Below are 248,842 nucleotides of genomic sequence, written 5' to 3' on the forward strand. Positions count from 1 at the left end.
AGCGCCATGCAGAAGAATGAAACTGGACCACTTTCTTATACCATACACAAAGATAAATTCAAAATGTATGAAAGACCTAAATGTAAGACAGGAAACCATCAAAATCATAGAGGAGAAAACAGGTAGCAACCTCTTTGACCTTGGCCACAGCAACTTCTTACTAAACACATCTCCAGAGGCAAGGGAAACAAAAGCAAAAGTGAACTGTTGGGACCTCATCAAGATAAAATCTTCTGCACAGCAAAGGAAACAACAAAACCCAAAAGGCAACCCATGGAATGGAAGAAGATATTTGCAAAGGACATATTGGATAAAGGGTTAGTATCCTAAATCTATAAAGAACTTACCAAACTCAACACCTAAAAAACAAATAATCCAGTTAAGAAATGGGCAGAAGACATGAATAGACACTTTTCCAAAGAAGATAGCCAGATGGCTAACAGACACATGAAAAGATACTCAACGTCACTCATCATCAGGGAAATATAAATCAAAACCACAATTAGATACCACCTCAAGCCTGTCAGAATGGCTAAAATTAACAACTGAGGAAACAAAAGGTGTTGGTGAGGCTGTGAAGAAAGAGGAAACCTTGTGCATTGTCGGTGGGAGTGCAAACTGGTGCAGTCACTCTGGAAAGTAGTATGGCGGTTCCTCAAAAAGTTAAAAATAGAGCTACCCTATGACCCAGCAATTGCACTACTAGGTATTTATTCAAAGGATACAAAATACAAAAATGCTGATTCAGAGGGGCACGTGCACCCCAATGTTCATAGCATTATCAACAATTGCCAAATTGTGGAAAGAGCCCAAATGTCTATCAACTGATAAACAGATAAAAAGATGTGTGTGTGTATGATTTTATATATATATATGCATATATACATATATATGTGTGTGTGTATATACACACACACAGAATATTACTGTGATCAAAAAATGAAATCTTCACATTTGCAACAACGTGGATGGAACTAGAATGTGTTATGCTAAGCAAAATAAGAGAAAGACAAAAATCATGATTTCACTCAGGTGAAATTTGAAGAAACAAAACAGATGAACAAAGGAGAAGGGAAGGAAAAGTAAAATAAGATAAAAACGGGGAGACAAACCATAAGAGACTGAACTATAGAGAACAAACAGGGTTGCTGGAGGGGAGGTAGGTGGGGAATGGGCTACATGGGTGATGGGCATTAAGGAGGGCACTTGGGATGAGCACTGGGTTTGTATGTGGTGATGAATCACTGGATTCTGCTCCTGAAACCAGTGCTGCACTGTATGTTAACTAACGTGAATTTAAATTAAAAAAAAAAATTATTTAAAAATCCCTGCTGTGAAAGGGATTAGAGAGGCCAGAGACATGAAAGGTCACATATTGTATGGTTCCATTCACATGAAACATCCCGAAAAGGTAAATCTGCAGAGACAAAAAGCAAACTTATGGTGCCAGGGGCTGAGGAGGGTGGCCAGCAAGTGGGGAGTAATTGCTTAATGGGTAAAGGGTTTCCTTTATCGGGAAGATAAAAATGTTTTGGAACTAGAGGTAGTGGGTGTGAGTGTATTGTGAACGTACTGAATTGTTGACTTTTTTTTTTTTTAAGATTTTATTTATTAGAGAGAGAGAGCACAAGCACGGAGAGTAGCAGAGGGAGAGGGAGAAGCAAGTTCTCCGCTGAGCAGGGAGCCCGACACCAGGCTCAATCCCAGGACCCTGGGATCATGACCTGAGCCGAAGGCAGACGCTTAACCAACTGAGCCACCCAGGCGCCCCTGAATTGTTCACTTCTAAATGGCTATGTTATGTGAGTTTCACCTCAATTTTTTTAAATTTAAAAAGTGTATTAGAGTGGTGCCTACCTGGCTCAGTCTGTAGAGGGTGCAACTCTTGATCTCGGGATCATGAGTTTGAGCCCCATATGGAATGTAGAGATTACTTTCAAAAAAAGTAGATTAGAAATTTTAGTAGTTTTGATTTCTGATCTCAGTTTTGCCATTGCTATAATAAAATAGAGTTCTAAATATCACTGATTCTTTCCCTGGCTTTACTGAGGTATAATTGTATAATATAAAAAATAAAATAAAAATTGTATATATTTAACATGATTCGATACATATTATAAAATGATTACCACAGTTCAGTTAATTAACACATCTGTCATCTCATATAGTTACCTTTTGTGTGTGTGTACGTGGTGAGCACATTTAGGATCTACTCTTAGCAAATTCTAGGCATATAGTATAATTAACTATAGTCACTACGGTGTACATTAGATCCCCAGAACTTCGTCATCTTATTCATTGGGATCTTGAATACAAAAAGAAGGAGTTTGAAAAATAACTCCTTGAGCCGTGCTGAGATCTGTATGATATTACAGTCTGGGTAAAAACTAGAAGCCTAAAACCTTCTGTTAGGAAAAGGAGGATCCCATACTTCCCTGTTTCTAGTGCTCCTAGAATTAGTGGAAAGAGGTACCTGAGTGGCTCAGTCAGTTGAGTGTCCAACTCTTGATTTCAGCTCAGGTCATGATCTCAGGGTCGTGAGATCCTGCACTCAGCAGGGAGTCTGCTTGAGACTCTCCCCCTCTCCCTCTGATCCTACCCCGTCAAATAAATGGATAAATCCTTGGGAGAAAAAAAAAAAAAACTAGTGGAAAGAATTCCTGTCCTCACAAGGCAGGTGTGAAAACCTCTGTGTGGGGCTGGCCCCTTTAAGGCACAGAGACTGAAGCAATCTGGTAGCTAAGGAGTCATAATGACAACTTTCTTGGGTAATTCTCCCTGGAAATATAGTTCTTACTCTCCAGGACCAGAAATACTGAGGAGTGGTGCCACCTTCTCCTCACTTTGGTTGGTGAAAGATATATGTAAATGGGCTTATATATCTCTGGCTTCATTTTCTAAAATCCAGATGTCCTTGCCCTAGGCAGGAGACCATGTTATTTAGTTTGGGCTCTTTCCTATCCTTTGGGGAACACAGAGTTTAGTGAAAAAAATTCCCCTGAAGTGTGGTGTACATGGCCAGTTCTATTTCTAGAGGCTAGGAGGGAATGGAAGGGAGAAGGTCCTGGCCCACGAGCATCTGCAAAACCCACGGCTAATGTAAATGCATCTGTCGAAAAGAGTGCATGTAGCCTACGTGGAGGAACATTACTTTGGATTTTTGTTCAGGTTTTTTGTGAATCCTCCAGGACTCGCACTGCAAGTACAAAATGTGGGAGGAGAGAGGTGCTGAAGCCCACCATCACGAGAGCCTGTGACTTGGGCACACACCCTCCTGCATAGACTCCCTCGTCTTCCAAGACAGGGAGCCAAACTGCTATCTGTCACTGCAGGAGATGGTGGCTTGGAAATGGACATGCTGGGGGACCTTGAGTCCCTGCAGTTTGAGTATGGGATTCAAGAGGAAGATCGCAGCTGGCTGTATTTGCAGGGCCGTTCTCGAGGGCTGATGATCAAGGCCTGTGCCCATGCAACCTTCTTCTGCAAGCTACTCTGTAATTTGAGGTAAGCTAGGTCTCCAAGGTCAGGCAGATGGAGAAGAATATCCCTGTGGAGAATCCAAATGACTTAACTTTCTATATTGGAGGATACCTTTGGCAGGGGGAGTGTCTTCCTAACTTTTCCAACCCATAGTCAATCACTCCTGGTCCGAAGACACTGGGAAATGCATACCAGAGTCTCGGCTGTGGTTACATACCAAAGCATAGCTTGTGGTGGTTTCCTTTTGGTGGGTGGATTGATTAAATGATCATTCATTCACCCATTCATTCACTTACTGGGACCACAGCTACCAATGACTAGCTATCCTGTGGCTGTTGGCCGAAAATGAGGTTGGTTCTTCCTTTCAGGGCTAAGCTAATAGTGGAATTCTCCCTAACAGGAAAGCCACCTGAAACTTTGGGGGTCCTTTTGGTCAAGGGATTTTCATGAAACCCAGGGATACTGATTTGCAAAGAAGCTCAGTCTAGTCCTGACCTCTGGTGTCTTTGTACAACATGGCTTCGGACATTTAAACAGAAAGTATACCTAAGCCCAGACTCCTGAATTCTATAAGCTACTCCTGGAACATTGGTAGCGCCCCCCGCCCCAACTACTTTTTTCTGAAATTAGATCAACTCCTGGATGGTGGGACCAGATCTGAATTGAACATGTTACAGATAATAGCAGATACACAAAGAGGCAGGCTGCTTAATGAGTCTGCTGATTGGTTGACTGATACGAATACATAAACCTGGTTGCATCGCAGATGAGTGGTGAGAGACCAAAATGTGAATTTTCTGGGAAGCATTTTATATTTGGCACAGAGAATACGCTTAAATAGAATGCCTTAAATAGAAAGTGGCTTGTGATGTTTATATGGAAACTCCAGAGCTTAAGACTAATTTTAATAGAAATAGAGAACAAATAGAAGATTGTCATATAACAACAGTAAACAATGCCTTATGTATTCAGACATCAGACTTTGTTCACCTTAGGCCAAGGAAACATATCCAGAACCAACAGTAAGTGAGCCTCTGGAAAGAGTGACCTCAAACCTTTGATCCTCAATTTCTCAGCTTTGTTTTCCCCTATATACCACTTACTTTTATATAAAAAATCATATGCTTGAAAAAAGCTGTTACCTGGTTACCCAGATGTATGCAAAACTAAAATAGTAAACCAGAAAGAGTAGGTGTATGGTAGGAGGGGGCTATGCTTCTCATGGCAATGAAAACTGACAGCTGTCTGCTCAGGAAGCAATGAAGGAGCTGGCCCCCAGTGTTCCAGGATGCTGCAGAAACAGTTGGCTGTTCACAAGGATCGTTCTGAGTCAAACAGTTAAATATTCAGACCTTGTGTTTATGAAGGCAGGGAAATGCATGGTACATGTAACAACAGCAAAGTATGTTCACTTAAAAATGTTTTAAACAAGTTTTGGTCCCTGAAGGGGTGTGCTTTACTTTGTGGAAAATTCACTCAGGGGGAACATTTCTTTCCCCAGTAATGCTGGATAAGTAGCACCTATTTGGAATGCCTTATCTCTGGACTACTGAAGGTGCCACCAGGCTGCCACATGAGGAAGTTAAAGCAGAGAACATCGGAGGGTGACAGTTAAGAGCTCCAGGGTGTACGTGTATTTACTTATGTGTCTGTGTGTTCATTCTCCAGGGAATCATTCCATGAGAAGCAAACTTCCAGCCGTCTCTTGACTGGATTGCTTACTGGCATTCGTGATGATGATGAGTTAAAGGTGGGCATCATTGGAGGTGGCCACCTTGGGAAGCAGCTGGCTCGTGTACTGCTTCAGCTTGTCCCCATCCCTGCTGAGAACCTGAGGATATCCACTCGGAGGCCAGAGGCCCTGGGTGAGGAGCAGCGTGTGGCAGAGAGGGACTCGGGTATTGATGAGGCCGTTTTGAAAGGGTCCCTTGAAAAAGGAATCCCTGCACGCAGCATTCTGAGTTGTCTGCTTGCTAGCCCTGAAAAAAGAAAGGTGTGTGTGTGTGTGTGTGTGTGTGTGTGTGTGTTTAAAGATTTATTTATTTATTTATTTATTTTATTTATTTATTAGAGAGATCATGTGTGTGCGAGTGGGGGGAGGGGCAGAGGGCGAGGCGGTAGAGAGAGAATCTCAAGCAGACTTCCTACCGAGCATGGAGCCTGAAGCAGGGCTCAGTCTCATAATCCTGAGATCATGACCTGAGCCAGAATCAAGAGTCAGACACTCAACCGACTGAGCCATCCAGGCGCCCCAAGTGTGTGGTTTTTTAAAAAGATTTTACTTTTTAAGTAATCTCTGCACCCAATGTGAGGCTCAAACCCACAACCCTGAGATCCAGAGTTGCAAGCTCCACCGACTGAACCAGTCAGGCGCCCACAGAAATATGGTATTTAACGTTCGTTAGAACAACTTTCTTATGCTCCTGTTTCTCTTCAGATCAAATAAAACTTTATCTTTTTACTAAAAAAAGAGAAAAAGGAAAAAGGAAAACTTTCTTCTCCATGTAAATGTTTGCTATTCATCTCTCCTCCCTGTGCCCTTGGCGGTAAGATAGCTTTCTGGGTCTTTGATACAGAGAAGCTTTCCAAAGAGAGTTCAAATCTTCTAACTGGACCAGTTAGACTCTGGTGAGTATTAACGAGTTCCAAATATTTGACCTTGTGTTTTTAAAAATAGCAATTAGTGGGGCGCCTGGGTGACTCAGTCAGTTGAGCACCAAGTCTTGGTTTTGGCTCAGGTCATGATCTTGGGGTTGTGGGATGGAGCCTCGTGTCAGGCTCTGCACTGGGCATTGAGTCTACTTGAGATTCTCTCTCCCTTTCCCTCTGCGCCTCCCCTGCTCATGCTCTCTAATTAACTTATTGAAATCTTTAAAAAAATAAATAACAATTACTAAGTTAAAAAAATGTTTTATAATGATTCCACTTCCTAGTCTATGGTGATAGAAATCAGAACGGTGGTGGCTGCTGGGGAGACTGACTGGGGGGTGGGAAGGGAACTTTCTAAGGAGATGAAAGCGTTTTATATCTTGAGAGAGGTATGAGTTACATGGGTGTATGCATTTGTCAAAAATGATCAGACTAGATACTTCAGATCTATACATTGCCCTGTATATAAATTATACTCTAATAATAAAAATGTAAAATAATAGTATGCATATTATAGAAAATTACCTCTATAAGGAAGTAAATAATAACTATCTGTGATATCTTACCAGGGTTATCATTTCCTTCCTGTATTTTTCTGATTATATCAAATTTGATCAATAATTGGTACTGTGACAAAGTTGTCTGTAGTCTGTATTTTTCACTGAGTATCGTGAGCATATTCTATTATTTAACATTCTTCAAAATCATGATTTTAGGGTTACCTAGTCTGACTCTCAACCAACTGAGCTACCCAGGTGCCCCTTAATCACCGTTTTAATAGGCTTTTTAAATTTTTCTTATTTTAATATATTCTTCATTGATCACTAGAAGAACTGAATATGTTTTATAGCTTTATTACTATTTCATTTTTTTGAGTTCTTTTTGTCCAGTTTTTCTGTTGGAATGCCTAAATTTTTCTTATTAATTTGCAAACATTCTTTCTATATTAAACTTAAAAAAAATCTTACCATGTAAGACAAATTTCTCAAATTTTATAGGACTAGTATATATGTTTAAATAAGGTGCATATATTCTTTGGAAAGCACTATATTTATTAATAATAAAATTACAGTTTTAGAACATCCCTGCATGTTGTGTACGGAAGAAAGAATTCAAAATGCTTAGCATCAATTTCGTTTTTCTTTTTCTTTTTAAGATTTTATTTATTTATTTGACAGAAGAGAGCATGAGCTGGGGTGGGGGAGGGAGAGGGAGAAGCAGATTGCCCACCCAGCAGGGACCACCCTAAGGATCATGATCTAAGCCAAAGGCAGATGTTTAACCGACTGAGCCACCCAGCACCCCTCAGCATCAGATTCTATACACTTTTGAGAACAACCTTTGAAAGAAGAATGGATGGGAATGTTTTCTAAACTTCCTCTTTGTCCCGTTCATCTTCCAGGTTTACGAGGGCCCAGATAACATCAGCATCAAATGTATCATGTACTCTTGGTGGTTAAAATAAGAACTCAACTTCTTCAATGTCTGTAACATTCTGTTTTCCAATAACCCTTAAAACACACTACCTTATGTGAGTTTACACTTTTACTTTTGATATTCCTATCGAATAAGTACAAATGATTAACTGCCAGGGACTGAATGCATATACATGAGTCATCACATTTCTCTCAACTTTTAAAACTATCTTATTCACAGTAAGTTGCATATACTTTACTGAAGCTAAGTATATCTTTCCAAACTCCTCCCAGCCTTTGCCCTATATTCTTCCACCTCTTAGCCTTTCCCATCAGCTCAAGCCCCATGATTTCTCAAAACCTCAGTTTCCTCATCTATATTATAGGAATAATACTAATCTCAGAAGGTCCTTGTGAGGATTGACTTCGATAATGTACATAAAGTACTTTGCACACTACCTGGCACGTGATAAACCGTCAGTAAATTAGAGCAAGAAGGCTTCTTCCAGATTTTTTTCTTCCTAAAAAACAGACAAACCTACCTAAAAAATTCTAGCGTTTAGTGTAAAAATAGGATAAGGATGAATTATAATCTCAAGCCCGGCTGCAGTGACACTGGCTGCTTTGATAATGGGGTTAGGGCACAGCCCGTGTCTCTTAGAAGATGTGAGGAGGGGGTCTCTTTGATTTATGTGGAGACAGGACTTGAGAAAGAGTCATAGTGATCTTCTCCCCACAGCTGAGGTTTAGGTCAAACTCCTTTGTATTCTAATCTTTCTTTCTTCCTTTATCCCCCCCCCCCCCAGATGAGTTCCAGAAACTGGGAATCCAGTGTTTTTACCACAACCCTTATTTGGTGGACTGGGCCAATGTGATATTCCTCTGCTGCCTGCCATCTCAGCTGTCTAACATCTGCCTAGAAATTCAAACCCGCCTTGAAAAAGGCTGCATCGTGTACAGCTTCGTAGCTGCCGTCCCAATAGCCAGGTATCCTGTTAGGGTGAACCTGGAGCTGGCAGAACTGCTCCGTCCCCTCATATCTGGCTCCTTACACACACACACACACACACACACACACACACACACACACACACACACACACACACACACACCCCGCCTTGGAGTTGATCATTCCCAGTAATAAGGTGGAAGCTGCTTCACCTGCAACACCCAGCCAGCGTTTCTAATTGTGTCTTCCCCACTTCTCCATAAACAGCCCTTGTGGGTGGACTGTTTTCTTTGATGCGCAAATGTTTAGAACTGCAATGGAGCATTGCTTCCCACCGCTGGAAGCTAACTGGTGTGTTCCCCTTGTGCATCAGTGGGAGGGGAAACCAGCAGTCCACAACATGAAAAGTGATAGACAGCATGTGTCAAATATTATTTTTGCACCCCTGCTGTCTAGCCTAGTGCCTGGCACGAGACAACATTCACTAAATGTCAGGTAGACTGCTGAAGGATCCAACTGATAAGGAGTGCCCTCAGTGCTGCCTCTGAGCGGTGCTGTGCGGGGCAGGAAGTGGTTGGGGTTGGATGCGATCCAACGCAGATTATGGAATGGCTTATGGGAGTCCTGGCTCTGCACCTCCTGTCTTGGGGGCTTTCCTTTTAGGTTGAAACTCCTACTGAACCACACCAATATCTTGCGGCCTCAGTATCATTGTGTTGAAGATTTTGTCAACATCTGGGGGGCCCATAAGGACATCACGGCTGCTCTCCGAGATCCTGTGATTCTTCAGGCTACCTGCCCCTACAGTCCTGCTGGTAATGGCTTGCTTCGTTTTGGGCACTCTTTTGAAAGTTACTTTCCTCTTGGCCTGGTGCTATTTTATAATCCCTGTGTGTGTGTGTGTGTGTGTGTGTGTGTGTGTCTTGGGTGTGTGTGTAGGGGGATACAGGCTGGACACTTTCTGAGCTCTTTAGTTTTTTGTTTTGTTTTGTTTCGTTTTTTTAAAGATTTTATTTATATATTTGACAGAGAGAGTAAGAGAGAGAGCATAAGCGGGGGGAGAAGCAGAGGGAGAAGCAGAGGGAGAAGCAGGCTCCCCACCGAGCAGGGAGCCCAGCAAGAGGCTTGATCCCAGAACCCCAGGATCATGACCTGAGCCAAAGGCAGATGCTCACCCAACTGAGCCACCCAGGCACCCCCAGCTATTTAGGTTTTGAATGGGAACAGTTTTGGTGGCAAAAAGCCAGCCTTCTTTTGGGAAAGCAGAAGTCTGAGCCTTCAGACCTGTTAAGGCTGAACCAGAAACAGCCACACATGAAGAGCCTATTGAAACAGGAGAATGTGATGTCTGGCACTCAGCAGCTTTTCCCTGCTCTAGTCTTGTATTTTTCCCAAGTCTCTTCTCCTCATTGGAAGGATCATTCTAGAGATTTCTAGGATGCTTTTGCCATTAGCAATGTCTACATTAGTCATACCTGTCCTCCTATGGTAGGGTTGACACACAATTTGTTATAAAGGGCACAATTAGGGCTCTTGGCTTACAAAGAGGAGTGTTTGCTTATCTTCAGGTGCATATGACCGACCTATCTTGTCCTACATTCTAGGCAAACCCTTTCGGTGGTGCTAACTGGTATTTCCCTCCCCATTAATGTGTAGGGGGAATAATCCTCAATATCAAGTGGTTGGAAGGAGTGTTGTACGTGGTCCTAAACATCTGCACCGCAAGGGACATGCCTCACTTACAAGTGCTACAGCTTCTGAATGAACTGTTACTCTCTGTGCACGTTGAAGCCTGTGAGAAAGATGGAGCATCTTGCCCCATATTTCAGTTACATGATATTGTCAGCCAAGTCTATAGCAAGAACCTATCTCAGCGAAGGTAAGGCATCAGACAGCTGGCTATTCTAATTTCTCCCACACTGTTTTCTTAGCAGGTGCTTTTTTTTCTCTTTTTTGCCTTTCATGTAGTCTTTAAAATAATACATTCTTGGGGTTTTTAAAAAAATATTTATTTGAGGGAGAAAGAGAGAGAGGGAAGGAGAGAGAGAGAGTGCACGCGCATGAGCAGGGGGGAGGGGCAGAGGGAGAGGGAGAAGCAGACTCCCCGCTGAGCAGGGAGCCCAACACAGGGCTCAATCCCACAACCCCAAGACTACGATCCAAGCTAAAACCAAGAGTCAGACAGCCAACTGACTGAGCCACCCAGGGGCCCCTATTTTGGATATTTTCTTTTTTTTTTTTTTTTTAAGATTTTATTTATTTATTTGAGAGCAAAAGTGAGAGAAGTCACAGAGGAAGAGGGAGAAGCTGACCTGCTGCTGAGTAGAGAGCCCAGTGCAGGGCTCGACCCCAGGACCCTGAGATCATGACTTGAGATGAAGGCAGACGCTTCGGCATTTAACTGACAGAGCCACCGAGAGGCCCCTATTTTGAATATTTTCAAAGATTTTTTAAAAAGTCTCCAAATACTCCTTTTCTATGTAGCATACTGTTGTCATTTCACTATGCAATACCATCTCTTATCCCTTTAAGATTGTAAATGAAAGAATTTTTTTCTTCTGTGAGGAGTCTGTTTCTTTCAGGTTGTTTTCTGATCATTTGTTTTGATCTCTATCACTCATTTGAGCAGCTTTATTCAGTATATGGAGAACTTTGTCTGCTTATATTTAAGATCCCAGTACTAGAAAGTTGCTTGGAAACTCTGCAGTCAAATGTTCTACCCCTGAGCTGACCCCCTTTTGGAAACTCTGTGCTACTGTGGTCTTTATTACAGAGTGATTTGATCAGCTGTTTCCTTGGAAACCTTGAATATTGGTATCTTTAAGTCTTTGGTACCCAACTTGGGGAAAGAAAGCTGTGTAAGAGGAGGGGTGGTCTTATCACTAGATTTTTTCTTCTTTTTTTTACTTTTCCCTCCTCTATTCAACAAATTCTTTCCTTCAACAGTACCTATTGTCTCCCTGTCCAGAGACCCTCTATTTAACCCTTCCAGAGAATACATCTTCTGTTGGGGAGGAGGAGGGACAGTCTTCTGACTATACAGTTGGTAGGGTGCTGTGAGGGTCTCTCTCCCTTTTAAGATTTTCAACCCATCATCCTATTTTTAGTCCCATCTCAGTTCCACTTCCTGATGTACTTCCTGAGTCTTTTGTGGGTTCTATGATGTAAATGGACTGTGTCTTGGTTTTCCCTATTGTTGACTTCAGGTTCAGCTCAGTGTTATCATTTGTCCATATTTTTTCCAGCTTCCAACTTGTTGCTCTTGTGTTCTCTCTCATTCTCATTTTATATTGTTTGTCTATTTTTCTTTTGGATTGTTTGCTTTTATTTATTGTTTTATAAAAGGTTTTTAGTAGGAATATGTTATGTATTTTGGAAATAATTTTCATATTTTTCTTACTTTTTGGTAACTTTTGCTGTTCAAGGATTCTAATTTTTGTAGTCAAAATTGTCAAATTACTTCTTTATGACTTTAGGGTTTCAAGTCATACTTATTAAGAACCTCTTCATCCTAAGATATTCTATCTTTTCTTCTAGTAATTTATTTTTTAAATATTTAAATCTTGGATCAGTTTGGGATTTTTAATATCTTCTATTCATTTTGGAAAGCCAATTGTCCTAACATTATTTATAGAATAGTTGTTTCTTTTCCTACCAGTTTGAAATAAGATTTTCATCATTGGCTAAACTGCAAGATATTTGTGGGTATATTTTTAGACTGTATTCTGAACTGTGGACCTATTTTTCTATTCCCATGTTATGATTAATTACTATAATGTGTATCTATATTTTGGTATCTGGTAGGCCAAGTCCTCTTTAACATTATTTTCCAAAATCTTAATCCTTCTTACACATTTATTCTCTGTGTGCATTTTTTTTTTTTAAAGATTTTATTTATTTATTCGACAGAGATAGAGACAGCCAGCGAGAGAGGGAACACAAGCAGGGGGAGGGAGAGGAAGAAGCAGGCTCATAGCGGAGGAGCCTGATGTGGGGCTCGATCCCATGACGCCGGGATCACGCCCTGAGCCGAAGGCAGACGCTTAACCGCTGTGCCACCCAGGCGCCCCCTCTGTGTGCATTTTTAAAAAATATTTTATTTATTTATGTGAGAGAGAAACAAAGCAGGGGGCGAAGGGCAGAAGGAGAGGGAGAGGGACAAGCAGACTCCCCACTGAGCATGGAACCTGACTTGGGGCTGGATCCCAGGACCTGAAGATCATGACCTGAGCCAAAATCAGACACTTAACCAACTGAATCACCCAGCCGCCCCCTTCATGTGAATTTTTAAAAAATGACCTGAAAAATTAGAAAAATAACAAATGTTTGTGGTAAATAGGGTATCAACTAAAATGTACCAAACAGAAAGTGAAAGTACCTCCCTCAAATCCCATTTTCCAGAGGTAACTACTATTAACATATGCTTTGACAAATGAACTTGAAAAATAGGCTGTTTTTAATGTTAAGTCACTGAGTGGGACGTTTGCTCTTGGCTTCTGGCACTACTTATCAAGTTGAAAATGAAGAAGGAGTGATGGAATATCATCTTTTTGCAACCTTTAATGAAATAATGAATCTAGGCAACATTAGGTGAAAAGTTGACGGGGGAACTTCATAATGAATAGATCAGACTGAATCTGTTAATCAGCCTTAACACTGCAGAAGGAGAGACAATGTGTTTCTGGATAAAAATAGACACAAATGAAAAAAAAAATAGACACAGATGAGATATTCTTATCAAAAAAAGTTAAACCTGAATTTGATCAAGTCTATAGATACAAATTCAAGAGACAGTAAAGTGTTAAATGACCATGAGATATAATCAGCAAAATCCAGAATATGGGAAACTTTAGAGGATAAACAACCCAATTTCTTCAACAAATAAACTGCAAGAGGAAAAAAAAAAGAGGAAGGGGAACTTACAGATTAAAAAAAAAAAAAAGACTTAAAAGTTACATTAACCAGGCGCCTGGTTGGCTCAGTTGGTTAAGCAGCTGCCTTTGGCTCAGGTCATCATGGTCTCGGGGTCCTTGGATCTAGTCCCACATTGGGCTTCCTGCTTAGCAGGGAGTCTGCTTCTCCCTCTGCCTCTCCCCCCGACCCCTCTGCTTGTGCACACATGCTCTCTCTCTCTCAAATAAATAAATAAAATCTTTAAAAAAGAAAAGTCACATTGACCAAAATGTATGTGTAGACTGGGTTTCCTATCTCTCCCTTCCTTTAATTAATGTTGTAAACAACATAAATAGATTTCCTAATATTAAGCTTTCATTGCATTCTTAAACTCTACTTAATAACACGCTTCCAGATCTGTTTTGCTTGTATTTTGTTTAAGACATTTTCATCATACTGAAAAATAAAATTGGTCTGTAGTTTTCAAATTTGGTATCAACACTGTGTTAACCTCATAGAATTAGGAAGCCTTTATTTTCTGGAACAGAACAGAGGAATTTAGAGGTTTCTTGAAGATTTGACAGAACTTTACTGCAGATCTCTCCGGTCCAAATATCTGGCAGGGAAAGTTGCAATTCGACAGTCTTTTCAGTTTTTCCAATTTATGATCTGTTCAGGTTTACTACTTCCTGAGTCAACTTTGGTAATTGGTATTTTTCTAGCAAAAATATTTCATTTTTATCTGGATTTCAAATTTGATGGCCTATAATTGTACTTGTATTTTTAAAATCTCATTAGATTATATCTTATTTTGCATTTCTAAGATTGTATATGTGTTTTAAAATTTTTCTTGGTTAAATTTGCTAACAGCTTGTCTATTTTATTGATCTTTTAAAATAATCAGTTTATAGTTTTATTTATTAATTCTACTGGTCAACTTTTTAATTCAAGTATTTCTACTTTTATCTTTAATAATTAGTTCCTTCCTCTTTTCTTTCGCGTTATTTTGTGGCTTTTTTTCTTAGCTTCTTGAATTGAATATTTATGTCTCATTTAATTTCAATCACATTATTATTATAAAAATAGTAAGAGCTAAGAAGGCTCATCTAGCCTCTTTGGCTATGTGCTATTGGTCTTTAAAATAACGATGACCTTGTTGGGCACAAAGTTCCTGTGTTATTCAAATCCACTATATCCTTGTTACTCAGACGAGCTGGGATCCACGCCATCATCTGGAAATTTGTTTAGAAACAGAGAATCTGGGGCCCCACCCTAGTTATATGGAATCAGAATCTGCATTTTTACAAAATCCCAAGTGATAACCACATTAAAGTTGAAAAAGTGCTGTTCTATATTTTCATCAGATGATTTGTTAGACATGACATATTAGTATTTCTAATTAGTATTTCTAATTAGTATTCCACTCTGTAGTTTCTCACATGCTCTTCATATTTCTGATAATCTTTGTAAAGTTTGAAGCCATATCATCTGATGAATAAAAGTTCATAACATTAATGGCTTCTTGGTGAATTGTACTTTTTTTTCAACACTTGTTTAACGTTTTTTAAAGACTTAATTTTTTTAAAGATTGTATCCATTTATTTTTGTGAGAGAGCATGAGCGGGGGGCGGGGCAGAGGGAGAAGCAGACTCCCCACTGAGCAGAGAGCCCGATTTGGGACTCAATCACAGGACCCTGGGATCATGACCTGAGCCAAAGGCAGACACTTAACCAACTGAGCCACCCAGGTGCCCCTGAATTGTACTTTTTAATTCCATCCCCACTCTTTTTAAATTTTTTATTTAAAAAAATATTTGAGAGAGAGCAAAAGCAAGAAGGATCACAGAGGGAAAAGGAGAGGGAGAAGCAGACTCCCAGCTAAGTGGAGAGCCCAACGTGTGGTTCAATCCCAGGACCCCGGGATCATGACCTGAGCCGAAGGCAGATGCTTATCTGACAGAGCCACCCAAGTGCCCCATCCCCACTCTTTTAAAAAAACAACTTTTAAAAAAATACTTATTTATTGGGGTGCCTGGGTAGCTCATTCACATGCAAAAAAATCATTCACATGAAAAATAATACAAACAAATTCCATGTACCCATTTATCTACTTTCCCCCAATGGTACAAATTTTAGTACAAATATCTCTACATGGATATGATAAAACTATAATAGAATACTACAACCAGGATAATGCTACTGATATAGTCAAGATCTAGAACAGGTCTATATCACTGAGTGATCCTTCATATTGGCCATCTCCTCCTCAACTTGGCAATTGTTAATCTGTTTTCCATTTCTGTATTTTGTCATTTCCAGAATGTTACATAAATGGAATCAGAGAGTATGTAACCTTTTGGGATTGGCCTTTTTCATTCAGCATAATTCTCTGGAGATTCATCCAAGTTGCTGGGTATATTAATAGTTTATTCCTTCTTATTGCTGAGTAGTATTTGTAGCATGGATGTACCGTACTTTACTCATTCATCTGTGGAAGGACTCCTGAGTGGTGTCCAGTTTAGCTGTTTTGTTTTTGTTTTTTCTTTCAGTTTTTGGCTATTATGAATAAAGTTGCTATGAACATTCATGTACAGGTTTTTTGTGAACATGAATTTTCATTTATCTGGAACAAATGCTCATGATTACAATTCCTAGGTCAGTTGGTAGTTGTATGCTTTTTGTTTTGTTTTGTTTTTTGTTTGTTTTTAAGACACTGCCAAACTGTTTTTCAGAGTGGTTGTATTGTTTTACATTATCGCTAGCAATGTATGTTCCAGTTTCACTGCATCCTCACCAGCATTTGGTGTTGTCATTAATTTTTATTTTACCATTACATCTGTAGATCAATTTGTGGAGAATTGACATATTTATTATGTTGAGTTTTCCCATCCATGAACACAGTATGTCTCTCCTTTTATTTAGCTCTTCTTTATTTCGTCAGCATTTTGTAGTTTTTAGTATGCAAGTCTTTTTTTTTTTTTTTTTTGTAAAGGTTTATTTATTTATTTGAGAGAGAAAGCACGAGCATGAGCGGGAGGGACAACGGGGAGGAAGAGAGAATCTCAAGCAGACTCTGTCCTGAGCACAGAGCTGGACACCAGGCTCAATCTCATGACCCCGAGATCATGACCTGAGCCAAACCAAGAATTGGCCACTTAACCAACCGTGCCACCCAGGTGCCCCAGTATGCAAGTCTTATACATGTTTTGTTAGATTTACATCCAAGGTTTCCTTTTGTGTGTGTGTGAATGGAATTGCATTTTTAATTTTAGTGCCCAAGAGTTCATTGCTAATATATCTATAAATAGAATTGGTTTTTGTATTGCTTGTTTCCTGTGACTTTGCTGAACTCATTTATTAGTTCTGGGAATTCTTTTTGTGGATTCTTTGGGATTTTCTACATAAATAATCATGTCATCTATAAGTAGGGACAGATTCATTTTGTCTTTGCAATCTGTATGCTTTTTTGCCCTTTTCTTGCCTTATTACATTGTCTACAACTTCTAGTACTCTGTTAAATAAGGAGGGTGAGAGCAGATATCCTTGCTTTTCCTCTGATCTTTTTAACACTGTAACAACCCTATGTCTTAATACTTTTTAACTTGAATTGACTTAACTTGAGTAATACTTAACGTTGCTCTGCTTTTATTTGCATATTAACTTCTACTTCTTTCCCTATACAATTGAAGAGGATATCTTATAAGAAATGAGATTTTTTTTCTATTTTTAAAAAAAATTATTTATTTATTTGAGAGAGAGAGGGTGTGCACTGGGGGAGGGGCAGAGGAGAGGGAGAGAACAAGCAGACTCCGCACTGGGTGTGGAGCCTGATGTAGGGCTCAATCTCATGACTCTGAGATCACAACCTGAGCAGAAATGAAAAGTTAGACACTTAACTGACTGCACCACTCAGGCACTCCAGATCTTTTCTATTCCTAATGTCCATGATCCTCTTATGTATCCTTCCTTCCTTCCTCCCTCCCTCCCTCCCTCCCTCCCTCCCTCCCTCCCTTCCTTCCTTCCTTTTGAGAGAGAGAGAGTGAGCACATAAGCAGGGGGGAAGGGCAGAGGGAGAGAGAGAGAGAATCTTAATCAGGCTCCATACTCAACACAATGCCTGACGTGGGGCTTGATCTCATGACCCTGAGATCATGATCTGAGCCAAAATCAAGAGTCCAATGCTTAACCCACTGAGCCATCCAGGCGCCCCTTATGTATTCTATTTCTAAATTCAAGGAAAATATACTGAAAAGGATATCAATGTCATTATTATAATCATTCTTTAATTATGAATTCCCTCCCAGATGCACTTAGAAAAATGTACATATATGCAAAATGCATCATGAGTACAATTAAATCCACATAGTGAATAGTTGTAGCTGAATGTTTATGAACTTTAATTAGCTTGATATAGAAAATACAGAACCTTATTTCCAAGTGTTGGGAAACTTTCTTTAAAAGAAATGTTTAACAGCCAAATCAGATGTATTAAACAGACATGAAAAACTAACAGTATTTTTTTTTTCCACCCCAGGCCTTTCCCCTGGTTTGATCTGACTGCTGTGCAACTCAAGGAAACTCCCTTTAGTCAGCATCTCTCAGCCAGTACTGCTCTCCAGGACCACCTTACCTATCGATACTGTGATTCATTTGGTATCTCCCTACCCAAAGAACAGCAGCCAGGGGTTTCCACAGGCTCTGCCTCTCAATAAGAGAAGAGATCTCAGGAATCAGGATTTTTTTCCCTCCACAATGCTTGTACCCTGATTATCACAATTGACATTGGAAGTCATGTGAGTGCCTTGTGTTTGCCACATGTTTGTGCATTAAGGAATTAGAAAAGCATACTAATTGTTCTTTAACATATAGAATAAAACAAGAGGTTTTTTACATCAGTATATTTGGGTATATCTGGCTTTTGGAAGCAACCAAATGAAACTGTATAACCTGACACACTTAAGAAAGCTGCTTCCCCAGGAAAGCCATGTTAATATAAAATATCTTTCTTCTAAAAGCTAAATTCAAGAAGTTATGTCATTATTAGACCGTACAGACTGCAGCTTGTTTTCCTATAGCAGTGTGTAGCTGACAAATGATACAGCTTGATTTTCCTACCATTTTGGATAAAGAAGTAAAATGTGGTAAACAATCTTAATTGAATTATGACTCATTTCATGCTTATTTCAGCTATATAGGACTGTCCTGGAACTATCTTGTTTAAAGCTGCTCCCATTTAAACCACTTTATTTTTATTTTAAATAGGTAAGAAAGTATTTATTGACAAAGAAAAAAATAGCTCATCTTAAATTATTGGACACTTGGAGAGTTAGGACCCTTTCTTCTGAGATCTCTTTAGGCGATTTACATAGAAATTCTTCCTGATGGTACCCTAGCTGCCCCTCACTGACTCATTTAAACCATTTTAAACCATAAAACCATTTTTATAAATAGCTGGCATTTATATTAAATGGCTAAAAATAATTTTGCAAAATATAGATCTTATTCCTACACTGCAAAGTTATTTCCTTAATGTTCTGCAAATACTTTATGTCAGTGATATTGAGTAGAAAACAGTAGAAGTGAAGTGACCATCAGGCTGAGGAGGAGAACTATGCTGTGCCATTGAACAGAACCACTGCTTGCTAAATGTGAAAGTGCTTTTGAACAAAATCATTCACTATACATGTAAACCAGCATGGTGTTAGGTTAATCATTTACATTTTTCTTTTTTGCATAATTGTAAGCCAGGCAAACTCAATGGCATGGTGTAGGATGGTCTGAGATAAAATTTCATTGGTCCTATTTGGGAAAAAAGTAGGTTCATCATCAGATATTAATGTTTGGTATGAATGCTAATTTGAGGTATTGTTCCTTTTCTCAGAAAAGAAAAAAAAGAATTGGGATTCCTTTGACTATTCATTCAGGTGTAGGGAACTGGACAGGGCACATCATTGTCCTTCTGGATTATGGTAGTCCTTTAGTGGCTTTTAGGGTTAAGAAGTGAGGCTGGGAAGAGAAAGAGCAGTTAAGTCTATAAAACTAGACAGGAACTGGAGTCATTCAAGCAAGAAGTATTTTGTCATTTCTTTTGAACCGTCCAGTCATGGGTAGACTCTAGCCTGAATTCATTCCTTCCTTCCTTCCTTCCTTCCTTCCTTCCTTCCTTCCTTCCTTCCTCCCTCCCTCCCTCCCTCCCTCCCTCCCTCCCTCCCTCCCTTCCCTTGTAAACCCTACCCCCAATGTGGGGCTCAAACTTAAAACCCCAAGATCAAGAGTACATTCTCTACCAACTGAGCCAGCCAGGTGCCCCCTGAATTTCATTTTATAAAGGTCTGGAAGGTATCACATAAAAGAGTCTTGTAAACAAACCCCAGTCCCTATTCCATAGTCAGTGGTACTTCTATAAGCCAAGTTGTTTGTAAGGATGAATATAAAATTTAAAAAATACTAAAAGCTTTTTTTCTCTGATGCAAAAAAGAACTCCCCTCCTCCCTTTTCTTAAAACATTTGCTTTAGAAAACATGTAATTTAAATCCTTTTTCTGTTTTTGAGATGTATGTAAATCCTCTAACAAGCTGAAGGAGTCACCTGCCAGTTTTACATTCCAAGACTGTTGGGGAGGCTTTGGAGCCATCTCTTTGAAATGGGAGCACTGGGGAGGATGGCACCTTATCTCCCTGGCCTAAGTGACTGGCTCCACATAGTAACTTCCTGTTTGTCACATAGATATTAGAAGTTTTATTTTTCCTTTGGATACAGACAGTTAACATGTAAGTAATGGGTTGTATCTGCCTGGCTATCTAAAAGGGTGGGATTTCCTTGAGTTCGTAATCTTTTTTAGCAGCTTGCTTGTGATGTCCATCACTGTCTGATTTAGTGCTGATTCAATAATAGAACTGTTTCTTTTTCTGCATTTATGGAGAACCTTATTTGGGTTGGCAGGAGATTTTACTTTTAATTCCATTTCCCTAACATGTTCCTACTACCAGGTGCATTACTAGAATTTATCAGGAATCCTTACAATACCCAGAAGGAGAAATACTGCTATCTTTGTTTAAACACGGGGCTAACTTGAAACACAAATAAAGGGAAGGTGCTGAGAGGTGGTGATAGAACGAGGAGTGGAGCCAGCAGTTCTAACTCCAGTCCTTAATGAAGAGGAGAACAAGAGAACCCAAAAGAACACACTTCTTCCCCCAAGTAGTTTAGTTTGATCTTTCAAGGTAAGTGAAATTGCTTTTCCCTACGGTTCAGTGTAATGCAATGCTTCATTCTCTTCGGGGGTGGTTATTTTTGGAGCATAATCCTGTAATCCTGCTGCTTGCACAAATTCAGAGAAGGTCAAGGAATCAGATTTTACCCCAGTATGACCTTTTCGCTCTAAAAATAAGCCGATGTTGTCCCTGTAGGGCAGGGTGATGGTGCGACTGAACAATGGCTCTTCAATTCCCAGGAGCACCCGTGTATGCCGAGAAATTGCCTACAATACAAGGATAATTTTTTAATGAAAAATTAACTGAAAATATAACTAAATCAAAGAAGTTTTACTAATTTTCTTAGGTCTCTTGAATGCTAACCTCTTATATCTATGGGAAAATAAAATAATGAAATAACACATGGAAAGCCTTAGTAGCCAAGTTCTTATTAAAATAAAGTTCTTAAGAAAAACATCAAGTAATTTATCATCTTTTTCTAAGTTCCATTTGTTTCTAGGCCCCTGCATCAGCTTGCCATGGATGGGTTCATTTCTTTCTTTGGGCTGAGCAATCTGATCAACCATATAAGCAGATAATATGTTTAGATTAAGAGCCATGACTATCTCTGGGAAGGTTAATAAATAACAACTTGTCTATAAGGGGCTCAGTTAACTTGCAATTAAGAAAAAAAGTCATCACTCAAATAGTTATGCAATTTGTTTGACTAAAAACAAATCTCAAACACTAAAAAACAGATATTAAAGTTCAGGCTGTATTGGGGAAGGCGCAGGTAAAAAAGTTCCAGGTGTTTTATTAGTACCTATACTTGTGTATTTTTTTACAATATCCTTTGCCACAATTTTCAGTGTCTCTAAAACATATTTTGTATTCATTGAGCACCATGCCACTTGATATCCTAGATTAAACTGTCACTGCATTTTCAAATTCTAGCTTTAATCATAGGTCTGCTGTAACACTCCTATCTGAATTCATATTCTGCATCTGGATGAGAATGTAGCCCATGAAATTTCTGCTAGAACACAGCCAAAGGGGTGAGCGGGTTTTTTCTTTTTTCTTTTCTTTTAGTTTAGTTTAAAACTACTGGCCATGTTACAAGGTTGTAAAATGCATTTATGTTACAATTCTTAACCTAATGCAAAATTGTCCATTAGTAATGCATTTTAGATAGATAAGATACAGGGCACCTGGGTGGCTTAGTTGGTTAAGTGTCCAACTCTTGGTTTTGGCTTGGGTCATGATCTTGAAGTAGTGAGATTGAGCCCTTTGTTGGGCTCCGTGCTGAGTGTGGAGCCTTCTTAAGATTTAAGATTCTCTCTCTCCCTTTCCCTCTGCCTCCTCCCTGCTCATGCATGCATGTGTTCTCTCTTTAAAAAAATAAAAACCCAAAACTATTTAAAAAAATAAATAGACAAGGGACACCTAGGTGGCTCAGCCGGTTAAGCGGCTGCCTTCAGTTCAGGTCATGATCCTAAAGTCCTGGGATCAAGTCCCAAATTGGGCTCCTTACTCAGTGGGGATCCTGCTTCTCCCTCTGCCTGCCTCCTGCTTCTCTCCCTGCCTCCCACTCTCCCTGCTTGTGCTCTCTCTCTCTCTGATTAAAACAAACAAACAAATAAACAAATGTAGGTAGACAAGATACCTTTTTCTCAAATCTTGCTTGAATTGGTTTTGTTTAGACTCTAGAGATGATTTGTGGGTAAGAGAGTCTACACAGTTGCCTTGTATTCCCAGTGGGAAAATAATGGAGGTCTGTAGCAATTGGGGTTTCTAAAAGTTTAGATCCAAATTACTACCCCTTAAGAATTCTCATTTGTAATTGATGTAATTGATGCTGCCTGCACTGAGTACCTTGTTTGGTCTGCACCTCACCCTGAATGCCCCTTACCAGAGCAGATTATTTCACAAATTCACTGAGGTTTACAGATGGTGCCCTGGAGGGACCCTGTAGTCATAAACAAATTGATTCACTATTAACCAGAAGAGCTATGTGCCTACTGTAGGCTGAGAAAGTCCAGTACTATTTAATATTCTAATGCAGAAATTAAAAGTGTTAACAAAACTACTGGTTACACGTGGAATCAGGAAATATAATCTAATCATCTTTCTTCTGCAAAGAACTAAGAGGGTCCTTTGATGGGCTATAAATTAATCTAAAGCTGTGAGTTCTTTCTTTAGTTCTGATGAATAACAAGCAACAAATTTTATTTTTGCCTGAGACTTAGAGCAATTTGTTAGTAACTTAATTGAGTTAGTAAGGATTATTAAATATTGGTATTCATGAAGACTATCAGGGTTTTCTAAGGATTCTTAATTCCACATTCTAGGATGGTGGCCCACGCTCAATGCTTGGCATCACTGCAGGGCACCCACTTCACATGGTCTCAAGCAGATATTTTAATGCCTATAGTTTTCAAGAGGATTCAAATATTACTATATCATCACTGTATTCTGTGTTGATTAGGGTTTTTAAAGGCTGCTATTCTTCTTTTTTTTTTTTTTAAGTAGGCTCCACACCCAGTGTGAAGCCCAGTGTGGGGCTTGAACTCACGGCCCTGAGATCAAGACCTGAGCTGAAATCAAGAATTGGATGCTTAGGGGCGCCTGGGTGGCTCAGTCGTTAAGTGTCTGCCTTCGGCTCAGGTCATGATCCCAGCGTTCTGGGATTGGGCTCCCTGCTCAGCGGGAAGCCTGCTTCTCCCTCTCCCACTCCCCCTGCTTGTGTTCCCTCTCTCGCTGCCTCTCTCTCTCTGAAAAATAAATAATAAAATAAAAAATCTTAAAAAAAAAAAAAAAAAAGAAAAGAACTGGATGCTTAACTGAGTGAGCAAACCAAGTGCACCCAAAGACTGCTTTTCTCTTATTTATAAGCTACTGATGGTTTTGCTTTGTCATTACCAATTTAGTTACACTGTTTGGTTACCTTATAGTATGTAACTATGCACATCTGCATAATTGGAAGCTATAATTTAATTAGACCTGAAGACATCTTGTTATGATTGAAATATAAATCATCTACACCACCATTATTAAAGCAGATGTATAGTCTCCTTAAAATCTGCCTGTCAATTCATATAACAATGTGGATTAATCTTAAATGCATTTTTCTAAGGGAAAGAAGCCAGACTCAAAGGCTACATATTATTTGATTCCATTTATGTGACATTCTGGAAAAGGCAAAACTATAGGGACAAAAAAACAGATTAGTGGTTCCCAGGGCTTGGGGTAGCACTGTGATAGGCTGACTACCAAGGGGACACAAGGGGAATTTTAGGGTGACAAAATTGTTCTGTATGGTTCTGTGTGGTGGATACATAACCCTATGCATTTGTCAAAACCCACAGGACTGTCCACTGCAAAGAGTGACTTTACTGTATGCAAAATTTTAAAAAGCCAGGATGTCTCAGGAACCCATGATAGAATATAGGCTGTGGACAATGAATCTAATTGTATTACAAAGTAAGACATAATCTCACTGAAGCGGGTAGGGAAGAATGGAGCTGACCTAAATAACTTTAACTTTGAAAAACAGTGCTTTGTCTAGGTAGTGTAAGGCTAAAGACAAAAAGAACTGTAGACAAACACTGTACTCTTGGTAAATTTGTTTCTCATAGGCATACATATTTATAGATAAGGAGAGACAGGTTTCTCCTCTCAGAGAAGGAAGTTATAAAGAAGCAAAGTGAGGTAGGGAATAGGAAGGATGGGAAGGCTAGAATGAAGCCAGTGCTGGGCTAGAGCTGGAGATAACAGTATGAACTCATGCTTACAGAAAGAAGACAGAAATCTGTATATACATGGGATTTGTATATATGCATATATTTCCTACATCTTTCTGCTCAGAGTGCCTAGAAGCCATGACACCCCCACAGCAACAAATACAAGTAGTGCCACATCTTGGTTTCTAAATACCATTCACTGACAAAAGCAACCAGGGCTCCTTGGGGACGGTCTGAAGTAACATGTAATGCTCTGGCTAGAGTACTAGTACTAGAAAAAAAGAAGGGGAGCATGTCAGGAGGACACAGGGGCCAAACTGAAAGTGTTCCCAAATGGCGGAGAAGGGACAATTAAACATAGAAGTCCTTACAAAGGGTTCCAATTAAACATGGAAGAGATGAGGAAAAGAGAAAATCACCATTAGAACACCACAGTAATGACTGCTGCAGGCAAGATCCACTGATGGATGCTAAAATCAGTAGGCCAGATTTTAAGGAGAAACTGGATATTTGCATAGCCTCAAACTACTTTCTCCAATGTATTTATTACTGTGGTAGTTTTACTATATGTTCATAAACTCTGGTACTCCTCCCTCCAGGAGGTGGATCTTAATTCCCTCTCTCTGAGTGCGGGCTGGACCTACTAACTCACTTCTAATAACTAGAATATGAAAAGAGAACACAGTAACTTTATAGTGAAGAAACCTGGCAGACACCACCTTAACCAGGTGATCAAGATTCACATCTCCAGTAATAAATCACATTGATATCATGTACTCCCTAATGAGATGAGACCTCTGTGATAGTCTCCCTGAAAATGTGTATCTTCATGGGAAACATGAGATAAACTAAAATTGAGGGAAATCTTCAAAAAACTTGACTACTGCTTTTCCAAGTGTCAAAGTCATGAAAGACAAAGATCAGGAAACTGTCACATATTGGAGGAGACCAAGGAACAATGACAGCTAAAGGCAAAGCAGTATCCCTGATTGGATTCTGGAACAAAAAAAAGGACATGAGTGGAAAAAAATGCAGAAATCTGAATAAAGTCTGTAATTTGTTTAATAGTATTGTACCAGTGTTATTATTATTTTTTTAAGAGCAGGAGAGAAGGGTGGGGGGCAGAGGGAGAGGGAGAGAAAGAATCTTTTTTTTTTTTTTTCCAAAGATTTTATTTATTTATGTGACAGAGAGACAGCCAGCGAGAGAGGGAACACAGCAGGGGAGTGAGAGAGGAAGAAGCAGGCTCCCAGCAGAGGAGCCTGATGCGGGGCTTGATCCCAGGACCCTGGGATCAGGCCCTGAGCTGAAGGCAGACGCTTAATGACTGAGCCACCTAGGTGCCCCTTGAGAACTCTTTTCTAAGAGACAAAGATCACGCCCTGAGCCGAAGGCAGACGCTTTAACGACTGCGCTACCCAGGCGCCCCGGGAGAGAAAGAATCTTAATCAGACCATGCCCAGTGCAGAGCCTGAGGTGGTGCTCGATCTCACGACCCTGAGATCAAGACCTGAGCCGAAATCAAGAGTCAGATGCTTAATTAACTGAGCCACTCAGGCACTCCAATTTCTTTGTTTTGATAAATGTACCATGGTTACGTAAGATGTTAATATTAGGGGATGCTAAGTTAAGAGTGTATAGGAGCTTGGTACTATCTTTACAACTCTTCTGTAAAACTAAAATTATTTGAAAATTGAAGGTTGAAAAAAGAAAAATATTTTTGTCTAGTTATAATTTGCTCACATGTTATGAATCTGTGCTATTCAAATAGTTTGCATCAAGGCAAGTGTAGTAAAATTTGCTGGCATATAAAGCTTATGAGGCTATATTTTGTAATATAAAATCAGGCATACCAAAGGAATAAGCAATTCACCTATATTCTTCTTCAAATATTTATCACAGAGTTCTTCTGTTCACTTGATGGAGTTAACAGTTAAAAATATTTTGAGAACTCTTTTTTTTTTTTAAAGATTTTATTTATTTATTTGACAGAGAGAGAGATAGCCAGTGAGAGAGGGAACACAAGCAGGGGGAGTGGGAGAGGAAGAAGCAGGCTCCCAGCAGAGGAGCCTGATGCGGGGCTTGATCCCAGGACCCTGGGATCAGGCCCTGAGCTGAAGGCAGACGCTTAATGACTGAGCCACCTAGGTGCCCCTTGAGAACTCTTTTCTAAGAGACAAAGCTGGAGCAAGTATAATGCTATCTTGTCTAGCTTTTCCCTAGAATAAATAAGATTGATTTCTCCCCTTTTTACCAAGCTAATGTATCACTACTAATTGGAAAAACAAGGTAGTGGCTTCAAGAGCTCCCTTGGCCAGGTTCAAAGAATTAGTGTTTCTTTCCTTCTGTACTCCCCATCAGTCTCACCCACCCAGTGAGCTCTTCTCTTGTCTTCTCAGTATGGTGGAGGAAGGGCAAAGGGAGCAGTTAAGCTCTTCCAGCAGGGTAAGCATGAATAATTGCAAAATTAAGGAAGTAAAAGGAAGTTGAAGAGAACAGAAACTGGCCATACATTAATTGCAAGACTTGTCAATGGGATGCACAGTTCAAATGTGGTTCAGTTTCTCAGCAGCATGCCCAGAATTCTGCACTCTCAAGCCACCTGCTCTTTCCCCAGTCCTGCCACTCTGCCAAAGCCCATGAATGATGATGTGGGAGAGGGTTTGTTTGTTTGTTGTTGTTGTTTTAAGATTTATTTATTTATTTATTTGAGAGAGAGAGAGGGAGCAAGCAAGTGAGGGGAGGGGCAGAGAGAGAGAATCTTCAAGCAGACTCCCTGCTGAGCATGGAACCGGTTGTGGGACTTGATCTCATGACCCATGAGATCATGACCCATGAGATCACGACCTGAGCCGAAACCAAGAATTGGACACAACTGACTGAGGCCCCCAGGCGCCCCAGATGATGCGGGACAGTTAGCATGAAAAAGAGTACTACACTGTTTAAGTGTTGTTATGGGATAAATTGTGGATATACTTGGTGCTGTAATGACAATGGTGGGATTAATAATGCTTATATATCAGTAAGAAAGGTAACTACAGCATACTCAACTGTTGGGGAATGTGATAAAAAAGATGTGACTGCCGACTGACCGGTGAGCTGGACCCAGGCACTCAGAGGTTCCTCACCCCTTCCCCTGTCCTTGGAATGTGGGTTCCACTTGCCTTTCCCATTCCCAGAGGCTTCTTCAAAGACATGGCCTTCAGAGCATGACGTGGTGTTGAAAACACTTGCACAGTATATGTTACTGAACCCAGTTAGGGCCTCTTTGTAAACTTTTGAGATTTAGAGGCCAGGCATGGAGATCCATGCATCTTGCTGCGGCCCAAGACAAATCTCACGTGTAAATTTCCTTTGTTATTACTAAAACTGCCACCTACCAACCAGGAGTGGCCTGCCTCTTTCTTCAGTCTCTCCCTGCCCTCTGAGTACAGGAGCCTGTTTCAGATTACACAAGGAAAGAAGGAAAGCTCCCAAGAGGATTGAGAACCAACATTAAGCTCATGTATGATCTCTAAAAAGTTACCTCCATCATAGTGTATAATTAGCTTTCTTATGTGGACCTAAGTGTCAGACAAAGCTTCTCTAAGTTACCTTTAAATGTCTTGATCTTTATCACTCTACTGACTTCAAGGAGAGGCCACATTTGTCTGGTGACTTTGATAAGTATTCTCAAGTTTGCTTATTCAAAGTTCTTGGGGTATAAGGATAGATCACTGGATACATCATTTATTCATAAGGATTTCAGAAGATTTTTAAGACCTCTTATTTCTTGCAAGGCCAGAAAAAGCATAATTAGAATTTTTCTTATTGCGTCGTTGATACTGTATTTTTAGAATCAGAATGTCAAAGAAGCAAAATGAATTGGCAGACTCTGAAAAATGCTTTCTCATAAGAAGCTGAAATTCTTGGTACTTAAACACTTCAGGAATTTGTATTACAAGTTACTATTTTGCTAATTCTATTCCTTATTTTTATTTAGAAAATCCAAAACACTATAAACATAAGTAGAAATTGGAGCTCATAAACACAGTCGTATCATCTTTGAACATAAAGAGAGTTAAGATATTTTATCTAGTGGTACTTGGTAGCTATGTGAAAGTATGGCTGGAAATACCAATTTGTAATGAGTGGTCCTCATCTACATTACGTATGTAGTGGTTCATGGTTACAAAATTGTTCATTTAGAGAGGCAATATAGGATAGTGGTTTAAATAGAGCATGGAAGTCACACAGAATGGATCTGAATTCTGGCTCTTAAACTTACTACCTGAATAATCTTGTGTAAGTGGCTTCATCTTTCTGGGCCTCAGTTTTCTCTTCCATAAAATGGGGATTAAGTGAAATAATATATGTATGTGCCCAACACATGGCAAGCACTCAGAAGATAGCTATTAGTAGAGTTCAAAAGATTAAATGTTCACCTAGGACCACATTTAATAATTTAGAGGATTTCTTTATATCTTGTTGCCAGGAGAAGGGCTCAGGTATTAACAAGTATAATTTTTAAAATTTTCTAACTCATATGACTTATGGAATTACATGGTTTTAATGCCTGATCAAGAGTCATGTAGGGAACAAATTCCAGGGCCTACGCCAGACCTAATGAATCATAATCTCTGGAGCATGGAGCCTAGGAATTAAAAAAAAAAACTGATCTGATTCTGAAGACTATTCAAGTTTGAGAACCACTGAGGCAGAGCTGATGTGTAAGAGTGTACTGAATGAACGTTGGTATGTCGGAGTGGGGGGTACTAAAGGTAGGGTTATAAATATGATTAAGTGTGCGAAGCTTCGTGAACTATAAAACACTATAAATGGAGGGTAGTGTTATACAAAGAAGCATGATCATAGACTGCTGGTGCTGGAGAGATCTTAGGAAATTGAGGTCCAGTGAGGTTAATGTAACTTGTTGCAAAGTTAGGCAGCAAAGCAGCCAAACACATACGGTGTTATACAAGTGCCAAATGGGTGGTAGAGACATACAATGTGTGAGAGCTTGGGGGGAGAGGTTATTGGGGTTGGGGAGGTCAGGAAAGATTTCATGGGGAGATGAGAACTGAGCTGGGTCCTGACGGATGAATAAGGTTCATATTGGTCATACAGGGGGAGGGGGACTGAGCAGAGATGCAGAAGGAGGAATGCCCAGGGCAGGAATTCAAGGGTGTGAATCAGACCCCGTGAGGCTGAACAGGAGACTCCTGTAGAGGTAGGGGAAAAGAGCAGTGGCTGGAGAAAACTTGTGGAGTGCCTCAAATCCTAAGCTAAGGAACTGAGACTTTCTTGCAAGCACAGGGGATCCAAAGAAGGTTTCTGAGTGTCTGAATAGTTGGAGGGTGACAGTCTAATACCAAGGGCATTGAATCCAAAGGGTGTGTGGACAGAGACTAAAAGCAGGAGGCTACTGGAATATTCTAGGAATGAGGCAAGAGAGGTCTGAACAAGTGAGAATGGAGAAAACCAGATGCTATACAGGGAACTGACAGTTCTTGGGATCTTTGTGGGGATCAAAGGAGACAGAGGAAGAAACCACTGTGTGTGGGAGGGTGGGGGTAGGGGGGATGGGACTGGGTTTATGATCATATCACTGACAGAAATAGGAGGCCAGGTTGGAAGAAAAGGAGATTGGTCTGAGATAGTGCTCTATAGGGAAACATTAAACACAACTCACCTTCATGTCCTCAAAATCTGTTATCCCCATCTGAGGGAGGTTTGAGCAGTTTACGTGAATGAGCTTTCGACCACAGATGAAGTTTGTGGTAAAACACTCCTGTTAGTACAAGAAGAACATCACTCAAATGATTATGGTAAATAGAAGGAAGAAAAGAAAGAAAAGAAAGGAAGAAAGAAAGGAGGGAGGGATGGAGGGAAAGAGAAGAAAGTGTTAGGGCAAGAGAAGGGAGGGAGGGAGAAATCAGGTTTGTTTCCGGTTCTGTATAGGGAAAATTTTTTAATTTAGTTTTAAATTAAATTCAAATTTAAAATAATCCTAATAATCCCACATATTTTCCATCTAAGCTCTCCATTAAATTTCATACTGTTCCTTAATATTTTGTTTGGCATGATACACCTAATGCTTCTTTCATGCCTCAATGACATTTTTAAGTAGTACAAAAGATTTCAGACCTTGTGGTTTTTTGTGGTACCTAAGAACATAGTTGGCATCAATGAAATAAGAGGATTCATCCTATCTTTTTTTTTCCCAGTTTCCTCTGTTTTTTTTTTAAATTTTTATTATATTTTTTATTGACATATAGTTGACTATATTTATTGACTATATCTTTTTAATAAAACTACTCTTGGTGAATTGGCTATTTATTTTTTTTTTTAAAGATTTTTATTTATTTATTTGACAGAGATAGAGACAGCCAGTGAGAGAGGGAACACAAGCAGGGGGAGTGGGAGAGGAAGAAGCAGGCTCATAGCGGAGGAGCCTGATGTGGGGCTCGATCCCATAACGCCAGGATCACACCCTGAGCCGAAGGCAGACGCTTAACTGCTGTGCCACCCAGGCGCCCCTGAATTGGCTATTTAAATTAATAGTTAGGTGCTCATGATATACATGACATATTTGGGGCAGACAGTTAAGATTAATAGTACAAATTAAGGGAGCTGCCACTAAAACAACTGAAAAAGTACCAAAAAGTCTACCTTGGACAAAATCTGTTTAAAAAAAATAAAGTTTTCTGTGAGAAGAGGCCTATATAAATTTCTTAGTCTTTATTCAAGAATTGCAGAGAAGTATACTCATTGTGATAAATAGGGAAAACAAACAAATGTGACCCTCCCTTCCTCTATCAAAATACAAAATATATCAGTGGAAAGGACAAACTTTAAATCCAAGTTACCTCTACCATAGTCCAGGGCTTTTCTGTGCTCTTTCTAGTGAAGAAGAGGCAAGAGCTCAGGTAAGGGTAAGAGGAATAAGAGATAGAAGGATGACAGAATGTGATTTTTAAAAATGTTATTTTTGTATACCTTGTATTGAGGGAAGCCTAGCTCACTAATCCACTCTGCAACTTTCTCTGGGCTCCACTTAAGATACTCAAATTGTAGCTCAGTACTTTCTTTTGGCTGGGTTTCTTCATCTTTGTGTACTTGTTTCAACTCTGGGGACAAATCTACAACTTTTTCACTAAAAGACTCTTTCAAATCCCTCTGAGTGTCTGAGATGTAAGAGTATAAATCATCATTGATATCGGTAACCTCAAACAGTCCTTTAAAATCCTTAGAAATCTCATAACTTACACTCACTGTGTCTACTTCACTTACTGTGAGAGACCCGAACATAGACTCTCTTTTAGCTTTCTTGGTTTCATTTACTGACCACTTTGTTTGATTGTCAGAGTGTTCTTGCTCATCCTTGTCTAGAGAATACTTAAATTTGACTGGTTTTGGCCTATCTTCCTTGAAAAATTCTGTATGTGACACTATTCTTAGTGGTAGTTGGGCTTTATCTGGTAACTCTAGATTTTTCTCTTCAGTTTCCTCTGTTTTTATCTTCTCTTGAACCTCTGGTTTGGTCTTCGGTGGTGGTATTTGACCTGTCTCCTCAGTTGATTTTCTCTGCTTATCTTTGTGATCTGATGGTTGAGTGTCCTCTTGTGGTTCTAAAACTTTCTTCACAGTTGACTCTTTCAGTGTCTCCTCTTCAACTTCTGGTTTGGTCTTTCCTGATGGCTCTAGACCTGTTTCCTTAATTGATTTTCTTGATTTTTCCTCAGGAAATTCTGATTTGATCTCTTTGAGTGGCTCTGGAACTTTCTCCTCAGTTGACTTTCTTCCTGTCTCTTCACTAGACGTAGTTGGTTTCTGGTCTGGAAACTCTGATTTGGTCTGCTGAGGTGGCTCTGTCTCTTTCTTCTCAGTTGATTTTCTTTGGTCCTCCTCTGGATTCTCTGGTTTAGTCTCTTTTGGTGGCTCTACACCTTCCTCCTCGGTAGACTTACTTCGTTTCTCCTTTGGAAACTCTGATTTAGTCTGTTCAGGTGGCTCTGTCTCTTTCTCCTCGGTTGATTTTCTTTGTATCTCCTGTGGAACCTCTGGTTTAGTTTCTTCTGGAGGTTCTAGACCTGCCTCTTCAGTTTCTCTTTGTTTCCCTTCTGGAAACTCTGGTTTGGCCTGCTCAGATGGCTCTGTCCCTTTCTCCTCAGGTGACTTTCTTTGTGTTTCCTTTGGGATGGTCATCTTTGGCGGCTGTAGATCTGCCTCTTCAATTGATTTTCTTGGTTTCTCGCTTGGAAATTCAGGTTTGGTCTGCTCCGGAGGTTCTGGACCTGTTTCTTCATATTGCTCTTTAAGTGAATCCTCCAGAACCTCCAGTATGGTCTGTTCTAGCAACTCTAATCTTGTCCCACTGAGTGAGTCTGAAACATCAGGCCCTGTCTCCTTTGGTAGCTCCAGATCTGTTTCCTCAGCTGACTCGATAAGTACATCCTCTGTAACTTCTAATTTGGCCTCCTCCGGTGACTCTAAATCTGGCTCCTCTTTATCATCCATAAGGACCTCCAGCTCCTTGAAAAGCTCTCCTTCCATCTCTCTCAGTATCTCTGACTTTGCCTCCTGCGGCATCCCTGGATCAGTCTCGCTAGGGAGATCTCTCTCAGACTCCTTGGGCAGCTCCTCGTTGGACGTGCTGGTTGGTTTTACGTGTAGGTGTACATTCTCTGGTGCCCCCACTTCGAGATCTTTTTCCTCCGTCTCTGGCTGGGGTTCCTCGTCAATCTCTACAGGTAGCTCCGGGCCTACCTCTGTCATGGTGTCAGCTTCGGCATCTTGAGCCATTTTAAGAGACGCAGGCAGTTCGAGTACCTCATACTCCAGATCTTCTCCTTCAACCGAGCCGGAATCGTAATACTCTGGGTCTTCAGCCATGACGCACATTAGCCGACGCGCCCAGGCCTCCTAGCAACGCCAACTTCCGACAGCGTCTCTATGGATACCATGATTTCCGGCCGAGTCTTCCTGAATCTTCCCCAGGTTTTGTTTGTTCTGTCAAACCCTGACTAAAAACCTGCGATCAAAAGCACGCAGTCACGCTCCCCGCGTCCGCGTCGCCAGCCTCGGCTGCCCAAAGTCGCTGGGGCCGTCCGGGGGCTGGCGCACTGCCTCTTCCGGCCCGCGGGCCCCCCTCGGCTCCTCCCGGCGCGCTGCCGCCGCCGCCGCCGCACTCGCTCGGCCTTCGGCTGTTTCCGGAGCCACTCGCGGCCGGCGGCGGAGGCGCTCGCGGAGCCGGCTGCAGATGTCGGAGCGGCAGGCGGCTGGGGGGCCGGCGGGCCGCGGCGGGGACGGCCCGGGAGTGGAGGGGAGCCAGGCGGCCGCCTCAGGTACGCAAGCCGGGGACCGGCGGATGGGTCCGCCCGGCCTCGGGGCGCCGCTTGTCGCGCGAGGCTCGGCCGCGCCCTGTCCCGCTCTGCCCCGCGCCCCTCGTCGGAGCGGACCCGCCCGGGCATCCCCTTCGCGCGCAGAGCCCCCGCCTTCGCTCCCCCAGGCCGCGCCCCGGCCGCCTTCTCCCGGCCCGGGACTGCGCTCGAGCTTGCTCGCTAGTCCTGTTTCGAAATGCCGTGGTTCCTGCCCCGCTTCCTTTCTCCGATCGGCCCAGATGGCGGTGGCGGGGCTGCTCTGCCCCCGGCGCCTCTTGAGCTTCAGCTCGCCCGCGGTTCCCTCCTTGGCCGCGGACTCCAGCCCCGCCGGCCTCGCTGCCCCCTGCTCTTGGCTCCGCACCCCGCTGCGCACCTCTGTCCCGGCCCAGCCTTTCCGCGCGCTCTCTGCCCGGGTCCGGCGGGGCAGCCTCGCCTGCCGCCGGCCTGAGCCCGGCTTGGCCCTGGCTCCGCAGCCCACAGGCCCCCGCGCCTCGCCACGGCCCCGGTCGCTGAGTGCGGGAGACGAGCAGCAGAGTGGGAGCCGGGAGGTTCTGGGGTCTTCTGAGTGAGCGTCGTGGCCAGAGCAACGGCAGGACCTAGGCTGAAATAGGGACTTCGGCGACCTCCCTCATTCGCCGGCGGCACCCTCGTCTTCTGGTTCAGAAGACCGGCTCCGTTTCTACCCACGCGAGTTCCTGCGCGGGGGTTACTTCAGCAGTCAGAGGCGAAGGGTGCATCCATTGCACTTTGACCTCTCGGGCCTCCTTATGCTCACCACACAGGGAGGTTCAGAGGGTAGGGGCAGAGAATTGGTTTCACTAAGTGGCAAGTGGAAATTAATTTTCCAAGTCTGAAATGAAAATAGACACCATCTACTATAGTAGAGGTGGTGCGGGGCGCCTGGGTTGGAGTCTAAATCTTCAGTGTACTGATTAAGTGACCTTGGGCCAGTCACTTCTCCTTGTCTCAGTTTCCTCGCCTGTAAAATGTGGGTACTAATAGTACCCGCCTAATAAGATTGCCGGGAGAGTTACATGAGCCACGGTGGGTGAGGCACCGTGCCTAGCCCCCGGGACACACTGTAACTGGTGTTATTCATTGTCCTGAGAATAAGATCTGTTTTTGCTCACCTCAACTCTGTGTGCTGTCAGAAGTGTTCCCGCATGTGTCTTCTTGCATGGTGATTCTTCTCATCTTTTACTTCCATCTCAAATATCTCCCATCCTCTAATGCTACTTCAGACACACACACACACACACACACACACACTTTTGAATCACCCAGCTTTCCCCCATGACTTTATGTTCTCTTACTTTAAAACATCTAACAATTTTTGTGTTTTTTTCCTTTGTATGAACTTTTATGCTTTGTAGTATATTCAAAATTGATGGCTTGTATTTAACATTATAGCCATAGAAATTTTAAGCATTATTTCTAAAAGATTCAGCAGACAGAGTCTCATAAACATCTGTCCCTTGCGTATGTCAATATTTATAAGTTGAGGGTTGGGTGCTTTTTTTTTTTTTTTTTTTTTTACTTCCCCTTAAGCTCCTTGTGTGTGTTTATGGCAAACAAATCCAAACATTTTAAATAGCAAAGTCTTAAGAATAGTCAAATATATTGGAGGATGGTGGGTTTGTTTCTGAGTGTGTCTTAACTCCCCCCGCACCCTTTTTAATTGGGTCCTGCATTCACTTTTTTCCCCCAGGACATTGATAGAAATGCTTCTGGTTACTTTCTTCCTCTTGCCCTTAGCAGGGTGAGTGTTGGTTTCTTTTTATGTCATGTAGGGACTTGTTACTGTAGCCCAGAGCACACGCTTCCTCTTGAGGTAAGATTTGTTGCTAATAAAATAATAGTAATGATAACTTACATTAACTGAATGCTTCTTTGTGCCAGAAAGTGGACAAAGATTTACTTGTATTATCTGACTTAATCCCATCAAAAGTCATTTTTTCCCATTTTATTTTATTTTTAAAGATTTTATTTATTTGAGAGAGAGCAGGAACAGTTGGGAGGGGGGCAGAGGGAGTGGGAGAAGCAGACTCCCCACTGAGCCCGACATGAGGCAGAGCTGGAGCCCAGGACCGGGAGATCACAACCTGAGTCGAAGGCATACGCTCAACCAACTCAGCACCCAGGTGCCCCTTTCTCCCCATTTTATAGAAGAACAGACTACAGCTGAGAGAGGTTAACCTATCTGCCCAAGTTAGTGTGGCGATTTTACTGTCTGTATGAAATGTCACCTTGTTGTGAGGAAGCTTACAATCCTTTGTTTTTATTGGCTGTTGATCCAGTATTGGTATTCCAGGGCAGGTTATGGTCTTTGCCCTCAAGGTGTTTTTAGTTTGGTGAGATAAGAGTACCCCAGGAACAGACATCAGCAACTCAAAACGTTATATAATTGGGTGTCTGTTATTACAGTTCTTTATGTACTTACCCCCAAGAAATCTGCTTGAGGGGAGGGACAGAATCTGTCTCCTCTGTTTATCTCCTAGAGCCCTTGATGTTGGGTCCTAGAGGTTCTATAAATATTTGCTGGATTATGAGACAAAGTCTCAACACAGAGATTTGGAGGAGCACCAAATGCATATGAAGAATTAGGTTGAGATAATTAAGAATGTTCCTTGGGTTAAAGCAGTGGTTCTTAAGCAGGAGCGATTTTGCCTGGGGATGCTTGGGGGATGTTTTTGGTTGTCACTGCTGGGGCTGGGGAGGAGGGGGAGGGCTGTCAGTGATATCTAGTGGGTAGAGGTCAGGGATGTCGCTCAAAACCCTGCAGTGCGCAGGGCAGCCCCCACAATGAAGAATTATCTGGCCCCAAATGTCAGCAGTGCTGCTGTTGAGAAATGTTGAGTTAGCGTGAAGCTGGAGTTCCAAAGCAGTGTGGAAATCATGCATCTGGCTTGGCTCAGAGTTGTATAATTTGGGGAATAAACTTAAAAAACTACTTCAAATTAGGAGTTTGATTGGATCCTTCTGCCACCTTCCTCTAGAAAATGATCCAGTTAGTAAACAGTAGAGGGCTGAAATAGAATGAAATTGAAGGAGGTTTCTGCCGTCTTCTCTTAGAGGGAAAACAGCAATAAGAAATGAGTTTGGACATTCTGTTGTTATTGAGTTAAAGGTTTTGATTTTTTTTAAAGATTTTGTTTATTTATTTGACAGGGAGAGAGAGCACAAGGAGGGGGAACAGCAGGCAGAGGGAGAGGGAGAAGAAGGCTCTCTCACTGAGCAAGGAGCCCAATGCGGGGCTCGATCCCAGGACCCTGGGATCATGACCCGAGCTGAAGGCAGCCGCTTAACCATCTGAGCCACCCACGTGCCCCTAAAGGTTTTGAATTAAAAAAAAAAAAGTAAAGGTTTTGATTTTTCAGTGTATCTTATTCCTTCAAAGCAGGAATTTATAATTACCCAGAATAATCATAACTTGTTTTTTAACAGTATTCTCTGCAAAGAGTACCTTTTGAGTGTCTTCATGTTTGTTAGCTGAAGTTTTAGTGATGGAGTAAGAAAACTTCTTTATGTTCTTCTCAGCTAAGCTTTACGGTGACCACAGTGCTCTTATTGTTTTGTAAACTCTAATTGTTTCTAATAATCTCTTATTTGGGGCACCTGGGTCCTTCCGTCCCCAAGAGGAAGGAGGTATCACTCTATAGTGAAACTCTCTGAGGCATGTGTGTTGCATCACTTAAGAACACTTTTTTTTTTTTTTTTAAGTTTAGGGAACTTCGTGGAAAATAAAGGATGAAGTCCGTTATGACCTTGAAGTCAGCATTAGAAATTAGTTTGGTTGGGGCGCCTGGGTGGCACAGCGGTTGGGCGTCTGCCTTCGGCTCAGGGCACGATCCCGGCGTTATGGGATCGAGCCCCACATCAGGCTCCTCCACCAAGAGCCTGCTTCTTCCTCTCCCACTCCCCCTGCTTGTGTTCCCTCTCTCGCTGGCTGTCTCTATCTCTGTCGAATAAATAAAATCTTTAAAAAAAAAAAAAAGAAAAAACAAAAAAAGAAATTAGTTTGGTGTATATGACCCTGAGAGCTATCAAGGCACTTAGATGCTAAGGACCAAAAACGGGTCGGGTGAATTTGTCATGATTCTTATGGAGGTCCTAGAGCAGTACAATAAGTCTTTCTGCAGTGATGGAAATGTTGCATATTATGGCTATTTCAATTTAAATTGAAACTTAAAAATTGGTGGCTATCATAGTGGATGGAACAAAAAAGTGGACATTTATGCCAAAGAGCCCTTATGGTTTTTTGGTTTTCTATTGTAGTTTTATATCAAAATGGTATAAATTTGTCTGCCTGTGGTAATTTTTTTTTTCTGATAATGGTTCTGCTTTTGTGGTGTTGAGATAGCCAGTTAGCCCTGTCATCATTCGTTCCATGACAGTATAAACCAAGGTTTGTAATCTGAATGACCACTGAGGAGCTGGTTTCACTCATAAGGACTGGTGAGAAATTGGATCACGTGATCTCGGGATTTGGTTGGAATATAAACTCAGCCAGTTTCTTTTTGTTTAAGCCTCTTGAGTCTATAACCACATAACCTGCTTTTGGTTCCTCTGCCCTTGAATCTAAAAGGCCAGGCTAATTATCTCTTTGCAGCCTGTTTAGTGAAGGGGAAGTCCTATGAGACCTGTTCTAAAGAACTCTGACCTGATATTCAAATGCTTTAGAAAAAAACTGTTTTTTGCTTCTCTTTGTAGAGAAAGTATGAAGTACACAATAAATTTAAATCTGTAGCACGATCAGAATGTCTGAGACCGTATTCTGGTAACATAGAAAGAAAACTAGTATTTTAAGTACTGTCAAATATAAATCATTATAGGAAAGTTTCTTTTCTTTCCTCTTCACCTTGCTTGAGAGGCTGTCATCTATAAAATTTAGTTATTCCTGAGCTTCCATTTTCCTTTCTCCGTTCATTGTTTCTAAGATTTGGCCATGTGGGTACCACGTCTTGGTGTTTGCCATGTTAGAGAATATATTCCAAAATTACTTGGTTACCATTTTTCTTTAAATTGACATTTAAAATTTTGTTTCATTCTAAATGATATTTGTGCTATTACTATTTTGATGTAACAGCTTTTCCTAATACGTGTTAAAATAAATACATACCCATTAAAATTTTAAAAACCCCACATTTTCCCATATACCATCTAAAGCTGCAAAACTTGTCCTGGTTTCTCTGGTCTCTTCTTGGAATACTGGTAGAATTGGCCTATATTTGGCTGACATAGTAAAAGCTCTCTATAGAAAAATGGGCTTTTTCTTCTTCATAGTGGTCTAAATGTCACTAAATAAATTTAGGAACCCCAACAAGCTGTTTGTGATGGTTTTCTCTCTCTACAACAGGACTGCATCTTCCACACTTGATACTGCTGGAAATAAACTTAAGTATTTCTTTCTTCTTTTCTTCCTGCCTCTCTGAATCAAGTTACAAGTTGTTTTACCAGTAGTTCTTACATAATTTAGCATATACCTTTAACCTTAAAAATCAAGAGCACTCTCTCTTTTCACTCTTTTCCCCCTACATTTAGCTGTTAAGGTGCTAGGAGAAGTGGCTGCTAGCAGATGAAGAATGCTTAACCTAATTTTTGTTAAGGGACGTGGAAGTGATACATACACTGGGCAGTTTGGTGTCTCACTCTGCTGGTAGGGGTGTGCAGGAACAAGCACTTTCATGCATTGCTGTTAGCAGTGTAAATTAATACAAATGCTGTGGAGGGCAATTTGTCAATATCCATGAAAATTACAGTATATGCTCTCATTGATCTATTCCTTCCAGGAATTTATCCTCTAGATTTATTCTTGAGCCTATTTAGTGACACAGACACGAAGTTATTATAGCATGGTTTATAATGGTAAAAGAAAGGACAGAAATATCTATCCATCAATACGGAACTGGTTAAATAAATTACGGAATATCCAGCCAATGAAATATTAATCAGCTGTAGAAAAAATGAGAAAACTTTTTACGTATAGTTATGGAAAGATCTCTGAGATATAAATGGGAAAAAAAGTATGTTTAATATACTCATTTGTATAAAAAAGAATATATATGCATACACACACTTAATGTGCATAAAGTAATTCTGGGAAACTATACAAAACCTAATAATATTGGTCGCTTTTGGTGGTGGGGACTGAGAAGGGTGGAAGTTTTCACTGTATACTTTTATGCTTTTTGAATTTTGAATAACGCGGATATATTATCTATTCAGAAAAAAACACAAATGTGTCATGAGATTCTTCACTATGCTTATTTGTAAGAGACATTCTGTACATCTCTTTTGCCTTTCTGCTCATCAGGAACTAACCCTTTCTGGACTTTTTTCTCTCAGATGAATTTTTTATGAAATATAGGTTGTAAATCTCTCTAGGGATCAATTTTATGTTATTCTTTAACTCCACTACTGTTTTTCATTATTTTTGTGCTAATTTCATTTCTGCCTAAGGATAAATCAAAGGGGGATAGAACCACCACTTAGATGAGCTGATACTGTCAGCCAATGACAGAAAGAAGGCAGACTTAAAATTTCTGTTTTGTCTCCATTTTATTCAGTAAGGTATTTTCAGACTGAAAAAGGTAAAGAGGCAATGTTGGTTTCTGTTTTGAGTAATGGCAGACTAGGTAATTAGATCAGTTCTCCCACTGGGGACAATTAGAAAATAATTGTCAGCATATGAATATTTGCTTGAAGATCCTGGAGAGCTAGCCAGATAATGAATTACCAGGCTATAATCAATGTGAGAGCAGAAATATTAAGATAGAAGTCTAACAATGAGAGTCCATTTTGAGGGCTCCTTTCTTCTCTGATGGCATATGCTGGATTCTTGAGTGAGGAAGCTTGTCAAGGCTGCGAATGCGCCTCTCTGGACTAAAGGAACAAGGATTAATGTTCAGAACCAATCAGGTAGGGGGAACACCGGTGAACCCCCTTTTCTCTAGGTTGGGACTATGAAAGGCCATGTTCTGGAAGTAAGGGGAAATTAGAAATAGGCCATTGCAGGGACTGCAGCTCAGTTTCAGAAAAATCTAAGTTCATGAAATTGGGTTAAGGTGCCCCCCAGGCTGCTAGTGTCCCCAGGTATGTGGAAGTAGCAAAGGCAAACCTCTGGAGGCTTATTTAGATTAGGCTTCAGATTGTTTCTACAAACAATTTTGTGAGAACAGTTTCTGGTACATTTCATAAATGACCAGATTCCTGGAAGAGAACAAAAATCAAAAGAAACAATAGTATGAATCAATCCAAAGGGGCAACAGACTGAAACATAATTATATTTATTATATTCAAGATAAAAGACAAGTTTGAGAACTTTGGCAAAGAATTAAAATTTATAAAAATAGAACCAAATAGAAATTCTATAATTAAAACATACAGATGAAGATGTAGAACTCAGTTGATAGGTTTAGCAAAAAGTTACTATGTCTGAAGACAGAATAGTGAACTGGTCAGAAGAAAAGTCAGAAGGAAATATGTAAAAATATCCATGCAACAATGGGAAATTCAGGAAAGAGGTAAGAGACCTAGAAGATATGGTGAGAAGGTCTAACCTTTATATAACTGGAGTCCTAGAACGTGAGGAGAGCAAGAATGGACAGAAGCAATGTTTGATGAGATAATAGCTGTGAATTTTCCAAAGCTAATGGAATGCACAGATTTAAGAAGCCCCATGTATCCCAAGCAGGATAAGTATGGTGAAATCTACAGTAGATACACGTTAAGTTAAAACTGCTATAAAACCTGGGTGCCTGGGTGGCCCAGTCAGTTAAGCGTCTGACTCGTGGTTTCAGTTCAGGTCACGATCTCATGGGTTGTGAGATGGAGCCCTGTCTGTGTCAGGCTCTGCTCTCAGCAGGCAGTCTGCTTGAGACTGTCTTCCTCTTCCTCTGCGCCTCCTCCAGCTCACACTCGTGCGCTCTCTCTCTCTTTAAAAAAAAAAAATCTTTAAAAAATTGCTATAAAAGCAAAGTCAAGAGAAAAGTAGCCAGAGAAAATTACAGTTTGCCTTTAATTGGACTGACAAGCTGACTTCTGCACAGGGCAGTAGAAGCTACATCATCTTTAGAATACTGAAGGAAATACCAGTATAGAATTTTTTTTTTCAGGAAAATAGTCTTTGAGAATGAAGGTGAAATAAAGACATTTTCAGGCAATCAAAAACAGGATTTATCATCTGCACACTGGCACTTAAGGAATAACTAAATTCTTCAGGCAGAATCACAATGACCTCAGATGAAAGGAAAATCACGTTTTCATCTCACTCATTAACATAGATGCAAAAAGTCATGAACAGAATATTAGCAGACTAAATCCAGGAATATATATGTGCAAGTGGGGTTTTTTCAGGAATGCAAGTTAGTTTTAACATTCTTTAAAAGTCAATGTAAATCACCATTTTAGTATATTAGTGGATAAAAATGATCAGTTTAATAGATGCAGAGAAAGTACTTGATAAAATTCAACCTCCATTTATGATTTAAAACTCTTAGCAAAGTAGGAATAAAAGAAAACTTCCTTAATTAGAAAAAACATATCTACAAAAAGCCTATAAGCAGCATCAAACTTAACTGTGAGATTTGAAAGGTTTCTTCTTGAGATTGGGAATAAGACAAGGGAGCCAACTCTTACTGCTTACTATTCATCATTTTATTGGATATTCTAGCTAATATAGTCAGGCAAGAAAAAGAATATATGAAAATTAGAAAAGAATCCTGTTAAATCTATTGTTTGCAAATGATGACTATATACATGGAAAATCCAGAAGAATCTACAGATCAATTATTAGAACTAAGTTTGGCCAGATTGCTGGGTACAGAGCCAATATGCAAAATTTCATTGTGCTTATATATACAAGCTTACCTCAGAGATATTGCAGGTTCAGTTCTAAACCACTGCAATAAAGCAAATATTGCAAAAAAGCAAGTGAAGTGAAATTTTTTGGTTTCTCAGTGCATATAAAAGTGATATTTACACTATGTTGTAGTCTATTAAATGTGCAAAAGCAGTATGTCCAAAAAAAAGTATAATACCTTAAAAATATTGCTAAAAAATGCTAACCATTATCTGGGCTTTCAGCAGAGGTGTATTCACTGATCATAGATCACTATAACAAATATAATTTAATGAAAAAGTTTGAAATATTGCAAGAATTATCAAAATGTGACACAGACATGAAGTGAGCAAATGCTGTTGGAAAAATGGTACTGATAGACTTGCCTGACACAGGGTTGCCACAAACCTTCAATTTGTCAAAAAGGCAATATTTGCAAAGTGCAACAGAGTGAAGCACAATAAAATGAAGTGTGCCTGTACCAGCAATGAAGTTAAAAAATATATAAAAATATTATTTACCATAGAGTAAAGAAGTTCAAATACCTAGGAATAAGTCTCACAAAATATATGCAAAGCCTTTGTGCAGAAGATTATAAAACATTATTATTATTTTTTTAAAAAACCAGAGCATTTATTGTGTGATGAATTGTTGAAATCTTTAAGAAGAACTGGGTGCTGCAACAGCTGCCCTCTTGGGTTTAGGTGATGTTCCTTCATGGAACCCAGGCCTGAATCTGGAGTATGCAATTTTTAGCTGCCTCATTCGACCAGCCCCAGTGGTATTTTGTCTTTTAGCCTTGGTACTCCAGTCATACTTTCTCTTCCTGTTGGCAGGATAGCTATATTTGCCACAGGTCGACTTCCAAAGGTGGTAGGCCTTAGAGCCATAGTGGTGGCACAATGTGCACGTCTTATTGTGACACTTTCCAAAGGATGATGTCCCCTTTGTCATCTTATTTCTGTGGCCAAGACCCTATAATTATTGAGAGAAATGAAAGAATAAGTAAATGGAAAGATGTATCATATTCTTAGGTTGAAAGACTCAATATTGTAAAGATGTCAGTTCTCTCCAACTTGTTATATAAATAAAATAATCCCAGTAAAAATCCCATCAGGGTTTTGGTGGGGTTTTTGCATGGAAATTTGACAAGCTAGTTCTCAAAAATATAGGGAGGAATGAAAAGCCATAAATAGCATATATAAAAATACTTGAGTGAATAAGAACAACAAGATGGAAAGATTTGCTCAATTAGGTATCACGATTTATTCTAAAGCTTTTATGGAATAGTCTAATAGGCCCTAGGAATAGAATAAAATCCTAGAAACAAAATCTTTGATTTGCAATTAAGTTTGTACTGTAGAGCAGTGAGGAAAGAATGGTAAATATTGCTGGGACTATTGAATATCCTAAGAGAAAGGAAAGGAGGGAAAGAAAAGAAACTTGATCCTTACTTCACACACCACATACATAAAAAATCAATTCTAGTTGGATTGGATACCACCCCGTGAAAGGCAATACAATAAGCTCCTAAAAGATAATATAGGAGAATATACTGACCTCAGTGTAGGGGAAGACATCTCAAACAGGACACACGAAGGGCTAAAAAGGAAAAGAGTGATAAATTTTGACTACATTAAAATGAAGAACTTTGCATCACCAGAGGACACCATTAAAAGAGTGAAAAGGTAAGTCACAGGGTAGAAGCAGTTATTTGTAACACATGTAATTAATGAAAGGTTTGTATTTAGAACTCCTATAAGTAATAAAAAGACAATCCAGCTTGCAGCTTTTGGCTTGGAGTTGGCCAAGGTGCAACTTTCTTTGGCTGCCCTTAACCCAGGTTCATCTGACACCAGCTGCCTGCACCTTGCTGCCTAAATTGAACCCCACTGAAATCAAAGTCATATACCTGAGGTGCACCAGTGGGGAAGTTGGTGCACTGTCTGCCCAGGCGCCCGAGATTGGCCACCTGAGTCTTTCTTCCAAAAAGTTTGATGATGACCTAGCCAAAGCAACTGGTAATTGGAAGGGCCTGAGGATTACAGTGAAAATAACCCTTCAGGACAGACAGGTCCAGATTGAGGTGGTACTTTCTGCCTCAGCCCTCATTATCAAAACCCTCAAGGAACTGCCAAGATATAGAAAGAAGCAGAAAAACATTAGGTATGATGAAAATATCAGTTTTGATGAGATTGTTGATGTTGCTGGACAGATGGGGCACCTATTTTTAGTTAGAGAACTCTCTGGAACCATTAAAGAGATCCTAGGGACTGCCAGACTGGGCTGTGATATTGAGGGCCGCCACCCTCATGACCTCACAGATGACATCAGCAGTGGTACAGTGGAATTCCCAGCTAGTTGAGAACTACAAAGGAAAATATTTCAGTAAACAATCGATTAAAAGACACTCCAACAGTAAAATAGGCAAGAGACTTAAACAGGCACTTTATAAAAGAGGGTTTCCAAATGGTCAAGAAACATGATAAGTCATCAGTGATATGCAAACTAAATGATCATACACCAATCAGAATGGGCCAAATTATTAATATGACTAAGTATCGGAGAGGGTACAGAGTGATAGGAGTGTTTCTCGGTACCAGCAGGAGTGCACATTTGGTACAACTCCTTTGGAAAATAATTTGGCATTTTCTACCAAGGTTTATTGTGCATATTTCTATGACTCAACCATTCCATTCCTAGGTTTATATACAAAATTAATGCATGTGCATGTGTACCAAGATACAGGAACAAAAATATTTATAGCATCATTCATAATAGTCAAAAACTAGAAAGAACCTAAATTCATCAATGGTATATTGATAAGTTATGGTATATTCATGGAATATTATATAGCCCTGAAAATGAATAAACTTACCTACAACAACATACTTGAGTCTTTCAAACATAATGCCAAGTGAAAGAAGCTAGTCTTGAAATGTTCTGCATTATTTCTCTTTAATAGAGTTCAGGCAGAATAAAGTAACACTATTTAGGAATGCATATTTAAATGGCCCAACTATAAAGAAAAACAAGGACAAAACTTGACCCTAAGTTAGGACGACGGTTATGGAGGAAAGGAGCAAGTAATGATTGGGAGGGTCATGAATGGGGCTTGTAAAGTGCTAGGAATGATCTGTGTCTCGGCCTAGGTAGTAGTTAATATAGGTGTTTGCTTTTGATAATTTATTGAGCTGCACATTTTTGTGTACTTTTCTGTAGGTGTGTTATATTTCACAATATAGATTTGAAAAGGAATCAGTGTATAATATAGTTATTAAGAGTGCTAGCTTTGAACTTGGACTGGCTGAACTCACATCACTTCTGTTCCTATTTGCTGGTCATCTTGGGCAAGTTACTTGGTTTTGCTGAGCCTCAATTTCTTGAATGATAAAAAGGAAGTAACTGTAGTATCAACTTCAATGGTTATGCAATTGAGTGAGATTCAGTGAGGAATCAAAAAGATGATGACTACAAAATGCTCAGAAAGTAACTGACATATAGTAAGGATCACTAAGGATAACTAGGTGTTGGCTATAATAATGAAGATGATCAGAATGAAGATAGGATATCTGACTACTTCAAGTTCAGATTTTTGGATCCAAGCAAATGCTATCTAGGTCTTAGAACTCTAATCAAGAGTTAGAACTCTCTAATCAAGAGTTCTTGATTACAAGCAATAGAAACTAATTTTGGCTGCTTTGAGCAGAAAATGGATGACTGGAAGAATATAGGAGGCTCACCACATTGTTGGAAGGCTGGGGAATAGGCTGGTCTAGAGGCTAAGCAGCAAGAACAATTTGGTGAGGGCTGTTTGGCTACCGCTAGATGAATTCTCTCCCTCCGTTGTGCCACTGCTATTTCCAGTTCTTTTTTTTTTTTTTAAAGATTTTATTTATTTATTTGACAGAGATAGCCAGCGAGAGATAGAACACAAGCAGGGGGAGTGGGAGAGGAAGAAGCAGGCTCCTAGCGGAGAAGCCTGATGTGGGGCTTGATCCCAGAACGCTGGGATCACACCCTGAGCCAAAGGCAGAAGCTTAACGACTGCGCCACCTAGGCGCCCCGCTATTTCCAGTTCTTGGTGGGAATATTTTAGGTCATGTGCCTGGTCCCTAACTTCCCGGGTTTAGAAAAAGAAGGATCTTCCATTCTGACTTCCATTGTGTACTGTTTACAAAGTCAGTCCCCTCCAGGAGAAGGTTGAGTATGTGAAAGCCTCAAGATCCACAGGTGACTGCTACATCCAGGGTCCTGAAAGAACCGGCAATTGTAATTGTGTGTAGCAAGTTCAGTGCTATCTTTGAGGACTGTCAGGGACTAGAAATGAACCTATGTATCAATTACCCAAAGAGGAAAAGAGATTAGAATCCAGAATCTGTAGACCATTAAACTTGATGCAGCTTCTCAGCAAAGTTCTAGAATATGTCACAGATGGTTTGTGACCATTTAGTAAGGAAATAAACACGGCCAGCACAGGCATCCTAAAAACAAACTTGACCACCTAATGATTTTCTTATTGAGTTCTCTCTACTCTGTCTCTGTTATCACTTACTAGATCCTCATTATTTCTCATGTGAACTTTGCCAAGGCCTCCTATCAGATCGGGTAAGATCCATCTTACCATCAGCTGCTATAGAATCCTACCAAAAAATACAAATTTGACCATGTCATTTCCTAGCTTAAATTTAAGCCGAAAATTCTTGGTCATCTGGGGGATAAAGGTCCTTCTCAGTCTTCCCTGCTAGACGAAAGCTTCATGAGGCCAGAACTCTGTCTGCTTTCGTGCATCATCTCCAGTATCTAGTGTGGGGCCAGGCGCTTGTTAGGAATTCGTTCGGTATTGAGTTAAATTGATGGGACATGTGTCTCTTGGCTCAGGTCTCTGCACACATTGAACTTGCTATACACACTGAACAGCCTTGGCGTTTTGTTTTACTAATGTTTATTTTTTTATTTCTGTGAAGTGTTTCTAAGTATTTCCTTTTATTTTTTTGTGTACAATACAGTATTGTTAATTATTGGCACAATATTATACAGGAGATCTCTAGAACGTATTCAGCCTATGTAATTTAGACTTTACACCCGATGATTAGCAACTCCCCATTTTCCTCTCCCCACAGGGCCTGACAAACATCATTGTACTCTCAGATTTTCGATACCTCCACAAGTGGAATTGTGCAACATCTGTCCTTCTGTGGCTGGCTTATTTCATTTAGAACATTTCATAATGTTCTCAAGGTTCATGCATGTTACCACATGTTGCAGGATTTCCTTCTCTTAAAAAATATTATAGTATTCCATTGTATGTATCTACCACTTTTTTTTTTTAATCCATTCATCTGTCATTGGACAGTTAGGTTGTTATCACATCTTGGCTATTGTGACTAGTGCTGCACTGAAGCATTGGAGTGCTAATATCTCTTTGAGATCCTGATTTAAATTCTTTTGGATAAATACCTGGAAATGGGATTGGTAGATGATATAATAATTCTATTTTTAATTTTTTGAGGAATCTTTATACTGTTTTCCATAGTGGCTATACCATTTCACATTCTCTTGTAAGTGCAAGGGTTCCAGTTTCTGCACATCCTCTGCAATACTTGTCTGTTGTTGTTGTTATTGTTTTGATAATAGCCATCCTACCAGTGTAAGATGATATCCCATTTTTGTGGTTTTGATTTGCATTTCCTGATGATTGGTAATGTTGAACATCTTTTCCTATTCTTGTTGGCCATTTGGATATCTTCTTTGGAGAAATGTATATTCCAGTGTTAAGCTCATTTTTATTTACTTTTTTAAAGATTTTAATGTATTTATTTGACAGAGAGAGAGAGCACACAAGCAGGGGGAGCAGCAGAGGGAGAGGGAGAAGCAGGCTTCCTGCCAAGGAAGGAGCCTGATGCGGGGCTTGATCCCAGGACCCTAGGATCATGACCTGAGCTGAAGGCAGTTGCTTAACCGACTAAGCCACCCAGGAGCCCCAAGTCTTAAGCCCAGTTTTACATCGGGTTATTGGATTGTTATGCTATTGAGTTGTGGGAGTTTTAAATTTATTTAGGAAATTAACCTTTTTTCAGGTATATGGTTGGCAAAGATTTTTTCTCACTTCATATGTTGTCTTTTCACTCTGTCGATTGTTTCCTTTGCTATGCAGAAGCTTTTCTGTTTGATGTAGTCCCACTTATCTCTTTTGGCTTTTGTTACTTGTGCTTTAGTGTCATATCCATAAAATTATGAAGCTTTGTCATGAGACCAATGTCATGAAGATTTTCCCCTATGTTTTCTTCTAGGAGTTTTATAGTTTAGGCCTCATGTTTTTTTTTTTTTTTTTTTTAAGATTTTGTTTATTTATTTGACAGAGATAGAGACAGCCAGCGAGAGAGGGAACACAAGCAGGGGGAGTGGGAGAGGAAGAAGCAGGCTCCTAGCAGAGGAGCCTGATGTGGGGCTCGATCCCATAATGCCGGGATCACGCCCTGAGCCGAAGGCAGACGCTTAACCGCTGTGCCACCCAGGCGCCCCTAGGCCTCACGTTTTTAATCCATTTTGAGTTGATTTTTGTATGGTGTGAGATAAGGGTCCAGTTTCATTCCTTTGCATGTGGGTATCCAGTTTTTCCAACACAATTTGTTGAAGAGACTGTCCTTTCCCGGTTGTGTATTGTTGGCACCCTTTTTGAAGATCAGTTGACCATATATGTATAGATTGATTTCGAGACTCTTACTCTGTTTCATTGATCTATACGTGTCTTTATGCCATACTCTCTTAATTTCTGTAGCTTTGTAATATATTTTGAAACAGGGAAGTATGATATCTCCAGTTTTGTTCAACTTTCTTTTTTTTTGAAGATTTTATTTATTTATTTGAAAGAAGGGGAGGGAGAGACAGAGCATGAACAGGGAGAAGGGGAGGGGCAAAGAGAGAAGCAGACTCCCTGTTGAGCAGAGAGCTTACGTGGGGCTCCATTCCAGGACCCTGGGATCATGACCTGAGCTGAAGGCAGCCGCTTAACCACCGATTAAGCCACGCAGACACCTCTAATATGGACATTTTAACTGTGTGAACATGGGATGTCATTCCATTTTTTTGTCTTCATTAATTTTTTCATCAGTCTTCTATAGATATGCCATGGTGCTTTTTTGTGTATTTGCTTTTGCTCATTTAATCCTCTCTGCCTGCAGTGCCCTTTTTCAATGCCCTTGCCTGTGGCCAAGCCCTACTCGCTCTTTAAGATAGCATAATTGCCATGTCTTTCAGGAAAAGTCCTTTGATCACCTTTCTTCCCTAAATTAGTTAAATACCCGCTGTGTTCCTGTGATATCAAGGGCATAATTCTATTCTAAATAACAACACATTTGTATTACCATTGTCTATGAGTTTCTCTTCTCTGTAGACTGAGCTCTTTAAGGGCACAAGTCATGTCTAATGTAACTATATTCCCTGGATGAAATATGGTGCTTGGCACACAGCAGGGACCCAGTAAAGGTCTGTTGAATGTATTGGGCAAAGCCAACAGCTAATGGTTCTCTTTTAAAAATTTAATTTAATTCATTTGAGAGAGAGAATGAGCAGGGCTGGTGGGGGCAGAGGGGGAATGAGAAGCAGACTTCCTCTTGAGCTGGGAGTCCAATGTGGAGCTTGATCTCACGACCCTGAAATCATGACCTGAGCCAAAGGCAGACACTTAACCCACTGAGCCACCCAGGTGCCCCTCATGGTTCCGATTTTGATGTGGTTGCTGTATATACCTTTTCTCATCAGAAAGAACCAGGACTCTTTAGAGAAATGACTGGGGCAGAGCATTTATAAGATGAGCTTGACTATAAGCAAGACTACTCGGGCACAGGAACCAACTCTAAAGAGCTCCCAATGGCCAAAACTAGGAAAACTTGAAACACATAAAACATGTTAAAAACTGCATGTTTCTAACAATACTTTACAAAACCCCCAAATCATTATATGGAGATTGCTATGATTCTTAGTATTCTGATAATTAGGGAAGACTCAATCTTTTATCCTGCCTTTTATGAGTAATACTTCAGAGTAACCAAATGGTTAATGGGGAGGAGATATTTTTTTAATAGAAGAATTCTAACTAATAAATGTAGAAGGTGCTAGAATTATGAAAATCATTTTCTAGTCTCTAATGAAATGATGGATCTATTTTAGTCAATGATCATGAATGGCTACTAAAGCCATTAGGTGAAATAAGGCTGAAAACTTGAACCCACTCACCAATCTTTACATCATTAAAGTTGTGATGAGCATATATTTTGTACTTCCTGGTGTGATCCAATAGGAATTTCACGTGCCATGTCTGGAGTATTCTTGTGAGATCAAAACTGAACCTGAATCTATATCTGTAGGTCAGCACTGTCCAAAAGAATTTTCTTTGATGATGAAAATGTTTCTGTGCCATCCAGTACCCACTAGCTTCCTGTGGCTATTGAGTACTTGAAATGTGGCTAATAAGACCGGGAGATTGAATTTTAATTTTTATTTAATTTTAATTAATTTAAATTGAGCTACAGGCTAGTGGCTACTGTATTAGACAGCACAGCTCTAGATCTAAGATCAATTTACAGGTAATACAGTGAACAGAAGAAGGATGAAATCGTGAAAATTCAGTCAGCCAGATTCAGAATGTGGGAAAATCTACAGGTCACATGACTTTGCATTTCAACAAATATATTGTATGAAAAACAATGGGGTGAGGAATGATATAGATTAAGAGACCTAAAATACATATAAACTAAATTTAGTGTGTGAACCTTATTTGGATCCTGATTTCAAACAAACTGGTTGTTAGAAAAAAATCTGAGACAATTGGAGGCATTTGAATGTGGATTGGGTATTAAATGATACTAAGGAATTGCCAATTTTGCAGGAACAATAATGGTACCATACCTGTATTGAAAGTCTTTTTCTTTAGAGATGTATTCTAAATGAATATAATAAAGTCTTCACTTTGCTTTAAATAATCTGTGTGTATGGTGGTGGGGCAGGAAGGTAGGGGACAAAAGAAACAAGATGTAAAATGTTGAGAAAATAATGAGTCCATGAATCTCTATTCCACTGTTCTCTAATTTTGTGCCTATTTAAAATTTTCTAAAATAAAGAAGTTTTAACTAGAATTTAAATAAAAATTTGAAAAAGAAAATAAAGAAGTTTTTACAAAGCAGTAATATACCTAAAATATATAAAGAATGACAAAGGAATAATTTACTCAGAATTCGGAATACGGGTGATATGATTGGGAAGGGGCATTAGACAGAGGACTTCTGAAGTACGAATAATTACCTCATTACTGACTAAGAAGGTATTGGTATTAACATTTTTAGTTTTGTGTCTCCTTCTCATGCCATCTGCAAAATATGTATTTTTCAATAAAAAGTAGAAAGCAAGCAAGCTTACTGTTAGGACATGAAGAAATCTTACAGAATCCAATTGCAGGGGCGCCTGGGTGGCTCAGTCGTTAAGCGTCTGATTCAGCTCAGGGCGTGATCCCGGTGTTCTGGGATCGAGCCCCGCATCAGGTTCCTCTGCTGGGAGCCTGCTTCTTCCTCTCCCACTCCCCCTGCTTGTGTTCCCTCTCTCGCTGGCTCTCTCTGTCAAATAAATAAATATAGTCTTAAAAAAAAAAAAAAAGAATCCAATTGCAGGAAGCACTGATGGACGTTATGGGAATTAGAGAGTGGTCAGGTAGACTCTCTGTGTCTCTTTTCCTCCTGGACCTCAAGGTCCCTTGTTTCTACTTCTCTTTGCGTGAATGATCGTTTTCCTGTCTCTGACAGTGGTCTTCAGTGCTTAGTCATCTGCTTTTACTTGGCCTGTGAAGGCTTCTCCCAAATGGCAGGCTCTGTCCCTGATTGAAACTCTTCACAGTCTGCTTCGGCCTGTGGTACCAACCTCAGATTTTGGGGAAGAGAATTGGACTGACTTTGGGGCAGTTATTCACCCAAAACCAATAAGCATGGCCAGCATGGTAGACCCCGGTCACCAGGACTGCCCTTTTAAGGCTGTGAACAGGGGACGTTCTTAAAGGGTTGTAGACATCTCTAATATAAAATCATCATTTATGACAGTGAAAGATTTGAAACAAACTCCAGCTCTAACAATAGAAACTTTAGGATTGGTTGAAGAAATTTTAGTATAGACTATTGGATAATATACAGCCATTTAAAATTATGATATAGTACCATTTCTATTGACCCTGAAAAATGAATAATGTTCAATAACATTTCGTGCATGTCCTTTCAGAAATATAACAAATATGTGTGTGTGTGTGTGTGTGTGTGTGTGTGTGTGTGCATGTGTAGATTTGAGCCCTAGAATGAGTGGAAACTCTGAAACATTAATGGAATAATTAATGAAAAGCTGTATGTTAGAGAACCTTGAGCTAGTTGGTATTGTAGTCCCAACTGATCAACTCATGGTACATTATTTTCTAGGAGAACTATGGTCTTCATGCCCCACACAAAATTAATGACTGGAGATAGGGGGCAAAATATATAAACATATAGATATATATACATCTCTTTTCTCCCCCCATATATGTATAAGTATATTTATAAATATATAAATATATTCTCTTTTTTTTTAAGATTTTATTTATTTATGTGACAGAGAGACAGCCAGCGAGAGAGGGAACACAGCAGGGGAGTGGGAGAGGAAGAAGCAGGCTCATAGCGGGGGAGCCCGATGTGGGACTCGATCCCAGAACGGCAGGATCACGCCCTGAGCCGAAGGCAGACGCTTAACAACTGCGCTACCCAGGCGCCCCTATAAATATATTTCTGAAAGGATATGCACCAAAATGTTAACAGAGGTTATCTTTGGCTAATGGGATTGTGGTTGATAACATTGTTTTTTTTGTTTCTTTTTGCTCATTTTTCTACACTGAATAATGGATTATTTGTATATTAAAGTCTAGAAGGGTAAATGTAAAATGTTTTCTTATCTGTATTCATTCTACAATGAGCAAAGCATGCATTACTGTAATTTCAAGAAGTTAATTTGAAATAAATAATATAGATATGCAAAGTCCTGCATTAAAGTTAAAAAGTCAATTATTTTCCAAAAATCTGTTTCAAAAATAGAGCATAGGTGAGACTGGGCTTGAAGTAGTTTATTTTTATATGCCCTGGAGATCTTGATTGACTTATTTAGGCTAACAGGATAAGTCTGCAGTTAAATCTAGTGCCCAAACCAAGAAACAGACTCTTGACTATAGAGAACAAGCTGATGGTTACCAGAGGGGAGGTGGGTGGGTGGGGGATGAGTTAAATAGGTGATGGGGATCAAGGAGGGCACTTGTGATGAGCCCTGGGTGAGTTACGAAAGTGTTGAATCACTATATTGTACACCTGAAACTAATATTACATTGTATGTTAACTAACTAGCATTTAAATGAAAACTTAAGAAAAAAGAAAACATAAGAAAACAAACACAAAATCTGGTGCTCCGTTAGAGTATTAGATCAAGAAATATTGTGTCCTTATTAAGAGTTTATAGTCTCAGTGTACTCTTCATGAATTAGAACACATCTGGAAAAGTCCATTTTAGCTCCTTAGTTCAAATGGAACAGAGAGGAGCAACAAAAGGAGGCCAGTGTGGTCAGAGGTCACCTGACGGATGATGGAGAGACCTGGAGATGGTCAGCCTGAGGAGGAACTTGCGGGAAAGGTGATAGCAGGCTGTAAATATTTGAAAGGGTATTGTGGGGAGGGATTTAAGAGAGAGGTTATTAGGAAGGAGATTCTACTCAGGTCAACATAGGGAAGAACTTTGTGTTCCCATTATCTCTTGGTCAAAGGGCCTCTTCGCAAAGTAGCAGAGACTGGGGGAACATCTGACAATTATCTGAGACTCAGTTTCTTTGTGGGGAGGTGTGAAGAAAGCTTCGTCCTCCTGAGTTTCTCCTTTACTCTCACACGACTCCCGTTCACAGCACTTCTGACAGCAGGTGGGTTTTCCCCTCACACCAAGCAATTCTGTGATGGTGTGTCTGGGTGTTCTACAATTTAACTGAATTACGACGCTCTACCTGGAGACAGTGTCAGATCCCACAGGTGAAGGGCTTTGTCCCATGAGACTGTCACGCACCCCCCCCCCCAACTTCAGATGCCAATATCAAGCAGTAGGTCCCAGGTTACCCATAACTGCTGTCTGACTTGACTATAAAGTGGAGATTCCCATGACCTCCTCCTTCTTGAATTTGATTTCCTAGAGCAACTCAGAGAACTCAGGGAAATACTTGCATTTACCAGTTAATTAAAGGATATGAGAAAGGATACAGATGAATGGTCAGATGAAGAGACACAGAGGGCAAGGTTTGGGAGGGTCCTAAGCTCAGGAGCTTCTGTTCCCTTGGCGTTGGGGTATGTCACCCTCCCAGTATATGGATGTGTTCACCAACCTAGAAGCTCTCCAAACTCTGTACTTTGGGGATTTTTATGGAGGTTTTATGACATCAGTGTGATCAGTCATTAACTTCATGTCCAGCCCCACTCCCCTCTCTGGAGAATGGGGGTAGGGCTGACAATTCCAAGCCTCTGATCGTGGCTTGGTCTTTCTGGTAAGCAGTCCCCATCCAGGAGCCCACCCAGAATCACCTCTTTGGAACAAAGGACACTTCTATCACTTCTATCACCAAAGAAGGTCCAAGGGATTTATGAACTCTGTGTCAGGAACCAGAGTCGAAGACCAAGCATTAGAACAAAACATGCTCATAGTGTTTTTTTCATTAGGAAATCATCAGGATTTTTAGAGTTCTGTGCCAGGAACTGGGGGCAGAGACTGATGTATGTATTTTCTGTATCGTCACAAGAGGAAAATTGGGTGGCATAAGCTCTAAGGTTTTTCTTTCTACCTATGAGAGTGTGAGCTGATGAAAAGAAAAATAAATCTTTTCACGGATAAAAAAAGTGAGACTAGATTTAAGTTGGATCACAAATATTTGCCCATCATTTGTACTTTTATGTTGCTACCAAACTGACATTTTGCAGTATTTGAGGTTTACTTCATTTAAGTTGTATTTCGTACTGAGAAGTGGACTTTGGGCTTCAGTTTCTTGTGATCGTAACCAGAGGAGGTCCAGCCAGGGCCTATCTAAATACACTATGCTTTTCTGAGTGCTCAAGGGAAGGCTAGATCAATAAACCATAAAGCTTAGTAGCACGTAAAGGTTAGGCGCATGACTGCCTGGGTTTGAATCCTCTCTCTGTGCCTTAGTGTCCTTTCCTGCAAAATGGCAAACATACTGGCCAAAGGCTTGTTGTGAGCTTGGGAACATGGCCTTCATTATGCATTTCACCTGGATACTCCTTGAAGCTACCTACCAGTTCTCCAATAAGTCACTGGTGAATGAGCGAGTGAAAGAAATTACAAAAATCCTTTCCTCTACCTACAGTGATGGGAGCTTACTGAACGTAGACGTGACACTCCACCCTGTGACGCTGGATTTCAGTACATTTCATCCTAAGTCTCACTCTGCCTTTTATGTTTTGCCTAATTTAACCATATACTTCCTGAGAAATGTGATTCTTGAACTGGAATGAATTTTGTAGGGGCTTGTTTTGGAAAGGAATGTATTTTTGTCATGAGTGCGTTATGCTGGTCTGAGAATACTTGGATGTGAGACTTGAATAACTTATGCACTGGACCTCTCAGAGGTGGATGCCCAGACTATTTTTGGAAAGAGAAAGATGGTTGAAACTACCAGATTTTTTTTTTAAGATACAAAATAATAATGATTGTGTTCTCTCTCAAATACTGAATTTTTCTTTCCATGATTTTCTAGAGAATGAAGATCTAGAAAACACCAAAGTCACCTCTGTAGTGGCTTCTGCCTCTAATCCGGAACCCAGTTCCTCACCTTACAGGTACGGACAGCAACTGCTTGGTTCCTAGACGTTTGATAAGGAATTGATGAAAGGCGTGGACAGCGACTTTAAGGGGGCAGACAAGTTGGAGTGAAGACTATAGATGATTTGGTCATTAATTAGTCAGCCCTTAGGTGTGTTTAGGGGCAATGTCGGATCTCTTTCAGGTGACGAAATTTTCTTTACTCTCAGAGAACAAAACTGTAACAAATAGTGTAGTGTCTTTGTCTTCTTCTGAAGCCCAGGTTGAAATGTTAAAACATCACACATGGATCCCAGGTGGACTTTCAAGAGAATGTGTGTTTGGTTTTTACCCATAAGATGCACGCACACGCACACAAACACACTTTGGGAGGTGTTTTTTTTTTTTTAATTTTTAGATTAAACTGGTACGATGACCTTCAGATTGTTAATTTCCTGCTCCGTGCATTTCATCTACCTACTGTCATTGATACCACAGTGTATAGGGGAAAGGGAAGAGTTGTACTGGCTCTGGAATAAGGGGAAACATGAAACATTTATGGAATAATTAATGAAAACCTGTATTTTGGAGAAATAATGGAGCTAATAGATATTATAGTCCAATTGATGTGCTCGTGGCACAATATAGTCCAGTAGAACCAGTGTGGTCTCCATGCCTCACAGAGAGTTGATGGCTGGCGGTAGAGAGGAATGTCAAGATATTTAAACAATCTGTTATTTCTCTTTAAAATTTTTTAAAATTTTATTTTAAAGTAAATTCTGTGCCCAGTGTGGGACTTGGACTCACGACACCGTGATTAAGAGTCGCATGCTCTACTGACTGAGCCAGCCAGGTGCCCCCAATCCATTATTTCTTGAGTGGAAGTTCTTTCTTCTTACTTTTATAAATGAAATAAAACTTTTTCCCCCCAGAATTCAAATGATGGAAGATAATAATGATTAATATAATAATATAGTTGGTGATCTATAGCCATACTTTATTGAATTTTTCTCCATAATAATAATAATAAAATACTTACTTTTTATAGAATATTTCTGTTTGCTCAGTACTATACTAGGTGTTAAAACGTATTATATCATGTAATCCTCATAGCAGCCCTGCTGAAACAGGGGTTTTTTTGGTTTTTTTTTACGATGGGGAAAACAAAACAGGGAATTGAAAAATTTTCCAGGTTCATAGAGCATTAGGTTTGTTCTACTCTAAAGCTTGTTCTCATAAGTCACATTAGAAGGGTTTTGAGTTCCATGCTTAGAGCTACTAGGTTATTTATATAACAGTCCTTTTAGAAGACAAAGCCTCCCCAAGGCTTTGATGATTTGAGACAATTCCTGTCCTCATCAAATCCCAGGAGAGGAGCTCCTTTCCGTCTTCCTGCCATCACCCTTTTTCTGTACATGATGATTTGAAGGATATTTGGGGGATGGCTTTGGCACAGAACTGATTTTTCCTCCTAAGAGTAAATAAAGTTTTTGAGTGAAGAATGTACAACGTTCTTAGAAAAAAATAGGTTTAATGTTAAAACTTGGTTTCTGAAATCTAGTGTGTGAAGAAAGAAATCCAGCCCAGATGACGCCTGAAGTGTAGCGTTTATGTTTTGTATATATTAGAACTGGAAGGGCACAATTCTCTCTCTTTGCCGGTGAGGCTGGCCTGGCTCTCCCCTCCCTTGGGATGCCCTCCCTACCCTGGGTCAGCACACACCAGCAGGCTTACAGCGGGAGTTTTTCCTTGACGTGGTTTATCACTGGCATCAAATGATTTGCAATTTATCTTTCCCAAAATACCCTTCATTGATTCTTCAGAGCATAAAATGCTAATGTGAATATTAAATTTATGTGGCTGTTGCATGTCCTGTTTAGAATTGTTTTTTAATAAGCAGAACCATATTCGTGCAAAGTAGCATGTGCAAAGGCAAAGAAGAGACTTTAGATGCATACACAGTAAGGTCAGGCTAATGGTCAGGTTCACTGTGGTAGTCTCACATGCCAGCACTCCTCTTTTGCTCCCAAAGAAAAACTAACTTACTCGTTTATTTGTTCAACAAATATTTTGGGGCTGTCTCCCATTTATTCAGTCAACATGTATTTGTTGAGAGCCTGCTTGCTATTTACCTGGCAGTGTTCTAGGCAATGAAGATAGCACAGATGAACAAGCAATCCAAGTCCCTGGGTTCATGGAGTTTACATTCTAGTGGGAGGGCAGACAGAAAGCAAGTGTGCATCATATTTCACAGACTCTTAAGGTGCCATCAACTGTAAGAGGTACTGTTATTTTATAAACTACCAAGAAAGGGAAGAATGCTCAAGGTAGAGAGTCTAGTAAGAGACACACACACCCTCCCCCCACCCCACACTATGGGGCTAGGACACCAAAAGCCTAAACCTTCAGTAAAAAGATAAGACAAAAGGTCCCTCCACACAGAAGGATTGCAAGGAAACTTGAATGTCTCCACCTTGGCACTGTGTAAGCGGTGGAAAAAATATCTCGCCTGAGAATATGAACCACGAGTCTGTAGTCACCAGTTTGTGGTCTAAATTCACTCTGCCAGTGTGATCTAAACAAAACCCTCACACATAACTTATTTCAAGTCATCTCATTTGGAAGCCCTCGTGAGTACTGGCAGGAGCAAACGCAGATCTGGAGAAGGACTCCGTGTCATTCCAGGCCCCGGGCAGTTGTAAGACACTACTAATTTTAAGGACATCCCCCATTTTGTTTATATTAAAATCTGAAAACAAATATATAGTCTTGGCAGTCAACAAAATATGGTAGGTACATAATATGTCGGGCAGTGGTGAGTGCAGTGAAGACGAGTGAACAGGGTAAGGGTGTAAAGACTGATGGGGCTAGGATGGGATGAGCCATTTCACCTGCCCACCTCTGGGAGCCTCCCCAGAAGTGACAGCTGAGCAGAAGCCTGAAGGAAGGAAGCCCTCAGGTAACTGGCAGAAGAATGTTCTAGGCTGAGGAGACAGCAGGTGCAAAACCCTCGAGTGGGAGAGGGCTTGAGGTCTTTGAGGATTCTCAGAGGTTCAAGAGGCCACTGCGACAACAGCAGACCAGGCAAGATGACGTGACGTCATTCTAGGGGATGAGAGTTCCATGACAGATCTGGCGTAGATGCTGTGCATACCGGGAGTGAGACCGGTCCCTGCCAGCATCAGGCTCACCTTCTAGTAGAGGAGACAGATCAGGATAAATAGTGTCAAGAAACAAAAGTGGACTGTAATTTCTGGGGTTAAGAGAATAAATAGGCTTACAGCCTAGACTAATTTACATTTTACACAGGATTACCCAAGCAAACCCATAAAATCAACAGCATCCCACACCTCTGATTTTTACAGTGACTGCCTCTTGTTGTTCTGAGGGAGGTTGGAATGACTTGGATATCCCAAAAGATGGCTTTATTTTGTCTGAAAAAGAGGTAATTTGTAGAGTGATTTTTTTCTTGTTTATGTTAAAAAAAAAAAAGAAGAAAGAGAAAGAAGCTAATATACACCAAAGCAGTCTTCTGTTACCCCATGTTGTCTATAGTACTGTTTTCCTGTCATTTACTCAGCTTTCCTGGGAAAGCGATGCTTGAAAGCAGTGGTTCTCAAACTTTTACACAATTCAGAGTTACTGAGGACCCCAAGGAATTTTTTCTGTGGGTTGTATCTGTCACTGTTTACTATATTAGAAATTAAAACTAAAAAATTAAAAAATAGTTGTTGATTAATCTAAAAATGAAAATAACAAGCTCATGGCATATTAATAAGTAATATATTTTAAATGGAAAACAACTATTTTCCAAAGCAGAAATAATTTAGTGAGAAGAGAGATGTTGTAACTCTTTCATGTCCGGCTGCACAAAGCAGTCAGATCCTTACATCTGCTTCTGCGTTCACTCTGTTGTGAGATCACAGGTCACGTACTGGAAAACTCTATACTCTTGAGAAGGTGAAAACGAAAAAAAGGCGATCATATTTTAGAATCATTATAGAAGAGTCTTCAGAGCCCCAGTGGTCCCTGCACCATTAACTGATACTCTAAAGAATCCATGCCACCTCTTGTTGGCAACAGATTTCCAAGAGGCCTGGGGTATGGTGCTACCACCCTGGCCCCTCACTTTCTTTTCTGGGCTCCGGAAGCCAGGGGAAAGGGAGGAGAGCAGAAATGATTCCCTTGCTTCCTCGAAAGTAACTATTCAAATGCTTGCATTTTAAGTCATTGGGATAACAGATTAGTGTGTTTAAAAAAGCAAAGAAAGTGTTGACCGTCTTTTATTACCCAGTGAACTGGTGTGAGGTGGAGGCTGGTAGGAAGTGGAGACACCAGAGAGGCTGCTCCGGGGATGACCAGAGGGGGACTGCCTCCAGAATCCGCGTGCACTCCCTCTGTTGTGGTGGTGAATTTCCGGCTGAGGCGAGGCCTAAGGGACAGTAGACCTAAATGCCAGAGGAAAGCAGAGGTTGGGAGGTGTCCCTTGAGGGGTATTTTATTCCTAAGCTTCTCTAAGACTATCGTGCCTTTTAAAAGAGTCCTTGAATTGACCTGCTCTCTTCCTCTGAGAGGTCACAGATGGTATCTCCCATGAGTGAGGATGCCCCAGAAGATCCACGGAAGACAGCTGCTGCCTCGGAGGCACAGGCCTTGGTGGGACAGGAAGTGCTGCCTGCAGACCAGGCCCAGGTCCTCAACAAGGTAGGGAGGACACTGTCGCCGTCTCTTTCGTGGCACCAGAATTTAGATGCACATGGGTGGGTTGGCACTTAAAGCATTGAGGCATCTTGGTTTTAGTTATTTGGAGAATGGTCCCAGGTATCACCCTCAGGGCCCATCAGTGAACTAGCAGCTATTCAAAAAAAATGAAATGTGGGAATGAATGCTCACGTGTTGTCTAAAATCCTCTGGATGTGAGGAGCCTTGATCCGTGGGATTGTGTTTCAGCTTCAGTTTTCTTCAGGTAGATGTACTCAGTATTTATGATGAAGTTTCCTTAGAAGTTGTATAGGTAGCAGTGGCCTCCCTGCCACGGAGGAATGGGTTTGTGTGTGATTATTAGCACTATTATAGTGCTAATATAGCACTATTATAATAACAGATGGTATTAGTGTCAATAAACAGTGCCAAACATTGTAATTGCATTTGCATAATGCTTTATAGTTTACAAAGCATTTTATCCACAATAGTTTATTTACTCCTGAGAGCCAACCTGTGAGACAGGTACCATCATGTTCCCATTTTACAGATGAGGAAACTGAAGCCAAGACCTATCAGTTGACTTTACTAATGCTGCGCTGCTAATATGTTGGAAACTAAATCCTTTGTTTAGCCTTCTGGAAAAGGAAAGACCCACTTAAGCAGGTTAGCCAAAGTCTCATTTAGCTCATTAAGCAATGCAGATAAAGAACTGTAGGACTTATTCTCCAGAAAGAGATATTATGAGAATATAGTCTGGGAGTAATTCAAAATTTCTTTCTCGCAAATATAAATCTGAGCTCCTAACTGGACAGCGTGGGCGGTGGGTGTGCATGTCTTGAGTTGCCTGCTGACTGCTTGGAGAAGGAGCAGGAAATTACGGCATCCAAGCAAGAAACAGGAACCCTGATCCGAGTGGTCTGACGTGAAGCCCACAAGAGAGAGGTTGAAGCCTCCTGCCATGGGCTAGCGAGGGCTTTGAGTTTCAAGTGACGCTCAGACTCTCCATGCAGGTTAGATGTCTGGCAGCAAACGTACTGTTTAAATACACTGAAACAGGTGAAATGGCGATTATGTATAGGACACTGTTAGTGGATGTGACAGCCGGTGGCATGGGACGTCCCAGGTGTGTAATGGATGAGACAGAGAGAGAATATAAGCCAGATCCTCCCTCTGCAGTGCTTTGGTGACTCGATTGACAGGGCTCTGGAGGTAACCGGGAGTGGGAATTGTAGCAGGAGCAGAGTGGGAGTCGGGCTAAACCCCGGCTGCAAGGGCTGCCACGAGAGGGGCCATCCGGAGGGGCTGTGCAGGCTGAGGCCAGGCCAAGGCCCGGCACAGAGACGCTGTGGGTGCAGAAGTAAGTGGTGAGCATGGAGGATGTTCACGGACAGATTTTATAAAGGGTCCTCGGGGAGAGTTGCAAAGGGAGGAGGGAACATAGCTGCAGGCTTTGAGCTGGGAAGGTGGAGGCCATGGGGGAGGGGGTAGCACCTTCGGGAAGGAGACTGATTGGAATCTGCCCCTCTAGGAAGTGCTCTAATCAGAGTTCCTTTGTGCAGATGGCCAAGTACCAAGTTCCACAAAGGTCTGGGGATATCTTTATGATCCAGTCTGAGCACACAGGAGCTATAGATATCCTTTCCGCTGATTTGGAATCTGCAGATCTCCTGGGGGATCACAGGAAAGGTGAGACCTCTGGGGGTATGGAAGGTGATTTCTTTGTTCCCAGTGGGTGCTTAAAGAAAGCCAGGCAGGGGGCACCTGGGTGGCTCAGTTGGTTGGGCATCTGCCTTCGGCTCAGGTCATGATCCTGGGGTCCTAGGATCGAGCCCCGCATCTGGTTCCCTGCTCAGCGGGGAGCCTGCTTCTCCTTATCCCCCTTCCCTCTGCCCCATGCTTGTGTGCTCTCTCTCTCAAATAAATAAGTAAAATCTTAAAAAAAAAAAAAAAAAAAAAAAAAGGCAGGCAGACTGATGGAAGGAAAGTGAGAAGGTGACTTGTGAAAGGCAGTCAAAGAAGCCAGGAAGTAGAAGGAAGGGCTTTGACCACGACACCCTCCCTAAACCAAATGCCAGATGTCTTTGCATTTCCTCTTAGTTTCTCAGTAGTGAGCTGCCTGTCTTTTCAGTATCCCCACCTCTGATGGCTCCTCCGTGCATCTGGACCTTTGCCAAGATGAAGGAATTCAAAAGCAAGCTGGGCAAAGAGAAGAACAGCCGTCTGGTGGTGAAGCGGGGTGAAGTGGTGACCATCCGGGTACCTACCCATCCAGAGGGGAAGCGTGTTTGCTGGGAGTTTGCGACCGATGACTATGACATTGGCTTTGGAGTTTATTTTGACTGGACCCCTGTAACCAGCACTGACATAACTGTGCAGGTCAGTGATTCCAGTGAGGATGAGGATGAAGACGAGGAAGAGGAGGAAGAGATGGAAGGTAAATTTAATTTTAACGTAATTTGCGATTGGCTTTTTCTGGCTCAACCCAATTTCTAGTGACCATTTCCTGTGTTATACCAGTCCTCTTCCTTAGAATGCAAATGAGGGATCTCTTTCAGCATCGTAAGTTAAACTGAGTGATGTAGGCCAAAGTCAGACCCTCAGACATTCTGGTGGAGATGGTATTGGTGCCTTGGTGGAAAGCTTCTTTTGCTTTTTAATCAGTACCTAGCTATGTCCCCAACATCTCCTTGGGGACAGGGATGAGGTGGGCAGGAAAGGGGTGGGTCATTGCTGCCATATATAGATCATGTATAAACTTGAGATTATTTTATATTCTCTCATAGTTTGGGATATTTACCATTTTTAGTCTGGAGCCAAACCGGGTGATTACAGTTTGCTAACTGTGCTCGCCTCCAAACTGTCACAGTTGGCTGACTACTGTTTACTTCTTTCTTCATGCCCAGAGCAGTTTTCTTTTTAAAGCTTTTTTTTTAAAGATTTTATTTATTTATTTGAGAGAGAGAGAGAGAGAGAGAGTTAGCGTGAGCAGGGGGATGGGCAGAGGGAGAGGGAGAAGCAGGCTCCCCGTTGAGCAGGGAGCCCCGACACAGGGTTTGATCCTAGGACCCCGAGATCATGACCTAAGCTGAAGGCAGACACTCAACCAACTGAGCCCCTCAGCCACCCCCAGTATTTTTTTAATTAAAAAAAATTTTGTATTATGTTAGTTTGATGTGTACAATATAATGATTTAATATTTGTATATATTGCAAAATATGCCTGGAGCACAGCACATGCCCAGAGCAGTTTTCAAAGTGCTTTCTGTGCTCCATTCCAGTTATTTGCAGTGCCTACTTAGGATGACCCTGAGGCTTTTTTTGTTCTTTGTTTTTTTGTTTTTTAATATTAAGAGTAGGTTGTAAGTAGGTTCCAAGCATCTTGATTTTTCTATATAATCTTAAAATCAGTCCCTTGCTTCTTCGTGGAAGAGCAAGTCTGCAGGGAAATCTTTAGGTATTTAGGCAGGAGAACCTCATGTCTTAATTTGCTATTTTGCAGGTGGCCAAGTAGAAGTTGTAGGTCATTCTGTACAGTGTGTTTGTATTTCCTACCTCTGTTAGCTGTTTCTTTTTCCTGCTGAATGAAAAGATGTCAGAATCTTTCCTTCTAAATATCTTTTCTTGGGGCTTCTGGGTGGTTTAATTGGTTAAGCATCGGACTCTTGGTTTCAACTCAGGTCATGATCTCTGCTCAGGTCATGATTTCAGGGTACCGAGATTGAGCCCTGTGTCGGGCTCCACACTCAGCGGGGAGTCTGCTTGGGATTCCCCCCCCCACCCCCGCTCCTCTCCACTGCTCACACTCTCTCCTCTCTCTCTAAAATAAAAAAATAAATAAAATCTTTAAAAAAATAAAATAGGGGCACCTGGGTGGCTTAGTTGGTTAAGTGTCTGCCTTCAGCTCAGGCTGTGATCCTGGGGTCCTGGGATTGAGCCCCGCATCAGGCTTCTTGCTCAGCAGGGAGTCTGCTTCTCCCCCTCCCCCCCACCCCACTTGTGTGTGCTCTCTCTCTCTGCTTTCTCTCTCTTTCAAATAAATAAATGTAAAACAAATCTAAAAAAATAATAAAATAAGTATCTTTTCTCACCCTTAGAAATGTCCAGACACTTCTGGAACTAAATAGGCTCTATAAGGCTAAATCATTGTATCTCAGTGGAGACATCACTGGCATTTGGGGTGGAACGCTTCTTTGCTGAGCAGGTACTCTCCGGATGTTAAGTGCTCCTGGACACTTGGGCACCGAATGCCAATATCACCCACTAGTTGCTGGGATGGTCAGAAGGCCAGCAGACATTTCCAAGTCCTGTAGGAGGGCAAGAGCATCTCCCTGGCTAAAAGCCCCTAAGTCACCTGGTCCATTCTTTTACCCTGAGATCGGACTTATTCTGTCTCTGAAGTCACACCCAGACACCGTGCCGTTTTGCTCACACAGACCCTGTCCCCGTTGGCGATGTGGAGAGAGGCTCCAGGAGCTCCCTTCGAGGTCGCTACGGGGAGGTCATGCCTGTGTACCGGCGGGACAGCCACCGAGACGTGCAGGCCGGCAGCCACGACTACCCCGGCGAGGGCATCTACCTGCTCAAGTTTGACAACTCCTACTCCCTGCTCCGCAACAAGACTCTGTACTTCCACATCTACTACACGAGCTGAAGGCCCGCTGGCGCAGGAGGCGGGGCCGGGGCAGGCGCACAGCCGGCGCCTCTTGTTCTGGATAGGCAAGAGCTCAAAGTTGAGCATGAGGCTCCCGACCCTCACGTCCTGCCTGGCATGCCTGACTGTTGACCCCACGTAGCTTTTCCCCCTTCCTGGCTTCCGCAGGTGGTGGTGTAGTGCTCCTGTTCTGTGGTCCCTGACTCACACTCCTCTTGCTTCAGACTCCAGCAAAACTCCCTCTGTGAAGGACCCCGTCAGGCAAAAGCCTAAAGGGAGGTTGGGTGTTATCGTTTACAATCAGGTCTGTTTGGGTCCAGGGTGTTCCAGTTGCTGCTCTCTCCTCTCCCGGAGCCTTTGTTGCAGATGTGTTCAGTGGCACCCACTCTCCACCTTTTGAAAGTTCTGGAGGATGAAAAGCACATTGTCCGTGAAGGAGCCCAGCCTCTTGGATGGAGAAAGCTCCGTCCAGCCTCTCACCACTGCCATATTCCCGCCTGCTGGTTCTTCGTGGTCTGTAGCACAGGCCGGGAGCCCTCACTGCCTTTGGAGGGGTGTCAGTGGTCCCGATTTTGCGGCTCTGCCTCTTGCCCTCCTCTTGCCTTTCCCCACGTCTGTGTCCGTGCCCTTACAGCAAGACCGTCCATGCCGTCTAAAGTGGTGATCACGTAGTCTAACATCTGGGGGGGGTAACCGCCTCCATCACTTCCTGCTTCAAGAGGTCGTGGCCGGTAGCCAGGGTGCTGGGTTGGAGGGGAAAAGGTGGGAAGTAGGTACTGGATTGATCTCAGAATCCACACCTTTGAAAGTCAAGTGTTACTGCATTACTTTTCTTGTATAATCAAAGAAGAAGGGGTATAATCTGAGAGAGAAGGTTAAAAAAATACAACACTCCCGATTCCCCACCACTCTTTTTTAATCTTTAGGGTAGGGGTGTTATTTAGAAATTTTGCTTCAGAACCCATCGGGTTTCCAGTGTTTCTGGATTTAGTTTCTTGCATTGAGGGCTTCAAGCTTTCGGAGTTCAAAGCCTCTTAGAAAAGGTAATGAAACTTCACTGTTACTGCTGATGGGAGTTGTTCTTTACCAGGCCAAAGCTTGCATCACCCCCCCCCCACCCCCGCTGCATGCGACTGCCTTCCCCCCTGCATTAGCCCGGAGGCTGGAGTGCTGGGGGGGGGGGAATCAGTGGAGCAGCAGCGCAGGGCCTCGGGCACAGAAGGCACCACTGTGCTCGTCTGTGCCTCCTTGTTTCTTATTCCTTGTGTCGAGTCTGTTACTGCCTTAGAATTTTGAGGAATAATTCGATTTATTTATTACTTTATTTATTTTTGTAGCACATTTCATTTTGCCTTTGAGACAGTTCTGTCTGTTTCTTAGAAGGCTTCGGTCTGCTCTGAGCCATTGAGGCCCCCTCTTCCGTGGAGTCAGATGACGATTTTAGGAAATGTTAGGAAGTGACAATGTTCCCTTCCTGCAGGTCAGTCCCGGGATGCTTTGGGAGGAATCTGCCCTTCTGAGATGGATGATACCATCTTACCCTGGCACCCCCTGTGATGAATTCTAGGTTGTGAGGGATCCGGCCCAATCGCCCAGATGGAGTGCAGAGGAATTGACTTGCCAATCAGGACATCGTCTGATTCTGGGATTTCAGAGTCCTACTCCGAGGGGTCATCTTCTTCATGACGGTTCCTTTGGCCCATTCCTTCCTGCAGGTGTCTTGCGCCAAGCCTCCCCCCGCTAGGGGGGCAGGAACTCGAAGACCAGGGCCCCTCACCATAGTTCTGTAGTCGAATCTGTGTCCCGGAACAAAGGGCCAGACAGCCTGTACTTTGTGTCGTCCTGGGAGCAGAGCCTCAAGTAGGACAGGATGGTGTGGACTGAGCAGCACCTTACCTCCCTTGTCTTCTATTTCAGTGCGTTTTGTAGAGGACACTGGCCAAAATGCATCTACCTTGTAAGAAATTAGAAATTATTCTAGTGACTGTTTGAGCCACGAAAAGCAGACTCGCTGTGCGTCATGTCATCATCAGATAAGCCGAGGGAGCACTCTTTCAGCGCCGAAGTTGAGTCACGCCTTAGCTAAGTGAGAATAATCCTTATAAAAGAAGTTTCTACTGAGCTGTTCTCTAGTCAGCTCAAGCCTTGCTTATTGTTCCTGTTTATTATTAACTTCTGGCTTTGAGCTGTCAGGCCAGAGCAAGCACCCCAGGACAACACTCTCCGTTTATTTTTGCCATGAGATGCTCGGTACTTATTTTCTTCGGCATCCTAGTTCTGGTGCACCAGGGAAGCCGGAGGGGCCTGTTCCCATCACCTCTGTGTGCCTCTTATTGTCTGGGCACTTTTGAAGTCCTGGACATGGTTACATTTCATCCTGCACGGGCGTGTCTTTGTCCCATTCACACAAAATGGCTACAAGAAGATATTGTCACTATCTGATCCATTCCCTCTTCTACTAAATTTCTGAAATCATCAAACTTTAGGGACCAAATATTACTTGTGGAAGCACATGTAATTAGTGAGAATTTCGCAGCCCAGCAAATCCTCAGTGGTAGTCCTTTCCTTAATCTCTCCCTGCCCAAGTTTATCGAACCAAACAATGAAATCAAAGTCATCTGTCTCACCCTGTTCTCCAGAGCACAAATAAACACTAACCAACAGTCGGAAGAGAGTGCTTTGTAGTGGGGGAGAGACTGAAATTCTCTACACAGAGCGGCTGGCTTCTTCAATTTCTTCAGTTTGTTTAGCCTTGCCACACTGTTGGAGCTTTTAGAAAGGAAGACCTATTTAAAGTGTTAATTTGTTCTAACATTTCATCACGAAAAATGTTCAGCAAACAGAGAACTTAAAAGTAGATAGTAAACACCCTTAGCTATACCCACCACATAGGCTTTAAAATTATAAGCTGCTAATTCATTAAAACAAAAACGATTCTCCCATTCTGTTCCTTTTGACAAGTGTCCAGTTAAAGTGTGTTCCCTGCACAGACATCAGCTCTCCTGTGTCAGAGGACCCCTGATTTTTTTAGCAGATTTGTTTCGTTCAGCATGAGTTACTTGGAAGATGGTCCTCCCACATTTAAAAAAAAAAAATGTTTCTTGATCTCCATCTTTCAAAAACTCCTGCTGTATTTCCCCTTTCCTCAGGCCAGAGCTTCACTCTTTTCTTCTCGAACTGGCACCCTGGAGGGAGGGGAGCCGGGAGGCTACTCTAGAAGGACTTTAATCTGTTGCTTTACAACAGGTCCTCAAACCTCCGAACTTAAAACTCTATCCTTAGACAATGAATAGCTTTGTGATGGAAGTAGGTAACAACTTGAGATAAGGCCATTCTTCTTCTGCTTCTTTTTTTTTTTTTAATAATTCATGCACTTTAAAAAAATATTACTTAAGAAAGGAAATCTCAGACTTTTTAAAAGTACATATTGCCCCTTATTATGTGTATACGAAAGAGTTAAATCTGAGAGTTCTCTGTCTTTTATTAACCAATGGGATTAGATATTATTGTAAAACCAGTTACAGAAAATATCTGAGTTTAGATGTTTTTGATGAGCCCCACCCAGTTCCTCTTTGAAAGAATTGGGTGAAACCCACATCCTAAAGTGTATCTTTATATTGATTTTTTAAGACTATTTTTCTGCAAAAAGCTGCCTTTTAACCCCGAGGTATATAATTCTAAGGTATGGAGTTGAGTGACCCTACCCTTTACATAAAGGACTATTGTTTCAGTGGAGGGTGAGGGAGGGCAGGAATGAAATGGTTTTGTGAAGCTTGAGGACTGTTTTTTAAAATTGATAGTAAGAAAAAAAAACAATAAAATGAGGGGAAGAGAGATAAACTGTCAAATGTATTCTGAAATTTTGCTCATATCCCAATTTTGTTTAGTTCTTTGTCTGTATGTCATTAGTTGGAATTGTTCTTTAAGCCAGAAGCTTACTGGTTCTCATTGTGCTTGTTGGAGAAACACCAACCCCCTTTGCTGTCTTTTCCAACGGAATCGACTTTAGGAATCTTTTGTGAGTAGGTCTCCTCTACTAAGTGTAATCCCCTGACCCACGGCTGCATTTCACCTCCCTATTCTCTGGGTCTTAGAGTCCAGTGCCGTGCAAAGGGTGGTGAGACTAGCACGAGGCTGGGAGGGGGTGCAGCTGTGGCCCTGCAGCCCCAGTTGGTTTCGACTGTGGCCAAGAAAGGGACGAAATTGGTTAATTTTGACCAAATCACAGAAGGGCCTCAAGCCACAAGCTGTGCCCCTCTAGGCTGACCTCCCTGTAAGGGGTAGGACTCACCATCTTCTGTAATCTTTGTGGGATGGTCATACACACAGCCGTAAATGGACTAGTTTGTTCTCCCTTTTAAGAGCTAACATTTAGAATTTCTCCTGGGCCTGAAAGGTCCACTAGTTAAAGGTCTTTAGTCTCTTTCCACCTGGCTAACAGTGTAGAACTCCTGGAAACCTGAATTGGCTGGAAAAGGGAAGAGCACCGTCACTATAGAATCTCAGTGGTTGAAGAGAGTTGGAAGGTGAGTTGGAAGGAAGGTCATTTCATTTCTTCTGTTGTGAGCGGTAGCACATTCAGGGATTTATGTTCTTTAGAGAGCAAGTCATTGCGTTCTTTGTGCGTTGGATTGTGCTCAGGGAGCCATGATGCATGATTCTTTGGGAAGTAAGTAGGGAATGGGTGTCTAAAACCAATCACAAGCTGGGTGCTTTCCAGCAACGCCGTCTGTGATGAGTATCTTCATGGCCAAATACTCAGTCTTCACACAGAATCCTGTCCCTGGGCCCTTATTTCCATATAACTGAGAGATAAAGAGGGAGTAGGCTCCCTCCATTTCTCTCTGATGTCTTGATTATTTACCATATTGTTTAGCATTGGCAGAATGGTATCTAAGGCCTCTGTTTACCTGATTAACCAGAATTGATTAACAGTGTTTGTTGAGAGGGTAAGGCAGTCAGCTTCCGTTAGAAGTAGGACCGGGGAGGGATTGTGACTTACAGTCCCATATTGGGATAGCTGGGAGATTTGTGGGGCTGTCTAGTCGTCAGTTGGAACTCTTGTGAACCTCACCAAGTGAATGAAGGAGGATGTGTCAGTGAGATACTGATGAAGACAACAAATTATTTGAGTTGAGTAATAAATAGAGCAAGCCTTCCATCTACAGGAACTGTTGTCTGTCACTGGCTATACAGGCAACTGTAATGTGAGTTTGGGGCTCCTCAGTGTTCTCAGAAGTAGAAGAACCGCCTGGGAGTTGGTTCTCGGTGGCTGCTTTCCTGGAGAAGGGGGAGGCACCCAGAAAAACACTGCTTTGGCTCAGTGGGTACCTGGTGATGGTCAGTGTCACCCCTTTGCTCTGTCTAACCCATCCAGCACCTGTGAGCACTCCTTTGATATCTACGGAGTTATTTAGATTCTGAGGTTCGGGCAGGATTTGGGACCCAAAGGGTGAGAGAAACTTTGCTAAGTGTCGTGTGGCCGGATTTCAGAAATCACTGCTCCCTCTGAAGTGTTGCATTGTCCCTGCCTGAGCCACGAATGCCACACAAAGCCCCTGCTGTTTGAATCTATTGTCATTAAGCTAAGAAAACCCAGTTGCCCAGAGCCTTGGGATGGAGTTCATTTACAAATAGTCGTTCCCTCACAAACTAAGTCCAAAAGTAAGATGCTGGCTTTGAAATTATTTGTGGTCCTGGTCACTGGTTTGAACTCATGATCTGATTGCCATTATATGTACTTTGATTTCTTTTAGGCCCCAGGCATGTGGACCAGAGTTAATTTCATGGCTCTTCTTTACCCTGAGACTTGAGGAGAAGGTGTCTCAGAAATCTAGATATATAGGCTTAAATTCCATAGTTTTCTGTCCCTTTAAGTACTTATTTAAGGGTCAAATAATATATGTGAAATGATCTATATAGCAACTAAAAGTTGCTATATAAGGTCATGAGCAAGTCTGGAGTTTAGGTTTGGAATATTCTAGCATATAGGGTTCCAGAAGAGCCCTTAGCTAACAGTCAGCTTTAGGAGTTCTCTTCCTGAACTCATTTCTTCACTCAGGTTTGATATCTCTCCGTCGAAAACGTTCCTTGTTGTTGTTGTTGTTGATTTTTAGGTTCAGGCCAAGAATCGTCTGGAAAACATTATCTTAATTCCTTCTCTCATGTCCTAATTAGTACATTTTACTAAGAAATTCTATATTAAAAACTCTACTGACATCCGTTTCTGAGATTATTGTCCCATAAGTGAAGTTGTTTTTATTTAATCAAGCTGAATTATTTCCATTTAGCCACGTTCAAGAGCAAGTCAAGTCTAGAGAAAGCCATCCTGTAACCCATGACTCTGGCATACCCATTCACCCTTAGTGATGGGAAGCATTTTGAAATTCTCAGGAGAAATTTGCTTTGTAATCGAAGTGATGGATTTTGAGAAAGCCGGACTTTGGGTAAGGATACTTGGAAGAGAGGGAGGTGCTTGCAGACTTCCCGAACTACTTCATGCCATTTAGCTTGTATTCCTGAAAGGCCTGGTTTGGTGCCATGCACTGAGATCTGTCGGTTGATTCAAAGATGAGTATGCTTTCTTGGCAATATTTAAGCAATTGGCAACCACAAAGGCATTCTTTCCTTACTGTTCTCTACCGTGCGTTGGCACTGATGTTACAGAAAGGGGTCCGGAAGGGAAACGGTGTCGCCGTCTTTTCTTTAAAGTAGAAAATAGCCCAACAAGTCATTTATTGCAGTCATCTTGTTTTACGTATCCCCAGAGAAACGCTGTCAACATTTCCTGTGATTTCTAAGAGCTCCGTACCAAATTGTCATTCAATCGTTTTGTCCTGCTGAGTGGGTTTTCCTTTAAAATACCTTCTCTTACCACCCTGTGGCACTGAATGTGTTGCTGTGATACACAGATGATTCCTGAGCTATGGGTCTTTAAATAGCTCAGTTCTTGTGTTTTTATATTATGTAACAGTTTTGTGATGCTTTTGTGCATTTCTCTTTGTCTTCTCTTCCAAGTTTTGAAATCTGTCCTAAATAAACTTTTTCACTATGCACCTGAAACGTTTGAGTTCTATCTTAATGAACCTGATTTACATTTTACATTTTTTAATTCATCTCTGCATTCCTCCTAGACAAAAGGTATTCTATAAACCTATATGAATTATTCTGTAATCTATTGATTATAAAAATTTAAGAAAAATCAACAATTAAGAAAAAAATTGAGAATGAGATTAATGACAGATCTTTCAACTGTGTTTAAATTCATGGCAGAGTATTACAAAATGGGAACCGGGTTTGGCCCAAGGGCAGAAAAAGTGGGTTTAGAGCGATGATCACTAAATAGAACATTATACAGTTTAATCAGTATCTGGTGGTTTCCAGTGATGTTCATTTTCCAATGAACTTCCTGTGTTCAAATTTGGAACTGGTACGTTGGACACCAGGGTAATCATGAACACGGTCTGGGTGATATTAATTCAGTCTATTTTCATTTCAAAAATGACGTCCTAAGATGTCTTAGACATCTCTTAAAATGCTGCCTGTGCACGTCTCTGGCGTTTATTACAAAATGACAAAGACTCCTAATCTGAGCAGGAAGGGTACCACTGAAAGCTTTTCCTCAGTGATATGTGTGGTTCTATGAAAAGCCTGTTAGATCTTTCTCTGCTTTCCTTGCAACATAGTTTAGAGGCTGGTGTATAAAGGAGGAAGAGATTAGAAATAATTGTGAGTTAAATGAATATAATCCGTCCACCAAACTACAGCACAACCAGTAAAAAGCCCGGGCGGACTACATGGATCTAGAGGTCTTTAATGAGTTATGTCTGGGTATGCTGCGTGTAATATGTCACCGCTAACACATAACACATTGAAGTTTATTTTATTTATTCATTTTTAAAGATTTTAGTTTTACGTACTCTCTACACCCAAGGTGGGGCTTGAATGCACAACCGCAAGATCAAGAGTTGCATGCTCCACTGCCTGAGTCAGCCAGGTGCCCCATACTGAAGGTTACTTTTTAACTTTTAAAGGCACTCCTATCAGGGGCTCCTGGGTGGCTCAGTTGGTTAAGCGTCTGACTCTCGATTTTGGCTCAGGTCATGATCTCAGGGTCGTGAGACTGAGTCCTGCTTTGAGCTCCATGCTGGGCCCAGAGGCTGCTTGAGATTCTCTGCCTCTCCCTTTCCCTCTGCCCCTCTCCCTGTTCTCTCTCTCTGAAATATAAATAAATAAATAAATAAATAAATAAATAAATAAATAAATAAATAATAAAATGACAGACTATGGACTCTGGGAAACAAACTGAGGGCTTCAGAGGGGAGGGGGTGGGGGATTGGGATAGGCCAGTGATGGGTATTAAGGAGGGCACGTATCACATGGTGCACTGGGTATTACACGCAAGTAATGAATCATGGAACATTACATCAAAAACGAGGGATGTACTGTATGGTGACTAACATAATAAAAAAATATTATTAAAAATAAATAAGTAAATAAATAAATAAAATAAAAATGACAGGGCACTCCTGTCATTTCACTGACCGTGACCCAGCTCGGGATTACACGCTGCAGCGCTTGACATTCCATCTGATGTGCTTTAACCCATGAGGTTCTGGCTAAATTCTGCGGCCATGTTACTTCACAGGTTCTCCCAAAGTGGAATGATGCCTGCTGGTGACTTTGGAATCGAGAACCAAATAAGTTATGTTTAAAAGTTAGGAGGAGCCGATACAATGAGTCCTTAGGAGTATGTGTATGAGCCGCGTGGTCAGTAAGCTTACTACTTCCCTCAACGGATATGTATTTTGCTTTGGAACAAAATCCTATATAGTCTGCTTTGTCCTCAAGTATTTCCTGGCAGCTCCTCTTTACTGTTTTCATCCTTTTAGGAGGATTTCCCACTTCTTAAGCAGTGAAAGACCCTTTGCACTAATTGGCAGCATCAGGCCACTCCAGCGTCTGCCCGTCATCCCCTGGGCCCGCTCCCACCGTGGCTGCAGAACAGGTCTCCCTGTGGCCTCTGACGTCCAGAGTCAGGGATCTGCCAATTGTTCTCCACAGACCTGACAACTGAGGTGGAAATGAAGGACTTTTACCACCCACTCAGCCTGTGGAGAGAGGCCCCTGCTGGAAAATATCCCCTAGACAGGTGATGGTTTTGTTTTGTTTTGTTTTGTTTTTTTATTATTTTATTATTTTATTTTTTTATCAGGTGATGGTTTTGAATCGAGAGATACCTCCGACCCCTGAAAACAAGAACTTAGTTGCAGACCAGGAAGTCACAGAAGAGGTAGTCTTCAAAACCCTTTAGAGAAGCCTAATTATTGCTAAGTCTCACAGCCATTTGGTCTGACCAGTCTGAGCACTTAGGGCAATTTTTGCTCCTTCATGATCTTCTAGGGCCCCCAAAGAGGAGAGACATTCCAGGAGGGGAGGGGGTTGCCAGCCATGGCTGTACAGGAAGGACAGGTTTCCATCTAACAAGCACTTACGGAACAAGGCTAGCCACCTTGCACGGCACGGGGGTAACGGGGGGTCAGGAGTGCAGCCCTAGAGATGCTGGAGGGAACTCTGCTCTCAGGCAGGGAAGATGGTTAGAAATTCTCTCACTCCCTGGAGCACAGCTGAGTTCCTCTAGGAATAAAGAGGGTTCTCCTGTCTCCCATGTGTCCAGCCACAGATCCCCAGAGGAGGATTCCCAATGCTGGAACCAGCAAAGTCTCGGGTCTCCACATCCCTCAACAGCAGGTCAAGCTAACCATGCTGTGACCTGGACTCCACGGAGGGCCCAGGGTTGGAACACAGAGTGACAGCCTCTCTCTGACTCAAAACTGTAAGCCCAGAAACCAGACCGCTCTCCTTTCTCATAAGCTGTGGTCCTTCGGCAAGGCCAGAGCCTCTGCGCATCCCAGCACCCCTCTCCACACACTCCTACCCCAGTTCACCCTGAGGCGGGGGCTGCCTGGGCCTGCCTTGTCTTGCAGCCCCCCAATGCCACCACTTCCTCACAGGCCCGGCCCCCCGAAGCCTGCGGGAGACACCCAAGTCGTTGTAGGCCCTGGAGAGCCCAGGCACTCTCCTCAGGTCTAGGCGAAGAAGGTAGCAAGGATGATCCCCAGCCCCGGTCCTGAGACGAGCCTGTGGTGCTACCAGCTGTGTGGAGCTCTCCGAGGTTCAGGTTCTAGCTTTAAAAGACAAAAGTCTCCTTTATGAAAACATCGTGAGATAAGTTGTTAAGTGTCTGCCTTCGGCTCGGGTCATGATCTCAGGGTCCTGGGACCGAGCCCCACATTGGGCTCCCTGCTCAGCGGGAAGCCTGCTTCTCCCTCTCCCACTCCCTCTGCTTATCTCTCTCTGTCTCTCTCTCTGTCACATAAATAAATAAAATCTTAAAAAAAAAAAAAAGGAAGATGGACCACTGTCCTCGTAAAGCCAGTGCAGCCGAGAGCCACAAAGTTTAGTCACTTCCTCTGAGTGGTGCAGATAATCCATGTGGGATGCTTGCAGGAACCCAGCACGTTCCAGGTGAGTCACCCCAGAGGAGCCCAGGGTGAGTTTCTCTGGCTTGGACACATTTCTGTTTTTGTGGGGGACGGTCGGGTTTGTCTGAGTTTGGGGGTGGAGGCTCACCCAGGAAGGAGAGCCTCAGAAATGGGACTCCAAGGATCTCTGCTGAGCCCAGAGGAAAACCCACAACACTTGTTCTCTCTCCTCCCAGCCCCCCACAGCTGATGTTCAATGTACATCCGACATATACCAGAAAACTGTTGACCTAGAGGACCGGAACTATGGGAACTTTGAGAAAAATTAATGTAAAGTGAGTTTTGTGCAACAGACGAGGGATGGTTTCGATAATGTTTTGACAACAGAGGCTGTATCACCACTTTACCTGATTTAGGTTTCCTTACAATCCATTAGGCTTTTGCCACCAGTTTCAGGATGGCTGATAGAGTCTCCGGTTCGAGTTAATACTCTGACAGTGTCTAGGAGAAGACCTGAGCTGAAATACGGCAACTCCCAGAAGTCATCTTGGATTGGACAGACAAGCAGATAGGTAACAGACTAAGCATGCTGAACAGGAGAGTTCCAAGTGACCAAGTAAACGTCCCAGAGGAAGTGAGGGACAAGAGCTCAGGAAGAGCAAGGGCCATGTCTGCCACATTCCCAGTCACAAGGCCACACATTCCAGCTCCCAGGTGGGGAAGTCACTGGGGAAGGCTCACTGCAAGCTGATGGACTGAATGGCAGGGGTGGCGAGCCCATTACTAGCTGGAGAAGGACAGCCACCAGTTTTCTTCCAGGAAAACCCATTCACCCCCTCAGTGTAACGAGTTTTCTCTAGAATCATTCGGGGCAGGGGAAGCAGTCTCAGGTTGTCTGTCCCTGTACCGTGTCCTGGATGCGGACTCTATCCAGTTCCCTTACTTCCCAGAAGTCTCTTGTCTGTTGCCTGGAGATGGCACTGGGAGGAGGAAGGGGTGGAAGGTGGTAACCTCAGCAGTGGTGGAAACCAGCTCCGATCATCTGGGCTCCCAAAAGCGCCTGCCGGAGGGGGGCAGAGCAGCCGCCTCCTTCTTCCCTGGCAAGTGGCAGCAGCACCCCATCTGGCCTTGCGCACTCACTGCTCCTCGCCCATCCCACTGCCTCTCCAGGGCCAGCCTCCTCTGCCAGGGGTTCCTGCTGTCTTACACTCTACTGGGCCTTTATTCACCTTCAACTTCCAACGTCCAAATCAGGTGCAAGTCCTGATCCCTGGGCTGAGATTAGTCTCTTGAGTCAAGGTTTCCTGGAGAGAGCCCAGGTGGGAGCTTCACCCAGCCAGGCAAGTCTGGAGGAAGCTGGGGGAAAGATGGCGGCGGGGCAGGAGGAGCCACCGAGTCGCCCTCATCCCTGCTCTGTCTCACGTACCGCCCTGTGCTTGTTTCTGGCTCTGCCAGGACCAGCGCGTCTCAGGAGCAAGAGTGGCCCGCTTTGGTCACCCTAAAGCCTGGAGCCCAAGTTCAGGAAAGAAAGGCCACAAAGGAGCCCAGGAGGATGGGAGAACTAGGTGCCCTGGGATCAGGGCTGAAGAAATGGGACTCACGACTGAGAGCAGTGGCTTCCATTTGAACCAGACACTTCTGATTTCACTATTTAAGCCTTAGCCATGCAGGGGAAATGAAATCTCAGGTACAGGATGGAGAAGTCATCTTGTTCCACTTCCAGAAGGGACCTCAAGGTAAGCTGCTACCTGGGTGGGGTCCGGAGCCAGCCCAGGCAGTGGCGGGTCACGCTGCCCATGGAGGAGCCTGCCTCCGGTTCCCAGGGCCCTTCATGATGGGATTTATTCCAAGTGCCTCCTCCTGGGACTGGTCCGGAGGCCGCTGGCCCTGAAGGTGTGGGACTGGGTTGAGAGGGCCAGCTTCCCCCTCCGTGCCCCAGTGGAACACTTACTGGTACCATTCTAGCCCTGGGAACTCGGCTGGTCACAAAATGCTTTCTTTCCTGCTGCTTCTATCTGTTCTCTTCTGGATCTGACCGGATTCTCTCTGGCAGGATTTTGGACTTGTTTCTCTCCCGGCCCAGATTCAGGGATTCCAGCTAAGAAGAGTGTTCGTCTTCTGGAACGCAACTTAGCCTTAACTGACCAGTCTGGAGGCTGGGCTTCAGTTTAATGATCACGTTTCGATGTGGGCGTTCTCGGGACTCAGGCACAGCCGCGGGGTTGGGAAGAGGCGCGCAGGCTCCCTTACGTCTCTGGTGAACCCGCCAAGCATTTTAGGCTACATTCTCACCTCATCTTCACGACTGCCCCACGACACAGGCGACCGATCATGTTCCTGCCCCCTTTCCTCCCAGCATCCTCTCCCCCACCCTACCCACACTGGACAGATGAGGGGACTGAGGCACAAAGAGGTTCAGTGGGAAGGCGGATCCAGGGCTAGCGTCCAAGTTCAAGGAGTTCGGGTCTCCTGCTTCTCCAGTGAGTGCGTGCTTGTTTCCAGGCCTGTTCAGCCACCCCCAGCTTCTGCTTCTGCACCCTCTCCCTGCCCCCTCCCCCATGGGGCACAGTCGGAGAGCTAGGCCCTCAGTTCAGGGGGTGTGTCTGGCTGCCGGCAGGGGTGAGACACTTGGAAAGCCTCCAAGGCCATTAGGGTCTTGTTGATGCGGCTGATGGTAGGGTAGGGAGTGAGATCCACCTTGAACCTGTGGCAGAGAAACACCTGTCTAACACCATCTCAACACCAGTTCTGCCGGGGCCCAGGGAGACTGCCCTGGGGGCAGCGAGGGACACACAGAGGCAGGCTGGAGAGGCCCTGGGGGCTGACCAGGGAAGGACCAGGAAGTTGCCCGGCCACGTGGGGACCTTATTCACAGGCGGCTCTGCGGATGGGCGGGTCTCATGCAGTAAGTCTAGCATCTCTGCTGCTTCTGTTCCTATTCCAAGCCATGGCTATTCACAGAGAACCTACTACGTGTAAGGCACAGTGCTCACCATTTACATACACAGATAATCTCTCCACCCATGTCATAAGCTTCTCTAGGGGCAGTGAATGTGTCATAACCCCTGTGTCCCAACGGGGCCTGGTGTGATGCCTTCCACAGAGGTGCTCTCTCATGCCTCACTGAAGGGCTGATGGACGACAGCAGAGGAGAGCTCCCTGCCAGGCACGGACACAGCAAGTCGGGGGGAGCAGGCTCTTGGGGTGGTTTCTTCGAGGGGTATCTACCAGGCGAGCCGCCGTCTCTTAGGAGCAGAGGCTAGACAGGATCAGATGGACCATGATGGGCCTGGTAGGGGGCGTTCCACTGATGTCTGCCGCCTGTCTCTTCCAGGCCACAGGGGCGGGGGGGGGGGGGGGCTGCCACAGGGGGCTCCTTGGCCAGTTTGGGAGAGTGTCTGCGTGAGAGGCTTCCCCAGTAGCTGAAGTTAGGGCCTGACTGTGGGAGGAGGCTGGGCATTCTGAGGGGAGGAACCAGGTGGAAGAGGGACGGTGGCAGGGCTCTCTCTTACCTTTCTGCGTTTGCCACCTGAGGCACTAAGCAGAGATCAGCCATGGACACCTGAAAGAGGGTTGGGTGGGTCTGCATCCGGGTGTGTGTCCCCGACTCACCGGCTGCACTGGGTGTGTCCCCTGGGGTGCCAGCCCCTGACATTTCTGTCTGCTTCTGGCTCTTCCTCCCCACCCCCACTGCCCCACCTCTCTCCTCCTCCCCCCTGGGCCTGTCTGGGTCTGTCCTCAGAGCTGCCATGCTTCTCCCAGGCCAGGTTCCAGTTGTCCTGACAACCAAGTCTGGGGGTGGCCAGAGGTCTGATTGTCTCAGTGGATCTTACTGTGCTTGTTAAAAACCACCAGCATAAGCACTGAGGGCTCCCAGCAGGGAGGAGACATCTCAGGATGAGATAGGAGGCCCTGGAACAACAGTTATGACCTTGGTGCTCTCCCCACCCCCACGCCTCCTCCAGAAGCTCTCTGGCCTGCCCCTGCCCCTGCCCCCGGGGTGGAGGGAGAAGGCTGCTGTGGGAAGGCCGGGGGAGGGCTTACCTCGTCTCCCACACAGTACTTCCCTGCTGTGCTCCACAGGACCTGCTCCAGAGCTGTGGGGAGGCCACGCGGATAATCTTACTCAGGGCACAGAATGGACCTCGGCCCCCACAGTTCTGAAATGGGCAGCTCTCTGAGTGACAGGCTGGGGCATGTGTGCTAGAGGGAATGTGCCAACAAGATCTGGAGAGAGTTCATGGGGACGTGGGGACAGATGATGTTCTCCTGGGCTCCTCGAGCCCAGCTGCCATTCCCTCCCCGAGAAGGGACAAGATCCACCACTGGCCAAGGCAGCAGCTCTCACGCGGATGGGCTGGTGCGTTACTAGCCTTTGGTTCCTGGCTGGAGTGGGCAGGGAGGCAGAGTGTGGACCATCCAGCTCCAAAGGGTTGTGGGCCTCAGGTACTGAGGTTCTCGGAAGTGCCCGAGGTTGAGGCGAGATCTGGATGCCATCCAGCCCTACTGCCTCCTCAACCCTGCGCCCCTACCCTCACCCATGCCATTGTCAGGAGCAAAGAGCCTGGGAGGCTGTGTCAGATGCCCAGGGCCCTCGGCACCAGGGCCATTTCTCTGAGCGGTCACAGGGTGGCCTGAAGGGGGAAGGACTCACCGTTAAAGCCAGAACGGATGGCCTTCTGGGCCCAGGTCAGCTGGTTCTCCTGTCCCACTTGCTTCAGGACAGACAGGTTCTATGCAACCAAGGATAATCAGTGACCGGCTCTGGGAGCCAGGCTGGGCCTGACCCCCGGCCATGCCCCCTCAGGGAAGCTCAGTTCCCACCCCCCTGGCTGTCCATCTGTCCTCTCCTGGACTCCATGAGCCCCCTCTCCCCATTAGGGCACTGGGAGGGGGTGAGTGACCCCAGCAGCCACCTTCTCAAGTTGCTCGAATGGTCCGTTACCTGGAAGCTTGTGGCCCTGGCAGAGACGTGCAAGGGTCGGGGCACAGGGCGCTGCTGTGACTTTTAAGTGTGTGGCCATGACCTAAGGCCCATCTCCCCTGCATCCAACTCATCTCCCTTACATGGCTCCCCATGGGGGGGGCGGTGCGGTGCAGCACAGGGGCGGGGCTTGGAGGAGGAGCATAGGAGTGGCTTCAGGAGATCTGGGCTCTGGTTCCATCCTTACAGCCCTGGAGCCATTTCACTTCTGAACTTTGGCTTCCTCATCTGTGAAATGGGGCTGTCTGTCTGCCCCAACTTCCTTTGTTAAACAAGACAAGCTAACACGGGGATGGGGGCACAGTGCACAGTTGGGGGGCCTGGGTTGCTCTGGCATACTTAGCTGAATGACTCTGCAAAGTCCCTCCGCCTTTCTGGGGCTATTTCCTCATTTGCAAAGTCAGGGGTTAACACAGATGAATCACTTGAATACTTCTTTTTTTTTTTTAACCAGTGAAAACTTTAAAAAGTAAAATCTTTTGGGGCGCCTGGGTGGCACAGCGGTTAAGGGTCTGCCTTCGGCTCAGGGTGTGATCCCGGCGTTATGGGATCGAGCCCCACATCAGGCTCCTCCGCTATGAGCCTGCTTCTTCCTCTCCCACTCCCCCTGCTTGTGTTCCCTCTCTCGCTGGCTATCTCTCTCTGTCAAATAAGTAAATAAAATCTTTAAAAAAAATAAATAAAATAAAAAATAAACTCTTTTGAGACTCCCCAATCTAGAAGACAGAACAGATGAGAGGGGGGCTCTTCTGGTTAAAGATGGGGTGGGGGGTGGGCCTGGGCCTGTGCTGCTCAGCCTCCGCCCCCCACCCCACCACCAGGCCCCTCCCTCTCCTCGAGCACATCTGGACGAGTCCTTGGAAAACCTGGGGTTTCTCAAAATGCGGCTGGGGACCCAGCAGGGCAGATGATTTCTGGGACCCCTTGCCCCTCTGCCACATGGTCTAGGTCTAAGCCCCTAAGAATCCCTCCTGTCCTCCTGCCACCCGCACTCCCAAGCTGGGTGCCCCACTGTGGCACCTCACAGCGTGTGTCTAAAGGTAAGCGCGCAGGAGGGGAGGCATGAGAGAGGGGTGCAGGGGTCTGCAGCCACACCTGCAGGGGCTGGATGCCGCTGGTGATGACGTCGGAAATCATGCGCACCTGGGCCCTCTTCTTCAGGTCCTGCGGCAGGAGGCGTGGAGTGGGCCGAGTTTCCTCCAGGTACTCAATGATGGCCAGCTGTTTGGAGGGGAGCAGTGAGGCACGGCGAGGGCACGCGGGCCCCTGGACCAAAGTGACAGGCCAGCAAGCTCCTCCTCGCCCTCCTCAGCTCAAGCCCCTGAACCCAAAACTCCCCAAGGGAGGAGCTCCTTTTGGACCCCCATCCTGCAAAACTTGGCTCCCCATAGGCTTGAGTCTCCCTTCGCCTCCCCCAAACAACCAGCCAACCTTCCTTCCTATGACAAAAACTTATTATGTCCCTACGAAGGGCTAGGCGCTTGGCCACGCAAACAAGAGCTGTGAGGTCCTCTCGTTCAGGGCATGGCTCTCACCAGGGGCCTCCCAGGCCCTGCACTCACCGACTGGGCAATGGTGATTCCGTCAATCTTCAGGGCCGGCACCTGCTTCATGGGATTCAGTGCCTGGAATTCTTCAGAGAACTGTGGAGACAAGGCCCTGAGGAGCGAGGTAGCCTGGCCCAAGCTGGCTAGAGCAGGACCAGGCCAACAGGAAGACCCCAGGCCTGCGGCCCACCCTACGTTCCTCCCCTGGGGAAGGCCCTGGCTGCAGAGAGACGCCTGGGGGATCCACGCCGTATCCCCAGATCTAGTGGCTGCTGCGCTCCAGGATTCACCCCAATGGCCTGGCTATGTGTTTTTCCCTGTACCATGTATCAGGGAATGTCCAGAGGGCCCAGCATGGGGCAAGGACCTACTCACCTGGGGTCAGGCACTGAGAGACCTGGCTGTGACATGGGGCCTGGAACCTGGGTCCTTCCCATGGCTCCTTGTGCTGCACAGCCTGCCCCCCCACCCAGTTCCCTGAGGGAATGCCGGCAGATTCACCTCTTGGGGGACAGAAGACTGCACCCTCCGCTGGGTCCCTCTCCAAGACCTCCAACTCCCACATTGTGGCCCGGGGATGGCCTCCTTACCTGCTGTCCCCCATCCTTTATGAGGTTGATAGGTATGGTCTCATAGTCGATGCTTTTCAAGGCCAGAGCTATGAGAAACAGCAGTGTCAGGGGACAGCGTCTGGCTCTACTTCCAAGGGCTACATGAGGCTGCTGAGGGAGGCTTCTTTCCCCACGCTGCTGGGTGATCAAGACCCAACCTGGCCCTGTCCCCGTCTCTCCAGCTTCCCAGGTCACCAACCATTCCCCCACCTCAGGTCTCTGACGCTCTGCCTCTCTTACCCCTGAACTCCCCAGCCTTACTCTCCACACCCCCATGGGGTCCCCGCACCCCTAGGTGGTGCTGTCCAGGTGTGCACCCCGGCAGCCTGGGAGCTCCTGGAGGGCAGCGGGGAAGTGTCCTGATTACCTCTGCCCCCTGCAGGGCCGTAAACAGTGGCGAGAGGGTTTCTTTGTTGGAGACTTGCCATTATTGCCTCATGAAGGCATCCGAAGACCAAGGAAAGGTGCTCAGGTGACCACAAAGGGCTCACACAGGCAGTGACACCCGCTAGAGAAGGATCCCTTTCCCATCCATTTTCTCTGGCCTCAGAGGTGCTGACTACCGATTCCAAGCAGAGCATCAGGGCTCTTCGGTGGTCTCACAGCATCTGCTGTGACTCCCAGGGACCAGATTTCCTCTCTGTGCCCTCTGCTCATTTTCCCCGGCAAGGCGAGGGTAAAAACACTGGGTCAACCAAGTGGCGACTGTGTGTGTGTGTGTGTGTGTGTGTGTGTGTGTGTGTGTGTAGCATACATGCACACGTGCACTGAAACATGGGGATGGCTGGTCTCAGGCGAAGGCAAGGGAGTGAGGGGAGGAGAACGAGACACGTCGCAGTCTGAAGAGAGCCGGGGAGACACGGGGCCCCTCCTCAGCACTAGTCAGTCCCTTTGTGGACGAGTGGCCGGGGCCACACGGGCCCTGCAGAGACAGCACTCCTGTGGCTCCCATCTGGCCCGCTAGGGCAGAGGCTCTGGGCTCAGGGGAGGTGTCTTCTTGAAGAAATGTGTCCTCTGGCACCCCAGCGCTCTTGCCTACTGATTCCAGCAAATACCAAGTGACTGACGGCGGGGTGGGGGAGGGTCGCGGTGGCTGGCTTCCCGGTGAGGGCCACTCCCTCCTGGAGGCAGACAGCTTGGGTTCAGATTTCATCACATTTGCTAGCGGTGCGGCCATGGGCAAGGAGCTTAATGCATTAATGAGTCTCTGTCCCTCAGTCTCCTCATCTGACAGGCAGCGCAGTGCAGTCGTTAAGAACATGGACTCTGGAGTCAGATTAGCTGTTCGAATTCCATCTTGGCCTCTTGTTAGCTACACAGTCTTGGGCAAGTTATTTAACATCCCTGTGCCTCAGTTTCCTCACCTGTGCAATGGGGACAATAATGATCCCTCCCTCCTAAGGTTGCTGAGGTTCCAATGGAATCATGTACATAAAAACACTCAGCACGGTTTTCCCTCGGTATGAGTGGTGCCTATGATCTTTGCCAAGGGCTGTGCTAAGCTGAGGGAGGGCAGGGTCAAGCCAGGACCACACCGGAGGGCCCGACGTTCTGCTTCCTTGAAGCCTCTGGGGTTGACACTGGCCAGTTCTGTTTAATTTGCCAGATGAAATAAGATAAGAACTGAGGAAGACCAGCTGTTCCCTGCCAGTTACCAAGCACCTCTGGGTTCTGTGAGCCCGCTTTAAGTGTGGTTGCTAAGTGGCTTTCGAGAGCAGTGTGGGAGAGGGAAGAACAACCCACCCTTCCTGCCACCCTCACTCTCTTCTTGTTGGACTTCCTAGGTGGAGATGCCCTGTCTGACAGAACACCCCTCCGTCCCTGGCCAGCTTTTCACTCAGGGCTCTCTCTACCCCCATCCCATCCCACCGAGGCTCTTGGTGGAGGCCCAGCTCTTACCAATTCGAACTCTCCACGAGCAGGAGCTCCGGAAATAGGAATAGAGGATGGGCTGAGGAAAGACAGGATAAGAATGTACGTTAACCTATGCTCCTGGGATTCTCAGCCCCTAGAGCCCACTGGAGAGGCAACAGCACTCAGCCAGGGGGCTCCAAGCCAGCTCTGTTTCTTCCCATCCGCCAGGCCTCTTTCCGCACCTGAGGCCGACTCAGAGCTCTCTGGGTCAGAGGCCTCGGGGTCCCTTAGCTCCAAACTGTGCCGTCATGAATCCCTGAGGTCCAAGGGGCCCCCAAAGGGGCAGCCAGCCAGCAAGTGCTCTCCTTACCTTGCCAGACTCAGTCATGGTGTCGTGGTGACCCTTGGCCTCTCAGGAATGTCCCCTCTCCCAGAACTTGCAGAACAGGGGGAGGAACCCTGAAGGGGGTGGATCCCATGGGCCAATGGGAAGCTGGGCGAGACAGGCTTCAGGGAAACTTTGACTCTGGTAGGAAAGGGCATCTCTTTCCAACCTGTGGGAAGGTTTTTCTGTTCCTGGTGGAGCCAGGTTTGGTGTCCTGATTTTGAAGCAGTAGTTCATGTGATGTGGGCTGAGAGCTGGCGTACCTGAGGTCTGGTCCCAGGGCAGGAACCAGCCCGGCATGACCTTGGGCAGATCCCTGCCTTCTCTATTCCTTAGTCTTTTCTCCCTCATCTGTAAAACAAAGGGTTGCCTTAAAATGATAGCTGAATTCCTTCCAGCAGGGACAGAAAGACCAGGAATTCTAGTTTTTTGATGCTTTGGTGCTCCTTTCAGCCCACCACCTACCAGTCCTCCAGGTTCTCAGCTGGTCTCCTAAAAGCAGCTGGGGGATATGCCCATTGACTCCAAAGCTGAGGTCACAGGAGGACAGCCCGCAGTGTTTGGTCTACTTGTACTTAAAAATGTTTCAATTAGTTGCCAACATTAAAAAATCGGGCTGTTTCATATACAAATCCTATGGTCTGTTTTTTCTTAAAAAGATACTGTGGTCTTGGGTTCCTCCCATCTGATAGGAGACAATGAATAGCCTCCTTCAGTCTGGGCATGCCCTCTCTGATCTGCCATGTGCCCTACCTGGCCCTCTTCTCTCATTTTTGTTACCTCGAGACACTGGAGGAGGCGAAGTGCGTGATCTCTAATCTAAAGTTTAAGACTCAAGTTAACCCCCCTGGTGCTTCTTGGGTGACCAGCATTTCAAAGCAGGGCCCAGGATGGAGTTATCAGTAATCAGCACTCATGAATCTTTGGGAAGACATATGTGTATCCATATGATGAGGGCCAGAGAACACAACAGAATTTCTAGATCACCCCTGTCTACCATCCCTCTGACTACAGACATTTCACCCAAGTTCCCTCTGCCTTCTGCACCCCTCAGCCCACCAAACTTCTCTGTGACCCTGCCTTCCCCGTCCCTCAACTACCAATTCTGTCTTCTAGGTGGGCGAGGGCACAGTGGGAACGCAGGCCCTCCCAGGTTGGTTTCCAGGAGACACCTTTTGTGGGGAAAGTAAAGATGGTCCTGGTATGGAGGGCAGGTGATAGACAGCAGGTGTCCTTGGAAGGGGAGGATTTAGGAGGCCAAAATTGGCTGTACCCTATTCAGAGGTATACCCCTGGTCAGGCTGGAGGGGTGCCTGGGGCCAACAGGCAGGGACTGCTGGTGAGGCATGGGACCACTAGAGAGCCTCAGACGTTACCTTAGAATCCCCGGAGAAATGCTTTACCAACTTACTAAATGTTCCATCTTGACCTGTACTAAGGGTGACCACAGTCACTGGGAATGCCACTGCTCTCCAGTTTTCTACTTATGGGCCATCAGGAAACATCATGGAGAGCAGTTTCTGCTCTTCCTCTTACCAGTGATATAAACTAGCCCGTGTTCCTTTTTGCACTTGTAGAGCCAAGTTTTAAGCCCAAGTAAAGTATTCACCTCGTCACCACTCCTGGAAGAACTTTGTTTTCAATTCAAATATGGATTCTGACCACTCTAGCAGATTTTATTTTAAAACCATTTCTCATGCATGTTTTGAAAGAAAGACTCCTTAAATCCCATTCGGGAGCGGGCGGGCCAGACATTATTAAGGTGATGTTATATTCCACCTGATGTGCCTGCCACCTTTCTGGGTGGTTCTCAAACTTGAGTCAAGACTTTAAAAGGCTCCTGGGGGCGCTTATTAAGCATGCAGATTCTCGGGCCCCTTCCCCCAAAGATGATCCCACGGCTCTGGGCCGGGGAGTGCAGACTGAACCCGGGAAGCTCCCCAGGTGACGGCGACGACCTGGAGGGCTACTGGCTCCACTCGCCCCAGGAGCTCTCTTAAACGGCAAACCACCCGGAAAGGCCCTCGCTGTTGGACCCGTCGGGCCGAACGGCCAGAAAGAGCACGCGACGCTGTACCGAAGAGGGAGGCAAGGGACGACGTCTGGAAAGTCTAGCAGAGGGGACTATGAGAGACAGCTGAAGCGCGAGGGTACAGCAACTCCACAGCGCCCCGCAACTCCACGAGCGCAAGCCGCCTGCGGCCCAAAGCTCCCGGGACTACAGGCCCCCCGGGCAGCCGGGAGCTGGCCGCGGGCAACGCGCGTGCGCGCAGTGCAGAGTCCGCGAGGCGCTCTGCATGCCGGGAGTTGTGCGTTGTGGAAGCCGCAGGAGGGGACGGCCGGCGCACCTTTGACCCCCGCCCCCAGGGTTTCTCAGTGTCTCTCAGTAGCGCCCCTCTCCCCGGATGCGTGGCACAGACCTTCCCCGCTTGCATCTCGCACCTCGGGCCACCCCTCTTCCAGGCCTGGGACTCTCGTCGCGGACTGAGGCCCAGTGAGGTCCCGACACGTCAGAACCAGCGCTTCCGTCGTGGTAAAGCGAGGGGTTAGACTAGAATGATCTTTACGGTCTCGTCTGGCTCGCCCCGCCCTGCCGCCACGCCCCCCCTCCCGAAGCTGCTGGGAATTGCAGTTCTTTGAGCCCGTTTTCTCCCCGACCGGCCCGCCGGGCCCGGGCGATCCGTCATGCTCTGCGCCACCAGCCGCCTCCTAGCGGCCCGGACGGCGACCGCGCTTCCCGCCCAGCCCAGAGGCCGGGGCCCCGGGGCCCGCTGCCGGCGCAGGGAACTACATTTCCCAGGGCACCCCGAGGTGCCCCTGGGTGACTTCTTGGCGGGGCGGCTCGCAAGATCGAGCGTGTTGGCGAGCCGGAGGGCGATCCTGAGGAGGGGCAGGATGCCGCCGGCGGTGGGCGAAGGCCCGGCAAGGTCCGAGCTGCGTCCCCGGCGGGGCCGCTGTGGGCACCAGGTTACTAGGGCTGTGGGCCCGGACGTGGCCGCCGAGGCTGCAGCGCGGAGCCCCAAACGGCCTGCTCGGGGCTCGCGGCGCTTCGAGGCAGCCGGCCGGTGGGCCCTGCTGGCTCTGGTGACGCTGCTGTCCTTCGCCACCCGCTTCCACCGTCTGGACGAGCCGCCGCACATCTGGTGAGTGACAGGAGGGACTCGGTGGGTCCCATGGCAACCGGGTGGGAGTGATGCGCCCTCTGATTGGCCCGGGGGCATAGAGGGGGCGGGAAACACAGGAGGAGGGGCGGGACTGCGCTGGAGGTGAAACATGTTGCTAGAAGTTGCTTTCCGCCAGGTGCAGATTCCGTGAGACCAGTCGTTTTTGCTCCGGTGGGTAGCAGTGGGATTCCTTAGGATCCGAGGAAGCAGTCTCTCAGATTGTGGCTTTGACCTTCCAAGGAGAATTGGAAATTCTTAGTACAGAATTTCCTAAGGCCTGAGTTCCTAATCTGCAGGATTTCCAGGCATCAGGGGAGGTGAAAATCATCCTTGGGAGCAGGGACAGTTTGTGTGTCCAGAGATGGTGACAAGGGAAGCAGGTCTGGGGTCATCTTGTGAGGAGAGACTTGTTTTCTTAAAGGTTTTATTTTATAGGACTCAGATTTCATGCGATAAGCGTAAAAAGTCTCCAGCTAGAAGGAGGAAAAGTTTTGCACAATCTGAAAATTGTTAATTTGTTTAGCCAACAAGTGATAACATGTTTTGTCAGTATCCCTGACCAGAAAGTTAGTGTAGGGGATGTTAGAAATGGAAATTCTTGACCAAAAAGCAAGCCAGCTAAAAAACTATCTGAGCTGACCTGCTTGGAAGTGAATAAATTAGCTTGTTATTGTTTCATGAGTGCTGGCAGAAGACAGGAGACTCATGGGTCAGAGACAAAGGACTCATTACTCACAGGGCAGGAAGCAGGATGAATATCAGCGAACCGGATTAAGTTTGAATCTCCCCTCCCTCCCCTACTCCGCTGATCTGGAGTTGTTAGAGGGAGAGAAAGATCATGTCCAGGAATAGTCCAGGAAGAATCTAAAGTTTTCAAAATATAGGTTTATATAATCCTCCACCTCTTTCGTCCTGATCATTACCCAGTTGGTGGCCAAGAGGAGACGAACCCTTTCTGGTGATGACTGCATTAGGTGACCAAACTGCTTTACCAAGGTGTGTGAACCAGGAGGAGGTGAGGGAAGTAGAGTGAGAAATCATTTTGAGAAGATTGTTCCATGCTTAACAATATCAAATGCCTTTGGAGGGTAGGGAGTGTGGAATGTCATCAGATACTTAGACTGTTGGCTCATTATTATGTGGCCATTGGGGGAAAAAAAGTGCGCTATTGTCAAACTATAGATGGTTTGGAATGACATGGTTTAGTTTCAAGTGCTGCAGTGACATATGTGGAGTCAGATGATTGGACTGGAACAGCATCATCAACAATTTAACCTGAAAATGTGTCAGTAGCAATGAGGTACCAATGATAGCCAGGAGAGGGGAACAAAGTCCTAATATGGTCAGTTTCCTGTAGCAGGCAGCGCCAGTGCCCCATTGTGGCCTCCTTTATTACAGGATAAATTGGCCAACTTTTGGCAGGAGTCACTAGTCACCACAATTTCTGCTTCAGAAACCTATAGTCCTTTACTTTGTGCCCAGTCCATGATGGTAGATGTGTTTCCACGCATGGAGCATTGATGAATCAAGGTGGCAATGGCAGTAGCATGGTTGGTACAAGCTTGATCTGCAGCTTGATTTCAGTTAGTCTTATCAGAATACTGACCTTTACGGTGGGCATCTATATGAGTGATCCAGATTGTCCCATTGACAGGCAGCCATGATTTTTTTGCCACAGGTCTTGGCTCTGAAGAGGGGTGATTTACATTTCTCAGTATATAGTCCTATAGGTGGTACACCAGAAGCTAGGCTCATGGCAAAAGTCCACGAGCCAATAAAAATAGAACTTGTCTGTTTCTCAGGAATATTGTGTAAGGCAAGGGTGATGACTTTCAATTCAGCCGGTTATGTCCATCAACCCATATTGCAGTTGGCCTTCCCGAGTTGTCACTGGGACTGGATGATTGCTGCTGCCCAGTGGACGCTATCAGTGAACCAGGCATAAATCTTGAGAGAAACCTCTGTGAATCAAGGCTCCACTGAGCCAGTGGTTTTGCTTCAGGTGGCAGAGTGGAAGATAGTTTCTCCCAAAGTGGGAGCTCCCACCTCGTATAAAGTCAAGATGCCTCTAGGGCCAGGCCAGCTATATCACTTCCATTTGACCAGCAAGCCTTATTGAGCCTTTTTGTTGGCCTTATATTCCAAGTTGACTCACCCCAAAGTGGCAATATCAAGTCAAAGAGTCCTAAGGCCTTCATCCAATAGGCACTCAGTTTCAATAAAAGATTAGTAGCAGGATTGATAGCTGTCCTTTTAAAAGAAGTGTGTGCTTGGTACCTGCGTCCAGCAGATGGCGTTGTTATCCTGGATCATGGCCTCTCTTGACTCCAACGGCCATTATGTCTTCAAGGCTGTGATTTCCCTTTCTCTTCTTGGAATTTATGTTATTTCTCCTGGACCACATGGCAGTCCCTGATGGCATAATCGTCTTTGCCAGCATACATTCCACAGTGGGAGCCACAACAGTAGTACAAGGGCCCTACCCACAAGGTTATTTTACCTTCCCTTCCCCACTGGGAGCTTGGCTCAAACCTATCAGTTGAATTTGGGTGCTTTCCCCTCCTTGAATTTATGAGTCTAACAGGCCTGCATCAGTAACTACAATGGCAGCCATCCAGAGATTATGCCATTCCCCAGTGTGGAGTGCTGGATGCAGGGGATGGGAGGAAGCTTTTTTCTTTCCTTTAGCTCCTCCATGGGCGTGGCACCCCTTCTTTCCAGCGTGCTTCCGTGTGTCAGTGTACTTCCGTGGTAAGCCCCTGGGCTTAAGGGCCTTTTTCTTTCAGTCCCTGTACACACTGCTAGGGCTCTCCCTGCAGTCCTCAGCACCTCTGGTAACCCCTGTATCTAGCAGATTGTCCCTGCTCCCTGCCATGAAATTGAGTGAGCTGGAGATGTGGGTCCCTGCCCTGAGTTTGAGTCCCTCTTTTCTCTGGAGTTCCCCAGCATACTAGGATGCATGTGTGTGGCCTTCAGGCCCCTTTAGGGACAGGGAAACCTTGGCCCCCGCCTTTAATCATCTTACTCCTTTAAACACAGCTGAGATTGGGGGGGGGAGGGATCATGGGACACAGAGGGAGAGAGTGGCCGTGAGCAACTAAGCAAGTCACATTTCCTTTTGTCCTGAGCACACAGCTCACCCAGGGACTTTTCAATGTTTTCATTTTGCCCAAAGTTCTGTATTGAATAGCAAGGTCCTCACTGCTGGCATCATTTATGTAAACTTTGGCGACTCCTTGATTTAGCAGCCACCTCCATACTGCCTTTTGGCTAGGGCTGCTAGGCTTGCTGCCCCACTGTTAGGATGACATCTCTTTCTGGTTTTACCCAGGAGAGAGAGAGCAGTAACCAAGGCAGCATTCAAACTGTTTCTTTCTCCATTCAGCCTCATTAATAGGTAGGACAGAGGGAGACTCTTACTATCTTCCTTGCGCACCACTCGGGCAAGGGCTTTCACTTACCAGATTCCATCCCCAGCTTATTGTCCTTTCTCTTACAGGAAGGTATGTCTCAGCATCCTATGCTTGTGACCACAAACTGTCAGGGTCTGGGATTTTATTTTACCCAACTTGCAAACTAGTAAGTTAGCCTGTCACTGCTTTATGGATGCTGGCAAATGACAAAGTACTGAGTCAGAGACTTGGACTTTATTTCTCGTGGCACAGCAAGCAGGGTGAGCATCAGCATGTTGGCCTCAGTTCCTCTTGCCCCCGAAGTCCCATGTGATGCCCTGGGTCTGAATGAATGCCTGCATGTGCAGGGCGTTGTATTATAGCTGAGGGATATCGAGCTTGGGGAAGCCACTGTTATATAATAAGCAGTAAACAAGAATGCTCTCTGTCCCAGGGGGAGATCTAACTCTTCCCTCAAGGTTGTTTTCTGCAAACATAACCCTGAGAACTGGCCTGAGTAAAGTGGCCAGGACCTTGCGTTCTTGGCATACCCTGCAAGGTCTGCAGGAGCAAGAGAGAGCCAGGAAGGATTGTCTCTCCCAACACAAACACAATAAAAGCTGAGAAGAAATATGAATGTTACTACTAGTTTTACTTGGGAAATTTTTGAAGTAAAAATCTCGTATGTTTCCAAAAAGACCTCAAAAGTAACCACAAGTGTTGGGACAGTTTAAATAATGCCCAGTTGGGACAGTTTAAATGTGTGGGACTTTATAGTCTGCAGAGTTCTTTCACATTTTTTTTTTTTAATTGAGTCCTAATGCTTCCCTGTGAGGGGCACATGGCAGATATTTTTGTTGTCTTCATTGTGTAGACAAGAACAGAGATCCAGAGAGGGTGACTTTGGCAGGTTGATCCATTAGTAAGTGGTGGAGCTGGGACTGATCTCTCTTCTTTCTGCAAATCTATTTTGTCACACTGCTTGGGAATTATTTCTTTCTTTGACATCACCATGCCACTGTCCTCACTTTCTGTCAAGCAGAGTGTTTAGCAGATAGTGGACACAGAAGTAGATTTACTGTTCTGCCTATTTATTGGACCCACTAATTAAAGGGAAAAAAAGAACCCTACATTTTGGGGAAAAGCATTTTCTGCCCTAATGTTGCAGGTTGGTAATAATTGCTTATGGAAGCTGACCTGGAGATGGCTAGTCACTAGAAAGCAACTGCTCTTCTGAACTGCGGGAGGGACTGACAGAAGTGGCCAGGCTGTACTGGATAACCAGGCTGCTGCCGTCAAGTCTTTGTGTAGGATGTGAAAAGGTTTATGTGGTTGTATGGAAGAACAAGATTTTTGTGTTGTGTTTAACAGCTTAGGTATTAGAATCACTTATTTACTTGCAAAACAATTTACGCAATAAGGATAGCTTCTAGATAGGCTCTTAACTCAATTTTTATATACTGATTAGTTCATTATAATAAGCTCAGTGAGTTCGGTGTCAACAGGTTAATTATCACAAGGTTAATGAGCAAAATTAGACCCCTGTGACAACCGTAATTTGTAGGCGCTTCCTGATCTGTAGCCCATGGTGTAGTTTATAATAGCAGTAGTAGTCTACGTTCTACTAGCAGAAGTAGTGTCAGGGTCAGAATGTAACAGATTTGAAAGAGACTCTTACTACAAACCTTTCTATATTATAGAAAAACTCTGCTCTTTTAAAAGAAATAGAAACTCAAGCTACAGAATATAGATTTCACTTAAATTTATAACTGGTTGGAATGTATTTGCTAACCTTTCTCATCTATCTAAATGAAAGTTAACAATCAGCCTGATGGGAACGCCTGGGTGGCTCAGTTGGTTAACTGCCTTCACCTCAGGTCGTGATCCCAGGTCAGAGTCCTGGGATCGAGTTCCGCATTGGGCTCTTTGCTCAGTGGGGAGCCTGCTTCTCCCTCTGCCTGCCGCTCCCCCTGCTTCTGTTCTCTCTCCCTCTCGCTCTCTCTCTGACAAATAAATATGTAAAATCTTAAAAGAAATAAAAAACAATCAGCCTGATGTCTTGCTTCCTCAAATCACTTGTGTCCAAAAAAAAATTTTTTTTTAAGTAAACTCTACCCCCAATGTGGGACTCAAGCTCATGGCCCCTTGGGTGGCTCAGTTGGTTAAGCATGGGACTCTTGGTTTTGGCTCAGGTCATGATGTCAGGGTTGTGAGATTGAGCCACATGTGGGGTTCCACACTCAGTGGGAGTCTGCTTGAGCATTCTCTCTCTCCCTCTGCCTCCCCCCCATCCCTCCCCCAGCTCTCGTGCACACATGTGCTCTCTCTCAAATAAACAAATAAATAAAAAAAGAAAACCTCAGAACTCACAATCCCAGGATCAAGAGTTGCATAATCTACCAACTGAGCCAGCCAGATGCCCCAATGCGTCAATGATTTTTTAATCCAAATTTTCTGATTAATTGCTTGAAACTTATAGTCTTTGGTTGTTTTTTATATAAAGATTTTATTTATTTATTTGAGGTAGCACAAGCAGGGGGAGGGGCAGAGGGAGACAGAGAAACAAACTCCCCACTGAGCATGGATCCTGACCCAGGGCTTGATCCCAGGATTCTGAGATCATGAGCTGAGCCAAAGGCAGACACTTAACTGACAGAGCCACCCACGTGCCCCATAGTCTTCGGTTTTCACTGTAATTTTAACCATGTTTTATTATGGCTATTTGGATTGCATGATAATTTATTTATTTTTACGATTTTATTTATTTGAGAGAATGAGAGAGAAAGAGAGAGAGAGAGAGAGCACAAGCAGGGGGAGGGGCAGAAGGAGAGGAACAAGCAGACTCGAGCAGGGAGTCCGATGTGGGGCTTGATCCCAGGACCCCAGGATCATGACCTGCCCTGAAGGCAGATGCTTAACGGACTGAGCCACCCAGGTGCCCCAGATTGTATAATAATTTAAAAATTCTCATTTCTCTTTCTGTTTTTCCTTCAGTTGGGATGAGACTCACTTTGGAAAAATGGGAAGCTATTATATCAACCGCACCTTTTTCTTTGATGTGCACCCACCTCTGGGAAAGGTGAGTAATGTGGTGACTGAAAGCTCTCTTCAAAGAGTTGGAGCAAAGTCTCAATGTTGGATTTAAATCTTGGGCTTGTGGAAAGAAATCCATGACATTTCAGGCCAGCTGCTTATGTGGAAAATCTTTGATGTTTTGAGGAGTTCTCTGGGCCCAGAAATGGAGAGGGAGTCCATCAACCAATGGATGGATATACAAAATATGGTATAGCTATATGATGGAATATTATTCAGCCATAAAAAGGGAATGAAGTGTTGCTACATGCTACAGCAAGGATGAATCTTGTAAACATTATGCTGAGTGAAAGATGTCAGATACAAAAGGCCACATAGTACATGATTCCATTTATATGAAATGTCCAGAATAGGCAAATCCATAGAAACAGAAACTAGATTAGTAGTGGCCAGGTCTGGAGTGATTGCAAATGGGCAGGGGATTTCTTTTGGGGTGATGAAATGTTCTGGAATTAGGTAGAGGTCATGGTGGCACAACCTTGTGAATATTCTAAAAACCACTGAATTGTACACTTTATAATGGTGAATCTTATGGTATATGAATTTTATCTCAATTCAAATAAGTAGTGGAGAGAAGGAATATGTTGCATAAAGCAGAGATTGCTGGGAAGAGCTGAGAAGAGCAAAATTCCTTTCGCCTTCCCGCTCCCAGCAGGCACATTCTTTGACCTGTACCTCTCACATGTTTTACAATGAGAAATCCCACAGTGAGAATTCATTTTACTCCCCTAAAAACAACGACCTCTGAGAAGGCTCATGGATCAGCCCTTTCTTCCTAACTGGAGGCTGAGATCTTTGGCACCAAGGGGACAAGAATTGTTCTGTTAGGAGTGGGGTCATGATCCTGGAACATGGAGTACTTGGGGATGAAGGCAGAGGTGATGGGAGGCAGGGGTGGCAGTCCGTGAATGGTGGGCTTAGGGGCACGAGAGCGTTGGGTAGGGACCAGAGAGGGTTGGAGAGGGAGGTGGGATAGTGACCTATTTCAAAATTAGTTCTGAGCCCAGAGCTGGAGTAGAAAATATTATGCCTCTTCCTGTCTTCTTTATAAGCTAATAGCAATAAAAATCAGAACAATTGAAAACTTAATCTGTTCTAGTCACTTTTGGTGATTATCTTATATAATCCTCAGAATAACTTATGAAGTAGGTACTGTTGTATCCCCATTTTGCCAATGGGAAAACTGGGGCACAGAGAGGAAAAGAAGTTTGCCATAAGGAAGAAAGTCAGTGAGTGGCAGACTCAGGGGTCAGGCTGGTTCAACGTCTACTCTCTTAACCCTTATGGCACACTGCCTTATGATACTTGCCCTGCCCCACCACTTGGATGGTATCTGTCAACTACCGTAGGAATAAGCAATACAATGTGTTGAATGTTTGCACTGGGCTAACCTGGGAACCAGATCCCCTGGTGGAGGAGATTTTTTTTTTTTCCTAGGGAACCCAGCCCAGTCTTTCAGCTGGGGCCTGCCTGTCCGTGTTTGGAGTCCCCGAGTGCTCGGCACAGTGAAGATGTGCATGTGGAGCACTGGCTGATTTGTTTTTACCTAGGCCTCCCCTGGCTCACATCTGGTCCCTGTGGGCAGGGAGAAATGTGAGGTTTCTTTCTGAAGCTGCCCCTGGGGAGTTCAGTCCGTCTGCCCCCCTCATTTGTCTGCTGACGGTCCTGTGCTCTACCTGGTTGAAAGAGAGTGATGAACACAGTAGCTTTCACAGGTTCTAAGGCCAAGCCAGTCAAAGAATCAGAAAGCCCCTTGAAGTTGTGAATGGGAGGTTTTCTCCTGCAGTACTGAGGCTGCTGGCTGTCCCTCCACGCCAGCCCCCGTAGAAATGCCTGCGCAGAGTGAAACATTTGATCAGCACAGAAGGAGGTCAAAGGTCAAGAGCTACCTCTCCCCACATTTCTATTAGTTTCTTATATATGTTTTCTTAGAAATTCTTTACACAGGGCGCCAGCGTGGCTCAGTTGGTTAAGCATCTGCCTTTGGCTCAGGTCATGATTCCCGAGTCCTGGGATTGAGTCCCACGTCAGGCTTCCTGCTCAGCAGGGAGCCTGCTTCTCCATCTGCCTTTTGCTCTGCCTACTTGTACTCGTGCTTGCTCTCTATCTCTCTCTCTGTCAAATGAATAAATAAAATCTTAAAAAAAATTCTTTATACAGGGCACCTGGGTGGCTCAGTCGGTTAAGCGTCTGCCTTTGGCTCAGGTCGCGATCCCAGGATCCTGGGGTCCCACATTGGACTGTTTGCTCAGTGCAGAGCCTGCTTCTTCCTCTGCCCCTTCCCCCACTCATGCTCGAGCTCCCTCTCTCTCTCCCTCTGACAAATAAATAAATAAAATCTTAAAAAAAAAAAGAAATTCTTTATACAGATATGTGATTATATTTATAGACGTGCACGTGAACAGCTTATATATACAAATAGGACCAGACTAAAATTGTTCAGCAACGTTTATTTTAAACGTGATCTATAGTAACTTCTTTCCACATTAGCACGTAAAAATGTACTCCATATAAAAAAATGTATTGTATTTTATTTATTACTATTTTAATTTGCATAGTTGACAGACGATGTTATATTAGTTTCAGGTATACAACATGGTGATTTGATAAGTTTATATGTTACGCTGTGCTCAGTGCAAGTGTAGCTGCCATCTGTCCTGTTACATCGCTACTACGATATCACTGACTGTAGTCCTTATGCTGTGCTTTTTATTTCCGTGACTTACTCATTCCATAAATGGAAGCCTGTATCTCTTACTCCCCTTCACCCATGTTGCCCATCCCCCACCCCTTTCCCTCTAGCAACTACAGTTTGTACTCAATATTTATAGTTCTGATTCTGTTTTTGCTTGTTCTTTTTTTTTTAATATTCCATTTATGAGTGGAATCATACGGTGTTTGTCTTTCTCAGTCTGGCTTAGCATAATACCCTCTAGGTCCATCCAGGCTGTCTCAAATAGCATGATCTCATCCTTTTTTATGACTTGTACGCCATTCATTTTAATGGCTATATATTATTCCATTATACAGATGTGTCATAAATTATTTTACTCATCTTTAATTGGTGGACATTTATGTTAATTTCCGTTTTCAGCTATTACAAAAGATTTTGCAGTGAACATCCTTGTACATTTATCTTTTCATAGTTGTGCAGGTGTATCTAAAAGGTTCTTAGCAGCCAAACTAAAGAGTCAAAGGATATACACATTTAAATTTGTGTTAGATTTTTTCTGCAAAATATAAAATGTATTAAAAAAGTTTATCTGCAAAAATATTGAGTAATATATATTCCCACCAACAGTGTATGAGGGTTCTTGCTTCCCCCACACCATTGCCAGCACTGGTATGATAATACTTTCAAAACTTTGCCAATGTGAGAATAAGAAATGGTGGGTCACTGTTTTCATTTGCATGTCTTTATGAGTTGGGTTGAACATTTTCTTCATATTAGCCATTATTATTTTGTTGCCTATGAATTTGCCTGTTATTCTAGTAGGTTCCTTTTCTTATTGATTTGAATGAGTTTGTTAGGAAATTAGCTCAGGGCTACTTTTAACCTTCAGGGAACCAAGAGGGAACTGAATTTCAAGTACCTGGTAAGGGCTCGGCAGAGTGCCAGGTGTTTGACCTATTACATAGTCTCTGATCCTCACAGCCCTCCCCGCGCTGCAAGGGAGATTTTATTACTTGTAGCTCAGACATATTAAGTATTGTCTGCAGAGAGCTGAGATGCAAACCATCAGTGCATTTCTTCAGTCTACCAGACCAGCCAAGCAGTCTGGGAATTTAAACCAGCACCAGGCCAATTTGTCCTCTGAGATCCCAGGTGGGAAGGGGCATGCATTTGTTTGTCACCTGTCAGTTTTTGTTCATCTAGGTATTTGGATGACTCTTTCTTTTCAGTACCTTCTCTTACTTTATGTTAAAGTAGTTACATTAATTTCTGAGCCTTAGGATTCCTTTTTTTTTTTTAACAAGGCTTTATAATCATGTACTGTTGAATTTTGGCCTCTATTCCTTGAAACTATAAAGAGTGACTGGTTAGAGCTACTTATAATAAAAAGTGAGCTGGTTCATGGTCCAAACCTAAGCCCCACAGCAGTGTTGCATGGAGGGGCTTTTTTCTTTTTTTTAAAGATTTTATTTTATTCATTTGACACAGACAGAGAGAGAGCACAAGCAGGGGCAGGGGCAAGGGAGAAGCAGACTCCCCACTGAGCAGGGAGCCCGACTCGGGACTTGATCCTAGGACCCCGAGACCATGACCCGAGTCAAAGGCAGACACTTAACCGCCTGAACCACCCAGGTGCCCAGGCGCCCCTTAATACAGGCAGTATATTCTGTCCCTCTACACAGCTTAACTGGAGCACAGGGGTCCGGCTAGGGCAGCCTGGGGCTGTTAAAAATGCTTGGTATTTGCTGACAGTTTTTATGGCTTAGCAGCTTCTGGTTGCTTGTGTGGAAAAGCAACTTCTACACTGTAAAAAGATGGAGAGATAGAAGTGAAGAAGCTGATCTTCTTGAACGTTTTGAAGGACTCACAAATCTCAGTCTTAGTTTAATAGTTGATTTGTTCTGGTTTGAAATGTGCCACGGTTGCCCTCCTTTGAAATATTGGAAATAGGAGAAACTGGTCTCTGGCCTCTTGGTATTTTTTTCCACTGGGACTTTTCTCCTCTGGGGAAATGTGTCTGTCTTAGCATTCTTTTTCCCCACTTTCTTCCCTTCCTCCTGTTTCTGGTGTGGAACTCCTTGGCCACTTTTCTTCCTCCTCATTCTGACTTGGAACCTCATCTTCCTTTCAGAGGGTCAGTATCCCAGGAATCAGCCCCTGCACACGGCCTCCCCCATGGGCTGTCATGTTTTATTTCTTAGCAAATGAAAGAAGGTGAATGAGAGAGCCCTTCCTGGCCCTGCCCTTCAAATTGTGGGATTTTTTCTTCCTAAGTGTTCAGTCTGCACTATTCCCATGAACTTGGCCGTAACACAAGGGAGGATTTGTTTCAAGAAAAGAGCTCTGTAGACAAAAGATTCTTTGCTCTGCAACAGCTGCAGGGGAAAATGTCACATTGGCAACTCCTATGGACAGTTACCAAGGGAAGCCGAAGTCTGGGTGCAGCTGGAGGGAAGTTCAGGGGATAGAGGAATCTTAAAGATCTCTCATCATCTTTTTGTTTGTTCTCCTTCTCTCCTCAGATGCTGATAGGTCTTGCTGGCTACCTGAGTGGGTATGATGGGACTTTTTTGTTCCAGAAGCCTGGGGACAAATATGAGCATCACAACTACATGGGAATGAGAGGAGTAAGGCTTCCTGACTTGCTCTAGACTGAACCCTGGGTTCATACTCAGTCAGAACTTATAGTTGGAAGCCCTGGAGTGGTGGCAGGTGTAGACAAAGGGACTTTGGGTGGCAGTGGGAGGGGAGGATGATTGGACCCACATCCTGTAGTAGAGATTTAGGTGGAGAGATTCAGAACTAGGGTGGGCAAGAAGGGGAGGGGAAGCCACATATAATACAGAGATTTCACGGGTAGGAGAAAGCACACACTGTCACCTATTGCCGAGCCCGTGTGAGGCTTCAGACTTTGGGTTGGAGAGTAACCTAGGACCCAGGCAGCCAGGAGTCTCCTACAGTCCCGACATTGGCCTCGGCACATTGGCAAGTCATTCCTCTCCACGGCCACAACTGCTAGAGTATTGCCTACCTCTGAGGGCCCCTGTTAAGATTTCAGTATCCCATATTCCTGACACCAGCTCTCTGCTTCTTTCCCCATGAAGGTTTCAGGCACCCAAAAGGGATTTTCCAGTCTTGTAGAGGGGGCTGTGTGTTTGCCCTGAGTCACAGCACCAGCCTTGACGGAGCATCGCCAGGCTTAAGTACCCAACCCTATGGGACCCCTTATCTGTAGCTAAATGAAACCTGCAAAATCTGACTTCGGACACAGAGCTCTCAGGGCAGGTTGATGCATTTACAAGCTCCTTTCCTTAAGAAGGAATGTTGTGTGCTTATGTGCGCTAATCATTGGGTGATTTGCATGGTCATATTATACTGTATTAAATAAGGATTGCCCCAACCCTCGAGTTCATATTCCTAAGTGGTTCTGCATCTTCCTAATGACTTTTGAATATCACATAGCATATGTAATTGGATAGAGGCTGACTTACTGTGGGCTTGATGTAGAAATCGAGAAGGCCAAGTATAACAGCCTTGTTCTCTTTCACACTAGGACCCATTGCTTTCAGTTGACAAAAAGTGACAACTCAAATGTGAGAATTTCCATTTCTCTGGGCTTGTCTATTAACTTTTGATGGACAGGGTAGGGAGGTGCAGAGAGAGCTGGTGGTTCCAAACAAAAAACAAAACAAAACACAACTGTCCACATACTGAAGTGTTAGATTTTTTTCCCCCCAGAATCAAAATGCAACCTGTAGATAAAAGAATGATTTCTAGTGTGATTGAAGAAAAGAACCAAGGGAAAAATAACAGAAATAATATTAGAATTCTCTAGAATATTAAAACAACATAGAGAGGTCTTTCTCTACTTGTACCCACAGTTTTGTAATAGAAGCTAATGTTTATTGAGTACTTTGTGTGTGCTAATAAAACTAGATGACTTAATCTCCAGAGAAACCCTCTGAGGCAGGAACTCTAATTTTTCATATGACACAGACGGGGAGGCTGAGATTCAGAGATGTACTATTTTAGGGTCACAGCTAGCAGTTGATGGGGCAGTCCCACCTCAGAGTCCCCTACTTGAAACCATATGCCATCCTGCGCACACCTCCGTGGCTGAACTCTGCTGATTTCATGTCAGTGTTCGAGGTGGTGCTCAGTGGGCACATACATGTCGCTTGATTTGACGATTCACTGTCACACCATCCCTTTCTTGTTTATAGATATTCCAGGTGATTTCAGGTCACCAAATCATGCCTGCATCAAGGTCCTCCATTTTAAACATTAGTTTGTACCAAGTCAAATAGGTCTCTGATGCTTAGCTTAGCTGGCTGTTTGACTGCTTCTCTTTTCCTTCCATAGTTCTGTGCTTTCCTTGGTTCCTTGCTGGTCCCCTTTGCCTACCTCATTGTATTGGAGCTGTCCAAGTCTCTCCCCGCAGCACTGCTCACTGCTGCCCTCCTCACCTTTGGTAAGTTGTCTTATACCGTGTTCTTTAGGAAACCGACTGCCACATTATGAGCGTAGTTGGAAATCAATACATTGAAGGATCCTATCCGTGGGCCCAGTGCTTAAGTAACTTTAGGACTGGGTAAATGTATTACAACTCTTATTTTCTTCACCAGTGATATTACATATAAAAATAGTTGTGTGTAACAAACCTTTGTATTATTAGAGGGGAGTGCTCACATTTATAATCTTAAAGAATGGATTATCTCCAAGTTATCCACATTTGAGTTTGGTGTGGATAAGAAGATAAATTTGTGTGTGCTTGTGTGTGTATTTGAAGGAGGCTTGCAATTCTAATTCTGCTTCTCTCAGGTTACTATCAAGATCTCTCAGATTACTATAAGTTTGCACTCCTTAAATTGATTTCAACTGAATGCAAGGGCAGATGTCTCAGAAGCAGCTGGGTGGCAGGAAATAGCAAAATAGGAGCTTTATTTTCTTTGGATAATTCCCACATGGATAAATGAGAGTTGATCTGTAGAAATTGATTCTGTGCTATTCTGATTTTTATGAATGTGAATTCATGACCTCATAGCACTTAACATTTAAAGAAGTCCAGGCCAAGTTAGGTGGGTATTTCAGGGGTAATTCTGGCTTTGTTTTGATAGATATGTTGCAAGATTACAGGGCTTCTCTGTAGAGGATTGGTGGCTTTTTCCTTGTGTCTTTAATTTCCCTTTTCAGTTATTCATCCTCTGTATTTATTCTTTTTTTCATTCCACAACTGTTTTTCAAGCATCTCCTCTGTGCCAGGCCACTTTTCTGGGCCTCAGAGGATATGCTGATGAGACCCTGTGATGTCATGGAGCTTACCCGCTAGTGGGGCAGGTGATAAATAAACAGGTAAATTATAAGTCTGAAATATAACAACATAAGCCGTAGTGCAATGTAGAAAATAGAGTAGGGTAAAGGAGAGAGTAATGGGGAGGGATTCTGTTATAGGTAGCGTGACCTTGAGCAGAGACCTGAGCGAAGAAGAAGATTAAGCCATGCAGAGATCTAAGTGAAGTGTGTTCAGGCAGAGGGAACAGCATGTGCGGTGGTCCTGGTGCAAGGCAGCATTTGGTGAATTCAGGGAACAGCAAGGAGGCCAAGTGTGGCCAGAGTGGAGTGAGTGAGGCAGAGGGTGTTGGGAGGGGAGGTTGCTTAAAGAGCGAGACCATGCCGGCTTTGGCAGTCGTCATGAGGACTTGGTTAGTCTGAGTGAGATGGCAAGACATTGGAGGCTTCAAGCAGGGGCTTGATATAATGAAATTTTGTTTGAAGAACAATCACTTTGGTGCCTATGCAGAGAATCAGCTTCCAACAGAGACTTCAGGTAAAATGCTAAGACTCTGTCCTAGGTTTAGGTAGTTTGTGGCTATATAAGCAGGGTGACAGAACTACCTTTTTGATGCTGGGAATGAGGAAGAGCCCTCGTCTCTGGACTGCTCTATCTGATCGAATGACATGGTTGTTTCTTGGGTCACGGGCCCGAAAGCCGTGTGAGATACAGTTTCCTATCCCTGGGCTTTTGTGTACCCCAAAGCTATGGCCTTCCACCTCCCTGATAACTCAGCGGATCATCTGGTCTTGACCGCATAAATGCTTGCATACAATTCAATATAAGGGACACTATTTCTTATTGTTGGGGTGTTTGGTTCTCAGGGAGACCCATCTCTGATTCCCTTTTTGACTGCTGAACTCATGTTTTTCAGATACAGGATGCCTCACTCTGTCCCAGTATATCCTCCTTGACCCCATCTTGATGTTCTTCATCATGGCTGCCATGCTGAGCATGGTCAAGTACAACTCCTGTGCCAACAGGTCAGAAACACCATCTTTGCGGGTGGGCGTTGGGGGTCAGAAGCTGTAGCAGCTCTAGAACTTCTGTAATGGCCAGGGACAGGGTGGGTGCCTACAGGACTTATCTTAAAGCAGCACTTAAGACAAGCATACTTTTTTTTTTAAACTTAGATTGCCCATTTTAAGTCATAAAAATAGATTTTTAATATTTATTTATTTATTTATTGAGAGAGCACACACGCCTGCTTATGCGCAGAGGGGGAGGGGCAGAGAAAGAGGGAGAGAGAGAATCCCAAGCGGACTCCACACTTAGCGCGAGCCCGACGCAAAGCTTGAGCACATGACCCTGAGACAATGACCTGAGCTGAAATCAAGAGTTGGATGCTTAACCGACTGAGCCACCCACGCACTCCATAAAAATAGATTTTAATATGTTTTCTAAACGTACTTCTTTATTTTGCATATGACAAAATAAATGTCAATTATCTTTTTTAAGAATAGTATAATGGGTGGATTTGGGTAGGGATTTGTGGATATCATGGAGGAGTTCTAATGCCTTCCCCCACCCCACCATCTTCTAAGCCACCCCTTGGCACCAGTGCTGGTTAGGGATCCCAGGATAACTTTATCCTTCACATTCTGTGTCCTAGAGGGGAAGGAACCAGGACAGAAACTGCCTGGGAGCTATTTGTCTCCCTGCCCTCAGTGGTTGCATCCATTCCTGACCTACTGACAGGAATAATGTATATAGAGGTTGGTTTAAGCAGTCCATACCAGTCAAGAGGATCTCTGCAGGCCCTGGTCAGTTCTAAAGCTGTTCTGGTCTTCTTCCAGAACGGTCTTTTTCAGATCATCCTTTTGCCTCTAAGAGAGTAGAGTAGGTCATTCATTCTATTCAAACCAAAAGAGCTGGCTCTGCCTAGGCTTTTCTGAGTCAGCTTGGTTTCACCACGACCAGGCTCATTAAATCACATTATGCTACTAAAGCCAGATCCAGTGACTACCATCTTTCTCTGGCTTTGGGTGATTGTCTCCTTCTACCATGTCCACCTCCACCTGCCATTTCTTGAATACGTACTATGTGCCAGGTACTGTGCTGGGAGCCGGGGGTGTGGAGGTACATGAGTCTCCCAGTTAAGGAGCCTTCACTCCAGCAGAGGAGGCAGCCAGCTGGTGGGAAAACTGCAGCACCGAGCACTGGGTCTGTAAGTGCAACAGACCTTGGAACGGACTGCCGGGGTTAGGACCATGCTCTACCGCTTGCTAGCTGTACTGCTTACCCTCTCTGTACCTCGATTCCTCCTGTGGGAGAAGGGGATAATAATAGGACCTACCTCCATGGAGTTGTAGTGAAGGTTAAAGAGTTTACACACGTAAAGTGCTCGAACAGCGCCTGACACATAGTAAGCACTCAATAATTGCTGGCTTTACAAGGTCCACAGGTGACCCCCCAGGAGAGGGCTGACTGAATCCGGTGGGCTTCTCTGGATTTGCCTTTTTCCTTCCACTTGATTGGTCACTACTGAAGAATAAGCCTTTGCTTGCTTTGAGCCCTGTAATTAGCCGGGAAAGCTATGGCCCCTCCTCCCCCAGAAAAATACCCTGCTTACTCTCCTGCGGTTTCGGGAGTTTCATAGACCGCATGCTCCTTGGAGCCACGCCATGGTCCCCTGAGGTTAGGAGCCCTCAAGAAAGGGCAGGCACAGCCTCTCAGGGTCACAGAACCTCTGCCCTTCCCCACTGCTGCTCTCTTTTTTGAGTTTGGTTCCAGCTGCCAAACTGAACCTGTGTCTTGTTGGTTTTCAGGCCCTTCTCTGCCCCCTGGTGGTTCTGGCTCAGCCTGACTGGCATTAATCTGGCTGGTGCTTTAGGGGTCAAGTTTGTTGGCCTCTTTATCATCCTGCAAGTGGGGTGGAACACCATTTCAGACCTTTGGCACCTGCTTGGAGACCTCAGTCTTTCAGTGGTGAGAACGCAAGTGCTTGTAGAAATGTCTTTGCTCACTGGTATTTCTCAGCAGAGCCAGTGGCCTTTCTCTGCCTCTGCTGCAGGTGGTCGAGTGGCTGTATTCTGGGCCCGAGCTGGGCTGGATCCGGCTGTTGTCTGTAGGCAGCATGACAGCAGGAAGTAGGCCATGCTCGGAGGCTAGAGAGATTTAAAGGGAGAGGATGAACTAACATCCTTGGAATTTTCTTTTGGCATTTGTTTCTGTGATATTTTTTAAATGCTCTACAAACTACCCAGCCAGGGGAGTCTGTCTAGCCGGGCTCATGCCAAATCTACAGCAGACGCGAGCTGCATGTGATCTTAGGTAAAATGGTAGGATGACTTTCTGACTCACAATTTTCTTTCTCTGACCCAGGGTCTCCAGATGTGGAGGCCAGCAAGGGCCTTTAGAGTTTATTAAAGTATTCTTTACTAAGAGCTGATTCTGCGCCAGGCGCTGTGCAGAGTGCTTCACCTTCACTGTCTCGTTTACCTCTCCTAACAGTCCTGGGAGGTTGTCATTACTACCCTCTCTTTACAAATGAGGAAGTCCAGACCTAGAGAGGTAATAATGTGTCCGAGACCATACAAGTGGTAAAAGGTAGATGTAGGATTCAGACTTAGAGGAGGCTGACTCCAGACCTGAACTGCTTTGCCACAATGCTTCACCATCACCTGTGAACCAAAGTCTTGATAAGTTCATTTATTTATTCAGAAAATATAGACAGACTACCCTTTAAGTCTGAAACACAGAATATGCAGATGAATAAAACAAGGATTCCTGCCCTCCAGAGACAATGGAAAGAGAGAAATAAGTAAACAGGTGATTACAGTCCAGCCAAAAAGTGCTGTGAAGGTACAGTGGAGGGTGTGAGCTCAGGTCCCGTGGTCCAGGAAGGTTTCTGGGGGGAAGCCGAGGCCTGAGCTGCAGATCAGGAGCACTTACGCATGTGGTGGATGGGGCTGGCTCAGTACAGGAAGCGTGGGGACCATGCGGGGAGCTGTGTGGCTGGGGTATAGAGGGGACCGATGAGTGACGAGGCTGAAGATGCAGGGACGGGCTGGGGTCCTGAGTGAGGGCCTGCACAGGCAGCAGAGGGTTTGCCCATGTTCGACCCCTTGCAGTGCTGGGGTGGTGGGGTGTTATGGAAAGGCTAGGGTTTCCACGTATTTTTTCTTGTTTGCTGTTAGTTTTTCAATTTTTTGTGATTTTGACTTACACTTAAAAAGTTACATATAATGCGCGTATAAGATAGAATAAAACCCCATATGCCCAGCACCCCACACTGGCTCTCTTTGCAGGTGACTGTGGGGAAACACCTGACCGCTCGCATCTTATGCCTCATAGTGCTGCCGCTGACTCTCTACACGGCCACGTATGCTGTTCACTTCAGGGTGCTGAACAAAAGGTACAGCAGAGCCTTTCCAGCCTCTTGCTTCGCATCTTCCTCTTGCCTCTCAGCCTGTGGGTGGGCTATGTGATTTCCTGGGTCTGTGGTTGGGATGTTAGAGGGACCTGGTGCGTTTTATCTGTTTGTTTCCCCCTATGCTCTATCTTTTGGGTATCCAAAGGGCTCAGAAAAGCCAGCACCTAAAGAAAGAGGAGAACTTCCTAATAGCCAAACTGCCCCTTATCCCTAAGCACAGTCCCTGTGCTTAACAGCGATGGGCCAGGATAAGGTGTGCAACACTAGCCGTGGCTCCCATTTAACAAGTAGCGACAAGTGTCAGCATTTTGTACATATTATCTCACTTCATCATGATCGTTTTTGAGTTCTTTTGATTTTTTATAAATCCCCAATTTATAATGAGGAATTGAGGCTAAACAAAGTTAGGTACTTCTGAAGGTCACCCAGCTACTAAGTGGCTGAATTGAGATTTGGACCCCCGGTTCTCCAACTCTGTCACCGGTGTCTGTCCCATGATACCACACTGCCACTCTGAATGTCTTCTTTTAAACCAGTTGCACAAGGCTCTTCCTAGGGTTCCCAGGAAATTAGAATTTCTCTCCAGGAACTTGTGTGTCTTCTGCTCCTTTCCCCACAGTGGTCCTGGCGATGGCTTCTTCAGTTCTGCCTTCCAGGCCCGGCTTTCAGGCAACAACCTTCACAATGCTTCCATCCCCGAACGTGAGTATCTCTTGGCCTTTATGAAGGTAGAAGGGCAGAAGCCTTTCTGGGTAGGTGACTTGGAAAAGACAAGTATGATAGTCTGAGTTATTTTAGCCTGTAGATGGCAAACTGAGAGAAACATCCAGTTAGATCCGGTATGAGCACTCAAGAGAGCGACTGGGTCACAGGAGGTGCAGCCCTGAGCAGCAAGCTCTTTGACTGTAAAGAATAACTTCTCCCTTGTGGCTGTGGAAGAATCCAAGTCAGCTCCATGGGAAGGCAACCAGAGAGAATCTGGTGAAAGGACAAGGCCCTCTGGTGCTAGTGGTCAGTTTCCACCATCGTATTCTGTGACTCATAGCCAGTCACTTGTTCACAGATTGTAACTGAGCACATGATAGCCACATTGGAGGCTGTAGATGGATGCCCTCCAGAGTAGAGGATCCAGTGACCGTGTGGGTTAAGTATATAAGGGGGATAAAAGGGTGCAAGAGATCACTTCTGCTAGGGGGTTGGAAGGCATCAGAGGTACATAGAGAGATGCCGTGGAGTCTGGCGCTGGAAGAATGGGAGATTTGAACAAATGGAGAAGGAGGAGAGGGCATATAAGACAGAGGGGACAATAAGATCAAGGCCAAGAACAGGGCACAACGTAAGGCACAGATTATCCTAGAAGATAAGGCTGAAAGGATAGGTTGGGCCCAGATTATGAGGGTTTGAAACATTTGGGTGAGGTGTTTGACTTAATTAAACAGGCAGTAGAGACCCAGTGGAGGCCTTTGATCAGGGAGGAGGGCAGGAAGGCTGTACTGTAGGGAAGCGACACTGATGGCAAAGCACAGGATGGCTAGGGAGGGATGGGATTAGAGGCAGGGGGTCCCCACTGGAAAGCTATTCTGGGCACTTGAACTGGGCACTGTCGTGGCAGCCACAGGAGTGGGGCAGATGGGCATGGACAAAGGAGATTGGACATGGAAAGAGAAGAAAGGTGTCACTGAGGACTTGAGCCCAGGTAATTGTTTCTTGGAGGCACAATGACATCTTCTAGTCTCTCCAGTGCCTTGCACCGTGCCTAGGACACAGGGGGCCTGCCAAGACCATGCATAGAATGAGAAATAGGAAAGCAGGTTAAAAAGTTGGTTTAGAAAAGCAGATAGTGGGTTCCACTATAGGGACGTTGACTTTGAGATGCTTGGAGAAATCCGTGCAACGGGGCCAACAGGCTTGCAGCTGATGCTTTCAGAGGAAGAATCAGCCAGCTGAAGGGGAAAGTGATACCGTGGCAGTGGCTGTGATCTGTAAGAAACCTGTAGAAAGAGAATGAGAACTGGGCTGGCTAAGGTCAGATCACTAGGAGTGCAGGAGGGAGTGGGTTAGGAAAGGATGCTGCACAGGACAGTCCATGAGGGAGTGTGGGTTGAGAAGGGGGAACAAAGAATTTCCAGAAGCAAAGGTGGTCAGCAGTGTGCAGGTCTGCATATGTTGGCCTGCGTGAGAACGTAGAAAAATGGAGCTGTGGGCCTTAGCAAATGCCTACTTGTTATTTAAAAGGCCTAGCTCACTGTGATCTCTTCCATCAAGCCAGCCTCTTCTTACTCCTTGCATGAGAATTCATCCTACTCTGCTCTGGGCTCCCACCATGTCACACATTGTCACTCCTTTGCCGGAGCATTTGCCCATGTCCTGTGCTCATCGGTGTGTGCAGCCATCTTCTCTAAGACTGGGCTCTCCCAGGGCCACAGCGAGGCCCCCTCCAGCTCTGGGTCCACTGTGTAATTGGTATGATCTGTTGACAAATGAACGAACAAAGGAAACCCGGAGTAGCCTATCACTGATGGAACGAGACGTGTTTCAGAGGACTGGGGAATGGCAGGGCAGCCAGATTACCGGGGACCGAGAAGAGGGACAGTAAGGAGGAAAAGAGGCCTCTCAGTTACCCAGGGTCTATAGGCAGAGGGGATGTTCTTGGGTAAACTGTTGATTCTTTTTTTTTTAATTCATAGTTAAAAAAAAAAAACAAACAAACCCAAACACCATTGAACAGCTAGTTTACATAGTATTAGATTCAAAAGGCACAAAAGGATTTCACAAAAGTGAAAATTATCTTAACAGTCTATCATAACATTTTATCTATCTTGAAGAATATTCTAGGTAAGACATGAAATGCTTCTTTCTTTCTTTATTGTGTTTAATGTATGTGTAGACTTTGAAGGACGGGTTGTTCCTAATCTTTTGCTATTACAAATAGTGCTTTGATAATACCACTGTTAATACCAGCTTCTTTTGAAGTCCTTAGGAGAGAAGGGAGGTGAGGGCACCAGTGAGACCTTGTAGTGAACTCCCACTTGAGTTGATGCCATGGGAGTGAGAAGGCACCCGTGCGTCTGGCTTTAGGTGGTGCCGGGGCCCAGTGTAGTCCGGTAGAGGCCTCGTGAGTCCTGTGGCTTCAGAGGCCCCTCCCAGTCAGGGGCGCTGCTAGCACTGTCCCAGCTCACGCCCTCCACTGTCTTCCTTCCTCCCAGATCTGGCCTACGGCTCCGTGATCACCGTGAAGAACCTGCGGATGGCCATCGGCTATCTCCACTCCCACAGGCACCTCTACCCCGAGGGCATTGGTGCCCGGCAGCAGCAGGTCAGCGAGCCTTTTGTACTTTCTGTACTGCGGCAACACCAAGCTGTTGGCTGGGACGGAACCCGCCCTTCTCTTTCCGGCCCCCGTCCTGTACCTGCGCCGTTTTTCCTCTTGGAACAGTCTTCCTCCTGCACCCTCCTCCTCTTTCCTCTGGCTAACTCCAGCTTCTTTAGGCTGCAGTGCAAGTGTTCCGTCTGATTACCACGACCTGCCTCTACTTGATACTTGGTAGATGTGTCTCGCATGAGAGGCTCGCCGGGCAGGCTTTGTATGCCTGTGCGGTAACCCTTTTCATGTTGAAGTGTGACTGCTTCCTTCCTGCTGTCTCTTTGCTACTCGATTGCTAGCTCTTGGAAGGCTCGAGTGCCCAGCACGGTGCCTGGCTTGACATGGATGATGGTCAAGTGTTGTGGTTGTAAACACAGACCTGGAAACCAGACTACATTATCTGGGTTTGAATCCTGGTTCCGCCAGATTATGACTTTGAACAAGTTACTTGACCTTTCTCTGCTTCAGTATTTTCATCTTTAAGTTAGGGAAAATAAAGAGTGCCTTTCTCCATCATAGGGTGGTTGTGCAGATCAAAAGTAGGAAGTAATACATGTGACATGCACCCTGGGGGATTAGCCATGACTGTCACCTGAATGAGTGAGCCACACTGCCCGTGTCTGCGCTCGCGAGTGTCGGGTGTGGGTGTGGTGGACAGTGTCTGAGAGGGAGGAGCAGGATGTTGGAGAGGTTGGGGGAGGCCAGGCTGTGCAGAGGCCTTCCATGTTACAGTAGATTTGACTTTGTTCTGTGGACAGTGGTGAGGCATTGAGATTTTTTAAGGCATAGTAAGATGTGATTAAATTTTTAGGTTAGAAAGGTAACTCCAGCAGGAGGGTGATGGATTGAAAGGAGGGGCATAGTGGAGGCAAGAAATGAGTTGGGAGGCAATAATCATGACAGAGGATGGTGAATAGAGGCAAAGACCATGATAGAGGAGGAAATTGATCAGGAAACTTCATAGGTCAGTGTCAGGGCCCCATCACTGGTGGCTGTCAGGGATGAGCTATATCTAGGTCGGTAGGGAAGAATAGCTCTGGAGATGAGAAAGTTTCCTTTGAGTATTTTAGGTTTGGGGCTTATCTCAGGAAGGAGATCTGAGTGTGTAGCATATGGGGTCAGTGACGCAGTGGGGTGAGTGGCATTGCCCCGGAAGGATGAGCAGAGGGAGGAGAGCCAGGGAAGGAGCCCGGGGTGGGGGGCAGCAACACTTAGGAAGTGGTGAAGATGCTCCCAGGGTTGCCAGGGGAGGAGGCTGAGAAGGAGAGTATGAACAGGGAGGGGAGAGGAGAGTACAGGGCAGACAGTGTCCCCAGGAGGGCGGGTAGTCAGCAGTTCAGGCGCAGCAAAGGCCTCAGAGAAGGTGAGGGCTGAGAAAGAGGCCTTTAAACGACAGTAAAGGGGGCCTTGTCACTCACTGGGATTGCTTCTGAGGAGTGGTGAGGCCCCAAGTCTCAGCTGCCGTGACAGGGAATAGAGGAGAGGGGAGGCGTGCAGGCTGCCAGACAGGCTGCTGTGCTGAGAGGCTTGGAGTGATGTTTCTCTTCTGGCAAAATGACCAATATTTTTACTTGGCAAAAAAGTTTTGCTTCTCAAAACTCGTTATTATTATTTTCTTATTTACTAGTTTACCAGAAAGTTGACCCAGAGTGTTGGGTTTTATTATCAGTTTCCCATTCTTGCTTCTCCACTTGTCTCTAGCGCTTTAGAACCCACTGGAGAGCTCTTAAAACATTCCAATGCCTGGGCACCACACAGCAGCTCTGACTCCATCGATCAAGGAGGGGGCCTATGCATTGTGCCTTTCTGTTTTGCTTTGACATTCTCCAGAAGAGTCTAATGGATAGGCAGGGCAGAAAACCACAGCTAGCCCTTCCATGGGGAGCTGCAGCTGTCATGCAGAAGGTGAAGTTACAGACGTGGTGGCCAGGAGTGTGTACACTGTGCAAAGGGAGAGAAAAACCCTGTTATGCGAGTCCTGGTGTTACACACTAGCAGCCCGTGCATGGAGGTGTGAAGTCATGATGCTGGTGTAGAGAGAGCATGTGGGCCAAGGCATGGAAGAGTCTGGTTCTGTCATGGCTGAATCACACTGAGCCTTTCTCAGCCAGTTTCTTCATCTGCCAACTCGGGGGTTGGACTAAACCACTTCTAGTGGCTCTCACTGCCCTGGAGTTTAGCGTCTTGTCAACAATTCTAAGTGTCCATTTTTAAATATTTTTAAAGTATAACATTTATAAAATAAAATTGGGAAATAGAGAAAAGTAAAAAAAAAACAAAAAACAAAAAACAAACAAAAAAACCCCCCAGAAAACAAAACAAAAAACCCCCCCAAACTGAAAGCTACACGTAATTCCAGAAGATCAGTGTTTACCCACATAGTTTGGTGTACAACATTCTGTTGTTATAGGATACCAGTGTTTCTAGGAGACCTTGTGTTGTAAAAAAATCCATTGTAAAAATAAATGTTTCAATGGGAAAAAGAGGCATGGACTATACTCATAATAAAGAAGTAATTTTTCTTATAGGAATTTTAATAATAATTAGTTTTGTTTAAAAAAATAACACTGAATACATACCCATGAGGACCACAAAAATCTTAAGATCCTTAAGCAAATCTAAGCCAGTGGACTCTGTATACTTTTGTTTAGGAGTATGAACTTAATTTCTCTATGACTCACTGCCAAAATGTTTTAGTTTCTTGTATATTCTTCTCCTTCTCTTTCTTCTTTTCTTCTTCTTCTTCTCCTCCTCCTCCCCTTCTCCTTCTGCCTCTTCTTTTTTTAAAAAAATTTTTTTTGTAAGTAGGCTCCATGCCGGGCTTGGAGCTGGGCTCCAATGTGGGGCTTGAACTCATGACCCTGAGATCGAGACCTGAGCTGAGATCAAGAGTCTGACGCTTAACTGACTGAGCCACCCAGGTGTCCCAGTTTCTTGTATATTCTTAATACCATCATTCCTGATTTTTTTCTGAGAAAGTAAAAGCCACTGAAACAAGGCAACCATAATACATACATAATTTTTCCCTAAATGCTGATTCCAAATCTCTTTGCAAGTAAATCAGTCATGTTTTGTCCAATCGAAGTCATAAAAACTCACTTTGTATATGTTTCTATTGTTTCCGTGTATTTATGTTCTTGTTTATATAATTGGCATAATTGTATGAGTATAGTTTCTATCCTGGGAGCATTGGAGTTAGCTGCCTTGGTTTGAATCCTGTCTCTCCACTGATAGGCTGTGGTGACTTTGAGCAAGTTACTTAACCTTTGTTTCCTTGTAAGGTGGGAATGACCATAGCACCTACAGCGTAGAGATAAGACTTGCCCAGTGCTTAGAACAGTACCTGGTGATAAATGGCAGCCATTTTCAGCATCAGCATTTTATTAACCTTTTCCTAAGCCTGTAAAAAATGCTCAGAAACATTTTCTGTGGCTGTGTAATATTCTGTCCTGTGGACATATCATCATGTTAGCTGTTCCCCTATTATTGGACGTTTATTCTGTTTCCAAATTTTTGCTATTACATTCATCACAGCATGACATGCATGTTCACATGCATACACACACATACACATTTAATTTTTAAAAAATCAGTGTCTATGTAATGGCTACAGTCTAAAACCTTAGGCTTCTAGGACGAGATATTTATGGAGCTATTTAGTTTCATTGGCCACATTCTAAAAAATATAGCATGAATTTTTCATTTAGAAAATTTGAGGCATGGTCTTAATTACTTCTTAAAATGCACTAAATCAGGGCGCCTGGGTGGCTCAGTCAGTTAAGCGTCTCATTCTTGATTTTGGCTCATGTCATGATCTCAGGGTCCTGAGATGGAGCCCCACATTAGGCTCCATGACTGGGTGTGAAGCCTGCTTGGGATTCTCTTTCTCCCTCTCCCTGTGCCCCTCCCCCAGCTCATGCTCTCGATCTCTCTCTAAAATAAATAGATATTTTTAAAAATGCACTAAATCCTTTTTGTATGCTGGAGACTATGTTACACAAGGTATCATGGTTCCTCCTCCAGGAGGCTGAAGCTTTAAAGATAAGATGCAGAAAGATACAAAGAAACCAGTCAAAAAGGCTATTGTCTAAATGCAAATGGAAGGAGAGAATCTCACCAGTGCTACTTCTGAAAGCCACTGGGAAACACGGCCCCTCGGCCCCTCGGGTTGGTGGCTGGGGATTCTGAAAGAGGCTTAAGCAGTGTTGGTTTGCTATTGATTGTCCTGTGGCTATGCTGATATTGATGGTATTCTCCCCCCTACCGCCTCCCCCACCCAGGTCACCACCTATTTGCACAAAGACTACAACAACCTGTGGATTATCAAGAAACATAACACAAACGCAGGTAATGTGGTAGGGAACTGATGTTTCTTGCATTATTGGTTACTCTGAGCCATTTTTAACATTTTTCATGCCTTCAAATGGTACGGAGATGGGCATTCCTGAGCATTCTTTGGCAATACCTTTACTGATCTCAGTTATCCTTTCAACAACAATTTATTGAGCACCTACTATGTTCCAAGCACTGTTGTCAACATAGGAGGTAAGAAGTGAGCAAGACAGATAAGATCTTACTTTTTTTTTTTTTAAAGATTTTATTTATTTATTCGACAGAGAGAGAGACAGCCAGCGAGAGAGGGAACACAAGCAGGGGGAGTGGGAGAGGAAGAAGCAGGCTCATAGAGGAAGAGCCTGACGTGGGGCTCGATCCCAGAACTCCGGGATCACGCCCTGAGCCGAAGGCAGACGCTTAACCGCTGTGCCACCCAGGCGCCCCAAGATCTTACTCTTAATAGCTGTCATGTTGAAGCCAGAGAGCCCAGCCAAGGCCCACACTTAATTCAGCCTGGTTACCTGGACATGCTACCGGGGGCTGGTTGAGTAGCCCCAACTGAGGGCACACGGTGGCTACTGTCATTTCTAATGAGAGCACACTAAGCCTTGCAGACCCCAGCATATGGTACAGCTCAAGTTGTCTTGATATGCTAGAGTATTGCTGCCCACTGGTCATCTCTGGACTGGCCCAGTCAGTTGTAGATCTCAGAGCCTGTGCTGGGCTTGTCTAGCCTGGTGCTTGGGCCTTCACTCAGTACCTGCTGACCTGCCCCTGACTGGCCTGGGCAAAGCTGCTCTGAAGCACACTTAATGGGTTCTTGGGGCTTTATGGCATGGGCTATATCCAGATCTTTCTTTGGTCAGGGAGCTAGCTACCCGCAGGCTGTGCCTTCTACTATAGCTGAGAAGAGAACAGAGGGCATCTTCTGCTCACCTCTGAGCCCCTGCTGATTGTCCTGTGTCCCAGGCATTCTCTATGACTCCTCCGTAAACCCCACCTGGCTGTCCGCCTTTCTTGAGTCAGCTACTCCTGAGCTTTTTGTGTGGTAGTGGGTGGCTATTCATCTAAATTCACCTTCTTTTTTCCTTTCCCCACCTCATATTGCTGCGGTCTTGAGACTAGAAATGTGGCGCACACAACCACTGTCTCTGCCTCAGTAATATACGTTAGGACACCATTCGTCAGAGTCTGTTTCTGTCCCTTTATAATACCAGTATTGATTGTTTTGGTCCAATAGGACAAACGTAAGTGGCCTATCACAATGAGGGGTTATGAAGCAAGACCACTTTACTTCTAAAATTATGTGGCCATGAACCAAATTTGGAACATCTCTGATCTGTTATTCGATGTGGCTTCTAGTGTAAGGTGGTTGCATTTCACCCAAGGAACTAAGGCTGTGTGTGAAGGCAGAGAGCTACAAGCACTTTGGGAAGTGGGAGCCATACAGATTCAGGTCTTTGTGTTCTTTTGGTAGTTTACATGTTTCTAGGAATTTATCCATTTCTTCTAGGTTGTCCAGTTTTTGGCATATAGTTTTTCATAATATTCTTTTGTGATTGATTGTATTTCTGCACTGTCGGTTGTTACTTCTCCTCTCCCATTTGTGATTTTGTATATTTAGGTCTTTGTGTTCTTGATGCTAAAAACGCTTCTCCCCCCACATCCATGTAAAATGAAACTTCCCTCCCACTGACCTACTTGATTTGTCACCTTTGCTTATTAATCTTTTTCGGAGACCTTAAAGTCCACATAGGAGTGGGCATCTTTACACTTGAGTTCTCTTAAAAACTAGTGATTTGTTCCGGCACATTTCTCTTTCCTGGCCTTGAATGTTAGTGTCTTCTGTTTGGGACAGAAGTTTGCAAGGATCTTTTTGTGTTGCTGGTTATTGTCAGCTCCTTTGCCATTGTCATTGCCTTGCTAGACCTGATCGGACTTGGTTTCTAGATGTTGTGGTCCCTTTCTTTTGTCACTTCATCATTTTCTTTGCCTCACACTTAGCAATTTTGTTGCCAGAGACAGGATAATGACTGACAAAATTTGCAGCATGTAACATTGGACTCTGAGGAGAGCTAGGCATATGGTCCTTTACATGGAATTAATTTTTGGAAAACTGTGCTTTTAGTATTAAAAGGAAAATCTTATTATTTGACTTCTCAGCTTAAAAACCTTCCTATGGAGGCTTTGGTGCCTGTCAGATAAAGACCACATTTCCTATCCGGACATGCACCGTCTGGCCCTACTTGTTCACAACCTCATCTATTCCCACGGTCTTTCCTGTCCCCCCCCCCTCACCACACCCTACCCACTCATATGAAACCATTTGCTATCGGTCAGTGCATTTTGTTCTTTCATACATCTGTGCCCCACTTGTTGACCTGACAAAATTCTCCTCTCCTTGAAGAGTCTTTTCAAGCATATCTCTGAGATACCCTTCCTTGAGACAGCGAGGGGCCCTTTCTCTTTATTCTCCCAGCACTCTCTCTATACCTCTGGCACCGACCGTATTATACTATAACTCTTTACCTGTACGCCCTCAATTCCTACTAGCCTAATGAGTAAATGATTTCAGATATCAATGCTTGTTTCTTCTTGGCAGATCCCCTGGACCCTTCCTTCCCAGTAGAGTTTGTAAGACATGGAGACATCATTCGGCTAGAACACAAAGAGTAAGTGAATTTGCTGTCTGGGATGAGTGAGTGGTATGGGCACCAATGGTAAGGAGTTCTGCAAAGCTGGAAATAAACAGAAGTCAGATTTGGATGAGGTTCTAGTAAATGGAACAAGGCTGCTGTGCTAGATGGGAAAGCCATTTTATGAAGTCTGGTGAAATAAGCAGGCCAGTTTTGTCCACCTGTTTTGGCTTTGGGGAGCTTTGAACGTTGAAGGTACTGTTCAGTTTTCCTTTTTCCAGAGGAAAAAAAAATATTTGAGTTACCCAATGCTTCTTCTCAATTGGCTGCCTTTCGGAAGATGTAGAAGTCTGTTTCTGAGAATATGGCAAGCTGGTTTATTTAAGCAGTGTTCTCACTGAAAATGACAAAAAATGCTGGAATAACATGAAAACATCTTAAAGCATCAAAGAGCTGACAAGGCAGTAGGGAATTACCAGGCCAAAACCTAAGTGAAAGGGGGCAGGGGGAAATCCAGAGAAATGAGTGGGGGATGCTGCAGCCACTTCTGCCTTGATCCCACAACCTTGAGTTTCAATCTTTGGTTTTGACTGCCCCTTGAGAGAAAGAGTTGTAAATTCGAAGCTCTAGGCTCACCCAAAATGGTAAATTTATTAAGTGATTCTTCCCCCAAACTTGAGACCCCAAAGGGCTTGAGCAGGAGGAGCAGGGTTAAGGAGGGGCTATCTCTGGTTCCTGAAAAGTTGTAACTACCAATTGATCCTCACGTGGAGTTGTGGTCCAAATTAATTTCATCTGGATGGTCTCAAAATCTTTAGGCCATGGATTTAAGTGCTATAATCCTAGACTGGTAATATTTTCTAGGTGCCTGGCTAAAAGCAGATGTAAATCCTCTTTTGGGAAAGAGATTGCCATCCATTCCCATAAATAGTTTTTCAGTGACAGTGAATAGTACATAGTAAAAAATAAGCACACAAGGAAATAGGGCACCATGTGCAAGAGCGAACAGTTACAATAGATAGCAGAAGCAGCCCTGCAAAAATTTTGTATACTAGAAACATCAGATATGGTGTTTTTAAAAATCAGGGATTATGTATATAGAAAAACTATAAGCAGTGTTTTTTTCCTAGTGGGATTATGGTTACTTTTTAATTTTTATTATTTATTACTTAATAAATTTCATTTTGTTTTATTAACAAATTAAAAGTTCTTTATTATTTATTGTTAAATTTTATTTTTGGAAATTTCCAGAATTTTTTAATGAACACTTATTTCTTTTTTTTTTTTTTTTTTAAGATTTTATTTATTTATTCGACAGAGAGAGACAGCCAGCGAGAGAGGGAACACAAGCAGGGGGAGTGGGAGAGGAAGAAGCAGGCTCATAGCGGAAGAGCCTGATGTGGGACTCGATCCCGTAACGCCGGGATCACGCCCTGAGCCGAAGGCAGACGATTAACCGCTGTGCCACCCAGGCGCCCCTGAACACTTATTTCTTATCGTGGATAAAAGTAAGAATTATTGGGGCGCCTGGGTGGCGCAGTCGTTAAGCGTCTGCCTTCTGCTCAGGGTGTGATCCCGGCATTCTGGGATCGAGCCCCACATCAGGCTTCTCCGCTAGGAGCCTGCTTCTTCCTCTTCCACTCCCCCTGCTTGTGTTCCCTCTCTTGCTGGCTGTCTCTCTCTGTCAAATAAATAAATAAAATCTTAAAAAAAAAAAGTAAGAATTATTATAAAAGTCACAAAGTAAATAAAAGCCAAATTAATCCCCCTTCCCCCACAGATCCCCACTTTGTAAAACTGTGATGAGGACAGAAAGAGTAAACTGGAGGGAGGAGGCCTACCTGGCTCAGGCATACCTAGATTACAAATTCTAATTTCTTCTCCCCAAAGCTGCCTCATGAGTCAGGCAAGCTAAGTGCTTCAAAGCCACCAAATGTGGTCATCCCCCCCAGTGCTGAAGTTCACCCCTTTCTTGGGATGGAGTCCAGGACTCCTACCATCTGTCCCTGTTCGTTTGGGCAATTCTCTGATTCTCTGGATGTTTCTTGTGAGTAAATATGCAAGACGTTCCTGATATGTTGGATTTTATAGCTCAGATTCTAATTTTTCTTGCACTAACTAATGACTCTGAATATCCTCAGTAAAAGAGGAGAAGTTGCTCGTCTCCAGGGTAATGGCGTTACTCTCTCTTAACTTCTAGGACTTCTCGGAACCTGCACAGTCACTATCATGAGGCCCCCCTGACCCGGAAGCACTATCAGGTCACTGGCTATGGCATAGTAAGTGAGCAACTGGAATGTGAGCAGACTGTAAAAAATTGTGGGGCCTGGCTCAGGGCCACGTAACAGAACATATCCTCCCCGGAACTCTGGAATGTTCCTAAGGATGACAGGCTACACAGGGACTTTATGAACATTGGGAACTTTTTGTCTAGGCTTGCTGTGGGAAAAGCAGCCTGTGAGTCTGTTTGTCTCCATTGCTCCCCTCCCATAATAACCATGCCATTTTTATGTTCTGACACTTAATAAATGTCACATATGAATACTATTTGGGTCCCTGTTTAAATCACATTGGACATAGAAGACGTGGACCCACAATATGATCCTAGGTGAATATATAAGTTTATTCTTTGCCAGATCCCGAATCCACATTGGCTATATTTTTAAGGATTACTTCCCTGTTCTGCAGGGGGATGTTAACCACATTGCTTTTGGATTTTTTACTACCTTGGGGTGATGCAGTTAATAGAATAAGAAGCTCTAGGAGTACTTATGGCTTGGGGAGTGACTTGGAAACAAAACAAACTAGAGAGGGCAGCTAGACTTAGGACTATCTTATGCTCCCTTGCAGGGGCTTTGGTGCATCAGTAAAGACCCTGGGTTCCTTAAGGTGCACTTCCCAACCCTCCTTCTGTTTGCTTATCCCCCAGTACAAGAGCCATAGCTCATCTCTTTCTTGTGGGCATGTCCCGAGGAGAATTAAGACACAAGTGTCTTAATTTCCAAAATAGAATCTCCAGGCCAAACCTTTCTGGCTTAAATGAGTGAGTGTCCAGATGGCCAAGTAATGGGTACAAATGGCCCAAACCTATTTCTGGATGTGGTGATGTCTTGAGTTTGGTTTAAGAGCAGAATTTAAACTCTAGGCCTGTGAAATGAAGAGTTGGACTGCAGGCTGCAGGAGTTACACTGCTTTTCTTAGTTGTGGTAGGGAGTGCTGGGGGAATGTCCATCATGTGGGATGTTTCTCTGGCCCTCTCGTTCCCCTTCCCACCTCATCCACTGAGGCCTGTTTTGTCTTTGACCTTTGTAACATGGTGGCATCGGAAAGGTGGCAGTCTCCCTTTCCTGACACATCTTCTCTAAAGTCATCTTACTTTCTTTGTATTTTTTCCTTGATTTACATGGCAGAATGGGACAGGGGACTCAAATGATTTCTGGCGGATTGAGGTTGTAAACAGAAGATTTGGAAACCGGATCAGAGTGCTAAGAAGTCGCATTCGCCTCATCCATCTGGTCACAGGTTGTGTCCTGGGCTCCTCGGGAAAGGTCTTGCCTAAGTGGTGAGTCTCTGGGGTTTTGATTTCCCAACGGAGGCTCATGCTTCTCCTTTCACACTACAAGGAGTATACCAGAAGCTTCTGTTTCCCAATTGTCAATGTTCACTTCATGTCTTCTTATTTTTAGTGGTGGATGGAGGGAGAAAAGGCATCACGTGTGTTACAGAGCACAGAACTCCAGAGTTCCTTTGGTATTTTATGTGTTCTGAGAGTTGAACAGAATAGTTGTTCATCTGGCTTGGACCTTCCAAATACTCTGGGCCTTTCTAAAGTGGGAATACTCTATGCTGGACTCTTCCTAGGATAGTCATGGAATATAAAAGAGTGAGGTTGAGAAAAGCATGGCCACTGGGTTGAAAAGAGCAGGGTTCTATAAATTTAAGAGATTGTGCGACTCTCTGGTGAGTTTCATGTCTTCTGAGAGACCTCTGTGACTGCTTTTCACAGGGGCTGGGAACAGTTGGAAGTTACTTGCACCCCATACCTAAAGGAAACCCTCAACTCTATCTGGAATGTGGAGGACCATATCAATCCCAAATGTGAGTGAGATTACTTCCTGGAAACATTTATAAGTAACTCTTGTCTTAGAAAAATCAACCTTCATAGATTCTGCTGCTACTTTATCTCGCTGTCATTTCCTGCCTTTTTTGAACCTAGTCTCTTCATACGAGTTGTCTCAACAGGTAGCTCCTTTTCCTTCCCATCCATGTCAACTCCCCATCCTCCTTAAACTCCCCCTAGAGTGATCAGTGACCTCACTGTGGACCAGTGTTTCCTCGTCCCATTTTCCTTGCCTCTTGCTAGATCTGACGCTTCTCCTTGCCACCTGCAATGCAGGTCCACCTGTCTTGTCTCCTTCTGGGCTTTTCTGTCCCCTGCGCGGGGATACCTCCCACCCTCAAGCTTAGAGCAGGCTGGTACTTTCCCTTTATGCCCCTGTGTAGAGCTCCTCCCCTCCCCATAGCCAGCTAACACTTTTACAGAAAGCGGTGGCCATAGTCCTTGATCTGAGCCCCAGTATCTGTACTCCCAGGCTCCAATTTGACGATTCTACATCAGTGTCATCTTCAACTTGGTAGTCTTTGGATCTGTCATTTGTCCTCCTCAACCACCCCTTTTAAGCATCTGCTTGATTTCCCCTCTCTGTGCTTCCCATTTCATTCTTCTTGCTACCTAATTTAGCCAACCAGCTAATTAATTAACTATTAAACAACTCTTTAGTGAGTACAGTGGGAAGCCTGGGGGCCCCAGGGATACACTGGTGAATGAGGTGTACTTGGTCCCTGTCCTCACAGACCAGCCTAGCAGGGAGAGCAACATTTGAGCCTGTACTATAATGAAGGGTGATGGTGCCAAGAGTGGTGGCAATGCTGGGGACAGGCCTCATTGTCTCTTGCTTTTGTATTTCTCCAAATGCCTCATGAGGGCTTCGCACAAGCTGAAGGAACGATCAAGAATTGGGCCAAGCTTTCTTCTGTCTCCTTAACACTCTAATCTACTCGTTAGCCAACACATCAGAAAAGCTACACTCGGACTCCAGGTGTGGTGTTGGTACCATGGACAGCTGTGACAATGTGTGTGTGACCAAGGTTTTCTTCTCTGTCCCCTCTTTGTCTAGTGCCAAACATCAGCCTGGATGTGCTGCAGCCCAGTTTTCCTGAGATCTTGCTGGAGTCCCACATGGTGATGATCCGGGTACTGTGACCCTTTCTCATTGGAAGGCTTCTCTATGAGCTCTTGGCCATCCACAAATTTGCATCACAAATCAGTAACCATGGTATAGATCGACTGTCCCCTGGTGGAGGACTTTGAAAGGGTCTCGCTTCTGGTTTACTTGGTCTTCAAAGGCATTTCCCTTATTGCAGAATGATGACGGTGATGATGATGACGATGGTGACGACAACAGACATCAGTGCACACTTACATAGCTCTTATGTGCCAGGCGCCACTCTAAGCGCGGTGCCGCACTAACTTATTCAGTAGTTATCACAGTCCTATGGGGACTCTTGTCCCCACTTTACAGATGAGGGAGTCGAGGCACAGAGAGATTAAAGAACTTGCCCAGGGTCACGGAACTAAACAGAAGAGATGGATCCGGGCTTCAGAGCCGGGCTGGCAGGCTTTCAGAGTCCGTGCTGGTCACGCCCACATTCTGCTGCTTCGAAGTGATTCTCAAATCTCTTCAAATGGCAGAGCCCCTGAAAACCAGAGTGCTCTTGGTTGAAGATCTTGAGACATCGATAGCTCATTCTATCATATGAAATTGGAATAAATTAGGATGACTAGCTGGTCTGAGCATGTGGTTTATCTGCAGCATAAAATTCCCAGCATGAGCCCACTCATGTCCCCAGACTGTTCAGGGGGCGTGGCTGAGTCTTTTGTAGGTTTTGTAAGACTCATGGTTGGTCCTTGCCATCATTAGTATCTGACAGCAGTCCTAGCCTCAAAGCTGTAAGAACAATTGAGAGAGGAGATCTTTAAGTTGAGAAAGTTCTACCCACTAGCTTAGCTTCTCCCCTGTGCAGTAGAGAAAGCCTGCTGCAGTGTTGATGTGTAGGGGAAAGCCAGTGTCCTGCAGGAATGGTGTTTAGGAATCACTGTATCTTCAGCCAGGTATGTGATGGCCACTCCACACACAGGGGTGCAGAGAGGTATAGTGCTGGTTATTTGTCCCCTGCTGAGCATTGTCAAGAGGACTTTCCTGGAAGTGATTATGTAAGCTGTACTGAGTAAGTATAGTTGATTTATTTCACCAGATTAGATAAAAAAAATTCAAATTTTGTCATTTCTGCACATTCGAGGTGATGACTTGACATTAAGTGATCTCTGGGTCACTTCTTCTCTGACTCCCTGCTTGTAGCTGTCACTGTGGCCTGATGACATAGCTCTTTTGAATATGTGCCTGTCAGTCAAAATATCATTCCATGTCTGGGTAAGAATTTTAAGACTAAGTCTAAATAGTCTCATTTCTTCTTTCATTATCTAAAAGGTAGAGCCAGAGAGTAAAAGGGCATCAGGGAACTTTCGTATTCAACCAACGTAGAGTCAGGGTGGGGAGAGCGATCAAAATAGTCCAGATGACGGAAACTGCACGGGAGAGGGCTTTTCTGCCTGCTGAGTCGAGGGTCTGAGCTCTGTGCAGAGAAGGCTGCCTTGCCTGCTGAGGTCAGCTAGAATGAGCCCGCTCTAGAGTTTAAGCATAGAGAACGATGTGTAAATGCATAGGCCTGTCATGGTTACAGACTTTTCCTCCCTTCCATGTCTTGGATTAGTAAAGGAGCTGGATTTCTGAGATTAATGCAGTGAACAGGATGCCCCTGGTTGGTTATAGCTCTGGCTGGAGTCCCCGAGTCTGGGACCGAACTGTAGTAGTTTGAAGGAATCGATTTCCTTTAGCAGCTCCTCTGGGGCCCAGGATGAGTCATTCTTCGTTCTGAGCCCTTCAGTGGAGAAACCCTGACCTAACTCATAGCACCTCACTTCTGTTCTCGGGAAGTGTCTTCTCAATTTGTTCTGATAATGAGGCTGCCACCACTCCTGGTGCTTAGCATCCAGGGTCCTGATCTTTTCCTTCTTGTTTTTGAAAAGCCCTGATTTTGGTGTGTACAGACTGTACACCCAAGTGTTGGACAGTCTCGGCTGCTGGATTAAAGGGGCTGAGTCTGGGTCCTTCAGGCTAAAGTGTGCACTCTGAACGGCTGTACTGTCACTCCCAGTGGGTAAAATGTATTCTTGGGAGGCAGAAACCCCTTAACTTTTTAATGTGTGAAGCGTAGGTAGTCATCCAATATATAAACACGTTTACTGTAGAGCCGTGGTATTCAATATCATGGGAGGCATTTAGAAACAAAAAGTCTAAAAATCCCCAGGAAGGGCAAGAATGAAAAAAAAAAAAGTTGAGAAACACTAGACTAAAGTAACTTTTTCCAAGTTCAGGAACTCATCAGAGTGTCTGGTTTTGTGTTTGAAATTGGCCTCCAGAGGGAACAAGTACGCCAGCCTGATTTTGTATCTGTCTCCCACTAGCCCTCTTGACACCTTCTACTTGGTCTAGAAGACAGATTATCTGTTTTGTGCTCACAGGAAACGGGTCCTTCTTTTTTCTCTCAAGCGTAGTGGGTCTGAATGTACGGTCTCTGGTGGCAGTGCAAGCTTGTGTGTTGGCAGAGTAAGGCAGTCGTAGGCAGGTGAACAGTGACTGAGAACGAGCACCAAATTCTTCCCTGCAAGGGAGGGAGACGGGGGAGGTTTCTCTTGACAGGTGGGTATCTGTCAGAGATGCCCATTCCTCACATTTCCGTCAGCTCTCTAGATCTCTGCCTTGACTAGCTTCTTTTCTGCCACTTTCCTGCAGGGGAACAATGGCCTCAAACCCAAGGACAATGAGTTCACATCCAAACCCTGGCACTGGCCTATCAACTATCAGGTAGGTCTCGAGGCTAGAGCTGCTCCCAGGAAATGGAGCCAGAAAAGAGACCATTGAGGCTTGGTGAGGGTGGGGTGGGCCAACTGGGCAAGGCCTGACGTGGCATGAGGTGGCCAGAGACAGGGCTCTGTTTTCTGTCCTGGTTCTGACCTGGCCTTCCCAGAGAGCTCACATAGAATCGGCACTTTCTGAGCCTCCTGCCCAGGCTCCCTGTCTGGAAGGGAACTGGTCTTCCTCTCCGCCGCAGCACATGTGGCTGGGATGCACTGGGCCGTGGATCAGCAGTGTGTCCTCTGTCCCGCAGGGCCTGCGCTTCTCAGGGATCAATGATACAGACTTCCGCGTGTATCTGCTCGGCAACCCGGTGAGTGCCCTGCAAGCTCCCTACGTGGGCCCTCAGCCTGGGAACTTGGGGGGCTGTGGCTCTCCTCTCACCCGCCTATTCTCCTTCCCATGCAGGTGGTTTGGTGGCTGAATCTGTTGAGCATTGCCCTCTACCTCCTCTTGGGGAGCATCATTGCTGTCGCTGTGCAGAGAGGGGCACGCCTGCCTGCGGAGGTTGAAGGTCGGTGCCTTGGGCTGGCTCTCCCCCGACCTAGCAGCTGGCCGGCGCCTGTACTGCTGATGGGCCCTTCTGCCTTCACCCCCCTTTCCCCTCTCCTTCGCTTTTTAAAGCTCAGTCACCAAATGCCCAGTACCGTGTTAAACACTCCATCCTCCCAGCAGCCCTGGAGAGTAGAACATTCTTACCCCCATTTTATGGCTTAGGAAGCAAAGGCACAAAAAGAAGAGACTTACCCAGGACCTATACTAGTAAGTGTAGAGCTGAGGTTCAGACCCAAGTAGTCCGAATTTAGAGCCCTCACTTTGTACCTCAGTGCTCTGTATAGAGCTGCCCACCTTTTCTCCTCTGTCGCTCTGTGTCCCGTGGCCCTGTCCTCTGGTGGCGTGGGGACCACAGCCCCTGAGATGTTCCCCTGTGCAGCTTCTGTGTGAACTGCCACAGCCCTAGACCCCCCCCTCCCCTCCATCCTCATCTCTGACTTCATCTCTGCCCTGTCTGCCACTGCAGAGATCTGTGCGGCAGCAACGATGGGGGAGATGGTGGTGGGGTGGGGGCAGCTGTCTGTGGGGCGTGCCGCGTCTTGGTTTCTTTAGAGGCTGGGCTGCCTTCTGCTGCTGTTCGGTGCACCTGCATGGGTACCAAGGCCTCTCCAGGCAGATGCTGAGCCACACTCTCGGGGGCCAGCTGCTCGTCTCGTCCAGCGACTGTAGGCTTGCTCAGCGGCTTGCTGAGTGTGCTTCAGATGAGGGAGGCAGGCCCAGTAAGGGCACGGGGCATCGTCTAGCCACCCAGCAAGGGAGGGGCAGAGCTGGACGAGAGCCTGGGGTCTCTGCCCCCTCCCTGGCTGCTGACCAAGCTGTGCTGCTTGGGGCCCAGGGCTGTCCCAGGTCCTGTTGCAAGGAGGCGGTCAGCTCCTGCTCGGCTGGATGCTGCATTACTTCCCATTCTTCCTGATGGGCCGGATCCTCTACTTCCACCACTACTTCCCGGCCATGCTCTTCTCCAGCATGTTGACAGGTCAGCACTGCCTACCTGGACTCGGGTGAGAAGGGTGGGGGAGCAGCACTGAGGGGGTTCTGTCTGCTTCCTGACCTGGGTGGCTTCTTAGTGCTGCATCCCGGGAAGTCATCCTCTGACAGACCGGTGCTAGCTCTGTCTCTCTTCTTTCTTCTAGGGATTCTGTGGGATACTCTCCTGCGGCTCTGTGCCTGGAGTCTGGCCTCCTCTTCCCTGGCCAGGGGCGTATATGTGGTGGGACTCTTGAGCCTGCTCCTGGGAACTGCCTATAGGTGAGTATCCCCTACCCCTTGCATTGCGGCCCCCCTGCTCCCCACCCACAGCTCTGATGCCTCTGCCTTTGATGCGTCTTAGAATCCCCTGGGGTGCTTTTAAAGCATGCTGGTGCCTGGGCCCCATCCCCAGAGGCTCTGATTCAATGGAGCCAGTTTTCAGAGCTCCCTAGGTGACCCTAAAGTGGAGCCGGATAGGAGAAACCTGGCGCTAGCTGCGCCTTCTTTCTTTTTGCCCATGGGTCCCAGCTTTTGTGCCACCCCAGCATACCGGCTGCCTCTCTTTAGTCATCTTGGCTCCCCACTGGACAGCCCTAGAGGGGGTGGGGAGAGGGGTGTGGGGTGTGGCTCAGAATAACTGGAAGGAGGGTGTTGTTTGGCAAGACTCACCACCCCCGCTTCTTGCCATCCTCACAGATCCCCTATTGAGAGTCACTGGCCTTTAGGGGCCGGGGAGGCAACGTTAAAGTGTGAACAGGAAATGATGGGCCTGTGACCTGAGGACACATGCACATTTTAACAAATACTCTGAGCCAAACAGCCATGACCAGACCCCGGGACTGGTCTCTCCCCTGGGCCTCCTGGGAGGAGCCCTTTCCTTGGTTGTCATTAAGCCAGCATCTGCTAAGCTCTCGGACTACAGTGTGCCCACATGGTGAACTCAGACATTGTGATGAGGAGTGGGTCTTGTAGGTGGAGAAGAGCTGGTAAGCTCCAGCAGGGGCTGCTGAATTTCAAAGCTCTGTGGGGCCCCTTGCCCCTGCCGAGGCACTGCGTGCCAACCGCCTCCCTCTGGATTCTCTCTTAACAGCTTCTACCTCTTCCACCCTCTGGCTTACGGGATGGTGGGTCCCCTAGCCCAGGACCCCCGAAGTCCCATGGCGGGACTAAAATGGCTCGAATCATGGGACTTTTGAGACTACTGCTACTCCAGCCTGAGTCCAAGAACTTCTGGGGACAGCCAGCTGTGCAGCCAGTCCCTGGACCCTCCCAGCTGTGGGCAAAGCCTCCCGAGGAGCCCGAGGAGTTCTGCTGCCTGCCAGGATCAAGCTCTGGGAGCATACCCCGAATTTAACCCAGCACTAGGGAGAGCCGCAGCACTGTCTACAGAGATCCCACCACTGGGAATGCCCCAGCAACAGAGGACATCTCTCAGGCCCGTTTCCCCGAGTGTGCAACATAGGAAGGATGAGTGTGTGAGAGAGTGGGCATGAGTGTGTGGGAATGGGAGGGTTCATTTGTCCATATACCTGTGGAATATAGACCGTGTCTGTGGACAAGTGGGTGTCATAAACTGTAAGAAATAGTCCAGGGCTATAGTAGTATTTTCTGGTATTTCTTTCACACTGGATTTGGTTTGAAAGCAAGAGCCATCAAAAATTCTCTGACCTCCAAGAAGGCTGAGCTCAATGGCCCTACTTTGGAATATCATCAAGGGCAGAGCAGAGGGGGCCATTAAAGCTCTGCAGCCCTTCTCTCCACAAACAAACAGAGCTGAGGGCCCCTGAGCTGGAGGGCTGGCCTCCCAGGTGCTTCCCCAGGGGGCAGCTGCTGGGAAGTCTCTGTGGCAGCAGGTGGCTGCACTTCCTGCCTGCAATGTGCACAGAGGACTGGGCTCTGGGGTGAGGCAGCCGAGAACTCATCAGCCCTTGGTTCCTTGCTCTCCGAGAATATCACATGATGACTGGTGGGAGGAATGGCGTCCTAGCCTTGGCTGCTCTGTGTTCCCAGGCCCTGCGTGCCAGAGGTGGTTTCTTGCTGTGCGTCCTTTTCCCTCTGCATCCAGCCTGGCTACGAGGTGGGGCAGATGCATTCTCCGCATGGTTGGGGGAACCTTTGGGGCCCCTTGGCAGCCGAGGCTGGTGGGCAGCAGGGCAGGGAATCTCTGGTGCTGGGCTGGGCTCCCAGTGGGCTGCTGCAGCCCAGCTGGGTTGATGTTCCTGTCACTCATGAGGTGTTCCCCACTTTTACTTCTCTAGTCTTCCCTGCTGCCCTGGATGCATTTCATTTCATTTCCCTTTCTCTGTGTCACTGTTTCACCGACCTCTTTCTCCCAAAGACCAGAGCACCTAGAAATGCAGCAAAGCATCTACTCTCTACCACTTTAAAGCCCAAGCAAGAAGCTCAGAGCCGCTCCTTTCACTTCCTCCCCAAATGGAAGAGATTCAGAAAACCCTTGGGTCAGAACCGACCCAGCCTCAGGCCCGCTCTTCAGGCCGCCTGCGTCCTGCCGTGCATGACAGAGTGTTTTGTCTCTGGGGACTGTGATGCTTCCAGGTTTAATGATGAGGCTCTGCCACACTTCATCTTCCCTCCTCTATAGCCCCCACCAGTTCTGACAGGGTCAGAGCTCTTCAGAGCATCTTCGGGAGGCGGTTGCCACGGAGACTGGAAATTGGGCCCAGGGACAAGCTGTGCAACGTACTGGGCGGTGGGGAGGGAAGCTTCTGGCCATCCTTAGCCGTTCAGACCAGCCATCATTAATGTTAATAGAGGAAATGCAGCAATGTCAAAAGCAAGGCAGTTTTGTTAATTAGATCTGGGGTGTGATGACCTCCCTCTCCCAGGGCTGCAACCCTCTTGACTTCCCCTGGCAGGAAGTGCTGCCTGTGTGCTGAGTATGGGCTGTGGGCTTAATTGCGCTTCTGGAAGGGGAGGAGAGCAGGGATGGAGAACCTCTGCTCACCCTTTCTACCGCACCACTGTCCCTCCTCCCCAAAGATGGAGTTGGTTTCTTCTGAGCTGGGTGTGGGTAGCCATCTGGGTGGGTTCTCCTGGAGGGAGAATGCAGGAGTGTGTGCTTGCTTCTCAGCCAAGAACAGTGGCCCCGTGACAACTGGGACGTGGCTGAGGTCCCCTCGTACCTTCTTATTTGCTACTAGGAACTTTTTGGAAGGGAGGAACTCTCAAGGAGCCAGAGGGGCAGCCACTCTGAGTGAGGGTGAGGAAGGAGAAAGCTCAGCCAGCTTCCTGCCCATGGCTCCCTCCTAATTTGGCTACACCGGGGACAGAGGGTTCCTCTGTCTCTTCTGCGTTCCAAGGATGAGAGAAGAATTGTTGGCTCACTCCCTCCTCTTCCTCTTAGCCCAGACTGGCAGACACTTCCTGAGGACAAGGCTGTATGGGTTGATGCAGCTCCCGGTGCTCAGGTTTGGTCGGTGGAAGACGCTGGGGAGAGGGGAGATCAAGGTGGTGCTCTGAGTGTGGGCTCCAGTGCCCAGGAATTGGCGGAAATGTGACACGCCCCACACACCTGCTGGTGGAGGAAGAAGGTGTTTGTTAGCCCAACCTCCAGCCAGCTTTTTGAGCCACGATTTTATATATAAAAAATAGTTTCCACGGATAATCAGAGGCCATTTACTTTTGTAATAAATAGCTCTTGTTTTGAATGCCATGGTGTTTTTCTTTTCCTTAATTGAATCTGACTTTCCTTCGGGTTCCCAGAAAGAAGACAGGAATGTTTTGAGTGCAAGAACCATTCCACTGTGTCTCAGTGTCTGAGGCCATTCTAATTTGAGCAGAGCCCCTGGCTGGCCAGGTGAGCCTCGTTACCCCGGGGGGCATTTGGGCCCTCACATGTACAAGGTTACTTGAGTAATGTTGGTTGTACTTTTGTTTTAACTTATTCCAAAATAAGTAGGAAGCTGGACCTTACTTTTTCTCTTGTAACCCGCCACACAGTAGGGCAAGGAGCGTGAGAGAGTGACAGTCATCCACTCCTGAGGCAGCTGTGTGGCCCAGCACGGTAGCAGCTTCCATCGTGCTCACCAGAGGCCCCATCCTGGCAGGGGTCTTCTGTTACCAGGGGTGATGTGAAGGGTCCAAAGGACGTGTGTTGGCAGTAGGCAGGGAGGAGAGGAGTAGCACTGCTCTGTGAAGTGGGGGTGGCCTGACTCCCCCTCCCTCTTGGGACCAGAGTGGCTGAAGGGGGTGGGGAGGGGCTCATGCAGATCTTCAGGGGATGGAAAATGCCCAGTCGAGGCAGGTTAGAAAAGGACCAAACACTTCTTGACTGGCACAGCTTAGTTTACCAAGCTCCAACGCCTCTGTGACCCCCTATCCTCCTGAAGGCACAGTGAAGTCAGTGCTGGTTTGTCTCCATTCTACCCATGAGAGATTAAGTTATTTGCCTCAACTCCTGTGATTAGTCAATAGCAGGTCCAGGACTGCCACCAAGTTGGGCTTTTCTGCTGCTCCAGCGTGGTCCTGGGGCTGGAAGCACCTTCCCAGAACAACCTGGCAACCCTGGATCCCTTGGGGAGAAGGCCTGGGCTCAGCTCAGAGGTGTCCAGGTCTAGCACGTTCCTTCATACATGCTGCTTAATGCAGCCGCAGCTCACCCGGCAGCCGGTGTGTGCTGGTGCACCCAGCCCCGTGGTTTCCGGGGAGGAAAAAAAGCCGTGATAGGCAGTACTTGCCAATTTCCGTGGTGTAAATACTCCCACCGTGACCCATTTCAGGCTACCATCCTGATGTCACTACACGAGAGTTGGGAAAGATAGACATGCACAGCTAGCTCTCTGAAGCCATCGAAGAGCCAGCTCCAGGACACCTCTGACCCAGACCCGGTGACCTTGGCTTGGTCTGAACTATGGGCACAGCTCTTGGTCACAGCCCATCAACGTGAAGGAGGCAGTGGAGCACAGAGGCCTAGAGGATGGGCTGGAGACAGACTTGAGGGCAAAGCCTGGCCCCACTGCTTACAACTATGTGCTCTTGGACTCGTTACCAACCCCCTGGGCTTCTATTTCCTCAACAGTGGAACCAGATGACAACAAATGGTACCTGCTTGATAGAGGTCTTGTGAGGATGAAGAGTGAATGACATAAAGATCCTTGCAAAGCATCGGGACAGGAGTGCTCGGTGGGTGCTAGCTCCGTTACTGTCGGCAGCTCCACCTCGGTGACAGCACCCGTCTAGAGCAGCACTCAACTCTCCTCCGTTAGAATCTGCCGCCCAAGTCCTGGGCAGATGCCAGGCAACGAAGGGAGAGCCTGTGACTTCTTCAGCCCTCAGAGACGGACTCAGACCCTCCATGTCCTGGTTGGAATACCCACCCTCCCCCCGGGCCCTGCATTGGCCCAGCCAGGTTCTCAGGCCTTTTTTCCAGGGAGGCAGAGATTACAGGGCACTTAGCCCCCTCCTCCCGCCTGGCTTGAGACGGGCAGAGTGAGTGCTGACTCCACCGCTTACCAGCTAAAGCCATGAACGGCAATTAACAGACCCAGACCCCGTCCAAAGGAGAAAGGAGGCAAGAGGGTCCCAAGTATAGACTATTGCCAGGAAGTGCACACTGGGTGGAGTGGGAAGCCTTAGATAAGCCAGGTGGCCTGCACAGAGCACAGGGCATCTGGGCACTGAAAGGTGAAAGTCACCAGAGACCTATGTGGCCTTCCCCGCATGACCTGTTGACCTGGCTGCAGGGCCATGGATACCAAATGAGAAATCTAGTCCCAGAATAACCTAGTGTTCCTCTCCCTTTTGCCCCCAGTCCCTTTGTGCTCTTACTTGGGGATCTCGGTTGGACTCTTTAGGACACAAGCCAGGCTGCCTTACCATTGCTCTCCTGCTCAGCCAGGAGACCCCAGAGATGTGTGGGGACACGGGGAAGAAAGGAATAAGGTGTACTCCAAACTCCTGGGCATGGAGCTTCAGCCTGTCCGTGACCACTGGCCCAAATATCATCTTGTATCCATGGAACCAAAGGAGGTGGGTGGAAAGGCCCCTAGAGACCCCACTACCCGACCCCCTTACTGAGGACACTGAAAGAAGTAGGGAGGATAACAGGAGCTAGCTAGGCTCAGGAACTGGAAATAATGAAGGATAAATGAAGGTTTGGCTCTCCAAAGCCTGGGCCACTAGCACTGGGCTGGGGCCGGAGGAACTTTAATGCTTGAAAGAGAAAGGCTTTGGGGTGCCTGGGTGGCCCAGTCGGTTAAGCCTCTGACTTGATGTTTGGCTCAGGTCATGATCTCAGCGTCCTGGGCTCTAGCCGGCTGTGGGGCTCCTTGCTTAGCGGGGAGTCTTCTTTTCTCCCTCTCCCTCCCCCTCTCGTACCCCCTTAAAAAGAGAGAGAGAAACAGAAAGGCTTAGGCCTGACAGGTGGTCAACTGCAGACTCTGAATGGCAAGCATGAGACTCCGCTACCCGAGCTTCTATTTAAAGTCCATTGAAAATCATGGAATAGTAGAATGCTGGAACTTCACTCGCTCAGTGTCCAGGTATTGCTGTGGTCACAGCTGCTGTGCCCCAGACCTGGTTCTGGCCAAGCAGAGCTGGGGCCAGAACTGCAGCTGACAGATTGTTAAGATGCTGTCTCAAGAACCCCCAGGCCTGGCTGGAAATGGCAGCGGTCCTGGGCCTGTCCCTAAGGCTGAGAGCCCTGGTGGCCCCATGTGCAGGGACAGGGTTGGGGGTGGGGGGATGCTTCGGTCAGACCCAGAGTAGGGCAGAGGGCCTCTCCAGCCTCAGCCTGGTCACACAGGCTGGTGCTCGCATCCCCTGGTCCCACGTCGGGGCAGAAGGAAGAACCTGGGCCAAGGGGGTGGCAAACTCTAATGCCTCCAGGTAGCGCGGGAGGGAAGTTTGTGGAGAGGCGGCACAGGCAGAGCCTACCTAAAGCGATCAAATTCAGTTGGAGCCCTAACCAGCAAGGGGTGAAATCATCACCAGTTTCCAGATGAAAAACTGAGGCCCAGAGAGGCTCGACGATTTCTGTGAAGCTCTGAAGGCCAGGCGTTTCCCGGGCCACCAGGTCGTCCCTGGCCACAGCCGGTTGCCCAGAGATGAGCGCCTTGACGGACGGCGGGGGGGCGGGGGCCGCGGTTGCTTTAAAGCGCCCGGGCCGGGCGGCGCGGGGCGGGGCGCTGTCGGAGCCGCGGGGCGCAGGGCGCAGCGGCCGGAGCGGGGTCCCCGGAAGCGCCAGCCCGGCGGGCACGGCGGGGCGCCTCCACCTGGGGCGGGGAGGGAGCGGCGAAGGCCCCCGCCCGGCTGAGGGGAGGGGGCCGTAGGGGGCGCAGAGTGGCCCGCGTCGCCGCGGAGATGGCGCGGCACGTGCGGTGACGGTGCCCGCGCCCCGAGGGTCCCAGCCTCGCGCCCCGCGTCGCCGGGCGAGCATGGAGCGCCCGGAGCCCGAGCTGATCCGGCAGAGCTGGCGGGCGGTGAGCCGCAGCCCGCTGGAGCACGGCACCGTGCTGTTCGCCAGGTGAGGGCTCCCCGAGCGCCCCGGGGGTACGGGTGGCGGGTGCCTCGCCAGGAGTGGGCTCCCGGCGGCTGGACCGGCGCCAGCGGAGCGAAGATTGGCCCGCTGCCCTGGCGCCGGGGCGCCTCCAGATGTGCGCCAGAGGAGCGGGAACGGCGACGGGTGGCGCAGCCCCTTGGGCGCTTCCCCCCCCCCCCCCGCCACGGGGGGCGCGTTTGCGGCGACTCCCCGGGGGGGGGGCAGGCGGGGGTCGTCCGGGGCGGATCTCCTTACACTCTGGCCAGGAGGCGCTGGTCTCCGCGCTGCGCCCCCTCCGTGGTTCTGCTCCTGAGTTCAGCCCTTGGGTGGTACCTGAAGGGGTGCCCCGAGGGCTCCTGCGGGGAGGCTGTGCCAAGGCCTCTGGACCGAGGGCGCGGTCCAGGCCCTAGGAGTGACACGGCCAGCAGCCAACAGAAGGATAAATCTTTCCGAGGAAGGGACCAGGCTAGGACCAGAGAACCACCAGGGAAGGAATGACAGACCCCCATGTTTCACCACTGGGGAGAGGGGTGAGGGGTGCGCAGACCCCAAGGGGAAAGGAGGCCAGTCTCCAACCTTACCTTGAGAGTCTCTAGGTAACTCCTCTGCCATCCCCAGAGGCAGTGCTCTGTCACCATGGTTTCTCAGGAGGTTTGGCTCCCAAAGCTGGCCCAGAACTTCTGAGGAGGCTTTCGCAAAACCTCTTCCCCAAAGGGGGAATACATTTGTGGGGTGACACAAAAGCCGAACGAGCCCTCTCAGATGGGACTGAGAGCTTCTGCTTGTGCCACTGTTTTCTCTGTGGGCTTAGGGACCCTCTGTGGTTCTGCTACTTCGGAGCTGTGTGACTATAGGCAGGTTACTTAAATTCTCTGAGCTTCTGTTGCCTCCTCTATAAGATTGGGTAACAGCAATACCTACTGCTTAGGATTGTGAGGGATACGTAAATTAACCACATGTAAAGTGCTCAGTGTCCAGTAAGTGTAAGGAGTTCTTAAGAGCACCGTTATCATCACTGGCCCAAGCCCCCGTAGACATGATGAGACTAGGAGGTTCGGACCCAAGAGTGGAAGAAAGAGAGAGAAAGAGAAAAAAGAGAGAAGGGCTTTCCTATTTGAGGTCCCCTCCCTGTCCCAGGCCTCTGAACTGTTTATGGAGGGGCTGCTCTATGCCGGGTCCTATGAGAGGCCTAGGGACTCATTGCTCTTTTCAGGGTGCCCCTCGGAGCCAGTGGAAGAGGCGGGAAAGGGGCACCAGCACAGCTGGCAAAGGGGTCAGTGCCGGGTTGGAGGGTGGTTCTGGCTTCCAGCTGAATCCCTGCTCCCCACCCTCACCCCACCCCACCCCACTGCCGCTGGGCCGGGCCACCGGGAGCCAGGGCTCCTGGGGCTGGCTGGGCCTACAGGGACCGCAGGGCTGATGTCTGGGCCTCCCCCCACAGGCTGTTTGACCTGGAGCCCGACCTTCTGCCGCTCTTCCAGTACAACTGCCGCCAGTTCTCCAGCCCGGAGGACTGCCTGTCTTCCCCCGAGTTCCTGGACCACATCAGGAAGGTGAGGCGGAGGCTGAATGGCCTCAAGATCCAGCAGAACGCCCTCCCGGGAGAGAATGAGAGACTCGGACTAGGGAAAGTTCCTTCTGCCCTGGCCTGGTCTCATTCCCCTTCTTCTGCCCCCCACCCCCACCCCATGCCAGAGGCGTCTGCTCCTTGCCGTCTGTGCTGAGCTGGGCAGAGCCTGGGGCCCCCTGTGCTCAGCCAGCTGGTCCCTGCTCCACCCTCGCCCTCAGTGTTGTCCCCGACTCCTGAGGGTGGTGTTGGCACTGATCCACGAGGGGTCATCTGCCTATGACAACATGACAACCAAGCTGGGGTTCCCGTAGAGGCTCGTGACTCTCACAGTGCCTCAGTTTCTCCTTGTCCGGGGCAGACAGCACGGTCCCGCTGCTGTTTAGGGCTTTGAGACCCTCAGAGGAGAGGAGCTGCCGTCATAGAATAACATTAGCAGTTTGGCCACATGTTGAGTGCCTACTGTATGTAGACACAGATGGCCTTGCGTTTCTTTTCTTTTCTTTTTTCTTTCTTTTTTTAAGATTTTGTTTTATTTTTTAAAGTAATCTCTACACCCAGCGTGGGTCTCGAACTTACAACCCTGACCGAGATCAAGAGTCGCACGCCCCACCGATCCAGCCAGCCAGATGCCCTGGGGCCTTGCATTTCTGATCCTGGAGAACTGAGGGTCCTGACTGACCTCTCTTACTCCTGGTTGGGACCCCCAGGTTCCGGACTGTGGTTGTGAGCAGGTGGGATTGCTCTTGTCTCTCCAGTTCACTGCTCCCTTGGCCTTGGCAGGTGATGCTGGTGATTGACACTGCAGTGACCAATGTAGAGGACCTGTCCTCGCTGGAGGAGTACCTTGCTGGCCTGGGCAAGAGGCACCGTGCAGTGGGTGTGAAGCTCAGCTCCTTCTCGGTGGGTAAAGGGGCGCTTCCTGCCCCAAGGCCACCACTCTCCCAGTGCTCCCTGTCTGTCTGTTCTTTCTCTCCATTCCCATACCTTCAGATGACTAGGGCTGGGGGGCTGCAGCTGTTACTTCCGTGCTGTGTGACCCCTGGCACTGCCTTGACCTCTCTGAGCCTCCGATTTTTCTTCCCTGGTGTGGCTTCTCTTAGAACCATGGAAAGTTAAAGAGCCTCTGGGGTTAGCCAGTCTGCTCAGTTTCCTATCGCTGGGTATAAAACCATCCCAAGCAAACGACTTCGATCTCTCTGGGTGCAGTGGGGCAGTGCTTTTGTTCCACGCGGTGGGGCTGGAGGCACTCATGGACCACACTCGGCTGGGAGCTCAGCCGGGGCTGCTGCATCCAAGATGGCCCGTCATCCTTCAGGGTCTCTCTCCCTGTGGCATCTCATTATGTGGTGGACTCGCTGAGCTTCCTTGCCGAGTGCCAGCTGAGTCCCCAGAGGGCAGAACCCCAGTGTGCCAGCCCTCTTCCGACCCCTGCTTGCATCCCCCGTGGTGACGGCTCAGGGTGAGGGACCCCACTCAGGGGGCGTGAAGCCTCGAGGTGTGGCTCACCGGGGGCCGCTGACGTGACAAGTCTGCCGCAGAGTCCACTCCCCCTGCCAGATGGTAAGCGCCCCAAGGAAGGGACCGAGTTAGTCTTGGCCTCTCTATCTCGGGCACTCGTACCGGGCCTGTCTTTAGTGGATGTCCGGTAACTCTTCGTGGAAGAAGTAAACCGTATTTTGTTCTGACAGTAACAAATGAGAGCCATTATTATTCTTGAAGGCCTACTGTATACAGATGCTGTGCTTTCTGTAGATGACCTCCTTTGCGAGTCCCAGCAATCCAGTGAATTGGAACTTTCACTTTCCCTGTTTTACTGATGAAGCAGCGGAGGCTCCGAGAGGTCACAAAACTTGCTCAAGGCCACACAGCTCATCAATGGCAGAATCAACAAGTGAACGCGGGTCTGTCTAGTTTCAGAGTCTGGGCTCTTCACACCGTGAGCGCAGCCTTGCAGAGGACGAAACGTAGGCCTGGGGGCAATGACTTTACTTGCTCTGAGCCAGAGTCCCAGGCAAGGCCTTGGCCCTAGTCATGGGGTGATTGCAAGGCTGGGAATGGAGTGAAATGCATAGTTCACTATAAAGCCTCACATTTAAGGGGAAAGAGGGGGTCCCACGTGGTACCCAGGATTGGGGCACAAGCCAGATCAGGAAGCATGGACACTGTGCAGGAGAGAAGAAAGGTCCGGGCCTCAGTTTTCTTACCTGTGGAATGGAGCGATGCCTGCCTGCCTTCAGGAATGACGAGGTGCTACTTGCCTCTGCAGACGGTGGGGGAGTCCCTGCTCTACATGTTGGAGAAGTGCCTGGGCCCCGCGTTCACACCAGCCGTGCGGGCCGCCTGGAGCCAGCTCTACGGGGCCGTGGTACAGGCCATGAGTCGAGGCTGGGATGGCGAGTAAGAGGCGGCCGCTGCTCGGCAGCCTCCACTTGGAGGCCCCCGTCCGTCTGTGTCTGCCTGTTGCTCTGTGTCTGTGGTCGCCCAGGCTCCCTTAGGCCTCCCTGCATCTTGGTCCTTGTCCCCTTGGCTGTTCCGGAGAGGTGATAGAGCTGGACTGGGTCTCTGTCCCCTTACCTCCAACCGTAGACAGGGATGGGTGGCTTTTCCTTCAGGAAGGGGCTTCTGGATTTCCCTGCACCCCCAGTAGCTTCTTCCCTTCCTGCCTTCTCTTCCCTCTGGCACACCCCCCTCCTCTAGGAGAGAGCAGTGTTTTGGTCACAGAGGTGGCATGGGGCTGGGAAGGTGGAGAGCTCTGAGAGCATGGGTGCTTGTCAGCCACCCACGTTGGGTGGGCCTGGGCCAATAGGGGAGTGGGCGGCTGAGCTTCAGGGACCTTCCCATTTTGCCTGCCTTCCATGCTTTTCTCTCCCAGGGGCATTGCCTTTCACCAGTAAAGAGGAGGGACTTTTTTAGCCTTCATGGTGGAATCCCAGGTAGTGGGAGCAGGTAGTCAAGGGAACCGCTGAGGACGAGAGAGTTGACCTCATCTGGGTCTCAGATGCCCCTGCCAGAGTAGATTTTTCTCTTGCTGTATCCCATTCCCCCATTCAAGCTGCTGCTGGGGGCTTCTTTAGTACCCCTCTGCAGGAACCAGCCAGCCAGCCAGGAGGGGTGGGGCTGGGGAAGCGCAAGGAAGGAGGGGTGATTTCCTTGCAAAGGGGCCTGGGTTCTGGTGGCTGTTCCTTACCACCCGCCTCCAGCAGGGCTGGGTCTTATCTCCCTCCAGCCTCCTTTCTGCCGCCGCTCACACCGACTGTGGGGCCACAGCTCCCCACGTTTAATACCTGGTGTGTGCCTGGATGTAGGCTGCTGGATAGAAGAGAGAGTGGCGGGAGAGGTCCTCCGCTTTTGCCCCAAGCTGTCTGCACTTTTACCTTCTGCTTCGTGCCGTGGTTGTATAAACTCATGAGGAATAAACCTGTTCTGTGTGCCTCTCTGACCTGCCAGGACTGGTGCTTTCTTGGGTGTTGGCTTGTGGCCAGATGAAGCTGCAGGGCAGGGGACCTAGGGCAGGGTGGGAGGATGGGGTCAGGAGGGCCAAGGCCGGGGTGGGTATAAAACAAAGGAGAGGCTCGGGGAAGGCCAGAAGCTGGTGGAGGAGATGGAGCTAGGGATCTGTAATGGAAACTGGTGGGCAGGGCACCAAACTCACTTCTTTTTCCTCTTGGGCACACAGCCAGACTACATTTCCCAGCCTCCTTTGCAATTGGGTGGGGCATGTGACCGAGTTCTGGCCAATGGAATGTGTGGACATGTGTACCACTTCTAGAGCTGATCCCCCAAAACTCCTGCATGCTCCTCTGTGCTCTGTCACCCCTCCACTAGCCTGATGCAGATTTACAGCAACCTTGAGGGCCATGTGTTGAAGGTGGCAGAGCCACAAGGTGGAAAGAGCCTGGGTCCCTGAATTGCTGCTTGGAGGAGAGCACCCACTAATCAGAAGTGCCTGGTGGGACCCAGGAACTTCTCCATCCTGTGGAACGAGGACTCCCATTTTGAATTTTATAGGAAAGAGACACAAACTTCTGTTGTGTTTGTGTCATTGTACATTTGGGGTTGTTTTGTTATAATACACCCCTCCACTAATCCCTGGTCTGAAGTAGTTTACTGGTCAGGAGTCTAGGAGCCCACCTCCTGGGGGACAAGATGAGGCCAGGATAGAAGGGGGCCAGGCTCCAAGACAGCAGCAAAGGGCCCCAAAGATATATAGGGTCTCTGGTGTCAATCCCAGAGTGGGTTTTTTTAAAGAGATTAAATGGGTTTAGCTGGGGTGTACATTGGAGTTGAAGAGCAAGTGTGAGCGTGTATGAGCGTGTGTGAGCGTGTGTGAGTGTGTGTGGTCAGGAGGATTGGGCAGATGGAGGTAGAGACCAGCCAGGGACATGGGGACAGGCGGCAGCATTAAGAGTGGGCCTCACGGGAACAGGATTGTGGGGCCCTGGAGCCCAGCTGTGAATGGTTGGAGGGGTCGCACCCGGCCCCCTGCCCTTGTCCTGAGGCTTCAGTTTTCTCAGCCAAGACCAGGGTTGCTGCTGCCGCCAGGGCCTCCCCAGCTCCCAGCGGGAGCTCGTTTTGGGGAAGCTCTGGTGACCAGCCTGCCAGGCTGTGTGACTGCAGACATTGAGTCTGGAGCGTGTTGGGAATGCTTTCCCCACTGCGGCACCACAAGCATTTTCTCTCGAGCCCAGGGCTCCGGGGAGGGAGGGCCTCCTCCACCGTGAGACCTAGGAACAGCGGAGACTCGAGGGGCCACGCGGGCCTGTAGCTCCCAAACGTCTTACTGGGGTGACCTGGCTCTGGAAAGGCCCAGCGCCCTTCTGGGCCTGGGGCTTGAGCCATCCTTAGCATGGTGTGTGTGTGTGTGTGTGTGTGTGTGTGTGTGTCTCCGTGTGTGTGTGCACGTGTGTGCATGCGAGTGTGTGTGCGCTTGTGGTGGGGGGTGGTTCCTTCCTCCTCCTTTCCATCTCAGCCCTGAACCCTCTCTCCCGTGTTCCTCCGCATTCTGCCAGCCCACATGTCCCTTCTTCTACAAGGAGCCACCCCTCCCTCACCCCTTCCCTCACCAGCTACCACTCTGTTTCTCTACTTCCTCTGATAGCCAAACTCTTCCAAAAGGTCTTCGCTCTCCGTTTTCTCCATTCCTGTGAGAGCGTGGGAACCTACTTCAACCAGGCTTTTGCCCCCACCCCCATCTGCTCCACCAAGCTCACCCAGGACCTCCGCCCTGCCCAGTTCAGAGCTGGAGTCCCTGTCCTCACCTTGCTCTTCTGCTCAGCAGCCTTGGAAAAGTAGATCACTCCTCCCTTTTAAACTTTTTCTTATAGAAAAATGTCACATACGCCAAAATCTGAGTCTAGTGAATCTCCGTGTTCCCTTCACCCAGCATCGACTTGAGCAACTCAAGACCTCCCCCACCCCCTTTCTTCTGCTGGAGAGTTTTTAAAAGCGAGTCTAAGACTTCGTGCTCTTTCACCTGTAAAGTCTTCCATGGGAACTTGTGGCTGATACCTTTTCCACCTTAATCCACACCATCGACATACCTGCCAAGACGAGCAGTATCTCTCAGCATCGCCTAGTGACCAGGCTGATTCCAGATTCTCCTGATGTTTTTTGCAGGTGGTTTGTTTAGTCAAGGACCACACATTGCATCTGGTTGGGTCTCTTAAATGTCTCCTTCTTGGCCAGCCCCTGTCCCATGCCTTTGATTTGTGGGAGAAACCAGTTCACTGGTCCAGTGGCATCTCCAGCGTTCTGACGTGGCTGATGCTTTCTCAGGGCATCTTTGAACTTACTCCTCTGCGCCCCATAATCACTGTCAAGTGTAGTTAGCGCTGGGCGCTCCCTGCTTACTTTCTGAGTTCTTTTCTTCCCTTGGGTTCCAGATGCCAGGGTCTCCCGGGTTTCCTCCTTCCTCAATGCTCGTTCTTCATTCTCCCTGCAGATTCGCCTCCCATCTCCCCAGGCCCTCCTCTGGTCCTCTGCGCAGGTCTGAGCCGGTCCCGTGCTTTCAACACCCCAGATGCTGATGACTCCGGGTCCCGTCTCCAGCCTAATGCCCCCCCACTCCAGACCCGTATCCAGCCCCCTGCCCAACGTCCCTACTAGGCATTTCAAGTGTAACACCACCAGAGTAGAGCCTGGTATGTTTCCTGACCTGCTGCTTCTGGCATCTGCTTTGGTAAACCTGTCTATCCTGTCGTTCAGGCAGAAGAACTGGGAGCCACTGCACTTCCTCGCTTTCTCTCAGACCCCACCCTCATCCATCCATGAGTCCTCAGACCTGTTTGGAACTTCTCTGTCTCCCTCCTCATTGCCCACCCCATTCTTGTCTGAGCTCCCATGGCATCTCACTGGATGTCTCCTGCAGATCCCCGATGGGGTTTTCTCCTCCACCTCGTCCCCACCCGAAGGCTGCAGTGATCGCCTCGGAGCCTAAGGTGATCACATCTCTCCCCCACTAGGAATCCTCCAGTAGCCTCCATGTCGCTGGAGTAAAGCCCAGGGTCCTGCTGCCCTCCCAGACGGCCTCACCCTGCTGCGTGCTCCGGCTCCCCGCTGCCTAGGACCCTGGATTTATTCCTTCCAGATCTGCCCCGCAACCCCTCCGTGCAGCCCGCACATGCCCCCACGTCTCATTCCCAGAGAAGCTCGCTCCAGATCCTTCCCATCTGCAGTTACTCCCACCCTTCTTCAAAGCCCTTGACCCTGCTGACATCTGCCATATACGTTGGCTTATTGCATTTATAATCTCTTGCAATCCAAATGGGAAGGCTGCCATGAAAGCCTCTTTGGGCTCTGTGTTCAGAGAGGCGAGCAGAGGTGACTCTTCAGGACTTGCTCACAGGGACGTTTTAGCCAGAAGTGATCCTTGAGGCCCTGTGTGTGTCCCTCCGGCCCAAACAATAGTCCTTGTTACAAAGTAAGATGATGATAATGGAAGTTGTGCCGGCTCTAGGTATCAATTGCTTCGAAGACAGAAGACAAACGTCTGGGCCTGTTGATGACCTACCCGCACCTGACACTTGAGCTCCCTGGAGGCCTTCCCAGCCTGCGGCTTTGTACTTAGTTATGGGCTGCAGGCCTACACTCCCCAAGGGGAGACACAGCGTGGGGTGCCGAGACCAAGCCCCCCTTCCGGAGTGCCAGGCTGCGGTTGTCTTCCTCATCCACAAGAGACTTGCCTTCTCAACCCTGCCTGACACTAGAGTCACCTGGGAGGCTTTTGTAAAATAGGGGCACCTCGGCCCCACCCCAGAAATTTTGGGTTGTTGGGGATGGGACCTGGACACTTGGATTGTTTGAACTCTCCCAGGAGACTCGCACTTGCAGCCAGGCTAGAGAACCGCGGCACCTGCAGCTGGGGTCCTGCCAGATGATCAGGGCGCAGGGGCCATCCGATGTTCAGAAAGCAGCTCCGTTGAGGCGCCTGGGTGGCACAGCGGTTAAGCGTCTGCCTTCGGCTCAGGGCGTGATCCCAGCGTTATGGGATCGAGCCCCGCATCAGGCTCCTCTGCTGTGAGCCTGCTTCTTCCTCTCCCACTCCCCCTGCTTGTGTTCCCTCTCTCGCTGGCTGTCTCTATCTCTGTCAAATAAATAAATAAAATCTTAAAAAAAAAAAAGAATATGGGAATCTTCCTTTAAAAAAAAAATAAATAAATAAAGCAGCTCCGTTGAGAAAACTGTGCACGGCCTTCCTGTAAGCCGGCCCCCTGGGTTCCCCGGGGCCTGCCCCAGAGCCGACTCAGGAACCTGGCTTTGGCCAGCTCGGAGTGTCCTTGGGACAGACCTGAGCTCCCGCCAGCAGGACGGGATTAGGCGGTGGAGAGCCAGCCCTGGAGGAGCCCGAAACTGCTCCAAGGTTTGGCCTCCAGGCAGAGGCTCCCAGAGCCCAGGGCCCTCCTGCTTCCTCCACAGTCCTGCAAAGTACAGCCGGCATAGTGCAGCCTGGCATGCAGTCAGGGGCTCCAGGGCCCCAGTGGGCACAGCCCTGTCCGATCGGGGTCCTGGGCTTCCCTCTTGGCTCCCTGTTGGCCTGTGCCACAGCCCCACTCCCAGCCCCGCTCTATCGACCTTCTAGGCCTCCAGTCCTGCTGGCCTGCTGAGTACAGAGAAGACTGACCAATCCCGTCTTCCTTTCAGGACTTGACATGCCTGGGGCTCTAGCCCGCCCTCTGCAGCTTCTTTGTCTGTCTCTCCCTGAGCAAAGGGCCCTGAAATGTCCGCTGAACCAAGGACTGGCCCAGGGCCTGCGATCTGGGGGCCCTGGAGGCTGTCGAGGAGAGCCTGAGAAGCGGCTCTTGTGACGAGGATTCGAAAATCCTAGAAAAAGGCCCCTGGTCCTACAGCAGCCATCAGCCCACCCTGAGATTGTCCTGTCTTCGCAGGGAAAGGTGAGGGGGGAGACCCGTGCCTGCAGCCCCGTTCCCTCTGTCCCCCAGCTGAGTCTGCTCCACTCAGCGATAAGGCAGAGCAGCTGTCCTCCTACCCCTGTTTTCGGGACCAGCCTCGGTTGCAGGAAGGCCAGAACTTTGGTCTCCCAGGCCAGGACACAGCACCCCCCAGAGCAGGGAATTTTCCCCCAACTTACGGCGGGTACAACAGCAGACGTAAGTAGCCTTCGCTGGAGGGTGTTTCTTACCCCATTCGGGCCTGACCTGGCAGTCCCATTTATGTCCCCAAGACCCAGCCTCTCCTCCACGTCCCCCTGCCCTCGTGCTGCTGGCCGCAGCCGGCGTAGACCTGAGCCCCGTCTGCCACTTGTTCCAGTGGCCTTCATCTTTTCAAGTCCAGCATCTAGTCTAGCCAATGGCCCATGGGGGGGGGGAGGGGCAGCACTCGCCCTGGGGCTTCTGCTGCCCCGGGGAGGCTGCTCGGGGCTTCATGGGTGGCTCCCCGACCAGGAAGTCCTCTGCTCCTGCCCAGGAGGCTCTGAGAGCACCCACAGCAGAATGAGGCAGATGCCCCTCACCCCCAATCTCTCCAGCGGACCAGGCAGTATTTGTCGGGCCTTCCCCTGTGAGGACAGGGGCCTGGGAAGCCTTGGGGGCTACAGACATGAAGCAAGGTGTGAGGCTCCAGCCGGGCAACCTAGGGACGTTGGTTCATCCGTTAGCAGCTCTGGCTCCTTGCGGGAGCGGGAAGACCCTGCTGGGCCAGTCTGGAGGCAGAGGCACAGGCCAGCAGAGGTTGGGAGGACTTGTTTATTCAAGGCACGGTCATAGCATTAATAACAAGAAGGTTCGGCATTCTGGCACATTCCTTTAGTGGTGGTGGCCAAGGGAAGTCCATACCCCACACCGCAGGCCCCAGAGGATGTAATGCTGCTGATAGGCACTTTGCTTCCAGAAGCATCTGAGGAAGAGGCAGGCAGGCATGGAGCTACTCTTGGCCCATTGGGGCACTTCATAGAGGCTCTAGGCAATCCCTCAGAGGCAGCCCCCTCCAGAAAGAATCAAGTCTGAGAGGTGGTGCTTCGGTGGAAGGCTGGGGAAGGACAGCCGGGAAGTGGGTTGTGGGGTGGGTCAGACGGGAGTGGGTGGAAGTCAGTGGGTGAGACAAGTGAGGGCTGAGAGGGCAGGCCAGGGGAGGTGCCAGGAGGGGCCTGGATGGGGTGTGAAAGGAGCCAAAGCATGCCCACCCTGCCTTCACAGTGACCGTGGAGGTTGAGCAGCTGCGGGGTGGGGCAGGGCTTGCCAGTTGCCCTGGGTCTCCAGAAAGAGTTGAGAAGTGAAAGGATTCTGGAACTTTCCCAACATTTGCAATGTCTTCTCTCAGAACCAACTGCACTTTGGCCCAAAGGCAGAGGGGCGAGCCCGCAGCCATGCCACCATGTAATCTGCTGGGACCCTTTCCCTAGGCAACATCCAGAGGCTGCCGGGTGGGCAGGGGACAGAGGAGGGACAGTGGCAGAAGCGGCAGGAATAGTCCAGCAGGGGCTGTGGGGATGGGGGGCAGGTGCCAGCAAGCAGTGCCCAGTGAAGGAGAGCCTGCAGGCCAGCTTCTGGCAGGAAACTCACACGCACACCAAATATACCTTCTGGAGGCCAGGGAGGGCCAAGAGCTGGCCACCTCCCCCATGGCATGGGCAGAGCTCCCTGGTGGGGACCGGCCCACTGCTCCGGAAAGGACCCTTCCCTTTGTTGGCTGGTGAAATGCTAACAGGGGGCCCTGAGGGGCCTGGGTTCATGAGGGACTGGATATAATTTCCTCCTTATTCCTAGCTGGACAAGGAGTGGGAGAGACTGCCAACTCTCTAGATGACTGAAGCTCTCTGGAAAGACCCCTTATGCCAAGGTCTGGGCCAAGACCTGGGGGTATGGCAATGTTGGCCTCGCGAGTGCTATTTCTCAAAGAGAAGCCTGGAGCTTCTGCAGCTGAGATGTGGGCACAGGTGGAGCAGGGGTGAGCCCCAGGTGGTCTGAGTTCAGGGGCACGCATGTGCCCGGGACTTGGTGGGGAAGGCTCAGGTGAGGTGAGCCTGGGGCCGACTTTTGGCAGGTTGGCGGCGGGGACCCAGACCCTTGGAGGAGGGAGCTCAGGAGAGCTCTAGAGCACGAAGACCGCTTTTGACATGGCTCCTTCTGGTCCGCTGAGGCCTCAGCCAGCCCTTTTCTGTGTCCTCCCCAGCTGTGCGGCCCAGGGCTCATGATGGGGGCCTGTCCTCTGAGGCAGAGTTCTGCACCCCCCCTGACTATGGCAAAGGTGCTGGGTGTCACCAGCACTGTTCCTACTCAGGATTCAGTTCCTGCAGGTCCGGAGTGGTGGCGGTCCTGGGAAGGCGGCCTTACTCCACCAGAAAAGGCGTCTCCGTGGAGGCCACAGCCCCTGCCCCCACCCCATTCTCGGCAGGGTGTCTGTAGCGTCTGGGCCAGGCCCATACTGGAGGCCACTTGAGTGGTCTTCAGTCCAGAGAGGAAGGGTCCTGCTCGGGAGGCCAGGGAGTGGCCCGTGCCTTCAGTCTGAAGCATGGGCTTCTTAGCCTAAGCTGCTGCCCACCTTGGCTTTGCTGGGGCCCAAGCACTCAGGAGGGTGTGAGGCAGGAGCAACTTTTAGTGGCCACATCCTTGACCTTGTGGGTCCTCTCATTAAGGCCTGGGGCTTGGGGACTGTACCTGGTTTCCCATCACCCAGCATCTGGGAAGAAGACCCCTCTCCATGAATTGTGCCTCTGTCCCTCCCACCTCGTAGTAACCAGCCAAGGCCGCCTTCATCAAAACGCACACAGGTCCCGTTTAATGAGCCCGGAGTGATCGTGTCCCAGCTGCCTTTGCCAGAATGGGAAGAAGGGTCTCTACCCTGCTGCTCCCGGGGATGTCCACCAGGGGGCAGAGGAGCGGGAAGTGTCTCGCTGCCCCTTGCTCCGGGTGATCCCCATGCAGGGGATGTCCTTGATGAGGCCCAGCACACACACCTGTGCTTCCTCAGCCTGCAGGGAGGGGTTGAAGGAGGGCCGGGGGCCGGGGTTGGAGCAGCCGTGGAAGGTCCTCGGCAGGGCAGCTGGTCAAAGGGCGGCAGAGACCCTGAAGAGTTCGGTGGGCGTCTCTCTGCCTCCTCCTTGATGCGCGCCTTCTCCACTCTGACCCCAGGAAGGTCCCTCAGCCTGCAGTCTCCGTGCCCAGGGCTTCAGCCCCCTGGCCCGAGATGTGGTGCCTGCCTGGAGCCTCCATCCCATCCCGGGGTCCCTCTGCACTGCCCAGCACCTCCCATTCGAGCTGGTCAGCAGGTCGGGGCCTCCGTGTGGCCAACAGTCAAGGCGCAGACTTCTCCGTGGGGGCCTTCCCAAAGTCTGCGGGAGGTCGTGGGGAGGTCTGGGTGGCCCTCCCGCCTCCCCCTGCTGGGCCCTCCCCTGGCCGCCACTCCCGTGGAGTCGCCAGGTGGAGGCCTCCGGTCCGGTCAGTGGTACTGGCTCTGGCCCTCCAGTTCCAGCCCTTCCTGGAACTGGGCGGAGCCCAGCTCCTGTGCAAAGCCCCTCACAGCACTCTCCTCTTCCCCGTCCTCCGGCTGTCTGTTCATGGTGCCGTAGGTGTGCCGAGCGGGGGAGGAGGCGGGGGACAGGTTCATCTCCGGCTCCTGCAGCACCGTGGCCACGTACATCTGCTTGGGGGGGAGACGGGGTGAGGTCAGACCTGGGGCCGGGCCCTGGGCACACCCTTGCTCTCACGCTCTACCCCCTGGAGCCTCTGCCCCTCTCGAGCCATGGATCCTTCCTTTTCCCCCAGCAGCCGGGGGCCTGGCCAGCCCACCTGCCGAGGTGCTCTTGATCATTCGAAGAGCAACTCTGAGCCCACTGCTCCTTCAGTAAGGTTCCATTCATTCTTGGTTCCAGGTCAGGTTGAACCCGGGGAGGGGGGATGACATGAGGCTCCCCTATGCTGGGGTCTGGAGAGACCCCCATCCCTGAGCTAGTGCGCTTCTTAATACAGCGTAAGGGGGCATCCACACCTCCCCTGGGGTGTGTCATCGGCTGGCCTGTGAATCAGGACTTGAAACGGAGATTGCTAGCTGAGGTCTTGGCCATGTGACCTGTCAAATCCAGGAATGGTCCCGGGAATACCGGGGAAGGGCAGCAAAATAGAAAACCAGGAAGTACTAGGGACAGAGCTGTTCGTCATCCTTTGAATGGCTTTTAAATCAACTCCTGGTTTTGAAAATAGGTAATTATGGAACAGAATTAAATCTTTCCTATAGGAATTCATGTCAGTGAAACCAAAGAGTGCTGGCTGATGAGGGAACACTTTTCCTACAGAAGAATCTAGATATTTGTAGCATTCCAAAGCGAACCCCGTATAAACCTTCTGGTCCTAAGGGGCAAATGGTAACTGAGCAACAGAAGAGGCCGGCTGTCATTCCCCCTCATCTGGGTGTAACCAGCATCCTTAGTGGGGAAAGAAAAAACGGGATAGTCTGTGTCTCCTGGGGTATGCCCAGCACCGCCTACAATGTGCTTTAGCCCCTAGGGCTGAATCAGGATCTCTCCAGCCTTTGGATTGAACTTCTGGTTTTCAGGCAATACAGGAGATAGTGGAAGCTGCTGCAAGACATCATGAAGAAATAGCCAGAAAAACCCAGAAGGTTGGGAATTCTGCAGGACCACTGGCTGGGTCTCTCCCAACAGGCCGTAAAGGAGAGGCTGTGAGAAACTACAAGAGACATTTGCAGGGACCGGATTCATCTAGCACGAGCCTGCAATGGATTTGGTTTGGATATGCTTTGTGAAAGATGTCTCTGGAACACTTAGGGCGACTTGAGTATGGGCTGAGTATTCGAAGACACAGAAATTTACGTACACGGAAAGATGGAGATTGTTAACTAAAAATGCAGATTATAAAACAGTATGAACGGTATCATTTCATTTTAGCAAAAATTATATATCTACCTGGGAGAATAGACACTATCAGTAGTTGTCTCTGGGTGGTGAGAATATGAACTTTTAATTTTCTTGTTTTTGCTTCTGTTTTTTTCCCATAATTATCTGCAGGGTTCATATACCAACTGTGCTTATCATGAAAGATTAAGAAAATAAATTCCAGTAATTTTTTTTTTTAAGCTCAGCCTTCCAGATGCAACAGACCTGGTTCAAACTTCGTTCTGCCACTTCCTTGCTCAATAATGCCCTAGGGTCTAAATGAACTGACCGTTTTGAGCCTCAGTTTCCCCATTTGTAAAATAAAGATAAAGACTCCCTACGGTGTGGGTGTATCAGAGCATAAAGACTAGGAGTGAGAATGGCAAAGTGTCCGGTTCCTAAGAAGATTCCAGAGGGGTCGTCTTACGAGGGCCCCAGGGAGAGATGCTACGCGAAGAGAGGCCCCTGCTTTGAAAGCTTTGTAGACTCTCCAACACCAAAGTCCCTTCTCCCCATCACCTCCCAGAGGAACTCTGCCCCTCTCTGTAGACTTTCCCCCCCAACGTGAGGCGGACCCACAGCTCTGTGTACCAGGGGTAGGCGTGTCCACCACTGTCATATCTGTGCACTTTTCCCCACCTCGGGGGTGCCCAAAGAGCCCCGTCTCCCCCCGGGCCCTGCTGCCCACTCTGCATTTCCACCACGGCGAAAACTTCCGGTGCCCAAATGCTCCAGATTCTCTCTTCCGGGCCTTTGCACAGGCTGATCCTCTTCCTTGAATGCTCTTCCCCCACATCCTATTCCACCTAGCAACCCCTACGCCCATTCCTAGAGTTGGATTAGATGTTCCCTCCTCTGGGAAGCCTTCCCTGAGTGCCCAGGCTGGCTGGTGCCCTTCTTCAGTGCTCCTCCAAGGCGCCCTGGCATCCACACTGATGGCAGGGATGGGGGTGAGCACTCGGGCCCCTCCAGGCTGAGCCACAGTGAGGGAGCCGACGCCCAGCCTGCCAGGCCCCTGTGTTCTGACTTGGCCTCGTCTCTTCACATGCTGATGGGCTCACTCATGCGGCGCTCCCGCTGCCTTACCATTCGGTGCAGGCCTCCGAGAGCTCCCTGCAGCTCTGTGTGCGCAGCTCGGCCTGGCATCTGTGCCCCTGGAGGCAGCCTTCGGTCCTGAGGCTGAGCCCCAGCACGTCCCTGTGTCTACACGACTGAGCTGGCTGTGGCTGGGCCCGCCCTGACCTTTCTCTTCCTCTTTGAGTTCTTTTTAGAGTATGTCTTGGCTCTTCTCTCATCCCATCTCTTCAGCCACGGCCACGGCAGCAATTTGACCTGGGCCAAGTCCTGCTGTGTCAGGGGAGGGAGCCCAGGGGCCCTCGCCTCCTCCCCAATCCCCGGGGTGGGCACTGAATGCCGGTGCCCTCCACACTGCTGCTGGAGTAGCCCACCCCCTTGCAGGTGCCCCCCTCCTGACCTGTCCCCCAGGGTGAAGGCAGTGACTCACAAGGGAGGTGGGCGTGGAGGAGGTGCTGCTTGGCTCCATGTCGAACACGGTCTCCATCTCCTCCTCGGGCTGCAGCAGTGGGGAGAGATGTAGAGGGTCACAGAGTGGGGGTGTCCACCCTCTGCTCCCACCCTCCCCAAATCTGCACCTGGGCCTCCTGCTCCCCTGGCGCGCCATGCCGTCTTCTGTTTTCCCAGACCTGCAGCCCCGGGCTGAAGCCCGGGGGGACAGAAAAAGGCCAGGGATGCTGGTGGCCCTTCTGAATGTTCCAACCCTAAGAACCATAATGGGGGCAAATAAGGAGAGTTGGGATTGGGATTCAAATGTGAGTCTGCTTGGACTCTCGTAAAAGCCTTGATTTCAACAGTCTCTTCTTTCCTCTCGGGGTTCCCTTCTCTCTGAGACCAGTCCGACATCATGGTCTAGGTCCCCTGCCATCTCCCTTCTCTAGAGTGGACACCTGGGCCACCAGATCGCATGGCATCGCTGGATGGGGAAGACAGAGCCAGACGCATTGTCCACTCTGGTCCTCCCGGTACTCGAGCCAGTGACGGAGGAGGGGCTGGGCAGAGAGGGCAGTGGGAGCCCCCAGTGCAGGGCCACTAAAAGTAAAAGGATCCTCTTCCAGGAGGCTCCCTCCTTTGACTCAGCAGGACATTAGATTAACTTCCTTCCTTCTCTTTATATACATTCACTTAAAAAGGACACAGTTTACTATTATAGACAGAAAACCTGCATCATTGACACAAGCAGAAATATAAATAAATGTGAACCAACAGAAAAATGGGTGACCATGAAAAAATTTAAAAACATGTTTTAGTCCCCGGAAATCATTCTAGCATGTCCGCACAGACGTGCCACTTTGGGAAATGCCAAAGGAGAGGGCACACAGCATTGCCGGCATGGATCTCAGCAGGCAGGGACTGGCTCCCTTCTCTAACGACGAGGCCAGGCTCCACTGGCAAAGAGCCAAAGGAGTCACAGGGTCCAGAGAGCCAGGCCTCAAATTCAATAGACTGGGATTCCTAAAAGGGTGATAACTACCCCTCTTCCCCAGGGCATCGTCTTTTTCTGCACCCGTCCTTCCGCCCTTTACCCCATCCTCTCTCTCACAAGCCTCCATCCTTGGACTGGTGCCCACAGCTCGGTGGCTGGACAGGCTCGCATTGTAGGAGGGCTGTTTGGAGGAAGTGCCAGAGGGGAGGACAGCTGTCTTTTAAATCTCCCCACCGTGCGAGGGGGCCGGGGCCTGGGCCACACAAGGGCACGCACACATGCACCCTGAGTTTGCACACCCCCACCATCGGAAAGGCAAGAACCTTTCATCTTTGTGGCCGTGGGTGCGCAGGTCAGGAGGAAGCCTAGAGCCGTGTCCCAGGGGCCAGCGAGAACGAAGGGAGGAAAGGAAGGGTAACTCACCTCATAGTCAGATACCCCCTGGAGCTTCCCCAGAAGAGTGCTAACGAAGGCGATGACCATGGAAATGATGAGCGTGGACAGGGAGAAGAAGGTGATGTTGTGGAGAGTACCTGCCAAGAAAAAGAACAGGTGTGGGGCTTGCTGCCTGGGGCTTGGGGCTTGAGGACCGGCGCTGTGGGCAGGAGTCCGCCCGCCGAGATGCCGGGTCCCTGGGGGCCCTCCTCAGCACCTCTGTGGGGGCTTCATGTCCAAGGCGGAGCGGCCCCTGCCCCAGTTCTCCTCCTAGCACTGGAATCAATGCGCCTGACGCGTGACGTCATCCCTCAGTGCTATGGGCCCAGTTTGGAATTCGGCATCTTACGGATTCCATCACAAAATTTAATTGTCTGAAGTACCCACTCAAGTGTCATGAAACATGTCCTTCTCGACCCGTCAGTTTACGTCCCAGCTCACAGTCCCCGGGCAGTAGGTCCGGGTTACCCACTCACGCCGCTGCCCCCAAATGCAGTCTCTGACCCACGCCTGTCCCTGCGAGCTCCTGTGGCAGCTCTTACCCGTGCTCAGGGCAATCCAGAATTCAAGTCATTTACATGTCGCTCACGATATTCGGTAACTTTTTTATGACACCAGTTTTCTACTGAGGTAAAGATTACAAATCAACCTTTACGGTCAGAAGCTAACCCATAATGATGCTGGTCATTGTGTTTCTATAAGAGCAAAATTGGCCAACAGCTTCGGTACCCAACCATGCAGGGTGGATGGAAACAGCTAGAATTCAAAGGCCCGTGCTCAAACAGTATTTCAGTAACACAGGAAATCGCTCAGGACGCTATGTTGAGTGAAGAAACTCAGGAGACAGGACCGAACATTATGAAATGGAAATCACAACTTTGAAAAGTAAGAATAAACCAATAAACCCCCTCCCACTCTGCCCTCTCCCCAGTCTTTTCTACTTAGGAGAAAAATTTTTAAAAAATGAAGTCGGCTACGTGGCAGGGAAAGGCTGGGGGATGAGAAACGGGGAGATGGCGACAGACGGCTGACGCACGGAGGTAACTGGGAGCGGAGCTGTTTCCAGCTGCCGCCGGGGCACCACAGGAAGAAAATACGGTTTCCCTTCTCGCTCTGCTGAGGAGATGAAGGTCCGGGTCCCCGAGGGAAGACCAGTGTGGGGAGAGGGCAGGAAGCCGTCTGGTGGCGGAGAGGATGGGGAGGTCAGTGCGAACCTCGTGCCTCAGAGGGGATCACTCACGTGTGGTCCACAGGGACAGGGACAGCAGCTCTGTGTAGCCCAGAGCAGGGGAGAAGCTGGCCACTGGCAAACCCGAATCCTCCTCCAGGTTTTAGGCGATCATAGGACCCCAGGGGGGATGGCAGCAGAATTGAGCCCCACAGCTAATGTTTTATTTCTGCAGCCTTGAGTTGGAATGAAGGAATTGCTGTTTCTTGCTCTGAGGGTCGGAAACCAAAGCGCACGCGAGCTGGGCCGCGTTGGTCCAAGCCCGCCCCTTAGCGGCAGAGGTCGGCTGGGACTCTGGTCCGAGCCCTACCTGAGGTCTAGAGAAGCCATGGGGGGGGGGGGCTGCAGTCGTGCGCAGCTCTTGCTCCTCCCGGGCCCTCTCTGCTTGCACAGGGCAGACGTGCTGTTGAGGGCTTTAAAGGCAGAGGCAGGAAGGCCAGGCAGGCCCGGTACCTACCTAATCGCAGGATGGAGAAGAAGAGCATCCAGAAGAGACCGAGGAGCGGGGCGAAAATGGCCTGGTAGACAGCAGCCATGTGGATCTGCTCGTTGAGCTTGGTGGGCGCGTAGGAGTAGTACATGTTGTAACGGTCCGTGACGTGTTTCATGCACAGGTACAGCAGCCCTGCGGGGCCGCAGAAGGCAGGTTCGGGTCTGCCCGGGCGGCGGGAGCCCTGTGGCGCCGACCGCCGGGACCCCCGTCTCCCCTGAGACCCAGAGTCTGTTCTGCCTGTTGGGCGAAGGGTCACTCCCCCGACAAACATCCCGCGTGACCAGCCATCCAACCTCCCCTGATCTGCCCGGCCCCTCCCTGCCCTGCCGACAGTCTGTCCCCGGCCTTCTCATACTCCGACGCTGGGGGCTCTACCCCTCCTCCCGGCCGGAGGGCACGCAGCCCTGGGGGTGCCTGAGGGAAGGCTCACCGAAAGGGACGATGATAGGGCAGGTGATGCTGTAAGCTATCACCACGCTGAAGACGTTCATCATCCACGCGTACTCGCGCCCGTACTGGAAGTCCATGGCCTGGCTCTGGGGCGGAAGGCGGGGCTCACGTGAGGGGGCCTGGTCCCCTGGGCTCGGTGCCTTCTCTGGCTCCTTGTCTAGCCCCAGGGAACTGCCCGGTGGCTCAGGCCTGGAGGCGGGCTCCCTGCCGACCCCGGTCCACCGTGCCTCTCACCTTGGGTCCCTCGTGCCCCTAGCGGGCCCCCTTCCTGACGCTCCCCCCGCAAGGGAAGGGCTGTGTGCCGGGAAGGGCCCGGCCCCCACCTTTCTGATGTGGACTCTCTCTGGCTCCGACCTGGAGAAGAAGAGGCGGGTGCTATATAGGAAGAGGGACCCCAGGCGCAACAGCTCCATGCCCGTGCCCAGCAAAGCCGCCGTGATCACGTAGTTGACGAAGAAGGCGCCGTTGTCTGGCAGGAACACACACCTGGCCGTGTGGACAGTGGAAGACGGCACAGACGCCAGAGAGAAGGAAAGGGCCGGGATGTTGGGAGGGGGGTGGAGGGTGGGGGTGGAGGGTAGAGATGGGGAGGGGGATAAAGATGGGAAGGGGGTAGAGATGGGGAGGGGGCGGAGGGTGGGGGTGGAGATGGGGGGGTGGAGGGTAGGGGTGCAGATGGGGAGAGTAAGCTCCATATGCACGTGTCCCCAGCCCGATTTAGGTTAATGCACACCCTTCTGAGCAGGGGTGGGGTTGGTCTACATCAAGGGCGGGTGTGTTGGGAAATACACTCTCTGGCTTGATCTAAAGCAGGGGTGCTTGACCAGGACCCACAGACCGCAGACAGTCCATGGGGAGAAGTTTGGGGGTCTGTGACCTTGACTGTGAGCAAATGAAGGAGACACGTGTCTTGACATTCATGAGCCTCTGATTGCAACGTACCGTATCTGTCCATTAAGAACGTGGGCAACAAATCACAGCAACTGGCAGCTACGGTTGTGCCCAGTCACCAGTTGAAATCAGATACTTTCTTGGGGTGCCTGGGTGGCTCAGTCGGTTAAGCGTCTGCCTTTGGCTCAGGTCATGATCCCAGGGTCCTGGGATGATGGGGCTCTCTGCTCAGTGGGGAGCCTGCTTCTCCCTCTCCCCCCCCCACCGCTCCTGCTCTCTCTCTCTGTCAAATAAATAAATAAAATCTTAAAGATATTTTCATAGCCCACCGCAATTAGTGGTGATATCTGACAATACCTTTGCGCTCACCGTCACTTCAAAATGACAGTCATTATTAAACACGTGGCTAAATTAGACGTGCTAACTTTACGTGACCCCAATGTTCCTGTCTGCAGGTGTGTACTTGGCATGCTGGTCAGCTTCAGCTAGAGGTCAGTCAGCTAGCGGAATGAATGCCTGTGCTGCCTGTTCTCACGCTGGTGACGCAGGCATCTCTGTGGCTGTCCGGTGTCCCCATCTACACAATTCCGTCGACTTCTTTGAAACGAGAAATCTGTGAGCTCCCTGGATACGTTTCAGAACTCCTTCAAAAACTATTCTTTCTTGGGGCGCCTGGGTGGCACAGTCATTAAGCGTCTGCCTTCGGCTCAGAGCGTGATCCCGGCGTTCTGGGATCGAGCCCCACATCAGGCTCCTCTGCTAGAAGCCTGCTTCTTCCTCTCCCACTGCCCCTGCTTGTGATCCCTCTCTCGCTGGCTGTCTCTCTCTGTCAAATAAGTAAATAAAATCTTAAAAAAAAAAAAAAAAACAAAACTATTCTTTCTTGATGGCATCAAAGTTGAGTCATGGCCCTACAACTCTTTTCTCTCTCATATATAAACTGTATCGAAGATCCCGACCTAACCAACGATGAACTCATTGATCTTAGAAACAAAAGAGTCCAACTTATCAACTGCAGAAACCTTAGAGAATTCTGGTCCTTGCCCTAGAAAGCAAGCTGTGAACGCCTGCGTGTCATTTGCAACGTTACATCTTTGAAAATTGGGATTTCCAACATTTGTTAACCTAAAACCAAACCAAACAAAATCAAAATGGGCCGGATATCCAACATGACCCTTGTGTTGCTTCGTCAAAGATCCCGCCGCCCTGCACAGTTGAATGTCCTACTGCCGGCTAAGTAGCCTCAGCGTTCACACTGATGCCCGTAAAACAATAAAATGTAACTGCAGCATGCTGGTATTTAAAATGCACTGTCCTCTTATTAAATGTGCTAATAAAGAGTTTATTACAAATTTGTTTTTTAAAATATCTTGGTAACATTTCAGTATAATTGGTTTTCTTTGTAATCCGGGTATTTTGTGCATTTAAAGACATCTATTCAGAGTGTATATAAAACTGGCAAAATCTGGACAAGCCCTGTGGATGGTATAAGGTCAATTTCCGGGTTGTGATTCGGCACTATAGCTGTGCAAGGCGTTCCCAGGGGGGGACTGGATGAAGGGTACACAGGACAGTGTGTAAATTTCCTGTAAATGTACAATTATTTCCGAAACATCATTTGGAGAAGGGATCCCTGGGCTTTACCAGATTGCCAAATGGGTCCCGGGAAAGGTTAAGAGGCTGCTTAGTGAGAGTCTTTGCACGCATTCATCTCGACCTGCGTGAGCAAATGAAGGACGCACGTGTCTACCTGGCGTGGGCGCATGGGAGCCCCAGCGTACACGGGGGGCACGCCCGGGGCACGTGCTCTAGTACTCACTGGAACCTGATGGACGCCTGCTCCAGGTAGTAGATGTCAAAGAGCCACCGGAAAAAGACATCCAAACTAGGAGCAAGAACAGGGTAGGCCCTTTAGTTAATGAATCTTGGCCTGGCTTGCCTCCCTCTGCCTTCCCTGGCTCAGTCCCTAGAGACTCTGGTATTCTAAGATTCCAGCTGGTCAGTCCACACTGCCTCTCTGCCTTCTTAATGCTGGGCCACCCCTGCCCCGAACCCTCTGGCCTCTCATCTCAAGGCTGCCTCTTCTAGCAAACCTTCGCCAGCCACTTTTCCGAATTTCCACTGCACGCTGGCTGTGTTTTTCCCACCAGTGAGCTGACAGGCATGGCTTGTTTCCCCAGAAGGCAGAGTTCACGGCTGACACCTTAGAGTTCACGGGATACCTGGCTCATGCTAGGCTCATGACAGGCCTTGGACTGTCATTTGAGGAAGGGATTTGTAGCAACCGCAGGTAGGCCTATAGTATCTGAAAGAGGAGGGTCCAGCTCTAGGGTGAGGCTGTCTGAGAGAGGAGGGATACTTGGAGGGGAGGTACCTGGTCAGTCCCATAGAGGGCAGAATAATCACCATGAACACCAGAAAGATGTAGCACTTGTTTACGATGATCAGATTCTGGCTTGATCTAGAAGGGAACAAGGAAACATGGCGTAAGAACCAGAGGCCTAACTACAGAACGGATGGAAAGACAGAGACAGCTACCTGGCCTAGGAAATGGGCTGGACAGTGCAAACCAGTGCCAGCCTCATGGAACCCTGGGAGCTGTGCGGCCGCCGGGAGCACCAGGCACGGGCAGCATCAACTAGTTGTGCCAGCCTTGGGCCCAGGACGGGGAGGAAGGGCACAGGTGCTGTGTGCTTGCTATCTTTGTGAGAGGGATGTTACCAATGGTGCTCAGATCCCTGCAGAGTTTCAATCATCTACAGAAGCCCTGCTCTGGGCCAGAGAAGAGACTAGTAAGGGTTTCTGTCAGGACAAACCTCTTGGCTTACTGCCTGGTAGGATGGTAGGAACTTCTGGTGCAGGAAATCACTTTTGAGACCCACACAGCCTTCGGGCAAAAGCAGGTCCACCTGCCCCAGGAAATGGTAAATACTTTCCACCCAATCGGCTACCACCATAGAACAAGGAGGGCTAACCAGCTATTAGGGCGAAAGCTGCTATCAGTTAAAACATGGGTGCCGGGGGTGCCAGGGGCCTGGGTGGCTCAGTCCGTTAAGCATCTGCCTTCGGCTTAGGTCATGATCCCGAAGTCCTGAGATCGAGTCTGCGTTGGGCTCCCTGCCTAGCGGGGAGTCTTCTTCTCCCTCTCCCTCTGCCCCTCCCCCATGCTCGTGTGCTCGCACACACGCGTGCGCTCTCTCTCTCTCAAATAAATTATTTAAATAAATATTTAAATAAAATGTGGGTACTGCATGGGCTACATGGGTCTACAGTCAGGTTGAGTTCACGGGCTCCTCTGTGCCAGGCTTCCTGACGTCTTTAGACAATTCCTGCTCTGTCCTCCTCACCCTGGGCCTCCTCCCTGCAGTTTCTAGCTGCCTATCTCTGCTGACAGCTCCCTCCCCTCAATGCATGGCTAGAGGCTGAGGGAGCAGCCCAAGGAGCACTTGGTTTGGGCCTGAACATGCCTGAGATGGTGGTCCCATCTCAGCATTCCCGAGGCCAGAGGCCCAGGACCTCTTTCAAAAAAAAAGAAAAAAAAAAATACACACACACACACACACACACACACACACACGTATATGTATATGTATATATCTTAGTCTTTTGGGATGGTTTTGGGTATCAAAGCCATCCCATGTCAATTTGATTCCTTAGGCCAAATGCGAGGCCCGAGCACCAGGCTGGTGGGGGAGTGGGCAGGGGAAGGGGCTGGGGCTGGGGCGAAGAGCAGGGCTGGGGGAGGAGGCCCCATCTCACCTGGTCCAGTGGGCCTCCAGGAAGGCGGACAGGTAGACGATCAGAGGCATTATCACCGTAAATGCCCAGAGCAGCAGGGAGGGGAAGAACTGGGTTACGACTGGGCTCTGTGAGGGTAGAGTGGAGAAGGGCAGAGAGATGTCAGTCGCCCCTTCCCCTTCCAGGCCACCCCTGCTTCTCCCACACCTCTGGCCTCTTCTCCCCAAGCTTAGTCCCAGAGCAGGTTAGGTTTCCCTGAGGCTGCGCAGTGGACCTGGCCTTCTCCGTCAGCCTTGCTGGCCAGGGGTCTGCCTGGCTGGCGTGGGCAGAGGCGGACACCACAAGGTTAAGTGGTGCCTTCAAGGGGCATGGGTCTTCTATGCTGAGGTCTCTGGAGGGGCAGCCTGGGCTTTCCCTGGGGACTTCACCTAGGGCCAGAGCCAGCTGCTGTCACTGACATCTCCCAGCTCAGACAGAAGACACTCCCTTTCATGTGATGTCTTGTGAAAGGTGGTAGAGAAGGGGGAAGGTGTGAAGGAAGAACCCCTAGGGGAGCTGTGGTGCCCCGGGGCCTCCTGTGAGGCTGACAAGGGGGGACAGAAGCAAGCAGCGCAAATGGTGTGGCTTGACTGTGCATGCGTGTGTATGTGTGTGTGCACGTGTGTATGCATGTGCGTGCATGCGTGTGTGTGTGCGTGTGCGTGCATGTGTGCAAGCGTGTCGCTCGATAGGGATGGGGATAATACGGAAGAGGAGGCCTTCTAGGCCTGCTATGACAGCCTGGAGGCTACAGGATTTGGAAATGGGCCCGCCCAGCTCCTCTGCACTCCCCGGTCAGGACGAAGCAGCCTCTGACTTCAGGGATGGCTCCCCCAGCCCTGGGGCTCCCAGCCTGGAGGGGTGTGTCTGGAAGTGAGGGAGGTGGAGGTCCCACTTCTCTCAGATGACTGTGTTGGAACTGACCTCATTCTTCCCCACCCTCAACCCTCTCCCTCAAACTTGGGACCCCCAGCTCTAGAGAAAGTGGGGAGAACAGAGCTGTCACACTGGCCACACCCTCAGCTGCACCCTTTGTCCTCCTAGCTGGCCTCGGGTGGCCCAATCTAGAGAAGCCCTCCAAGCCCCCTCTTGACTGGACCACCCATTTCCTCCCCAGCTCACCCCAACATCTACCTGCAGCACCCCCACCCCCCGCCCCTTCCTCTCCAGCTCCAGTCCCTCAGATGGGCAATGACCTGTGCATTCACCCCTTTAGAACGAAGGGAAGTCTACACCACCATTGACACGGCCACCGCCCCCACCGTGTTGGCAGCGCACAGGCACTGGAGCCGTGTTCCAGGGCCCCCCCACCCCAGCCTCGCCTGAGCCCTTCCCGCATCTCCCTGGGGCCCCCACGGCGGGCCCGAGCAGAGGCGGCACCTGCAGCTTCTCAATGGGGCGGGTGACGTTGTACATGTCGATGGTGTTGATGATGATGGCGGGTGTGGTGAGGAAGAAGAAGAGGAAGAAGAGGAAGGTGTTGATCGCGATAAAGCGAGCCCACCAATGGAAGCGGCGGACGGACAGGTGTTTCCTGGGGAGGGACGGAGGACGGAGACGCACTTAGCACCCCGGCTCCCAGCCTTAGATGCGGCCCACGTGCGGATTCCTGCATGCCAGCTGGAGACCCAGGCTGCCCTGGTCTACTTCAGCCCCCGGGGCGCAGACCCCTGCACCAGGCCCTGGATCTGCCCCCAGTCCCACCCTTGGCGAAGGCCCTGGTGGAGGGCTGGGTCTGGGAGTGGGCAGAGACTGGGTGCTCAGAAGAGGACAGGCTCCAGCCCCGAGTAGGAGTAGGAGAACAGGCCCCAATTCCTTTCCCACCCTGTTCCCTTCTTCAGTCTCAGAGGAGCTGAAAGGAGAGGGGAGGGGCAGCAGGGGCTTACCAAATAATGTCTTTAGGGTGTGGGGCCAGGGTGACCCTCCAGCGGTAGGATTTGACGACGGTGCTCACGGAGGACTGCTGGGGGGACACGCCGCACTGGATATACTTGTAATCTTCCCGGATGCTGCGGAGACAGGGCGAGGAGACAGAGGTCTGGGGCTGAGGACAACAGGCTTAGGAGGGGTCTCAGGCCAGGGTCCTAAAGGTGGCCCCAATTCCTGGGGATTCTCAAAGCCTCGGGGATGCCAACCAGGACCTTAGAGGTGGGCAGCTCCTAAAGCCTAGTCCCTGGAGGAAAGGGGCAGCAGCAGGAGGGACTGTCTGGGCAGGGAGGGGACCACACAGTTTTTAGTTAACGTCTTTTCCCCTTGACAGCGGGGACAGCACAAAGACATGCTCTTTCTTTGAGGTTGACGGAGGAGGTGCTAATTTCAGCCTCACCTTAGTATTAATAGCTACCAACTGAGCTCTTTTTGTGTGCCTGACACTGTGCCTGACAATGAATAGAATCCCAATCGTACAAAGTACTAAACTGAGGTGCCTGGAGACACAATCGAAGAGGGACAGGTGATGGCACTGGAGCCTTTGGTCTTATGCACATTTCTGCTGTAATTAAACCTCAGATCCTTTCTACCGGTGACAGTGTCTCAGAAAAGAAACAGTACTGGGGCGCCTGGGTGGCTCAGTTGGTTAACTGTCTGCCTTCAGCTCAGGTCATGATCCCAGGGTCCTCAGCTCAAGCCCCTCATTGGGCTCCTTGCTTGGCGGGGAGCCTGCTTCTCCCTCTGCCTGCTCTGCCTGCTGCTCCCCCTGCTTGTGCTCACTCTCACTCCAATAAACAAATAAATCTTAAAAAAAAAAAGAAAGAAAGAAACAGTATTGTCTTACATTGGTATACTGTTCTGTATAACATATGCACTAAAGAGATCACATATCCCTGCTTAACCCTCTGGGAGGTGGACAGAGAAGTTTTAAGCAAACAAATACGATAGATAAGAAATTTGAGAGTATAAGTGCCTTGCAAAATTGCACACAATTGCATCTGACTAAATTCTAGGCTGTTCCATTTGTGGGTGGGTGAGGACAAAGTGGTATGTAGGATCAGGCTCCCTCAGAGAGAGAAGTGCCTCCACAATCCTCAAGGGACTGATGCAGAGTTCCCATCTATTTGACCCTATCCTAAGGATCCTTCCAGAACATTCCTGAGTGCACCTAAACCACTCCCTATCAAGGCAGAGTTGCCAGAAGCTGGGGCAGAGGAGGGAGGAGGCTGTAAAGCTATGAATTCGGGGAGGCCTGCAGCAGGAGAGCAGAACCAGCATGCAGAGCTTCTCTACCCTGACTCCGTCACTTGTGGTGAGGAAAGGGGTGATGCGTAATGGGGGGGGAAATGGATTCATTCTTGTCAAGGCCTGGAAGAGGAACCAAGATATCTACTCTGACCACCTCCATGCTGAAGCAAGGACATATGAGGATGGGGGGACTAGGGCCTGGGTATCCCTGGAGACAAACTGAGTCTGGCAGCTGTGGGGAAATGGATGCAGACATGCTCTGGAAAGCAAGATGGCGGCTGCCTGTGAGAAGCACAGAGGGGTTGAGGGGCGGTCAGAATATGGCAAACTGGAGGGAGGTTCTCTCTCCTTGTCCCTTGGCTGGAATGGGGGTGAAAGAGGATGGTTTCAGAGCAGCAGAAGCCCACTCTCAGGGCTGGGCTGGGCACAGCAAGCTGCTGGCCCCGGCACTCACTGCTTCGTCATCCTGGCGTCCTGGAAGGTGACAAAGATCAGGTCCAGACGCTTCAGCCGAACGCGGTTGAGCTCAGCGTTGAACTCATCGGTCAGCTGCTCCTCCAGCTCACTGTAATACTGCTCTGCGTCTACCTGGGGCGAGATTCGGCCCTCAGAGCTGGAGAAGCCAGAGCTCTAGGAGGCCTCGCCTGGACATAAGGCCTCTCTCCACTCAGGTGGCGGGCCTCAGGCCTTGGCAAAGAGCTCAGGATCCCAGCGGGCTCCCAGATCCCAACTCGAGAACAGGAAAAGACTAGGACTCTGAAATTAGCTCCCTGCTCTTAGATCAGGGGAAGGTGACGCACCCTTGGGGCCAGGGAGTATTTTGGAACTTGGGCGGGACTCCAGAGGAGTGACAGAATGTGTCTCCAGCATTTTCAGGAAATGCAGATGATTCTTTTTCTGGACTGGCTAGAGTTCAGTCCTGCCCAGTGGCCTCCTCCTAGTGGTTGGGTGATAAGATGGAGCCCAGTGCCTTTAAATGCTCCTGTCCTAGCCCTCTGAAAGCCTGAGGCATGGCAGCCTACAGCAGTCTACCATGTTCTCTCTGGTCCTCCCAACCAAGACTGGAAGTGGGCAAGAGCAAGCCAGCCCAGATCACTCCAGAAGGGGTGATCTCCTTTACATTCTCCATGGGGAGGCCGGGCAAGGTGGAGAGGGTGAGAGGAGCTGGGAGCCACAGCACCGGATGGTGCTGAATGGGGCCTGAGGGTACAGGGCCCGGGACAGAGCCGGAGCCCCAGTGCCCCAGCCCCTCGTCTACCATGTCCCTTAATCCCCAGGGCCGGGTACCTCTTTGAAGCAGGTCCAGCACTTGCAGAAGCACAGGCGGGAGCAGGGGTGGACCTTGATCATCATCTTCCCACTCTTCTTGGCCTTGGCAGTGTAGTAGAGCCGGCCCCGCATTGCATGGCGCCTGTCGGCCGGCGGGCAATAGGAGAAAGGATCTTGTGGTTGGGGGGGGGGCCAGCAGAGCCACGTCCTCCCCTTGTACCCTCACCCCAGTTCCAGAGAGACCCCGCTGCAGACTCACCTCTGATCATCCAACTCGATCAGCGTCCTGACGTCATAGCAGAAGTGAACTCTGGTCACTACGCACCCCGGATAGGCCTCACTGTAGCCAGAGACACAGAGACTGAGCCAGCCTGTGGCGCTGGGGATGGGCCATCCCACCCCCACCTCTACCCAGAACTGCAGCCCACAGGGCCGAGTGGCTCAGCTGCCTGGTTCTTGGATGGGAGACTCCATTCCCAATGTCAAATTTCAGAATTGATCCCTGGTAATCTGGGATTTGCCACATCCTCCCAGATGATCCAGAATAGGGTCAGGGGGCAGAACTGGAAGTTGCTGCTCATGAGAGATAATTAGCTCCTAGGGCTAAGAACTTGGGTCGCAAAAAATGCCCCAACTGCTCTAGATAGCTGTGGTCCAGGAGCTTGCCAGGCTCCGTCGCAGGAGCAACGAGGGAAAGGAAGAAAATGATACCCCCACCACACTCACGCCATGCAGGAAAGCCCTTGGCCTGAGAAACCCTGCTCTGGCCCCAGGGCCTCCCCCATTCTGGAAGGCTAATCCTGAGCCAAGTCCAGGACGGGCTGGGGTGTCTCTCGCGCCACCATCCTATGCCAGGTTACTACCCACTTGAAGATGTAGGCGGGGGAAGTGGGAGGAGGCAATCCCTGCTTCAGCCCACGCGACCCACTTACTGAAAATGCTTAATGATGATTTCTGGGTCTTGGATGTCCGTGGGGACATAGGTGATCATTAGTGTCCTTGTGACCTAAGTGGGGAGGGCAGATGGAGAAACACGACCGTGTTGACACAGAGCCCCCGGGTGTCTGGAGCAGGCCCGCTACTCAAGCAGGCTGCCCCCTTGCTGGGTAAGCTCAGTGCCAGCTTCCCTGGCCGGGCGCCCTGACTTCAGCGGGCTGTGTGCTGTGTGCGGCCGCAGGCAGGCACGTGCATCTCTGGTACTCTCTGGGGCGCTGCTGCAGGCCGCCTGCCACAGACAGCAGAGGTGGAGGGAGAGAGAGCCAGAAGCCGCAGACAGAGCCAGAGCTCCGGGACCGACAGGAGCTGCTTGTGCTCTTGTGCTGACTGTCCCCACCATCACTCTGGCCAGCTATGTCTGCGTGGCGTTGCCTGAGGTCCACGTAGCAGGGCCGTCCCTAACATTACACCGGGGAGGGGGGTCAGGAGGTGAGCAGCCTCTGGGGAGGGGATGGGGAAGCCCCTCCAACTTCACATTCTATTCTGTGAATGGGAAATGTCTTCCTGAGCCATCCCCTCAGGGTGACAGTCTGGTAAACTGAGCTTCAAGACATGGGAGTCTCGGCAGAAGCTTCTGGTGACAAGAAGGAAAGCTGAGGTAGCCAAGTCCGGACTAGTCAGGGGTGCCCAAGCCTCTTTGCCTGCAGGCCAGCGCATTCGCGGTCACCTTTCAGGGGCATATGGATTTGCGTTCTGGGGTGGGGTCGAGTGGCTCAGTCCTTTAGGACGGATGGCACCGAGGGAGCTGATCCCACTCAACTGAAGCTCTGACTGGCTGAGGACAGAGCCAAGGATGTTAGCCTTCCCTGATTCCCTTCCCCACCAGAGCCAGGACAGCCCACGTGTGCACCCCTTCCCTTGCTGGTGCTGGGGCTGGTGCTGGGGCTGGGCTGGGGCTGGAGCTGGGGCTGGGGCTGGGGCTGGAGCTGGGCTGGGGCTGGAGCTGGAGCTGGAGCTGGGGCTGAGCTGGGGCTGGGGCTGGGGCTGGACTGGGCTGGGGCTGGGGCTGGGGCTGGGGCTGGGGCTGGAGCTGGGCTGGAGCTGGGGCTGGAGCTGGAGCTGGTGCTGGGGCTGGGCTGGGGCTGGGGCTGGGGCTGGGGCTGGAGCTGGAGCTGGGCTGGAGCTGGGGCTGGAGCTGGAGCTGGGGCTGGGCTGGGGCTGGGCTGGGGCTGGGGCTGGGGCTGGAGCTGGGCTGGAGCTGGAGCTGGAGCTGGAGCTGGGGCTGGGCTGGGGCTGGGGCTGGGGCTGGGGCTGGGGCTGGGGCTGGAGCTGGGCTGGAGCTGGGGCTGGAGCTGGGCTGGGGCTGCTGCTGGGGCCGGGGCTATGTGGGTGCTGGTGCAAGTGTGGGTGTGGTTGTTAGCTTGGGCAGGCAGCACTGCCAGGCCCACTTGTAGCCCCTCGGCCTCATCCCTATGCCCAAAGGGCAGCTGTGTGTTTTAAACCCTGGGACTGCCTGTGCCAGCCAGCAAGGTGTGAAGAGCTAAAGCCTCGAATGCAGGCTCAACCAGTGATGGACAGGGAGGGAGTTGGTGGGAACATGCCACTGCTCCCCAGGCTGGGAAAACTCTAGGCTGCATGTTCCACCCACTCCCAGGGCAGTGGCAGTCGCTCCCTCTTACCTGCATCTGCTTTTCCATCCCACTTCCCCACCCTCTAGTGGTTTTTCTGAGAATCCCTTCAAAATAAGTGAATGCTTATGCAAGCCCTTACCTTAGGGTGGGGTGACCCAAACTAGGACAGTGGGGATACCTGGGCCAGCCCCTGGGGTCTCTGACCTCAGAAACCATGGACGGGCAAGGAACTTCGGCACTCCCCAGCAGGAAGCACTGAGCACCAAGGATGGAAGTGCCCTGCGGGCTCAGGGGTTTGTTAATCTGTTCGTTTGAGGATGGTGGGGGGCCAGGGGTCTTCAGAGAGGGGCCGGGCAGTGGGGCACAGGGGTAGGAGGCACCGGGGAGCAGCTGTTTACTGACCGGTTTGGAAGCGTTCCAGTGGTTTGCCAACCAGGATAGCTGTGCGAGGGGCCGGGTAATGGTCACCGGGCTAAGGGAGGAGGCTTGCCCAGCTCGGTGAGACCGCCCCCCCACAGGTGTGCAGAATGTGGGGAACTGGGATGCCTCTGAAGGCTGGGAGGGGGGTGGTCCAGCAGGGGCGGGCTCTGGCTGCGAGGGAGAGTTCTGAGTTCTTTTCACTTGCTCACCTTATAGCTCCTCTTGGGCACAAACCCTAGACAGTGATGAGCCATGAAGACGAGGTTGAGGAGGAAGTAGAGGAAGGAGAAGCAGCTATGCAGCCACAGGACCTTACTCCTGCCAGGAACAAGACACAGGAGCGGTGAGACCACCCCCCCACCCCGCCCCAGGCAGTCTCCCCTGGGCCGCCCTCTGGTGCTTCCCGACACTCGGGCACCTTGGAAGGGGATGGCCATGGTAAGAAGGGGGTGACCCACGCCGGCTACTGCAGGCTAATATTTATTGAGTGCTTACTATATGCCAGACCCGGGGCGGGGGGGGGGGACTAGATGCTTTCTGTACATTTTCTCACCGGATTCTCACACCATAGGAGGGTACTGTGACTCTCTTCATTTTATTCACAGGGAAATGAGGGTCAACGTGGCAGTGACCTGCCCAAGGTCACGCCTCGCCGTGGCAGCACTGGGAGGGGAGCCTGGGCCAGCAGACGCATGGGGGCTCCTGACCACCCACCATGTGGTGCTGCTGGCGGCTCACGCTCCCACAGCTGCCCGGCAGCCCAAGTGGAGGGGCCGTCGGCCCTCAGTGGTGAGGGATGGGGGGGTCCTACTCAGGCCCAGAGGGAGGAGGGCCCGGCGGATTCGCTCTGCCTCTCCTGGGATAGCAAGAGTGGCAGCACCAGGGCTTTGGGCTCGTACGATGCTGTCCCAAGGCATCTGGCCAAGAGGACTGCTCAGAAATAGGGCCCACCTTATTTGGTGCGGTTTGAGAAGAGAAAAGCGGCCTTGCTTCAAAACCTCTCCTCGCCACTTGTCCCAGTACCGGACGCTTCACCGAACATTCCCTATCCAGCTAGGTGTCTCAGCCCCCGTGTCGTCAGAGGGGACAAGTTTCTATGGTCTCTAAGGACCACTCCAGCTCTCTGTCGGTGTGGGTCTATGGATGTTGAAGGGTCTTCCCTGCCCCACTAAAATTAACATCTTGTCAGGAAGGCGTAGGCACCTGGCGCCGGTGGCTGGCCTGGGAGAAGCTGGTGAGCTCTGCTCCGGTGTCGGCAGCAGCAGGGGAGGGGCCGGCTGGAAGGGGAGGTAAGAGGATGCCATAGCCCCATTCTGCTGATTTTAGAGCTTGACAGATGGCAGGGGGCAGGGGCGGAGGGGCCAGGGTAGGCAGGGGAGGTGGCGCAGGGATATGTGAACCCCCATTCACACCTGCTGGACCTGCCGCTTCAGCTTTGTCAGGAAGTCAGCCACGTGTGGCCAAGACCCCCAGGGGGCCTGTCTTCTCACCGTGGACCAGCAGGGCCACATCTGGCTCGGTACACATTGACTGAGCCATCAGTTGGGTTGGCTGCTGTTGAAATCCACGAATCACATCCAACAGTTGTTCCCCCTCCCCCCTCCCCCCCCAGACTAGGAATGAAGCTCGCGGTGGGCGTGCACTGCCCCAGACTAAAGGCAGAGGTGGGGCATGAAGCCGGGTCACACGGGTCCTCAGGCCCACACTACCCCCCCCCCCCCCGCCATGGGAATCAGGTCTACGTTTTATTCATTATATGAGGGTTGACGTGCACTGTTCTGTGGGCAGGAAATAATATCTTCAGCCTCTGCTTGCTACGGGGTCCTTGACACTTGGGTGCTGGACGTATTAAACAAGCAGGACCATCTTTCCAGGCCTTCAGGAGTGGCCAGTTTGGGTAGTTCTACCTATTACAGATATGGGGACACTGAGGCACCAAGAGAAAGCATCTTCTGGCCTCCCACTCAGTACCTGGGTCCCAAGGAAACTAGGCCTTTCTTAGCAGCAAGGCAGTGCCCACGTTTTCGACCCGCACATTGGACCTTCTCTCCCCACCCAGGCCCCAGCCAGTAGAAGGGGAGGGAAGAGGGTCAGGTACCTACTCTATGGAGACATTGACAATGGTGGTCCGACCAAAGTGGCTATTCCAATCTGGAAGAGAAGAAAGCGGCTGACCTCAAGGCCGGTTCCTTGACTGAGTGAGTTGAGGGGGCTGCTTGAATTCAAGGTTCTTGAATGAATGCCTGTGGTCTGGAAACGCTTGCCCATGTCCTGCCCTTCCTTCTCATTCCCTAGAACTTGCCCCCAACTCTCAACAAAACCAGCAGAGGCCTCTTCTTCTCCCTGCGACTACTGGTTGGGGCTCTATGGCTGTGACGTGAGACCAAGTCTTGGGGTGTCATCCCCAGTGCCCATAAGTGGCGGACACCAGTAAATGCTTATTGAAGGAGCCCAGGGCCCCGCCATGAGTGGAGGGATGAAATTAGCAAGACTGTTACCACTGGCAACAATCACAACAAGAATGGCACGTTGCCTCATTGGGACAGAGTAAATCCTTCTGGCAAAGTGTACTCGTTTGTCAGTTTAGACATCTCTGGGTGTTAGGAAATGTGTCCAGAAATCCTGCATTCATATAACATATACACGATATACAATATCTTGTTGCCAACACACTGGCTCTCAGGAAGAGAATTCGGAAAGACAGCAGTTACTGACTCGGGTAGCGGTATTTGGTGGCACAGACATTGCACGCTACCTTGAATTGACTGACGCCTACCTCTGGCTGAGGAGAAACAGCCATCTGAGGAACCAGGGTACCACTGGCTGCCACCTGGGCATTCTGGGTGCTACCTGACACCACCTAGTTACACAGCGTCCAGCTCTGTCCCTCCTCGTACTGCTAAGTGAAATACTGGCTGTTATTCACTGAGCACTCACTACGTGCCAGGCCCCAGACATGCATTATCTCCCAATCCCTGTGACAGCTGAGGACCGACGCCCGGGGAGACTGACCTGCTGAATATAAGATAGAACAATTTGCTAGATTGGGCGAAGGTATTTTCTGGGAAGCAGATGTGGGTCAAAGTTGGGGAACCAAGATTTTTCTGTCTTTGAAGCCTGGGCCCACAAAGTCAGTCTGTCCAAAGGACTTGCCCTTTTATAACAAGCATAGCAGAACTTCCTGTCTGTCACCGTGGGGGTGGGGAGAGATCAAGTTCAGGGATCTCTGCCGTAGGTCACATGCCATAAAAAGGCCTCGCAAGCACCTGGCCAGGCGTAGCGTGGGGCTTCAGATAAACCTTCAGTTCCAGACGCAATTACTACCGCGTGCCCACTGTGCCAGGTCCTGAGCCAACCTCGGGACGACGGCCGTCTCATCTCCAGTCTCCACGTGGGAGAACTGAAGTCTGGGTGGCCTCAGGTCACATAACTAATTTTGAGAAGTGGAATTCAATTTCGGGTTTCTAGACGACTGAGACCCAAGCTCTGTCCCGCCTACAGGGCTGTCCCCTGCCCTGGTGGCCCAGCCCCAGGCGCGCTGAGCTCCGCCTACCCAGAACGGTTCCGGTGTAGTTGATGGGCAAGACGATGCCCAGGGAGGGGATGCAGAGGATAAGCACAAAGATGATGAGGTGATACTGGAACGTGATGTAGATGCGTGCGTCGTCTCCACACTTGCTGATCAGGTCCTCGTTCCTGGAAGAGACGCACAGACAGGGACACTCCTCAGGAGCCCGTGCGGCCGCAGCCTAAGTTGGAGGGAGGGAGAGGGAGAGAAGGGGCTCACTCCGCCCCTAAGAATTATCGCCCTTCATCTCCAAGCCTCTATGGTGCCCGACACGCATGTCGCTGAGTTTCACAGGCATGTCCCAGACAGCAGCTGCCACACACACGTGGGAATCCAGGGGCACTTCTGAAATCAGGCAGTCATTCCATCTTTTCTCGCTCCGTGTGGAGAACCTGCGGTGGCGTGCGCACCAGACAAACCAGCAGGGACACGGAGATCAGCCGCGTTTTTTTTAAAGTTGTTTCTTCTACTTTGTAAATTAAAAGGGAGTGCTTAAGGTCACAATGAGGTATCACGCCACACTGCCAGACTGGCCAAAGTTAGACAGACAATACCAAGGGCTGGCGAGGCTCTGGGGGCACTGGGCGCTCTCCCCCACTCACGGGCACTACCCCGGCACTGCTGCTTTGCCAGCAGTTGGTATTATCTAAGGAAATGGACGACATGCACACCCTATGACCGAGCAACTCCACGCCTGGTTTTATTCCAGTGGATGCACATGTGTGTCAAGAGACATGTATGAGAACCTCACATGCGTTGTCTGTAACCGCCCCAAACCACCTAAATGTCTACCAAAGGCGGAAACGGACACAAGAACTGTGAGATATAGGGGGTCTGGCTGGCTCAGTCAGTGAGGAGTGCAACTCGAGATCTCGGGGGGATGAGTGGAGGCCCCACATCGGGCGTGGAGCCTACTTAAAAAAAAAAGAAGTGTGAGATCTATACGTGTGTGTGTGTATGTATATACATGTGTGTGTGTGTGATCTATGTGTAATGATACAGATATGGAATGAAATACTATATAGAGACAAAAATGAGTGACCATAGCTGAACTTCACAAACACAACGTTGGGCGGAAAGACCCAGGCACAAACAATACATACTGAAGGTTTTCATACACAAAGTTCAAAAATAGGCAATACTGAACAATGGAGTGAGAAGTCAGGATACTGGTTGTCTTTGGAGAGGGGGAGGTGGGGGAGGTGACAGGGGGCTGGGAAGGAGCAGGACGAGGGCTCCTGGAGTGCTGGCAATGTTCTAATCCTTGATCTGCTTTGCTGCAACTGAGCGGGACCTTGATTTTTGGGGACTTTTCCATACGTGTGTTATACTTGAAAAAGAAATTTAAAAGCAACACATGCTTATTACAGAATTTTGGGGAAATACAAAGGAGAAGAAAATCTTTCCCCTCTAATCTCATCCAACCTAAGATAATGACCATGAAGCACTTTGGTCCATCGCCCTTACTTTTCCGTTGTTGGGCTGGTTTAACTTTGTGACTATGGTATCAGCAGCATTCGATGTAAGGCTGTGTTGCTTAGCTTTTCAACTGAAGCCGTTTCTGACTGTTCCACGTTCTGCCTAAATGTTTTCATTGCTGCACTGTGGTAAGGGTGATAGTGGCCTCCACGTACAGAGTGCTGGTTCGTACCCAGCTCCAAGGTGGCCTCCCCACTCTGCTGGTGGACGTACCAGAGTTTACCCACCCCTGCTCTCCGGTCAGGCTTGTAGGGTGTATGCATTCAAGCATCCAGTCCAGGATTCAGATTTATTTTTAAACAATACTATAAAGAGCCTATCTTTAAGGCGTTCCAATAATCCCCATTTAGGGAATTATTTAGAGCTCTCGATTTTTTTTTTTTTTTAACTGCAAGCTGTTAAAATACTTCTTGCCCTGGACTTGAGAATTCAATCCCAAGAATGAGGTGGGTGGGAACTGGCGAGAAGGCAGGGTGCTGGAGAGCGGGAACGAAGGGAGGGTCCTGCTGCAGGCTTGGGTGCCAAGACGTGGTCACCTGACAGGAGTGTGCCTCAGACAGGGTGGGGCAAAGAGAGCCTCCAGTCTCAGGAGGGAGCCGAGGGGGGCTGGCGGGACCAAGGACACAAGGTCCACGATGCGCTGGGCCTATTGCTCCCTCTCTCCCGGGGGGAAGTCAGGTTATCCTCAGCAGCCTACCTTACAGCCCCGGGGACAGTTTGCAGTTCTGAGCCTGTCTGCACTCCTCTACTCCATTCTTTCCTCTTCTCAACCCCGACTTTCCAACCACCACCCTCCTCCTCGCAATGAATTCTCCTCTTGGCTCTAATCGCTTCCCTTCTGCTATCTCTTTCTGGAAACCCACTGTATCCACTGTACTCTCTCATCTTCAGATTCACAGCCACCTCTCTCCACACCCTGGAACTACCACCGGGTTCAAGGGCACACTGGCTACTCTGAAATCCGAGAAACTCCTCGAGCCTCCATCCCTGACCCGCTTTCTCTCATGTTCCAGCCAACACCTTCCTTCCTCCCTCCCACCTCTTCCCCGGCCTCTACTTCACGGACATCTTACTCACGAACCGCCCTCCCAATGGAGACCCGAATCACTGATGTCCACGTCCTCTCCTTGCTCTCATTCTGCTCAACCGGGGGCTCTGAGCGCACAGGCTGCCCGCCACACCCTCGGGGCTTCAGCGAGTCCAGCCCTAAAGATTGCGGCCTCTTCCTCCTGCCCCAATGACGCTCTTTTTTGATCTTGCTTCCCACTTTGGGTGACCTATCTGCTCCCACAACTTCAATTATGACCTTGTGCACCCATCTCCCAGGCCGCACTCTCCTGCTCTGACCCTTCTCCGAAGCTTTAACTAACCCCGCTTTTCAGTAGCTTGCTGGTCAACTCGCAGGTTTGCCCTAGCCATCTCACATCATTCCCCAACTCCTCATATCTCATCAGCTCCCAACGAGTGGCATCGCTTTCCTCCCCAGAAACCAGCCCTGGATCACTCCTTTTCTTAACCAGCTGGAGGCCAGGTGCAGACCACGGCCCAGGGACTATAGCCCCATGATCTCTCTCCAGCTGCCTCCTTCCTTGGTCAGCATCCCCTCTCACCTGGACACTGGAAAAGCCTCCTTAGGTGTTCACCTTGCCCCTGGACCTTCTCCACTGCCAGTGCCCCCCATACTCCTGCCTACAAACAGATTCTCACCCTGAGTGTCCTGCTCAAAAATAGGAATTGTTCTCTACTGCCTCCAGACCAAAGCCCAGGGTTCTCAGCACAACAGTCAAGGTCCTACTGAGCCTTCCAGCCCCATCTCTTAGCCTCTCTCTTGCCATGTATCCTTGTTTCTAGCCACATCTAGACCGACCATTTCTGGATGCTTCTGCCCATCTCTGCCCCAAACCTTCACTCATGCAGTCCTTTCTTTGTGATGGACCCTCCACTGGGCCTAGCGTGGAAATTCTTCCCATCTTTCAAGGCCTCGCTCATAACTTGCTTCTCCTGAACCCCCTAATTGGAATTAATTTCTTGCTCCCCCAAATGCCCTTTGCCTGGCAACTATAATGCCCCCATGATGAATTAAACATAGTGAGTCTTGTTAACCTTTGTCTCTCCAGCTGGACTGCCTGGGCTTTTTGCCCAGGGACTCTAGCGACCCTGTCCCTGATCAGTAAATGCGTGAGACTATCTTCTAGACACAGCCCCCAAAGGATGCAGGATGCAAAGTGCAACAGCCAGCCTTCCTCCCTTCCCAGGGAATATGTTCCCAACGTTGGGTAGGGGGAAGAGGATGTTCACCCAGACACATACACTGCTATGCACACTGACCTCCCCTGACACGCAGGTCCGGGCACACACACCTCAACAGCTGCACACAGATTTGCACCAATGCAGTGATATGCCTCTCGTATTTCGTATTTGGCATGTACACGTCTCTCCTGCAACATGGACACGTTTCTCCCCGCCCTGTATACATCCATTGACGTGTCAGCAGATGGCAGAGAAAATCCAGAAAGTCAGCCCCAAGCTATCCAGGACTGAGGATGTGGTCAGCTCAGACAGGCCCAGGCGCTCTGGGATTCCCTCCCTCTCACCCCTGCAAAGGGCTGGCTACCGTGCCACCCTGCCCCTGCCCAGCATTCATGACTTTGTTAAACCCAGGCACCTAGAGCCAGCCTGGACAGCCTCCCAAGGTCACCAGCTCCAAAAGGTCATACACCTTAGTGGTCATTTAAAAAAAAAAACATTTTTTTAAAAAGTAAATGCTTGTGGGGCACCTGGGTGGTGCAGTCGTTAAGCGTCTGCCTTCGGCTGAGGGCAGGATCCCCACGTTCTGGGATCGAGCCCCACATCAGGCTCCTCTGCTGGGAGCCTGCTTCTTCCTCTCCCACTCCCCCTGCTTGTGTTCTCTCTCTCAAATAAATAAATAAAATCTTAAAAAAATAATAATAAAGTAAATGCTTGTTTAAGGGAAAAAAGGTAACATTCCCTAGAAACTGTTGACAGGGTCTGCATCTCTGCAGGAGGGCTGGAGGTGGACTTTCATGTTTCTCTGAATGCAAACATATTTAATGTGAGCTTGTGCCTGTCTTAAAAATTACCGAAGCAAAACCAGAGAAGGTCGCAAGAGATAAAAGAGATAAACCATTTCCCCTCCCCTCCCCCCACATGTGGCTAAGATCCCCGGACCACACACAAACTAGCCTCATCACTCACTCCTGGGGACTCTGATGAATGATGTAGGTAGACTGGGGGAGGGGGCAAGGCCACAGGGACTCCCCCATCAGTGGGGTTGGAGCTCAAACACCAGAGGCCCATGGCCCTAAGCCCAGCTCAGGGTTCCCAGGGCCCAGGCAGGGTGCCTATGCCCCCTTCAGCAGGTCTGGAGAAAGACAGGCACCCTCAGGTGGCTCATGGGGGTGGGGTGGGGTCTTGGGAAAATGCACGAGTGCTCCCAGCCAGGCCCTTGACGGGTGAGCGTGGAAGTGCATGCAGGAGGAAGTTCCAGGAGCCTTTGCCAAGCAAGCAAATTAGCAGGCCCAGTCCAGCCCCTTGTTGCAGGTGGCCTCTGAGGGCAGCAAGGCTGTAGCCTAAGGCAGGCGCCAGGTAAGATAGGGCCCTGGATGAAGGCTTTGAAAGATGGGCAGGGCAGGACGGACAGGGGGTATTTAGGGAGCGCCCAGAAATGTGCAGGGCTATGAGGCAGAGGCAGAGCCGTGTGCACAGGCATGAGTATGTGCGTGTGTAAGCACATGTATACACACACATACACACAGTGGGGGCAGAGAGTTCAGGAAGGTGCTCAGCTGAAGCAGGGCAGAATCAGGAGCGTGACATCAGAATCCTGAAGCATGGGGGAATCAGAAGGAAACAGGGGACCTGGGGTCTATCTCCTTGCCAAGTGGGGTCTGGCCCTAAAAAGATCGGGGGGGGGGGGCAAGGGGCTGTCCCTCTGTAATTAGTGCCAAGGGAAGAGGAAGCACGCCCCTCTGCCCGCTGTTTTCTTTTCCATTTCAATATGATGAAAGATGTTCGCAGAAATAAAGCAAATAGCAATGCAGGAAAAATTTCTTTCTCCTAGGGTAGAGTTCATAAAAGCGTTTTTGTATGCGTGAGAAAGTGGTCCCTTCCTGAGGGCTGTAGGCTCTGTCCAGTTCCCATTCCGCCCACCTCCGGGAACCCCAGAGGGCATCCTCTGCCTGGGCAGGATGAGGTGGTCAGGGGGGCGTGGGGGGTGGGGCACAGAACCCAGGCCCAGCCCCAGACCTGCAGGGCAGCGGGCTCCATCCCCATCTCCCCCAAAGTAAGGCAGCTGCGGGCACAAGCTCAGAAAGTTCCGGCACAAAGGGACTCCTGGGTGGCTCAGTCTGTTAAGCTAAGCATCTGCCCTCAGTTCAGGTCATGATCCCAGAGGCCTGGGACAGAGCCCCCGCATCAGGCTCCCTACTCAGCGGGAGTCTGCTTCTCCCTCTGCCTGCTGCTCCCCCTGCTCGCTCTCTCTCTGACAAATAAATAAAATCTTTATAAAAAAAAAAAAGATTTAAAAAAAAGAAAGAAAAAAAGTTCAGGCACTTACTTCATGGTGACGGTGTTGAAGAACCAGGAATAGAAGCCCTGGGGAGAAAGGAGAGAAGTGTGAGAAAATCCAGCCCCGGGCCTGCCCTCCAGCTATGGGAACCCAGGTGGAGTGAGTCAGCGTCCATTAGGGGCCTCCTTCTAGGCAAGAGATGGCAGTGAGAAAGAGCTTGGGTTCTGGAAGGAAGTGGGCTCCATCTGGAATCCGTGGTGACCGTCCAGGAAGAGGTCTCCCCGGAAGTGGGCTGTGAGTTGACATTCCTGCCATGTGGCATCCTGTTGTAGGAAATGGGGGCTTCGTGGGCTTTGGACCAGAGGGAGAGAAGGGACCCTTTGTGGGGTGGATGTCAGCTGCTTTCTGTCTGTCCCTAGTTGCTTCCTTCTGGGAAATGCCCCCACACCATGCATGTGGCCTGGTGGGCTGTCCATGAAGTAGGGGTCTGCCACCAGTGGCCAGCTGATCAATGGAAGCATGACCCAAGTGGGGCCAATCAAAATTCTCCTAAGGGGATTAACAGGGATGTGGGGAGAGGAGGTCTCTCTGCACCTGAGCTCCTGCACCTTGGTGAACACCCCGGAGCCTGCAGTGGCTCGGCGCCATCTTCAAGGCCACAGGCAGGAGCTTGTCTGAGAAGAAAAGCCCACTCAGAGGAGAGAGGACTGGAGGGGGGATCCTGGTGGTATTTCTGGACTTCCTGGATCTCCCTGTACCCAAGGCAGCCACTTCTCTTGAATTTCCCGACTCAAGCCACAGATTACCTAGTTTGAGCTGGGTTTCTTCCCTTACATCTGAGAGTCTTGCCAATTATGTCTTCCTCTCAAGGTCTTGCTGTCTGGTTTCTAGGTGGTAGGAAAGGGCAGCCTCAGCCATGGAGAAAGAGGAAGTGTGCTTGGAAGACTGTGCCTGAGGATGGGCTGGGGCCCATGGCCCTAAAATCCGCCAGATCTGGTAGCTGGTTAAGTCGCCCTGGTGCGTGCTTCCTTCTGGGATTCTGCAGGGTCTAGCAAGATCTGGGCAAAGGTTGCAATTCTTGATTCACCCCATTTGCTCACAAGCACATCAGTGAAACAGGCAGGCCCAGCTGGCTGACATTCCCTGGCACCACACTGATTGGGGAAGGGGAACTGCCCAAAGGGAAGCGATGGGGTCAGGCAAGCAAGAAGCAGAAGGAAGTTCCTTGCTCCCTTCGGCATAAGGCCCACCAAGTCCCCTTCCCTGGATTGGGGTTGCCTGAGAGTCAGATGTCCGCCTCAGGGGGGACCATTTCTCCAGTTCTGTCCTGGGGAACTAAGATAAGGACACTCTAAAAAAAAGAGGGGCGGAGTGGCTCAATCAATTAAGCGTTTGACTCTTGATTTTGGCTCAGGTCATGACTTTGTGGTAGTGAGACTGAGCCCTGCGTTGGGCTCCATGGTGGGCGTGGAGCATGCTTGAAGTTCTCTCTCTCTCTCTCCCCTGCCTCTCCCCCCCAAAATAAACAATAAATAAAAAAAGGACAGACGCCCAGGTATGAGTCATGGCAATGAAGGGAAATAGCATGCTGGTGGCATCGACTGGGAAAGGCCCCAGGGAAGGAGTGAATCACTAAATAAGAGTTGGGCTGAGAGTCTGACCACCCCTCCCTGCCCTGGAGGGTCCTTCTTCACCACCCACCTTGGGCACACAGGTGTGATTTATTTAGGGAGCAAGTAGGTTTGTTGACGGTCCCTAGGGGTCCTGCACAGGGGAGGACACAACTTCTTGGGACTCCCTTCCACCCCCTCTACTCAGGTGCCAAGGGGGATACCACACACAGCACGTGCGCGTCCTGGAATTCACACAGGACAGGACTGTCCGTCAAAGGGCAGAGGTCGTGAGTACAAGTGTGGCCTCTGTGTCTGTGAAAACTGCAGACACGGATGTGCAGCTAGCCTGTGTGGACTCTCTCTGCACTCCCAGACAACAGACACCCCCCCCACACGCTCCCCCGCACGTACACCACAGCTATGAAAGGCATAAACCATTCAGAAAACTCAGCAGCTGAACAGCGAGCCTGAGAAGGGCTGCCACCTCCCCTCTTGCCTCACCCCTGCAGGAGAGGGCCGCAAGCTCCCAGGAGCCAGCTCAGCTGACAGGGCCGGGGGACAGTGCTCAGTTCACTGCAGCTCTCTTGGTGCCCCACCCTCTTCACTCCCACCACGTGGGGTAATGGCCCCTCTGCTGCCCCCAGGCCCCTCGGCCTGGCTGAGGCCCTGAGGCCCCAGCATCGTGGCTGGGGCGCTCCAGAGGCCACCTCTGGCCTCCCAGTCTCCCTGCCTGCCTCATTTCTAGCTCTGCAGTGTGACTGTCCCACTACTGCCATCATGATTTCTCGGCTATTTTTAAAATAAATGATCTTTTTGCCATTATACAAAAAAAAAAAAACCCCAACCAAAATAATGTTTCTGAAAATAAACTTGAGAACCACCTTGTAAGGTAGGTGTGACCGTCCTTATTCTACGGAGAAACTCAGAGACAAACTTGTCTACTGCTCCCCACACAGCGTGGGGCGGATCGTGGCAGGTAACACGACCAGGTCTTGGAGGGATGATAACGGAAGGAAGGTGGTTCTCCTCACTTACTGCCTCCAACACGTACCCGTCAGATGCTAACTACACGGGAGGCTGGCCTGGGTGCGGGGACAGCGGCGGCAGGACCAGGTCAGCGCCTGCTCTCGCCGCGGGATCTGACACACGGGACTGATCGGGTAGATGAGGGATCGTTACAGACTGGGTTAAGAGCCAGAAAAGGGATGCATTTTCCATGCGTGCGTAGAGAACAAAAGATCTGGACCCACGTTGGGTGGATGGGGCTCCTGGGGCAGCAGTGCTGGGGCTGAAATCTGAACAAAGGGTCAGTCGATGTATTGGCCCCTAGCAGGGGCCACTGGGGAGGGGAACAGGGAAAAGCAGGTGAAAGGCCATGTGGAGGGAAGGAGGTGGACTTCTGAGGATCTGAAAGGTGGCCAAGGTGGCCAGGGACGGGGGAGTTGGGAAAGAAGGACAGGTGGGCAGCAGACCGGACCATGAAGCCACAACAAGGCAGCTGGGCTTCATTCCAAGAGCACTAGGAAGCCAGTGAAGGGTTACACAGGGGACTGTGTGTCCCCGCTCGTGGGGATCGCTCCAGATGTGCGTGGACAGTGGATGATGCAGGACACAAGTGTGGACATAGAGACTGGTTAGAAGCCAGCCTGGTCATCCAACAAGAGGCCGACGGGGGCCTGGACTGGGGGGTGGGGGCAGAGGAACAAGACGGGGAAAGTGACAGCAGTACAACTCGGTAATGGACTGGCTGTGCCCGGGGGCCTGGGCCGCACCAAGGGGGTGCAGCTGGGTGGGTGGTGGCCAGAGCCTGAGACCAGGGATCTAGGAACAGGTGGGTAGAGGGATAGCGTGGCATGTTTCGGACATACTGAATCCCAAATGCCTTCACAGTATCCAAGTGGAGATATTTTGAGGGCCATTGGATAAATGTGTCTGGAGCCCACAGGGAGGTTTGGCTGGAGACGGAAATTTAGGAAGGTCTGCGGAAAGGAGGCAGTTGAGGTGGTGGGTATGGGTGACACTGCCCAGGAGCGCGAGGAAGAGGTCTGGGACCCGCTGAGGGAAACTCCAGCTGTGGAGGACGAGCCTGCGGAGGGGACAGAGAGGAACAGATGGAGCGGCAGAAGGGAACCCCAGAGAGTGTGGTGTCAGAGAAGCAGCCGGGGCTGCCTGTTCAGCAAGGGAAGGGCCTGAACTGCCTGTCTACAGGGCCGATGTTTCTGAGCGATCAGAGGAGATGAGAACTCAGGAAAGTCCATCGGATTTCACCTTGCGGGACAACTGATGAGCTGTCCGGGGGAACGGAGGGGCGGAAGCCACACTGCAGGGGTTGAGGCATGAGGGGGAGCGAGGAAGTGGAGAGTACGGGTGCAGAGGGAGTCAGGCCGCTGTGGGCTGTGGCGGGGCCCAAGACCGTCCCTGACACCCTCCACAACACTCCAGCTCCGTCCCATTACTACGGCGTGCCTTCCTTGCCCCTTTTGGAATTCATGCCCTGACCACCGTCCTGTGTGCGTCGGTCTGGGGTGTCTCAGCCAGGGAGAAAGTCCCATGAAGCAGGACTTGGTCCGTTTTATTCACTGCCCGGCCCCCAGTCCCCAGACCAGCGGTGGCCCGCAGAGGGGCACCAGGGCAACTGGCTGAGCAAACGAACAAGCTCGGGCAGAGGACTGGCATCCGACGGGGAAGAGAAGGGGGAGAAGACCGGGCTCCATGGGCAGGGTGCAGCAGGTTGCGGGAATCCTGCCTGATGTGAGGAATCTCCTACGTGAAGTGGGAGGTGAGTCCTCGGCTCGGCGTGGGGGCTTAGGCAGGACCCAGGCTGCGACGAGGGTTGAGGATTTGAGAAGAGCAGGTAAATTAGTTTTAAAAATCCCTGTAAAATAGAATTAACTAACTCTTACTTGGCGGTAGGAATGGTGAACAGCTCCATCCTTCTGATGGGGAAGCGGAGCCTTGGCAAAGCTGAGGAATGTGTCGAAGGTCACATTGCCAGGTGGGGTGTCGCTGGCTGCCAAGCCCCTGAGGGTGAGCGTGCTCCTTCCTGCACACGGCAGGGCTGCTGTCCAGAGCCAGGAACCCTCTGGGCCCAGGCCCACCCTAGCACTCACCTTGTCCTTGTGTTCCATCTCCAGGGAAATATCCGAGGGAGATGTCTTCTCACTCTGCTCCCCATAAATCAGAGAGGTCAAGCTGCAGCCAGGGAAAGCAGTGAGCAGGGAGGCAGAAAGGGAGAGAAAAGGCCTCAGGCCTTGCTGTCCCTCTGGCTCCCAGGCCAAGAGCTGCCGTGCCCTCCTGTCCAGGACCAGACACGCCTCAGCTCTGAGCACACAGCTCTGGGGACAGATGGTAATCACCCCTGTTGCCAGGTGCCCAATGTATCTTGGGAGTCATGGGATCCAGAAAGTCTGAGATTCTAGAAAAAGGTGATCTCGTGCCCAAAGGTGACTGCCACCCCCCCCCCCCCGCCAACCAGGTTCTCTTCCTGTGAGGAGGGCCAGTGCAGGGGCAGGAGTGGGTGCCAGGAGGACACCTGCTGGGTCCTGGTTGTGGCGGCACATCCCCCAGAGGAGGCGAGCAGCTCACTCGCCCTGACCCCCAGCGTCCCCTCACCTGTCATTGTGTATCAGCAGAGCCAGGCGCCCGTAGTCCCACGCAGCTTTCCGGAGGAAGGAGTAAACCAGAATGATGACCTACAGCCAGGGAAGGGGGTGTGGGGATGTGTCTTCTGCTTGGCCGGCCCCTGCATCCGTGTGGGGGAGACCCTGTCCCGCAGGTTCCCAGGGACACCCTGGGCTCCCCAACAAGGTGGCCAGCTCTGTTAGGGTAAAGGTCACGCCTTTTTCAGCTCTGGATGCCCAGTGCCTGTCAGCTTCCCTGCACAGAGTGGATTCTTGGAGTTTGCGGTGTCATGTTCAGAACTATCTGACAAGAACATTCCTTGAAGGGGCGCCTGAGTGGCTCTGTTGGTCAAGCCTCTGCCTTCGGCTCAGGGCATGATCTCGGGGTCCTGGGATCGAGCCCCACATCGGGCTCCCTGCTCAGCGGGGAAGCTTGCTTCTCTCTCTCCCTCTGCCCCTGGTTGTGCTTTCTCTCTCTCAAATAAATAAGTAAAATCTTAAAAAAATAATAATAAAGAACATTCTTTGAAGAAATCAGCAAGGGGAGAGAGAAGGGAGGCCCGAGGGCAGTGGCCAGGCGGGCCTCTGGCCTAAGCGCAGGGAAGGGAGTCTTAGGAATTCTGTCTGTTCCTGTAGCCCCCTCTTCCCCGACTGCCCTGGACACGGCTGACGTTCAGGGAGTCTTCACCGCTGCGGCCGGCGTGCATTTGGAGAGCCGAGGCCCCTGCTGCGTCACCCGTGACCATTTGACGGTCTGCGCCTCCGAGGCCTCACTGCCCACCGAGGAGTCCAGGACTTACCACCCACAAGAAGATGTTGAGTAACAGCACGGTGGGGATGCCCCCAAAGGGCTGCCCCTGTAGGACGGTGCTCCGGGAATTGAAGCATTCGTTCACTGTCATGTTCTGAGTCTCTTCCACCGCGTTCAGGCTGCCGGGCGGGACAGCCATCCTGGGAGCTCCCTGGCGACAAAGGGACACTCAGGTCAGACAAGAGAGAGCCTCTCACTCTGTGAGCGCCAAAGCCTGCTGGGGACATGGGGCGGGGCGCACTGCGTGTCCATCGCCAGCCCGTAACAGGTCAGGGCCGGAGTCTCAGCCCCGAGACGCCACGCAGCCCTATCTTGTAAGACAGCAGCTTCTCCAAACCCAGAGCCATGATGGCCGAAGAGCCCAGATCCCCTGGAAGAGTTTTTATTTTGTACCCGTTACCAAAAGAGTCGTGAAATGTACCTCCAAACGGATCTTCCCTATTCCTACCTTTGTGAAGCTTTTCTTGCATAGAAACGAACAAATTTCACAAAGGTGGATAGGACCCCAGAGTGGGAGCGTTCAGTTTGGAGAACAGAACTGCACTCATGGGAAGCCCGTGCAGACAGGGTCTAACATCCTATGAGTCTCCATTCCAGTTTCCAGGAAAGGAAGGTTCCTAGGACTAAATGAGGTAAAGCTGGAGGGTGCCTGGCACAGAGCAGTGACTCGGTAAATGTCCCTGTCTTAATGTCGAACTTGAACCAGGGAGATTGGTGCCTGCCCAGGGGCCTGAGCCAATCCGGTGAGGGCTCAGGGTCACAGGCATCCATATTCTCCAGACTTGGAGAAGCGTGGGAAGCACCAATGAAAACGGGAATTGACTAGTAGCTTGCTTGAAGTTACCTGCAAAGTTGTTCTGGTTTTTAAAGACCATTCCTTTTGGCTCCAGACCTCATCTCACCCTAGGACCTCTTTACTCCCATTCAAGAAAAGTAGGCTCACTCCTTCTTTCCTTCATTCAGTAGGTATTTAGTGAACAGCTGCCTTATGCCAGACCGATGCTGGTCATGCATCAGCGAACGTATTAAAGGGATCACTCTGACCATTGATTTGAGAATAAATGGGGGGGCGCCTGGGTGGCTCAGTCGTTAAGCGTCTGCCTTCGGCTCAGGGCGTGGCCCTGGAGTCCTGGGATCGAGCCCCATGTCAGGCTCCTCCGCTGGGAGCCTGCTTCTTCCTCTCCCACTCCCCCTGCCTGTGTTCCCTCTTGCTGGCTGTCTCTCTATCAAATAAGTAAATAAAATCTTAAAAAGAAAGAAAGAAAGAAAGAAAGAAAGGAGAATAAATGGGGCAAGCATAGAAGTAAAATCAGACAGGTCAGTTAGGAGGAAATTGTAGCAATCCAGGCAAGAGGTAGCCACAGCCAGGACTGGGATGGAAACAGAGAGGTAGTGAGAAGTACTCAGATTTTGGAAGTATTTTGAAGGTGAAGCCAAGATTTGCTGATAGAATGGATGGTGAGGGGTGGGGTGTAAAAGAGAGGAGTCCAGGATGACTCTGAGGTTTCTGGGCCCCGCGACTGGAAGAGGGGAGGTGCCGTTACTGGGTGCGACAGCCAAGAAGTGCAGGGTGGGGGCGGTCAGGAGCCAGGTGCTGGACATGCTGAGTGGAGATGCCAGGCGGGTGGCTGGAAATGAGTCTGCAGCTCAGATAAGAGTCAGGAGACATAAAGCATCCCCAGCAGACAGAGGACTCCCGGAGGTGTGGGACTGGATCGCCAAAGGAGTGAGCACAGAGTGAGGCTCAAGGTCTGAGCCCCGGGCTGCTCCATCAAGAGAGCTGAGGCAGGTGAGGAGGACACAGGAAAGGGACTAGAAGAGCAGCCGTCGAGGAAGGAGGAACAGCAGCAGAGCATGGTGTCCTGGAAGCTAAGTGTCTCCAGGAGAGGGGACGGACAAGTTGTGTCGATGTGGGCAAGATGACAACTGGGAATTAGCCACAGTGAAAGCAACATGGAGGCTGTCGGTGGCCAGACTGGCACAGGTGCCAGACAGAATGATGCCATGGGATCAGGAGCAGTGGGCGTGAACAATTCCTTCAAAAAGGAACGAGAGCTTGGAAGTGGTTAGGATGGGAGAAGTAGCAGAACGCGGTATGCCAACGGGAAGGGTCCAGTAGAAAATTAAAAGCTGGTGATGTGGGAGAGCCAGGGCATCGCTGGAGCAATGTGAGGATGTGGGAAGGGCTGGGAACTGGTGCACAAGTGAAGTTGGCCTTGGCCCAGAGCTGGATACTGACCCACGACAGCAGGAGGGAGGCAGGTGCACTGGTGGAGCTCGTGGGCGCGCCCTCCCACGGCTTCTATTTCTCAGCCTCAGAGGGAACAAGGTCGCAAGGTGACTGGGCAATGCTGGAGGTGGTGGGCAGCTGTGGGATGTTCGAGGACAGGAAAAGAGGCAGGAATAGAAATCTAGAGGAGTGATGCAGTGAATGGATGACGGGAATGTGGAGGACTGCCGGGCAGCACTAAGGGTCCACTGAGGTTCATGGTCTTGAATCCACAGGGAGAGCAGCCGGCCTCACTGGGCGTTGCCCGCAGCTGTACTCATCCATGTGGCGGCAGGGGTGGCAGAGGTGCCCTGCTCGACCTAACCAGGCCACAGGTTTTCCCAAGTGAGTCTGAGAATAAAACGGTCAGAACCGTGTATGAGGGAGTAGTTTTAATGATTGGCCGGGTAAGGAGAGAAAGGAGACATGAGATGGGCAAGAGATGGTGACAGGTGCCAGAGGTCCAGGGAGGTAGAATTGTCGAGTACCACAGGCTGTGAGCTGACAGGAAAATGAGCTGTGTGACACTGAGACTGAGAAGGGATTGGTTATGGGTAATGAGAAGGTCTGGGGCATGACCATGGTGTGAGCAGGGGAGTGTGTCAAGGAACCGAGAGGCTGGAGTGTCCTTTGTGGAAATCAGTAAGAATGAAGACTGGAACAGCACTGGTGTGACGACGAGGCAGAAACTGAACTCTCCAAGGAAGGAGGGGAGTGACCTGGCAGCGGGCAGGGGTGGGGGTAGTTGGTGCTTGTACCAAAGATGGGGAGCAGGATGTCTAGGCTGACACTTTGGGTCAAGATGGAGACTTTAGCAGGGAGGAAGGAAGAAGAGTCTGGAAGTTGCAAAGAGGAGTAACAAGGATGTGTCTCCCATCCCCTGGCCTGGGAGGGTAGTAAGAGAAGTCCTGTCCTGGGGAGTCTCTGGTTTCCAGTCCCAGTGGGCAGGTGAGGCGCTGCAGGAGCTGGGGCTGTTTCTGGGCATTGTGGGGTCTGTGGCACTGAATCCCAGCCCAACTCTCACTAGCCACCTCGAGCAAGCTACTTATGGTCTCCCTGCCTGGTATGCTCATCTGTAAAAGGGGTGTGATGTTAGTAACTAGTACTCACTTCACAGTACTGTCAAGAGGGATAGGTGGTTAAGATTTGTCAGTCATGGAGAGCAATGCCTGGAACATAGAAGTATTCCATAGGCACTCATCAGATGAAAAGTGGACGCAGGGCTCCAGGGGGCACAAGGGAATGCTGGCTGGAGTTGGGGAGGCTGGGGGGATGGGGATGGAGAAGGGAATAAAGGTGAAGGGCTTGTGTGCAGGACACAGGAGGTGGCCTGGGGGTCTGGGCTCCCCTGTGCTAACTCAGAAATAGAAAAACACCAGCACTCACCCTGCTACCAGCCGGATTAGCATCTAATGGGAGCAGGGAGCCTCCTGCCTGTCTTTTCTGCTCCCCTCTCTGCCTTAGGCTGCCCATGATTTTGTGACCCCAGGTCACTGCTTAACTCATTGACACAAGCATGCTTAGCTAAATGTAAACGTAAAATGGCTTACACTGAACGCAGTACCTCTAAACCGTAAGCTTTCTGCCAGAGAGCCAGAGTAGCCCAAGTCGCGAGGCGCGTTTCTCCTGGCATCTCTCTGGCAGCTGCGGCAGGAAGCTGCAGTTCTGCTCGTGGCCACCGGGAGGAGCCCGCGCCGAGGAAGCCGCTGGGGAAGGGCAGGGAGGCGCAGGCGCGATCTGAAGGCCTTGGGGAGCCGGTCCTTACCTGAGCCAGTTCTCCAGGGACGGGCTGAGGCAGGCCTGGGGGCGACGCTCCGCTCCGCGGCCGCTGCAAAAGAACAAAGGCAGTGGAGAGACCACAAGACTTAGGGTCCCAGGCCGTGTTCAGGGGCCGCGTCATCTCTCAGGGCGCCTTTCCTTGTCTTTATGCTCAAGATACTCAGCCTTCATCACACGCGTGTTTTGCAAATAGTTTTTCTCAGGCTGTTGCTTCTCTTTTCGTTTTTTTCATGGTACCTCTGAAGCGTCACAGTTTGGGATTTTGACAAAGGCCAATTTAATAAATTTTCTTTGATGGACCTGGCTTTTGGTATAGTATCTACGAAATCTTTGCCTCCCCCAAAGTCTTACAGATTTTCTCTCCTACGTTTTCTTCTTAAAAAACCTATCATTTTAGCTGTGACACTAAAGTCTAGGATGCACTTCGAGTTAAAGCTGGCATAGGAGGCGGGGTAAGGGTTCAAGTCCATCTCTCAGCATGTGGCTCTCCAGCCGCCCAGTACCCTTTGTTGGATTCTCATCTTTAAACCGAGAAGAGCTGGGAAGCTGTCTGGGGGGACTGGAGCCAGGCCAGGAATGTGAAAGCACTTGGCGACCTGCAGCACAGCCACAGGGACATGTGACTCACTGGACTTACTCGTTAATACGGTGCGGTGCGTGATGACGGAAGGGGCCGGTCCTGGGCTGGGAAAAGCTCGGGCTTCCATCTGGCTCTAGGGAGGTTTGAGTCCTGGATGCTGCTCTTTTCCACTCAGTTCCCACACACTCCTTCTCTCTCTTTCCAAAAGCACCCCCCTTTCCTCCCTCCTCCTTCCTTCCACAAAAAAGGGCTGAGTCCTTACCAGGTGCCAGGCATCCTGCCAGGTTCTGGGGGCCCGGCAGACCTGGTTCCCTTCCATATGAGGCTCCCAGACACATCGGGGAGACACGTAGGCATGCCGGGCCTATGCCACCACACACTCCAGCACACCTTGATACCCCAGGGAAAGGGGGCCATGGGGCGGGCCCACCTCAAGTGGTCAGGGAAGGCTTCTCCAGGTGAGAGGTGAGGAGGTGGAATCGGGACAGTGTGGTGGGAAGCATGGACGGGGGAACCATGTTGACCAAGACCTAAAGAGGGGACAGAGCATGGTGTTTCTGGAACGTGAAAATGAATAGTCATGGCTAGAATGCAAGGTGGATTGCTGGTTCGCGCTTTTGTTCACTCATGTATTCATTCGACAAGAATTCGTGGCATAGCCACTCTTGCCAGGTCCTCTTCAGGGGGTTCCCAGCCTTTGGGATTTGGGGAGAAGATTGCTGTTGGGAGAGGTGTGGCCCAGGTGGCCATTCTGCCCGGAGGGTCTCCAGAAACAAGGTGCAAGCCTCGAAGCTTGGAGAGGGATGTAACCCATCGGCAGGGCCGGGCAGGTGCAGCTTCCCGGAAGGTGAGGCAGGTGAGGGAAGCGGATGAGGGAAGGAGGTGGGGAAGGACAAGAGAGGAGAGCCTTGCCCCCACCTCGGCCCCCTCTCCAGCGTCCTCAGTGGCAGGTAGAGGTGGGATGAGGAAGGCCGTTGTGGAAACCCAGAGCATTGCCCTGCCTTTTGTCCTCACCCCTAAACTGCACCAGGACCTTCCTTTCTGGACAGCTTTCCTCCTTCCATCTTTCTAGCTCTTGGGTGTGAAGAACAGGGGGTAGAGAGCTTTCTGGAGACCAAAGTATCAGCATTAGAAAGAACGAAACTTGAAATCTGGGGGATATAAAGGACCACAGAGCGGGGGCACCTGCCTGGCTGGGGCAGGGGGCAGCAGGGGAGTCCTCTTAGGGCATGAATTTCACAGCAGAGCACAGGGCAGCCATCAGGGCAGTGGGAAGGAGTGGGCTGCCCGCAGCCAGACTATCTGGGCTGAAATCCCAGGTCTACCCTTGCTAGCTGTGTGACCAAGGACAGCGCCCTCACCTCTCTGAGCCTCAGTTTCCACCTCTGGACAGTGGGGGTAATAGAAGCACGGCCTCACAAGGTTACTGTGAACACGAAATAAGTGAATTCACACAAAACCCTTTGCAGAGCGCTTGAGAAAGCGGGCTCACTACTAGTCAGTACTGGCGTCATTGGCACTAGCTTATCTGAGACAACAGCGGTGAGGGGCCCAGACTAGCCCATTCCTGGTTTCCGTCCACCTACTCCGTTCTGGAACAGGCCAGGGGAGAGATCTGGACTACGGGAAGGACTGTCCAATACCCCATAAACTGCAGCCCGTAGGTGTTTGTTGCCTCTGCTCTTCCTGTGCAGGAGAGACACATGTCAGCCTTGCTTTTTGGGCCAACGAGGGGCAGGGAGAGACGGTGGCGATGCTGGCTGGTGAGTCAGGACTCTCGGCCCCCTCCTCCAGCTTCACGTCCTATCTGACAGGGACGTGTTTGGCCTTCCTCCCTTCCCATTTCCCCCCCAGCCCGGCCTCCAGGGGCAGAAGCTGGAGGCTTAGCAGTCCCAGGCCTGGACAAGGTTTACTTTGGCAAGTGGGCAAAAAGCTTGGACAAGGACGAGCTCTGTCTTTATTAGTCCCCTGGCCCATCGCTCACCCCCTTCCTTCCAGACCTGGCCTGGTTTCAGCTACTGCTGTCCTAAGTAGCCAGGCCAGCACTTTGCTCCCCTCTCCTCAGGTTAAGGCCAAGTCTTCTGCGTGAGGTGAGGAGCCCAAATCCCCCAAATCCCAGAGCCAGGGCAGTCCAGGAAGCCCTGAGGGTTAGGGGGGAGGGAGGAGAGCAATCTTATTAAGAGTGAACATTTACTGAGCACTTATTATAGGAGAAATTCTTCCCACTTAAGTATAGCTCATTTAATTCTCACAAGTACCATAGGGTACTAAAATCATCCTTAGATGCAAGAGAATATTAAGGCCCAGACAGGTTCAGTAACGTGGTTAAGGTCACGGTGTTAGCAAGCGGCGCGGCTGGCCCTTGAACCTGAGCAGTTTGTAACCCTCTGCTCTCTACCTCCTGGACCCTCTGGACCTCTGCTGGGGTAGCAGTGCCAGGCAGGGGGCAGAGGAAAGGGGGTGACCTCGCTCAAGCCCTAGTCCAGGGATGGAACCTTGCTCAGCCTTTCAGAGTCATGCAGTGGAAAGTGCCATGGACAGAGGGAGCCCCCGAGAGCTGGGCTCCAGGTCACCTGTGCTTCTCTTCTCCAGACCCCCTGCCTGTAAGATGAGGGGTTTCTGTCGGAATTCTCCAAGGGCCAGACTGGACCAAGGATTCCAGCTGTCTCCGAGACACAGCCTGCAGTCCCCAGCCTGTACATCCCGGCACTGCCCAAAGCCATCATCCCTGTGGGCTCTCAGGAACTGATCCAGAGGGCCTGCAACTTGGTGGGACAAGCAAATCACCGTAGGCCAAAGCCATGTCTTAAGGAAAGAAGCTGCGTGGGGAGGCCACCCCGCCTCATCCTCTAACCCTGTCCCCCCTTGAGGGCACAAAGCCATAGCACCTGCTCCCCCCCCCCCAATCTGGCCTTCTCACTGTCTTCAATTATTCATCACCTCCCACCCCTTCTTCTCTGGGCCTTTCCTCATGTCCCTTCCATGCCCTCTGCGCTCAGATCTGCACCCCCCTTTCCACGGTCAGCTTAGCAGCTGGTTCACTGGGGGCCCAGAGGAGGAGGAGGGAAGCGGGTCACCGCAGAGAGGGTTCTGGGGAATGTCCCTCCCCAGCCGCCACATCCCTCTGAACTGCCCTGAATCTCAGTCTCCTCATACCATCCCAGTGAAGGGGGTCTTGCCCGACTTTACACGTGAAGCCATGGTCGCCAGCAAGCTAAGAGATTTGCCTAAGTCTGGGGAAAGTGGTGAAAGGGACATCAGACCTGGGTTTTCAGCGCTCTCAGGCTTGGATTGATGATTCCACAGCCTGGGGCTGGGGAGCGGGAGACACCGGAATCCCCGGAAAGGTGTTTCATAGACCCAGATACTCACACCCCACTCCAGACTTTAAGAATGAGAACGTTCTGTCCATTTTTAGGTCCAGCCAAGATAGAGAAACACCAGCTTGGGGTTCCCAGGCTTATCTGCATCTAGATAAGGCATTCTTGCAGGTCTAAAAGGCTTTCTGACTCCCCCTGAAAGGAAGGAGGATGAGGAGATGTGGCCATACAGGGCGGTAGCTCAGTGCCCCTTAAATCCTGCCACAGCGGCAGCTCAGGACGGGGGTCCTTGCATCCTGCTATCAGGAGATCTCCCCTCGCCCTCCGCTCGATCGGAATCTGGGGAAGGTTGGTTGGAGGTCTGCGGAGGCCACACCACCCCTTCACATGAATCCTCGAACTACTGCGTTTCTCCCTGTGCCTGAGGTCACAGGCCTGGCCACTTCACGGGGCAGCAGGCCTGCCGTCTGTCCCGTCCCTGTGTCTCCCTGAGCTGTGCCACTTGCCCCGCCCCAGGGCTGGCTGGGGGCCTTTACAGCCCCGGGGTCCAGCTCAAATCCTACTTCCCAAAGCCTCGCGGCCTCCATTGAGCAGCCTGGTCTGCACCTTGTCTCCACCCTCTTAGACAGCTGCCCTGTGCGATCACTGTCTGGTACTCTGTTGCTTTTCCAGCCAGTTCCCCGACAACTCCACAGGTCCCTTGATGGCAGCCCCCGTCACTGTGGTTCTCCCACAATGACCAGCATGCAGGAGTCCTCAAAGACAGACAGATGGTCCTGCCCCCAGGGCCATACTCAGGGCAGGAAATAATGTGATTTGCATAGCATGAGTCACTCATTTTGCCCCCCCCCCCAGCACATTCTGGGTTACCAGGTCTTGCTTCCCAAGTCACAGCATGGAGTAGAGGGAACATGTATGATTTGGGGTCAGGAAAATGGGTGCGATCTGGCTCTATTAACTGCAATTTAACCTACTGCTACTCAGTTTTCTCTTCCATAAAATGGATATAATCAGGGGTGCCTGGGTGGCTCAGTCGCTTAAGTGTCTGCCTTCAGCTCAGGTCATGATCCCAGGGTCCTGGGATCAAGTTCTGCTTTGGGCTCCCTGCTCAGTGGGGAATCTGCTTCTCCCTCTCCCTCTACCCCCCACCCCTGCTCGGGCTCGCTCTCTTTCTCTCACTTTCTTTCTCTCAAATAATAAGTAAAATCTTAAAAAAACACTTCTAAAAAAAAATATGGACAGAATCATGTCTGTTCTGCCTACCCCAGGGTGGCTATGACAGTCAAAGGAGAGAGTACGGGGAGACGCTTGTAGAAACCGTGAGCACCATAAACGTTGGTTATCGCCTTTGCTATCCTTTTCCTAGGACAGTCTTCCCCCCTCAGCCACCTCTGAAGGCCCAGGATGGGGTGAGCGGGCTGGGGTTCCACCTTGCCGTCAGGTCCACCAACATAATCAGGCAGCCGGCGGCTGGGAGCGGCAGAAGGACATTCAGCGCTGTGCCCAGCACCGCACAGAGCACGGCACTTGCCCCCCGCTCTCTCTGTGGGCAGGGCCAGGCGGCACTCGCTCGGGCCCCAGCCCCATTATAATAGCGAACATCTACTGAGAGAGTCCTACATGCCAGGCACCTCGCCAGGGTTCTTAACGCATCATCTGGCTAAACAAATCTATCAGATCACGTGTTAGGTGCGGCCAATGGCCTTCAGCACCCGTTCCACCTCGTTCTAATGGATGTGCCTTCTACAAGCTGGAAAGTGAAACACGACAAGTCCAACACTCGCTTGCAGCTGGGGCTGTGACTACAGGTCAGGTGCCATCAGTGAAATGCACCGCACATAGATTTGCAAGGTGGAAAGGACGAGGAGGCATCCTCGTGGGCTCGGGCTGTGTTCTGCCAACCAGCAGTGTTGAGGAGAGGAAGGCATTCTTGGCAGCAGATCGATGCCCCGTCGCTGGCTCCTGGGGGTGGGGGGGTGGGGGGGCCGCAAGAGGCAATCATGCCAAACGCTGTAGGGGATCCCTGATCCCTGGCTTGCAGGTGGCGGAATGTGAACTCAGGGCTCCAGGAGTCTATTTCTGACTTTCTCCTGGCTCTGCTCCTTCTGACACCTGAGCTCCCGGCTCCCGGCCTGCTCCAGAGGAAAGCCCTCTTGGCCCCAGGGATCCCTCCAGTCTTACCTCCCCCGTGTCCCTGTAAGAACACTCAGCTCTAGCAGATGAGAGGCTCCTTGTCCCCTCAAAGGCCTTGGCTTTCTCGGCTTCCTCCATTCCTCTCCTTTGTGGAAAGGCCTTCTGATCCTGCCCTAGGAAGAATGCTCCCTCCACTGCCCGGCCCAGCTCAACTCTGCTTCCTCCAGGCAGCCTTCCCCCAGCACCCCATCCTCAGCAGCCCCTTCCTCCCCTCAAGCCCCGTAGGCCTCCATCACCCTTTCCTGAGCTCTCTACCAGGGAGTGGGTGCTAGGGAGAACAAGATGTGTCTCTCCCTCAAACCTCCATCTAGAAGGGAGTGACAAAGGCCATGGCTAAGAGGCAAACAACACAGAGTATGTGAGAGGCTCTGCTTCTGCAGCAGGACCCCGAGCCCTGTCTCGAGCATCCAGTGAGCCTTCCTGGAGAAGGTGAGGCTGCGTTGTCCTGCAGGTTGTGGTGGAATCAGCTGGAAGGGCTCTATGTCACTCTTCTTAACTTGGCCAACAAGGCCTGCCTACCACTCCAGCTCCATCTTACTCAGCTCTCCCCTTCTTTCATCCCCTGGCCTCCTCCCTCCTTCCCTCAATGCCCGGAGCATGCCACCTTCTCTCTTGCCACCACAGGGCCTTTGCATATGCTGGTCCTTCTACCTGGAGTGTTCCTCCCTCCCACTAGTTAACTCCTTCTCCCCTAGTTAATCTAAGCTCGATTTTTGCTTCCTTAGGGAAGACCTCCAGACCAGGTCAAGCCCCCACATTCCATGCCTCAGAGTATCCTGGGAGACAGACATAGCATGACATTTAGGTACGGATCCCTAGGGACCCCAATCCTGTCTCTGCCATTTACAAGCTCCATGTCTTTGGGCAAGTATCTTAGTTTCCCTGTGCCTCAGTTTTCTTATCTGTAACATCCCCCTTATTGGGTGGGTGTCAGGATTATATGAACCAATTCACTTAGAACAGTGTCTACTACATAGCAATGGCTCAGTTCAGTAAACTATTATTTTCCTTGTTTGATGTTGATTGACGGGATAACACACCAAATGGCCGACTCCCCCAGTGGATACAAAGCTCCGTGATGGCTATGTTTGCTTCATATTGTCTCTGCTGTGCTGGTCAGAGCTTGGTGCTTTACCAGTGTTTGTGGAAGGAAGGAATGACTGGCAGTGGGCTGGCGTGGGCCTCACCTGACTCCCGCCCCACCCCCACGCCCCGAGCTCCATCTCAGAGGCTTTCGCTGGAGGGGCGCCCACAAACGCTCTGACCTAAGTTCCCCCCCCACAGATGAGCACAGGTTGCCACTGCCAAGTATTTTCCTGGCTTCCAATCTCACAGGGCGGGGCAGCCCCCCCCTTCATCTCCCTCTGGAATTTGGCTCAATCAGTAGATAGAGGGCACGGTGAAATCTCGGGCTGAGTGGCCAGTTCCAACTTGATTAAAAAAAAAAAAAGTGGCGCATCTCTTTTCTGAGTGTTGTGGAGCAAACACATCCCCACCACAAGCAGGTAAAGCTGCAGGCTTCAGCTCAACCCTGAGATGTTGCCATGATTCTCGTCTCCGTGGTAACAAGTGGGACTGAGCCTTCAGCAGGCAAAGACTGGGCAAAGGCTCGTCATCATCCTCATCGTGGGGCCAGAATGTTGCTCTCTCCCCAGCCTCTTCCCTGCTGGATTTCCCTGCCGGAGTCCCCAGTGGACTGAGAGCGGAGGGCCCAGGAGGGGAGAGGCAGCTGGATGGATCCCTGAACTAGCCCCAGTCAAAGCGGGAGGAAGGGGCCCGGCAGCGGGAGCACACAGGCTGGAGGACACTGTGGGGGGTCATCCCCCTCAGTGCCTTCTGCTCGCCAGGACGGGCTCTGGCGGACGGTGCCACATGCTGGCGAGACAGAGAGACCCAAGGCTCTGCCGCCAGGACGCTGAGCCCCAGCCCACGCGGCCCCCACCAGCTGTTGATTGGCTGACGGTAGCTGGAACCAGCCGTAACTGAACGCCTGCTCTGTGCTGGCCCTGGACTAGGCAACGGGGAGGAAGGATCAGCGGCAGACGGACCTGGCCTCAGCGAGCGCTGCGTCAGGTGGGAGCACCGCGGAAACAGGAAAGCGGGCCAGCAGTAAAGGGCAACAGACGCTCTATGCAGGGAGGAAAGCGAGATGTGGACGGCACACAGACAACGCTGCCTCCTACACGCCTGCCTCACCTCCGGAAGGAGACCCAAGAAAGTCTCGACAAGGGGTTTGCCTTCGGGGAGGGAAACTAGAAGCTGGAGCAGGGGAGGAAGACTGACTTTCTCACTTTCTGAGTTTTGTACTGTGCCTACCTAACTGATTCAAACAAAACAAAGCCAGACCGAGCCGAAAGGTGGCCCCATGGGAGAACCGCGGGAGGAGGGCGCGACCCGGAGAGGACGACCGGGCAGCCCTGGCCTTGGGGACTCTTCTCCCTGCAGGATCTGAGGCTTCTCGCCTGCCAGGCCTGCGTGTGTGTGTGTGTGTGTGTGTGTGTGTGTGTGTGTATGTATGTGAACACGCATGTATGCAGCCAATGATCCCTAGGGTCTTTCTTAGCCCGAACATTCCGTAAGTCTGTCCTGAATTCTGCTACAGGAGTTGGCCTCGAGGAGATGCTGGCCCATGGCAGTGGGGAAGGACGAGCGTCAGGCCCAGGTTGGGGCAACACCCTGTTCCAGTCTGGAGCCACTTGAGAAAGGGGAGGTCTATGGGGACGGCGTTCTCCATGGCACCTAGCCTGTTAGCCAAGGGGTCTCCAGCTCAGGGGTGTGGGGCCAGCTATGCCCTGGGGTCCTAGCCTGACAGCTTTCTTGAAGCCTTCTGCAGAGCAGAGACCCCTGAGACTTGACCTCCTGGGAATCTGAGTCACTTGGACACATGACAGTGGTTCTCAAACTCCAGGGCATCGGTATCGAGGATCTGTTCTGCCACAGATGCTGCCCCCTTCCCTGGGTTTCTGATATGGCAGGTCTGGGCTGGGTCCTCAAGTTTCCGACTGAGGCCGACACTGCTGGATGGGGCCTCACTTCAAGGATCACCTCATTAGACCACGGAACAGGGGATGGGGGCTGTCTTCATCCTCCTCCCCCTCCCCCAGGCCTCAGTGTGGGCATCCTGGTCTTTTAGGACAGGCCCTGGAAAAGTCAGGCCTTGCAGGCTCGATCCTATCCTCTCAGTCTGTCTCTCCCAGCTGCCCACCTATCCCTCATGAAATCATTCATTCAGCGAAATAACAGGCCAGACTCTAGTCCTCGCACTCAAGGTGCTTATGGTCAAAGCACTCGATTCTAGTGGGTCCACAGACCCCAATGGAGCCGTGACAGGTCTGCATAAGGGCACTCCAGAGGCCTGGCGAAGGGGTTCTGGGAGCCCAGCGGAGGGGCCCTGGACAATCCGGAAAGGATGCCTGGAGGTGGTGCCAGCCAAGGCAAAGCTGGAGGGCGGGAGTCACATGAACCGAGGGCTTACTGCCAGGTGCTGTGCCGAGAGCCCGTAAGCACGAGCTCTTTCATCCTCACAACTCAAGATGGGAACTACTGTCGCTGAAGAGACTGGAGTCCAGCAGCCACATACCTCTCCTCAGGGGCATGTGGAGCCTCCAACCTGGAGTTAGGAGTTGGGGCCACAGGGAGGCCAAGGGCACGACATTCCCGGAGGAGACCACGTGGAGAGGGAGGTGGGCTTGGACTACGTAAAGGCTTTCCCCTGAGACAGTCTGGGTCCCAGGTGGAAACATGCCACCCTTCGGGGCAGCAGAGATGGGAGGGACACCCAGCTCTGTCCCCATCTGTCTAAATAGGGCAGGAGCCAGGCTGGCTGCCTCCGGGGGAGTCAGGGAGAGACGGAGGGAGGGGCCGGGGCGCAGCTGCTCCAGCGACGGGTGGGAGCCAGATGGCAGAGGCTGCGGGGCTGGCTCACATGGCTTCACAGGGCCCAGGGGGCAGACAGGGCCCAGAGCAGAGTGGCCTGAGAATCACAGCGCTGTGGTAGTGGGGGATTTCTGGTTACAGATCTGATTGTGCTAAAGGACAGCGCTGGAGAGGGGCTGAGGCACAGCCTTCATGACTTAGGGCAGCCCCCATACTCTGGTCCCCAAGCAATCTCTGGGAAGCTCTAAAGGTCCTGGCCTCCTCAACTAGAGCGTAAAGTCCCAGGCCAAGGGCCAGCCTCATCAGGACCTTGCTCCTGCCTCTTGGATGGGGGGTCAAGAAAGCCACTCTGATCCATGCTGAATGAGGGCTCATATAGCTCCCTGAATCCAGAGGACAGAACCAAAGAAAATGAGCGCAAGCTGCAGCAAGAGGTATTCTAGTTGGACACAAGGAAGCACTGGTCTGGGATGCTGAAGGGAGTAGCAGCTATTTCTGGGGAGGAAGAGACACATCCTTCTGTCTCTGATGGTCTATCTCTCTGGAAAAAACACGGTGGGGATCTCTGTCCCCTTTCTTCACTAGTTCCTCCATCCTGTCTTACCTATGTCTTGGTCCCCTCTCTCTCCTTTCCTGCTGGCCTCCTCCGTTTTGTTTTGTTTTTTTTAAGATTTTATTTATTTATTTGACAGAGAGGGAGAGAGAGAGAACAAGCAGGGGGAGTGGCAGGAAGAGGGAGAAGCAGAATCCCTGCTGAACAGGGAGCCTGAGGCAGGACTCAATCCCAGAACCCTGGGATCACGACATGAGCCGAAAGCAGATGCTTAACCGACTGAGCCACCCAGGCACCCCTGGCCTCCCCCTTTCTGCCTTCTTTGTGTGAGTGGGCCACCCTTCCCCAACTTGTCCCAGTATTGCTGGGGGCCTGTGAGCTTGGCCACACTCAATTCAGCCAATGTTTGCTGAGCCCTCTACCTGCTGGAGGTATAAGAGCCCCCGGCCCTGCCCAGGGTACTTCCAGCCACATGGAAGGATCACACAGGGAAAGCAGTGCACATACCCAAGGGCCACAGAATGAGAAAGATAAAAGCCAGGGTAATGGGGCTCAGGGACCACAGCTCCCCCGGGGCAGGGAAGGCTTCAGAAAGGTGGCAGGCTAACAGAAACCAGTGGGGACAGGGGCAGTTTGGGCAAAGGGGACAGATGAGTGATGGAGGGAAGTAGAGAGTGGAATATTCCAGAAATGCCAGGCAGACTGGTGTGGCTACAGAACTGGCATGAGCAGGGTCTGGTGAGATAACAGGAAGGTCCTGAATCTCAGATTGAATGATCTGTACTTAATTGTGTGGGCAATAGGGAACTATTGAAGGCTTCAGAGGAAGGGCATGATGTTACCTGGCTGGTACTAGAAGGGTTTCTAGATTTAGCTCCTATCTGGGGAGCTCATGGAAGGCACCCGGCCCTGATTCTGAGCTCACGGGCTTGTCAGGGGTGACTCGAATGTCACCTTTTGGTGAGGCCTGTCCTGATGACCTATATAATAATGAAACTCCCCAGGCGCTCCCAGTCCCCCTCTCCTTCTCTGTTTCCCCCTGCATTGATCCCCTATCACCCTTTGTCCATAGAGTATGCTGTTCACTGTCGGCCCTCACCCCCATGAGAATAAAGGCCCCATGAGGGCAGGGCCTGTGTCTGTCCGTCTTGTGGCTGAATATCCCAGTGCTTCGCCTAGTGCCTGGAATCCCAACAAATTCATTCATTTGTTGCATGAATAAAGAAAGACATAGCACCCCGCATGAAGCAGCATGGTCTAGTGTGTTCCTTCCCTGTCACTCCACTCCCAGCTTCCTGAGCTTGGCAGCACCAGAGCGGAAAATCTCTGCGAAAACCACACAGAGCTCTGCTTCTTCCCCACTGAGCCTCGCGCCCCTGCCAGGAGTCTGGGCAGACTTGGACTGTTCCTCCTCCCCACCCTTGCCAAAGACACCACCACTTCCCTTCATCTTGGAGCGGACGCCAAGCGAGGAAATTTTCACCAAGGAAAGCGAGAGGCTCGCAGGATTGAGGCAGCTGCCCACCCCACCCCCGCAGCTTGGAAGAGCTCCTCTGATGGATGGAACAGAATAACCACAAGTCACCATGCGCCCAGCCCACCCGCACAGGCACTGGACAGGTGCCCTGGGCACGTTGGTCCATTTTGGTCTCTCATCAACCCTATGGAGTGGGTTTTATTCTCCCATTTTACAGATGGCAAAATGGAGACTCAGAGACGCTAACTGACATGGCCAAGGTCTCCCTGCCCGGTGAGGAGCCTGGTTTTGGACATGGGTCTGTCCTACTCCAACCCAGTGCCTCCCCCTCTGTGGCACAGGCCTCTCTTCTGCTAGGGAGACAGCGGAGCTGCAGGGTGTGGGGCGGGCTAGGCTCGCTGTCCAGGGTGCCAGACCACGGGTGGTCTCTGCTGGCCTCGGGCTTCCCACCCAAGCTTCGGGAGCAGAGGTTCTGGTCACCTCCTGGTAATGAGTGAGGACAAGCACGTCATGTCTGCCTGGCTTGAACTCATCCAAGAATGGGAGTTATAACCGTGGTCGCTGTCGGCTCTGGCCTGTGCTGGGTGTCCTCTCCTTACTCTGATGTGTACCTGGAGGGCTGAGTCCAAACGGTGCTCCCTGAATGCGAGGCCCCAGCAGATCCAAGGGAAACCAAACCCGCATCCAGGGCTGCTCAGGCTGGGGCATGCTGGGGACGCAGAAGAGCCTGGATCAAGCCCTGAGCTGTGGGGCTGTCTGTGGCTGCACTCCGGTTCCTTACTTAGGGACTCAGTTCGCCCACCTTGAGGGTGGAAACCCTGTCTCTCAGCAAACACTACTGATTCCTTATTATGTGCAAAGAAAATGATAAAGCTTCTGCTTTTGAGGCCCTTAAAGGACAGGTTAGACATAGTCACTGAATGGGCAATGGGGAGCCATGGATGATTCTGGAGCAGGGCAGCAAGAGGATTGCCCTGCTTCAGAAGCAGCGTGTGGCTTTTGTCATGACCGGAGCGAGCGTGTGCGAAGCACTCACTGACTGCTGGAGGTTGTTCTGAGTGCTTTGCAGATATGAGCTTTAATTGTCACAGCCCCCGTGGGGTACTGTTGCTATCCCCATTCTACAGATGAAAAGACTGATGTCCACAGAGACGGCAAGGCTAGTAGGTGGTGGACTGGGACCTGAACCCTCCTTGCTCCTGAGCCTACATTCTTCACAATTCGATGCTGCCTCTCACAGTGATTGGAACTGGAGGGACAAGGGTCCTGCATGGGCTGGGGCGGTGGGCATGGCCGGAGGGAGATCCTGCCTCTGACTAGGACTCCTTGCCCTGGAGGCTCTTTCAGGCTGGACCAGGCAATTAGGAGGGAGATGTGGCATCAAGCACTTTGATCTGCACAGAAAAGAACTATATCTACAATCGATCGCTTCTGTTGATAATGGCAACAGTCACAACGTTCTTGGCCAAGAGTCCACACAGGATAACTTCTTTGGCGGCAAAGAGATCTTAGAGACTCTCAAATAGAGATTATCTTATTCCTGTAAGAGCCTGCCTTGACCACGCAATCCTTTCTTGATTTTATTAACTTACTTAAATTGGGAAGAAAGCCTCACTGCGATGCTAACTTGGCTTTAACGCCTTCTAGATTGGGATGTCTGATGACCACCAGTGTCCCTGTCACAAACGGGATGAGTTGCTAGGAGTCACTGGATAGGTGGAAAGAGAGGAAAGGTGAGGGGGTGAGTAGGAGGAGAGACTGGCTGCGGCCGGGCAGGGAAGAGGCAGCTGAACCCGGGAAGGGCTCCCTGAGACTCCTACGCTGTTCTAATGAAATTATAGCTGGTTCCTCTGAGACGTTCAGCTACGACACTGGCAACAGCACTACTGATGTAAGTTAATGCTTGAGACGTAAAAAGAGACTGAGGTTGGATCTATCACTAAGATCCCTACCAGCTCTAAGAGCCTACGAAGATACCATCTGTCATAATCCCTTCCTGAGGAACAAGTGTCGAGAGGCAGGGCACTGCTGAGAGGGCTGCATCTGGCTGCGTCTGGGCCTGTCCCAGACTGGGCTCAGCTAGCCAGGAGCCATATGGGACCCAGCTAACTGCTCAGCCTGGGGGCGTTTCTGCGGGGCAGGGGACATCCTGACCACAGCCAGAGTAGTCTTTGGCCCCCTTCCCAGGCTTTGGGAGCCAAGGTCACCTGGGACAGTGTCCTTTGGAGAGAGGACTGGGCTTTCCTGCACCCCCCCCCCCATCAGGTTGTGGGTTTAGGAGGGCTTAGGGAGAAGCCTTCATCCAAGCAGTGGCTGGAGAGCCACAGGGCACGGGCGATGGGGTGGCCACACTTCCTAAGGCCGACAGAGTTGCTGGGGCTAGGGTCTCAGCACTGCGGGGTGGGACGGTGGTAAGCGCCTACCTGGACCAGCAGGTGAGTTGTGTGGCTCAGGCCAATGGGTGGTCACGGGCCCTCCCTCCTCCTGATCAGTCCTCAGGTGCTTCTGAGTGGCCCAGTCTTGTCCCTGCTCGGTTCCTGACCACGAAGCTGGCTCCTCCAAGGCTCTGTGGCACAGGGACAACAAAGCACTCTCAGATCTCCCCAGCCTCCCCACGGCTCCTCACCCAGCCAAGCGGCCAAGCCCAACATGGTCGTCAGCATCTCTCCAGGAGGCCTGCCTCAGGAGAGTCCTCATGGCAGGAGGGGCACTCCAGATGACCCCCAGTCTGTCCCCTATCTCTGCATCCAGCTGCCCATCCTGGGGTGGGTGAACTGGGGAGCCAGCCTTCATCCTAGGTGAGCACGAGCCTGAGGGGAGGGAGCCCACGGAGGGAGCACTGCACTAAAAGTCCAAACACTGGGATGCCTGGGTGGCTCAGTTGGTTAAGCACCTGCCTTAGGCTCAGGTCATGATCCCAGGGTCCTGGGATCGAGTCCTGCAGTGGGTTCCTTGCTCAGCAGGGAGCCTGCTTCTCCCTCTACCTGCCACTCTTCCTGCTTGTGCTTTCTCTCTCTGACAAATAAATATAAAATCTTAAAAGAAAACAAAATTAAAAATAAAAGTCCAAGCACCTAGGTCTGCTCTGCCACTTCCCTCCTGGTGACTTGGGGGCACCCCACTTTCCCACGTGGGGGGGGTTCAGCCTAGATACCCAGACACTGCCAGCAGGGACTCCAAGTAGGACTTCAGCATCATTTGGGGGGGGCTGGCTAAAATGCAGGTTTAGGGGCCCTACCCTAGCCCACTGAATCAGAATCTCCAGGAAGGTGCTGGGGATGTGCATTTTAACAGGTTCTCCACATGGATGCACACGAAATAAGGCTCGCTGGACTACGTGCCAGAAAAGGGCCATGACTAGGGATGAAGCTTTGATCACACGCATAAAGGGTCATTGGTCCCTTTCCCGCAAGCAGCATCACAGCAGGCTTGTCTCTGCAGACAGACCAGCCAGGGGCCCCCGGCAGCTGCTGAAACCTCTCTAGGCCTCACTTCCTTGGGGCCGAGAGGAAGAAGACTATCGCTTTGGCCCTTCCAGACTGAAAATTACAAAAGTAAGAGGAGGGGAGCCCACTGAGAAATTTAAAAAGAAAGTTCAGGGTGAGGCCCTTAAAGAGTATTCTCCCTTTCTAATTGCTTTCTTCTTAATTATTCTTTTTAAATTCTGAAAATAACATGCTTATCGGGAAAAAAAAGCATTCAGAATAACGCACAGTGAAAAGTCCCCTTGTTCCCCTAAACCTCTGTCCCACTCCTGAACACAGCCTCATTTCCTGTGTAACTTTTCTGCAAACATTTTCCCATAAATATTGACAAATACATATCAACACCTGCATCTTTATTCTAAACCCAGCTGGGAACATATTGCCGGCACACTTGTTAGTTAGTCTTGTTAGTTAGCAAGCATCACACAGCTCTGCAAACCAGCGCAGATAGACCCTTCACTTTTGTGGCAGCTCGTGTGTTCCACTGAAAAATTTAATATCTGTAATTTATGGGCATCTATTCCTGTGGATGGATGTTTACGTAGTTTCTACCTTTCTCCTGCAAAAGACACCTTGGATTATCTTTGTGCCTACGTGTGAGGTTAGCGGCAGGACAAAGACTCAGGAGTCGACGGTTGGGTAGATCTCAAATTCCGAGAGATGTCTCCAAATTGTCTTCCAAAGAGGATGAACCCGTTTGAACTGCCCAGCCATGCACGAGAGGGCCTGCTGCCCTCCACCCTCGACAACACCGTGTGTTACCGAACCTTTAAACTTCGCCAATATGAGTGTGGAAAAATGATCTCTTGTTTCCGTGTGTCACTCTGGAATTATCAGAAAAGGCAGACATTATTTTCATGTTTGTTGACTGATTGACCTTTGCACTTATTTTTCTGTGAACTGCCTATGTCCTTTCCAATTTACCTTACTGATTTTTTAAAGGATCTTTTTTTTAATTTAAATTTAATTTAGCTCACATATAGTGTATTATTAGTTTCAGGGGTAGAATTTAGTGATTTATCAATTGCATGTAATACCCAGTGTTCATTACATCAAGTGAAACTCCTTAATGCCCATCACCCAATTAACCCATTCCCCTACCCCTCTCCCCTCCAGCAACCCTCAGAGTTCAGCATCTCTTATGGTTTGCCTCCCTCTCTGTTTTTATCTTTATTTTTCCTTCCCTTCCCCTATGTTTATCTGTTTTGTTTCTTAAATTCCACATATGAATGAAATCATATGATATTTGTCTTTCTCTGACTTATTTCGCTTAGGATAATACCCTCTAGTTCCATCCACGGTGTTGTAAATGGCAAGATTGCATTTTTGATGACTGAGTAGTATTCCATTGTATCCATACACCACATCTTCTTTATCCATTCATCTGTTGATGGACATCTGGGCTCTTTCCATAGTTTGGCTACTGTGGATAATCCTGCTATAAACGGGGTGCACGTGCCCCTTTGAATCACTATTTTTGTATCCTTTGCATAAATACCTAGTAGTGCAATTGCTGGGTCGCAGGGTAGCTCTATTTTTAAGTTTTTGAGGAACCCCCAAACTGTTTTCCGGCGTGCCTGCACCACCCTGCATTCCCACCAACAATGTAAGAGGGATCCCCTTTCTCCGCATCCTTGCCAACATCTGTCATTTCCTGAGTGGTTAATTTTAGCCATTCTGACTGGGGTGAGGTGGTATCTCATTGTGGTTTGGATCTGTATTTCCCTGATGCTGCGCGATGGTGATTTTTAAGAGTTTTTTCTAAACTAAAGCAATTAATCAACTTTTTGTCACGTGTATTGCTAACCGTCATAGTTCTCTTTTTTATTTTATTTATATCATCTTTGGCTTACAGAAATTTCATATTTTTCTATAGTCAAAAGTATTTCTTACTAGAGCATCTGAAGGATATTTGCCTCTGTTTTCCACTAGTACTGTTCCGGGTTTTCTTTCTTTATTTTAATCTTTTTTTTTCTAGACTATATTTTGGTGTAAGGAGTAGAGTAGGGCCCAGCTTTATTTTTCTCCCAAAGGGCTAGAGAGTTGCCCCAAAGTCATGTAGGAATAATCTATTCCCTCCTTCCACCCCACCACCCTCCCTCTAAATTCAAGATCTCAATTTAACTATGTAGTAGGATGGACACAAAGAGCATGACCTCTGAGTCAAGTGCTGGTTCAAATTCCAGCTTCCCTGGATCTAAGAAAAGTTACCTGACCTTCCTGCACCTTGGTTTCCTCCTCTAAAAATGGTAATAAAAGGAACACCATCTATGGTGAGGATTAAGGGAGTTATTTGGGGTAAGGGGCTGTCTGTAAGAGACTCACCAGAGTGAGCTGTGAAGACACATATAGGCTGTAAGCAAAAGGATGGGAGAAGATATTGCCTGTAAATGGGAACCAAAGAGAGCAGGGGTGGCCACACCCGCCCCAGACAGAGTAGACGCGAAGTCCAAAATGGCCACAGGACACAAAGAAGGCTATTCCATAATGATAAAAAGGTCAATTCTCCAGGAAGAGACGATAATTATAAAGATATGCGCACCTAACAGCAGAGCACCTAACTATATGACACAGAATTGAAGGGAGAAAAAGTAACTCAACAGAAGAGGGGGTTTTAATAAACCACTTTCAGTAATGGGTAGAACCACCAGACAAAAGATCAATGAAGGACAGAGAGGACTTGAATATCTTCAACACCATCGAGCAACTGGTCCCAGCACACAGATGTGGGACACCCCACGCAAGGGCTGCGGAACACACGCTCTTCGCAAGCGCGCACAGACCGGGTCTCCAGGGTGGGTCCTGCGCTCGGCTCCCGGCGGGGGGCGTCCCACAGAGCCTGGCACGCGGGGACCCCCGCATGGCGACAAGGACTGTGATCGCCACTGTCTCCCAGATGTGCTTGGGTCTCTGTCTAGATACACGGTTCTGTTCCCTTGATCTGTGAGCCAGTTTCACCATTTGACAAATAGTACCAATGTCAGGCCCTCTTCTGAGTGCTGGGGAACCGGAAGTGAAGGGCAGTAGTGAGACCGGTTCTTTCCACCTCCGGTTAGACTGACTTCCAGTGACGTTTAGCGCGCTGACTGCTACTGTAAATGTCTCCTTCCATTATATTTTCTAAGAGGCTAAAGTTTATATGTCATAAATACCATTTTAATATTTATTAGCAGTCGTCTTACTATATTCTTTTATTATTTCTTACAGTTTTTCAGTGGATGACCTTGTTCTTTTTTTCTCCAGGTAATCTTGCTTATGGTCTACAACTTTCACGGATAAATTGGCCTCCCTTTATAACTTCTGCCTTCAAAATTTGTATTGGAGTGTACTTCTAGAAGAGTGTTAAAGAAGGTTTAAGGTAAGAGTGGTCATTTTTCCCTTGTGTGTGTGTACAGATATACATGGATATACCTGTCCAGTTTTCCCAGCACCATTTCTTGAAGAGACTGTCTTTTTCCCAGTGTGTATTCATTCCTCCTTTGTCGAAGATTAGGTGACCTTATAATACATGTATATACATGTATATCTGTACACACACATACACACACATGCATAAAATTATGTTAAGCAATATCCATCTATTCCTATTAAATAAGAGTTAAAATGGAGACCTTGAGTAGTCAAAGCCATCTTGAAAAAGAAAAGAAAAGCTGGAATATCAGATATCAAGTTATATCACAAAGTGGTAGTAATCAAAACAGTATGGTATTGGCACAAAAAGAGACACATAGATCAATGGAATAGAATGGAAAACCCAGACATAAACCCAAAAGTATAAGGTCAACTAATCTTTGACAAAGGAGGAATGAATACACAATGGGAAAAAGACAGTCTCTTCAACAAATGGTGTTGGGAAAACTGGAGAGCAACATGCAGAAGAATGAAACTGGACCACTTTCTTATACCATACACAAAAATAAATTCACAATGGATTAAAGACCTAAATGTGAGACCTGAAACCATAAAAATCCTAGAAGAGAGCACAAGCAATAATCTCTCTGACATTAGCTGCAGCAATATTTTTCTAGATATGTCTCCTGAGGCAAGGGAAATACAAGCAAAAATTAACTATGACGACTACATCAAAAATAAAAAGTTTTTGCACAACGAAGGAAACAAAACTAAAAGGCAGCCTACTGAATGGAGAAGATATTTGCAAATGACATATCTGATAAAGGGTTAGTATCCAAAATATATAAAGAACTTATAAAACTCAACACCCCAAAACCAACTAATCCAATTTAAAAATGGGTAGAAGTCATGAACAGACATTTTTCTAAAGAAGACATCCAGATGGCCAACAGACACGCGAAAAGACACTCAATATCATTCAACAGGGAAATGCAAATCAAAACTACAATGAGCTATCACCTCCCACCTGTCAGAATGGTTAAAATCAACACAGTGTTGGTGAGGATGTGAACAAAAAGGAACACTCACGCACTGTTGGTGGGAATGCAAACTGGTGCAGTCTCTGTGGAAAACAGTATAAAGGTTCTTCAAAAAATTAACAATAGAACTGCCCTACAACCTAGTAATTGCACTCCTGGGTATTTACCCACAAAAAACCAAAAACACTAATTCAAAGGGATACATGCACCCCTTTGTTTATAGCATCAATAGCCAAGCTATGCAAGCAGCCCAAGTGTCACCCATGGACGAAGGGATACAGACGATGTGGTATATACAACAATGGAATATTATTCCACCATAAAAAAGCATGAAATCTTGCCATTTGCAACGACGTGGATGGAGCTAGAGAGTATAATCCTAAGCGAAACAAGTCAGAGAAAGACAAATACCATATGATCTCACTCATATGTGGAATTTAAAGAAACAAAACGAACAAAGGAAAAAGAGAGAGAGAGGGACAAACCAAGGAACAGACGCTTAACTAGAGAACAAACTGATGGTTAGCGTAGCGGAGGTGGGTGGAGGGATGGGTGAAATAGGGGATGGGGATTAAAAAGTATACTATCGTGATGCAAGAAAATAAAATGATAAAAACATTTTTAAAAAAGGAGATACAATCAGGAACATGTGTTGAACTTTACCAAATGCCTTTAAGCCATTTTTAGCATTTATGGGGCTGTTTATGTGAGTTTTCACCTCTTTTGACCTATTACTTTGTTCAAGATAGTCCCACTTGCTTGTGGTGTATTGGTTTTTTAAACATAACGCTCTGTGATTCCATTTGTTGCTATTAATTTGTGAATTTTGCACCAATATTCATAAATTTGATATATTTTCAGTGATTTTTCTCTTTGGTGCTCTTTGTCAGTGTTGTGGGGGCTTCATGGAGTAATTGTGGATCTTTCCTTCTCTATGACCAGGTCTGGTTGGTGCAGCTTAAAAAACATGTAATTAGGGGCATCTGGGTGGCTCAGTCAGTTAAGCATCCGACTCTTGATTTTGGCTCCGGTCGTGACCTCAGGGTCATGGGATCAAGCCCCGCATCGGGCTCCGTGCTGGGCATGGAGTCTGCTTGGGATTCTCTCTCTCTCCCTCTCTCTCTCAAAATAAATATTTTTTTAAAAACAGAATTATCCTTTCCTTGAAGGTTTATAAAAATTCAAAGTTGGCTAAACCTCAGGTTTTTGGGGGTGGAGTTTTATGAAAACTCAGTTTCTCTCATGATTATTGGTCCATTCAGGCTTTCTAGTTAGTTCTTCAGGGCTCAAACTGGTGATTTATGTCTTCTCAGAAAACTATCAGTTTCAGCTGATTTTCAACTGAATTTACATGTGGTCAAGCACAGTATCCTCTAAGAATTCTTTCTCTTTTTTCAGTATCAGTGGCTGTTTCCCTGTTCTAATGTTCAATTTTACATATTTGGCTCATTCCTCCCCCAACCCCCATTAGATTACTTAGACCTTAAAAAATCATCCATTGACCCATGCTGTTCAAACAGGAGCCTACTCACCGTGTGCACAGCCCAGAGACAGAGGAGCTGGCATCAGGGACGGGGACGAGGAGGGTAGCGAGGGAGGGGCATTCAGAAAACATTTAAAAAGTGCAGAGAGCCCCTGCACATATGCCCTGGCCTTGAACATCCGGCATCTCCCTTTCACAAGTCCCCACACCCAGGAACACCCAACAACTCCCACCCTGTCTTCAACGCCCAGCTGTCACCTCCTCTTGGAACCTTTCCTGGCTTCCCTGGGAAAAGTCGACGCCTTTCCTCTGACATTCAAGATTACATTTTTTTTTTAATTTTGAAAAAATTTTAAGATTTTATTTTTAAGTACTCTCTACACCCAATGTGGGGCTCAAACTCACAACCCCAAGATCAAGAGTTGATGCCCCATTGACTGAGCCAGTCAGGTGCCCTTAATTTTTAAAGCTTTTTTTTTTTTTAAGATTTTATTTATTTATTTGAGAGAGAGAGCACACAAGCGAGGGGAGGGGCAGAGGGAAAGAGAGAGAAGCAGACTCCCTGCTGAGCGGGGAGCCAATGAGGGGCTCAAGCCCAGGCCCCGGAATCATGAGCTGAGCCGAAGGCAGATGCTTAACTGATAGAGCCACCCAGGTGCCCCATAATTTTGAAAACTTTAAAACACAAAAAATTAAAAGAATAAAACCAATGGAATTGACCCATGTTAACATTCTGTCATTTTTGCCTCGATCTATTTTGTTAAAAGAAGCATTACTGACAAATTAAAAGTCCTTCCTTCTATCCACCAGCGCCAGCTCGTCCTTCTCCTGCCAAGACCACAAGTGTGAATCTGGAAGCTACTGCCACATGTTTGTATCCAGAAATCACAAACAGTTTTGTTTGGGATTTCCGCTGAAATTAAATGTTCATGAATGGTATTATTCTGCAATTTCCTATTTCTTGAAATATTGTTTGAGATTTAGTTTAGTTAATATAGATAGCGTGTGTGTTTCTTGAGGTGTAAGTTACAAAACATAAAATTCCCCAATTCCGTGTGTTTTAACTGCTGTGTAAGATCACGTTTTCAGGTATCTGCTGCACACTGTGGACGCTGCAGATACCGACGTGGAGACCTCTTTCGTGCTTCCAGCACTACTGCCCTAGATATCCTTGGAACTGTCTCCTCCCGCACACGCGTGAGTGTCTCGGGGTAATTAGACACCTAGACGCACAACTGTTGGCCATAAAGTATGTACATTTTCAGCTTTGAATGTCATTGCCAAAACGTCCCCTGGCGCTTCGTCCCGCCATTATTCTACCATTTCTGCAGCTGTTGCCATGGTCAGTTGACTTGCCTACCTGTCCCCTCCCCACAGTTAGCAGAGGGCATGTGTGTGACTGGCACTCAATGAACGCTTGACAAATGGAAGGATGAGCTCACTGTCTAGCACAAGAGACAGACTCTAATGGGACAAGTGCATTAAAGGCTACGAGACCTCCCCTGGCTGGGATCCAGGGAAGGCTTCACGGAGGAGGTGGCATGGGAGGATCTGACCGAAAGAAGATGGGGATGACAGAAGGACTGGGTTGGGAAGAGGGGGTGGGTCAAACTAGTTCAGGCATGTTTGATTTGCCAGAGTGGTGGTTCTTAGCTGAGCTGAGGGGTGAGCATGAGTGGGGAGGAAGGGTAGAGAAGCCCAGGGTGTGTAGTTTGTAACATCTTCAAGGTGATCTGAGCCACCCCCCATCCCATGCAGGAAGAGCCCCTGAGCCAGAGCAGAGTGTGTGGGAAGCGGGAAGGAAGCAGGAGGCCAGGCTAGAAAAGGTAATTGGGTTTAATCCTAGCTCAGTCTCCAATGGCAGACTCTGGGGAGCCAGTAAGAAGTGACCAGGTCAGAGATGGGCTCAAAGATGACTCACCTGATAAGCAGGCAAATCGCTGTGATACCCACTCCCTGGAACAGGCGTAGGTCAGAGAGCCTGCCCCTCCCCATCTCTCTCCCTCCTCTGTCTCTGGGGACTGATCAGGCCACCGGGCCTGGCCTTCTGCCCCAGACCCACAGGAGTGTGCTGGGACTTGGGCCCCTCCACGTCCTCCACTTTGCAGCTCTGTGAGTCCAGGCCATTGTGCCCGTCCCCTCCATTCTGGCTGTTCCAGGCAGGTGCCCAGGCCAGGAGTCTGGGGAGACCCTCCATGAAGCATGAAGCCAGGGCCCCTGCACCGAATCTCCTCCCCCTGCCTAGCTCAGGCCCTGCGATCAAGCCTGCAGTGTGTCCTGGGGCCTGCGGTGAGGGTGGGGTGGGAATCCTGCCTTCCATATTCCCTGCTGTCCTTCAGCAGTGCCCGGCTCTGGGCACCCGGCCCAGAGTGGAGGGAAAGGGGAGACACGCGCGACCTTCACTTCCAAGTCCTTTTGTCTTAAGCCACTTCAGCAAAACCACGGGCAGCAGCGAGAGCAGGTGAGTGGCAGATGTGTCAGCTGTGCTCTGGGGAGCAGGGACACTCCACGGCAGTCAGACAGGCCCAGAGCTGCTTTGGGTTCGGCTGCTTTGGTGGCTACGTGTGTGTGTGTGTGTGTGTGTGTGTGTGTGCGCGCGCGTGCGCGTGCAGCTGTGGCCATTAAAGCCTCTCTGAGCCTCAGCGTTCCCATCTATCAAGTGGGCTACTCACACCTGCTCTGCCCCTTCCCCGGGGTGTGCAGGGGATTAAAAGGAACCACAAGGAATGTGAGGTCACTCAGTGGCACCAGGGCCTCAGGGCAGGGACATGGTTCAGGCTGTGGTCCCCCTACCTGAGCAGCTCTCCCCAGAGCCTGGCCTAGTGTGCGGGTCTGGGCACATGAGATTCCAGCCCAGAAGGGCTCCAGTCCTAGTGAAGGACAGACATCCCCCACGCGCATCCCCCACGCCCCACACACCCCCTCCGGTTCTGAGACCTCCCCATCTGCCAGCTCTTTTGGAGGGAACAGCTCAGCTCAAACCCTGCCAGAAGCCATCCACACTGTTGGTCGGCCACTGCCACCAAAACGTGGCCAGCCCACCCAGTGATCTTGGACAGCCCGCCACTGAGCAGGTAAAGGGGGAGCTCATGGAAAGGGGGCTCCTGGTCCCTAAGCACACGCAGGCACGTGCGCCTTCCTGCTTTCTGCCCCTCGCCCTCCGGCTGGCCCCCCAGGCGATTATTTCACCAGGGTGGGAACGGAAGACTCGTAGGTAAAAGCGAAGCGAGCATATAAGGAAGCAGGTGGAAACTCAGCTCCCAAGTGCCCCCAGACAAGGTGTCTGCATGTACCTTGTCCCTCATGCTCCCATGCCCCCCAACACAGCCCAGTCGGTGTCCCCACGGGGCTCATTTGCCCTCTAGTATTTCCCGCCTAGGGTCCAATCATGGCCACTCGGACACCTGAGGTGCTGAGGCCCCCACATCAAAGCCCAGCCCACGGCCATATCCCCAGCCAAGTGGCCACAGGCACGTCTTGCCCATCTGTATCTCCAAAGACCTCAGGATGCCCTTCTCTTTTGACAGGATCCCATGGCCTGAGGCCAGTGTCCCTCTGGCTGGGCCCAATTCTGAGAAGACCAGTTGATCTTGTCTTAAGAGGGCTCGTGCTGAACGGCAGGGTGGAAGGGTGGGAAAGACAGACTGTGGGAGCCCAGGACACGTGGATCCTGGTTTTGCAAGCAGGTTCAGGCTTCAGGTCCCTTTTGGAACAATCTGAATCTCCAGGAGGAGGCAAGGGGTGACTGCGGGCATCCCCCCACCCCCGCCTCCCTGCCTCTGCATGTTCCAGAAGCCCCAAGGTGCTGGGAAGTAAGACAGCAGCTTGGTCGCATTCCCTGCCCAGAAACATGGGACCACAGGTGGTCTTCACAAGAGCTGCCTCAGTTTGCCCAGGGCAGTCTAGATAGGTCTATGACAAGGACACACGGTACCTCATGAGCTGCCAGGTTCTCATCCCAGCTCCCCCTGGAACCCTGTTTTGCACAAGTTGCACCAGCCAACTCATGGAACGAATGCGGAGTCAGGTCCACATCACCCGTGCTGATGGGTGAGGAACCCAGGAAAACCATGGTTCTCCCAGGGCAAACAGGAGAGGACACGGGGCCCTGCCTCAGGGCTTTAAAGTGCTTTAAACAGTGCTTCAAAGCTGCTGATCTCACTTCCTCAGAGCATTTTTATTACAGCCGTTCCCAGAGTGAGCCTGCCGGAGGCCCTGAAGGCCCCATGGACTCCTGCACCCTGGACACTGTGTGCAAAGAGCTCCCAGCCCTTTATGCCCATTATCTGCATGGTTCTTCCACCAGCTGCTTCCCAGGAAGAACCAGAGGAGAGAGAGTGTCCCAGGGCTCCGACAGGCAGTGGAGAGGACAGCCAACGCGAGGGCCCGGAAGCCCTCGGGGGCCAAAACACAACCTGAGGTGTGCTGGGGAGGGACGGCCTGCCTTCCAAACCTTGGAGGGGTGCCCCAGACTGGCCGCAGGGGAGAGGGCATCCTCCATAGATGAACAGCCACACTGTCGCCAAGGAAGCTGGAAACAGACGGCTTCGACCTACACCACAGTCTCCAGGAATAACACTTCCCATCTGTAATGAATGCGTGACATGTTTCCAAAGCCTTTTGACCCAACTGGGGAAGGTGTTTGCACACCCAGCTGTCAGGTAGGAAAACCAAGGGCAGGGTGCCCGCCAACAGGGACTCTGGTCCAGAACCAGGTGCCCCACTCCTCCGCCAAGGTTCCTCTCCCACAAGCCAGGAGCCTCTCTGCAGCCCGACCCTGGCTCTGCTGTCCGGGAGGGACACACCACCAGCTTCCCAGGACCACGGGGCAGTGGCCTTCCTCCTGGAGAAGGGCTGGAAGGGACCGTCTGGGCATCCCAGCAGAGAGGCTGGACACCTGGTGGGTCCTCTTCTCTCTCTGGCATTGTATTGTCTGTCACCCCAGGGGCAGCTGGTTCTGATCTGGTTTACTGGGAGCCCCATCCCTTCCCACAGGTCACCCCAGTGATTACTGGTGACCCTCAGACAGCCCAAGCCATCCTGCAGAATCACCAGGGTCCAGCTTCAGGGGCTCCGTGCTCAGGGGGTGTGTCCGAAGAGCCCCACCTCACGCGCCAGGCACGACGTAACTCCCTTTCACTCCGAATAAGACTGGGCTGGGCAGAAACTGCCATCCTGCCATGCTTAAGAGGGGTAACTGAAGGCACCAGCCCGTGGGTCCTCTCCCAGCTGTGGTCACAACTGCCAGCACCCAGCAACAGGGAGAGGAGCACTTGCCCCTGAGAGCCCCACAGAAACCATGTGTCCCCTGTGTGAGCATAACAGGAAGGTAACCGAGTGCCTTTGGCTCCCCTCTTCTAGCTGCTTCTTTCTTTCGAACTTGAAAACATCTCATAAAGGAGGAGAAAATGCTGGAGACATCCCTTCTCACCGACAGCCCCCGCCACCCCTCAGGAGGCACTCAAGGCCTCACCCTACCAGGGCCGGGGGCTGTGGACCGAGAGGAGAGAGGAAGGGGCCTCATCCACAGCCCTGTGGTGGGCCAGGAAGTAGTGACCTGTGTGTAGGTGAGAGACCTGGATCAACTCACGGCACCCTCTGTGCCTCAGTTTCCTTGCCTGCACCATGGCGCTGGCTGGCTCTAGCCCTGCAATAAAATATAGCTCTCTCCCTACCTCAATTTCCCTCCAGAGAAAGGCGTCTGCTTCGGACAGAAGGAGGACAAGGTGAATTTGGGAAGAGTTCACCTCCGAGAGCCACAGATCCAACAGTAGTCCATTTCTCCTGGGGACAGGAGTTGGGGAGAGAGCAAGGGTGAGCTGCTGCACCACAGACTGGCGGCGACACAAGGCCGTCTCCCCAACATGGTTCCCGGCCTCTTCTCCAGTGAGATACAGGCCGTCAAAGCAGAAGTCCATCTCCTTGTCCCCTGCACTTCCCACAGCAGCCTGGGAACTTGCAGTTGGCTTTCATCAAGGCGGGTACAGAGACTGAAGCTCGGAACTGGGTGCCCCCTTGGGCCTTCCTCTCCCAGAAGCCAACTCTCCCTCTCGCCCTGAACCCACAAAGAGGAGTAGAGGCTCACCGTCCCCTCTGCTCAGATGAGCATTTTTCATGAACGGTTTTCTCCCGTCCCCAGACAATTCTTATCCTTGCAGTGTTCACACCCATAACACCTGAGAGCCCATGCAGAAGTTGTAACCTCCTCCATTCTAGGGGATGGGGAAAGACGGCCCCGCAGTGGGGTGGTTCACCCCAAATTGGACTAGAGGTCTAGAGAGCAAGACTGCCCCCTGCCCCTCCAGAGAGCATCAGATGGTCAAGGAAGTCACCGGGAGGACAGCTCTGTAGGACCTGCCACGTGACCTTGGTGAAGCCACAGCACCCCTGGGCCTCAGTTTCCCCAGGTCCATCACCCAAATCCGAAGTTTCTCTCTCAAGGCCAAGAGGGGGATGGAGGCAAGAACCTTTCTTTGAAAGCATATGAGAAAAGGTGGCATCCTCTAGCCCTGGGCGCCCAGGAGCCCAGCCCACTAGCACAGAATGAGACCCCCACCCGGCAGCCAGCAGCAGTGACGCTGTCATAACTCATAACGGTGAAGTAGACTGGGGGGGGGGGGAAGCGCACACCCCTCCCAGCCCAGCCCGGCGAGTGGGCGGCACAGACCCGGGGAATCCCTGGGTGGGGGTGGTCCAGAGAGGCAACCCCACCTGGCTGTCAAGCAGGCGGCGGGTGGGGGTGGGGTGGAGGGAGCCTCCCGCCCCCCTCCCCCCACCCCAGGGAAGACGGTCGACCAAGCCAGGGCCCTCCCTGGTGGGCAGCCCATTCCACCCTTCCCTGGGTCCAGGCCGGCAGCCAGCCAGCGTGGCAAGGGAGTGTGGCGCAGTCTCCCCCACCCCCACCCCTCCCAGTCCGAGGTCCCGGAAAGCATAGAACAAGCAGTCCCTCCCCACCCCCTCCCCTGTCCAGGACCCGGATTCTGGGCCCCTTCTCCCGGCCAGATCAGTCCTGGCTCAAGCACCCGCGTGCTCACCACATCTGCGCCCTGGGCGTCACGGCCCAGACCCAGGCGGGGTGCTCCGGCCGCCGGGAGACGGTGACAGGCAACACGCTCCTTACCTGGGAGGAGACAGCCAGCGGGTCCTCCTCGCGGGCCTGGTGAAGCCAGCCCCACCTGGCAAGGGACTGTCAGCAAATTCCCCTCTGCATCACCGCGGGAGCGGCATCCCGGCTCCTCCCCGGTTGGAGCCAACCTTGGCTCCGCCCCAAGGCTGCTCTGACCCACCGGGGAACCCAGGCTGGATTATCAGATACAAAGGCCCAGGCTCCGCCTCAGAGACCCTGTCGCTACCAGGAACCATCTGCAAATTACCATCGCAAACGCACAAGGCTGCCGGTCCCTTGCAGCAATGGCTCCAGCTCCCTCTGATGCCCTGGGCCTCGGCAGCTGTCTTGCTGCTCTCTGCCCACCCTACCACCTCACTCCTACCCCAAGCTCTCCTCTGGGGCTTGCCCCCCTTCCGAACCTCCCCACCGGTGCCAGCCAAAGCAAGAAAAGATGCACAACCACGCAAGGTAGCAGGGTTCTGCCCCGCCCTGGGACCGGCTCCTAGCGCCCAGTGGCTGGCACCCCCTCCTTCTTCCCCAGCAGAGCAGAGATCGACACATTGGCCACAGCCCTGCCTGGGAGGCCCAAAGGAGTGGGCTGGGTCATTTCCAGTTCGCCTGGGCCTCAGTCCCCTGCGTGTCTGCAGTTTCATCAAAGTCCAGGCTATTCTGCTAGAGACACTACTTTGGGCCCTGGAGGCAGGTCCCAGTGTTTGAACCCCCAAAGATCAATATGCAGAGTAAGGGGTAGTAGTGAACACAGCTCTCACTTTACCAGGCAGGGGCCCAGGCACGTTTATTTAATAGACATTGTCCCATACTGTCAGTACAATAGCTAATGGGTGAGGAGAGCTGAAAAGGGACTGTCCACAGTTTTCTAAGGGTAAGATATTGATCATCAGGGGTCGTTAGCAATCAGAGGAGAAGACTGTAGAGGAAGCAGCTGAATACAAGGTAGAGATGCTGCAGGGAGGGGAGCTGTGCTTTCAAGGCTTGCTTCCCAACGAGATAAATGCAAGAGCAGTGTTTAAGAACTCTAGCTGCCTGGATTTGAATCCCAGCTGGGCCTTCTAAATATGGGGCTCAACCTCTGGGAGCTCCACTCTTTGCATATGTAAAATGAGGGCAATAATAATAATAACAACGTTGGAGGGTGGCTGTGAGGATGAAACGAGATACTGTCTACAAGGTAGGTGCTCAGTGACTCAGTGGATGTTGCCGTTGTTATGGTACTGGCGGTACTGACGGGGGACAAGCCTGAACAGAAGCAGCTTGTCCTCTCTTTCCTCGCTTCCTCCTTACAGAACTAGTGTCTGACCGCAGGGTGGAAAGACTAAGGGTCTTGTGTAATGGGGCTCATAGCTGTTGCTTTAGAAAGGTCCTGTGATAAGTGGAAAAAACATGGTCTTCAGACCCAGTTGAACAGATCTGGGCTTTGTCTCTTACTAGCTGTGTGACCTTGTACCAATTACTTAACCACGCTGAGCTTAACTTCCTCATCTGTAAAACAGGTGCCCTGAGGCAAATGCAAAGAGTCTGATAGTAGTACCTACCTCATAGGGTGGCTGGGAATATAAAATGCATACAAGGTACTTAACTCAGCTTTTCACATACAGAAGAGGTGGGTCTCCCTTCCTGGAAACACCTAGATAAGTGGAGGAAAGACCCAACACTGAAATTCCCAGGCATCCTGGACTGAGTGACCTGGAAGGAGACTGAGTTGTGGGTATTCTAGCCCAGACGAAGACCTGATCTCAGCAGCTCGCCAACCCCTTTGCCAAGGTGCCATCCACACAGAACCCGTGCAGCCCGCCTCCCTACAGGAGCCTCCTGGACATGCCCTCTGGTGGGAGCTGAGGCCAGCATGGAAAGCAGGAAGCAGGTCTTCGAAGACCTCAAAGACAAAGCTCAGAAGTTTGGACTTTACTAGGTAGGCCAAAGGGAGCCATGGCAAGTTTTTGAGCAGAAGCGAGGGATGAGACTGATAAGCCCACACCTAACCCCCTCCCACTCCTAGAGGCAAGACCTAGGAGGCATCAAAGATGTACACCAAAGGGAGACACAGAAGAGGAGGAACAAGAACCCGTAAAAATGCCAGGTGGGCTTTACAGTGATCCAGTTGAAGACATGACCCCAGTGTCCTAACCAGTGTCCTAACCAGCTGAACACCAACCACCTAGATGAGTGTGAAGCTGGTAGAAGGTGCTCAGTAAAGGTGTATAGAAATAGCTGAGGCTTTGTGGACCTGGGAGGCTTTTGAAGGAAAAGCTGCTTCCAGCTCTTGGGTGCTGAGATCATTTTTCATGCTCCTACGCGGATTGAGGTGGGAGTTCTGTGAAAGACAGTGACTGCTATGCTATTGTCCTTATGACTCTTTTGTTAACCTCCAGTGTCTTGTCTAGGAACATAATCCACAACAACAGCAAAGAAACCACAGGCCTCTGAGCAATCCAAACAGATGGACCTGTCAAACTGTCAAAATCCATGCTTTTTCTGCAGAAAAGCACCTTGTATCTTCAATGAGAGCCCACCTACATTTACCCTACACACAATTTCAACAGATCCAGTGTGGCAGAGACTGCCAAGGGTCCCCTAAGATCTTTCCTTCCCACTTCCTTTTAGCAGTAGAGCTTCCAAGATTAAAACCTGGATTCATGGCTACCTTGCCAGAGACTACATTTCCCAGCCTCCCTTGCAGCCAGGAGCATCTATGGGACTAAGTTCTAGCCAATGGGATATGAGTGAAAGTGACATGTTTCACTTCTGGACCACATTCTTCAAAGGAAGCTGTCTGCTCCCCACTTCGTCTTTCCCCTTGGCAGACTGGACCATGGGCATGGGGATGGTGTGGGGGGGCAGCTTTGATGAAGCTGACAAGGACAGCACCCTAGGGTTGCCCAGCCAACAAGACATTACGAACCTGAGTTTCGTGATGACCTGATGACCTGGAGGAGAAGAGCCTTGGACTGTTGACCACCTTGGTCTCTGTGGCAACAGCTGAACCAGTAGCCTAACTGATAAACCTAGTTTCCTGATTATCAAGCCCACAGCAAACGAGCAGGAGCACGCCGGAAGAAGAAAGGACCCATAAATAATCAAGAACAGTGAAATAAGCAAAAGTCAAGAGCAAGAGAAGAGAGAACAACTATGAAACAAAGTCAGAAGTCATTGAGTTCAGGGTCACTCCAAGAGACCTGGGGACATCATTGTATTACAGGGTGATGTTGGAAATATGCTGAATTATTAAGAGAAGGTTAATTCTGACCTAATGTTTTCTTTTAAAATGAAAGCAATGTTATATTTAGAAAGTATTTCTGATCAAAAATGGTTAACGTAAAAGAAAACATATATGTTTAAGGGTAGAGACCGTCAGCATCCAGAAAACTCAGCCATCCAAAATGATACTTCTCTTCAGGAGTCAGAAAGCAGAGGTTTTGATTCATTGATATTTACTTCTCCCTACTAGATTATGGGTCAGATTGTATCTCCTTTTTCTTTTGATTCCTGTTATCTAGCACAGTGCCCTAAATCAATAAATACTTCTTAATGGCGCTGGTGGGGTGGGGGGTAGATTACAGAGCTTAGCAAGGTCTTACTAATTTGGATTATTGATCAGTGAAATTGCCTGAGGTCCTCGACCATTCCAGTGAATAAATGCAGGGGCATAGCCCTCACAAGAGTATTACAGTGGCCTCGGGACCGCTGTTGTCTAGAAATCACCTCATCAGAAACATTCCCCTAAGCTCATAAAGACCTACATACACAAGGATGTTCATTACAGAACTGAATGTAATTGCAAAAAACAAACACAATTTTACACAACCTACACAACTGTTCATGGCCTTTCTGTCCTGCCCAGATGAGATGTTCAGGAAAACTCAAAGTGACAGGGTAAAGGTGGGAGACCCAGGGAAGAGTCAGCTGGATGTGTTCACTGCCTATTTTTCATTAGACTCCACTGGTTTTAGGCTTCAAGGCAGGAGAGCTACACTAGAGTCCCCGTCACCCCAGACCTGGTGCTGGGTCAAGACTGCTGGGTGCTGGGTAAGACTGCTAGGGAGTAAGCAGAGGAGGGTGGCTGTGGGTCCAGAGGCAATGGGCATGAGACTCCACAGATTTTGCTTCAGGACCCAGAATGTAAACTTATGCCACGAACAGGGACAGTATTTTTAAGGCAGAACCACATCACTATTCAGACTTCAAAAGACAATCTAGATAGTCTAGACTATCTGCTGCTCCCCAAGAGCCAAATCAAAGTCTCCAAGAATGTGAGTCCATTTTTGGACCTCGGGTTTCTGTCACCCACTCTAATCTGCTTTTCTGAACAGGAGGGAATTTGATGTCCTGTGCAGAAGGTAGGGGAGCAATATATTGGGGTGGAAAATTATTTTTCCCGTGTCTTCCATCTAACCAGACATGAGGTTGTAGATTTCAAGATAGAACAAGGCCTCAGGCTTAAGTCCAGAAACATAGCACTGACCCATCATTGGAAGCTGGCATTCCCCAGGTTAGTGGGGTCAGAGTGGAGAAGCCAGGGCCCAATAACCACTTGGCCCTCCATGGCAGAGAATTTAGGCCTCCCCTCTGCTGGCACTGCCTGGCCTCCCTGTCCCCCCTTCCGCCTGGCCTCAGGCTAGAGCCCCACTCACCAATGCTCCACTGGGTGGATGCTCTTAGCTAGTAGTAGCCTCTTTTACTAGTACTTCTCTCCAGGAAGAGGGGAAATTCATGACTGGTGGGAGGTCACTTTCATCCACCACCAATGGCTACTACCAATTATCAATATTAGAAACTTCTGGTGGGCCAGGTCAGAGGCAGATGCTGATGACATCACAAAGGAAGCACCTCTGTTGTGCTGGAACTCTGGGGGGCATTTGCTAGGGAGGGTTCTCCCATCCAGAATTGAGACAACCTTGAGCGTGACCAGACAGATCTGAGTGTTTGAAGCCTGTGCAGCTTCACCTCAATTCTGTCTTGAGTCTGGCTGATGCCCTGCAGGATTTGGTTGATCAGAATACTGGAGCCCTCATGTTGATAGTCCATTAAGACTAAAGCCCCCCCAGGTAGATCCTCACAGGGCAAAAATATGGCTTTCCTATTGGGTTTTCTCTGGGCTACAGAGAGAGGATCCCCTCTTCATTGTCAGGCTCTTTAAATAACAATTTTAAAAAGATTATTTATTTATTTATTTATTTATTTATTTATTTAAGAGAGAGAGTGAGAGAGAGGGATCACGAATGGAGGGGAAGGGTAGAGGGAGAAGCAGATGCCCCACTGAGCAGGGTGTCCGATGTGGGGCTCCATCCCAGGACCCTGAGATCATGACCTGAGCTGAAGGCAGATGCTTAACCAACTGAGCCACCCAGGCACCCCCATTGCCAGGCTCTGGAAATCAACTCTGTTATATCCATTCCACTGGGAATTGGCATCTGTTTCAGTAATGAGCCCTTTTTTTTTTGTTTTACAGTCTTTATTAACATCATGAAATACAATACACATGCAAAAAATGTATATATACATAATATAAATGAGCACTATAATGAAGAATTATAAAGCAAAGTTGTGTAACCACTACCCAAGTCAAGAAATAGGACCTTGTTACCAGACATTTCCCTGTGTTGTTTCCCAATCATACCTCTTCCTCCTCCATCAGAGCCCCATCCAGGGATAACCCTGTCCTGACCTTAATGGTAATCCTGTCTTCCTTTTCTTTACACTTTTACCATCTGCAATCAGTATAGTTTGGCTTAGTCTGTTTTTTATGTGAGCATTAATGGAATCAGAGTCTCTATATACTTTACATTGGGCTTCTCTTAGTCGACATATTTTTAAGATTCATCCATGTGTTAGCACGCATTTGTGGTTTATTCTTTATTATGGCTGTATGGTAGGCACTAAACTCTCACCTCTGGTTGACCTTCTGTCTCTGTGCAAGCAGAAAGTAAAGGGTAAGGCAGAGTTGTAAACTGCCTGGCTGAGTTTTGAAGGATTGCCCCAACACAAACACACAGTCTATCTTCAAAGACTAGGAGACGTTTTTTTCTGTTGTTGTTCCAGATGTTAAATAAATCTTTATCAAATCAGCAGGTGACCACAAAGCTAATAGAAGAGAGACTTCAGTGGCCACATACAACAGATTTTGCAAAATTAGTTCAGAAAAGACATTAAGCAAACAATTTCTACAACAAGCAGCAACAACAAACCCTGGAAAGAGAAAGACTGTAATTTCCAGAGTTGCCACATTATAACATTTAAAAAGTCTAGTTTTTAACAAAAAATTATGAGACATGAAAAGAAACAAAAAAGTATGGCTCATATACAAGAAAAGAGGTGATTAATAGAAATTGTTGCTGAGGAAGCCCAGACATTGGACTTCCTTAAAAAGATTTTTAAATCGACCAGTTAAAATATGCTCAAAGAATTAAAGGAAACCATGAGAATGATGTCTCGCCAAATAAAGAGATAGAAATTATAAAAAAGAAAAGAAGGAAATTATAAAAAAGAACCAAATAGAAATTCTGGAGTTGAAAAGTACAATAACTGAAATAAAAATTCACCAGACAGGCTTAACAGCAAATTTGAGCAGACAAAAGAAGGAAGCAGCAAACCTAAAGATAGGTCAATTGAGATTATCCAGTCTGAGTAGAATAAGGAAAAAAGAATAAAGAAAAATGAATAGACCCTAAGAGACCTGTTAGACCCTATCAAAAATACCCATATGTGCATAATGGAGGGCTAGAAGGAAAGGGAGGGGAGGTGAAAGAATATTTGAGGAGATAAAGGCCCCTTACCTTTCAAATTTGATGAAAAACACTCTACACATCCAAGAAACTCAATGGAGTACAGATAGGATAAACTCAAAGAGATCGACACCAAGGCATATGATAATTAAACTGTTGAAAGATAGAGAATCTTGAAACCGGCAAGAGAGAAGCAACATGTCTTGTACAACGAATGCTTGAGAAGATTAATAGCTGATTTGTTGTTGGAAACCATGGAGACCAGAAGGCAGTGGGATGACATATTCACAGTGCTGAAAGGAAAGAACTGTCAATCAACAGATTCTCTATCCAGCAAAATTATCCTTCAAGAATGAAAGAGAGGGGTGGTTGGGTGGCTCAGTGGGTCAAGCATCTGACTCTTGGTTTTGGCTCAGGTCATGATCTCAGAGTCCTGGGATCAAGACCCATGTCAAGTTCTGTGCTCCATGGGGAGTCTGTTGGAGGTTCTCTCTCTCCTTCTCCCTTTGCTCCGCCCCCCCAAGCTCACTCTCTCTGTCTGTCTGTCTAAATAAACCTTTTAAAAAAAGGAATGGGGGCGCCTTGGTGGCACAGCGGTTAAGCGTCTGCCTTCGGCTCAGGGCGTGATCCCAGCATTATGGGATCGAGCCCCACATCAGGCTCCTCGGCTATGAGCCTGCTTCTTCCTCTCCCACTCCCCCTGCTTGTGTTCCCTCTCTCGCTGGCTGTCTCTCTCTGTCAAATAAATAAATAAAATCTTTTAAAAAATAAAATAAAATAAAAATAAAAAAAGGAATGAAGTGTAGCATTGGGGTGGCTCGTTTGGTTAGGCAACTGCCTTCTGCTCAGGTCATGATCGCACAGTCCTGGGATGGAACCCATATCAGGCGCCTGCTCAGTGGGGAGTCTGCTTCTCCCTCTGCCTCTGCCCTTTCCCCCCACTTGTGCGCGCTCTCTCTCTGTCTCAAATAAATAAATAAAATCTTAAAAAAAAAAAAAAAGGATGAAAGGGAAATTAAGACATTTCCAGATAAACAAAAACTGATACAGTTTACCACTAGTAGACCTGCCCTTTGAGAAATGCTAAAGGGAATCCTTCAGGTTGAAATGGAAGGACAGTAGACAGTAATTTGATTCCATATGAAGGAACAAAAAACACTGGTAAAGGTAACTGCATAGGTAAATACAAAAGTCAGTATTAACGTATTTTCTTTCTTTCCTATATTATTTAAAAGAAAACTGAATAAAACAAAAGATTATAAATCTATGTCAATAAGCAACACAAAGTATAAAGGTGTGATTTGTGTCAATAGCAGCATAAAGATAGGTACAGAGCTATATAGGTGCAAAGCTTTTTGCATAGTATTGAAACTAATCTGAACTAGATTGCTATAAATTAAGATGTCAATTGTAATCCTCAGAGCAACCACTAAGAAAATAACTAAAAAATATATGGTTGACAAAGAAATTAAAATGATACACTAGAAAATAAGTATCTATTTAACACAAAAAATGGTAATGGAGAAAATAAACAAAAATAGCATAAGGCATACAAAAAACAAACAGCAAAGTGATAGAAGTATGCCCTATCTTTTCAGTAGTTACTTCAAATATAAGTGAATTAAACTCTCTAATCAAAAGGCAGAGACTGGAAGAATGAATTAAAAAGAAATATACAAGTACGAGCTCACAAGAGACTCACTTTAGATCCAAAAACACAAATACATTCAAATTAAAAGGATGAAAAAAACATTCCATGCAAATAGCAACCAAAGAGAGCTGGAGTGGCTATGCTAATATCAGAAAAAAATAGACTTTAAGACAAAATTGTTACAGGAAACAAAAAATGACACTATATAATAATGAAAATAAAAAATAAAATTATATAATAATTATATAAAAAGGTCACTCTATCAAGAAGATATAAAAATTGTAAATATATATGCACCTAGCAACAGAATCCCCAAAATATATGAAGCAAAACTGATAAGATTGGGGGAAATAAACAGTTTGACCATAATACCAGTTTTGATAATGGGTACCACAACTAGATACAGATCAGCAAGGATACAGTAGACTTGAACAACACTGTGAATGAACTAGACCTAAGAGACAACTATGGAACACTCCCCTCCAACAACAGCACAGTCTTCTCAAGTGCACGCGCGACATTCTCCAGTATAGACCATAAGTTAGGCCACGAAACAAGTCTCAATAAGTTTAAAAAGACTGAAGTTATGCAAAATATGTTCTCTAACCACAATGGATAAAATTAGAAATCAGTAACAGAAAGAAATCTGGAAAACTCAAAAACATGGAAATTAAACAATACACCCTTAAAATAACCAATGGATCAAATAAGAAATCTCAGTGAACATTAGAAAATATTTTGAGATGAATAAAAATGAAAATACAACTACTACAATTGATGAGATGTGGTGAAAGCAGTGCTCAGAGGGAAATTTATACATGCAAATGCCTCCACTAAAAAGGAACAAAGATCTCTAACCAATAATCTATACTTCCAACTTAAGAAACCAGAAAAAGAAGAGCAAACTAAACTCAAAGAAAGTAGAAAGAAGGAAGCAATAAAGATTGGAATGGAGATAAAGGAAATAGAGAGTAGAAAAACAGCAGAGAATCAACAAAACCAAAAGTTGGTGCTCAAAAAAGATCAGCAAAACTGACAAACCTTTAGCTGGACTGAACAGAGAGAGAGAGAAGACTCAAATTATTAAAATAAAAAAAAACTGTGGGGACATTACTATTGACCCTACAGGAATAAAGAAGGATGAAAAAGAATATTGTGAAACAAATATATACCAACAAACTAGGCAGTTTAGATGAAATGGATAAATTCCTAGACACACAATCTACCAAAACTGACTCAAAAAAAGTAGAAAATATGAATTGACCAGTAATGAATAAAGAAACTGAATCAGTAATCACAAAACTTCCAACAGAAAAGGAAGCCCTTGTCCATTGTCGGTAGGATTGTAAACTAGTACAGTCACTACGGAAAGCAGTATGGAGGATCCTCAAAAAATTAAAAATCAAACTACCCTATGATCCACCAACCCCACTTCTGGGAATATAACCAAGGAAATGAAAACACTAACTTGAAAAGATATCTGCACCCCCATGTTCATAGCAGCGTTGTTTACAGTAGTTAAGACATGGAAACAACCTGAGTGTCCATTCACACACACACACACGCACACACACACACACACACACACGCACACTGGACTATTATTCAGACATAAAAATGAGGAAATCTTGCCATTTGCAACAACTTGGTTGAATCTTGAGGGCCTGATGCTAAGTGGAATAAGTCAGACAGGGAAGACAAATAGTATATTATTTCACTTATATGTGGAATCGAAAAAACAAAATAAATGAATAAACAAACAAAAAGCAGAAACAGACCCATAAATAGAACAAACTGATGATTGCCAGCGGGGAGAGGGGCGGGGAGATGAGCAAAATGGGGAGTGGGAGATACATGCTTCCGGGAATGGAGTGAGTGAGTCATGGGAATAGAAGGTATGGCAGTGGGAATACAGGCAGCGGGACCGTGATGTCCTGTATGGTGACGGGGGTAGCCGCACTGGTGGTGAGCACAACATAACGGCTAGCCTTGTGGGATCCCTCTGTTGTACACCTGAAATGAATGTAACACTATATATCGACTTTACTTCGATTTTTGAGAAGTGTACAACTTGGGGGAAAGCTTGGGTGGCTCAGTCGGTTAAGTGTCTGCCTTCAGCTCAGGTCATGATCTTGGGGTCCTGGGATCGAACCCTGAGTCGGGCTCCCTGCTCCGCGGGGAGTCTGCTTCTCCCTCTCCCTCTCTCTCTCAAATAAATAAATAGAATATTTTTTAAAAATTTTAAAAAAAAGTGTACAATTCAATCGTTTTTTAGCCTATTCACAGAGTTGTACGATCACCACAATCTGATTCTAGAACCTTTCTGTCAGGCCGTAAAGAAACCTCGTGTTAATTAGCAGTCATTTCCGTGCCTCCACCCTATCCCACCCTCAGCTCTAGAAACGACTAAATTACTTTTTGTATTCGTAGATACGCCTGTTGTGGGCATTTCATATAAATGGAATCATCCAGCACGTGGGCTTTTAGGACTGGCTTCTTTTACTTAGCGTATTTGCAAGGTTCCTCCGTATAGTCAGTCCATTTACTTTTAAAATAATTCTGTGGTTGGTTTGAAGTCTGCCATCTTGCTATTTTTTCTCTATTCATACCATCAGTTCTTCAGGCTTTTTTCCTCCTTTCCTGCCTTCTTTTGGTTTGAGTCTTTTTTTTTTTTTTTGACAGGTGATCTAGTTCTCCGTCCTTTTTTTTTTTTTTTTAAGATTTTATTTATTTATTTCACAGAGAGAGACAGCCAGCGAGAGAGGGAACACAAGCAGGGGGAGTGGGAGAGGAAGAAGCAGGCTCCCAGCAGAGGAGCCTGATGCGGGGCTCGATCCCAGAATGCCGGGATCACGCCCTGAGCCGAAGGCAGCCGCTTAACGACTGAGCCACCCAGGCGCCCCTGGTTTGAGTCTTTTTTAAGAGTTCTTTTTATTTCTGTTACCTTATTAAATATTCCTCTTTTTTTTTTTTAGTCGTTGCTCTAAAGTTCACAATATGCACAATATGTATCTTTAATTTCTCACTGTCTGCCTCCAAATAATATTATTCCCCTTCATGGATAACACCAGAAACGTGTAACACGGTGGTTCCTTTTCTTCTTCTCTTGTCCTTTGTGCGTTTTGTTATACATTGTATTTCTACATATGTTGTAACTCTTTAGTACATTGCTACCATTTTTGCTTTACATAAACTCTTATTTTTCTTTTACACAAGTTTTTAAATGAGGGGGAAAACATCTCTTACTTTTACCATGTCTGGTATTTCTTTCTTTCCACGTACTTCTTTGTGGGGATTTGAGTGTCTCTACCTGGTATCATTTCCCTCAAGCCTTCAGTGTGCCTGCTGGCCATGAATTCCCTCTGCTTAACACTGGATACAGACTTCTAGGTTGATAGTTTTTTGTTCAATTCAATTAAATCTTAAAGATTTAATTCCACAGTCCTCTGTCTTGTATTATTTCTAAGGAAAAGTCAGAGATTATTTTTATATTTTCCTTTGTGTATAGAATGCCCCTCCCCTGCCCTGCAGCTCCTTAAAAAAAAAATTTTTTTTTGTATCGTCGGTTTTCAGCAATTTAACAACTATGTGCCTTGGTGTGATTCTGTCTGTGCTCGGCATTGACGCAGCTATTTGGATTTGTGGGCTTCTGTTTTTCATCCAATGTGGAAAATTTTCAGCCATTATGTTTTCAAATGCTTCTGCCGCGCCTCCAGAGTCTAATGACATATATATGATTCCAGTTGATATTGGCACAGTGTTTACTGAAACTCTGTTGCTTTTTTCAGACAGTTCCTCAGTTCCTCCCTGCTTCTCCTGCAGCCTCTTTAGAAGACACACAAGCCCGCGGGACAGCCCCAAGCTTTGAACTGGAGCTCAAATCGTTATAAAGCAACGTGTCCTTTCCATCAGATTTATTTGTGTATTTGAAAAATGAAAAAGAGTGCAAGGATATAATCAGCATTCAGAATAGTGGTCCCCTCCACAAGAAGTAGGGAAAGGTGATGGGAAGTATGCCAGGGAATATTTAACTGTACTGGCATGCTTTGTTTCTTATGCAGGTAATAAGAACCTGGGCTTTGGGGGGGGGTGGGTTTTTGTTTTTTTTTTTTAAGATTGTATTTATTTATTTGTGTGTGAGAGAAGGAGAGAGAGAGCACAAGCAGGGGGAGTGGGATGCAGAAGGAGAAGCAGGCTTGCCGCGGAACAGGGAGCCTGATGTGGGATGCAGGACTCCATCCCAGGACCCTGGAATCATGACCCGAGCCGAAGGCAGACACCCAACTGACTGAGCCACCCAGGTGCCCCCGAACTTGGGTTTTTTGTTGTGTTATTCTTTATACCTTTCTGTTTCAAATATCACCCAATTTTAAAAAACCACAAGGACATGCATCTCTACATGTTAAAAATCTCTGAGGGGCGCCTGGGTGACTCAGTTAAGCGTCTACCTTTGGCTCAGGTCATCATCTCAGGGTCCTGGGATTGAGCCCCATGTCCTCGGGCTCCCTGCTCAAGCAGGGAGTCTGCGTCTCCCCCTCTCTCTGCCCCTCCCCCTCCCGCTCATGCACTCTCTCTCTCAAGTAAATAAATGAAATCTTTTAAAAAAAAATTTTTTTTTAAAGAATTTATTTATTTATTTATTTGACAGAGAGAGACAGCCAGCGAGAGAGGGAACACAACAGGGGGAGTGGGAGAGGAAGATGCAGGCTCCTAGTGGAGAAGCCTGATGTGGGGCTCGAACCCAGAACGCTGGGATCACGCCCTGAGCCGAAGGCAGATGCTTAACCACTGCGCTACCCAGGTGCCCCTAAAAAAAATTTTTTTTTTAAATCTCTGAAAGTATAATGAAAGCATTGAAGCAAGATATTTGGGCCTAGAACATCCGGGTCTAGATTTTGGCCCCCTGGCACTATTTCTCCTGTCCTTCCAACATGCATCCTTGGTTCTCTGCCTCTTCTCTCTGTTTCCTGAAGCAGCTGGAGGGGCTCCTGTGATCGAGCGAGCAGGGATAGAGGCGGGAGACACCCATGGGTGATGTGTGGAGTCTGGTGCCTTGAGGCTGGCACTACCTGCCTTCTAGTCTATTTTACTCCTGACTTTATTACCAGCATATTCTTAGTGCAGGAAACTATGGCCAAGAAGCAAGGGCCGTTGTGCTGCAGCGAGAGGATGCTTTCCCCCAGATTTCATTTCCTCTTCGGCTGAGCAATGCTTAATGCTCTTAGCTCTGTTCCCTGCATCCTTTCAGATGCTTCTAGTCCCTGCAGAAATCTTCCCTTTCTTCGTGTCTCACGGTCTGAGGAGCTGGAGAACGAGCTCCCGCCCTGCCCTGCCAATTCCCTCACGAACCCAGGCACGGGATGGCAGCTAACACCTGTCAGACTGGAGCCATACAAACTTGTTTAACCGTCATGACGACCGTGCATGGTGGACCCTACTATTCTAGTTCTCATTCGATCTTCGAAATATCTCGGGTAAGGGAGATATCACTGTTCTCATCCAGAACACTTTCTGGTTGAGGAACCTGAAGGTTCGGTAATTTGGCCAAGGTCACCCAAGCGGGAGGGGGCTCAGCTAATCCGGGACTGGTTTTTCTCTCTAGACTCTGTGTTTCCTGGGGATGGCCAGGAGGACTGCCTGGGCAACCTGTAGATTCATGAGAAACAATAAATCATGGTTGATTTCAGCCGCTGGGTTTCTGGTGGTTTTTTGCACAGCCACGTTTAACTAAAACAGATGCTGAAAATTAGATTGTAGATGAATGTTTTCTCCATTTTACAATGTGTTCTTAAGTGAAAAAAGCAGGTTATAAAACAACACATACAACATGATTTCACTGTTGAAAAAAAGAAAGAAAGAAAGAGAGAGAGAGAGAGAGAAAGAGAAAGAAAGAAAGAAAGAAAGAAAGAAAGAAAGAAAGAAAGAAAGAAAGAAAGAAAGGAAGGAAGGAAGAAAGGCACTTAATCTGAATCTGTTCGATTCCTGATTTGGGTGGAGTGCTTGCTGAGGAAGGATGCTTGTATCCCTAGCCGGGTGTTGACAAGTTCAGATCCGATTGCCTGGGCGATGATGCCTGGAGCCCAAAGGTGGAGGTGGGAGGGAATAATGGGGTGGTGGGGCGTCCCTCACTCGGAAGAGAGGTGGAAAGTTCTGCCACATGTGGCACTCCCAGGGGCATTTACAGGCTCCAGAAAGAACCCTGCGACTCTAACCAACGTCTCTCCTCCTCCCCCTCCTTTCTACCAGTGGATGATGGTCAGCGAGAAATGAAAATGAATGGCTCCTGGTTAAAAAACTATGAAGAATTTCAAGACAGCAGAGCACTCGGCCAAGCATGGGGCGCTTCTGGTCCTGGGGCTCTGTGTGACCGCACAGGTCAGATGACCCCAGGCTAGGGCCGCAGGGCTCCGGTTTCCCTCCTCCTTTCTGGGAGTGTAGGTAGGCTGCTAGAGAGTCCTCCCAGAGTGGGGTGTCTGTGACGGAGGACTGGCACCCCATGCCTCAGCTGGGCACCTGCCCTTGACCTCCGGGAAGGAGGATGGGAAGGAGAATGGACCCAGGCGCAGGGTAGAGCCGGGGGCGGTGCAGGGGGCCTGCCTGTCTCGTCTGGCCAGGCAAGGGTTCGGGAGTTTCCTGTGGGGGGGTGTGGCTGGGGAGGAATTCCAGTGGTGGGCCCCTGGGGCTAGAGTTGACTGGGTATACTGGAAACAGTCTACCCAGAGAAGCCTGTCCCCAGAGAACTCAACTACACCCCACCTGGAAGCCTGTCCCAGGAAGCACTGGTCATCAGGGAGCATTGGCCAAGAAAACAAGAGCTGTGGCTGGCTCCCTCCAGCTCTCACCACCCCCCATCACACCCCAACCTCAAACCCTGGAGGTGAAAGCAATCTGATGGTGGGGGAGGGAGGAGAAGCCCCCCATTGTTAGTCTTGGTTGGCACTGGGGTCAGGGGAGGAGAATCAACTTGGATTTGCTTATGATGTTTAATTCTTAAATTGGACTGGATTAACTTGGGTTTTTAATAATTAAAAAAAATAGGAAATCTGATCAGACAATTAGGAATCTGACTGGAATATTGTTCAGAGCCAGAAAAGATGTGACAAAGCCTGTTGGAAGGCTGTGGTTAGAGCAAACATGCTTCCTGTTTGGAGCCTGTCAGACTCAGACTTTTCCATAAACCAGGTCCACAAGCATCGAGATATGTCTGGAAGGATATAGAGCCAGGTGTTAGACAACAGTTGGGTTTGGGGACTTTTGTACTAAGACAAAAAAATGACTTTCGATGGAAGGAAGCGTTTTGTCCTCCATCCAGCCGGCCCCCTGAGCCCTACGCTGCTGCTTACAGGCAGCCCTGCCCTCGGGGGCCCAGCACCCAGCCGGCTCTCGGATCTCGGGAAGGAGTCCATCCTTAGGCTCCTCACCTCACCTGTGTGAGTCCCTCTGGACCCAGCGGCCCAGCCCCATTCATTTCTGTCCCCCACAGTGTGGGACAAGTCTCATAAAAGTCTGTTACATCAAAACACCACATCCGAGGTAGGAAGGCTTCTATGAGGGGGTGATTTACAGGTAACAGGCCAGGGGCAGGTGCAGGATGGTGAGGGGAAATGGAGATGCGCAAGTAGGGTGACCGAATTGTCCCCGGGACTGTCCCTTGTCCTGGGCCATCCAGGATGGTTAGTTGCCCTAGGCGCAGGGTCGGGGTTGGATGGAGGAGAGGGCTGGTGGAAATGGGGAGAGGACAGAGAGAGGGGTGGGGAAATGGCAGCTGAGGGACAGGGACAGTGGGAGCTGGCTTTCCTTTGTCTCCTTGGCTTTTATTATCTTGTGAGGAACAAAGCCTCTCTCTGCTGGGAGGGGCTCCTTTTCCTTAAGCTGGGACGGGGTGTGTGTGTGTGTGTGTGTGTGTGTGTGTGTGTGTGTGCGCGCGCGCGCGCGCGCGCGCGCGCGCGCGCACACCCCGCTACAGCTGCCTCCCTCCCACCCCCCTCGCTCTCCCTCTCTTCCTCTCACAGCAGGCCTGCCCCCCTCCTCTGAAGCTCCAGCGGGAATGACTCAGCAAGAAAAGCAGGCCTGCTCCTCACTGGGCCCCCACCCAGGACTCCCCGCCCCCTGCTTTTCCTCCCTGTGGCCCCTAAGGCATGACTCTCCCTGACCCCAGTCACCAGGGCAGGGGACTTCCCAGGCGGAGGCCCCTGCGATCTGACTTGGTGGCCTGGAGGAGAGGTGCTGGGCAGCTGGCCCCTACTCGCCCCATTCCCAGCCTCTCCCCCCAGGAGCCAACATTCCTGGCTCCCTGAGCTGGGCGCGGTGCTGGACCCTCAGTGTGCACAGTTTCACTTTATCCTCACAGGGTGAGGTCGCTGCTCTGATTATTGTCACCTACAGATTCAGAGAGTGAGGTGCAAGAGACTGGGTCACTCCTTCATACCCAGTTCTGAGGGATACACACGCCCACGTGGGCTAAAGTATGGGCAGGCACTCAGCGAGCACTGTACCCCGGAGGTTACAGGGGCCCCGGGCGGGCTCAGCTGGAAGAGCACATGACTCCTGATCTCAGGGTTGTGAGTTTGAGGCCCACATTGGGTGTCGAGATGACTTAAATAAATAAACATTGAGGAAAAAAGAAAAAAAAGAACTATGGGTAACAGGTGGAAACCATCCGTGCTCACCCAGCAGGGCGCATGGAGCAGGCCACTGCAGCTGCGTGATGGGACACCACGCCCCCATCACGAAGCCCAGGTGAGGGGCGCGCCGGGGTGGCTCGGGTCGTTGGGCGTCTGACTTCTGGTTTCGGCTCGCTTGTGATCTTGGGGCGGTGGGATGGAGCCCCCATGGGCTCCTCTCTCAGCCGGGAGTCTGCATTGCTCCCTCTCTCTCTCTGTCCCACCCCCCGCTGGTGCGCTCTCTCTCTCAAATAAATAAATAAATCTTTAAAACAAATAAAAATTAAAAATAAAAAGGCTGAGGTGCTGTGTGTGTCCATAAACACGAGCCATCGCAGGTAGAGCAACCAGGCTGGGAAAGGCTGTTGGACATCTTAGCAGCTTGGAGGGCTGGTAGACAGGTGCACCCAGCCCTGCTGCTGGCCCAAGTAATGCGTTTGCACAAACAGAAAATCAAGCAGAGGGCATAGCCGTGTGCCAGTGGGCTACCGTGTGTGTGTGTGTGTGTGTGTGTGTGTGTGTGTGTGAGTGAGTACAAGCATGCTTGTGTGCACGAGTGAGACGGTATTTGTACGTGGGAGTAGGGGTATGCAGAGAAACTGTCAGAACATCCAGGTCTTGGGGCACCCGGCTGGCTCTGTCAGGGGAGCGTGGGACTCTTGATCTCAGCGTTTTGAGTTCAAGCCCCATGTTGGGTGTAGAGATTACTTACACATAATATCTAAAAATAAAGCAAACAAACAAAAAAAACAAAACAAACAAACAAGAACATCCAGTTCCTGGTCCCCAAGTCTAGTCTCCCAGATGTGGGCCGTGAAGACCTTTACCCCTCCCCGCCTCTGCCCTCCCTGCCTCCCGAGTGCTGCGTGAACTGTGTGGAGAGGGAAGCGGGCTGCTCAGACATAGGCCTCCAGGTGCCAGACTGCAGAGTTAGCACTGGCAGAGGGGAGAGGGTACCACCCTTTTAGGACCTTCTGGAAAGTTCCAGGCACATCCCTGATCCCGCAGCCTGAGATGCAGAGGGGGAAGACGACAGGCCAGGGGAGGAGCAGGGAGTTGAATGCAGGGGGTACGTGGCCTCCTTTGCTGAGTGGAGGGGTGACTTTTCTGGGCCTGGAGATATTGGAGAGCAGGCAGAGCCAATGTCCCTGGAGATCAGGGATCAGGGTGTGTGGCAGCTGCCCCGGGGACTGAGGCAAATGGGCAAAGGGGGCAGGCAGTGGTGCCCACAGCGATGTGTGTCAGATGACCACCCAAGCCACAGGCCAGGTATGAGGCTTATTGCCAACATTCCCAGCAGGGTCGTATTTTCTAGCCTTGCTTGAAACATATCCCTGAAAAGCTGGGGGAGACAGTCAAGACTCTTGCCCCCAGAGTTTCCTCTACTTAAAATTCCACCATCAAAACCCTACCTGGGATATATAACTCACGGAGATGCTGTGGCTTGAGAGTCAGAGGGCTGGTTTCAGTCCCAGGGCTGCCACCTGCGAGCTGGCTGGCCCGTGCCAACAGTGAGGCAGCCCTCGGTCTGTCAAATGGAGGATGAGGTTCCTAAGGTGCAGGGCTGGCCTGAGGATGCAGGGAGAACAGTGTTAATGTCCGACCCCTGCCCCCTCGCCCTGGGGTAGCTGAGGGCTTAAGATCCCCTTCTTTCAGGAAGAGGTAATGAGCAGGCAAAGGAGTATTTCAAAAGGGTGGGAGGAGACAACAAGGTGGGACCAAGGAGCCTCAGCCCCCAAGAAGTGTCTCCAAAGCAAGAAAGAGAATGCGGTGGCGGGTCAGGAAAACACATTTAGCAGCATTCTAGAAACCTCTGCCCAACTCACCAAGGCAACCGCCACCGCTCCAGCCTGTGCAGCAGCCGCTGTCACAGGGCCTCCCCCTCACGTCTCCCCACACCTTCGCTTCAGCCAGATTCCACTCTAGAGAGGCATGAGGGGGCAGTGCTGGATGCCCAGGAGGCTTTGTTTCGGGGGTGGGGGAAGGGACGGCAAAGCTGAACCTGCTGGAACAGGACTGGGCCGCTGAGAGCTGGGGATTTGCAGTACTGAATGTTGTCAACAGTGATAATTACAACCGAACACAAAGGTCACTTACACACAGAGAGAAAATGACATCCTTATTGCCTTTGCATTAGTCTTGCTCTGTGATCTTATGGTTATTGAGTTATTGTCTTGTTTAATTTATGCCACAGGCACTGCTTGGCGGAGGCACCTCCTGCATTTCACAGACAAGAAGTGCTAGAGAACTCTTAGGGTTTCTCAGTAACCGTTTTCTTCCCCCACCCCTCTTAGCAATTGGACGCATCCGAAATAAAGACCATTTCTTAGCATCTAGATATGATCACATGACTGAGTTCTAGCCAATGGGAGATAAATGGAAGTAGCATGAATAACTTCTAGGGAATGTTCTTAGGCAGAAAGGGTATGTCCTTGCTCAGTTGTCTTTCCTAATTCCCACTGATGGAATGTTGACTTGATGGCTGGAGCTTGAGCAGCCATTTTGGATCATGAAGTGGAAGCTGCATGCTAAGAATGGTGGGGAGATGTTATAGAAGGGGCCTGAGGCCTGATATCATAAAGGGTTTTGCCAGCCCTGAAATGCCACCTCCACCATGGTGATGGACTACACTTGACAGTTGACCTAACAGGGTACTGGAAAGAGCTTGAGTCCTTCCTCACACTGTACAATGACTGTATTAGCTCTGGACTGCCTGCCTCTAGACTTCATCTACATGTGAAGACAGTGCATCTGTCTCATTTAAGCCATTACTACTTTGGGTTTCTTGGCTCTTCACAGCCAAACCAACTTGAAGTGAAACTCATAGTGAGTTTCTTTGCTGCTTCCTCAACCTTGCCCCAGTATGAGCAGAGCAGAGAAGACCCCAGCTAAGCCTCTCTTGGTCTGGACCCTGGAGGGTATTTATCGTGGTTGGGGCCAAAGTGGTATCTACAGTGTCCAGTCATGAAGTGGCCTAGGAACTAGAAAGGGAGGGACTGGGCAAGGATTCTTTCTTCTTGGAGACCCAGAGGAAGGGATGGGGCCTGATGGCTCAGAAACAAGATGGCAACTATGCTCATTTTGTTGCCCCCATGAGACTGTAAGCGAGTAGAAAGTCGAGACTGGCTCAGAGCCCAGCACATAGTAGATGTCAATAAATATCTGGTCACTGGCCGACGGACTGTACTGTACTAAGGAGCTTAGAGCGGAGACTGAAGTGGCCAAAGTCCCTGAAGGGGGATGGAGTGGTGACGGAGACCAGGAGAGAGATCCTTTAGAAGAAGATGACTGGCAGGGTGGGTGACAAAACAAGAGTCACGTGGCCTGCAGCACACCCCTGCCCCAATAGCACAGCAGATCCTTCCAGGGCCACTGGGGAGAGTCCTGCCTTTTATGAATGGACACTTCTGGGCAAAGGTGCTTCACAGCTAGCAATGCCCGGCCGTGTTCAGGGTAGCGTTTGTTCCTCACAACCTCAAGGGCAGGGATATTACTGCACTTTTCGTAGAAGAGAAAACTAGGTCCCAGAACTGCAAGGTCACTTGCCCAAGATCTCTCGCTAGGAGATGCAGGAGTTGGGACTTGAACCCAGGGCTTCCAATCACAAGCATTACCTCCTTTGGAGCTAAGGATGTGGGTGGAGATTTCTGATTCTAATGTCTCTTTCCCCTGAAGTTCCCAGGCCAACACTAAGGCCTTGGGCGTGGGTTGTAAAAACGGAAAGGGAAGAGGAGGTGGGACAAGGCTGGAACAAGGTGTCAGGCAACTTCTCAGCCGACTGGAGGGCTGGTGGACAGATGCACCCAGCACCGCAGATAGCCCAAGCAGTGCATTGGCACAAACAGAAAAAAGTGCCCTTAACTTAAGATACTTTACTGCCATCTGCTGGAAAATTGTCACAACAACCATACAAATCTATGTTGACTAAAGTGTGAAAAAAAACGATGCCCTGAAATTGTAAAGTGCAGAACCTGAACAACTGTACAGGGCAGCCCTAGGTGTATCTTCTCTTGCCTGAGAGAATGAAAAAGACAGGGTCCCTGCTACCATGATAGTTCAAGTTCTGCCCTCTTCTTTACTGCTTGGGAGTCCCTGATTCAAATAATCTATAATGGTCTGCCTCGCACAGGTTCTCCACACAGACCCTGTCCTTCTGTTCTGCTAGTCTATGCATGCGTCCTGAACATCTACCCTAGGCCAGCTTCCACGCTGGACACTGGGGGTACAACGTGGGCAGAACCTAGTCTCTGCCCCTCCTGAGCTCGCAGTCCAATGGAGGACAACCGACCAAGCCATTCAAACCTGGGGTGATATGGTGGTAGGAGGACATGTGTCGATCGGACTTGGAGGCTTAGGGAAGGTTCCCTGGAGAAAGTGACAGCTATGTGAAGCCTGAAGGATGGGTACAGTAAGGCAGGCAGAGGGGCAGGAAGTGTGTTCCAGGTGGAGCCCCAGCCCATGCAGAGGTCTGAAGGCTCAGTGAGCGTGTAGCCTACAAGGCTTTGGGTAGAATCCTGGAGCGTTCCAGATGGGTCCTTGGAGTTCCAGGAGTCCCAGGATTCTGCCCAGGGCAGCTCCCTGTAGGGGTGGGGCTGGCTTCTGACTGAGGTGGCAATGGGGCAGGAGCCTTTACTCACTCAATCTTAAAACTGCTGATGAAGAATGATTACTGTGCCCACACTCTATGGCTTAAACTGAGGCTCAGAGAAGTCAAGCAACTTGCTCAAGGTCACATAATTGGAGAGTGACTGAGCAGATTGGACCCAGATCTGTGTGACTCTGGGACCTGCCCCCGGTGCTGTGCGTGTCTCTGCTGACGGATGCCAGCGGGGAGAGCAGCCCAGCTCCTTCCTCACCGGCTCTAGGCGCTCAGGTCTCACTTCCCCAGTTCCAGATGAAGAGAGAAGGAGGGAGGAGCAGGTCCTCACATGAGAGGACAACACTCCACGGCCACCGACCACACCGCCCAGGCAGTTCTGCTCCAGGCTAGCAGGTCGGCGCCCGGCACCTTCCCCAGGCCGTCTCCCCTCGTGCGGCCCCCTCCACTCAAAGACAGTGCATTCTCCCCCTGCAAGGCCCCACAACGACAGCCTGCCCGCTCCTCTGCGGTCCTGCAGCCTCCTTGTTTCTTTCTCAGGGCTTCAGGCTCGTACAAGGGCACAGAAACATGCTGAAGTACGTTTTCCTGTCTGGGTCAGAGAAAGGATGTGCATGGCTCCGGGACTGTTGGGTCCTTCGCCGTTTACTAACTGTGACCTCTGGAACATTTTCCTAAGCCTCTGGCTCCGCCCCAGGGAGACGTGGACAGTATCTCACCAGGCACTTTGAGACCTATATGAGATCATGTGTATCACGTCCCTGGCACGTGATCACGACTTACCCCATCCCCCCAGGTGGTCAGCTGTCACCCTGCCGTGATGGAGGACTCAGTGGCCAACCACCTTGACCTGCTCCTGGTGCTGTGAGTCTGTTACTACACACACACACACGCACACACACACACACACACACACACACACACGCACACTGCGCAGAGGGGCAGCTCAGCTCACTCCGGGAAGGCAGAGTCTCTGACTCAGTTTCCTTCAGCAATGACCAAGAAGCAATGGACACGAATTCATGTAAAGCGCCTAACGCAGAGCTGAGCCCAAAGCAGAGGAGGGCTCCGTAAGCGCCGCCTCTCACCTTTCTTCCACCTCCAAGCTCTGGCTGGAAATGGACGAAGCGAGGAGGGCGTGGGAGCCCCTTTAGCTCTCTCCGGGGTTGGACAGTTGGGGTCACAGGGATTGTACCTTAAAGTTTCATTTACCTGCAAGAGAAAGCTTTCAGGCTACTCCCTGGCCAGGCCTCTGGAAATTTCCATTAGGGGCAGGAGCAGGTCCATCCAACCCTTGAGCTTCAGTTTCCTTATCTGTAAATTTAGGTCTGTAATATTTACTTTGCATCATCATTGTGAGGATTAAAATGCAAGAAGTACCTAAATTGTCTACCACGATGCCAGAAAGAAGATAAACACAAAACAAATTACAGCTATAATCATAATGATGGGATCCAGAAGGGTTTGGAGCTGTCTGAAGGCTGCTAGTCTCAACCACCCAACTGCCAGCCATTGTGGGAGGTTGCAGACGCGGTACCATCGCTGCTGAGGAGCCAGGATGCGATCTCTCCCTACTCCACTCCTCTCGTGGGAGGAAAGCTGGTACAAACTTTTAGGAGGGTAGTGTGGCGATAGGAATCTTTTTGACCCAGCCATTCTCCTACTAGGAATTCGGCCAAGGAAATAATCACAGAGCCCCATGGAGTTGTTTGTGCTAGGACACTCTTTGCAATGTTGCTAATAATAGGGAGAAATTGGAAATAATCTAAAATTAGAGATGCACTCGATACACGCTTTGGCTGAATGCCAGGTGGCCAAGTGTTAAGATCGGTATTCAGCCGAAGTCTAGGCCAATGTCTACTCTCACCTTCCTGGAGCAAATGCTTTTGATAGAGGAGTCCATCTAAAATTGTAATTGAGATTATTCCTGATGATAATTTCATGGTTGATGAATTGCATTGTCCGTGCTGAGCAATGTAACATGGCAGGTGTAGGAAAAACATTCTCCCAGCGCCTGCAGTGGCTGGCTGGCTCCCGGACTATATGTTATGCACGTTTGTGTTAACAGATCAATGCTTCCTTTTGACTGATGATGGTGGAGGACTGTGATCCTCACTTTTTCCCATAATTTCTTCTTCTTTTTATATCCTTTATATTCTTCTCCATGTTGGGTCCAATATGATTCACCATGGATAGTATTACATATGACAAAGGTTTTCTTCCTCATGAAATTAGGAGGTTGATTGACATCCTGCTTTTAGTTTATCTTTACAAGCTGAATCGTAAAGATATTCACAACTGGGCTTTTTTATTAAAGCCTAATGGCCTAAAAATGAAAAAGTAACGAAAAAATTGAAATTTTTAAAGGTTATTTTGTGTAGTGTTACAAATGCTAGTATCCCAAACGATTCTACAAAGATCAGAACTCTGATATAATCTAATTTCCATTATTCTGCTTCGTATTCTTATTTTAATGTTTTATTGTTGTTGCCTCAAAAGTATCTTCTAAAAGGATCTGGCTGACACGCGTCTCAATATTTGCGTTTGTTTCCAGACCGCCTGGGTGGCTCATTTGGTTAGGAGACTCTTGTTTTCGGCTCAGGTCATGATCTCATGGGTCATGGGATCAAGCCAGTGGCAGGCTCCCTGCTCAGCGGGGAGTCGCTTGAAAGATTCTCTCCCTCTGCCCCCTCCCCATTCTCTCTCTCTCTCTCTCAAATAAATAAATCTTTTAAAAAAATGATGTTTGGGAAATGAATTTGTCAACATGGGAGGATTGTCTTAAAACTGCAGAAGTTTAAATGCTGGTTGTAAAAGAGGATGAAGATGTGAGCCCAAATGGATAGTTAAAAGGAAAAAATCCGAATGACTAGAAGATTGAAAGACACATACAAAATATTAATGATTATTATCTCTGGGTTTAGGATCAAAGGATTTCTGCTTCATTTTTCATTAAAATTTAAAAATTTCATACAAAAAATATTACTCAGATGTTTTTTTAAAATATCTGTGATGTGAAGAGCACTGGGTACTATCTAAGGCTGAAAAATCACTGAATTCTACCTCTGAAACGAATCATACAGTATATGTTAAATAATTAAATTTAAATTAAAAAATAAACATATTTTGAAAATAAAATAAAAAATATTTAAAGTGCGTCTTTCCTGTCTCCCCTTTCTGTTTCATCCAGGACCAGATGTCAAGCTTGCTGAGCTGGCCAGATGGTCTGGGACACTGACCACGGTCGCCTGTAATGCTCACTGCCCATGTTCATTTGAGGTCAAGGCTCTGTCAGGCTGGAGCTGCTTTTCCTGGGCCTGTGTCTGTGAGGACAAATGCCCAAAGGAAGGCACAGCTGAGTGGGAGGGTGGGAAAAGGCAGAGGTAGTAGCCCCATTTGACCAATGAGGAACCGGAATCTGAAAGAGACTGAAAGTTCCAGGAAACTCCTGCTTCTGTCCTGAGATCTGGGGGCTGGGTAACTTGATGTGTCTAAACTTTCCCACAGTAGAAGAAAAAAGGCCAATTTTGGCCCCCAAATTAATTTTCCTTTTCCTCTTTATTAACACAAACCACAAATTTTAACTGGTTCCATAGGTACCTGTAGCTAGGTGTGGCCACGTGACTAAATTCTGGCTGATGAGAGGTAAGTGGATGTGTTGTGTGCAACTTCCAGAAAATGTCCTTAAAGAGAGGAGTATGTCCTTTCTCTTTTTCTCCTTCTTATTGACTGGAATATGGACATGATGGCTGGGACAAGAGCAACCATTCTGGGCCCCAAGGCAACATGCTCAGGATGATGGGACAACAAAACAGAAAGAATCTGGGTCCCATGTGATCATGACATTTCCATACCAGCCCTGGACTGGATCTTTTAAACTTCATTAATGTGAAGGGGGCCTGGGTGGCTCAGTCAGTTAAGCATCTGCTTTTGGCTCAGGTCATGATCCCAGAGTCCTGGGATCAAGCCCCACATCGGGCTCCCTGCTCAGCAGGGAGTCTGCTTCTCCCTCTGTCTCTGTTGTTTCCCCTGCTTGTGCTCTCTCATTCTCTCTGTCAAATAAACAAATAAAATCTTTAAAAAATAAAAAAAAAATTTTTAAGTCATTAATGTGAGAGTGGAGTAAACTTCCATCTTGGTTTAAACCCATGTTTAATTAATTAAGATTAGGTACACTCGCTATCATTTATTTAATACTTAACTATGCCAGACACTATTCTAAGTGCTTTACAGGTGTTATCTGGTTTAATCTGTAAAGCAATCCTATGAGGTGGGAATTATAATTAACTCCATTTTACAGATCAGGAACCTGAGACAACAAAAGGTCCACTACTTGCTCAAGGTTGCACAGGTGACTGGTGGAACTGAAATCTGAACCTGCATCATCCAACCCCAGAGCCTGTCCTCTCACTGCTCTTCAGGACCCTCTCCTTTGGCTCCCTTTCATCTCCTGGTCCCATCTGGCACTTCCATCCCCTACTGCACACTTGTTTATATTAACTTGACCCCCCATCCCACCCCATTCCAGATCTCCAGCAAAAAGCCCATTCTCTCTACACCCTGTTTCACCGAGAAAAGATTTCGACTGGCTAATTCATGCTAAAGTATAAGAAATCAACATCAGCGTAATATGTTACTTTGCCATAAGGAAAACAGCCTCTTTATTTCTACGTCAGCGTGAGGGTTTAGGTGTGAGAGACGGAAGGAATCACATTGGGTGAGACTTGGGCATTGGAATCATGGGACCTGGATTTTATTTCTGCTGCCAACACGCTCTGCAATCTTGGCCAATCCCATAACCATTCTGAGCCTCCACTCCTCCCTCTACAAAACAGGTTGAGTCAGACTTTCATCAGAGCCGCAGTGAAGATTTAATGAGTTAACCAACGCCAAGGCCCCCTATCAGCCTGACACACAATGACACACAATCAGTGTCATATGAACCTTTATTAGTTGAATTCTGTTTATCCATTGCTTCCTATAGTCTCTTTTTGAAAGGTCAGATACTGAGGTATAATTTACATGTAGTAAGATCCACCCTATTGAGAGAAAGAGTTCTATGAGTTTTGACAAACCTATACTCCTGTAATTATCACCACAATTAAGGTATAGATTTTTTACACCCCAAATAGTTCCCTCATGCTCTTTGTCCCCCAGACTGTCTCTTATTTATTCTAATATTTATTGAGCACCTACTGTGTGCCAGGCTCTGTGCTGGGCCTAAGCTACAGAAACAAAGCTGGTGGGCAAGTTCTGGTCCTGGAGGGGGTGGGGGTTATGGTCTATCTGATGAAAAGAAACAATAAACAAGTAAACAACCATACCAACGAGATCATCGTCAGGCAGTCCGTGCTATGCAGCAAGCCAGCAAGATTATTTGGTGGCTGGTGGCTGCGGGGACTGTCTCAGTAGAAAGGACAGGTGCTATTGAGTTGGCATCTTTGTCATGTAAAACTGATGACAAAATGCAAATTAGCTAAAATCCCCATTTGATGGGCAGAGAATTTGAGGCTCCTAGAGCTAAGGAATGTGTTCAAGGTCACACGGCAAGTAAATGGGAAAACAGGGATTCAGGCCAAGGCCAGCAGACACTGAAAGCTCACACCAAAAGCTCTTGCTTTTGTTTTGTTTTGTTTTTTTCTTTCCTAATCACACCACACTGCCTCTCGCCTGGGACCCGGGCCATGTCTGCTGGAACACTGGGGGAGATGGAGGCAGGGGGTTCAGGGGTGTGAGGTCTGGGCTGCCTGTGGCTCTGTGATCACTATGACCTATCCAAGAGTCTTCCGAGCAGCCAAGGGCACTGCAGTGACTCTCCTGGTCCCACCTCCCTCCTCCTCTAATTGAGATGTCAACCTTCTGCCTCATTCCCTCCCATCCTGGACACCTAGCCTTGCAGTGCTCTCAGTGGAGACGGCTGATGCCCCCCCCCCCGCGCCCCTGAGCGCCCTCCAGCATGAAGACATAAAGTGAGGTTATGTCAGACAGAGGAGTGTGCACTCCGTCAGCCCCTCTTCTTTGCTTTCCGCTCACTTTTCCCTCTTCTTCCCTCTGCTCTCGGCCTCCCTCCTCTTTCCCCCCTCTATGTCCCCTCTTTCTCCCTCCCTCTGCCTCCTGCAGGCTTTGAGACCAAAGGGCCAATTAATCTTGCTGCCACCACCTTGGCTAAGCCACGCACTGGTCCACAGGCAGGGGCACCCCTACCAGGACTGCCTGCTTGGTCCCTGGAAACCGTGGCTAATTGGTAAAAGATCACATTTGTTTTTCCACAGCCTGAGCACTCCAAAGGTTCTGCCAAGCCAAGAATTCCACTCTATGCATCAATCACCAGGGAGACTGCTGGGGTTACCTGTCACCCAGAGGGTGACATTCAGACCTGCTGCTCCTACCTTGACATGTGGGCTCTGCTGATGAGCATCACGGCTCCCAATTCCATATACACTCTCCAGCACCACACACAGCAGAATGCTCGAGAACATTTGATTAATGTGCTGCAGGCTTGCTTTATTCATGTAATTTTACATAAATATCTCATGTAAACATCACGTAGGTCTTTTATTCTGAGGGAGTATGTTATCTACCTGCTTCCTCTATGCAAGTGAGATGTTGCAGAAAAGTTAGGTATCAATGAGGTTCTCCCATCTTAAGTCACATTTTAAATCGAACATAGGCAAGGCTTGCAAATTAACATGAAGCACATCTCTGAACTCAGTTTCTTATAAGAAAAATGGGTTTAATAATTTTTGCCCCAGCTAGCTAGCTTACAGGGCTGTTGAGAGACTCGTGGAATAAAATTTTAATTTTGTGGATGTACTTTGTAACCTGCAAAGCACTTTATTACATCAAAGTACTGTTGTTGTTGCTAAAATGAAGACGTCGGTGGCCAAGTACATTACCACCTCCAAACAGAGATTCTGTAATAATCCAATTTCCACGAATTTGGTTCGCTAAGACAAAAATTATACCTATATGTTTTTTGGATCCAGGCAGGCAGGGTTGGCGTCTCACTAAGCCTTCCGAGACTCGGGGAGCACTTCGTGGTTGCCCCTGGCTATCTGCAGCAAAGAGCATCCTGTCTGAGAATGTCTATTAAAATTTTAATTTCAGGGCATCAGTTCACCTTGAGACCCCAATTTATCTTCACCCTGATCAAGGAAAATCCCCAGAGCCTCCTTCATTGTGGCCCCTTCCATCTTGGAATGCTCTCCATCCTAAACAGCAGGGGATTGTAGGGCCAGATAGACATGTGTGTGGGGTTCCCCACCCCAGGGAGAAGCTGCTTGCTGCTCAGAGTTCTTCTCTTGGTATACAACATTTTGAGGCAAAATGGAAAGATTGCCACTTGGGAGGGAATTTATTTTATTCAAATAATAGCATGAAATAGCAAGATTTATGGCACATATTTCTGGGAAAGTGCTCGGCAGCAATCGGATGCCTGTCTGTGTCGCTGCTCCCTTGGGATTGCCTCCGGGTACAGTCATAGCTTAACTATAAGAATGTATGACAAGGGCAATGGGGAGTGTAGTTTCTAAATTATTTTCTGATGCTGTTTATGGAGGATGAGACTGTAGTTGGGGTGGGTAGCGGCAGGACACAAGATCAATGGTGACTATGTCCTTAGGACATTTCGAAGACCTTGGGACACCACTTTTCCTCTCAGAGATAGACCAGTATCAACTCACCAGCCAGTAAACTTGTACTCAGTGTCTCTGCTGGACAAATCATCCTGTTAGGAGACATGGAAGAGACCCCAAAATATTTCCAACATAGACCAGGAGCTCTAGCTTTAGCTGGAAAGGCAAGATGATCTTGTGGGGTAAAGATAAGGGCCCAGAAGTGAGCTAGGAGGAGGAAGAAGCTAACCCTGTCCCGTCTCCTGCCAGGACAGAGGGGCTGAAATTACATCATCCCATTTGATCACCATCACCACGAGGTAATGTCTTCAGCCCATTTTCGGGGTGAGAAGACTGAGAGCGGAGAGGTTAAGTGACCTGCTCCAGCTCCCACAGCTGGTAAGTAGCAGTAAAGTGTTCATTCTTAGCCTGCTTAATCCTCAGGGGTCCAGAATCGAGGTGAAGTTTTCAAATTGACCTCCCTATTGATTTTGTCAGGGATAAGCACCAATTTTAGAAAAACAAAATAACATTTGGCTGCCCTTCCTCTTACTCAGTTCCCTAAGTGGGGGGGGGGGGGGCACTGAAGAAACACTAGCTCTAGCTCCCGAAGCTTTAATGTCCTTTCCTGTCGATAGACTATATTTCTAAGTAAGTAATTGTTCTTGTCCATTTGCGTTTCCACAGCCAGACTCTTTCCTGGCTGAATACTCCCTTCCCCCACTGCCATCTTCCCACGTTCATTTAGCTTCTCTCTCTCTCACCCTCCCCTCACACACACACACACACACACACACACACACACACACATCCAGACGCACACCTTCCCACCACACACCCATATGCAAAATAAAATTAGAAATACTGCCCGACTCTCAAGGTATTTAGGGAATGGAGATTTTCAATCAATATAGCCCAAATCAAGCACTCCAGGCTCCCTCCCTCCCCAGCCAGTGCTGGAGGCCAGCAGAGCTTACTGAAGAGGGCCCAGACAGCCATGATCTTGACACAAAGCAGCTCTAAAGGGAAAAAGGCCATTTGAGCATCCCTGTGTCTGCCCTGTAGCCACTGGAGTCACAGAGCGACCAGAGTCTCAGAAACCAAACCTTTGCAAGCTATTCTTTTGCTTACATATAAGACCCTTTGAGAACATGGAAAGCTTTCCCAGCCCCCTTTTATTTTGGTGTACGTTGATAAAATACTGAGAAAACAATGTCTGATGGTTCAAAACTATAGGCTGAGCTGCTAAGCATATGGTCCTCACGTTAAGGGATCGCCCTTATTTTAATTAACCAGATGAGAAAGCAATCAACATTTATTTGTGACACTAGCCTTCCCCCAGAAGAGTGGAATAGGTCGGATGAGCGGGCTTTGACAGCCCAGGAAACTGAGGCAGCGGTGGCACCATTATTCCTGCGGTGTCTCTAAAGCTTTCTTTGCGCCATCCCCATCCCCATGGACACACACTGGCCAAATGTCCCCGTCCTCTTGGTGCCCCTCAGTACCCACCTCAGAATAGTGGAGAAGAGGAAGGACTGGAACAGGGAGGTGGAGGTGGGGCTCCAGGCAGGAGCTCCTGGTTCAAGCTCTGTGTCTGGATAAATTCTTCTGCTGGGGCGCCTGGGTGGCTTGGTTAAGGGTCTGCCTTCGGTTCAGCTGGTGATCCCAGGGTCCTGAGATCAAGCCCTGCACAGGGCTCCTTGCTCAGCGAGGAATGTGCTTCTCCCTCTCCCTCTGCCTGCTGCTCCCCCTGCTTGTACTCACTCTCTCTCTGTCAAGTAAAGAAATAAAATCTTTTTAAAAATTAAATAAATAAATAAATAAAGAAATAAGTCTTCTGCTGTCCTCCCTTCTCCCAAATCAAAGCTCCCCCTGGGTCTCAGGGTGATTCGCTTGTATAGAGGGCGAAAGCATGTGCATTAGTTCGAATCCAGGCTCTGTCACTTCCCCATTGTATGACCTTGGCCATGTGACTTAGGTTCTCTGTGCCTCAACCTCCTCATCCATACAATGGGAATGACTGAACTTCTGCTGAGAGGGTTCACAAAGCTGTCTTATACTAAAGGCTTAGCACAATGCCGGCACTTAACAAGAGCCCAGTAAATAATGTCAATAATGACGAACTAATACTCGAGTAGTGCTTACCATGGGCAGGCCCTGTTTAAGGGCTTTACCTATATTGTCATAGAATTCTTACATCTCTGTTTTACAGATGAGGAAACTGGAATCTGTAAGATCACACAGCAGTGAATGGCGGACATTGAGACCCAGGCAGATCGGCTCCAGAGTTGGGGCTCTCAACCCCTGTGTGCATAACGTCCCTTGATCTTTATGGGTGTTGCCCCTGGCAAGCTGGGCTCTCAACCCCCCAGGCTTCCCTCCTTCCGAGAGAGTGGGGAGCTCGGAGGGTGTTGGCCACAGCGGGGAGGGAGGGAGCGGATGATGGCTAGGACATCCACATCAGCGCTGAATCCAGATCCCCCAGTTGGAATCGTGGCTGAAGTCAGTCAGGCAGGGCGCCCCAGCCTGCTCCGGGGGGAAGGGGGGGCAAGTCCACGATGCTGAGAGGGGTGGCCAAAGCGCCGCCCCCAGGAGGGGAGGGAGGGGTGGCGGGGTTGAGGGGTGCCCAGCTGCCATCCCCGCCGCCTCCTGGCCCCCACTCGCTGGCGCCCAAGTGGGAGGAAGGCAGCTGCCCGCTCCCTCCTCCCCACATCCCCGCTACCTGCCCAGTCCCCCGAAGCGAAGCGTGAGGAGGCTGCGAGCCAGCGGGGCCGAGCCCACAACTTTGCAGCCTCGGGGAGGGCGAGAGCCGGCGTCCAGGGCTCCTCTTGTCCGCGACCCAAGCTCGGTGAGTTCATTTCCCCACCCCTCTGCGGCGGTGCGGCGGCGGCGGCGGCGGCGCGGGGGGCGGCTTCCCGGGCGTCCAGGAGGCGGTGGCCGAGGAGCCGGCGGCCGCCCGCGCCGCCAGCCTCGCTAGGGCTCCCGGCTGTGCCGCCCTCCGCGGCGGGCGAGGCCGCCGCGGGTGCCGAGCGGACAGCTCCCCACGCCCGCGGGCCGCCCGGGCGGGCTCCGCGCTCCGCGGTCCGCGGTCAGGTGCAGGGCCGGGGGGCTGCTGCCGCCCGTCCGCCGAGCGCCCCTCGCTCCCCCAGCCCCTGTCCGCCTTCCAGGCGCCGCGGCGCATCTGGAGGCTGCTCCCGCGCCCCCCTGGCGACCGGCGTGGGGAAGACACTTGCTTCGCCCGAGACCTGAGCCGAGGGCTCTCTGGGGTGGGCAGCGCCGCCGCAGCCCCCGGGAGCGCCCGGTCGGGGGCGGTGCCGAGCCCTCAGCGACCACCTCCCGGCGTGCTCTGGGCTGAGCCTGCGGCCGTGGAGAGAGGCCCGTGCTCCCCATAGCGGCCGCAGGTCCCCGGGGGCACTGGCAACTGCAGAGGGGACTCCAAGGTGATCAGTCGCCCAATCCGGACGGGACAGCCTGGTCCGAGGCCTCGTGGCGTTCGCCCATACTGGGTGCAGCCGCCTTCCCAGAACTTTTCTTGTGCCTAGGGCTCGCCGACTCCTTAGCCCCTGGAAAAGTTCTCTCCGGCGCCAGGAATCCTATTTCCCGGTGGCTTCCGAAGCTGGGCAGGAACCAGGGCTTTGGGGGGGCAGGGCAGAGTGGGGATGCGGCGGGGGTGCTCGGCAGCGGGGCTAGATCCGCCGAAAGGCTGGCAAGCATCCATTCCTTCGTGCAGGGCGGGCTTGTTGGCATCGAAAGGGTTTAGGCGCCAGCGGGGTTGTTTGGGTTTCTCGCTCCAGGAGGATGGGGGGAGGGCGCGAAGGGGGGATTTTAATTTCGTCGCTTCACATGAAAACGCTCTTTGCAAAGAAATAGCCAGGGCAGCCAGCGACGGAGAGATGGGCTGAGCAGGATCGGCTGTTACAGGTATTCTGGCTGCGCCCCCCACCTTGCCCGGTGCCTGAGGGCCTGTCTGAATGAATTGATCGTTTTAATTGATTTTTTTAAAAGCCAGGTGACAGCGGCTGCGTGTGTGATACACAGATATATACAGACACAAACACAGATACCCAGGCACGCACATATTACACGTACAGAGTCATACACAAGGAACAGCCCCCCACAAACACACACTCACTACCACACACACACAAATCAGGGACCTACAGGCACACACACGTCCAGAGAGCCTTGGGTTATGGGTGTGGTCCCTGAGTATTGCCCAAGATTGGGTGGGGGTGGGTCAGAGAAAAGGAGGTGAAGCAGGACTTCCAATAGGTCGTTTCTCTCTGCCCCCCCCCCCACTCTTTGCTTTCTCC

At 48.7% G+C, this 248,842-nt stretch overlaps 8 protein-coding genes across 14 annotated transcripts; 4 read left to right on the plus strand and 4 right to left on the minus strand.

Annotated features, from left to right (window-relative positions):
* Positions 1–2,169: 2,169 nt before the first annotated feature.
* On the plus strand, positions 2,170–18,098 carry NOXRED1 (NADP dependent oxidoreductase domain containing 1). The gene is made up of 6 exons (XM_026519425.4): positions 2,170–3,504; positions 5,149–5,345; positions 8,351–8,531; positions 9,157–9,308; positions 10,150–10,372; positions 17,921–18,098. The coding sequence occupies exons 1-6, from the start codon at positions 3,350–3,352 to the stop codon at positions 18,096–18,098; spliced, it is 1,086 nt and encodes a 361-aa protein (XP_026375210.2). The 5' UTR covers positions 2,170–3,349.
* SAMD15 (sterile alpha motif domain containing 15) lies at positions 17,650–33,432 on the minus strand. The gene is made up of 3 exons (XM_026519414.4): positions 31,298–33,432; positions 29,991–30,089; positions 17,650–20,866 (listed from the first exon to the last, which is right to left on the minus strand). The coding sequence occupies exons 1-3, from the start codon at positions 33,200–33,202 to the stop codon at positions 20,630–20,632; spliced, it is 2,241 nt and encodes a 746-aa protein (XP_026375199.2). The 5' UTR covers positions 33,203–33,432; the 3' UTR covers positions 17,650–20,629.
* Positions 33,298–72,784, plus strand: TMED8 (transmembrane p24 trafficking protein family member 8). 2 transcript variants are annotated; one of them, XM_026519427.4, is made up of 6 exons: positions 33,298–33,645; positions 56,325–56,406; positions 60,943–61,072; positions 62,632–62,758; positions 63,201–63,506; positions 65,505–72,784. In XM_026519427.4, the coding sequence occupies exons 1-6, from the start codon at positions 33,561–33,563 to the stop codon at positions 65,720–65,722; spliced, it is 948 nt and encodes a 315-aa protein (XP_026375212.1). In that variant the 5' UTR covers positions 33,298–33,560; the 3' UTR covers positions 65,723–72,784. The 2 variants fall into 2 exon arrangements, with proteins under 2 accessions (XP_026375212.1, XP_026375216.1); XM_026519431.4 differs by lacking the exon at positions 33,298–33,645 and having other exon boundaries at positions 56,323–56,406; positions 60,950–61,072.
* LOC113270292 (60S ribosomal protein L37-like) lies at positions 43,113–43,500 on the minus strand. The gene has a single exon (XM_044391304.1). The coding sequence runs from the start codon at positions 43,472–43,474 to the stop codon at positions 43,181–43,183; it is 294 nt and encodes a 97-aa protein (XP_044247239.1). The 5' UTR covers positions 43,475–43,500; the 3' UTR covers positions 43,113–43,180.
* Positions 72,785–78,356: 5,572 nt separating the features above from the next.
* Positions 78,357–88,140, minus strand: GSTZ1 (glutathione S-transferase zeta 1). Of its 3 annotated transcripts, none has more exons than XM_026519435.4 (9): positions 88,008–88,140; positions 85,248–85,299; positions 83,328–83,395; positions 82,753–82,833; positions 82,286–82,411; positions 80,861–80,939; positions 80,251–80,303; positions 79,719–79,768; positions 78,357–78,910 (listed from the first exon to the last, which is right to left on the minus strand). In XM_026519435.4, the coding sequence occupies exons 1-9, from the start codon at positions 88,020–88,022 to the stop codon at positions 78,784–78,786; spliced, it is 651 nt and encodes a 216-aa protein (XP_026375220.1). In that variant the 5' UTR covers positions 88,023–88,140; the 3' UTR covers positions 78,357–78,783. The 3 variants fall into 3 exon arrangements, with proteins under 3 accessions (XP_026375220.1, XP_026375221.1, XP_026375219.1); XM_026519436.4 differs by having other exon boundaries at positions 88,030–88,135; XM_026519434.4 differs by lacking the exon at positions 88,008–88,140 and adding an exon at positions 85,573–87,767.
* Positions 87,915–131,177, plus strand: POMT2 (protein O-mannosyltransferase 2). 4 transcript variants are annotated; one of them, XM_026519432.4, is made up of 21 exons: positions 87,917–88,730; positions 95,138–95,222; positions 100,433–100,537; positions 102,273–102,381; positions 104,117–104,225; positions 106,011–106,170; positions 107,493–107,599; positions 108,237–108,319; positions 110,824–110,933; positions 115,262–115,328; positions 117,919–117,988; positions 120,153–120,231; positions 121,363–121,514; positions 121,959–122,050; positions 123,130–123,206; positions 125,866–125,937; positions 126,242–126,301; positions 126,397–126,502; positions 127,379–127,519; positions 127,677–127,791; positions 128,603–131,177. In XM_026519432.4, the coding sequence occupies exons 1-21, from the start codon at positions 88,273–88,275 to the stop codon at positions 128,706–128,708; spliced, it is 2,463 nt and encodes an 820-aa protein (XP_026375217.1). In that variant the 5' UTR covers positions 87,917–88,272; the 3' UTR covers positions 128,709–131,177. The 4 variants fall into 4 exon arrangements, with proteins under 4 accessions (XP_057174299.1, XP_044247237.1, XP_026375217.1 ...); XM_044391303.3 differs by lacking the exon at positions 87,917–88,730 and adding an exon at positions 88,839–88,922; XM_044391302.3 differs by lacking the exon at positions 127,379–127,519 and having other exon boundaries at positions 87,916–88,730.
* Positions 131,178–134,835: 3,658 nt separating this feature from the next.
* NGB (neuroglobin) lies at positions 134,836–139,415 on the plus strand. The gene is made up of 4 exons (XM_026519437.3): positions 134,836–134,995; positions 136,452–136,563; positions 137,361–137,480; positions 138,847–139,415. The coding sequence occupies exons 1-4, from the start codon at positions 134,907–134,909 to the stop codon at positions 138,979–138,981; spliced, it is 456 nt and encodes a 151-aa protein (XP_026375222.1). The 5' UTR covers positions 134,836–134,906; the 3' UTR covers positions 138,982–139,415.
* Positions 139,416–147,801: 8,386 nt separating this feature from the next.
* Positions 147,802–215,450, minus strand: TMEM63C (transmembrane protein 63C). The gene is made up of 25 exons (XM_026519439.4): positions 215,278–215,450; positions 201,222–201,364; positions 186,786–186,848; positions 182,741–182,902; positions 181,933–182,012; positions 181,431–181,512; positions 176,756–176,793; positions 170,686–170,828; positions 169,235–169,283; positions 167,342–167,450; positions 165,078–165,151; positions 164,405–164,485; positions 164,164–164,287; positions 163,331–163,464; positions 161,586–161,708; positions 161,080–161,233; positions 159,682–159,788; positions 158,297–158,383; positions 157,742–157,807; positions 155,355–155,517; positions 155,012–155,117; positions 154,546–154,713; positions 152,849–152,958; positions 151,430–151,498; positions 147,802–148,673 (listed from the first exon to the last, which is right to left on the minus strand). The coding sequence occupies exons 4-25, from the start codon at positions 182,888–182,890 to the stop codon at positions 148,473–148,475; spliced, it is 2,418 nt and encodes an 805-aa protein (XP_026375224.1). The 5' UTR covers positions 182,891–182,902; positions 186,786–186,848; positions 201,222–201,364; positions 215,278–215,450; the 3' UTR covers positions 147,802–148,472.
* Between the last annotated feature and the right edge of the window lie 33,392 nt (positions 215,451–248,842).

This window comes from Ursus arctos, unplaced genomic scaffold, assembly GCF_023065955.2.
Source record: "Ursus arctos isolate Adak ecotype North America unplaced genomic scaffold, UrsArc2.0 scaffold_25, whole genome shotgun sequence".
Lineage (NCBI taxonomy): Eukaryota > Metazoa > Chordata > Mammalia > Carnivora > Ursidae > Ursus > Ursus arctos.

What these genes read in the sequence shown, in the direction of transcription:
- NOXRED1 (XM_026519425.4), top strand. Translation starts at nt 3,350, where the DNA reads ATGGACATGCTGGGGGACCTTGAGTCCCTGCAGTTTGAGTATGGGATT. An exon ending in TCGGAGGCCAGAGGCCCTGG is followed by an intron (nt 5,346 to 8,350) that starts GTGAGGAGCAGC and finishes CCCCCCCCCCAG; the next exon opens with ATGAGTTCCAGAAACTGGGA. An exon ending in CTGCCCCTACAGTCCTGCTG is followed by an intron (nt 9,309 to 10,149) that starts GTAATGGCTTGC and finishes ATTAATGTGTAG; the next exon opens with GGGGAATAATCCTCAATATC.
- LOC113270292 (XM_044391304.1), bottom strand. Translation starts at nt 43,474, where the DNA reads ATGACAAAGGGGACATCATCCTTTGGAAAGTGTCACAATAAGACGTGC.
- NGB (XM_026519437.3), top strand. Translation starts at nt 134,907, where the DNA reads ATGGAGCGCCCGGAGCCCGAGCTGATCCGGCAGAGCTGGCGGGCGGTG. An exon ending in TCCTGGACCACATCAGGAAG is followed by an intron (nt 136,564 to 137,360) that starts GTGAGGCGGAGG and finishes TGGCCTTGGCAG; the next exon opens with GTGATGCTGGTGATTGACAC. An exon ending in TGAAGCTCAGCTCCTTCTCG is followed by an intron (nt 137,481 to 138,846) that starts GTGGGTAAAGGG and finishes TTGCCTCTGCAG; the next exon opens with ACGGTGGGGGAGTCCCTGCT.
- TMEM63C (XM_026519439.4), bottom strand. Translation starts at nt 182,890, where the DNA reads ATGGCTGTCCCGCCCGGCAGCCTGAACGCGGTGGAAGAGACTCAGAAC. An exon ending in AGAGAGTCCACATCAGAAAG is followed by an intron (nt 155,118 to 155,354) that starts GTGGGGGCCGGG and finishes CTTCCGCCCCAG; the next exon opens with AGCCAGGCCATGGACTTCCA. An exon ending in AGGGGGTATCTGACTATGAG is followed by an intron (nt 151,499 to 152,848) that starts GTGAGTTACCCT and finishes CCACTGCTGCAG; the next exon opens with CCCGAGGAGGAGATGGAGAC.
- SAMD15 (XM_026519414.4), bottom strand. Translation starts at nt 33,202, where the DNA reads ATGTGCGTCATGGCTGAAGACCCAGAGTATTACGATTCCGGCTCGGTT. An exon ending in TAGGCTTCCCTCAATACAAG is followed by an intron (nt 30,090 to 31,297) that starts GTATACAAAAAT and finishes TTGTACTAACAG; the next exon opens with GAGTGTTTTACCACAAACTT. An exon ending in CAGATTTTGAGGACATGAAG is followed by an intron (nt 20,867 to 29,990) that starts GTGAGTTGTGTT and finishes CTTGTATTGTAG; the next exon opens with GCAATTTCTCGGCATACACG.
- TMED8 (XM_026519427.4), top strand. Translation starts at nt 33,561, where the DNA reads ATGTCGGAGCGGCAGGCGGCTGGGGGGCCGGCGGGCCGCGGCGGGGAC. An exon ending in CCTGGGGGATCACAGGAAAG is followed by an intron (nt 62,759 to 63,200) that starts GTGAGACCTCTG and finishes CTGTCTTTTCAG; the next exon opens with TATCCCCACCTCTGATGGCT. An exon ending in AGAGGAGGAAGAGATGGAAG is followed by an intron (nt 63,507 to 65,504) that starts GTAAATTTAATT and finishes TTGCTCACACAG; the next exon opens with ACCCTGTCCCCGTTGGCGAT.
- GSTZ1 (XM_026519434.4), bottom strand. An exon ending in CTCGTGGAGAGTTCGAATTG is followed by an intron (nt 83,396 to 85,247) that starts GTAAGAGCTGGG and finishes TGTTTCTCATAG; the next exon opens with CTCTGGCCTTGAAAAGCATC. An exon ending in GAATCACCATTGCCCAGTCG is followed by an intron (nt 82,412 to 82,752) that starts GTGAGTGCAGGG and finishes CCCTCCAAACAG; the next exon opens with CTGGCCATCATTGAGTACCT.
- POMT2 (XM_026519432.4), top strand. Translation starts at nt 88,273, where the DNA reads ATGCTCTGCGCCACCAGCCGCCTCCTAGCGGCCCGGACGGCGACCGCG. An exon ending in CCTGCCTGCGGAGGTTGAAG is followed by an intron (nt 126,503 to 127,378) that starts GTCGGTGCCTTG and finishes CTTGGGGCCCAG; the next exon opens with GGCTGTCCCAGGTCCTGTTG. An exon ending in CTTCTCCAGCATGTTGACAG is followed by an intron (nt 127,520 to 127,676) that starts GTCAGCACTGCC and finishes TCTTTCTTCTAG; the next exon opens with GGATTCTGTGGGATACTCTC.